Below are 263,894 nucleotides of genomic sequence, written 5' to 3'. Positions count from 1 at the left end.
GCCTGTACAGTTTTTGGCACACAATGTTACTTAACTACATTTCTCAAAGAAAATCAGCTGTCTTTCCTATGATGTGTTAAGATATGAATAGTGAGAAAAAACTATTGCATCACTTCTGAATTAACTTACATTATCCTATCCTTGCACAAGTATTTACTAAAATAGCCTACTTATTAAATTGCAATAAATATAACAAAACTGCAAGATGTTAGGTGAGTAAAGTTGTGCTGTATGTTTACACACATTAGACAATCCTTGGAACCTTTAGAAGAGCAGTGAAGACCAACCAAACTGAGCGAATGGACTTGAAGAGCAGAGAAGTAACCAAAGGGAAGACTACAACACTGCTGAGAGCTTTGACTGAAATATGAGAAACTGTTCAGACATAACCAATCTGTTTAGCACTTCATATAGATTCAAGCCTCTTTGGGAGAGTGGCTAGAAGGAAACCACTTATGAGAAGAGCCAGCATAATTCATTCCTGGAATTTCCTCGAAGCCATGTGATGACCTGAAATGTTGTGAAGGAAAATTGGAGTCTGATGAGATGAAATTTTAGCTTTTTTTTTTTCTTTTCTGAAAGTGGAGACAAATATAGCTCAACACTCAGTTAACACCATCATCAACCAAGGTTCTGGATAAACTTAGAAGTTTTTTTACTAAAGGTATGGTTTGCGTAGTAGTTTATTCTTTTTTAAAACTAAAAATAATAATAATAATAATAAATGATTACACTCTAAAAAACGCTGGGTTGTTTTTTCAACCCAACTGCTGGGTTGAGGCCGTTGGATAGGACTTTGGGATGTTTTAACCCAAGTTTGGGTTGAAAATAACTATCTTTTTTAACCCAGCGGGGTGGGTTGAGGACGCGGACGTGAAGGAGAGCACGCACGTCACGTCAAAATCGTACGTCTCCAGTGCGAGCAGCCGCCATTTTCTCAGCGTGATAGAAGCGAGAAGCGAGTGAAAGACTATGGTAAGTAACGTTAAATATTCAAAATGTAAAGTTATCTTTTATTGTTTACCCGGTTGTATGAAAGGCGGAAGGTTTTATGAAAGGCGGAAACAAAGGAGCTTAACGTTATATATATATAAAAAACGGACGCGGTTTTCGCCTAGGACACGGAGGTCTTGCCTCATGTAACGTTACTGAACGGAGGATGTACTTTTAATATAACGTCTGTGAATGTATTTTGTCATATTTACATAAGATTTTACATTATCTGTTCTCTTTGAGGCGTTAACAGACGGTTATGGTCACGGTTACGCTCATGTGAATTTGTCTTTTTTTTTCGCGGTTAAACTGAATGTATGTTTGTCTCCTAAAGGAAACGGCATTGTGTAGTAAAGACTAGCATAATTATTTTGAGGCTGTTGAAGTGGTAACTGTTAAAAGTATGTTTTTACATGTAATATTTCAGACTTGTCCAGCTCCTGTCTTCATTGTCCTCGCGCTGAGAGTTAAAGACACAGAAGCTGTTTGTGTGAGGAGTCACAGACCTGTGTGAGGATGAGGAGGAGGTGTTCTTCTGAAGAGAGGGACAGACGGTTTAAGGAGAGTAAACTTCAGAATAACATCAAGTTATCTTTATTTTGACTAAGACTAAAATAATGTGTGTGTTTTTTTTAGATGTTGAAATCCAGAGACAAGATAACTTCATTCTTTTGAGACTGATGTAAGTTAAATTATTATTACTTTTTTTTTTTAGAAAATTAATGTTTCTGTTGTGTCCTGCCTGTTAACTTCACATTTTGATGCAAAAACAGTGTGATTTTATATATGTATGTATGTATATGTTAATATTTTATTGAAGCCATTGATGTCCCTCTTTGCAGAACTCAAACTAACTGGAGTTAAGGACACACAAGTCTGCTTGTGTGAGGAAGTGGTTTTCTCAGCTTCTTCTGAAGAGAGGGAAAGATCGTATAAGGCAAGTAAACTTCATAATTTCATGTTATCAGTTGTTGTTGTGTTTTACTAAGAGTAAAATAATGTTTGTTTTTTTGTTTTTGTAGATGTTAAAAGCAAGAGACATGGGAGAGCATCATTCCTTTGAGATTTTATGTAAGTTATTTTTAGAAAATAAATTTTTCTGTTGTCTCCTGCCAGTTTACTTCACATTTTGATGCAACAACAGTGTGATTACGTGCTCATTTCATTAAAACCATTGATGTCTGTGTTTTTTATTGCAGAACTCAAACCAACTTTGGAGTTGTCTGATTTGGAGAGTCATTATTCTTGGTCTTCGCTCTTAGAGGTAAAGTTCACACAAAAAATCATTTACTTGCCCTCATGTCATTCCAAACCTATAAGACTTTTGTCTGTCTTTACAACATAAATTAATATATTTTTAGTTTTCTCATAATATTTGTTAATCCATTTATAGTTTAGATAATCAGTATTTTCAAGCTTCATAAATACAGAGTTATTGTAGAAGTAAATTCTGATATTTATATATGAATACATCTTAAATTATATGATAGCAAACATGTATGTTCAAAATAAAATACTGGTCTCCCAGACCAGCAATGGAGGACACAAAAAGAGAATATTAAATATATTCATACGTTTTCCAATGAGTCTGGAAAAACATGAGGAGAGTAAATTATAAACATTTTAATTATTTGGTGAACTAACGGTTTGAAGAGCAGCCCTCAATGTACGTGAATATTGTGAGGTATGTGAATGTCATGTCTGTTTTAATGTTTCAGTAAAGAAGCTTTCTGAAAGCAATATTTATTCAAACAATATCGCATGTCCTCACAGTAGTGCTGCCATTATAGACTTCATGAGAGCTGTGGTGGACTGAGACATTAAACAACCGCACAAAGTGTTGAAACTTTAAAACCGATTATTTACCTATCGTTACGGATGTGAATGCACCTCTACCTGAAAATGGATAGTTTAATTAAATGTTTAATTTTTTCAAATGTGTTTCTCTTAGGCCACTGATGAAGAACAGGCGGTGACTGGGATGAATGCTGGTCAGAGAGGAGAATCTTCTTTCCCCTAAACTGATGCAGCGGTGGTTTTAAAGGAGGACGCTGCCCTGGATGATGTAGAAGATGTCACATGCTGTGCTGATGGGGTTTCTTCATGATTACATCAGTTATGCTAAAGAGATCATGAAAATTGACTGTGATGCATGATCTGTATTCATGGACTTTGAAACAAACTGTAAGTGTATAATTTGTTAAAAAAAAAAAGTTAAATGCTTTTTCTGCGTTGTTTAGTAGAAGAGTTTACACTCTGTCATTCATACACCTGCTCACATTCTTTCACACACACACACACACACACACATGCGTCTGTTAAATGTTATAATATCAAAGTTAATGTTGTGATTTATTTGTGTACTGTCATGCCAGAATAGTTGGAAAAAAACCTAACTAATTGTAAATTTATTGTATGTGTTTTCGTATATTTTTATATCAGAATGAACTCTGTAGCTGTTGATGCCATCCTTTTCTGCATTTCTTCTAACATGTTACTTTTTGACTTTTCTCTTGTTTTTAATAAATATTTTCCTTTTGGTAATTATTATTTGTGTGTAAAAGTGATATTTAAAATGAACAACATTTGTAGGTTTAATGCCTAGCTCAATTTGGGTTATTTTTAACGTAGAAATGCATTGTTTCCCCACATGGCTGCACTCTGCGAGTTTATTTTCTGCCAGCAGGAGGCGCTAAGAGCGGGAGAGGTAGGTTTCTCCGGTAACGGCTGCAGAGCGGTGCTGAGCTCACAAACGCTGCCTTATCAAGCACATGCGAAATGATATCGAACATTTTCTAAATACAGTAGTTTTCCTTCTGAAATACAGTGATAAAAAAACACCCGCTCTGTTTTTTGAAACCCTGCAATATAGTCATTTTAAACCATAAAAAAGGCAACCCAGCAGGCTGGGTTAAATATGATAACCCAACTGGTTGGGTTAAAACAACCCAGCGCTGGGTTCGTCCCTTTTTGACCCAGCGCTGGGTTGTCAAAATAACCCAAATTGGGTTGTTTTCAACCCAGCAGTTTTTAGAGTGTAGTATTTTGGAAAAGTATGTTTAAAATAAAGATATAATGAGACTCTTACCAGTAGCCTAATGAAATATTTATCGGTAACACTTTACCAAAAGGTAAAATTATTTAACATTAATGCGAAACTAACAATGATCAATGCATTTGTTACAGTATTTTTTAATCTTTTTTAACATGACTTACTAAAGCTACTAGCTAATAAAAATACAACTGATCATGTTATTTCATAATAGCTCATGCCTTTTAAATAAGAATAACATATAGAACATATGATTTAAATAGTGTATCAGTGAGTGCAGAGCAACATAGAGAGAGAAAAACACTACTGAGTGATCTGGACTACATGGAAGATGGTCAGTTCCTATATTGAGGAAAATTGCTGGTCACTGATGTCCACAATTTATTTATTTATTTATTTATTTATTTATTTTAATTTCCAGATATTATTATTTCTAGAACATTGTTCTCTCCAGTCAAAATAGTTTTCTGTATGCAAAGGTACAGTGTGTAAAGACGTCAAAGAGGTTTTTCATCAGCAGTGACTTTCAGTTTTATAGTGTGTATTCTTTGCAGGTCAGAGACCAGTAGGCATGGTAATGAGTCTTTGTTAGTGAAATATTTTTGTTTAATGTGCATGTGTGTTATGTGTATATTGTTCTTGTATGTATTCCCAAGCTAAAACTCTTTTAGATGTAGCTATTCATCAAGAAGGCATCAGTATTATTCAGACCAGTGATTCAGCAGCAGTAGCAGACGTCACAGAATCTTGATAAACTTGCTGTTTGTGCCTGTATTATACATCAATCCAATCTCTGTATTAAGCAATATCACTCAAGCAAGGGATGCTATTCTTTTGATTATCAGCTGATATTCTGACCAACAGCACAGCGTGTGTGATATTGATTTTATACCTTTTGTTTTGGTATGATGCGTAATGCAGACACACAAACAATGCAGACAAATATTTCGAACTGGATTATATAAAAGCGTGCTGTAAATTTCATGCCACATGTTTCTTACACTACATTTTTTGATCACATACTGTATGTGACAGCAAATTTACTTTGTCTATTTTGGCTCTGCCAATAGTTCTAAGCAAACTGATCTGTTGCATTTCTGAGCCAAACACAGCAGTGTTTACTTCATGAATGAATTAGTATTTTTGAAAAAAAAAAAAATCATTTAGGTTAATGATTTAAGGATGTACTCATAAAAACAGTTACTTGTTGCATTCCTGAATTAATTGCTGTGCATGGGGTTTTGAATGAATCATTTGAGGATACATTTATGTATTTAGGAGACAATTTTATCCAAAGTGACTAACAGTGCATTCAGACAATATTTATTTCTATGTTTTTTTACACCAATATGTGTGTTCCCTGGGAACACCTACAACCTTTTGCACTGTTGCAATGCTCTACCACTGAGCCACAGGATACACAGCATACAAACATGCTGCTGCGAACATGTGGGAAATACTTCTGCTGCACATATAAATGAAATAACCCTGTAGCAGGTCTATAAAGGTGGAGCTGGGGAAGGTGGCGGGTTTCTGAAGCATGGTGCAACTGCAACAGCCAGCACTAGCTCATCGGCTGCTGATGTGAAAGAAACAAATCATCTGCACCACGTGAATAATGACGTGATTATATAAGATTGAACTGGAATCTATAGGCCGGATCTAGAGTTTTGTGACAGAATTTTGAATTTACTTGCTAATGAATCAGTGTTCTGAATGTATCGGTTGAATCAGTAAGACACTCACTTGTGGCCTACTGGTGAAACATTGTGACCTGCAGAAGAGTCATTGAAACAGCTGCTGAATTTTGAACCACATACTAGCACACTACTCTTACTATTTCTACCATAGAAATAGATGTACTAAGTAGTAAGAGTAGTACATTGTTCTGAATTTAGCAAGTGAAAAGTCCTAGTGCTGTTTGACTTATATAAGCACTCTTGGAACAACACTTGACAAATCATATTGAAGGACTGAAACTAGCTGTATATAATTACAAACAATGTACTCATTATATAGTCTTGTGTTTTATTCTGCATGTAGTAGGTATTTTTCTTTTGCTGCGTATGATGGACAAAGTCCGATCCATCTCCCTCTCTTTTCTCTTTCTTCTCCATCTGTGTGCCCTTTGTGCCCCTTTCATTCTTATCCTTCTCATGTTCCTCCATTGGCCCTGTTGCTTCAACAGTTTTGTTGTTAGCTTTTCCTTCTGCCTCCTCTCTCTCTCTCAGCCTATCTCTTTTCATTCTCTCTGTCAGTCTTAAATTCTGTTTCTCTTATCTCTGCCTGATCCCCACTGCTCCTGGCTCATCAGTGTGTCGGATATGCACTAGTGGCTGAGACAGCTGCAGTCTCTGTGACGTCAATGGAAGAGTTAGAGAGAGAGAGAGAGAGAGAGAGAGATGGCAAGTGATTTAAAGACCGATTCCACACATTTTTCTTTCTTCCATGTGCCTGTTGAATCGATGGTATTAGGCTATGTGGACGTGAGGTGGCTACAGGATCAGCATGCAATATTGACCCAGCCGATGGTGTTAATATTTATGGGGTGTGAGTCAGCAGGCCTCGTTAAGGGAGACGGAAGGAGAGGAAGAAAGGGCTGGCTGAGAAGGAGAGGGATTTTTGGATCCTCAATAAATCCTGGTCCTCATTTGCCCACCCTATGCACTGCAGTACTGTAGCTACTCATGCAGATCAACAGATGGCGCTGTTGCATTCCACAATAACTCTGCATATGTCTACACAGGCGGAATGCAAGTATAACGTATACACGTGTACTTGCCAACCAGCCAATTAATAATTCATATTAGTATATTCTGTGCACAGGCGAACTGTGAATTACATGTTACGTTTTAAGATTTTTTTTATGTTACTATAATCTACTTGAAGGAAATATATGTTTTCTGTGTGGAAGTTTCACTGATGTGTGGAAGTGTGATTAAATGTCCATTTCAGACACAGTGCTGTCAACAGCTTCTCTTTTAGGCTGAAGATTTATGCTCTAGGGACACTTAAACATCATAAACTAGTCACCCTGAGAGTGTCAGGAGACAAGTTATTACCTAGGATACATGAGTGCTGTCATTGCATCATCTGGCTTGTGAGTTTGCAGTCTCTTGGGCTGAATGTGTGTCTTTCAGCAGAATCACAGATGCACTTCTCTCACATGGGGTTGTGTCACACTGATTGGCTCACGTGTGATTCTCACTTGTCTATGGGTATTTTCAGAGTATCAAACCTTCTACTCATCTGCAGTGTGTGTATACTCACTTCTAAATACGTGGAGTTCCTGGGCCAGATTATAGTCTCCTGAGGTTCCTTGGGCACATATCTTTAAATGCAGTGTTTTGACAGGAACAGTAAAGTCTCATTAAACTAGTAAAAGTTGAAAACTGATCTGCCCCTGTTTTTGTTTTTAATTGCTTTCCTTAAAAAATCCTCTAATTCATCCAAACTTATTTTAAGGATGTACAGTTCTAATTAGATGTGCCATTGTTTCAATGTGTCAATGTAATGACTAACATCTGTCAATGATGTCAATGATTCGCCAGTTAAACAGTTTGCTGCAAACAGAATCCACAGAAGCAGACTTTAGGTGCCGTGCTTTAAAATATTTTTTGAATAAAATAACCACTGCCTTACTAAAGTGTACATTGATCTTTTTGCATGATAATATGTGGAAATGGAAAATATTTGAAAAGAGTTGAGGGGACGTGCAAAATCATTTGCAAACTATAGGGGCTTAGCTGTACATGTTGATGGGGCCAGGGACCCTAATGTGTTACGCTTGTGCTGTGTGTGCCGATGGGCCTGGGGGCCCTTGTGCTCATGGTGTATATGCTGCTGGGCTTAGTGGCCTTATTGGTCTGCTTGAACTGTATGTGCCGAGTGCCCAAGGGACATTAGCGGTCAACCCATTCTGCATGTTCTGAGGAGTCCAGTGGCCCTACTCATCACCTCACAGTGTATGTGCCAAGGGGCCCGGGGGCTTTGGAGGACACTGGCAGACCGAGGCCCGAAGCACTGTCCTAGTCCATAATTCAGCTTTACAGATGACCTGCTAAATTAATCAAAATGCACAGCCAGAACCGACTGCATGGAATATTTTATCTCTCAATGCAAAGCATTAAAATTTCATGACCAACGGCACGGATAAATAAACCACAAGCAATGTTATATATACATATATATTTTAAAGGATTTAAAAAAATAATATGTAAAATATTATTATATCTATGTTTACAATTGGGAAGATTTTTTTCATGTTTTTTAAAGAAGTCTCTTATACTTACAGAGGCTGTGTTTATTTAACATTTAATCAAATATAAAGTAATAATGCACAATATCATTAACATTTTTAATAAGTGTTGGCAAAAAAAAAAAAAAAAGAGAGGGAATGCTGAATTTTCATGTCATTATTCCAGTCATGCTCAAGGAACATTTCTAATTATGTTGAAAACAGTTGAGCTGCTTAATATTTTTGTGGAAACCATTATACTTGTTTCATATTAAAAGTTAAAATTTTGATCAGTTTACACACACACACACACACACACACACACACACACGCACACACACACACGTTTGTTTTTGTGTAAAGTGGGGGACATCCCATAGGCGTTTTGGTTTTTATACTGTACAAACTGTATATTCTATGGCCCTACACCAACCCTAAACCTAACCCTAACCCTCACAGGAAACTTTGTGCATTTTTACTTTCTCAAAAAAAAAAAAAAAAAAAAATCTTTCTTCTAAACATTCTTTATCATTTATAAGTGTTTTGAAAAATGGGGATATGGGTTATGTCCTCATAAGTCACTCTCTCCTTCCAATACCTGTGTCATACCCATGTCATTAAACAGAGTTGTGTCCAGATATGTCACAAAAACAAGAGCACACCCACACACCATTTGAATAAATTATGAGCAGTATATAGTATGAGCAATAATGCATAGCCTTCAATTTTTAAGACTTTGAGGCTGTCTCTATCTCTTCAAATTCAGGTCACATCGCAAGGATGCTAGTAAAAGAGCTGCGCTGATATGCTCAGTGATCTGTATGTATGTCTCTGCACATATGCTAATCATTGCTATTCACTCTGACAGTCGGGCTCAGGCATTTAAAGGGCTTGAAAGAAAAAAACAATGCCATAGAATCGACAGCGCATACAATGACCTCTTGCCATGAACTCTTTTTTTATACCTATGAAAATCACTATGTTTTTGTCTATGTTAAGTGTGTGCTTGAGTGAGTGATTAATACTCTGAAACATGTTGATTGCATTATAGCCTTGCAATCTGCCCCTGCTGTCTTTGTGTTTGTGTGTGTGTTTATTTGTGTGTTTAAAGATGTAAGACCCAAGCACTGGTCATACTCTTTAGGTATACAGTGTGCGGGATTACAACAGTAAAGAAAATCCCAGAGGCTGTGGGTGTTCTTTGTACTTGACCATCAAATGAAGAAATATGAAAGGCTTTGACAAGCCTTAATCCGTCATCCTTCAACAGATTACATTCTTCCCTACTCCATCTGTTTGATTATGACATGCAAAGAATTCAAATAAAAAAAAATCTGTTGGGGTCCTGCAGGCAAAGCTGGATTTCTATTCCTTAAGGAGCAAGTCAAGAGTTCAGCGTCTGTGCCGCCTTCGTACTATCCAAATAAAACAGAGGCTGATGTCACCATTTCATTCTCTGTGAATCAGCCTTGAAATGACAATACTGGTTATTCTTTGCTGGGTCAAATATGACAGCAGAAATCTGACAATGAGAAAGAAGCACGGCATTTGCAGATGTACCCTTGAGTTTCTAGAAAGCATTCCAGAAAGCATGAATAATATGTTAACTGAAGCTCTGTAGAAAAAGACAATGATTTAAAAGTCTTGTTGATGGATTATTACACCAAAAAAAGGGAAATGTCATAATTTACTCACCCTCATGTCATTCCTTACCTGTATGAGTTTCTCTCTCCTGTGAAACGTGAAAGATAATATTTGAGGAATCTTTCAGCTGTTTTGTCCATACAATGAAATTCAGTGGGGTAGTTTCAAAATCCAAAAAGGACATGCAAAAATATAGCATAGACATAAAACAAGTTTGAATCAAGTTTTCTGCAATATTCACTATCAAATCGCTAATACATCAATAACACTGAGTCTCATTGGTAACATGCAAGAACCCCCAGAGACTTTCATTAAATCACCTGGCTTACATGGATAATTTTTTCACAACCTCTCACAAAATAATAGAGGACCCGTTTGAGACAAGTGAGTCATCAAGGACATTAAGTAAACAGTGTATGTCAGAACAGCAAATCAATAGCTAGTAACAAATGAAGTTTATATGAATGATGGTGAATGATGCATTAGACATTTGAAGATGTCTCTAGGTAGAGTATTTTCTGTGAATGAGAGATACTGAAACATAACATTGTAAATAGTTTCATAATAAGGAAAGAGACAGACATTTGCTGCTCTGCTGCAATGTAGTTACTGCTGGACTCATGCCAACTCAGTAGAGATTGACCGATATGGATATAAAGTAATTGAATGAAAGGATCGCTGGGTAGCCATAGTTATCTGGGAAAAGACAGACCTTGAGTGCACAGATAAATCCATTTACGGTAATATTCTAATAGGAATAAAAGGAAAACTAATAATCTGTCTGTAAACACTTGAGAGTGATCATTTTATTCAGTGTTGAATGTGACATTGTTACAGCACTGTTCACATAGCACAGTCCTCCAGTATCTAATGAGGATTTATATACACAATGCTCCATAAACACCAATGCACAGAGACATGGTAAAAAAAAAGTGCTTCTTGATCGCACACTTTAATTCAATTGCAATACAAAAAACTTGTAACAGGAAATTGAATGATAAGGGTCTTAAGAATTACAAAATCAAATATGAATGATCACATTCGAAACTAAAGAAAAATATTTCTAATTGTTTATACACTAGTTCTGGATCATTTCATGATACAGTGATTCCTAAAGTATTACTGACTCTTTAAATTGAGGTTGTATCACCACCCCAGTTGGGTTTTATATTTTAATTGTATGTTTATACTGGATCAGTGGCACAGCATTAGCACACATGGCTTCATGTTTTGGAAACGGGTGCTCTGGAGAAGGTTTGAGTTGCATATAAACCTCTCTCTTGAGACTCTCTCCTTTTTTTCTTATCAACTGAGGACACACATTTAAAGAGGAATTCCTTTTTGAGAACTGAAAAAAATAAGCATTTGTTGATTAAATATTTCTCTGATCTCTCTCTAGAATATCTCTAGGATTATAGAGAAGTACTGCGGACCTGTTTTTGCTATAAAATTTTAGGCTCTTCTAAGAGAAGAGAATTATTTGACATTTTCTCACAATATTTCCTAAACTTGCCTGCACGGTGGCCTGTGTGTGCCTTGTCCAGGCCGAAAAAATATCTCAGCACTGAATAATAAAAAGGAGAGTTATATAAGAGACTGATTGATAAGATAGATATTAATAGAATTTCATAGTTACTAGAGAGAGGACTGTAATTATGCACCTCATATCTAATCATGATGCTGTTACACTAATGACCTTTAGAAAAGGTAATAGATTTTAGTAGGTTTGGGGAAATAGCACTGCTGAAATTTATACAATGTTATCAAATTGTTTAGATAACGATAAATATATGCATTATGGATCATTTAATTCATATTCACAAGCTTTAACAGAAATATGACAGAACATATGACTTATTTAGACAGATTCAAATCAACTCAAAATCTAGAAAACGAGGAGCACAGGGAACATAACTGAAAACGTCAATGAACCATCCATAAATTAACAACATGAAAAAATGAACACAGGAGACACATGGGCTTATATACACAGAGCTTAAAAAGATCCAAATTTGCATACTTTATACTTTATGTGACCCTGGACCACAAAACCAGGCATAGGGGTCAATTTTTTTGAAATTGAGATTTATACACAATCAGAAAGCTGTATAAAAAAGCTTTCCATTGATGTATGGTTTTTTATGACATGACAATATTGTTCTAGATACAACTATTTCAATATCTGGAATCTGAGGGTGCAAAAAAATCAAGATATTGAGAAAATCGCCTTTGAAGTTGTCCAAATGAATGTCCTTAGCAATGTATATTACTAATGAAAATACATTTTTAATATATTAGTGGTAGGAACTTTACAAAATATCTTCATGGAACATGATCTTTACTTAATATTGTGGCTATTGCTACAAATTTACCCGTGCTATGATTACTTATGACTTTGTGGTCTAGTGTCACATATAGTTGGCGAAAAAGGGGGTGAACAGAGTAGTCCGAATTCACAGTGTTCATAAAACAGTAGTGAAACAGTCCCCGGATTACTTACTATTTTTGCTCATCAGATGGACAGTTAACAATCCCATGAGACCACGGGAGTGGATCTGTGGTAGATCACATGACAGTGACAACATGATTAATGTAGTACATCTGGATTACATTCAAAATACCCACATATATACAAAACATACTTGTTAATGGTCACTAAGTAATTACTTATTCAATTAAAGTATCTACTTAGAGAGTTTATGATTTTCGATGCAGCTAGGAACACTGCTAAAAGCAATCAGATTAAACAAAGCGGAACAGGAAATGAAACCACAAGACTACAAACTAAAAGTCAACATAAAAGAAGTATCTATGAACTATGGATAGATGGATAGATAGACAGACAGACAGAATTTATATATTGTAACCTTCACACAAAATGCTCAGTAAAGCAGACTGGATGACTGCTGAGACCAGATGTCACAGGAAGTCATAGAAACTCTTTGAAGTGACACATCTGAGCACACTGAGACTATGATAGGCCAGGTAGGGCAAGAGCAAAACCATTAACTCTTTCTGTCCTTCTTCACTTGAAGCTGAAAGGATCTGAACATTCAGTGTGGAGAAAACCGAGGGAAAGTAAAACTAGCCACATTTATTCACTGTAGATATTTACTGTATTTTGCAATTTTATAAATATTTAATTGACCGCAGGAGTCCACTGTGCTGCTTTGTCAGTCTCTGTCATAGGTGACATCATTGTCTAAAAGCTAGCATTAATTAAACAGGCTTGTCTTGAAACATTTTTTTTTTCAAATTGATATTAAACATTTTTATGTAATTGCTGCTGTCAAAACTGAAACGAACATGTAGGGTACACAAACTCCACATAGATGATTATGACTCTTTTCTGTGTAGATGTCCCCTCATGCAGACACATGTGTCTCGCCGTGTTGTCTATCTAAGACCGGTGACTTGGAGGGTGACATTCTGCAGGGAGTTTTTCAGGCGGCGAAACTGTGAAAGATGGCTTTGCTGAGCCTGGGACGTCATTAAAGTTTCCTCTCTGTCTTCCAGACGCTGACACTATTCAAAAGATAATCTGGGAATTATAAATTATTCACGCCCTTCAATTATGTAATATCACAAAAAAGAAAGGAAGCGGAAAGAAAGCGGCTTTTCGTCAGTCTGCAGTATGCGTGATGTCTGAGGTGGATGACGGGTAGGACTCTAAAATTCAGCTCTCTACCCGAGGAGGTATGGTTTAACTTCAGCTGTATTTTTATGTAAAACCAAATTTCCATCATGTCAGATTCAATTTGATTTCAGAGATACATGGTTAGATTAATAAGATATACCATACAAGAAAAAAAAAGTAGATGCAGTCTGTATAATTCTCTTTTGCTTTTGGTAGTTAAATCTGATGAAACACGAGTTCTGAAGAACTACATTCTGGTCAGAGTAAGATGTGTGTATATATATATATATATATATATATATATATATATATATATATATATATATATATATATATATATATATATATATATATATATATATATATATATATTTTTTTTTTTATCATTTGATTAAACAATCAGAATCCTCCAAAAGACCATAAAGACAGAAATACCAACAAACCAGTCGTCAGTGCTTCCTAGAAACAGAATTCTTCAGGTAGGAAGCTTTTGCAATAGTGAAGTGATGCACACTTGTGTCAATTCATTTAGTTATTCCTAGTGCTTTCATAAAAATTCTTAGGAAATCACACAATATCATAACCATTACTCCCTTGTTGAACCTGGTAGATCCATGCACCATTTTGCAGAGATTTACTTTTTAAATGGTTCCTCTTGATGCTTGGGAGAAAGTTTAATTCTTGGCTTGTCAACTGATGTCTCTCTCTCTCTCTCTCTCTCTCTCTCTCTCTTCAGCCCGTGCAAATGATTGCTCCAGTTTTAAAATTTCTCCCAAGGTCATTTCTGTTTTTATTTTTTCTCCATCTGCCCTTAAAGTGAAGGTTTACTCAAAAATAGAAACTGCAATTATTTACTCATCCTCATGTCATCCCAAACCTCTTTAACTTTTTTCTTATGTGGAACATACAGAAGATATTCTGAAAAAAGTTTAATGCCTCTTGCAAACCCTGTTTTCTGATTATCTCAGTTTCTTCTTTCACCATACACTCCCACTGATAATAAGGTGGCTGCTGTTCATGAAGTAAGGCTTCCTGCCTCCAGAGAGTTCTTCACACTTAATATGCATCTGAAGATGTTACCTTCTCATCACATGCATTTTTAATACATTCTACATACAACATTTACTCCTTAAAGCATGTGCACATTAAAGAGTCTGCATCTACCCGGTGTTTGTCATTCCCGCATTTGTATATAAATATCAATAAAACACATCAGGTCTGGAGGAACAGACATCAACTGAAGCGCACACATTCCCTCTTCAGCAGTGTAATGCTGTCCCCTTTGAAATGGACTGTCATAACCAACAACTTCCCAATCATCATCCTTAATATCTTTTGAATCTTCATTAAAATGAGAAGTAACTTAGCATAGCCTAGCACATATTCTACTTCAATATTCTTGTTTTCTTTGACAGAGGTCTTCAGTTGTGACATCAATTTGTTGGCAAATAGGTAAAGGGTACAAAGCTGTCCCTGGGGTAGTAACGTAAGGTACAAAAGCTAAAAGGTACATCTTTACACATTATTTATCCCTAAAAGTTCATATCATATTAGGAACATATTAGTACTTTCAAAGTACAAATCAGTACAAGGATACCTCTCCAGTTTTTTTTCCCGAGAGTGTCTGTGTGACTTTCCTATGGGATTTTACAGCTGTTTATTATCTAATCTGGTCTGTGTTTAACATTGCTTCAGAGGAGACATGTTTTGTTCAACATACTGTAAAGGGAAACATTCAGTTATACCTTAAATGTGAATACTAAAGAAGACATCTTGTTTTTAAAAAGTTGATAAAAAGTTGATAAAAGACACTAGCTATTTCATGATTAAACAGTTTAATCTACTAATGATTTAATTTTATTGTTTTAATGAAGCCAAATTTCTGAAAGTCTTGTCTGTTTTGAAATATAATCTTCTAAATGTATAGCACTCATGTCATGTCTATATCACAGCCACAGTAAGTGCTATAAAAATGACATTAATGGCTCTGGCACTCATTTTGAAGTCTTATTCAAATCTTTGAAATGATCATCCCGAAGCTTGGCACAGTCATAAAGGACGGTGACCTCTTTTTCCTCAAGATATTAGAGTGAATTATACCCATAATGAGCACTCTTTGTGATCCGCAAGTGATTAAGGGGCCTCTCTTCCCAGGCAGCGTTTAACAACCATATGCTGCATCAGTTCCTTCATAAATACACTGCTGTAAAACTGTGAATGTATTTCAAGTGATCTATATTCATCTCAATCTGTCTGTTAGAGGAACACGTTCACCTTCTGTCTGTCTTTTTCTCTGAGAGAACACAAAACAACACAGAATACAAAGAACATATTCAAGACCTCTACGAGCTGCAGAAATCAGAGGGTAAGCTGCATGTGGTGAATGTAAGCACTTCAGTTCTAGACCAGGGCTTCTATTTAATTCAGAAATCTTGAAAAAAATAAAGGAGAGAAACATCCTGTCTCTGTTTGAAAGACTGCCTTATATCAAGTATTAAAACTCCTGTTAAATGAACTGACTCAAGGTTGGCACAGTCAAAAGAGGAAAACAAAGTTTCATATTGGCAGATGAGAGATTTAAATAATAATAATAATAATAACAATAATAATTAACTAAAATTGAAAACTAGAATCAGTTGTTAAATTCCAAAACTGTATGTTAATGTACTGCATGTAAAATGGAGCTAAAGATTACTTTTAACAATTGTTAAGCAATAAATTATTAGTATTTTTTTACAGATTACATTTAAGTGAGTATAAGATAATGGCAAATGTAATCTGTATGTGATAGCATGGCAAATGAACATTATGAAACTAATATCTAATTTTTGCTGATAACCAATGTGACACTAATATTACTTGTACTGTCTTTTATTGATATACAAGTGTCCAAGAGCTCAAGGTCACTTTACGGTTAATGTACATTCAATCATGGTTAGATGTTTGAACAAACTTAGGGATGAGCAACTGTACGCGTGCCTCATCATCATGCACTGCAAACAAAATACTAACATGAAAATGCATAGCACTGTATCATTTTAAGTCTCTGTTCTGAAACATACACACACACACACACACACACACACAAAATACATAAATATTTAGTTGTCCTAGGGAAACAGTAATTAGATCATTAAATAATTTATGCAATATTATGAGTACTGTTGGGACAGTATTATTAATCTCATTACAGGGAGCATCATTGCAGGGAGTAGCTGTTGCTTGATTTAAGTATGCTACACACAGAGACATATCTTGTAGACTGAAATAATGTGGGGCAGGAATATTCATGCTACCCCTTCTCTGCCAGCTTTGACAGCTGAACACTTAGCAGTTCGAGCACAATCCTGTTTGCCCGAAGGCAACACAAAAGGACCAATTTATACAACCTCTAACAAAAGGATGATAGAGCGAAAGTAATAAACGGGGCTATCTCAGAAGCATTATGAATTTAGGATCTTTTTTGCCGGGAAAACAAGCTTGTACAGTAGCACATGAGTTATTAAACAACTGAACCCTTGAGGTCTGAGCAAGTTTTTTTTTTTGTCTGTGCAGATGGATAGTGAAGGGTTTATGTAAATGTTTCTGTGTAACAATTTTCGGGCAAAGTGTGAGATAACAAGTAACTTTCACGCCCACAAATCTTCTTATTAAAATCTTTTCCACAGCACATATTTCCATATGTTCACTTATTGAGTCTTGAAATATTTCAGGATCAATTGTAGTAAGCCCATTACTTATCAAAGGAGAATTTAATTTCTGTACATTAAACAACAATTATACACTATTGCATTGTCACACCTGTAGCTTAACCAAATGTTTTGGGTAAATCATTATTTTTGATACTCAGTCAGTGTTAGATGTAATATATTGCCGGACATGTTATTCAAACAACGCAGTAGAGGTTTTTCATTCCTGAATGAATCAGTATTATTAAACAAATCAGTTTAATAAATGAGATTTATATTTGTATGAATCCGTGTGTTTGAACGAATCGGTTGAGTGAATGATTCATTGATTCACGCATAAGGACACCTACAGGGATAGGAGCAGAACTAACTGTTGTATATTGTTTTAGCACCTACATGTTTTTTGTCATTAATCTAAATATTGAAATAGTCATGTAACTGGCATCAAGAATTAATCTGACCTCTTGAGAACTTCCCCATGCCTTGAACAGACACAATTTGAAGTCAACTTTACATCTCTATACTTGAATTTGTGTTTCTGAACATAGTAAGGCTTTCAGACAGTGATATTAAAAATTTCATCATTTGGTTCCAGTGGCGCCAAAGAGGTCTTGAAGTTTTAGATCTGTTCCATCTGTCCTGGGTAGTGTGTGCAGATAATGAAGTGCATAAAGAAACAGAGGGAATGGCAAAGTAACATTGTAAGTCCCTCTGGAACGTGTAATTAAGAGTAATTCTGAATAATAGATTCTGTTCATAGTGTTGTTATTGATGCTGGGAGAGAGTGACACAGACAGCAGAGCTCATCGCTGAAACACTTTCATCATTTTCTATCTTCAGTCTCTTCTGTCATGATCCATGGTCACATCTTTCATCCCCTTTTTCATCTCATCTTCTGCTTTCCCTCTCTTCCCTGAGGAACTCGTATTATCTCTTTATTTTAAAATCTACATACGCATCCCATCATCCCACTCTCTGGTCTGAATGGGGAGATGGCTGTTGAATGTAGATGAGGGTTGGTTATTGAATGTACTGTTATCTGGTTTGTTTCTAGTTCCTGAGGGTTGGTTCATATGTGTGTTTTCTTCTCTGTCACCCTGTAAAAATCCATGTGTGATCTTAATGTGTCAATCAGTGTACTCAAGACTGGAGTAATGACATTTGAAAATTAAATAAAAATGTCAAAATAGTTAAAATAGAAGTCAGATATTTAAAATTTGAATAGTATTTCACAATATTGCTGTCTTGGTGAAAAGAAGGGACTTCTTTCAAAACCGTATACACTAGGGATGTCAAATTTCGATTATTTCCATGATCGATCGTCGTTTAAATTAACGATCAATTAATCGATTAATCGTTAACCATAATACTGCAAAATGCGTCTATTGCAGGCACGCAGTCAGCGGTATGACAGGATGTGCAAAAGCCACACACACACACACAAAACGCTTTCTCACTTGAATTAAAGAGGCTTTAGTCTGAATAAAATGCTAGTAGCAGGATTATAAAATGAATAGATGCGATTATGATCATTTGATAAAATGAAGAGAGCGCGCCATACTTTTGAGGTCATTTTACTTTGTTGACAGTTTCCAATCCCGCACGGAGAACGCTGAACGCGCCTCTTGAAATGGTTTTGTGGTGCTCGTTGTTGTATTTTAAAGCACAATTGCAATGTTTTCAACTGACATTATTGTATTTAAAATAAAATTATCCGAAATGTGGAGCGCGTGTGACTGCGCTGCACATTAAGTGAACTACATCGGCGCTGCTGCACCAAAACACAGTTGCTCACATTAATTTGATCCTGCTGGATTCTGTCCTAGAAAATGCAGATTTTTAAAAAAGCGCATTAGATCGTGACAGTGCATGCGTGCACACGAGGATGAGCGAGCGCGGCTTTGGCTAGATTTATTTGGAGGTTATTGCTCATGTCTCATTCGGCACAAATCGAAATGTTTCCATATTTGCAATGTATTTGAATGTTAAACTATTATTTATAATGTAAACTAGGCTTGTACTTAACACGCATTCGCATATAGACGGAAAAGATGATCCTCTTCATATGAGCAAAAACGTCCTTGGAACAGCAGAGAGGACCGGTATACTACGGTCTATTTAAACTGACCAGTGTAACCTTTTAATGTTTAGTTGACTATTTTATTTTGATAATGAACAGACTGCGATATAAGTTTGAATCGATAGAATATACGTGTGCAGCAGGCTCCTGCGCGATCGAAACAGCTGAGACATTAAAAAAAAAATATATTTTCCGCAAAAGTGTTTACTTTCATTTGTGCACACTCACAATAAAAACAGAAGATTTGCGCTCTTGTAAAATAAAGCAAACAAACAGAATGCGTTGTCATCCTTTTTTTTTTTTTGTGAACTTATGGAGCGCCCACACTTCTGTTTTAAATCCGTTAATCTAAATTATTTAAGTCGGATATATTTCGCATAGCCTATTTAAAAAAAGAAAAAAAAAAAACATGAAAACAAATTGTTATTTTTATGTTGGGCCTATTACTTAGTAGGCTATAAATTTTCCTTAAAGCATCCCATTTTGTCCCAGGGCTTAGAACCTGTGCCCTAGTCAGGTCCATGCAGAAACTTGTGAACGATGCTCGGCGTCACCGTTTAGTGACAGCAGTGAATGCTCCAGGAATGTGTCGGTCACAGCGCCTATTAATCACCGTTTTGAATCCAGCAATTATTTATTTAGAAATGATAAGATCTGATTATGACAAGTGTGGTATAAAAGCTTTGTTTATTAGAGGAATAATAGGTTAACTGGAAAATGTTAGCTCGCGACCATGCTTTTGGACTCCATAGTCTTCATTTACGCGTCTTTGTTCTGGTTTGCCGGTTGGTCACGAATTTGCACAAATTCAGTATATTTAGGCATTGTTTCTTTTCCTAAATCTTCATAGTCTAACCCTCTAATTTCCCAGGTTTATTTTATTATCTTTCGCTTTTAATAACTGTTTTCGCATCTCTTACTGTGGTAAACATGGGAAGGGAAATTAAAGATTTCATGAATTAAGAATTCGTTCGATTTATTAATTTGTTCCCTTATTTCACTTAAATCATGGGTTATTTAGGGAACAAAATTAATGAAACATGGACAATTGCCACATTAATAATTCGTAGGAATGAATTAACAAGTTGTAGGAATGAATAGACTACCTGTCCTGTCACTGTGTCCCGCAGCCCTGCAAAGCGCACGATATAAAACAGTTATCTGATGAAATGATTAGTAACTACATTTCTATTGCATTTAATGTTGAAGAACTTTTATGTTGTTTCTATTTTAATGTACTTTAAAGTTTAAATCACATTAAAAGCTTAATTTGTACATTGTGAATGAATGATGATGCTTTTATATATCGTCACCGTCACTCACAGCCGCTCGCACGTGTTGAGTGCGCATGAGCCGCACGCAGCCCAACATTGAATCGGTTAACCGACCATCGATAGCCTTAATCGATTGCATCTCTTATCGACAATTAATCGATCATCGATTAATCGTTGACATCCCTAGTATACACCTTACCAACTTTATTATGTAACTCTTAGTCTCTGTTTCTTTCCTCTCTTCCTTTTTGTCACCAATCTTTTGTCATTAGACTAATGTTTTTTCTGTTTGCAAAAAGGCTTCTTTTAAGTAAAGGTCTCCTCACCTAAACATGTCCAGTGAGTCTTCTTGCTCTTATTTAAGCTCATCTTCTCTCCAGTGGCTCTGTGTGAACACTCTGGCCTGTGTTTACTCTGAGGAACGGACAGCTCTAGAGATGACCTCTGCCTTCAGCGTCCAGGTTAGGGGGAAGAACCTACTCTTCCTCACACACTGCTCACCTAATGAACGCTGGCAGGACCTGAATACAAACAGCATCATCAGAGATGAAAAAACAGTAGATCAGCCCTGTATTGAATTATGTTAGATCTATTAATATTATATATATTTGAATGTTGTTTTCCATGACTCAAAACTCTCTGAAAATCCTTACAAATATTAATTTCACATGAATGTAACTTATGTCACTTATTAGGCTAACGCTGATTGATGTATTAGTTATTTATTTAACAAAAGTAAAGATTAGTATAAAAAATAGTTCAATCATGATTTAAAATGAAATAAAAAAGGCTGAGTGTTTCTAAAAAACCTTACAAAATCTTAAAACATAAAGTGTCCCACGGTCATGTGGGATTTTGCACTTATATGAATGGGTCGTAGAGCTACAAAATGAGTTTCAAATTCTCTGTTTAATAATAACTGAATGAGATTTTAAATAGTTTTTAAATGTTCTAATTTTCTCTGTACTATTGATGATATAAATGCAGACTTGTTAAGCAGAATAGATTAAAAGGTTGTAATGTTTCCAGACAGGTACTGTATAACATTGCCATTGATTAGAAACATTAATTAGATGGATTTATGGCCCAAGGTGCTGGGATAGGCTTCAGCTCCCATGACCCTACAGAGGATACGTGCTTAGGAGAGTGAATAGATGGATGGATGAACTTGCAAGATAAAACTTGACTTGCTTTAATTTTTTTTTCTTACTGCTGTTCAGCAGAAAGTACCTTTCCATTATCTTTGTTTGTCATTTTGCATCATTATACCTGAGCTAAAACTATGAAAACTGAGAAACTAATGAAAGTGTCTTATTTTTTATTTTATTTTTCGTTGCAGGATGTACAAAGTACAAAGCCTCAACCATTCATCAGAAAGCCTGTGAAAGTGGGAACTATTCGCAGCACCAGTATCAGTTACCACAGGATGAAAAGAACATACTGTAGCAGTGGATGATAGGGGTACTGACTGACATTACCCTGCTATATTCACTGTATTGGATGGGCAACTTTTATAGGTCTTTATTTTGACCGTCTAGATGGCATGCTGTCCTAACACTAACCAGTCAGAGCTCAAGTACCTCCCAAAATGGCGCAATGACCAATCAGAAAAAGAGAAATATATTTACATATTTTAAAGTATTCGGATGTGACAGTGACGATCGATCATTAAAATGATGATTGCAGTGACTTTAAAAAGTATGATTGATCATTGCTGTCAAGTCTGAGTACTCTAGCACTGATGCTGTCAAGTTTTGTATTCTTGATTTTCTTTATCTTTTTGAAATTATTTTATGAACAAACCTATTAAAGAAGATTTATAGTTTGATAAATGTTGGGATATTGATCTGGAAGAAATGGGACCATAAAGAATGTCTGTTTCATCTGGGTTTCTTTGTACCAGAAATGGTTCTTTATGGCACAAGAATAAAATGGTTCATAAAAAAAACCTTTTGCACAATGGTTTTTCAGCAAACCAAAAAAAAAAAACATTCTTCTATGGCATCACCAAAAACACTGTTTTTGGTTCTTCCTGGCATTTTTTTTTTTAAAGAGTGTAAAATACACCAGTGTTTATATTTTCTTTTAGTTTTCCCCTGAACTTCACTGATTTCCATAAGCATGTATAGAATTATTAAAGTTATAATTATTTTGGATATAATTACTTTAAATTGCAAACTATGTTTATTCTGAGTGTCTCTTATAACTTGTGTCATGTCTGTTTTGAATATTGTTCAAGTCTTTTATTTTTGATTAGTTCATGGTTCCTGTCTAGTCATGTGATTCCCTGTTCCCTCATTTGTCTTGTTTCTATTGGTTGTCTATTTGATTTTGTGTATTTGTTGTAAATAAACTGCACTGGGTTTCACTCTGCTCACTTACAGTTGGACTTGCACCTTGGCAACATGTAAACTATATAAAATGATCAGCACTGGTTCCTTTTGAAGTCCTTTGAGAGAAATGTTTTCACAGTGAAATTAGTAAATCATGCTGTCTGATTTCTAATACCGCAGAACTAAAGGTGTTCATATCTTGAGGTGGATTGACATAGACACTTCTGAAGTTGATCAGAGGCCCCATTTTCATGGTTCATTTCACAACCGACAGCCAGTTTGTTTGATTGTTTATTAGATTAACCATGTTCAACTCCTAGGGATTCATTTGGCACGTTTTCACTTCAAACAGACTCAGAAAGAGACCAAGTTCATGCAAGGAACACAGAAATTCCATTTGATCCCTGATCCCAGATGAATCAAGCAGCTTTGTTAGTTGTCTGTTTGATCTTTTTAAATAAAATCATTCTGTTTTGATATTAACTCATTATCCTCATCCTCTCTTTTCTCCTGGGATCTAAACATAGGCCTGGTTGTGGAAGAAACGGGGCTCCCACTGGAGATCTCATTCCTTTCCTTCAGAGTCGTGCTGGAAGAGAGAAAGACAGCAGAGCAGGATGTAGCAGGGAATTCTGTGCCCCTTGAATGTACTGTATATCAATCTGTGCCCATTACCCAGTATTTCTGTCATCTAAGTTCTCGTTTATTCCATTATCTTTTAGTGTTTGTCTTATATCTTTTATTTCTGTTCTTCCTAATCCCTATTTTCATCTCTTTTTTAATATTTGATCTCAGTAATATCGTTTCTCTTAACTGTAATACTCCGCAATAACATGATGTGCTTAAATGGCTGTTGTAAAGTTAAAATTAAGGTAGGAGCGTGGTAAATTTCGACCTGAATTTGATGCATTTTTATATAAACTGCTCATGCAGAATATTGCGAATGTGTTTGCCTTAAAAGTAACCCCCCAAAGTTATATTTAACCTGCTAACTGTCACCCCGTCCTGATACGGGACGCCTACATTGACTATACTATATTACAATCAAATCTAATCTAATCTTGACAAACTATATATCGTTGGAAAGGTCTAAGACTCCCATATATATATTTTACCAATATTTTTTGTTCCTAGTTGTCTTTTTCTCTATCACATTTTAGAAATCATCAGAAGTTATATATCACTTGAAAACATAAAATTTCAAAATTCATCCTTCAAAACCCATTTTAAAATCAGACATTGTATTACCATGTAAATGATACATCAAAATCATGTTACAAAATGTTTTCAGTAATTTATTAAAAAAAAAGGTTTGTATCATGCACATTGAAGTCTATCTTCAAAAACGTGAGTGACAGTTAACAGGTTAAGGAATAGCATTTATAAACAAGTCTTTTCACATCAATTCACTTTATAATGTACTGTTCATAATTTTGTGTTGGGTAAGATTTTGAAATCTTTTTGAAAGAAGTCTCGTATGCTGAAGTCTCACAAAGTTGCATTTATTTGATCAAACATGGCAAAAACAGTAATATTGTGAAATATTATTACAAATTACAATAACAGTTTTCTATTTGAATATGTTTAAAAATTTAATTTATTGCTGTGAATTTAGCATCATTACATTAGTTTTAGCATTGTTGAAAACAGTTAATATTTGATTAATATTTTTGTGGACACCATGACATTTTGACAATTATTTCAGGATTCTTTAATGATTAGAAGTTCAGAAGAATAGCATTTATTTGAAATAAAAATCTTTTTTAATATGATAAAAGCCTTTACTGTCATATCTTTTCATTTAAAAAATCGTACCGATCACAAACCTTTGAAAGTTCATTTGTTCATTAATTCATTCATTCATTAATTCATTAATTCATTAATTCATTAATTCATTAAATTTTGGGGTTTTATTTATAGGGCAATGAAGTGCAGACAGGAAAGAAGGACTGAGAGAGGAGTGATGTGTGGACCAGGCCAGTTTCAGTCCCTATTAGAATTGGGCTGAGCATGTGATACGAGAATGTACCAGAAAATATGACGTTTTCTGCATGATCCTGGTTTACTATTCAGAGTAAAACAGGTAACAGTGCTCAAGGCCATCCCTTTATGTCCAGTCCTGGTATGAAGTGGTACAGTTTTACAACCAATGTATGAGTGCATGTGTGTGAGAGAGAAAGCAGGATTATATTTTAAACATGTTACAGTCAGAGCTGAGTGCACTCTTCTTCTTTTCTGTCTTCCTTCCTCGACAGTCTGCAGTGAACTGAAAAAAATTAAATATTTACACAGCTATTCCAACAGGTTAGTTAACACTGAAACATTAATGTCTCCTTAACGTGGGGCCTGGGGGGAAATAGAGGCGCAATAGATGGAGGGAATCTGGAAAATAGGGCATAGGGTCATATTTAAACGATTTAAATCTGCCCTCTGCAGGTTTCCTACGCCTCACCTCATCTCAAAAAGCAGAAATCGACCGTGTGACAGTGGAAAGAACTTGTGTGCCAGATTAAATGAGAACATCTAAAACAAAATGTTATATTACCATTTTACAAAACAAGCAGAATTGGCTTCTTTTTTCCATTTACTAAACTAATCATAGGAATGAGTCACCAAAGTGTGAAAGTGTGAAGCTGGAGTCATCCATTGTTAACCCTTTCACGCATAGTGTCCCCTACAGTAGACAGATATTTGGAAGCTGTTTTGAACCATTGATGTTGTAGTACCATGTCCCAGCCAGCAAGTGGTGAACCCACAAAGTGCTGTCTAGGATTCAATTTAATTATTGTCTTAGTATCTATTTTTAGTTTTGTGAATTGCATAATATATTTAAAAAGGCGGAGGGAAGAGGCAATGCACCGAGTGCCTCAGGAATAAGTGTTTAATCATATTATTTTAGAAAACCAGATATGTCAAAAATATTTTTCAGCTAAATATGATGTCAGAAATACTTTTATCTAGATTGAACTATATTGTTCTGGTTTTCTATTTTTTTTAAAATAGAAAATATGTCTGTCCGCTCCAGTGGACTTTATGCGCCAAGGTTATATCATGCCTATTGGGCCTATATATATATATTCTGCCTTATTTTGTGTGTTTAATCTAAATTATGATATAATTTACACTTTTTTTAAACAGCAATATTAAAAGCCTTCAGATTTTTATCATATTTCAACGCTTATGGGGAAGTCGTGGCCTAATGGTTAGGTCGTCGGACTCCCAAACGAAGGGTTGTGAGTTCTAGTCTCAGGCCGGACGGAATTGTGGGTGGGGGGAGTGCATGAACAGCTCTCTCTCCACCTTCAATACCACGACTTAGGTGCCCTTGAGCAAGGCATCGAACCCCCAACTGCTCCCCGGGCGCCGCAGCATAAATGGCTGCCCACTGCTCTGGGTGTGTGCTCACAGTGTGTGTGTGTGTGTGTGTGTGTGTGTGTTCACTGCTCTGTGTGTGTGTGCGCATTTCGGATGGGTTAAATGCAGAGCACAAATTCTGAGTATGGGTCACCATACTTGGCTGAATGTCACTTTCACTTTACAGGCATAAACAAGGGCAGGGATATGTGTGTGCATGATTGTATTCGAGTGTGTGGTGGGAGGGTGTCTGTGCTTGTTTGTGTGTGTGTACACCTGTATGAAACTGGTTTTAAGTTGGCCATTTTTTATTAAATTAACTTAAGTTTTCAGACATATAACGTTATGTTTTTCAAATGTCCTTTTTATTGTTTTTGTTATTTAATGTTCCAAGACTTCATATGCGAAGGCCACATCTGTCAAAAATAAGATAATATTGAGTGAATGTTGTCTACACATAATGTACGATCATCAAATACGTTAACTTCAAACCAGCTAAATCCCAGTCTCAACCCATTCAGAAGTACAGTACTTAGAAACCTACACAATTGTTTTTTGTTTGTTTTTTTCAGAACAAAGTATGAAAGACCAAATGAGTTCAAACTGTTGTTGCATGGTGTCCACTGCAGTGGACAGAAATGCAACTCCTTTAAAATAAAATATATTGAAAAAAATTATTGCCATGGTTTTTCAGTTGTTTAAAAAATAAATAAAAAAATATTATTGTGATTTAATAATTAATGCATGAAAGGCTAAATATGATGACCTTTTACAGGACAAATTTTCCTATGCATCATAGGTTGGACTGTGATTATAGTAATAGATAATTGGAGATTATAATGCAATCTAGCTCTTAAACCACCTTTTGCAAAAACTGCACTGTGAAATCAACTTCTCATTAGCGGGATGAAGGAGCTCATGGCTGCCTCTGTTCTGTTTTAACTCAAATTATAAGAATTTGAGAAGACTCCTTCCATAATTGTGTAATTGCAGTCTTAGCTCTGGGCTGCCATAGGGGATCCAAACTATGTGGAACTAATACAAATCAGATGAAGAGCAGGAGTGAAATGGGTTTAGCAGTGTTGAGGAATTTAGCCAAGCACTTGCAGTTCTGAATATGTGCAGTGTATGAATTATAGTGATTGTCAGCGTGGTTGAATATTTTGAACATAATTTGGGTTTTATAAAATGGATTTTAAATGTTTCAGTGACAGAAACCTTTTTAAGTCCAAGATGTAGATTTTTTTTTATTATCATGAGAAGTGTTACATAAATTTTACCCTTGCCCCAAAAACTGACTTTTACATTTAAAATCCATTAAGAGAATATTCCATTATTATTATTAAAATTGTTATAACCTAAAACGGTGTCAATTAAAAACAACCATTTCGATAGCCTATTTATTGTGAGAATAATACTTGTGTGTATTAAAGATACACAAATAGCTGTGAAATTAGCTTTAGCAACACTGTGTCTGAAATCAAATAGTACTACGTTTGGCTTGAAGCTTGATTTGAGACTATTAAAAAGTATGGGAGTATGAATTTGTGTAGCATGAATAAAATGTAAATGTTCAACATCCACCATGTGATCACGGTCAAGTGACCCATGGGTGCCAGTGGAATTGCTTTACTGCCATTGACAAATCCTTTCCCATGGCCTCATGGGATAGAAAAGTGGGTTGCACTTTATTTTACAGTACGTGTACTTCCATGTACTTATAGTGTACTTATAAGTTCTGGTAATACAAGGTAACTACATGGGCTAGGGTTATTACCTAGTTATTACATAGTTATTGTAATTACTATAATAAGTACATAGTATGTACATGGGGAACAGGGCTGTAAAATAAAGTGCTACCGAAAAGTGTCCATCAGATGCACATTTCAAGTCACCCTTTAAGTACTATGAAATTGGACATATTAGTCATCTCACATAGTGTTTTTCACCTACTTTATAATGCAGAAGTAGGCATATTTGGAACAGGGCAAGACGTGAGTCAGCCAAATCATTCCAAAGACATAAAAAATTGCACAGAATATTATTAAACTCAATACATAATTTCAGATATTGTGGATATATTATATATTTGTGCATGGGAGAAACAGTTTGGAAAATGCATCCTTTAGCATGCACTGTGGCTGACAGTGTGGTTGGCATCTGAGCCCCTAACGTCTCCAACAGAGGTGAAGACATCAATGAGAGAGTTTGGTCTTAATAACACTCACACTCATGCACACAACTGCACTGATTTATGTGCTGAATTTCCAGCCGCTCAGCCTCCCTCTGAACCCAATCGATTGGTGAAGCATGAAAATACATCTAGAGCCAAAGGGAAGTTTACTTTCATTTACTTTTTCATTGCTTGATTTTATTCAGTAGACATATATGAGTATGAATAGGGCATGAAAGGCTTAAAATTGAATTAACAAATTCAATTAATTCAAGATAAAATCAACTGTATTTGCTCAACCGTGAGAGTTGCTTGCATCATTGTTAAACTTGTTTATGCTTTGTAAAGGATTGTGTATGCTTTTGTGTGCACTCAATCCAAAGTCTGTGAATAATTAAAACAGAATAATACAAATAAATTATATGTAACAATATTTAATACAATAGCACACACACACACACACACACATATGTATATAACTGATATGTACTTAATTTATTAATATGTTTATTAATATTATTATTATTAAGTGAATATAAAAGTGGCATATGATGTCAGAAGCAGGGACAGCAGATTAAAAAACAGCAACGGTGGATAAAGGGAAAACAGGGAGGAGATGGACTGAAAAGAGGGGAACGAACAACCTCGAAGACGAACTTAAATAAGCGATAATCTTTTCAGCACGGGAATCCATCCATGCATCTAAAACCGTTTGCACAATGACACACTATATTCAGAGTAATTGCATGCTGTCAGTGAGGCGTTTTCCCCCCCTCAGGAATGAAAAGAGCTGCCGGCTCTACAAATGCAGATCATTCCTCATGCACCACTGCTGTACCTCAGGACTATTTTGCCTTATCTGTGAAAAACACTAATCATAAGAGGGAAGTAAATAAATGAATGAATCATTTTTGAAAAACTGAATATGTAATTGTTGGTAATGTTTGTGGGGGGAAGTCGCATTGAGGTTAAAGAGGTGTGTTGTGTAATTTAAACAGCCTGTCCTGTGAATTGCCACGGGCAAACCTTTTGACCTCATCCTGTCCACAAGTATTGTTCTGCTGAGACCCTGTGCTCTCAGTGCTCAGGATGTACAGTGGCCCCAAAATATTTGGACGCTTAAAAATATAGAAATGTATTTGTTTATTTAGCTATGACTTTTACCTTGCATGGTTTTGAAGTGATTAGTGTATATGTAAAGATGACGGCATAACAGAATAGGTCAGACAGGAGTCTCCTTGGACAATGACATTGTGATCTGTAGGGAAAGCTGGGAGCAGGTGGAGGAAAACCTGGAGAGGTGGAGGTTTGCGCTGGAGAGAAGAGGAATGAAAGTCAGTCGTAGTAAGACTGAGTACTGTGCATGTGTGTGAATGAAAGGAAGGGAAGTGGAACAGTAAGGTTACAGGGTGAAGAGGTGAAGAAGGTACAGGAATTTAAGTACTTGGGGTCAACAGTCCAGAGTAATGGAGAGTGTGCGAAAGAGGTAAAGAAGCGAGTGCAGGCAGGTTGGAATGGATGGAGAGTGAGTATATTGGTATGAGAATGTTGGACATGGAGCTGCCAGGCAGGAGGCAAAGAGGAAAACCAAATATAGATGGAATTAATGAGGATATGAAGCTAGTGGGTGCAAGTGTTGAGGATGCAGAAGATAGGGATAGGTGGAGAGAGATGATTCGCTGTGGTGACCCCTGAAGGGAAAAGCCGAAAGAAGAAGAAGTGCTCATAACACAATAACCACAGGCCCATCACATTAATGTGCTCCACTGACATTTGACAGCCAGAATGTATAACAATGCAATTTTACTTTTCAGCATTTATTGTTTTTAAACCTAACAAATGTTTTGTATAACTTATTATTTAAAAAGTGTTTTAATATTTCTTTAAAATAAATGACACTGGGTTTGACATTTTATTGCAATAACAGTGTGACTGATGCGTCTAAATACTTTTTCATGATAATTTTTCTTTAGAACAAATGACACTAGCTGGATATTTATGGTTCAGAGAAAAACAACACAGTAAATAGTTTTTTCCCCTTAATGAATGCAACAACAATGGAGGAAAACAATGAAAAAGATCATAAATACTTAACATGTCTTCCCTGAAATCCTTTATTTTTTTCACACTTGTGCTCTGCCTTCCTACTGTGTGAAATATCGAGGGACCTGATGAAGTCTTGCAGGGTCGTTCTCAGATCAGGAGAACATTCTCTACTTCATCTCACCTCACCTCAAAGTCCTCCAGGTATTTCTTCCATCTGTTTCAAAGGTTAATGCTCCAAGAAGTCAACCATGAATCAACTCTGTTCTGACTATGCTCATGCTCTGGGACTGTGTAACACCTGTGATTCAAAGCATCTCAAAAGTCTGATTACTCTTCAGTTTGTCAAGTTACTTTGAAGATTCAGTTGCTGTTCGGTTTGTGGAGTTCATTGCTCAGATGCTCAAAAATCACTGAATTTATTTGTTACCAATGTAACTTCAAAGTTTGGGGTTGGTTTTTACTGGAAGTCTCTTTTGCTCATCAGAGGTGCTGTTATACTGCTTTATACTTTAATGGAAACCATGATTCCCCCCCTAGGATTCTTTTAGGAATAAAACTAATAAAATCTGACTCAATAGAATATGAAGCAAAAGAGTTTTTATTCCCTTTTTTTTTTAAATAACCACTTCAGCAAATGGTTCACCAATTTTCTGATTATTGAATGACTTTGTAGCAGTTCATAATCTATTTTTCTTCACAAATGAAGCTCCCTTCTGATCGAAGCTGTTAATATGAGCCCATTTTGCACATCCATTACAACTGATCCATTTCTGGCCAATTATGGAAAACAGCTTATTGCATTTATAGCACTCTGCATCATTTCCTTCCATGCCATGGGTGGTTTTTGACCATCCATGGACCTATTGTCACGGTCTTACGCTGCCTGAAGGAATACGTAGTCGAGGATAAACGGAATAAGGCTTTTAATATATCCAACACAGGGGATATCCAACATAGAGCACAGAGGTAGACACACGTAAGTAGCAAGTAGTCACAAGTGAGGACAAGTGAGAAGACCCGACAAAACAGAACTGAAGGACAAGGCTTATGTACAACAGATAATTGGGGAAACACAGGTGGATGGAATCATTAAATTAACAGGGACATGGAACACATGAGGAATAGAATGGACACACCTGGGAACTAATCAAACCAAACACGGAAAGACAGAAACTGGGTCACGGGCAAAAACACATTAAATGAGTCCAGGTGTGTGACAGTACTCCCCCCTCCCAGTAGGTGCGTCCTCGCACCGTAGAAACAACCGAGGGAGGCGTGGGTGGGAACTAGGGAGGAGGTTCCGGTGGAGGACGGACTCCCAGGAGGGGGCCAGCAGACAGGGACCACAGAGGAAGGAGCCAGGGAGGAGACGACGGAGGGAGGAGCCAGGGAGGAGACAGGAGCAGGAGGAGCCAGATGGTCCACCAGAGACCAGCCAGGACGGAGATCCAAGGTGGAGTCGACGGCGGGAGGAGCCATGGTGAAGGAAGGGTCGACGACACCAGGGGGCCGACAGGCGGAGACTGCACCGATGGGTGAGGAGCCCAAGATGGAGCAGCACAGCCGCAGAGCCAGGGGGACGTCGAGGTTCCGGAGGGCCTAGGTGGAGCAGAAGGCTCAGGCGACCAAGGCGGAGGCAGGGTCCTGGCAGACCGCTGTGGAGCCGGAGCGACCGAGGATGGAGGTGGAACCGGAGGGAAGGAGGAGCCTGACAGAGCCGGAGGGATGGAGTGACGAGGTGGAACCAGAGGAGTGGAGTCCCGAGGCGGCGGATGGTCGACGACTGACCAAGGTGGAGCCGGAGGGACGAGGGAGCCCGGTGGAGCAGGTGGGATGACAGGCCACGGTGGAGACGAGGGAGCTAAGAGCCAAGGCGGAGCCGCTGGGTCGAAGGGCCGAGGAGGAGTCCAGGGCTCGGAGGCTGGAGGCGGAGACAGGGCCTTAACACGCCAAGGCGGAGCTGGAGACTGGCAGTCCAGCAGCGAACCACCGCGCCCCGATGGCGCGGACTGAGGGTGAGCTGCGGGACTGACTGGCACCAGCAGGGATGGCGAGGAACTGGCTGGTCTAGGAGGAGGAGAGAGGAGAAGGATGGGAGGAAGGACAGGAGGATCAGGACTGGACGGAACCAGCGAAAGAGTAGAGGGAACAGCAGGTTTGGGAGGAGGCGGGAGAGGGAGGCTGGGAGGGAATACAGGAGACACAGAAGATTCAGGGCTGGGCGGAACCAGTGGTGAAACAGAAAAATCATGGCTGGGCGGAACCAGCGGAGACACAGAAGATTCATGGCTGGGCGGAACCAGCGGAGACACAGAAGATTCAGAGCTGGGCGGAACCAGCGGAGACACAGAAGATTCAGAGCTGGGCGGAACCAGCGGAGACACAGAAGATTCAGAGCTGGGCGGAACCAGCGGAGACACAGAAGATTCAGAGCTGGGCGGAACCAGCGGAGACACAGAAGATTCAGAGCTGGGCGGAACCAGCGGAGACACAGAAGATTCAGAGCTGGGCGGAACCAGCGGAGACACAGAAGATTCAGAGCTGGGCGGAACCAGCGGAGACACAGAAGATTCAGAGCTGGGCGGAACCAGCGGAGAAACAGAAAACTCAGGGCTGGGCGGAACCAGCGGAGAAACAGAAGATTCAGAGCTGGGCGGAGCCAGCGGAGATACAGGAAACTCAGGGCTGGGCGGAACCAGCGGAGAAACAGAAAACTCAGGGCTGGGCGTAACCAGCGGAGAAACAGAAAACTCAGGGCTGGGCGGAACCAGCGGAGAAACAGAAAACTCAGGGCTGGGCGGAACCAGCGGAAATGGAGCAGAGGAAATGACTGGAGGAGGTAGGAGTGGGAGACTGAGAAGGTATACAGGGGAATCAGGGCTGGACGGAACCAGCGGGGAAACAGGAAAATTAGGGATTACCTCCATAGACCAGTCCATCAGATCCAGAACTTGCTCCATATGATCTTCAGAGACTGCATACAGCTCACCCTCAGTCGCAGGAGTGTGGGCAGGGCTTTCCTCCACGCCCTCGATCTCCACGAGGACTCCCACGATGCACGGTGTTGCCGGCTCACACACCTGGTCAGTCGCGCTCTCGAGATCCTGTTCCCTGTCAATGGATTGCTCGGGCTCTGCGGCTGCGGTGGGCTCTGGCTCCGTGTAGCGAGTTGGTGGCTGGCTGGTCTCTGGGTAGGGAGTGGGACTGGCGAGATCCTCTATGGGGCTGAAGGTGAAAGATGAGCCATTTCTCGCCAGAGTCCACTCCACGTATGCGGCGAAATCCTCCCGAGGACCATCTTCGGACGACAACGCTCTGCATTTGGAGTTCAGGCTGGTGTTGTAGAAGGTGCAGAGCGCGCCGTCCGGGTAGCTGGTGGCATTAGCTAATAGGAAAAACTGTCTGGTATGGTCCTCGAGAGAACGTCCTTCCTGCTTCAGCAGGAGGACGAGGAATTCGGGACGATAGAGGGGATCCATAGAACACTACGAAACAAAAAGACTTTGAAAACACAAAAACAAAACGGAGGAAAAAAACACGCAGTTTTCTATTTTCTTCTTTAGGTCGGGTCTTCTGTCACGGTCTTACGCTGCCTGAAGGAATACGTAGTCGAGGATAAACGGAATAAGGCTTTTAATATATCCAACACAGGGGATATCCAACATAGAGCACAGAGGTAGACACACGTAAGTAGCAAGTAGTCACAAGTGAGGACAAGTGAGAAGACCCGACAAAACAGAACTGAAGGACAAGGCTTATGTACAACAGATAATTGGGGAAACACAGGTGGATGGAATCATTAAATTAACAGGGACATGGAACACATGAGGAATAGAATGGACACACCTGGGAACTAATCAAACCAAACACGGAAAGACAGAAACTGGGTCACGGGCAAAAACACATTAAATGAGTCCAGGTGTGTGACACCTATAATGTCAAATGTAAGTGCATTTCTTTTAGATACATTTAAATATAAGCATATATGTTTAAGAGATCTCGTTGGCTACATAAGTCTGATGTAAGTCTACATATAAGTCATTATATTTTCTAATAACCTCAAATCAAAGGGGCCTTTTAAACCAGAGGGGCCTTCATATTTTCTAAATCCATCTTGAAGACTTTTTTCCATCTTAATTCTCTTTCTTTCTGCAGCTTTGAGGAGAGATTGTTGCACGTCTTAAGTCTTCATTAGCAGCATGACTGAAAGTCTCTCTCCTACAGGCATGAATGATTTATCCTGGCCAGGGCATCCATATCCACCCTGCTGTTTCACCCCCTCATCAATCATGCACTCCCACACAACATTATTAATTGCTTCATAATTTAGTGGGCTTTGTATGTTGATGACTTAATGTACGTTTGAAGGAATAAGAGCGCTGTATCTCAGCAGAGAAAAGAGAAGGACGCATAGACTCTTACTGGAGCTCTGTTCTGCTGGCTGGTTCTTCCTTGTTATTAAATGAGGTGCATTTTATTCATTTTCCACTCTGTTTCTCTAGTTCAGAAGTTCTGTTTATGTCAAAAAAATCACTTTAACAAAGAGTCTTAAATATCCTCATGTGTTTTCTTCTATAAAACTTGTAAAACGTATGGAGTAACATGCAGCATTTCAACTTTCACTGGACATCATTGACTCACATTGGAACCATTTCTGCTTATTTGGAATTTCTTAGCAGTTTGATCACATACATTCACAAATCATCTGACAGAAAATGGCTCGAGCTATTTTTCTTTCTTTGATTTCTTTGGTCCTTTGGAATGTAAAGTTGCATTTACAAGCTACAATGTGAACAACATGTTCCTGTTATCCAGCAATTAATAATAAAATTATGGAGAGGAGTGTTACAATCTGGCGTATAGCCAAATGGTGAGTTCACATATTTTCCCATATTTTTTTAGTGCTCTCTGCACTGAAGGATGCTTCACCATTATTTAAACGAGTTATCTATAGTAAATTATTGCTGACATACTGAATAAGCTGCCCTTAGAACATCATAAAATGAACTATAGCTAAATATTGTGCATGTTGGTCAGAAAGTCTGTTCTGTTCATGTGGGCAGCTTTGGCCAGAATAAGCTGCAAAGTAAACCAACCTTTACGCCAAAATAGAAAGTTTGGCTCTGCAAGATGTTTAGTATGTATTACATTTCTCACACTTGTTTATCTGTGATTCAAACAAAGATTTAAAACTAAACAAAAGAGTCACTTAGCAGCCCTCAATAAAAACACTAAAAAACTTTGGACAAACAAAAATCACAAGAGACAAGAGTTGCAGAATATCCATGCATTTTCAATGATATTTTGTGTGAATAAAACAGGTACTGCATCCGCAGCTTTTTTTAATTACAAATTTATTGCAAATATAGAAATAGATCTTTTGTACAGAATTTGTGGTGAAGATGTAGGATATAATTACCAGCAAAATAAATGTAAGTAAACCATTTCAGAGGCTTTTTTTTCTCACATCAAAGAAATTGTGTCCTTTTTTAAGGTCCATTCCTTAGATAGAAAGAGATGCAAAGAAATATACAGCTGATCTCTCATTGTGGATGAGGCTCTTTAAAATTGCTGAAATTCATTTACAATTCTGTTTAATCCTGTAGCTGAAGGCTCAACTACTTATGATGTCTGGTATCAAACTGTTAGAAAGCTCACTCACAGTTGGAGATGTTTTGTGTGTTGCCGTGGAAAAGCTTTGGTTTCCACTTCAAAAAAAAAAATCAATCGAATAACTATTTTTTTCTCTCACATTTAGGCCTTTTTCAGAATCTTTCTAGCCTCGACCAATAAAATGCTATATTATTTGTGCATGCATAATGTTCTAACAGGACAGTGAACTGAAGAGCCATTGGCAGGAGTTCAGACATAATTAGCTTGGTGTTGTGGTTTGGCTCAAGACATGCCGTTGTGGCTTCACTGCCTTAACTAATCAATGCAGGCCTCTTTCTTCAGTCAGGCCAAATAGAAAATGGCATCTCTTACAGCCTTCAGAGACTCCAGCGTCCCGAACAGACCAGCCCCTATCTAAGTACCTCTCTTTCACTGCCCATAGACTATTCCACCCACTGACTTCTCTAAAATGCTGAAACATTTATTCGCTGATGTTTACTTCATCATTGATCCAATGAGCAGCCGTGCACGGGAGAATGTTTTTCTCCAGCAGAGGCGAGGGGCTACAGTGGGACACCTGCAAGGTTAATGTAGTGGATGTGCCATATACTCTCATTTATTGATCTGGAGTCTGTTAGGTGGAACTGAGTTCTGCAGAGGATGAATTGACCCAGCTAGGATCTCGCTTTTCTTTTTCATTGCAGATCGAAATAACCATAAGAGATAAAGATCTTATTTTGGCACTAAACAAGACAGACCAATACATTCTTTTTTTCTTTTTTTTTTTTTTATGGCAGAATACAAAGCTTTCCCATGGCATTGTTTCAGGCACCTTTTTTTCTTGGTTTAAAACTGTATTTCAGGGACAGTTCAGCATCACTGAGATATGAATAAACCTCAGTGCCTCAAAATGATGGCAAGTTCTGACAACATTTCAATGCCTAATTTTTGCTTCATTTGCAACATATATCCACTCAGTGTACACAACAATATAATTCATCTCTTTGAAAAATACAGGAAATCATGCAAACATAACACTTTGTTTCTTTTTCCGCCACTTTCTCTGGTCTCAGATTGAATCAGATCTGGATAACGTGGATCACTTCATTAACCCAGTCCAAAGCTATACAACATGTTACCCTAAGATCACCCACCCCGATCTCCCACCCTGAAAAATAGTAATAACAATTACAACTACAACTTCAGTGATGAAAAAAATAAATAAAATAACATCTTTTTACAAAGTTTGAAATTCACAAATATAGCTATTTGTCTACTATTCACCTCCTGTTTTTTTGGAATATGAAATCATATTTGTGAAAGGAGGGCTACTAAAGCAAAAGAGAATAAAAGGAGATGCAAGCTAATAATTGTCATAAATATTCCTGAGCCATATTTTGGGACAGGTGAAGGCTCAAAGATGCTCAAGAAAACAGAGACAGACCCGCCAAACTCATGCCAACATCATGTGAGGAGATTATTATACTGGAGGATTAAAACAAAACAAAATTAAACACAAAAGGCCATTGTCACCATTTTGAACATTTTACCCTCAGGTTTGGCAAAACAGTTTTTGAGGCATTATTTGAGTATTCAGATTGACTGTAAAAATAATCAAATGAATGACAGAGAAGACCCAAATACCACCCCTCCAAACCACCCACTTTATAAAGAGCCAAAGTCCGACTGCAAGACACATACAGTGAATCCTCAGCAATTTATACATAAAAAACACTCTAAGATGTGCATTCTGTTCATTAGTGCCTAAATCCCTTCCATGCTGAAACATTTTAGACTTTAAACTAACATAAGGATGTACTGTTACACTAACACTACTGCTAGACTACAGCCAGCAAAACAAACTAAGTTTAAGTGCACCTTTAAATATATGGATTCATTAAGTGTCCTCTGTTCTTCTCCACAGCAATGCTCTAGAGATATCTTGATATGTTGGCCTGTAGACAGAGAGTGAGACTACAGAGGGAATGAGTGAAAGAAAGGACATCAAGCTGGTGGAGTCTGAAGTTAATTGAGAAGTGAGTGATGGAGAGGGATGAAAGAGTACCCAGGATTAACTGGTGTGATCTCCTATTGTGAATCGCTGGGAAAATCCAAGTTAGCTCCTTTGACATTCCCACATGTATTTTTAAACATTTCCCACGATTTCTGAGAGGAGAGTGTGAAGCTGAAAGGATAGTTAACCCGAAAATGACAGTTCTGTCATTATTTGCTTTCCAAAATGGGGACAACGTTATTTTTTTCTGTGGAACAACAACAAATAAGTTGTATTTATAAAAAATAATCTTCATACAGCTTTTTCCTTAGTGACCACCGCTGGTTTCTTTTTTTTCTTTTTTGTTAGGTGAACTATCCCTTTGGAATGAACCAATAAACATTTGTTACCCTGGACCACAAGACCAGTCATAAGGCTCAATTTCTTGAAATTGTGATATATACACAATCTGAAAGCTGAATAAATAAGTTTTCCTTTGATGTATAGTTTGTTAGGATCAGACAATATTTGGTCGAGGAAAATCTGGAATCTGAGGGTGCAAAAATATCAAACAACTGAGAAAATCGCCTTTGAAGTTGTTCATATGAAGACCTTACCAATGCATATTACTAATCAAAAATTAGGTTTTGATATATTTACGGTAGGAAAAGTACAAAATATCTTAATGGAACATGATCTTTACTAAATATCCTAATGATTTTTGGCATTAAAATAAAAATTTGATCCATACAATGTTTTTTTTTTTTTTGATATTCCTAAAAATATATCCCAGCCATTTAAAACTGGTTTGGTGGCCCAGGGTCACATTTGGATTTAAATCTGTTAAAGGCAATTCAGACCATCTAATCATCTAAGGTAGGCTTTCCCCACTTCATAACATTACAGTTTGGGAATGTTGTTTATTCATTCATTATCAGGTTGATGCAGCTTGCATTCTCTGATTCTCTCTACTCTCAAAGTACTCCTACACACTTGCTGCATCATCTTCACTCCTGATTTACTGTCTCCTCCTGATCCTGAGTCTTTTCCATCATCATACATTCTCTGACTCACTTTGATGAGCTCGTTCAGATTTAACCCCCTCTCTCCTGCACTTGCTTCATCACTCAACACACGCTTTCGTCTCTTTCAATCACAGTTTAATATAAAGATTTATTTCTTAATTTTTTCTTATTTCTCAAAGCCCCTGGGCTGTGTGTTTGAGAAGCACAGAAACTGGCCCTTTTATTGTCTCCTCTAGTTCGAAACAATTGCGGTTATCCAACTTGAAGCCTGTCTCTCACAATCCTGCTGTTTTCTACCTCACCGTCAAAACAGAATTCAGAGAACATTTGAGAGAAAAGAACAAGCAATTGGAAAATATCAGAGGGAAAACATGCCAGTGTGGAGCTCTTCTGCACAAAGAGGGAGAATAGACTTAAAAGCTTCATAAAAGAGGCACAATTATCCTGACTCCAGAGACCCTCGGAGTGATTTTCTCTAAGCTTCTTTTGAGCATGAACAAAGATGGGCAAAGCCAACGAGTAGGACCTTCAAAGACACCTCAGAACATGTTGACTGCATGTAGTCCTTTTTGGATTTAAGAGGCAATAATAAGCTTGACAAACAATATTTGGTCCTGAGAAATTATTAAGTCAGTTAAATATGAATGCTATTCTTGTAAAAACAAGTAATTGAATTTAAATGTGTTCAATACAAATTGAGAACAATACACATAAGTGAAGAGTTTGGACCTTAGTTTCAAAATAATTAATAAATAATGGGGATTTATGTCAGAATTAGTTAATAACCTCCAAAAGTTTCACCTCTGTCACTCTTGCAATTCAAAGGCTGTTTCACGAGTCCGAGGAGAGGGCTCTGAGATTGGTAATTGTTCCCGAACCTGATTACCTCTGCATCCTCCTCCCGAAATTTGTTAATAAATCATCACTAAAAAGAAAGGAGGTTGGAGTGAAAATCTTGTTTCAAAGCATTAAATCATATCTCTTTAGCTCTCTTCAAGCCAATCTCCTTCTGTAGTGTCTAACACTAAGAGGAAGCTAAAGAGCTTAGAAAAGTAAAAACTGCTGTGGAAGAGTAATCCACTTTACGCTCAATGTAATAATACTAAAATATGACAATGATTAATGTCAAAGTATTTTCTACTCTTAGTACAACCAACTTCCTTAACACAACTCTTGTCAGAGGGCCTACAGAAAGAACATATTAATATAAAAATATGACACTTTGACCGAACATAAATTAAGCCACACTTTTAAATATCCTATGCCATGTGATACTGACTGGTTATAGGTAACAGAATACCGAAAAAAATAAAAAACAGCCTACAGTCCACTACAGATCACTATTTCGTTCAACCAGAGCTGGTATCAACAATAGTCAACGTGGCTTTCCTGGTCAAAACAGGTTATTCAGGAACTTCTGAACGTTGAATTGTTAACAAAATCTAAATTTTTACAGCGATGCAAACATGGAGCAGGAATATAATAATACTTTAGCACCGGACTGAGAAGAAGAGACATACACATGCATTATTAAACTCCTCCAAAAACAGCGGTAGTGAAACTCTGACCCCCAACTATCCACTACGATCATTTCAGCATAAAGAAAGTGGCACTGCCATGAAATGACTATCTTTGCCTGTTAGTTCTGTAGTAGGGTGGTAAACAAACGTTGTTTGGCTGAACTGGGTAATTATGCATGACTCGTCAAGTCAAAAGTTAAAGGCCAAGTGAAAAAATAAAGAAAGAATGAATTAAATCATGAAATAGCATATGAATGGAGGTCTGATATAAAAATGTGATTTGGTGGAGGGAGACCTTAACTTGAAATAATTGAATTGTCAGTTTGTCCTGAACGAATGGGGGAAATGTTCAAGGGAGCTGAGGGAATGTTCAAGCTTGAGCAAATTGAAAAGGGAACACCACAATCTTACTCCCCAGCAAAGCATGATAAGAAAAAACAGTAAGCACACATTTTCTAAAACAAATAATACATAACAGAAAAATCTTATAGATGCCATGCCAATTGTATTATTACTTCCCTTCAAAGTTTTTTTTCTTTCTTTTTTGTTGCTTTCTTTTTTTTTCTTTGTCAATGAGGGGAGGCACAATAAAAAAACATATCTAAAAACATAAAGCTGGGCATCAATTTTTACTGTTATAAAAATGAACAGTCATTTAAGATTGAGTGTTCATTGTTAGTTCCTTAATACCAGTCCAAGTGGTTTTAAAATCAGGTTCATAAAGTGAGGAAAATGTCACAGTAAGCCTCCGGTAGCAGTCCTTCATTGGTCCATTTCAGTTGCCAGAGAACAGTTTGTTCGGTTAAGGTCCAACTTTTCTCTCTGCAATGTCTTAAGCACACAAGTAGTGCCCTAATAATCCACATTATAGCTGCTGCTGTCCCTTCTTCTGTAAACCATTAAGCATCCTGTAAAATCCTTGAACAAATTTTTTTTTAAAGCCACCAAAAACAGACAACCAAAGAGACATTCTGCCTGAGTGTATGTCCAATGTTGGCAGGTATCTGTTACATATTTACAATGAAAAAAAATTAATCGAGAGAAATGGTAAGAAAGATGAAGAAAGATGGTATATGAACATTTATTTACAATGAGCCCCTTATTAAATAAAGGGATATATTATGATTTACAGAAATGGCTCTTTATGTGGTACTACATCAAATAATGGAACCTTTTACTGAAGGCACAGAAACACCTGATGCTGAAAATGGGGGCAAAATAAAGAGGTTTGCTGGCTAATGCTAACCCCCATATGAGCTGTCTGCATTTTGTTTCAATTTAATAAATCTAATTTTCAAACTGGACATCTCAGACATGTTTCACCAGAAGTGATGTCAAGTTAAGTGCCTGTTACTTGTTAATTTGAAATAAATAAAAAAAGTAAGCACCTTCATGTTGTAACAAACACATATAACACAAAGTGTCAAGTTTACTATGCTCTTTCCCATGCAATTATAATCAATCATGACTGCGGCCTTTAAGCTCTAAAAAGAATGCAAAAGCATAAAATTATAATGAAAGTGGTTTATATTACTTGAATGCTACATACAAAGCCTTCTGAGGACACACAATAGCTTTGAGAAACACGCTTTCTTTTGCGTCCTTTTTGAAATTTGTGAGCTCAGTCCGCATTCATTGTACAGTATATGTACGGAAAAGAATATGGGAAACAGTTCAAAATGTCACCTCTTGTGTTTTGCAGAAGAAAGATAGTCATACAGTTTTGGAACAACACAAAGCTGAATAGAGAATTTTAATGTTTAGGTGAAACTATACCTTTAAGCAATGTATTTAGTCCTAAATATTGTAAAAACTTAATTTTCTGTAAAGTTGCTTTGCTACAATTTGTATCAAAAAAGTGCTATACAAATAAACTTAAACTGAATTGAACATTTAGAGTGGGGTGGGGGTATAATTATAATACACTGAGTAAACACAATTCATTTCATGTGCCTGCTGGATATCTCATATTTCATACTTGAGAATATGTTGTAAACGGATGTACATTTTCCCACAGAGCCACCAATCAAATGTTTTGGTTTATTGGTCCATGAAACTGTAGGCTGAACTTGGTTGCTGAGAAAAGAAGCAAGAGTGATCTCTTTTAATCAAATTGGAGGTCTTGGATGCTTACCCTTGCACACTAAAGGATATAGCCTGGCTAATTGCTAATTAGTTAGTCTAATCTAACTGGACATTATTAAAATAATTGCTGACAGAGATAAAGTGGGAAGAGCTGTAATCAACATTGAAACCAAAAGTTAGTAAGCGATAACAAGAGCATAAAATATTTGTTCATTAAAATAAATTATTTGTATTTTTTCTATAATTTATTAAATCAATTATTGCTACTTGTTATGTTGTCATAATTTCAGTATCAGCATCATGGATAATAATTACCCCAATAAATAAATTAATGAAAAAAAAAAAAAAAAGCCTGGAGAAACATGTCATATAAAGCATCAGTTTAAAAGTGTCACAACAGGGTCTAGGTTAGTTTGCCTGTTGATTGCTCAGCTGGCAGCAACAGGCTTCCAAAAGCCAATTAATGGACTAAACAAATTGACCTTAGGGCAGAGGAACAGAATACATAAACCTCTACTGCCAACAGCCACTTTGTGCTCATGCTGTGATACAGGTGACAAGGTAACCTCTGATAAAGAAATGCTAATAATAATGCATCAGTGATGAGAGAGGTACAGAGCTATGTCTGTTTAATCTCAAACACAGATTTTCACATTTTCCACAGACGCTAGTAAATATACAGTATTTTCTCTAGCACTCATTGCACTATTTATGTCATCCTGCTCAGCACAGCAAGCAGCTGCCATACAGGGAGATTTTTCTGTTTCATTTTTTTTTATCTTTTCCTTCACTCCATTCCTTTATTTTCTCACATGAGTAGTGCTATTGAAATGTAAATTTGGTTGCCCTGTGTATAGTCTCTAAAATATGGAAGGGGTAAACTGCTTTTGACAGGTTTGTAGAAAATGAGTGCATTATTTTGTTCTACTAAAACACACACTCATACACATTCCCACCTAACAAATGAATGAGATGGCCTTTTTTTTTTTTTTTTTTTTTTTTTTAAGTGGGAGGATAAACAGAGATTCTGTCTCAAGCTGAATGAGGACTCAGGTTACAAAGGTCTCACCATATGAATGATGAACACACAGATGAATGCTGAGTAAAATACAATTATTTCAATTAATGACAAATGATAAGCCCATCTGCCCTTTTTTACTGAGTACGACAATTGTCACCCTCTCAGATAATATCTCTGAATGTTATCTTATGTGTATATTGTATCCTTAGGCTCTTTTACTCTCTTTTTGGCCCACTGTACAAAAACAGATTAAAGTAACTTGTCCTCAAACCCTGACAAACTTGGCTACGCTTTGCACATTGCAGCCTTTACCCGATTTCTTTACTACAGTCGCTCTCTCCTGGTTTATCAGGCAGTGAAGGAGACTTGCGCTGTGTTTCCACGCAGTCGCATAGATTACAGCTTTTGCTGTGCTGACACACCCTTCCAGTAGTCAAGGATGTCATGCAAGTCCTCCCCCTTGGCAAACTGGACCTTTTTGCGCAAGGCATTTCCAGCTGTTACATAACAGGACTCCTCATGTGGACCCTTTCTGTGGGGACGGAAGCGCTCCCAGATGCGCAAGGTGCTTTCAGAAGAGTACTCTGGACTCGAGGAGTAGCCAGAGTAATTGTGGTGACGGGGAGAGAGTTGAGAGTAGGAAGCAGCGTCTCTCTTGGTGCGTGACAGAGGCTTGAGAAAAGAGACCCTTTGGGCTGGGGAGTCATGAGAGCCCTCATAGTAAAGGGCAGGGACTGAGTGACGATGTTCTGCACAGTGGTAGTCTGGGTGCACCTCCAGGTGCTGCTGAATGCCCATCCCATCTAAAGTACCACCATCAATGCTACAACCACCACCACCACTACCTACTAAAGGGAGCCTCTCCAGGGGCTCACCACACCCCAATGGGCTGCCCTTGTCTGGATACTGGCAAGGATCTGGGCTGTGGGGTTCTGGAACATCTAGGCTGTAAACGCGACCTTTCCCACTGGAAGGGCGGCAGTGCCTCTTGGAAGAAGAGACAATGACAGCTGCATCGGCACTCATCTGTCTTTGTATGGGCCTAACTGCAGAAGCTGGGGGAGGTGGACGGTATGGTGGTGACACAAAGCCACCCCCTGTGATCCCAGGTCTCTCGGACAGAGGAGCTGTGAAGGGACGAGGGGGTGGAGGAGGAATTTTTGGGGAAGGAAAGACTTGGCAAGTATCATTGACACTAGTAGAAATGGGAATCAATCCTCTGGTCAGAGAGGAGGTAGAGGTAGGTGGGGGTGAGGTTGGACCACTTGCTGTGGTTGAAACAGATGTTGCAACAGAGTCCAGCTTAAGTGCATCAATGCAGTTGTTAATTATCTGGTTGACCTTGTCAACCTCCATTGCAATTGTTGAAATCTCAGATGCCGATCCACGGCCATCATCATCTGAATCGTCACACAGGTCACTTCCATCATCTCCACTGAGATCTTCCTCCCGAACACCATGTAACATAGCTCCATCTCTCCCCCTTTCGTCTCCTCCTACAGAGGTCCTAATATCCATATAGTTGCCCTTAGTGGCCATGGCCTCGGAGAAGGCAGTTGCCATCTTTTCTACTTGAGGAATGGAGGACAGACGTGAGGAACTAGTGTTAGCGGAACCATGGCCAAGCATGGCAGAGCTGGATGAGGAGGACATGGGTAATTTGCCATGGTGATGCTGATGGTGGCTTTGCTCATGAAGTTTCTGGATAGCTGTGGGGTCATTTGCAACTGCCGCTGCCACCTCTGGTCCATATCGCATTTCCAGAATGGTCTTCTTCACACAAATGGATTTTTCTTTCTCTTCTTTTCTGCGACGTCTTCGCAAGCAGTAGTAGACAAACCCGAGAATAATGAGCATTCCAAAGAGGCAACCAACAATGGTCATGATGTAGTGGGTGGTCGTGGAGGGTGGAGGCATCAAGTCATCTGGATTTGGAGCTCTGGTAGAAAAGTATAAACAAGTGTGGTTGTAGCGCTGTGAATTGCGTATTGATGCCACGCAGAAAGTGTAGTTGGTGTTTGGTTTGAGCTTGTTAAGGGTGATCATTTCCTTTTTATTCTTCAAGTTCCTCACAACTGACACAAAGCTCTGATTGTACTGTACCAGGATGTACATCTTGCTGTATGGCTTTGGAATCTGGATAAGAAGGGACGCAGAGGAAAGAGACACATGATGCAGTTTGATGCTGGGACTAAATGCATTCTCAGATGAGGAGGAAGTTGTGGGCTGGTGGTATGGTCCAAAGTGTTCAAACATGTCAGGACCCATGCCTGAAGAATCAGGATCAGGTGGAAGAGATGTCATTCCTGGAATCCGCACCCCATCCCGGCACACAGAGGAAAGAATGTAGCGAGCACTCCGTCCGTGCCCAGCTACAGGACTCAGCAATGGATAGCCAAACAACTCCCGTGGGGTCTCGCATTGAAGTCGATCATAGGTGTGTGTGACATTGTTGAAGGCCTCTAACCAGGTGAGGAAACTATAGAGCTCACAGCCGCAGTGGAAAGGGTTTCCCGCAAGCTCACATCCCATGAGCCTGCCCAACACAGTGAAAGTAGATGGGTCTAGTCGGGCTAGCTTGTTCGATGACAGGTCGAGGTTGCTTAGGCTGGGGCACTCCCAGAATGCATTGGTGGCAATGACTTCTATGAGATTGTGCTGCAAGAAAAGACATTGCATGCGTCCCAGACCTCGCAACATACCTTCAGTCAGGTTGGTTAACTTGTTATATCCAAGTTGCAAAACCTGTAGATTTGCTTGGCTTGCAAAAGCACCATCTTCGATGTATGAGATCTCATTCTTGGTGAGGTTGAGGTCAGTCAGATTTGTGAAGCGACTCAAGGAGGTGAAAAAAATAGCTTTGATCTTGTTCTCATTAAGTCGCAAGTCATGTACTGTGTTGTTGATGTGCTGTGGGATTGTCTCATATGGTGGCTGGTTCTGGCTGCAAATGGCCAACCACACATAACCTTTATCCCCCTCGATGAGCCAGCAGTCACCTCTGACCAATGATGGTGGGCATAAGAGCATAAAAAAGGGAAGGAAAAGGACGGTGGTACAGGAAGGACTGAAGGCCGTCAATACACTCATCATGATGGGAGTGGAGAGGAAGGGGATGTTTTAAAATAAAGGAAAACAAGGTTAGATTCTTATGGGAGTTTTCTATTGAGAGTAAAAAAATATCTTTCACAAATGCAAAAACAAATGGATTTCCTTTTGGGCTGTCAAAGCTGTTGACTTGTCATGGTTTCTTGCAGAGTCCCCATATTTGCTCATATCCAGTATAGCACAGTTAGTGCCTGATACATTTTTCACACCAATCTTGACATGAAGGACAATTGCTGAAATCTTCCCTGATGAATCTGTAAAATAAAACAAAGACAATACATATGAGCTTAATTTAACAGGAAAATATAAAAGTATAAAACATCAAAAGTCTACAAATACAAAATTTTATAATATTGTATTTAATCTTATGTAAAATCAAACAACAAACACAAACAAACAAATAAAAAAAAATATTCAACGTAACTTTAAAAAAAAAAAATCTACACACGATTTATAAAATCAAATTTGAAAACAATTAATTTGGTTATCACAAAATACAAAAAAAAAAATCTTTTTTGCTTTTTTTTTTTGGGGGGGGGGGTAAGTGTAAATCTTAAAAGTTTCTATTATCAAGGCAATAACTAAGAACTAACTAACTAAAAAAATGCAAGAATTATGCGAACACGTGAAATTGTTATCACATGTAATTGGCATGTTATGGAATTTAACTATGTCAATTAAGTGAAAGGAGATGAAAAGCTATGATGTCTACACTTTCCTGAATAATTTACAAGGTCAATTCTTTCTTTTATGAAGATAGTGGAAAAATGTATAACAAAAAGGTTTGTTGTATATGCAAACATATATACTGTACATGGATATATGTACCTATATAGTTATATGTATGCACGTATATATGTGCATATATGTACATATGTACATTTAATATAGGAAAACGGCCAATTGTATATATGTCACATATATTAAAAACCTATATCAAAACCTATATTAATGTTTATAACGGTTTTTTCCATGTGGGATGCTTTAGTTCAAACATTTAATTGGTCCATATTTTCATTATAGCTAATGATGAGATAGCACAAGCGATTAAACAAGTTGGCACAAATTCATGAATTTGTTTATATGTGCTTAGTTGTTGCAGGAATCTCTTGTACAAAATCAGAAACACTCCCTATATAAAACCAGGGAGACCCACTTCCATTTGGACCATTTCCCAACAAATCATTAATTAGATGTAAGAACAAATAGTGCCCTACCCTTGGATTTAATCGTCTAAATCATTAGAACAGAAGTAAATGAGCCATGCACTGGCTTTCAAGAATAGGGCTCATTCATCTCACCCTGCCACCTATCAGTCAGGCCTCCATACCGACAGCAAGAGGGGATCATGATATGACAAACATCATTAATCATCCACCCATGCTTCCCATTTCAGGAGTACTGTATGTCATAGAAGAAAAGGTATGTATAGAAATAGGGGATTAAAATGCTTTTGCACTGTGCCAGGAGCCATCCTCCTCTGAATGCTATGGAAAATGGAACACATATGCACAGACTTCAATCTGGCCCTCAATCCAGATGAGCCTAACAGTAGCTTTAATTCTTATGTTCTAGCCACGAGTACAATCGGTAAACACTCAAGTTACAGTTACAAGAATATAATTTAATCCTAAAATTATATATCATCTGGAAAGAAATGCATGGTTTCTCTCAGACAACAATCTACAGTGGCCTCAAGTATTAGCTCTATGTTATAAAAACGTTTGTAGCAAGTCCTAGTTACCAATCTATCTCCACTATGAAGGCCAAGGTTGTTAAACCCTTCTTTGACACAGATAAAATTCCCTCTTTTTCTTCTACTACTTTCCGTCATTGCATTTTCTCTCAGTCTCTTTATCTTTTGCACCCGCTATGTTTCATCATTTCTTACTGTCGCTCAGTTAATTGTACAAAAGCAAATTTTGCTTAAACTGAATGAAAATGTTTGCTAGTCTGCATTGAAACGTGCCCTGAGAGTAATTAGAGATCATCTGCTATTGTTTTTAGATCACTACCGAATCCCACACTGCAAAATATGAATGAAACAAGAACAATGACAGTTTCAGTGAAACATGCAATCACAAAACAGTCCTATTAAGAGGCTAGCAGGCAACATTTACAGTCTGATCATGCCTAAATCGTGATGCCCCTCCACCTTATCTCAGTGTTCCTCTCACTTTCTTCCTCAGCCCACCAGAGATGTGATCTGGTTTGGTGCTCCACATAGTGAGGCCCAAAGGAAGCTTTAATTAGGGCTGGGACTAGGGCAAGGGGGTGCATCCCGATGAGAGAGCAGTCTGTATGTGTGAGAGCGAGACCAGCTAAAATAAATGAAGAATTATAACAACCTCAGTGGGATAGAAATCGTTTGTTTGTTTTGTGACTCAATACCTTTACACCATGAGATATCGACCGATTGTACACAAAGCGTTTGCTCGCCTGCTTTCATTAATTTGGTACAGTCGTCAGAGCTACATACAGATTGGCACCTGGTCTAAACTTGGAATGTGCTCTCGCTATGATTGCCCATTAGCAATTGGTGTCTCTCCAAGACTATTACCTAATTAGTTATGATGATATTCCTCTAAATCTAAATGACATCTGTGTACACAGAAAGGGGCCTACATTTACAGTAAGCACAGGTAAATAAATTTTATATTGGCAGTGTTTAAGTATATTAAGTTTCTCTTTACCCCCCTTAATCTTTCCGTCTGCCAACCTATTCTTTTAGTAAATCCTAACAGGTCCTGAGTGGGAGGTTTGCTACATGAAAGTGTAAGAAGTCTCATTTCGGATTGGTGTGTATGTGACCATATGTCCCATGATCACATGTGATATTATAAGACATACCAATACACAAGAGCGTTTGATAATTTGTGCACTATGTAGGCGCAGAACAACACACATTGCCACAGTTCTGCTTTGTGTGGTGGTATTGGCTAAATCTGAAATCCCCAGAGAACATCTATATTAACATGCATTATGTACTTGTAGCAGACAATCTGGCAGTCGCACTATATGTTTCAGATGTGTTTTAACTTTTCCAAAGACTCAAGTGCAAATATCTTTTGTTTTAAAGAACATGTATATGAGAAATATAGGGTGAGAAATGTGAGGAGGAGGAGGAGAAGAGAAGCAAAGAAAACAAGAGCTTATTTAAAGATTTGGCAATGGTTTATGCTTCATGAGGTCTGTAGCGTTGGTGGAAGAGTATCTCTAGATGACTTCTAAGAGTTGGAGAAGGGTTACGGCACCGTAACTCTGATGGAGCCTCGTCCTCATTGCTGCTGACTAGAATGGCACTGAGACCAGCTGTTATATGGACAGCACATCACCATGGTCTCAATGTCTCCACTGACAGGTATCTGGGACAGTGTTGACACTGATGCAAGGGAGCAGGCTGGCCATGCTTTGCCGTATTTGGAGGAAATGTCAGGCAGTGCAAAGTGATGTGAGGCAATGTGAGGTGGTGAAAAGTGATATGAGTCGATTTGAAGCAGCATGAGGCGGTACTTTGCGAGGTGATCTGAAGCAATATGAGCTGATACGGAGCAGTTTTAAGCAATGTCAGGTGGCGTAACTTTTGCACAGTCTAAAGAAATGTTAGGCACATATATGTTCACATGCACTTTAAATCAGACTAAAGCAATAATTTATCCTGTAACTAAATGTCCTGTATTTAGTCAGACAGAAATCGTACCTGTCTGTTTTTTAAAGAAGAAAAAGAAAAACCTATAATGTAATTGACCTAGACCTACATAATGCAATTGTATTTCAGTTTTAGACTGAATTTATTCATATATATATATATATATATATACACACAGTTGGCCTTGCTGTTGTGCAATTGCTCTGAAAGACAGGCTAAATTGAAAACATATTTCATTTAATCCTTTCAATGTGAAAACATATTACAAAATGTATATAAAACATGTTCAGTATTTTTTTTTTTGGAAAAATAAAAAACGCAGCAGAACTGCTTTCATTATTGATAATACTAATTGTTACTTGAGCATCAAATCAGAATTAGAATGATTTCTGAAAGATCACGTGGCACACTGAAGACTAAAGTAATGACCACTGAATAAATTACATTAAATCACATTTTAAAATGTATTCAAATAGAAAACAGTTCAATATAAATTGTACAAATTTCACTATATTACTGTTTTTACTGTTTTGAGCAAATACTGTAAATGCAGCCTTTATGAGCATAAGGTAGTTATATCAAAATCATTGAAAAAAATTCATACCCCAAAAGATTAAAATACTATATATACATTAAAATGTATTATTATGAGACATATGGAAAATATCTCATTACAAATATGTCATGTATGCTTGAACAAATAGATGCAGACTGAAGCTCATCTTCACAAAAACCTTCTATAACTCTATTACTACCATGCATATAAACATTGTGAAACTAATAAAAGTAAGTTTAAAGCAATGCGAAGCAGTGTGGCTTGATACAAGCCTTTTTGAAGCAATGTGAGGTGATGAGAAGCAGTTTGAAGCAAAGTAAGGGTTATAGAGAAATAATGTAAGGTGGTATGAAGCAATGCGAGGCAACTTGAGGAAGAGAAACATGATGTGAGACAGTCTGAATCAATCGATGTGAGGCATGTAAGGTGATCTGAGATTGTGAGAGGTGGCTTGATTCATCAGGTTTGTTTGTCTGCTGTGAGCCACAGCTCAGCCAATACTGCTTAACATCTGCAGCAGGAGCCATGCCAAGCCTCTAACAAACCCACAGGGAGCATATGTTTGTATACCACACACCTGCTGTTGCAGCAGCATCACACAACATCACTGCACTTAGACTTTAGAAATGTCTGTGTATAGACACATGCACACACTGTGTTTAGTCCATGGGGATGATTAGTAGTCATTATGAGATTGGCACCTGTATGGGAGAGTAACAGTATGTAGGAAAAAGATGTGCGTGATAAGTCTGTGCTAGTGGGTTTTATGAGTGGGGTAAGATGTGTCAGTGAGTAAACTGTACATTTTAATTGTCAAATGTCAAAACCGTATCTAGAGCTACACAGTCCATGATGCATTGTTAATGGCATGATTTAAATTATGTCAAAAAATTAACTGTGCCTTAATTAAGAAGGTTATCTTGAAAAAAAAAATGTAGGTGTATTTATTCATTTATTTTTTAACCTCTATTATATTTTCATGCCTTTAGCACAACTTAGGACTGTCTATCCAAAGATTCTGTCATCATAAAGAAGATATTTTGAAGAATGTTGGTCTCTAAACAGCTTTGGTTCCAAATGACTTCCAATGTATACTTGTCTGTACAATGGAAGTCACATGGAACCAAATGGAACCATAACTGTTTTTATGTTCCACAAAAGAAATAGGTCTCACCAGTTTGGAATGTCTTGTATGTGTAAATTATGACATAATTTATGGGTGAACTAAGCCTTTAAGTAAAAATGGCACAGCTTACCCACACTCCCTTAATCTGAGAAAGACAAGTTCAGTAGGCTGACCGCTACCCCGTGACCACGAGTCTCTCAGTTAATGCTTGTACCTTCCCCAGAGACAAAGTGAAGGACAGACTGAGAAACAGCCAAGAAAGTGAGTCTGAGAGTGTGAAAAGCTGCCCAGCCTCTGATCTGTGAGTGAGGTTCAGACTGTGTAAGTCAACTTCATCCTTCCCGCGGGGAGTGCGTTCTGTTCAAGACTTAACGTGCTAACAGGCAACACTTTGATAAACAGACACAACCCTTTTCTTTGGCTTTGTCAGTGGCACATATACTACTGGAAACACTCTCGCATACCAACATATACACAAGGCCTCCCGCAGTAACATGGCGAGGCACAATGCGGATCTTTCCTGCAGGGAGGTCTGTGCTCTCTTCTCCAATTAGAGCAGATCGATCCCTGTAAATTGTGACTTTGTATGGTCCACTGCAACTTGATTATGTTTGGCCCCTATTTAGTGTGCATGTATATATGTGTGATTGTAAAAAAAAAAAACAAGTAGTTTCTTTTAGAAATCCTGGCCCACACGCAGTGGTTTTTCTGCCCTGAGCAAGTGTTCATATAATCGTGAAAGGTTTTACTTTGTAAGCTGTAGTTGAGGACATTCTGTGCGTGATTCTTTAATATGAATGCTGCTCAAAAGCAAGGGAAACTTTCTCTTTGTGAAATCTAGCATTCCTGGAGCTCAAAAAGTACTGCATTGTGTTTACCACATCAAGATCAAAGTTTTAATTCCCAGACATGAACTCTTAAAATGTTTAACTTAAATACAACATAAAATGCTTTGGATAAAAGTTTATGTCACATAGATGTAAATGTGGGGGTTTAGCTGACTGATGCCTTTCAAGTTTCATCGGAATTCAAAGGTCTGATTCATCTCTCCAGGCTAAACTAGACTCAAAAGAGTTGATCTTGAATGTAGTATTTGGATCTTTCATAATTAAAGTGCAAAAGTAACCACCCAGAAGTTTTGGAGCTAGGAGTATTCCTAAAAAAATTAATAAAAATCATGTAAAGTTTTAAGCTTTTAAAAAGTTTTAAGAGACACAATTTCATCCTATGCAATACGTTATAGAAGTGGGTGGTCATTCTATGTTCATCTTGATTTTTTTTGCCATGATCCTCTGACTGGTGAATGTTTATCTTTCAGGATTCATGTGCAGTGTAGTTCATTATCTGGAATTTTTTTTTTATATACAGTATATATATAAAATTGCATGATTCCCCTGGCTGAAGTAACACTTCTACACTTGATCATCTGTGGCTGCAGTCAACATGCATGGCTAACTAAGCAGACAGATGCAGCTGAGCACTAAACCATGTCTATCTCCCACAGTGCGGGGCTGTTCATGGGACAGCCACCCATTCTGTTGAGACAGCCCCTTCTGTGGAGAGGTTTGGTCTAGCAGGGGAATCCAGCCACCAGGGATCAGACCAGGGCAGCACTTTCTGCCCCACGGGAGAGGAGGAAGAGAGCGGATAAGGGAAGGAAATGAGGTCTACATGCCCCATCATGCCTCACTAAAGGACGGAGCTATGTGACCCAGTTCCCAGTGTCTCAGGTGTCCACAGAGAGAGAGAGAGAGAGAGACAAGGAATGTCCCAAATCCTGCATTTAACCGCACCAGAGAGTATTTAGCATACATTCCTGCCCTTCACTTACACTTCATGACACATATGCCGTGTGCTCCTGTCTGTAACTTTACTGTCTAACACACAGTGACTCATGCTTCACACACTAACTCACAGCTTTCAGATCTTAAACTTTGCATTTCTTGTCTGTAGGGTAGTATTTAACTTTTCATGAACTGATAAAACCTGAAACAAAGTACTTATACTGAAGTAGTTTGGTTTATATAATTCATCCCATAGGGTAAGACTAACAGCAATTCTTTTACATTTCAAACCCTTTTTTTTCTGCAACTATTGAATAATGGCGCACATTTAATGCCAATTTCATTGAAAATCTCTGTCTTGAAAGTCTGAGTCGTGGCCTAGGGGTCAGGTGCTAATGTGGGTGCTGCGGTTCAGGTTAAACACACATAATTTGCTGATACAGCTGACCCCGTCATTTTTTGTTGTATTTGTCAATAAAAGTGGAAAAAGACTTCAATTCAAACTGTTACTGTTAAGAGTAGCATGATGCTTCAGGTTTAATTCTGAAGGAGTGTAAGGTAGAGTAATGTATAATTCATAATTGAACCAGGCCAGAAACAGAGCCAATTTCAAAATGATATGTATACAATTAGGAGTAAATATGTGTGTATTTTAAAAGAAAAATATTATTTGCAAATAGTTCAAATGCATTCTGTTTATTTTACTACTATATGCCCTTTTTATCCACTTACTCAAAAAACATCCATTCAATGTTTAAGACACAGTTGCTTTGCAGCAATGCAGTATCAAAATACAGTACAAGTGACCGAGTGGATTTACCATCTCCAGCCACCTATTTTATTATGTCTTCCTCTTGGGTTTATCAAATAGTAATGTAATTTATTATTTTGTAACAGGAATCTTTGCTTTCCGAGAAGCGTCTGACTCATGCCAGGAATGCAGTAACAGCAATTGCTTGCTCATTTAAATAGTCTTAAAAATCAAAGTTCATATCTACTATCTTACTGTTTTACATTTTGTATTATTTGTACTTTTTACATTCACACACTATTATCTCACTGAATTGTAACACAGACTCCAGTGTTTTCATTGTCAATACCGATCTCTGTTCTGTATCAAACCATGCTCACCCCAGCTTATTCTTACTGTTAATATTTAACAGATTATTTTGGCTGTATAATGTGGCTTTTTCTGAAAAAAAAAAAAAAGATTATTTTATGATTATTATTTTATTTTAGGAAGAGAATTTTATGTTCCACCTTTACCTTTGTCAATGTGATAGCAACACTGCAGTGATATCTCAAAGCTCCGACTGAATACTCATAAATGAAAAGATGAGCATAATGCTGAACAAATAAGAGTGAGAAAGACAGAGATCACTCCCTCGGCAGTGGCTATGATAATGTATTCTTAATTGTAGAAATGCAGCCCTCCACTTTATAAATGTATTAAATAGGAATGAGCAGAGATTGATCGTAACAAGAGAAGTTCAGTAGGATGTCCAAGCTGATCAAGTTTTTAGTCCAGATGCAATTTCTTAGTTGTTGCTAGTTTTGTTTGGCATGTCACATCCTGTACATTTGATGGTCAAAGCAGCTTGGACACTAAATTTCTCCTTTTGGTTTCCACAGAAGAAAGCAAGTCAAATGGGTTTGGAACAAGTCAGTGATGACAGATTTTTCCTTTTTATGGGAACTATCCCTTTAGTTGAGATGCACAAGAAGGCTCTGGGGCGTACCGTTCAGCACAGTTTGAGCTGAAAGTAGCCGCCTATGTCCATATGTACATTCCCTGAAAGCATACATGGCATTTTCTCCTAAATCTGCTTGTGTGTCTCTAAGGGTTTGTGTGCTGATATCTTTAACTGTGTGTACCTGCGTGGTTGGATTGGCTTGTCTTGTTAGCCGTGGAGGGGTATGACAGGGTTAGGACATGCAGCTGCCTTGCTGTCTGAGGCTCTGCCACAGAAAAGGAGACTATATGTCACTGTCAGGACAGCCTCATATGGTGCTGCCAACCAAACATGCGACATATCCATAAAAAAAACATCCAAACCATTATAAACCTCACATTAGACACTCTTTATGACTAAAAGATCATAGTGTGAATGTTACTGTACTGCAATGCACCAGTGCACCATGATAGCTGATGCTTTTAAATCATTGTATATACAGTATGTGTATACTACACGGATAATTATACACATCGCATTGTCTTTAAGGGAGGCTTGTCAAGTGAATATCCTGCAATTAAAAGTATGTATGCTATAAAAAAAAAAAAAGATCATGTAAATGAGCACTTGCATTGAAAACAGGACCATGAATTAAACTTTATAATGCAGCTCACAGAGGCCTTGTTGTTTCTTTAAGTCTTATTTTTAACATACTCAGAAGTCTCAGATGTAGCACCGTCCATTTATCCTAGTACAGTATTTGATGTATTGGATAGTAATCATTACATTTAATAAAATACAAAATCAGTGACAAAAACCTGCATGCAACTCTGTATATATAACTTGGTTACAGTGCTTTATATATATATATATATATATATATATATATATATATATATATATATATATATATATATATATATATATATATATATATATATATATATATATATATATATATTACAGTATTTTACTTACATTTTAATAATTCATTAAGTCATTTTAATATTTTTATATTTGTTAAGCTTACTTTTTTTTCAGGTTTAGAAATTCTACTATTTACACTTGCTTCAGTCAGTTGCCAATGCCTCATTTTTTTATTTTCTTTGAAAATTTGTTCTAATATTTATCTATTAATATGCATTTTATTTATTTTTCATTTTAATAGTTCAATTAACAAAAACAAAAACCTTTTTGCATATAAATAATTTGACATGTTTCAGCAGAGATTAGCTGATGATGTTATTTGAACTAAGGAGAACGTTTATATAGTGTGAAGTACTAAAAAGGCACTGATGATAAGGATTTCTGTGTGGCTTTAGCCATTTGGGTCAGAATGGTTCCTAAAAGAGCCCAAAGGCTCATAGCTGATTAAATTTGCTGAAAAGTGCTGTGAAAATCTATTATTTTAATAACAGCTCTCTCCTGGTGCACAGTTACACCTGCTCAAAGTGGACTGAATTCCTGCAGGAATGGCCATTAGACAGACAGGTTAAAACGCAATATCTTTTATAAGTCATATAATGTTCCAGAGAATTAAAAGGAAAGAAGCTGAGTTCTTAGAAGTTGCAAGAGAGAGAGATTCCATTATCATTCTTTATGATTATTATTGTTCTTTCTTGCCTTTTTCATTATTTACTGTTCTTCACTCTTTTCAATCTTTTGTCTGCAGCTAATCTGTTTCAGCTTCGGCAATACAAATTGAATTGTGGGCGATAGAGAGAGAAAGAGTGAGAGAGGCAGTTTGAATGATAGACGAAAGATGATGGAACCCCCACCCATCATCCTTTGCTTCACTAAGTGATTACTGACCAAGAATGCTAATGAGGAACGAAAGGGTGAGTCACCGCTCTTGTCTACTAAAGCACACAAATATGAGATAACACGCACACTCACTAATACACTCACATGCTGGGATTGCTGACAGGTTCCCCCTACACTGCTGAAATATTGGGAAAGCTATGAGGAAGTACAGTCATTTGTCATGATTCGAGTCAGTTCGGTAGCTCGTATTCAATATACCGCAGTGCGGCCAAATACATATGTTATTTGTGATTTCATTAATATTATATACACTACTGTTCAAAAGTTTGGGTTGGTAAGATTTTTTTAAATAAGTCACCAAGGCTGCATTAACTTCAAAAATATGGTAAAAATAGTAATATTGAGTAATAAAATAACTGTTCTGCTTTAACATAATTAAAAATGGAATTTATTCTTGTGATGCAAAGCTGAATTTTCAGCAGCCAATACTTCATAACTTAAATCCTACATGATCCTTCAGAAATCAATCTAATATGCTCATTTGGTGCTCAAGGAACATTTCAATGTATAAAACAGTTGCTGGTTACTACTACTTTTGTTGAAAATGTGATCATTTTTTTTCCACAAGGATTCTTTGATAAATAGAATGTTCAGAAGAACAGTGTTTATTTGAAAATTTTACGTTTTTTTTTTTTTGCAACATTGTAACAAGTCTGCATCATCACATTTGACTATTTTAATGTGTCCTTGCAGAATAAAAGTACTACTTTTTATTTTATTTTTTTATTTTAAGAAAAGTCCTACTGTCTTCAAACTTTTGCATGGTAGTGTGTAACACATAATTACACAATACTTTTAAAAAGTTTGGGGTTGTAAAGATTTATATAATATAAGATACACATGCACATACATGTAAAGTGCAAAAGAGGTCCACAGTACACTAAAACTGCTTGATGTGATTTCATTAATAACCTTCCAAAAACTTCAGACCATGCCTGACAAAAGTCACCAAATTTATATTTTATTTTACTTTAATGAGTAACAAGAGTATCAAAGCAACACATATTGATCAACATTGAACTTGGTGTCTCTGGAAGCAGATCAAAAGGTTGCAGGTTCGAACCTACAGTGATTGATTAAAGAGCTATCACCACTAAACTCGTAAATTACATTTATAATCTCTTGCCATTGGTTTATTCCAATGAAATTCAAAATCTATAAAAGATTTCTTTGACAAATATAAAATATATTTATAAAATATATTTAGAATACATAATATAATATAATATAATATAATATAATATAATATAATATAATATAATATAATATAATATAATATAATATAATATAATATAATTGTCAGGATTATGGAACTGTTTTGCGCCTGTTTCTGTTCCAGTTTCTCCTTATTTGGTAATGTTACTGTCCTTGTTTAGTTTGTTTATGATCTTATGCCCCTTTGTTTCCCCAGTTATCCTTTGTATTTTAGTCTCTGCCTTTGATTTGGCGTTTGTCAGGTCTACTTGTTTTCTATGTGTGTTGCTCAAGCTCCTGTTGTGGATTATTCCCAGTGTTTCCTTAATTAATTGAAGACTTTTAAAGCATTTCCTCGTGCCTTCAGCGTGCTCCATGAACAGTGTAGAATGACAGAAGACCCGACCAAAACAGTTACCTCCGTGTCTACCCTCCGTTTTTGTTTCTTTGTTTTAACGGACCCCGCTTATCGTCAGTTCAGAGCAGGATCTTGCCAGTACCACTCCCGACCCAGAGCCCAGTCCACCATCTCCCGGTGGTGTGGAACATCAGCCCGAGCCCACCGATGATGGTGAGCCCATTCCCGTGGCGATCGACAAGCCAGCCCAAAGCTGAGTGACTGAGCAGAGGATCGCACAATGTAGAGCTCAACCCATCAGACCCAACAGTGTCCACCCCGAAGGAGCAAGCCGTGGACAGTGAGAGCGCAGAGTGGAGCTTCGCCCACTACACCATGGCTGAGGGTGAGCTTATAGTAAAATATGATCCTGTGTTTCCGTCATGCCTCCAGCGTGCTCCCTGAACAGCGTAGCATGACAATAATTTAAATATCTGGTCACCAATACCATGACAAATGTATACTGTAATGAACATCAAAACTATTAAAATATTCTAATAAACTGAACTTGAATTTACTGAATCATGGCTTTCTTTACAGCAGAAATGAAGCATTGTCACATTTTTTTTTATGTCTCTGGAACATAATTTGGTTGTGAAAGCGTGAAAATGTTTCCTCTCTCTGTCTGTTTTTAACCTACTTTATTTTTTTCTCTCTCTGCATGGGCATCTGCATCTTAAGAACCCTCTTCTTATTTTTCCCATGTCTTAATCCATTTCTCCTTCTCCATCTTTTCTTTTCTCTATTTCTCTGAAAGCACATGGCATACTCTGATAATGATGGCTCTTATTAATTCTCGTTTCTGCGGTGTATCAGAAAGGCACTGTTCCAGAGGGAGAGCTGAGATGTGCTTTGACTTTGATAGATTGTCGGCTATTAGTGGGTGGGTCCCAGCATGCTGTCCGCATCCATGACACACAAACACACACACACACGCCGCTACTTGCCACAGAGGACCAAGCCAATGGCACACTCGCACAGTGGGGGAATACCTCACTAATCTGTCTGCCATGCATTCCAATCTGACTGAGAGTGTAGTGAGCAGCCTAATGCTGCCTGCTCCTCACTTGAGTGAATATTTGTGTGCTCTGCATAGCTTGATAGCAGAGCCACAATATCTAATGGCGTATTGAAAATGTATGATGACATTCACTGATGAAAAAGCGCATTACATAACAGAAACCAAAAACTCACTTACCTTTGCCAAGTGAGCAATGATGTTTTGACTGATTTATTTGGTTATTTTGGTCCTTTTAAATTCAATATCTCAGAGATTACATGCAGCCATCTGGCCATTATTGCAAAATAGCCCTGGCGGGATGATTATGTTGACCTGAAGCTTATTACCTTGGACGAATTGAAATTGTTTTATGATGTATTATATTTTATCATGAGAAAAAATAAATCACAGATTGACAAAGAGACAAGAGAAGCATTAAACAAGCACTGCTATGCAGGAAAACACTTACTCTGGATGGCGGTCAATTATACAGTCATTAAGTAATAGACTATGTACAGTCTGCTGGTCATTATTGATACATTATTTATTTGATACTCACCAAATAAATATGCAGACTTGGAAATATTGAGTTGAAACTATTTTTTTAACCCAATCTTATATTTACATGATCTTAAAACGTAACATATATATATATATATATATATATATATATATATATATATATATATATATATATATATATATATATATATAGTCCCCACCAGAATGTACAAAACAATCTGCCTAGAAACAAGATGAACACTGCAGCATTATTACAATAATATTAATATTGAAGTCCATTTTCATGAATCAAATATTCCAGAAAGCTGTGTAATACTTGATTCTGATTGGTCAAATACAGGTAAGTCAGGGTTTATTTTAGTGCCTGTACATTTTCCCTTTGATAATAAAAAAAAATGTTACTTGAGCAGCAAGTTATAATAATTGCTGAAGGATCATGTGACACTGAACACTGGACTAAAAATTCAGCTTTGACATCACAAGAATAAATAACTTTCTAAAATATTATAAAACAAAAAAGAATGTTTTTGCTGCATTTCCTATCAAATAATACAGTCTTGGTGAACACAGGAGATATCTCACCATCCCCGAACTTTTGAACATACTTGACCACAGAATGCTGTGACTGACCAATCTGAATCATGTATTATAAAGAGCCATTTAATAATGTGCAATTATATGGATTATTATTAATAAAATAATAAATATCTAAATAAAATAATAAAATGTTGATATAAACAGTTCTTAAATATGTCTGAAGCTCTCTAAAGAGAGGAGTGTCTCTCAGAATAAGTTATGGGATCAGGTGTGCGTTGTGGGCCAACTGGGTACAGCAGTACTGCCATGAGAGCAGATTGGCCTCTGAACAGATTGAGAGAGAACAAGAGAGGGTGATTAAAACAGACAGACAGAGTGAGTGAGAAAGAAGAAAAGAATGATTAAACGAGATAGAGAGGTTGAGATTTGTAGTCAACGTGTGTGGGTGGGAGATGAGAAGTCTGTAAGAAGTATTTTCTGTCTAACTGGACATGACAGACAGGGAAATGCTCCTCACTACCATGAGGCCACAGTCACTAATCAGAGCAACACAGCCGAGGTCAAAGATATAGCCAGCTTTACATGATCAAACCATAGTGGGAAACTTACACAGTGTTACAGGAGAGAGAATGAAGGTGACATCCTTCAGTAAAAAAAAAACGCAACAAATACGACTACGGTTTGTGACAGACTCAAAAAAGCCCTAAAATGGTCTAAACTTTGTCAGCACAAGGACCCCTTTGACCACAGTAGAGACCTATGATCCGTGATGTATAAAATTGCATAAGCGTTCTAATCCTGGTCTAAAATAACAAAATAAAATTTTAATAGAATGCGTTTAATTACTTTTACATGATGCTCAAAAGTTTGGGGTAAGATTTTTTTATACTTCTTCAGAATCAGAATCAGAATCAGAATGAACTTTATTGCCAGGTATGTTTACACATAGGAGGAATTTGTTTTCATGACATAAGCTCAGCGAAGGAATGACAGCAACAGAAGAAAAAACTAGGCGAAAAATACAAATACTGTAAGTAGGTAAGGAATAACAATATTCAAAATGACAATTGTATGTGCAGGTATATTAGAATAGGCAGTTTTGTAAGTACAGGTATATTGTGTGCAAAATGATGCATTATTACTTCTTTAGCAATTATGCATTAAAATTATTTAAAATAAATGCTTTTCTTTTGAACTTTGTAGTCATTATAATATCCTGAAAAAAATTATCACTATTTCCACAAATATATTTAACATTATTATATTCTTATTGTCACAGAGTCACCAGCAACACCAGATCCTTCAGCTCAAACCCACTCGTTCACAATCGCCAGAATTTTGATGCATTTCACCTGTCTCCACTCATCAAATCATAGTATAAAGCCACCAACCCATCACCATCTCAGTGTGGAACCTTGAACCTGGCTGAACATTACCACCAGATGAAACAGGTCCTCCAGGAGTTGAGACAGCACCATCTGTACCACAAACTGGAGAAGTGTGAGTTCCACTGTGACATCATCCAATTCCTCGGTTTCAGATGAAAGAGGAAAGTTGTCAGAGATTGGCCTCAACCTACCACTATCTAGTAACTCAAAAATTCCTGAATTTTGCCAATTTCTACTGCCGATTCATCACTAACATCAGCCAAATCTATGCATCCCTCACCTCACTCCTCAGTCTCTGTCTCTGTCCTGGATGCTTGATAACATCAATGCTTTCCATCAGCTCAAGAAAACCTTTTGCACCATTCCTACCCTGGCACATCCTGATCCTCAACCCCCTTTTGTCATTGAAGTAGATGCTTCTACATTTGGAGTTGGAGCAGTCCTGTCTAAACGGCATGGAGAGCCTCCCATCAACCATCCATATGCTTTCTACTCAAAAAAGCTATCCCCAGCAGAGCAAAACTATAACATTGGAAACCAGGTGCTCTTAGCCTTTCAAGCTTGCCCTAAAGGAGTGGCAACACTGGCTGGAAAAAGCCAACCACCCATTTGAGGTAATCACTGATCATCATAATCTGGAATATTTTTGCAATGCTAAACAATTCAATCCCAGACAAACTTGCTGTGCATTATTCTTCACTCGATTCAACTTTACAGTAACTTACCAGCCCGGATGTAAGTACCAAAAATCAGATGCACTCTCCCATCTCCATCACCTTGAGGACTATAACTCTCCACCAGAATTCATAATCCCTCCAGCCATCATTATGAGTCCTATCCAGTGGTCCTTCAATAATCAGATCTCGGAAGCCACTCATTCTGAATCTGCTCTGCCAGAGGTCGAGGAGGAAAGGTTTATGTACCATCGTCCCTATGGCTGTCCCTTCTGGACCTTCATTCGTCTCCAGGCTCTGGACACCCAGGCAGCCAGAAAACCCTCTTGCTCCTCCAAAATCGCTACTAGTGGACCAACTCTGGAAGTCTTATGTCAAGAGCTGGTCAATCTGTGGCATCTCCAAGACTCCCCAACACCTACCACAAGGAAAACTGGTTCTACTGCCCATCCCTCGCCGGACCTCGTTGTCGACTGTGACTGATCTACCTCCATCCAGCTCCCATACATGCATTCTGGAGGATGTAGACAAAAAGCATGCAAACTCATACCTCTGAAAGGACTACCCACTGCCTTTGAGACTGAAGAACTACTCTTTCAACATATCTTCCATAACTTTGGACTACCCAAAAACATCATGTTAGGTTTCTGGCGAACCTTCTTCCAACTCCTCAGAATTTTCATTAGTTTATTATCTGGATCTCATCCCCAAACCACTGGCCAGACTGAGCACAAAATCCAAGAGATCGGGAGATACCAGAGATCCTATTACCATGATCATTAGCACAGCTGTAGCCATTTCCTACCCTGGGCCAAGTATGTACAGAATTCACTATGGCAAAGCCACATTATAAATAATTAAAATAATAATAATTATTAAAATAATAGTTAATCTTTCCAGTGCATGCTCGATTTCCAGCCGCTCCTGTTTCCATGGTCAGGTGATCCACCGGATATGCCAGCTGTGAACCATTGGATCCAGGGGAGCAAGAGGGTCTGGGACTCAGCACATGTTCAGTTCAGAGACAGAAAAGCCAGGAAGATGCCCGCCTCTCCAATAGCTTCCCACCAGGGACATTCATCCCTGCTACATAGGTCCCTTCACAATCAGGAGGCAGATCACTTCTGCATAGCACCTACCTTTTATGTTTCCTTTTACTAACCCTTTGGATCTGGCGAGCCTGATGTAACTCCTCCAGAGATTGCCAATGAACAACTCCTTTATCGAGTCAGCGCCACCTTGGACTCAATTCTACCGCCAACCCATCACCATCCTAGTGTCTGGTCTTGTTGTTCACTAGAATGCTTCAATTTAGCTGTCTTCTACTTAATTTTTAACTTTTAATTTGACTAAATACAGTATATTTTAATGTGGGAAGTAAATTTTAACTGCACTTTAGCTTTGGTTGAATATAGCTTAATACAGTACTTTTATCACATATTCATTTTTTTCACAAATGTCTGAAATTAAACATAATTGGTGGATCACTACAGTACAGCTACGGACCCCCATTGGTTGTGGACCCACTATTTTATAGATATTGAGTAAACTGCCTTCATGTATTCATAACCTTCTTTTTAGTTGTACGGTGTGTTTAAATGCATCTGCAGCATATATCTGAGGCGAAAGCCCAGTCAGCTGAATTTGAGCTTGATTCAGAGTGCAGGAAAACAGCTTGCCATGTGTTTCTGCTCTGCAGTCTCATATCATAGAATTGTTTCTGCTGTTTTTTTCAGGGGTGATGGTAGAAAACCTGCTAATAAACTAGGGCACTAACTGTCTTCAGGCAAAGAGGGGAAAACGAAGAAAAGAAAACAGATAGAGAAAGGGGAAAAGAAGAAAGGGAGCTAGAAAATAGAAACCAAACAAGATAATGTAATGGAATTTAAGCGAGCTACATACCGTTTATTAAAGTACAGCTTTAGTGAGACATAAAACATAGACTGTTCCTTTTATTCCTGTTGACTAAATGTCAATGCTTATATTTCAACACAGATTTTTCATTAACCACAATCATCTACAGTCATTCCCAAATCCATCAATTGCTTTGCTTATTATGAAATGTGACTAAATCAACAAATAACTATCCTCCATTGGAGCAAAAGTTTAGTTTCCTAAAGTCATTTGAGTATAATATGACTAAAAGCAAAGGCAGACGGTGCAAGAGTCTCTTATGTCAGACTATCGCTTGTGCACTTGTAGTGTACTTCAAATCCTAACCAAATATTTTAAAACTAAAACTGTGCTTGCAGATCCCACATGGAAAAAAACAGAGCTAGTACAAAACAAAAAAATATGAGCTAGGCATTATGTATGACAGTCAAAAATGAGATATGAGCTACAAAATGACCAGATCCTGCCATTAGCTATATAGAAGACATATCTTGTATGTATAGGGTTTATATGTGGATATGAAGAAGCAATACAGGAGACCTATATTTCCTCTATATGCACATATATGCACCTCAATTTTGCCTATATGTGGCATATATACGCATATATGCAGCATATATATATTATCATATATGTGCATTTATGCAGCATATATATATTATCATATATGTGCATATATACAGCATATATGTGCATATACACTGCATATAGGTTTCATATATGCACATATATCCACATATAGGTTCTTTCCATGTGGGATGATATCATATTAATAAAATAAAAGGCCACTTGAGTACATTTTAGAGGAAAAAACTTTAATGACTGTTTCTTAACACTTAACTACAAAAACAATAAAGATTCGCTCAAAAGTCAGAAAATTACTTTTTTTTTATATATATAACTGTCAATCAGAGGTGTTGTCATCATATAGTACTTTGCTATGGGTTTGGTGATTTTTGCTTGATAGACTGATATTTCACAGTCTGTTCAGAGACCTAGAATATATGGTTCTTTCAGTGAATGCCTATGGACCGATGGTTAATGATTATTTATTTTTATCAATAATCAAAGCTAGTGTGTCCATTTAAAAATACACACACACACACAAATTTGGTTTTGTCACATACTTGGAAATGTCCAATCTGGCAACACAAACAGCTTTCGCGCGTTGGCTGGCACTGAGCCAGAGATGGACGCGCTCAGCGCTTGTCATATATCACAATTAATATGCAGTGTTTTCAACCACATAATGTTTATTTTAGGGTTCATGCATTGAAATATACATAATCACTAGTAAAACAGTACATTGGTAGTTTGTAAAATACACTCTGATGTCTATGGAAGCAGCAAAAACTATCTAATCAAATGTAATATGCAGACGTGTTTTATTCATATATCAGACAGACATAGTAGAACAATAAAGTTTACTCTATTCTTCGTCCAGTTCAACAGCCACTTGTATTTCGGGAGAAACTGGGGAATTCAAGTGCTGTACGTTAAATCCGGCTGACAGGACTCTAGACTGCAGCGCTTATCTCTTTATAGATCAAGATAATTTATAAAGGTTTTTAAACGAAGAATCGGAATATCAGATAGTTGACATGGTAAGCAAGTTTGTGTATATATTTAAATAAAAAATGAATAAATAAAACTAAATAAAACGAATACCAATTCATCTGTTAGTGGCTGCAGTGTGTCACGTGATAATCATGATGCGTCGCCATGGAAACAAGGGGTCAGTTAAAATATTTGTAATTTACGCGTGTAAGGGTTGATTTAAAAATATCTATATATTTTCTAACTAAATAACAATAGCCCAAGTTTAGTAAACATTTTTTATTGAGACTATAAAAAATAATTCTGCATCTATTTTTTAGGTGTGCCAGCTGCCACTGTGGGTGGCACAGTGGCTAAGCCACTGGTGTAAAAAAGGAAGATAGAAAGGAAAAGAAGGGGGAATGTAAGAGTAGGAAGAGCTATGAGAAGACAACAGGCTCTTATCAGGTTGTTGGCATTGTGCGTGCAGAGTCATGAGCTGAATTACTGAAAATCATGCCTAGACTGCCATGATTGGCCTAGAAAAATTAGAATTCATCCGCTGAGGTCATTTTTGATGATTACTGTAAAGCAAACAGCTGTTCTTTTGGCTTGATGAGAGCTAATAGTATTTGATGACCACATGCACACACATAATCACACACACACCTCTGGACAAGAATGGTTGGTGTCAACTTACGCCTCACTTTAACATTTATCATGAGACATAAAGACCACAGATGTGGAGTGAGAGGCCAACAGATGTAGATAAAAATAAATAAATAATAATTAATAAAAATAAATAAATAAATAAATAAATAAGTTAAATTCATTTTATTTTAACTTAATTGAGAACTGTATATTAAGCCAAATTAGAATGATTCTCCAACACACACTTATAAACAAACATCACTCTACTTACTTTTATTCTGCATTACCAATAAATAAATAAATAAAAGAAATAAAGAAATGTTACTCTGGTGCAGTTCATTATTTTAAAAGTGTGTAATTTTTCATACAATCGTATAAATATAAGTTTAAAAACATTTATGATATAAACATAATGGGAAATACTGCTGTTAAACACATGCATGATAAAATTCAAAGATTGTAGAGAATGTGATGCACTTCTCCAAACTGAGATACAAACATCAGCAAAATAACATTACTATCATAGAGCAATGTTGCCCCATATAAGACTACTCTTGAATAACACTGATTCATATCAAAGATCAAAAACTGTTAACTAAAGACAGACCACAACCTGCAAATTTTTTTGCTAGTTTTACTCGGACAATTTGGCAAATTTTATGATTGTCTGCTTACCCCCAGTGCATCCAAAATGTACAGTAGGTGACTTTTTTTTTTCAGGAGAACACAAACAGAGATTTTTAACAGAAACCACTGCAGTCTGTCAGTCTTATAATGTCAGTGGATGGAAATCACGTCTTTGAGAGTCATAAAACATGCACAAACAAAACCAAATTAAACCCTGTGGCTCGTGATGATACATTGATGTGTAAAGACACAAAACAGGACGCTTGACAATCCTAATTGAGATTGTAGATAGAGTGTCAATGGTCCATTTGAGAGATAGGTGGCGGTAATGCAGTTCCAAGTCTGGAATCTGCCGTAAAGCAAGAAGAAGAAGAAGAAGATGCAAACCCACTCATGACAGTTCAGACATTGCGGTGAAAATCAGAGGTAAAAAACAATATAAATACTGTTCAGTTTCATACACCCACCAATTGTTTTGTGTCTTTACACATCAATGTATCATCATTGGTTTTGTCTGTGTATGTTTTATAACTCTCAAAGTCGTGATTCCCATCCAATTGCATTTTAAGACTGACTGTAACTGTTTGAGTTAAAAATCTCTGTTTGTGTTCTACTGAAGAAACAAAGTCACATACATCTTGGATGCCCTGGGGTTAAGCAGATAAACAGCAATGTTAATTTTAGGGGAACTATCCCTTTAATGTAGAATGTTTTTTTCCCCCAACTTAATTACGTATTGATACCATCCTGAAATTCCTGTTTATTTAACTTTTGTCGTTCATGCTAATTTTACACACTGACTTAAAAGGTCAGCGCAGCTTTGTCACTCGCTGAGACAGACAGCTGCAAAATAATAGCAGGAATCAAGTGAGACGTCAGGGTGAGCTCAGCAAGACAGTACAACCCCATCCATCTGCCCTGATCGTGAGCTGTAGTATGAGCCGCACAACCCCATAATCAACAATATCTGCAATAAAACCTGCAGAGCTACAGCTACACCCTGACATTAAGTTTACAGTGTCCAGGAATCGGTTTATTTCCCAACATGAGAGTTTAAATAACTTTGTGAGCAGAGTGTGTTAGGTCATGTGCAGTTTGTCGTGATTGAGGTGAGGGATAAAGCGAGACCTTTTCAAAACCCTGACACAGGGGGTGCAGTTACTCATAAACTATCAAACAAACAAATTAAGCAAACAGACATGCACATGTATACCACAGGAACACTCTTACTTACATTCCCTCGATCTTATTCCACTAGTAACACAAAGTCTCTTTTCCATCCTATAAGAGACCCCACAGACTATTGATCTGATGGTAAACACTGACAAACCTGCAGCACAGTTAATCGCTTTCTGAGCGCTGTAGACAAGCTTGTGAAAGCAAATTCTCACAAATATAGTAAAACATGTCAAAGGAAAAAACTACTTACAGAGACATCAGATAGTGGTGCTCAACAGGCCTATTCGACTACGTCACCACTAATTATATAGTGTGACACTAAAGAGGATATTCTTCACACAGGCAGTTCAAATAAATGAACTAGAAGCCAGAGTACAAATGGTTGACACCTTATTATTAAAAATACTATTCAAATTAAACAATACAATCTTTTAATATTCTAATACAACCATGCAAACAAACAAAGGAACAAAAACTGCAACAGAAAAAACAAACAACAGCTAACAATCGTTGGACAAAAGAAGTTCACCTTAACCTGTGACTAACATAAGACAAAGGATAGCCAGAAAAATCTGAAAGCAATATGATGCTCACATAAGGAATGTAAAACTTGCATTGTAAATTGGTCATCACACCATATGGAAGAACACAATCATAACACACAAAAAAAGAGAAAGCCTATTTAGAAAAATTTAAGCACACGTGAAGCACATCAACCAAATCGTAAAGATAGGACCGCCCATACAGAGATACACCAACCAATCAAATAAAAGATTTACACAATAGTGAACAAAAGCATGAAGTATTAACAAATTAATTGTTTATAAATATATTAAAATATACATACTTCTAAACACACTTCTAAATGAGCAAAAATAAATAAACAAATAAGCAAAATAACAAAACAAGCTAATAATCTCTACATTTAATGGAAATAGAAAACAGTGGCCTCTGAGCTATATACTGTTTTCGAGTGCTCAAATGTCTCATAATGATAATACAGTTAACCAAATCAAAACAAACTATAAAAACATCCTGTGCATGTGTTTACAAATCACAGATTGTCAGCACTAGAAGATTCCTAAAGGGATATGGTTTAATTTTACAAACACCACTTTGTCAAAACTCGTAAGACTTTAAAAGTCATCTGCCCTATTACCTGACCTACCCACTAGGTACAGTATCCTCATTCCGGTTACACAGAAATCACAGAAATCATGTTTGCTTCAAATCTGATGTCAATGTCAATAGGTTTCTATAAAGATTTTTTGTTATATGAAAATATGTTATATAGTATACAGTATATATATATATATATATATATATATATATATATATATATATATATATATATATATATATATATATATATATATATATATAATGCTTTTACAGTAAGTTTAGTTTTTTTCAGCTTTGCATCACAAGAATACATTGCTTTCTTTAAATATCTTTAAAATAAAACAAAATATTTTTTCCAAAATATTATTGTTTTTACTGTATTTATGGTCTAATAAATGCAACCATCATTATCACTACAAAGAGCAATATTTGCATTTTGGTTTATCAGAAGTTAGTGTGCTTGGTTTCCAAGGCAACAAATAAATAATAAGCATGCTTGCGATGAAACTAGAGACACAAACTATGTGATGAAAAAGGAAAATCAAGGTAAATACTGCTTGAACAGAATATTTTATTTTCAACAATCTGTAATTCTGCCAAATTTTGCAAAGAGTATGAAAACATTATGTAATGTATCATTATTAATGCTAATTATTCTTTCTATGATAGTTCCTCACTAATATATCTATAACTGTCTGAGTGTGTAGATCAGATTTTGCCTACATTGTGCGGACCACAATATGAATATACCACCCACATGCTACATCTTTAACCTTTAGATAATCTCTCCATCCAATAGCAGTAGAGACAAACTGTTCACTAACAAAGCCCCTCCTACTTCTGCATATGCTTCTTCCCATTAACAAACAAGCAATAAGATCCTTGCTTACAATGTACCATACAAATTAGAATGAGCACAGTCAATGTGAAATCCTCAACCAGAACAGCATGTTCTTACCAACCATCTTAATAAACAGTATTATGTATTGAGTATGATGCCAGACAGTGAACATCCATCCTGCAAACACCTCCCACACAACTGCCCCCCAATCCTATTCAGTGCCACCATGAAGCCAAGCACTGCAGCCAATTCCACCAACAGCAGGAATCATAGTCACTGGATTAGGGACCATGATTATCTGCTAGATTGCTTTAGATTAGGGGTGCATGATAAATGTCGGCCGATAATTAATGCGCATCTCGTCGGTAAAGCCGGTTCTCTAAACAGCAATAAATTCCATCAGGTTCGTTATTTCCCATAGAGCAGCTGTTACTACACAAAGCTATATTGTTAATTGACAAGCTGCGCAAATCCACGTTTATTATGACCATTGATTTGCGCATCTTGTCAGTTAACAACGGCTTATTAGAGAACTGGCTTTACTGACGAGATGCGCATCAATTATCGGCCGATATTTATCGTGCACCCCTACTTTAGATACAGCCATTTGAAGTTCTTCATCACTTTATGCTCTACATGTCGCATGACTGCAGCAATCCGCTTGTGGAAACACACATGGGTTTTGTTTTGTACACTCCTGTCAAAGGAGGGGAGGAGCATTGTGGATTGGAGGCGGATCTCAGAGGAAGGAACGAGGGAGGGAGGGAGGGGCCTGTGGTAAATGTGTGAATGTGATTGGCAACTTAAGTATAGCAGTGGAATGTTCAATACGTGCTATGCAGAAAAGACTCTAAGTAACGAAAAAAGTTAAAAAAAAAAACTATTTCCTCTCTCTGTTTCTCTCCGACTAGCAAAACCACTGCCTTCTGGTGCATCATCTGAAGTGTAATAAAAAAAAATACTTGGAGGTGACATCTGATTCCCACGCTGCTTGAGGAGAAGAGCTGCATGCTGTGTGTGGACATCCAAATGCTTGAAGAAATGCACACAATAAGAGGTGGTCAGAATTTTCTAAATCATAACGTAAAAAAAAGAAGAAAAAAAAAGAACAGCCTGAGGCGGTTTGCTGGTCTTTTCTGGTTTTCACAGTTGTCCCTGTTAAGCCACATTTTGCTTGTTTAACAGGTTTGCCAGTTTGTCTCTCCACATTACAAACTCCCCCCATTTTATCATATGCCAGGCAAAAAATTGTTCGTAACACAGGAAATAAGGTAAAAATAACAAGCACTTTAGCAACCACTTATGGCCTCCATTTAAGATCAAACAACTACCCTTAAAGCCCCAGTGAAAGGTGAGATAAAAACTCCCGATGAACATAACTCATTTTATTTCAAACAATTAAAAAAATATATCATTAAATTCTTAGTATTCATAAAACAGTTGACAAATAGTATGCAAATAACCTACTACATCCATACAATAACAACAAACAAAATTACGGTCGGTCAGGAATGTGATCAGCCAATCATACTAGATTTACAGTAAAATATACTGTCAGTTTAAAAGAACACATTTCAGATGTGGTGTCCATGATAGGCTACTTCAACCTTACTGATGACATGGTGGGTGTAAGAAAGACAAAAAAAGGCATTTTAAATTCAGAGACTTTAGTGCTAACAAAGGCTCTACAAAACTGGCATATCACTGCAGAGCCAAAGAGATTGAGAGAGCAACGAGGTAGAAAGGAGGGACTACAGAAAAGAAGGCAAAAGTTTCCTGTGGACATGGTGGAGGAGAGATTGCTGTTTGCTGCTGCGCGATAAAACATACACCTCAGAGGGATAAGCCTCGCTTAATCTCCTCGTCTGCCATTTTTCAATTACAGGAGGCTGCAGCCAGGGAGGTTTGGTAGAGGAGAAGAGAGGATTACAAGGATATTTGGTCTCTTATATTGAAGGGAAAAAAACTAACTGAGGCCTCCTGCAATGGGGGGAGGTGGGACTCAGTGGACAAGTGTGCGAGGTAGAGATTTGTAGTGCTCACACACAGAGTTGCTTTACTTATCCTGGAGTTAATGTGAGTCTAGTCTAGTGTCTCCATCATAGTGCCAGTGCTCTGGGGAATATGCCAGCGAGAGCGAGGTAAGACAGGGATAACAAAAGATACAATAGCTCATCAAACTAGTTGGCAGGGTTAAGAACCACAGGAGCAGTGAGAGACACGCAGATGTGAGGCGTACAGGATGTTTGGGGGCATCCACAAGCACACACACTCAGAATGCAATTACGAACGGCCTACCGACTGAGCGAAGATGTTTTTTAGCGATCCCCTGTGGATTTCGATTGCTGTACAAGGATATGCGTTTATAGTGGTCATGAATTAAACATTTTAATACACATTCAGATCACCGTGCGGAGAGCTGTGTGTGTGGTTTCATTCCATCTGGCTACTTCCATTGGATACATTCCAACAGCAGAACACGCTGTGGATTTAAGCATGCGAGTTTCAGCTCTGAAAAATTTAAATGTGGTTCGTGGAAATGATTTGCAGCCCCCACAAACAGAAAGGCCTAAGTTAAAGTCTGCTGCAAGCTTCAAAGTGAGCAAACAGTAGATGTGTACTTACATGTATGCATGAATGTAGATTTTGGTATAGATGGTGAAGACAATAGTAATCGCAGCTGACAGAATATTGACTTAAGGCTCGTTCAGACTGTCAGTCCAAATTCGATATTTGTTTATATTCGATTAGAATCCAATCTAAATGACCAATCTGTGTGTCCAAGGCACTCTTTAGTTTTACTAAATTTACTCAACATGATGTTGTGTTGGTATGTCTGCACAAAAAACAACAGATGTTGCCATCACGATGAATTTTAACAAGGGGTAACAATACTACGCGTCGTGAGGCAGCAGCATAAAAGTAGGAAGCTGCATGCGTGGCTTTTTTCTGCACTGCAATCTCTGCCGGCCTCAAAACTCTAGGCGGTGGGTAGACTAGCAGTATATTGTCATTTTTTGCTTATCTTGCTATTTGCAACCACACAACCTTGTTTCAAGGAGGTTCAACATGTTTTCTAGAAACAATTGTTTGATTTGTTTATTTTTTTATGTTTTGGAAGAACATGAAAAATCTATGCAAAATCTGATCTGAGCAGTCAGACTGAAACGAATTTCCAGAAATTTCAACCCACGTATGATTGTAGCTTGAAACAGATTTGCAAAAACTGGATTTCATGCAGATTGTTGCTGTTCAAACTATCTAAATATGATCTGATTTCATTCAGATTTGCACAATAATCAGTCTGAACAAGTCTGAACAAGGCTAAAATGTAATATATTTTAGCTATTAAATTCAATATAAATGTAGTTTCTAATACAAGTGTCAATATAGTGCATGGTGGCCAACTTCAAGATGGCATTAAAAGAGGTTGATAAAACAACAAATCATGACAGCATTATCTAAGCTCCACAGGCAAAAGCACAAGACATCTCTGACATTTCTTAAAAATCTCCATGTTCCACAGAAGACAGAAAGTTTGCAGATTTACAATGACATAAGGGTAAACGATGACAAATCATTTTTTTGATGAATTATCCCTTTAAAGAGTGAAACAGTGATTGGCTTAACAACAATAATATCTACAGTCTAGATTTGACATTGCGTGCTTCTGAGTCCTGCGCCAGCCAAGTAACTGCCATTAAGATGACTGAGAATGCTTATGGATAGCTTTCCCCAAGTATTACCGACATCCGAGTCCTTAAATCTAAGCTGGCTGAGTGTCTTTGATTCTAAGTTGTTGTTGTTTTTTTGTGCATTTTAGAGCTTCAAAATGATGACTTTTACATTGAACATAATTTTACAATATCAAATTGATTTGTGAAGTCAATCATTTAAGATTATCTTAGGCTCATGACATCAAGAGTGAAGCAAAAACCTCTATTAGAATGGTCTCTTTCAGTTAAGTTTCTCAGCAGTCAGATATAGTGACAACCCACATAACGTATTTAAACCGATTGGTGAAACAAACCTTGAATAAACAAAGAGTACAGGATTCGTAGCTGTGCATCTGTACAGTTTGACTGATGTTTACCAAGCCCACACCCTTGCTCATGCGGTGGCTGAGTCAGACGGCGCTGTGCACGTCTGCAGGTGTACAGTACATCTGTGTATTTATGAGGCACTGCTCAGTGTGAGAGTTTGTGTGAGGCGGCACAGAGCACCTATCTGGAGGGCTTCCAAAAGCAGGTTTGGATACTAAAGAGCACTCAATCCTCTGGCCACATTCATAAGAACATCTATTTGATTCATCACTGAGAATAACTCCCCATATCTCACTCTAATGCTCTCTCTCTCTCCCATTACGGCTCTCTTTCATTCAGCTCAGGACCTCAGATTCCCTCTACTTGTTCATACTGATCTCTCGCCGACTGCACACTTTATTTTTAGCAGGGATTTCTCATAAAGCACACACATACTCTACACACACAAAGTGTTTTATAATAAGTTGATGATATTTTCATCCTTTTAAAGGGATAGTTAACCCAAAAATTAAAATTCGGTAATAGTTCTTTCACCTTTATGTTGTTCTATACTTTACTTTGTGAACCAATATTGGTAACGAAATAAAACAGACCATTGACTTTAATTGTATGGATAATACTTCAGATATTATTTACTCAAAAATATTTTCTGTTTTCCACAGTTTTGGGTCATCTAGAAGATTAGTGTTGTTATTGTTAACTGAAACTATTAAAATTGTTTTTGGTAACTGAAATAAATCTGAAATAAATTAAATATTGATATTACATGAAAAACTTAAATAACTAAATAAAAAAAGACTAAATAAAAGTCCATATTGCAGGTTAGAAACCCAGTGAGTCAATGTATATAAAAAATAATGTAGGAACTAAAAAGTAATGTAGGAACTAGATTTAGTTTAAAATATGCTACTTGAGGCATCTGGAGACATCTCTCTTAACTCTCTAGTTTTAGTTTAAGTACTGAAATTACAAAAACTAAAACTTAAAAATTAATCTTTATACAGAAGTTTGAAAAAATAATACAAATTAAAAGGATAAAAAATAAAATAAAAAACAAAAAGTATATAATTTAGTGGGCCCTATCATACATCTTGCGCAATGCAATGCAAGGCACAGCACAAGTGTGTTTGCTAATTTCAGTTCAGCGCCGTTTGCATTTTCCCGTCCAGCGCCATGTTGTTTAATAAGCAAATGCATTTGTGCCCATTTGTGTGCCCATGGGCGTGCTGGTCTAAAAAAAGAGGTGTGTTCAGGCGCATTGCTGGCGCATTGCTATTTTAAGGAGCTGAAAATAGACTGTGCCATAGATCAACTCAAACCTGGTCTAAAGTCTAAAGTCAATGGCGCAATATTTTTTTTTGTTATTTAAAGAGCGTGTTGGTAGAAAATGCGCCTCCAGGTGGGTCCACAGTGAATGTTGACTTTGATTATTACACACTGGGATGTGCATCACACAAACATGCCAAATATTAAAAACAAAAGGATTACAGTATAAAAGAATATTATTGTGTAGGCTACATAAATATAAAAATGTAATGATGGATAGTCATTGCGTGTATTAGAATTATGTTACCTATTTGCAAAGACTATTACTACTTATAATGATGAATTAATTTCTACTCCATCCCACGCCTTCTTCACCTTGGGAAGCTTTAACTTTAGCGTTAATGCACGCTTTAACTTTGCGCACGAGCAAATCGGTTTCTTCACTTGGCTTTTCCTCCAACAAATTCCGTCATGTATATAGCATCTCGCTCTTAAAGGGAATGGGAAATGACACTCTGATTGGTTTATTGAACGTTACGCCCATTACTTATTAAGAGAATAGTGACAACCCATTCCAAAAAATGTGCCCTGGCTCACGGACCGTTTTTCTGGCGTTAAAATAGTAAAAGTGGATTTGGATATGCCTATGCATATGCAGCTGAATGTAGCAAGTGAGCTGCATGTTCAGTCCACTTCCAATGAACTCTGCATTTAAGTAAACCGATTTTTTGCTTAGTGGCCAAATCAAAAGAGACCACACCCAAGACTCTTGTCAATATATATAGATCAGGTCACCAATGTCTGACGATCCAGCAGGAATCCAAAACAAATAAAAGTTTAATAACTACTAAAAATTCCTAACTCTAATAATAAGCAACACTTCCCTTAGCAAACATCACTAATAAGGCTTCCACAGAACATGGCCATATGATGAGCCAAATATAACCATGTTAGGAGAATAAGAGCGAGAGGGAGGAGACTGAGAGTTTGTGACTTGCTGAAATAATGATCATAAGCCACCCGTGCTCCTAAGATGAAGTCAAGTAAAGGCATTGCTTTAGAAATAAATTATATATCGCTTTTTACTCTTCTCTGAGGATCAGACTTTCTTTCCTTCTCCCTCTTCTGATCCCAACTGCTGACCAAGAGGGCTGTGGCAGTAATGAGGCCAGAGACAGCAGATGAAACGATGATCATCGTCTTCAGAGCTTGTTTCTGACGTGTGAGGAATCATTAAAGCACAGTGTCGGCAGGCTGCCTGTGATCACAAGACAAGCCATTCTTTCTTTCTGTCTTTCTCCCTCTTTTGCCATTTCTAGTCCTCTATTTATTCCTCCCCCATCACTTTCCATTCTTCTGCACAGTTTAATGTGTACTTCATGAGTAAGGGGTGGGTTTCACATGTAAAGCATTTGTGCAGCACAAATGTACAGTGTACAAATTTCATAATGCCATATTCATTAATTGCTGTATATTTTATTCTGAAAAATGCATTTAGTAACAAATACCAGACAATACAATATAAAATGACAAAAACTGTCAAAATGTTAACTTACACCAACAATAATGTAAATATATTTCAGCTTAAACATATTAAATTATGTTTTATGGAGTTGTGTATTTACCTTGCTTTACTGTACAAAGTAAATACAACTTCCTGTGAGGTTTCTGACTTCAAATAAATAAATAAATACTAAATAGTTCAGGTTCATCTGTGTATTTGCTTCAATGTCTGTGCAAGTCTTACCTTTATGTAGTGAATATAGCTTATTCCATCTCGTATAAACATTAAGGGTGAGTAAATTAAAACGTCTCTAGGTTACATATGTAACCCTAGTTCTACGAGGGAACGAGACGCTATATCAAATACGCTTTGGGAAATGCGCTTAGCATGAGCGACTCTGAATATCGTGTGTAATCAGTCCAACGGAAGAGCGTGACGTCACAGGCGGGGTGACGTAAGCGACCAGGAAGCTATAAAAGCACGTGCCCACAGCTGGCGTCAGCTTCGAGTACCAGCGAACGCCGGCAGGGGTGCCGGGGGTATGGCTCCGAGACGCAGCGTCTCGTTCCCTCGAGGAACTAGGGTTACATACGTAACCTAGAGTTGTTCCTCTTCAGCCTTGGCTCCTGACAGCAGGGGAGGACCAGAGGACTCATAGGTGGCATTTATAACCTTGACTATCCAATGACTAATAGTCTGCTTAGAAGCAGAAGAACCCCTCTTGGGGAAATCTGTAGCATACAAGCAATTGGTCAGTTTTTCTCCACAGGGCAGCTCTGTGGACGTATAAGTCCAGCGCTCGAACTGGACACGTACAATTTAGCTTTGCTTGGTGGGGCTCCCCGAAGGGAGGAGGACAGAAGGCCTGCAGCACTACAGGTCATGGTGTAACAGAAGGAACCTTGGGAACGTATCCCGCTCGCGGGTATATGAATGCTTTGGTCATACCAGGTGCAAACTCAAGATAAGTGGGGGCCACAGAGAGGGCCTGAAGATCTCCTACTCTCCGCAGTGAGGTGATAGCCAACAGAAAGGAGGTTTTAAGTGTAAGATGTCTGTCTGAAATATCTTGAATGGGTTCAAACGGGGGTTTACATATTGCCTCTAACACCACAACCAAGTCCCACGGGGGAATACGGGACCGTACTGGAGGTCTCAGCCTCAGCGCATCGCGGAGGAAACGTGTAACTAGTGGGTGTCTTCCCAGAGACTGGCCATCGAGAAGGGTGTGGTAGGCCGCAATGGCCACCACGTAAACCTTCAGCGTGGAGTGGGTCAACCCTGCAGAGAGCCTGGCCTGTAGAAACTCCAGAACTGTACCAACTGGGCAGTTTGCTGGGTCTAGCTGGCGGTCTCTGCACCAGGAGGTGAAGAGATTCCACCTCAGGGCGTAAAGTTTCCTCGTTGAGGGGGCTCTGGATTGGAGGAGGGTCTCAACAACCTCTGTTGAGAGACCAGCTGCTAGCACATGTGCCCCCTCAGGGGCCACACCCTCAGCTTCCACAACTCCGGGCGAGGGTGAATTATCGTGCCCTGCGCCTGTGAGAGTAGGTCTGTCCTGATCGGTATCTCCCATGGAGAACCGTCGAGGAGCGAGACCAAGTCTGCAAACCATACTCGGCCCGGCCAGAACGGGGCTACTAATAACAGACGGACCCCGTCCTGGCGTACTCTCGCCAGAACTTCTGGGAGCAGAGCAATAGGGGGGAAGGCGTACAGACGAAGCCTCGGCCAGGTCTGTACCATAGCGTCCAGTCCCAGAGGAGCTGGATGAACTAGAGAGAACCAAAGGGGACATTGTGATGTCTCTTGAGTCGCAAAAGGTCTACTTGAGACCTGCCAAATACTCTTCATATCTGCTTCACCACCTCTGGGTGAAGCCTTCATTCCCCGGGCCTCGCCCCCTGCCTCGACAGTATGTCTGCTCCCATATTTAGTTTCCCAGGAATATGTACTGCTTTTAATGAGAGGAGTTTGTTCTGGGACCACACCAGGACCTGGTGCGCCAGCTTGTACAAAGGGTGCGAACACAGACCTCCCTGGTGGTTGATGTAAGAGACCACCAATGTGTTGTTGGTGCGCACCAACACATGGTGACCCCTTAGGTCTGGGAGGAAGTGCTTCAGTGCACGATAAACTGCTAGCATTTCTAGATAATTGATATGCCATGTTAGATGGTGACCGCTCCACAGACCACGGGCAGGGTGGCCACTCATGACTGCACCCCAGCCGGTGAGAGATACGTCCGTCGCTAGTATTACACGGCGACAAGGAGCTCCCAGCACCGGGCCCTGATTCAAGAAGCAAGGTTTCTTCCACATGTCTAAGGCACGGAGGCAGCGCTGCGTGACCTTGATAGTGCGAAGTAGATTGCCTCTCGGGGAAAATCCCTTGGTCTTGAGCCACCACTGTAGGGTTCTCATGTACAGCAGGCCAAGAGGTATCACGTTGGACACAGCTGCCATCAGACCCAACAATCTCTGAAATTGTTCGACAGCAAGTGACTGGCCTTTTCTGACTCTCTCGACTGAGATGAGGATTGACTCGATACGAGCAGTGGACAATCATGCCTTCATCACGGTTGAATCCCATACTACGCCTATATAGGTGGTTCTCTGAACTGGAGAAAGTACACTCTTCTTGGCGTTCAGTCTCAAACCCAGCTCCCCCATGTGTGCGAGAATGACATCTCGATGCCGAGCCACAACCTGCTCTGACTGAGCTAAAATGAACCAATCGTCGATGTAGTTGAGAATGCGGATGCCCTGCATGAGCAGGGGAACCAGAGCCGCTTCTACACATTTTGTGAACGTGCGGGGTGAGAGTGCAAGGCCGAAGGGAAATACTCGATATTGGTAAGCTTCGCCCCCGAAAGCGAACCTCAGAAACTTCCTGTGTTGTGGAAGGATGGATATGTGGAAGTATGCATCTTTGAGATCTATTGTGACAAACCAGTCCTCGGACCTGATCTGAGCTACAACATGCTTGATTGTGAGCATTTTGAACTTCAATCTCATAACTGAACGATTTAAGACCTTCAAGTCTATAATCGGACGCAACCCCCCATCCTTCTTTGGAACTATGAAATACCAGCTGTAAAATCCGGACTCCCAGTTTTGAGGAGGGACCACCTCGATGGCCCCCTTCTCTAATAGGGTTTTCACTTCCTGTTCCATAACCAGACCCTAACTGGGGCCGACTATCGTCGGGATGACCACGTTGAATATGGGCGGCGCAGAGCCGAACTGAATATGGTAGCCTTTTTCTACTGTGTGCAGGACCCATTGAGATACATTTGGCAGTAGTTTCCACGCTGCTAAATAATCTACTAATGGAATCAGTCTCTCAAGACTGACTTCTGGTGAAAGAGGCCCCCGAAGGGGCGGCGAGCGTCTCAGCCCCGCTACGCGCATGGGAGGAAGATAATGAGTGGAGGGAGAGATCAGCGGTCCTTCTTAACTCAGATATATCATGTGACTTGATCTCCTCTCCCTCGTCTAGCTCTTTAAGCAGGTCAGCTTGGTACGCCTGTAACACTGCCATGGTGTGCAGACACGCACCAGCCTGACCTGCAGCCGCATACCCTTTGCCCACCAAAGCCGATGTTGTTCTGAGTGGCTTTGAGGGCAATGCCAGGGCCTTCAGAGACGATGCCGCACCGGGGGACAGATAGCTCGCGAGCTTCTGTTCCACCCGGGGCATCGCTCTATAGCCGTGCTCTCCCATCCCCACCACATTGCCATAATAGTCAGATGAAGGGATGTAGAGGCGGGCCGAGAATGGGCGTTTCCATGACCTGGCGATCTCATCATGCAGGTCGGGAAAGAATGGAAGGCCCCGGCTGGGAGGTGGCTGACTCAGGCGCAAGAAGCTTTCATCGAGCTTGCTTTGCTGTGGTTTGGTCGTATTTTCGGCGGGCCACTCAATGCTTAATTTAGCCACCACATATTACAGCAAATGGGGTGGCGAATCCCTGTCGACCGACTCCACATTGACCTCCTCTGAGGAAGAGAGGCGGAGCGTCGATACCTCTCCCTGGGTGGAAGAAACCGCAGAGCGTGCTTCCGACTCCAGGGATTGGGCGCCGGATCTGGTAGAAGTGGAAGGAGATAGGGACTGGCATGTCTCCATTCCCTCCACCAAATCCACTTGTGAACCCCACGAGTGCAGCCATCGTTCTGCCTCGGCAGAACACACAACCTATAACGTGATTTGGAATTGCCTTCGCTATGCTTTGATTTCGCCTTGCTCTTAGGCATGTCTAGGAGCTCTAACTGGACAGACAACAGTAAATAAGACTCACAAGACAAACAAGTGACATTCACACTCAGAGCGCTTGCTGAAAGACGCGAAGCTGACGCCAGCTGCGCGGCACGTGCTTTTATAGCTTCCTGGTCGCTTATGTCACCCCGCCTGTGACGTCACGCTCTTCTATTGGACTGATTTCACACGATATTCAGAGTAGCTCATGCTAAGCGCATTCCCCAAAGCATATTTGACGCAGCTCGAGTTCGCCAGAAAGTCTTATCACAATTTTGCACACAACGGTTTTTAATAAACGAGCCGAATCGAGTTGAGAGTTCATCTGTCAAATCTTAATTAACTGACAGTGGCTATGAATGTTCACATATCAAATCTTGTGGGGATAGACAGTAAACAGATCTAAAACCTTCATACACAGTTCACATGTCCCTCACTGAGTTTCCAGAACCCATCATGGAAAAATACAATACACAAGGCAAAAGAGAGGCACAACAGACATCTAGTTCTCCAACACTGTTCTTGTCACAGAGCAACAATGCGCTACTACAGAATAAGGGTGTAGTTGCAGATTTGTGTTGATTACAACAAACCCTGGTGCAGTTTCTCTTTAAGTGTGGTTTATTTTTAAGAAGTGTGAATAAAGGCATTCGTACGTTTGCACCAATCAGGTTGACTGTGACCCCCTGAAAAGGTCAGTGTCGGTTCACATCCAAATTAATTCTGGTGCAGTTTGACTGAAAAATATGAATGCAACAAAGACCAATGACATTTAAACAAACCAAAAACATTCAAAAGTATAATTTTCTATTACATTACTTACATGCAATACTGTATATATTGTATATACAGTATCTATTACAGTTACTAAAGGGATAGTTCTCCCAAAAATAAATATTACCCCATGATTAACTCACCAATAAGCCATCCTATGGGTATATGACTTTCTTCTTTCAGACGAATACAGTCAGAGTTATATAATAAAATGCCCTGGCTCTTCCAAGCTTTATAATGGCAATGAGTGGTGGTTAATATTTTGAAGCCAAAAAGAATTGCATCCATTCATCATAAAAAGTACTCCACACGGCTCCAGGGTGTTAACAAAGGCCTTCTGAAGCGAAGTATTATGTTTATGTAAGAAAAATATACACATTTAATAATAACAATAATAATTCCTTACATTCATATATTTAGATATGTTGTCTTTTTGTATCAATTATGGCAAAACAACTGCAATAAAATTACATAAAAGGCTACCGTTCGTTTTGAAAACAACTGATGAAACTAATAAATTAAGGTATGATTGTATTAACTTAATGCGTAATGTTTTTAAGTTTGACACGAGGCAGTTCTACACACAATGCTCGTTGGATGCGGTGACATCAAATGGTGCATCTCACTGAAGTCGGGGTTGATCGATCTGACTTAAGGTAAGCTGCCAGATATTTAACTTAAGCTTTCTAGATGTTATTTCCAAGGAGGTGGGAAAAATCTGAATTTCGAGTTGCCTGGAATGCAACATTATGCTACACCTATACGTCACATACCATCCGCCGGAGGCTAGTCTTTGTGTCCTATGTATCATTGTTTCATTTTTGTGCCACGTAATGTGCTAAAAATGCTGATCAAGATGACTTTAAACTTGCTCTCCAAATTCAGTACTGCACATGTGTGAGAGGAAATTAGCACTCCAAACAGGTCTGACACTAGTGTTCTGCTTCTGTGTGAACACACTGGAAAGGAGCCAACAGATTTAAAGGCAGAAGAAGTAGCTACATGAAAATAGAGATGATGATAAAGAGGAAGAACATATAGAACAGATACTAAACAAAAGGTAATGTTATTTTATAAAGAAAACGTAGTTCCACTTAACACTTAAAAAAGAATGAGAAAACAGCTGGGAAAAAAACAGGCCCTGTTTGTGTTTTTGCCATCTGTTAAATTTTCTGCCTCAGAAATCTCAGGAAGCTTTCATTACATTTCAAACCCTCCCAGCCTCTGCCTCTCAAGTGCGTCTCTATGAACTGATGTTTTAGTATGCAGCAGGAGAAGTGGGCGTCCTCCGCCCTTCAGAAGTGGAGCGTGTGGAGCACTCTTCTTTAAATAATAGTGCTAAGACCCTGCTGGGTTCTGCACCGCATGAGGCACAAGATCAGAGCAACGAGGAAGTCATATTAGACGTTTGCTGTGCTGTCTAAACCCTATTCCATTTCTCTACCTGTACCTCTCCCCCAATATTAGTTTTCTTTGCTTCCTTCTTTTGACCTTTTTTATTGCTGCCTATCTCTTCCTCTCCCTCGCTTCTGTCCCCTCATTCCTCTGCTCTTTGAAATGTTAATTCTGTCATCAGGTCTCTTGCTTAATTGGCTGCCTCCTTGTTTTAATTAGGTGTGTATGACTTGAACTAACAAGAAGCCCCTAGACTGCAGTGTGCTCTTTGTGTGTGTACTGTATGTATGTTTGTGTGGGAGCACAAAATGGGTCAGAGTGACATCATGAATTTCCTGTTTTCAGGTCCCTGTATTATGTGTCTGGCACTTGCGTAAGGTACATCTCTCATGTTGTCGTAGTGATGGCACGAGTTTCTTACGGCTGTGCTGTTGTTTCCACAGAAGCTAATCTGAGTGTATGGCTGAGCTGACGGTCATGAAACTGGACTGAACAGGATCAGGATGCTGCCATTTAAAAGTGAGGACCTGACCTGTAGTAAACTTCATCATACTTTTAAAAGATGCACTTATTATAGAAATAGTGCACTTTAAAACCATATAAGTGAACACTGAATGTAATGTTTGTGGACATTTAATTGCATTTTAATTGCAATTTAATGAAAAGGCACTTTAGTTTAAAATTATATTCATTCAGTAAGATGAACTTTAGAGTGCTTTATGAACCTCTTACTTTTATCTTTATATGCATTTCATAATTACTAACATTGTCTTTGAAATATGGTTAAAAGTGTACTTCCAAAGGTACTGACAAGCATTTATGGTAATCTTAACAGTTATATGATTTCTATTAAAACTTTTCATATACTGTACAGTGTGTCATGTTTTTAAATATATTTACAGTTACTACAGATTTGTAATGATGAAATTGACATTCTGTATATTTAAATGTAATACTGAATTACACAGTAAAGTTAAAAACATAATCACAGTATGATTATAAGCACAGTTTAATAAAAAATACTTCTAAGATTTGAAGTACACTACAAGTGCACATTCAGTTCAGTTAAGCACACTTCTTTTTCTCAAGGTTATACCGTATTTTTCGGACTATAAGTCGCAGCTGAGTATAAGTCGCATCAGTCCAAAAATACGTCATGATGAGGAAAAAAACATATATAAGTTGCACTGGACTATAAGTCGCATTTATTTAGAATCAAGAGAAAACATTACCGTATATAGCCACGAGAGGGCGCTCTATTCAGTGTTTTCAGTGTACATCTCGCGGCTGGAGACGGTATTGTTTTCTATTGGTTCATTTCTCTTGGTTCATTTCTCTCGGTTCATGTCAAATTAATTTTGATAAATAAGTCGCACCTGACTATAAGTCGCAGTACCATCCAAACTATGAAAAAAAGTGTGACTTATAGTCCGGAAAATATGGTATGCCTTTCTACAAAGTCCTTCTGGTGCAACTTGAGGTGTCACTGTTTAAACCAAAAACATTTGATTACCTGACCAATCTTTAACCACTATTCCAAAAGCTGTATGCATTTTTTTTTTTTTATGTAAAAATTTTGTAAAAATGACACCATAAGCGCTCTCCTGTGACAATTCATATTTCAGTGGTATTTACAAAAACTGCAAATGGCTTTTGTTAAATGTCCCATATTGGTTGGTTGGATGTATAAATAAATTTGCCTTTAAGTCGTTCTCAGAGAAATGTTTTCTGCATGGTTGCCCCCTGAAATGTCAAAACTTGTGAATGCTCAGACAGATAAGATCAGGTGTCTCATTACAGAGAGAAAATGCTGTTTTGCCAGTCTGTTTTTCACCAAAAATATTGCTTAAAAGCAGAACAATAGCCACTGTTAATGAAAATGCTAAATTATAAATGGTATATTATTCGTGTACAGCAATACAATACAACCAGGAGCTATAAAGACACAAAGAGTGAATAATAGTGGAAATGATGGGAACTGAGTGATCTGGAGGGAGTGTGAGCTAGAGATCGGCAGGAGGTAGAACTGCTAGAACATGGCACAGATATGCCCATCACATGACAGAAAGAGAGAAAAAGACAGATCTGAGAGTGGAGGAGTGAGAGATCGCAGAAAGAGTGTCAGCTTTACGACTTCTAATAACTAATGCATTAATAAGTGTTTCTGGAGTGACCATATACATCCAGTTGTCAAAGATGATTTATGAAGATCATACATTAGTGATTTGTTCACATCATGTGCTGTACCTTCTATCTGTCACATCAGGCTGGAAATACTAACAGTTTTTCTTATGAACTTGTATGATGTATACTGTATGTTGAGTGTGTGATACGTGGAGAATAGGTTGTTGTTGTTGTTTTTTTATCTAGCGAGCTGTGCCATTATGTAAGTTGACCTATCTTTTTTATAATCAGATCAGTGCACACACAAAATAATCCAGGAACAACTGAAAAAGCAATGCAGAATTCACTCAGCCAAAGAAGAACAAGGAAGAAAGCAGGAAAATCACCAGACCCGCTGGTGAAAATGTGCAGAGGATGAGAGGTTACTGAAGTTCATGCCTTAGGATGTCTGCGTTCATCTAAGATGCATATTTCATGCTTTGTCAAGCTGTTTATGGCTGCTTGTGGCTCACTTTTTCTTCCATCTCTATCTTTATTTCTCTCTCTCTCTCTCTTTCTCCCTGCTCTTTATCTTCTTTAATGAGGGCATGGGGGGAAATATACATTCTCAGTTCACACAACTTAACCACAAAACATCACAAAATTTTTAAGCGGCATTAGAAAACTGCGATATTCTGTGATGAACAAACTGCATTTGCTGACTGTATAAAATTCTGCAGTATAAAGCATTTTAAATTAGCTGACAGCTGAGTATTTGCAGATACACCGAAAGACAGAGGACATGGAAGTGTGTAACATGACTTTAAAAAGCTGTGTGAGACTGCGTGGCTATGTACTTTATGAATCAGACGATGCACAGGGTAATGCATTTAAATCTTCTTAGTTGGAAATGTATGGCATAACTGTTCAGATTGTATAGGATTCCGCAGGGTTCTTTGAGGTTATCTTTCTCTTGCTCATAGTCGGCCTGTGGGGCCCTAGGTAAGATTTAGAAAAATCACTATAATCAGAATCATAGAACCAATGTAACATGATTAGAAGTTTTTATCAAGCACTAAAATAATCATAATAAAAAATACAACTCAGAATTAAATTAATAAATGTGTGTGTGTGTGTGTGTGTGTGTGTGTGTGTATATATAATCTCAGTTCATTTGAATTCTATATTTGAATTCTTCCCTGAATTTTAATTCAAATTGCAATTCTGCATCCTGTTTGTTACCTCAACACAACCTCGATTCAAATGTTGGAATTCAGTAGGAATTTATAAAGCAATTCTTGATTCAATTCTGAATGCAGCACATCCCTGATGTTCAGATCTATGCTTATAAATGATTTACTGCAACAGACTTTGCAAAAAGGGCAAATTATACATTTCTTGTGTTTTCACTCTGCAAGTCAGTGTCGATTTAAATCTGTGCCGTCAATCATTTATTATAGTGGGAACTGGGAAGGATATAGTCACGACACACCACGCTCTTAGTGTTCATTAAGTGTCCTTGCATTGAAAATGATCATCTACTTATTTTTTTATAAACCATCTGACTTGGCTTTTTATATCTCGCTATGTGTCTCATGCTTTTCATTAAACAAAAATTACTGTGCAAAATGATTCTACTGTCCAAATAATAACATACTACACACTGTATATCTACATACAGTACTTCCAAAACAAAATATGCTTTGAATCACAGTGTGAGTGCTCGTTTCGTACCGTATGACTCATGCTGTTTGATGTCATAAATCATTACAAAAGGGAGTGTGAAAGGGCAGAGGTCAAATTATGGTTCGCAGCCACAAATCTTTAAAATTGTAGTCATCAGTGCACATGATGATCAGGAAAAGAAACATGTCATGTGATTTGGAGTGAATGAATGACCTCTGAATTAATCACAATTAATATCTTTACTATCCTAAAATACTATCTCAGTGAAGTGTGTCATGTACCAATTCTCTTGTCCAGAGCTTGCTTTATAAAGTCAGTTCTACATTCACTGACTCATCAGCCCACTTGTGTTTTGACTCAGGGGTCCACAGGTCTACCGAAACCATTTAGTCAGCCTTGGTTTGCCTAATAGAGTCATTTGTTGAGCGGTGAGGTCATGCAAAAGAGGCTGTTTCATGAGAGCTATAGGGGCTCCACAAATGCTCCCCTGTGTAGTTGGCACAGTGCTCTCGGAAACAAAAGCTCAACACAGCTACCATCCACCTTCAGGCCTCAGATGTTCTCCATTAATGAGCAGAAAAGCTCTCTGGTCCTTCACTTCATAAAGGGACAGCCAGTAATCACCACAGAGTTTGGAGCTCTTAATGAAACACCAGAACACACATTTTCCAGAACCTGATATTAATTACCACCTCAGCTATGGAAAGACAGTCTGTTTCCACATCTCACAAGTGCTCTCACCTCAAGATCAGTCTCAGCGTGCGGCTAAGACTCTGTCATTTCAGAGTGCTCACTTAGAGCTCAACTCACCTGATTCATTCTGGCTCCAACATGAGAGATCATCTCATACTGAGAACAGATTCTGTCACGTTTACATTAGTTCGCCGTGAGTTTATTTTTTTATTTTTTACATGGACTGTAGAGAATATGGTGTAGATTCTAATGTAATGTATGACGACAGACATGTAACCATAAAATTAAAGATCAGGTTGAAATTTAGTCCCTTTAAGGGCACTGAAATGTAAGGTACTGTAATGAAAGAGAAACACAAAAATGTTTTCAAATCTGATAATAATAATAAGAAATGTTTCTTGAGCAGCAAATTACAATGACTTCCGAAGGGTCGTGTGACACTGAAGACCGTCATGATGCTGAAAATTCAGCTTTGATATTACACTAATGATTTACATTTGAAAACATATTACAACAGACATCAGTTATTTTAAATTGTGACATTTCACAATATGAATGTTTTTATTGCATTTCTGATTGAATAGAGGCAACCCCGGTGATCATAAGAGAACAGTAGTTAATAATTTTATTTTAGCAGATATATGCATTTAATACATTCATTTTCAGTCTGGAAAATGTAAAGCCAAAACTGTATAATTCTCATTCCAACAAATGCTCAGTAGAATGAGAATGTTCCCCTAAAGTAAAAAAAAAAAAAAATACTTGTCTCTAACAAGCAACAGCACTTGCCCATCATGTGTCTATTGTAAACTAAAAGCTGCTGGTCACCTGAATAAAGGTGTATTCAGTCTTTTTTGTAGATGTTGTGGTAATTTGGCAGCCACACTGGAATGACACCTAGTGGTGTGGATGAAACATCACACATAGCCAATGGTAGAAACACACCATTCACAGTTAAATCATAATTAATATATTCAGCAAGCAAAAGTGTCTGGTGAGAAGAGGGTTACAGAGCGTACTGACTAGATCTGACTTGCGATCTTAAAGATTTATTTCAATATTACTACTTAAAAACCACCTTGTGCTGTCGCAACTTTCTATGAGCTAAATTACAGTTACGAAACAAGCAGTTCAAATGGCTGGCTCCCATTCTGTATATCTGGCAAGCAGTGCTGTACTCATTAAATATATGTTGGGAGAGAATAAGCAGTTTGTGTGTGTAAATCAGCCGCTGTAGAATGAGCTGTACAGTGCTAATGGAGAATGTTGGCCTGTGGAGCTGAGTAAACACGTGGCTATTTTTAAAACACAGGCTCTGGATCAGCAACAGTGGCAGACAACAACTCATAACACTGCATGCATAAAGTACACATCATTCATTATGTGCTCCATTAAAAGAAAGCACAGTGTGGTGCTGTGTTCTGTGTGTTGAATCTGCAGTGAAAATTACATTTCCTGTATAGGATGAAAAAAGTATCAATCAATCAATAATTATTATTTTTTTACAGTCAGAACTGTATTCAAGAGTTAATTTGGATACATGTAAGCTGTATGAACATATCTAAATGACAACTCTGAAAAAAAAGCATAAAAAGTCAATGTTCATACATTCACACTATCATTACACTTTTAACAGTTTTTCACCACATACTGCTTCTTAAAGCTGCGGTAGGGAACTTTTGACGCTCTAGCGGTTAATAAACAGAACTGCTTGCGTCTTGTGGAAGAACATCGTAGCCGGAACTACTTCTCTCTGTTTATGTCTATGAAGAATCACAAAGGTACTGGGTTACTCCGCCGCTGTACCCCCGAAGCAATCTAAAATAGTCTGAATATAAACACTTATTATAGGTGTACCCTAGTGATTCAGGACAAGCCAAAAACACGGTTTGGAAAATGGGTTCATGGTGTACTCGCTTATTAAATACATTTTTCTACATTTTGAACACAAACAAAGTTACGGACCGCAGCTGTGATTGGTTGTAACTGCAAATGGCAATAGGAACACTGGGAATCTGTGATTTTTTTTCACAGATTATCTGTCTCATATTCTACTGTCAGGACACAATGACAGGTTTAATAAATATGTAAAAAATAGTTTTTTTTACAAAAGTTCCCTACAGCACCTTTAAAGAGGATCAAATCAAAAAAAAATCTGAATCCTCAAAGATGCAATTTAAAGTCTTCATATTTACTATCGTTACCTGTCACTATGTTTACAGCGATTACTCAAGGCTATCCAAAGAAGAGGATTGACTTTGATTACTCATTCATACAGACAGCATTCGATCTGCTCCTATCTTCTATTGTATGTACAAGGCAAATTCACAGACACACCTGTTAGTAAACACGGCTGTCAATCCCAAACACTGACAAAGCCTTTCAAACCTCTTCCCTCACATTCATTTACACCAGAATGCGTGTAATATATAGGCTTTTGGGTCCTTTCGACCTTCGTTTCTCTATCTGTCATTTCAATTGAATTACAAAACCCTTCCTTCTTGCAAGCTTGTCACTTAGCATGTGGAACAGCTGAGAGCATGAAGAGCACAGTTTACACGCACCTCTGATGATATGTGTGTGCTTGTGCACTTTACTTGCCATCGAGTCTCTAAGGACTGATTGATTTTTACAAAATAAGTGTCTATAAGCACCTGCTCAGTCACTTTTGGCCCTCTAATCTACAACATGTGTATCAGTGCGTCTAACATCTTTCACAATAGCATCAATCACAGCAGAAACTGCTGTTTACTCTGTCTGTCACACTGATATGTGATCTGTACAAACTCTCAGGAGAGATTTTCACCAGTCGTTTCGTTGCTAAGCCATGTGCTGTGTAATATAACGTCCTCCCCCACCATCTAAAACCTTTCTTAAATGCAAAGCCATCTGCTCGTGGATTCGAGAATAACACAGGACCAAGGGTACACATGTGAGGATAAAGAATTCATGTTTTTCTTCTGACAGTTCTTTGTAGCTCAAAACCAAAGCTTCGGATTAATCTTCCGCATCGACACAGAGAGACGGCACATGTTGCAACACTTCACATCAGTGGATGGAGATGCACACGTCAAAGTACCACACATCCACCAGATCTGAGAGGGTTTGTGGAATATGACAAGAAATTATGTAATACACACATACATACTTTTAATGAATATACAGCATCATTCAAAAGTTCGGGGGCTTTCAAATACTTTAATTTTTTTGAACAAGTCTCTTATGTTTACTAAGGCTGTGTTTATTAAATAAAATACAGTAAAACCATACTATTGTGAAATTTATTTTAAATAACTGTTTTCTAGTTTCATATATTTTCATGTATACTCTGAAAATAAATGCTTCAAGAGGGTTTTTTTTTTCTCTCAGTATTTTGCAGTGGTGGTCAGTAACTGAGTAGCTTTACTTTGTTACTGTACTTAAGTACATTTTTCAAGTATCTGTACTTTACTGGAGTAGTTTTATTTTGAGTAGCTTTTATTTCACTACATTCAAAAACATAAGATCGTACTTTTAACTTCACTACATTTCAGAAAACATATCGTTACTCCTTATATCACATGCTCTGAGATGCATAAGTGGTTTCTGATTCAAGAACGAACTGATTTTTTTCAATGAACCTTTTAAAACGGTTCACAAATCGCACCAAATGATTCATTCAAGAATTATAATGATCCGACTGCAGCTGTTCTAAAGTCGACAACTCACTGATTCGAATGAACCATTTAGTGCGAGTCTCCAGTGAACTGAATTATAATTATTGTAACTGAAAATCATATTTAGGTCAAAACTGTCAGTTGTTTGTGAACTAAATTTGCTGTAAAGAGAGAGATCTATTTAAGCCCACTGAAATGCTTGAATGCAGACACATCAATCAATGTCTCTATGTTTTAGGTAAAAAAATAAAAATAAAAATAACAGATTAAACACAGATATAAATGTTTATTCATAAAGCTAACTGTCTAGCTAACAAGCTTGCAGGTGCTTAATTTAGGTAATTTTTTTTTTTTTTAAATAAAGTCCAAATATTTTTATTCAACCACTTGTGATGCCCTCTGGGGGCATTTGGGCAGGGGTGTTTTTACACCACAGACAAGGTTTGAGAAGGAAAAAAATAATTATGAAAATATAATTCTATTTTCCTTAACATGTTCTTCCTAACTTCAGGCCTTATTCTCATGTCATATATAACTGTGAAGTTCTGCAAAACAACAAACTTTAAAACACTTTTTTCTTAGTGGTGAAAATCAGATGGTCAACTCTGTTTTCTCTCAGGTACATCACAGTGTAAGCTTCACCGTGAACATTATTCTCTTCAACGTAGTCCATATCAACAACAAAATGTATATCTTGACTCCATATAGTGGTTATTTTGGGAGAATCCCAGGTATTTTCAGTAGTAGGATTATAAAAAAAATTGATAATATAAAATTAAATTAAGTAGCCTCCTTGCTCCTCTCTTGCAAAATCTATCGTTTTGTACTTTTTTACTTAAGTACATAAAAAATCTAGTACTTTTGTACTTTGACTTGAGAAAAATAGCAAAGCTTTTACTTTTACTGGAGTAATATTTTATTATATACTTTTACTCAAGTACTTGTGTATTTTGTATGTTACGTGTGCACAACTGCGAGCATGAGCACAAGCAATAAGTTGCTGACTGTAGTTCACTTAACAGCCACAGCTATTGCTAATAATAACATGGGTTTCTTAATTCTACATACAGTCCCTTGAAACAAATACATTTAATGTGACTATTGGGAAATATGTGTTTGCACAGTCTTTTATAGGCAACAGAAAACTAATTCAATAATTGGCCTTAGCTACAGTAAATAACACCACATAGGCTCAGGGTTCAACAAGGTCTACATAAATGACATCACACCTACAGCAGCACCAGTTAAAACCACCCTCACCCACACTTACATAGATCATGAATGGCACACAATATCACACATAGCCTATATACTATATTAATAGCACAAGTCACACAGGACCACTACAAGACTTTAACTACACATTTTTTATATGAACACCAATTAGTAAATGAGTTTTGTTTTCATTTGATTTACTAAAAAGAACCAGATAAGAGTCATTTGCAGTAGCTGCGCTGCATATTTTTTGATTCACTAAAAAGAACCAAACTACATTTGACATAATATTTCATGCTGTAAACCCAGTTTCAGTATTCCACTGCTGCAAAATAATTATTGTAAGAATCTCTGCAAAGTACTTAATGCATCTGTGAAATAATGCATGTGTGAGAACTGTTAATGGAACGATAAGAATATGAATGGTTTCACAGATCCCAACCCTAAATTAGACTTGTTCAAAACTTGTATGTCTGCTATGAGAGAGCAGACTCTTAACAGTCTCACCTTCAGTACTCACAGCTCATTTTTGAGTGACTGGTTGGCCATTATGGATAAAATTCTCTGGGTACAATCTAGCAGGCACACGTCAAATAGCCACATTGACAGTCTTACTGTGACTGATTCTGTGAAATGAGTGAAATGAAAGCGCTTCTCCTTCTGTAAGACAGCTATATTCTCTCCAAATGGCTCTAGCTAGCAAACCAATCTCTATCGTCTATATTACCAAGTCAGATTCATAGACTGCTTTCAATCTACTCTAAATCCTTTTTTCTTTTCTTTTTTTTGCTTGCATGTGACATAGACCTGATTATCCTTGACCAGTGTGAACATAAAAATCCAATCTTTTAAAATCCAGTTTGGGCTACTTTCTTATGTTTTGCTAACTGTGACCCTAAAAATCCAGTATATGAAGCTTTTTAGTTACAGAGATAATAGAATGTGAATGACTCTGTATCTTTGAAATTAAAACACAGTTTTTAGCAACGTTCCCCCAAACAGCCCCAACTAACCGAACGCTGTCTGTTAATGCTTTGCCTTGATATTGTTTTTTTTTTTTTTTCACCAATTAATTTTTTATAATGCACAGATCATTTACTGATGTATATATTAGTTTCAACCCACCACTTATTAATAGCTGGCAAGGAAAATGGAGAATACACATAAAGATAGAAAACAGATATGAGTCAGCCTGAAATGAACTGAGCGAGCACAAATGCATATGTAACATGGAAGTAGCCAGATATAGACTCAGTACTGATGTCAGCAGAGAACCATGGGGACGTTTTTAACATGACTACACAATATAGAACCATTAAGATAAAGAAAAACAAGAGCTGCAACTATGTACCAATCAGAGTCCATCTACCTCACTGGCTTGAGACGGGCCTGTGATCAATACTTTCATTAGAACGCTCAATTGCTGTCTTTTGTCTCTTAAGAAAGAGCATAGAATGACCAAAATTGGTTCATCCTTCCTCTAGAAATCTTTAAGTACATCTTATTAAAAAAAAAAAAAAAGTGATTTGACTAAAAACCATTTCAATGCAAGTTGCACAGCAGTTTCATTTATTTTCTTGTCAGGCCCCTTCCAACCACAGCAACTTATCAGAATGATGTTGAATGTTGCTTCTAAAGCATTGTGTAATTAAAGAATTAACTGTCAGTCATGAATGAGACAGATTCATTTAAAATGTGTCTCTGATAGTGGCGCAGTACAATAGATGGTTCTGTTGCCAGAGCTGACTGACTGGAGCAGGTTGGACTGAATATTTTCAGTGAAATTAGGCTTTTCAGACAAACACACAGGCTTTTCCCAGAACACATCCTGTAGAGCAGAAGGATCAAACCTATTTAAATATTAGCGATGGTCAAAGTGCACCATAATGCTCCTATAATAAGGTCAACGATAGAGACATGATACGATTTAGCTGAAACGATCTCACCACACGTTGTGACACGCATTAACTCTCACTGAGAGACAATATCACAGATGATGCACGTGTCCACATCTAAATGAGATAAATCAGACATGCATGCATATATATGCATGCATATATAATGTTTTTACTGTATTTTTGATACAGTTTGTTGAGCTTCTTTGAAGAGCACAGTTTACACGCACCTCTGATGATATGTGTGTGCTTGTGCACTTTACTTGCCATCGAGTCTCTAAGGACTGATTGATTTTTACAAAATAAGTGTCTATAAGCACCTGCTCAGTCACTTTTGGCCCTCTAATCTACAACATGTGTATCAGTGCGTCTAACATCTTTCACAATAGCATCAATCACAGCAGAAACTGCTGTTTACTCTGTCTGTCACACTGATATGTGATCTGTACAAACTCTCAGGAGAGATTTTCACCAGTCGTTTCGTTGCTAAGCCATGTGCTGTGTAATATAACGTCCTCCCCCACCATCTAAAACCTTTCTTAAATGCAAAGCCATCTGCTCGTGGATTCGAGAATAACACAGGACCAAGGGTACACATGTGAGGATAAAGAATTCATGTTTTTCTTCTGACAGTTCTTTGTAGCTCAAAACCAAAGCTTCGGATTAATCTTCCGCATCGACACAGAGAGACGGCACATGTTGCAACACTTCACATCAGTGGATGGAGATGCACACGTCAAAGTACCACACATCCACCAGATCTGAGAGGGTTTGTGGAATATGACAAGAAATTATGTAATACACACATACATACTTTTAATGAATATACAGCATCATTCAAAAGTTCGGGGGCTTTCAAATACTTTAATTTTTTTGAACAAGTCTCTTATGTTTACTAAGGCTGTGTTTATTAAATAAAATACAGTAAAACCATACTATTGTGAAATTTATTTTAAATAACTGTTTTCTAGTTTCATATATTTTCATGTATACTCTGAAAATAAATGCTTCAAGAGGGTTTTTTTTTTCTCTCAGTATTTTGCAGTGGTGGTCAGTAACTGAGTAGCTTTACTTTGTTACTGTACTTAAGTACATTTTTCAAGTATCTGTACTTTACTGGAGTAGTTTTATTTTGAGTAGCTTTTATTTCACTACATTCAAAAACATAAGATCGTACTTTTAACTTCACTACATTTCAGAAAACATATCGTTACTCCTTATATCACATGCTCTGAGATGCATAAGTGGTTTCTGATTCAAGAACGAACTGATTTTTTTCAATGAACCTTTTAAAACGGTTCACAAATCGCACCAAATGATTCATTCAAGAATTATAATGATCCGACTGCAGCTGTTCTAAAGTCGACAACTCACTGATTCGAATGAACCATTTAGTGCGAGTCTCCAGTGAACTGAATTATAATTATTGTAACTGAAAATCATATTTAGGTCAAAACTGTCAGTTGTTTGTGAACTAAATTTGCTGTAAAGAGAGAGATCTATTTAAGCCCACTGAAATGCTTGAATGCAGACACATCAATCAATGTCTCTATGTTTTAGGTAAAAAAATAAAAATAAAAATAACAGATTAAACACAGATATAAATGTTTATTCATAATGCTAACTGTCTAGCTAACAAGCTTGCAGGTGCTTAATTTAGGTATTTTTTTTTAAATAAATAAAGTCCAAATATTTTTATTCAACCACTTGTGATGCCCTCTGGGGGCGTTTGGGCAGGGGTGTTTTTACACCACAGACAAGGTTTGAGAAGAAAAAAAATAATTATGAAAATATAATTATATTTTCCTTAACATGTTCTTCCTAACTTCAGGCCTTATTCTCATGTCGTATATAACTGTGAAGTTCTGCAAAACAACAAACTTTAAAACACTTTTTTCTTAGTGCTGAAAATCAGATGGTCAACTCTGTTTTCTCTCAGGTACATCACAGTGTAAGCTTCACCGTGAACATTATTCTCTTCAACGTAGTCCATATCAACAACAAAATGTATATCTTGACTCCATATAGTGGTTATTTTGGGAGAATCCCAGGTATTTTCAGTAGTAGGATTATAAAAAAAATTGATAATATAAAATTAAATTAAGTAGCCTCCTTGCTCCTCTCTTGCAAAATCTATCGTTTTGTACTTTTTTACTTAAGTACATAAAAAATCTAGTACTTTTGTACTTTGACTTGAGAAAAATAGCAAAGCTTTTACTTTTACTGGAGTAATATTTTATTATATACTTTTACTCAAGTACTTGTGTATTTTGTATGTTACGTGTGCACAACTGCGAGCATGAGCACAAGCAATAAGTTGCTGACTGTAGTTCACTTAACAGCCACAGCTATTGCTAATAATAACATGGGTTTCTTAATTCTACATACAGTCCCTTGAAACAAATACATTTAATGTGACTATTGGGAAATATGTGTTTGCACAGTCTTTTATAGGCAACAGAAAACTAATTCAATAATTGGCCTTAGCTACAGTAAATAACACCACATAGGCTCAGGGTTCAACAAGGTCTACATAAATGACATCACACCTACAGCAGCACCAGTTAAAACCACCCTCACCCACACTTACATAGATCATGAATGGCACACAATATCACACATAGCCTATATACTATATTAATAGCACAAGTCACACAGGACCACTACAAGACTTTAACTACACATTTTTTATATGAACACCAATTAGTAAATGAGTTTTGTTTTCATTTGATTTACTAAAAAGAACCAGATAAGAGTCATTTGCAGTAGCTGCGCTGCATATTTTTTGATTCACTAAAAAGAACCAAACTACATTTGACATAATATTTCATGCTGTAAACCCAGTTTCAGTATTCCAGTGCTGCAAAATAATTATTGTAAGAATCTCTGCAAAGTACTTAATGCATCTGTGAAATAATGCATGTGTGAGAACTGTTAATGGAACGATAAGAATATGAATGGTTTCACAGATCCCAACCCTAAATTAGACTTGTTCAAAACTTGTATGTCTGCTATGAGAGAGCAGACTCTTAACAGTCTCACCTTCAGTACTCACAGCTCATTTTTGAGTGACTGGTTGGCCATTATGGATAAAATTCTCTGGGTACAATCTAGCAGGCACACGTCAAATAGCCACATTGACAGTCTTACTGTGACTGATTCTGTGTGAGTGAAATGAAAGCGCTTCTCCTTCTGTAAGACAGCTATATTCTCTCCAAATGGCTCTAGCTAGCAAACCAATCTCTATCGTCTATATTACCAAGTCAGATTCATAGACTGCTTTCAATCTACTCTAAATCCTTTTTTCTTTTCTTTTTTTTGCTTGCATGTGACATAGACCTGATTATCCTTGACCAGTGTGAACATAAAAATCCAATCTTTTAAAATTTGGGCTACTTTCTTATGTTTTGCTAACTGTGACCCTAAAAATCCAGTATATGAAGCTTTTTAGTTACAGAGATAATAGAATGTGAATGACTCTGTATCTTTGAAATTAAAACACAGTTTTTAGCAACGTTCCCCCAAACAGCCCCAACTAACCGAACGCTGTCTGTTAATGCTTTGCCTTGATATTGTTTTTTTTTTTTTTTTCACCAATTAATTTTTTATAATGCACAGATCATTTACTGATGTATATATTAGTTTCAACCCACCACTTATTAAAAGCTGGCAAGGAAAATGGAGAATACACATAAAGATAGAAAACAGACATGAGTCAGCCTGAAATGAACTGAGCGAGCACAAATGCATATGTAACATGGAAGTAGCCAGATATAGACTCAGTACTGATGTCAGCAGAGAACCATGGGGACGTTTTTAACATGACTACACAATATAGAACCATTAAGATAAAGAAAAACAAGAGCTGCAACTATGTACCAATCAGAGTCCATCTACCTCACTGGCTTGAGACGGGCCTGTGATCAATACTTTCATTAGAACGCTCAATTGCTGTCTTTTGTCTCTTAAGAAAGAGCATAGAATGACCAAAATTGGTTCATCCTTCCTCTAGAAATCTTTAAGTACATCTTATAAATAAAAAAAAAAAGTGATTTGACTAAAAACCATTTCAATGCAAGTTGCACAGCAGTTTCATTTATTTTCTTGTCAGGCCCCTTCCAACCACAGCAACTTATCAGAATGATGTTGAATGTTGCTTCTAAAGCATTGTGTAATTAAAGAATTAACTGTCAGTCATGAATGAGACAGATTCATTTAAAATGTGTCTCTGATAGTGGCGCAGTACAATAGATGGTTCTGTTGCCAGAGCTGACTGACTGGAGCAGGTTGGACTGAATATTTTCAGTGAAATTAGGCTTTTCAGACAAACACACAGGCTTTTCCCAGAACACATCCTGTAGAGCAGAAGGATCAAACCTATTTAAATATTAGAGATGGTCAAAGTGCACCATAATGCTCCTATAATAAGGTCAACGATAGAGACGCGATACGATTTAGCTGAAACGATCTCACCACACGTTGTGACACGCATTAACTCTCACTGAGAGACAATATCACAGATGATGCACGTGTCCACATCTAAATGAGATAAATCAGACACGCATGCATATATAATATTTGACAATATTACTGTTTTTACTGTATTTTTGATACAGTTTGTTGAGCTTCTTTCAAAAACACCCCAAATGATATATACAGTATGTGCAAAAAAGCGAGTTGAGTGCATATATGTCCAAAGAAAGTGCACGTATCATTCTCACTGACGGAAACCCGTCTCCAGCTGTGTTCAAGGAGGCAAGGAGGGAGGGATAGAGGGCTGTAACAGTAGAGCGGCAGCTCTTGTCGATGTGAATAGAGCAGGGCAGGGCAGGGCAGGGGTGGAAACAGCACTCTTAAGCACTGTTGTCAGCCAGTAATAATAGAGTTCCTGAGTTAATCGCTGTTGGTGGAGAGGCTGCCATTATGTTCTTCTCAACAGTACAGTCCTTACTCACATGACACGCTGAACCACACATAGACATTCATTCTCACTCATTGTGTTTGTGTGCCTTCCCTAAAGGTCCTGGCTTAATGTGCTCCACATAACCGACCTTTACTGTCAACAGAGTGTCACAGCAGTCATTACAGAATAGCCATACACACATTCACCTCTCATGGGCCAAGGAGAGACACTTCACGCAGTATAAGTTTTCCCCTGCGGTGATACAGCCAGAGGGAAGATCAGCAGATGATCCTCTTATTAAACATTTATTTCTACACATTTAACCTTCTCCATTTTTTGCATGAAGGTATTTGCAATACAAAAATCCAGAACAAGTGTCATGCCCCTGAAGCATGTAAAAAAAAAAAAAAAAACTTCCTATTAGAACTTCCCAACAGCAACAAAATTCTTTATTGTTTCATATGTTTGATTTATCAACATAGATTCCTGAAAAAAAAAATACCCTTAGAAAAATAAAAATATGGCAGAAATGAAACTATTTTTGTAGTAGACTTTATACACACACACACACACACACTATATTTTCTTTCTGCAAGTATTTGTTATGAGGGAAACAAGAAAGCACAGTGTGTGATTTGTGGACTTGCGCCATAATGGTCTTCATTATAGGACTGAGGGGGTAAAGATGGTCACAGCTGAGCTCCAGTGGTCCAGACTCATTAAAGCCTCTCGCTGCCATTGAGCTGACTGCAGAAAGCTTGAGTGAACAGGACCTTTTTCAAGGTGGCAAAGCAAGGCTATTTAACCATTTCATTGAGTTAAAGAGGGCAGAAATCATCTGTGGGACTCTTAAAAACCACTGTAGACTTCCTAGACCGAGCTAAATGAAAAATACAAGTCTTGAGTGACTGAATTTGAAAACAAGACGGGGCAGCTATCGCTCTTTATGCTGAGTGTGTGTTGATGTGTGTGAATAAGCGAGAGGGAAAGACATGACAGGTCCATCATCATTTACAAAAACACAAACCACAGCACCTGTCAGCCTGGGGCAGGTCTGATGCAAACGGATGGAACAAATGCTTTTGCAGTGAATTTGCACAGAGACCGTATTTCACATGTACTGTTTAGCAAGGTTGTCTAGAAGCTGTTAAACAATCAATACACAAGAAAGGGACAAAAACTGCATCACGTCTACAAGTATAGTGAAACTATACCAGTTCTCACCTGCTTTCCTTCCTTTGACGCTCCGTGGTTTATTGTCTATGAGACTGTGGCGGTGTCGTGTTCTTGTGCAGTGGATCAGGTGTGATGGTCGTACCAGGTCTGCAGACGTCACGTATAAGCGACCGTATTTAAGCCTGGGTTGAAATCCACTTGTCGCAGGGAACGGGCTGGGGACCGATGAGCTCCGAGCTGTAGATAAGGGATAATGGGAGAGGGAGAGACAGTTAAAGAGCTGCTGCAACTTCTGAATAATGTTGTTTGCGATGCTGCAAAACCCACTTGGATTTCTTAATTAGCCTGAATCTAAATAAAGTGGCAGGCTTGGCATAGTCTGTCACTTAATGCATCAGGCAGAGACATCAGAGAAAGAGAGAGAAAGAAAGGAGCAGAACTGCTGACAGGCAGAGCAGGAGCGATGAAAGAGTGTAGGGAGTATGAAATTACACGGGGAAGCTGAGGAAAGACAGACTTTTGACTTTTAGCACTCTTTCATTCTATACTTAGAACTAGACTAAGCGTTATGAGCCACCAACTATTATTATTATTTGATCTCAAACAAATATATACTTCATATAGTTTTTATATGAAAAAAATTGCTCATAATAAATGAGTGCAGTTAACTTCATCCAAAGTTAACATTAAAAAGCTTCAAAGAGTTTCAAAGAACCCCTGTTGCATTAGAGGAACAAGTTACAGAAAATGGAAATTTGCAGAAAATGTGTATTTTTTTTTTTTTTTTTTTGGACTCTGGCTAAAATATGAGTCCTCAATCCATAATACTGTTTTCTCCAGTGAAAACGTCATCTCATTTGAATCAGGAGATTAAAATATAGAAAAAAAACAGGCAACATTTAAAAGAGAAAAAAATTATAAACAAATATGTTGCTGGATTTTGATGTGAGAGGATAAAAACATGAGAAGACGCCTGTGTTAGACAAAAAAATAAATAAATAAAAATGAGGTACAAAACAACCAAGTTACACAATCAACATTACCAGCTACAAGACTCATTTCAGCAAAGTGAGAGAACAGAAAGACAGAGGAGCACTGGAGTATTTTGTAGAGAGAGAATGAAAGATAAGTGCGGTGGAATGAGCCTGGGGAGATCAGTGCATCGCCTGCCTGCTAGATGCAGTAATTTAGCAAACAAAAGTTCTGGCACTGCTATTGGAGAGGGATGGTGGGAGAGACAGGAATGATGGGGAAGATCTTTCCATCAATCACACACCCAAATCAATGATTCAGGCAACCGCGAGTGGAGTCAGAGGAGATGGAAAGATTCAGAGGAGGTGGAGGTAGATGTGGAATGAAAAAGAAAGAAGCAAGATAGAAACTTATCGGTGAACATTTGAGTATTTCTTAGGTTCATTAACTTTATTCAAGTAATGTTCTATTAAATTAATACTTGATTCTGTTTTTAGCCCTGGGTGAAAGGGTGAAATAGATTGTAAACAGATTCAAAATTCCAGGCTCACCCATACTGACTAATAATGTTAAAAATCATTCCAGATGAAAAATACGTATCAGCTATAAATGCATCAAAGTGTCGTTGCCTGCTGAGACAGTGGGTGGCAGCCAGACCAACAAAAATCTAAGGAGATAAGTCATTTATTTTATTGTATATATGACTTTCTTAATTACTTAATTACACTTTTTTTTAAATGCACTTGGTAATAATGACAAATTAAATGTTTTACTATAATTTTCTGTAGTGTGTTATTCAATATTACACATATTTTAAATGCACTAATTGCAACTTCAGCATTATTCATGTGTGTTTACAAATATATTTAAATATTTAAATGACATGAAATTGCATATAAAGTATATTTAATTTACCATGCATGCTGATCAGTACATTCAGCAGTACTTTAAAAATATTTCAAAAACAACAGAAATAATTATGACATTTGAGATGAAAATGTACTTTACTCCTAATTAAGTGGGCCAAATAAACACCATAAATTTTAGCTAATTGCATATAATATACATTTAAACTATAATGCATTTTCATGTAATTGCAGTGCAGTTAAGTGCTTGAAAACATTACATTTAGTTTGCACTTAAGTATATTATTTCTGTAACAATTATTTTTTTTATCCTTAAGTGTACTTCTTTTCCGCACGACACGTTCGTTTTTGTTTGAACAGCTCTCAAATCAAAGTTTTCAAGTATTTAAATATGATATAAAAACAACAACAGGTTTGATGCCAAGCACTGGCATAAACTTCTGTTGTAATACTTTTTTGTCATGATGAAACTTGACTGTCTCTGATCACCACTCACTTTCACTGTATGGAAAAGAGAAGAGCGATCATTGTTAATAACATGCTTTGTGTTTACCAAAAGATTTAGAATGTCATGACTGTGAGTGAACAACAGATTGTCACATTTTGGATGAGCTGTCCCTTTAACAATGACGCCAATACAGCACTGTTGACTGACAAGGTCCACGGCAGACATGACTTGAGGAAGGTAAATGGAGGGAGAGATAGAATCAAACTACAGTGAAGGAGGAGGAGTAAAATAAGGCAGAGGTTGTGTAGGAGGATCGCTCTCTATTATGCTGTTGTCCCTGGCAACAGCCACTCTCTCTCTCTCTCTTCTCTCTTTCTCTCTCTCTCTTCATCTTTCTCTTCCACACCTCCTCTTCCTCCAGCCTCTTCTGTACACCGTTAGCCTTTTCTGTTTCTGGTCTCAACCTCCCTCACTCTTTCTGCCTCGATCGCTCATGGCCTGCTGCTAATACGCCATATTTGCCTGTTCTGTTTCAACGCCATCATGTTCATTTCTGTCTTAATTCACTCTCTCACTCTCTCTTGGTCCGTGAGTGCAGTGAGTTAATGAGTTCTCAGTTGTCTCACAGTGGCACTGAAGGGAGGAGAGATTGTCAGTCAGTCTGTGCATCTCTAACACACTAATCCCTGAATTTATCTGCACAGACATGTGCACTGGCACAGCATACCATGCACTCTTTCTCTTTCTCTCACACATACACATGAATATTCGCCCCACACATCTATATTATATCGCCACTGACACTCTATCACGGTAAATAAATGTGCGAGATGCCTCTCAGCCAAGGTCTCAGTGATAAACAATAATACACTTGGTAAAATGTAGACAATAACAGCCAGAAAAGAGCTCTAGGAATGATTGGCAGTGTTAAAGGTGTCCGTTATTATAGGGATTTGACTTCCTGTCCGAGTCCTGTTCTGTATCTTGGCCCTCCGCTAGCCAAAAGCAGAATAACTTCAGTCGCACTGTGATTTCCAGATGAATCAAATCTCGGACCAGTGCACAGGTGTGGTTCTTTTCCAACTTTGTTTTGTCTTCTGACTTCTGTCTGGTACCCTGCGGCCCCCTTCAATTTCTGTCGCATTCTCCATTTTGTCCTCTCTGTCCTCAGGGATGTACTTTGAGAGTGAAATGTTGAATTTTCAGCAACGGTGCATGGATTCAAATACAGATCACCATGCTTTAAAGTATCTTGGTGTTAAAATGACCATACATAGAGAGTTCATCTGCAGTACAGTGTATTAGATATTGCTTTTGGCTGGGATGATGAACAGATCAAAGAGCTCTTTATACAAATGGTCAAGCTGAGGATGTAGATTGTGCTCTTTGTCAGCCTGAGATTGTAATTTCACACATGCTACCTTTAATACAGACCTAAAAGTGGACCTTTTGTCAGGGTCTCAGAAGAAACATGACCTGCATGTTGAAAGACTCAGAAGGTCCAGATTCCCTCAAGGGAAACTCATTATTCATAGTAATTATGTAATTAATCTAATCAGCCCCATTTCTCCATCTCAGATCAATGGCTATTGATAATGTCTCAGTCAGCCCGAGGTGTTACTATCATCACACCACCCTGCTGTCTCAAACACAATGCTGTTAAGTCTAAGTGTTCCTCGTGTGCTTCTGTTTCGGCTCAATCTTACAAGAACCTTCTGTTGACATTTCAGCTGTTTAAAAAACAAAACAAAAAAAGCAACAAAAGTACAATATTTGTATTTATACTATTAGGGGTAAATTATAAAATGTTTATCAGGGGTGGGTAAGTGGAAATTATTGTGAACTTGAACATCATTAATATTATTATTTATTTATTTTTAACATGAGACATGCCATATTTTACAATAAATCACGTTTACATCCTAATGGTGATTAATTTTAATCCGAGCCCAAATTAATTACCAATATTAAAATTTTATATTATTTTGTCTAATTAAAATAAAATAAATCAAATGCTAAAATTATAACCCAAAATTATAACCCACAGTACACATATGGATTTTCATGTTGAGATTTGCTAAAAAGTGCATCTAAATGTGTTATTAAATTAATACTATCATGATAAATATTAAAATTGAGCATTAAATTATCTCTAGATGATAATCTTAATGTAAAAATATGGGAAATGAGCACAGTTTAATATCCAATATCGGTCAATACTAGAAATATTAACAGCAAAATAAATGCTCACCACTTCCACATATGGCGTAAAACAAGACTAATGGTTGTTGATCACACCGAATGGCTTCTCTGTGGTGTCTCATCCGTTTCTATTTCTCTGTAAAATGAGGAACAGAGTTTCTGACTCAACACTAATGGGCTATTATTGTCCAAATTCTCAGCAGAACAAAATGAAATTGCAATAAGTCACTATGTTCATACTTCAGCTAATGACTATTGCCTCCTGTAAGCATCACTCGCAGCTGCAGTTAAAGTGATTGATGTGCCCTATGTATATTTAAATGTTACAACACAGCTGTTATTTTAACTTGTTCACTCTGCTCACAAACAAAAAAACCAGCAGGCTGCAGCAATCAGTTCAGCAATGCAGACACATAATGTTGAAGTATTTTTTTACATTCATGTGAAGTAGCCATTGTAAACACTATAAGCTATGAGTCAAAAACATAAAAACAAACATTGTACATTTATTTAAATGTTTAATGTATTTAGCTTAGCGCTGCTAGCCTTAGATAAAATGAATTGAGAGAATATTTTAAATGGATTTAATGTGGGGGAAGAAGCCCCTCTCTGTAACTATGTTCCTGTAATTTACTTGTCATTATGAAACATTCAATTTCAGTAAATTTATTCAAATTACATCGCCAAGATGCACAACTTTACCAGTTTAATTTATGGCATTTTTTTCAGGAAGATCAACGTAATCTCAACACACCTGAAACAACGGTAGGTAGGAACAAAATACAAAAAAATTGTTGAATCAAAAAAAAGTAACGATAGCAAATATTGATAGTGTGTGGGTTTGTTACTTATTTTTTCAGGAAAAGAAAATTATTAGGATTAATTTGGCCTTAAGATAAAATGTTCCGTAAATGTCAGATGCCCCCGGGGGCTTCTTGTCCCAGGTACTTTCATGTTTTTAATTTTTGTGCCATTACAACTCAAATGTTAATTGTTTGCATTTGATTCCCATAAGAGTGTATTGGGTGATGCATAATGATCCCTTACATGTTAAACATATATGTAAATGTATTACAGTTTATCAGTATACCGTGACTTAGTGGTTAGAAAGTTTTACTCCTAACCCTAAGGTTGTGGGTTTGAGTCTCGGGTCGGCAATACCACGACTTAGGTGCCCTTGAGCAAGGCACTGAACCCCCAACTGCTCCCCGGGTGCCACAGCATGAATGGCTGGCCACTGCTCCAGGTGTGTGTTCACGGTGTGTGTGTTCACTGCTGTGTGTGTGCACTTTGGATTGGTTTAATACAGAGCACGAATTCTGAGTATAGGTCATCATACTTGGCTGCATGTTACGTCACTTTCACTTTATATGGACAGTATATGTTCTCAAAAGGATCATATGATGTGATTTCTTTGTCTCTGGAGTGTTAAAAGCTGTTTGTGCATACAGAAGATCCGTAAAGTCTTGTTTCGCAAATAGGTGAAAGCAGAATGCAGTTAAAAAAAAAGAGAGAGAAAGCGGGAGAGAGCGAGACTGCTGAAATGCTGAGGGAAAGCAGGAGGGTGTTTGTATAGCAGCAGTCAAACTGTGATCTGTGAGAATGGTATTTTTCCATCTGCTAGGTGAGAGCAGGACATCCAAGTCATCAGGTGTCTTAAAAAAACACACACACATAAATACCATCACTATATCACATTTGAATTGTTCCAGTACACAGGGCGATGTGCCAAATGTTTATAGTCATTATCTATTCATCAAGTTTTGCACCCAGGACACAATCTGTTCCCTTTCTGCTCTGAGGGTGACTCATTAACTACCTGCAGTATTAACCCTGCATGCGCCCTGATACATAATGAGGTGCAGGAGGAGACTTAAAGATGAACAATGAAGAATTTCACTCGTTATTAGACATTAAAGAGGTCCATCACACAGATGTATGTCTATGTTTGTGAGCCAACATTTAACATTGCATTATGAAATATACCAGTGAGCCAAAATATTATGACTAAATGTCTAATATGATGTACGTCCTACTTGTGCTGCCAAAACAACACTGATCCAAGTCATGGACTCTGAAGTTGTCCTGTGGTATCTGGCATCAAGACATTGACAGTAGATGTACTCAAGTTGAGAGTTTGAGGTTCTTTCCATCCCCATTATTCCTGAACAGTGTGTGTATTATCCTGCTGAAAGTGGCCACTGCCATCAGGGAACACCACTGCCATGAAGGTCGTACCTGGTTTGGAGTGAGGTTTAGGTAAATGACATGTCAATCTGACGTCCACATGAATGCCCGGAAACAGGGTTTCCCAGCAGAACATTGCCCATAGCATCACAGTCTTCCCATTAGTGTATCCTGATGCCATTACATCCCCAAGTAATTGCGATGTAACAAAAAAAGGACTCATCAGTCCACACAACCTTCTTTAATTTGTCCAAGGTCCAGTTTCATTGCTTGTGTTCCATTCTAGGAGCTTTGTGGACAGGGATCATCAGGGATCACTCATGACAGTCTGCACCTACACAGGCCCATCATTAAAATAGTCACCACACAGACCATATATAATATAAATGAGCCTTGGACGCCCTACAAACTATCACCAATTTGTGGTTTGTGCCTCTTCGGACCACTGTTGTAGGTTCTTATAAATGCTGACCTGGAGTACCCCTTAAGTCTCGATGTTTCAGAGATGGTCAGACAATTTGGCCATCGTCAGACTCACTAAAGTTTATTTCTGCTCATTTCTCCTGCACCAATGGACTGACTGCATGAACTGATTTTCCGTTTACTATTTAAATTACCCAGTCCTTCACATGGGACATTGTTATGGTATGATAAACAATTTTCACTTCCTTTATGTGTTCATAATATTTTGCCTCATCAAGTATGAGCAATATCACACGGATAAACGTGAGATATGGCTGAATATCAGCACGGCTGTGATTCAGCTGTAGATAATCGCATTGTGCAGATATAAAGCCATATTTCATGGCTATGAGTGTGATATTGCGTTTATACAACAATTCTATGGCAAGAGTGTATAAATATAAGAAACAACACAGGTGTCTTTAAAAAGCACTCTTTTGTGTGGAACTACTTCCTTCCGCCATGGATTCCAATCGCAGTTTGACAGTTTTACAGCTGAGCTCAAGTCTCTGTTACTAATTTGAGGACGTGACTTTAGAACTAGTAACGAAGGAAGTTGAGTTGCTTCATTAAAAGCTTATTGTATTACTGTATTAAAAACAGTGTAATGTGTGGAGTACAGTATTATGAGAAAGATGGACTGAGCGAGTGTGATTACCTGCAGCTGGCACAGAATTAATTCTTAAGCCCAATCTCATCTTCATAGTAAAACATTTGCTTGAGTTTCTGCTGAGGAAAGCGTTATATTTGTCGTACTGTCTTTTCATCTGTTAAGGGTGATCTCCGATGACAGTGCTGCTCACTGCATTTGTTGGCTGTGTCTCACTGTTGTAGAAAGTAAAAAGAACTTTCTTGTTTACAACAGCGTTTCAGGGTCTTTCAATATAAAATTTTGTACTGCTGACTCATAAAAACAGTGTCTTGTTGCAATCTACAGACGGAACAATGTGAATAAAATCACCATCAAGAAAACACACACCATTTTCCAATATTAAATACTACAATTATTTACTACTATTATTAATTATATCTCATGTTTAACAACTGTAGAGCCAGCTACATATTCCAGAAGATCTGGCTGAGGTGAAGCTGATGAAACACAGGGCAACGTTTTGAGCAATGTTGCTTGGCCACTTTTCCATTGAGAATGAGTATCAAATTTGGTTGTGGGTCGTGGGCCCTGTGTCTCACCTGGTTGCCCGTTTCCTGGCAACATTGCTCAAAATGTTGCCCCATGTATCGTCAGCCTGGGGCTGCTCTCGGCAGGTTCATGAGTGCTGAATGGCCACTGATGCCCTGGAGCTCACATCTCCGATAACTTTGAAGCTAATTTTCAAATAGACTTTATCTTTATTATCAAACCGCATATTTGAAGTCCAGACAAGTACATTCTCTCCTAAAAAACTCTTAAAACCACATTCTATGACACAAAAGCAGTATTATTTTTTAAATTATAGTAGATTTGGGCATCCTTCATCACACTCGCTGTGAGAAATACCGAAAACAGAGTGAAACAAATGGTGAAACAGTTGGAGTTCTGTTATCATTTCATTATTACATGGCTCTAGAATACTTGATTCTGATTGGTCAGTTGTGACATTTCGAGGTGTGTTATCACATACATATCACACTCTTATCAGCTAATCAGAATTGAGATTTAATATATATATATATTTATATATATTAAGAGTTTCTATAAATATAAATAATGAACACAATGACCCAGTACTGAACAGTTCCAAATCACAAGTGTCAAAAACATCTACTTTTTAAAAATAAAAATTGTTGTTAGTTATTTAGAAAGCACTGTTACCTCAAATGTTCTGAACGCCTTTTCAAACAGGACTTTTACATTGTATAAATAAATGAAATTACAATTTTATATCACAAAATGATACGCATGCATATGTTGGAAGAACACATTAACATTCAACTTAAATTAATGTCATATAATTCAAGTCATATAATTCAAACATAGAAAATGGTACAAAGGCAGATACGAATCTGGGTGTCCCTCCATGCAAATCATTGCTCTGGATAACTGTGTGTAGATGACTCAACATCCTGGCCAGTGAATAAACAGAAGCACATGGCACGCAAGTGAAGTGAGGAAAATTGGTTCTCAGATGTTCTCAATCATTAGACGGGGACCACAGGATCTCATACATCCTCTTTTGGAATTTAAGAATTGCCCAGAAATCCATCAGTTTGACCCCTTTTAAATTACTCTTTGGCACAGACAGCTTTCAGGATTCCCTGCCAAGGAGGTTTGGAAACAATAATCATAATTTCTCTGCCACTCCATTATGTAGGCCATGAGGAAACTGATCAGCTCAGCATTTCACCATATGCTAGAAGTCATGTGTGTGAGCTTTATCCTGACCGCAGAGTGTTTGTGCTATACAGTATTGTGTGGAATGCAACATTTTCTTGGCCAAAAAAATGTGTTACAGCTATGTCAACTTGTTTATAAAGTGGATAAAGGCAGATTCCCAACTTTGCTTAAGACTCATGACACCATGAAGATGTGTGAACAACTTGCTCCACACCAGGAACACGAGGACAAAATTTCTTTACACAACTAATGCGTATTGGTTAATATCTTCATTTTCTCATATAAAGTGCAGAAAGAGCTTCAAAGGGCTAGACACACTGCCAAATTTCCCATATACTCAATGGATGAGTCAGATTCATGACTGAGCACTAGTTGTTCTTAAATTCTCAATGACAAGGAGCATCCTGTGGTTTTAATCAACCAAGAACTGGCATCTCTTAAACTCTCACAATGTCTCTTTGTAGACCAATTATTCAAAGTTTAAGGAGGAAAGTCACCTATTCTTAAGCGGTTTTATTACCTGGGTCTTTTCTTCAATTCATCGCCTTTGGGGCTTTGAACCTAGCCTGACTACGTCAGACTTCATACTTCCGCTCAATTTCATTTCACTTCTCTGACCAATTTTTTTGATAATATTCACTGGAAGAGAGCATGGTTACTCCCTGAAAAATTTTGCATTTCTAATAAAATTAAAGAGGTAAATTTTAAAATTTTGCATAATGTTTATCCAACGAACTCTTTCTAACTTATGTGTGTTCTGCAGAGTTGAAGAAGAAACTTTACTACATTTATTTTATTATTGCAATCAGGTGAAGTCTCTTTGGGAGAACTTAAGTTGTTATTTATCTTCTTTTATAAAAGGTGATTTAAAATTCTCTTTGAAAGATATTTTTTTCTATTTTTCTGGTAGTAACCATGTTGTCGATCTTGATGTCAATTTTTTTGTTTTGCATTGTAAATTTTTTATTCATAAATCAAAATTTCTCAATACGTTACCTAGATTTGATGTCTTTCTTGCAGAGATTTTACTCATTGTTAAATCTCTTAAACACATTGATAATAATAAGAATAACAAGTTTATTAAGGCTTATGATGCTATTATACTGAAAGAATGATTTTCCGGTTTCTTGGTTTTTGTCTTTGTTTAGTTTTTTGTGTCATTGTATGACAATGCAGTGCAATTTTGTATTTGTATTTCTTTTGTCTTGCAATCAAAAAAATAAAAATAAAATTCACTTCTGTACTCAGTCTGATACATCGTCTCGTCAGAGCTTTCTGTTTGCCACCGGTCTGGAAACAGCCGTGCCAATCAACGAACAGAGGGCGGGCTGAGAGCCGTGACGTAGATGCTAAGCGCAGAGTTTTACATTGTAGGTTAGAGAAATCGAAAACTGAAACAACCGCGGAAATGGGAAATAAGACACGGGATGTAATTCGCTCTGTTATGGAGAACATTCAACTATTTTTCAAACTGCAAAAGTCGTTTACAGCCATGTTCACTCCGGTATTTCGCTCGCATCATCATGTGTTTACAACAGGTTTACAGTGGAAGTTCAATCATAGATTTGAGTTCGATGCATGATGTCTGTGCTTCGATGCGGCTGTACAGGCGAATAACCTACGTCATAACTAAACGTATCTGATTGGCTTACGGGTAAACAATGATTTTAAACTTCAGACAAGCGCCCCCTAGCGAGAGAGAAAACACTTCTCTATTATGCCATTCCAGACTCTGTCTACGAAGCAAAGTGAAGTAGCAGAGTCTGGTATTACCAGGCTACTTTGAACCCCCCCTCCCAAAAATAAATATATTTATACATATTGTAAATGATCCTGTATTGCAAAGCTGAATTTTCAGCAGTCATTTTTCCAGTCTTCAATGTCACATGATTCTTTAATGAAGAAAGTTCTATAGAACAGCATTTATTTGAAATAGATAACTTTTGTGAAATTGTAAATGTCTTTACTGTTGATTAGTTTATGTGTCCTTGCCTAATAAATCTGTTCATTTTTAAATTAAAAAATTAAATAAAAATACTGACCACAAACTGACTTTTGAATGGTAGTGTAATTTTTACATTAATGTACGTTAATGTGTTCCTTCTTGTGATGCCATAATAGAGATAGTCTATTGGAGGAGGAAAAAAACCTCTTGATACAATACACCAACAAAACAGGCCTCTCTAAAGAGATAATCTCCAAACAAAACATAAAACATAAAATTAATTAATGAATCATTATTAATACATCCAGTTTTTGTAACAAAATTATATTAACATTAACATTACATAACACAGACCTTTTGAGTGGCAATCAGAATCACTCCCAGTGCTGGTGCCACTGCACCCTGGGCAGGTGATAAAGAGTGACACATGGCTCACAGGCAGAGTGTGGGGAAACTGGCATCCAGCTGTTTTCAAACTCATGTCAACAACTGTGGAGTGCACAATGACCTCTCACTGCATTTGAGAATCATAAGGATCTCCAGGCTTCAAGCCGCAAAAAACTTTGTCATTTACTTTATACTTAGCTGAAATAAAACTGAAAAATGTATATTCTTCATCTGCTTTCTTCATGATGCTTAGCCATTTCCAGAGGTGGGTAGTAACGAGTTACATTTACTTCGTTACATTAACTTGAGTAATTTTTTGGTGTAACTAATACTTTTTGGAGTATATTTAAAGATGGGTACTTTTATTCTTACTTGAGTAAATTTTAGGGGGAAATCTGTACTTTTACTTGTGGGCGACGCTCCTCTTGTTACTTTATCTTAATGCAATAAATGTTATAACTGCTTCAGTTTATTCCAAACGCGCCGTCTACTTTTCTCTGGGCGATGAGCGATGCCCATTCGCGAATGATTCATTCTTTTGAGTCATATCTGTTCAAAGGCTTGATCAAACCAATTGGCAGACGAGTGAATTGGTTCATGAATCAGTTTGAATGATTCGTTCAGTTCCCTGCTGCAGGTGCTTAGCGTCTGTAGCGGTTCACTCAGAGTTGTAGCGTTTAAGAATATCAGCAGCGCTGAAAACTTGAATTGAAAGCAAATCTGCAAAGGCTATCATTTGCTTGCGATGGAGATCCTTATTAGATGAACGCGTGTGCTGTCTGCTGTTTAACAGGTAATAACTTGGGCTACATTTGATTACAGTACACGATACCACTGTGACATTAGTTTGTTGTATGTGTGGCTTATAACAGAGGGGAGTCAAGTTGAATGCAGCTTCCAAAAGACAAAAAATAGACGATTAAGATTTTATTAATTTTAATACAATCACACCGGTGCGAGTACGTTCAGCAAGTCATATCATCCGCTGCTAAATTCAGATCTGTGTTCGCTTGCTGGCGCTGAGACAGAGATAGATGCGTGTTTACAGCACTGCTCATTATAACCAATCAGACAAGATTATGTTGAGCTTTTGAATGCAATGGCCAATCAGAGGCATTCAGATGAGTCATCACTAAAATGCCGGTGCTTCCTTCACTCTCGCTGACTGGAGACCTCTTTCCGGCGAATTCTCTCGTCAGAAACAACAAAGTGCAGATGTGTGTATGAATCTATAATTAAGATATTGATTTCACAGTGTTAACAGTTTCAGTGATTTTAATGGGAGTTTCTGAGAGTGATTGAACTCTAGACTGTCAGTGAAAATGATCTTTGATAATGCAAATGTTATTTGCTCTCTTTCTGAAAGATTAGTAGCAATTTTTATATCACCTTTCAATGTTAAATTCACATTTAATATAAAGTCAGTCGTATTAAAAATATGTTATGGCATGACACCTATATCTGTTACTTAAGTAAATAGACAGGGTTTTATAATAAATTACATAATTAGGCTACTTTGACCATCACATATTATCATTATTAACATTCTATGAAATGTGAGAATCGAGATATTTCATTATATAGTTAATGTGTCTGGGAATGTCTCTAATAAAAAAAAAAAAAGCTTAATAATAATTTGCCAATATGCTGTAGTGGCTGCTGCTTGTCACATGACGACTCCCATATGCCTAGACACAATTAATTATGATATTTCCACAATATTTACGCTTGCAGAAATATACTTCTGTGAGCAGACAGTAGAAGATCTGTCAATGTGCATTTGGTTCATTATGTTCAGATGTTCAGTAACTTAACGGTCTCTTCTCTGTGTCAGAGGTTATTTATACATATATAATACATACTTTAAAATATAATTTATTTTGTGATGCAAATCCGAATTTTCATCAGCTGTTACTCCAGTTTTCAGAGTTATGATCCTTCAAAATATAATTCTAATATATTGATTTATTACCAGTGCTGGAAACAGTTTTGGCACTTAATATTTTTTTGGAACCTGTGACATTTTGTTTAGGATTATTTGATGTATAGAAAGATAAAAAGAACATCATTGATAGTAAATCAACATATTGGAATATTCTACTTTTAGCATTTCGTCTTGATTTTCTAAAACAAGCTATTATATAAATAGTGGTTGAATTTATGATGAACTAGCACCACTTTTTAAATTTTATTTCAAATTTAAATGCGCAATGAAACATCTTTTTATTTTTGTGGGTTGAAATCAAGGGTTCAGTGTGGCAGTCACTCTTGAGATGAATGGAAATTCTAGTGGATCGATTTAAAAAGTAATCCACATTTTGACCACATTTAAATTTTTTACAGTGATCGGTTAGATTCTCTGTTGATTTTTACATTGATTTGTTAACTTTAATATAGTGAAGGAAACTGAAAATCACTCTTACCTTGTCCTAACTCTCTACTCCATCTTTTCTTCTTTTTCATTGTCCCCAGGCACTCAGACGCCTCCATGCATGCGGTCATGTGGCACTCTGGGGTGTTAGTTAGTCAGTAGGGCGTGAACTGCTTTGAACAGGCTGCATCTCTCTCTCTCTTTCTTTCTCGCATGCCCTCCATCCCTCTTTCCTGATGATTTAACTCAGCTCTGAAACTGTGCGCCTCTCCCTCCATCTCAGTTCGTCTCTTTCTCTCCCTTCTTTGTCCATTTGTGCCATCTGTTTTTAAAGCCTTACACTAACCCACCACTAGGAATTAATAAGCGTTACATAACCAGGCCACACTTGCTAATTAAACTACTGTAAACCAGTTATAGCATTTACAAACCATCATTTCAAGCTAAATCTTCTTGAAAAAGACTCAACACAGTTTTTAATACAAGCCCTAAGTACTTTCAACATGGAAACATCTCTAAAACAAGTACTGTATTTGCAGGCTTCTTCTTCCTTCATAAACTCAACAAAGGTAAGCCAGATCAATGTAACCTAGTGTGCATATTGCACAACAGCGCCTACTATATCAACCCATGCACAGCCTCCTCCTGCTCCCTGCTTCTGCATTTGTATAGTTGGACCACAATCTCAACACTGCAATAATCCCATTTTGCACAGTCATCACAACTGTTGCCATTGTAACCCCTGCGAGCAGCAGAGCATGACAGCATGCGCTTATAAGAACCTTTCTTTCAATGCTCAATCTCCCTCGACCAGACTGAATACTCCTGGCTGCCCAGCGCTGGCTCGCCTGTGATAATCAAGCAGTGCAGGGAGGTAATATGGGAGTGAAGAAGGATGACCAGACTGTGAACAGGGTGTAAAGAGACTGAGGTGTATAGATATTAAAAGGAAATCAGTCTTTGAAAAGGAGTTTAATTAAATTTACATTTCTGGTCTGTGCATTGCTTGGCAGTACACAAAGCTTGATGTTTTTAATATAACACGATATATGAGCGGCGTCCCAAGAGTGCTAACACAGCACTGGGATTTCCACAGCTTGTTTCACTGTTCACGCTGTGGTGGGGATTTATCAGTGACTCCTTCTGCATTAACACTGTTAGGCCAGGAGGTGGCAGTACGTTATCGACCTTATGAGTGAATCGTTAAATTAATCAGTGCACTGTTTTCAAATATGAAGATTCATTCAGGAACATAACAAGTGGCTATTTTATGAGTGAGTCGTTGAATCACTCAAGCGATTCATTCAAACACATTGACTTCAGAAATCCTGGGCGAAACGGTTAATAATGCTTTGGGTTTGTTTGAAACTATACTTATTGGTGGCGCAATAATAGTCAATGTAATTGCCAATGTTGTGTCTAAAACATAAGTAACTCAGTATCAACTTTTTTTAAATGAACTTCTGTATTAAAACTATTTTACACTTCCAGGAATAATTGCACTGTATTATTATTATAATAACAGGAAACAAACAAACTAACTAAATAAATAAACAAACAACAAGTGTAGGACACTTATGTAATCACAAAAAAATGACATTAAGAATCACATTACAATATTTAGCCACTGCAAAATATTCACTTTTACAAGGATAAATCCTACACATTTCCCGTTACAAATAACTAGCCACACTGTATTCAAAAGAAAAACTTTCTTTTTTGTGATACTGGTTAACAATACTCAGTGAAAGAAGTAGTGTTTTAGTCAGAAGAATTTTTGGCTGATTTTCAGTGTCAAAAGGACAAAACATGAACCTCACTAACGTGTGCATGAAAACACACACACACAAGCAGTAATTCAAGTCAACGTGTCAGTGACATATGACTCACTCAGAACAAATTAGGCATGCATCTTGCACAAGTAGCATAATGCATTATGATTGCTTATCATATGATTGTGAGTGTGAATAACTGCCCCCGAGGCTCTCAAGTCCCCTTGGTTTGGCATGGAAATCAACATATCCCCAGAAATACAAAGGCTGCTGAAATCTGTGTATAATGTTGTGGTGCCAGACAAGAGTTGACCTGATGCTTTATCCGCTGACCCAATCACATGCGAGAGGGAAGCCCATTTGGCAATGCATCATTACTAATCCACTAATGCTGAATCACGGAATAGATCAGACTTAGAAATTGCACAAAGAACAGCTTATAGAGGGGCTGGCCACTGACAGAGAATGTGCAAAATTAGTAAAACACCCAAGGTTTGTGTTAATTCTGGTGAACAATTTGGCATGGAGTGAACAGTAAAGGGAAGGCTAAGCTAATCATAATCAGTTATGTCACTCCTCTACTTCACCCCTTACTGTGAATCTAAAATCTTCAATAGGATTCTATTAACTCTGGCCTCCTCCATTACAAAGATTATTTTATCAAAATGTGAAGGAAACATTAGGGTTTGAAAGGGGGGAAAAAAGTCCACTATTTAAGTTTAGTTATCTAGGATTTGATTTAAAATCAGAACCATATTTTTAAAAGAGAAATTAGGGTGGCACACCATGAAGCACCAATTAATTCGAATACATCTGTCTTTCAACATTCAAGTCAGCAATACGAAGTGCAAAAGAGTATCAAATCAAAGATGTGGAAATCCCATGGTTAGTGAAATCTGTTCAATTCTATATTCAGATGTAAAAGGGAAAATTAACCAATGCAACAGTAAACAATGTAACACTGTAATTTAACACACACTTATTCTTATATCTTGTGAGATCTAAATGAATGAATAAATTCTTCCAAGAAGTGAACTTCTATACATATGCCCTGCTCAGTGTGTGAAACCCTGTGAATCAGAAAGCAGTTCATCTCTGCATGATGGGAGCATGTCTGCAGCATGTGATGTTTTCCTGATTGAGCACAGAAGTAACTGAGCTGTCCATGGTTCTGAAAATAGAAGTAAGTCATGACTCACAAACAGAAAAATAGCAACAGATAATGAGAGTAAGATAGTTTAATAGAGTTAATAGAGTTAATAGATTAATATATAAATTGGACTTTATCTGGGCTGCCACTGCCCAAATGGGCAATTAGATGACTTGAAAAATGCAATGCTCAACATGGTCGCTCTCTCAAATTTTTACATTTAGTTCTGTATTTTTGATCAAATAAATGCAGCATTGGTGAGCAAAAAAAACATTAAACATTGTACTGATCCTAAACTTTTGAACAGCAGTGTATATAGACTGAGTTTAAAAAGCGCCAGAAGAGAAGTGTCCTGATAAGTCTCAGCGGACACATTTAGCCCCACTCTGGCGGCTGTGTCTCCATTTATGTGCCTCAGTAACTGTGTAATACTAGTGTGGGTCCACAGGGAGAAAAAGAGTTAGAAATGGAAGTCCCATTGGTGACTGCTGACCTTGCAAACATGCTGTGCTTGAGTGAACATGTCAGTCTGATGAGGGCCTGAGTACAGACCAGTAAAGTGACCTCTTCTGTACACACGTTCACACACTGAGATTTGTGTGCCACTGCGTCTGCCCATTAAGTGACGATGCACTTGTCTCAGAACTTGTTATGTTTCCCTTTTACAGATATATCAGAGTAAAAAAAAAAAAAAAAAAAAATCCCTGTACTAAAAAAGGGGGGAATTACTGAATTAACAACACTTAAGATACCCTCATAAAAAAAATATTATTGGGATCGAATATTTGCACAATGTAATTGTTCTAAAAAATTTGAAATGTTGTCACAATACAACATTTATAAGAAGTAATAGGAAGGTGTGTTTTATTACATCAACATGTCATTTAAGTGAAAGTAAAAGTGATAGTGAAGTGAAGTGTGTGGCCATGTATGGTGACCCATATATACTTGGAATTTGTGCTCTGCATTTAACCCATCCAAGTGCACACACAGTAGTGAACACAACCGGAGCAGTGGGCAGCCATGTGAGCAGTTTGGGGTTCAGTGCCTTGCTCAAGGGTCTCACCTCTGCGTGGTACTGAGGATGAAAGACAGCGCTGGTTTTTCATTGCCCCCACCAAAAATTTCTGCCAGATATGAGATTTGAACCGGCAACCCTCAGGTTACAAGTCCGACTCTAAAATAAAAATTTAAGTTTTATTTAGTTATATTCTGTTCATTATAATTACTGTGCCCAGTCAGCCTCTTAATTAAAAAAAACATGTTTGCTGAGCAACAATGGGCATAACAAATCTAATGAGCATATGTAAAAGGGAAAGGAACATTTCTGATTCTCTCTTCAGGGAATGAATGAATCCCTGTAAAGGCTCTCAGTAAAGCTGACTCCAGTGACCTCAGAATGTTACTGTCGGTAACATGTTTGAAACACACATTCTGATTACATTTATGCATGTGTATAAAAGCAGTTTCTGTCATTCAAATCAACCTGAATGACATTCAAGATATAATATTTTTCAGTTTATGCATTCCCAGGGAGAAAAACCCATGACCTCTGAGTTACTTCCTCTACTGCATTCCCTACTGCTTGAGCTATTTACACAGATGTGCACCTCTTAAATCTGTGTGAAAGCTGGAGAAATAGCAAAATATATTTTTCTATTTGAGAAAATAAAAATATGTATTTCTGTTTAAGCCCACATAATAGTTTGAATAGAAATGTATTAATTTAGAGAAAAAGTTAGATGAAAGCCAGTTAGATGTAACCAGCCTAAGGTAAACTCAGAACACAGATCCTGATCTTTTAGTAGCACTATGTCTCAATTTTCTTTTACTGGATTCAGCTCTGAACAGGACTATGAAGACGTCTAAGATCCTGTTTGACTCAACTTTTCGATCCCCGACAGAGGACTGCTGTGGAAAAAGTACACACATAGCGAAAGCCATTCTTGTAGAATCACTGCACTAATGAAAGACCAAAAAGAAGCAACAAATCCAAGTGGGAGTTGTGGGATCCTGACAGTTTCACAGACTATGTGCTTTAGAAGGTTATCAAGTTTGTGTTATCAAGTTATTCTCTGGAGGACTACTCTAAAATTAGACCTTTTGTGTCTTCAGTTATTGTTCACGTTATAAAAGAAAACCCACATGAATATCATAACCATTTTCAACAACAATCAAGCTCAAACAAAACCAGTGTTAAGACCATTTGCATTCTCATTTAACACACTGAACACATTACTCCAGCACGCATTGAAGTGCACAAAAAGTATAAATATTTATGGGAGAGAATCAGATCAAACCAGAATGCAGAAAACAGGCTCAACCCTCCCTTATTTTCTATCTTGCAGTGATACTGCAAACAAACGCAAATGCAAACAGGCAGTGAATGGGTGGTGAACTAATTCTCACTTCACGATACTCTGTTTATTAAAGGGTCCCTTAACTATCCAGGGCCATGCTGTGCACCAATCCAGGGCTGGGGAAATCATTATGATTTAGGTAATGAAAACACTACTGTGTAGGGCAGGAAGCTGAATTTACTAATTGTTCTGCTTCTTAGCTTCTGCATCATTAAAGCATAGTTACAGAAAATGTCCATTTATAGTTTAGTGAAAGTGTCCATTGTCAGAATGTGGAAATAAGTGACTTGTATGGGTTGCACAAGCCATATGTAAGGTTTAAAGTGAGACATAGAGTTTGCACTAGAGGCTACAAAGTGAAAGTTAGTTTGTAACTAACTCAATTAATTATCTTAATTATTAACAAAGCCTCTTTAAGACTTTAAGGATATTCTCTAGTCCCTAAATGGGACAGTTTACCCAACAATCAAGATTCATCATTTACCCACCCACATATCTTTCCAAACTATTGTTTCATATTCTTCTTTTTTTTTCTTCTTTTTTTGCTATACGATGAAAGTCAAGGGTGTTCAAGTTCAACAAAAAAACTTTCATATGATACATAATTCAAGAATTCTAGTATAGTCTTGTTACATACAATTTAGATTACAGCTTAAGAAGTTTATTTAAAACTGTAAATAACATTTTTAAGAAACTACCGGTATCTATCTATCTAGATGGATGGATGGATAGATAAAGCAATACTAATAGAACAAAAAAAATACTAATAGAACAAATTGGAAAAGCTGAAATGTATTTATTTTAATTGTTGTTGTTATAAATGAAGCCCTTCTTGAACAAGCAATATCAGGCGACACATATGTGTGTTGTTTAGGTTTTGTTCTCAAGACACTCTCACAAGTCATTTATTTAAATAATGATCAATCTCTTAAAAGTTAAATGAGTGTATATGTCAACAGCAGCCTATATGTCTGAAGGATTTAAGTCTTTCATACAGAACATGATCTCATGTATGTAATCCAATCACCAAACATTTTGTTCCAGACATTACACATGATTGGAGGCTTCTGTGAAGATTTAGAAACTCTGTAGGGTTATATTTTAACTAAGTTTAATAGTGTAATCCTCACATATTTAGGACTGCAAAAGTTGTAGCGTAGCACTCTAATTCCCAACTAGGCTGAGTTATAAGTTATTTACCACTGGTACAAACAGTCCATGGTGAATTCTGTTTCTGCAGATTCTGCTCTTTCCTTCAACACCATTAAATGTATAAACTATATATCAGATTAACCAGTAAAACCACAGAAAGCTTGGCATTCACAAAATTGAGATTGATTCTTACATGCTGCTGGTGATAGATAGAGAGAGAGAGGGTGGGAGTTGAGATGTGGGCAGAGACTCAGATAAACTTTATTGCCAAAACATTGAACTGAGACAGGCAGAAAAAAACACCAGTATCTGTGATTCTGAGCTGCTCTCTGAACAGTGGTTCGTCTAACTGAAACAGGAAAAAGAGAAGAAAAATCATCAAGACATTCCTGGTTACTTGTTGCTAAAAATCCTCAGCTTCTGTCTCGTTCTCTCTTACTCCCAGGTTTGTATGCTTCACACACTCACTAGTGGATGATGGGGGGTAACGGGCCTGGCATAGAGTACTGCAGATGGCAGATGGTACCCCTTCAAACACACACACAGACTAACACACAAAAGTCTCTCACCATGCACACCTTCTCTTGCTCATATTTGAACATGCAGTCAGTTTCTGTATTTACAGCGTGAACACTAACCCCGGCTGTGTGCCTGTCTCTGACATATTTGGACGTGAAGGTCTCTGAATCAAGGATTTGAACATCTGTACCAATCCAGGCACCAATAAACAGATCTGCCATATTGCAATACAAGAGAAAGATATACATAAAATAATTATAATGCACTAATTTTAATGCAAAATCAAACTTAGCTAGGTGATAAAAGATCAGTAAGCATGATGAAAATGCTGCAACATTTTAATTGGCATATACATTTTCACATAAATCTTTCCATTAATACAAATGCATTATATCACTAAAGGTAAAATGGTAAATAATTATCTATTTCAGATGTGAGAAAAAGCAGAAATGATGCATACTGCTCGTATACAAACAAAACAATTCAATTAGTTCAGGTCAAGTCACTAATGTCTCTTCAAAATGATTTTGTAGTGCTCATAATCATCAAAGCATAAAAACGTAAGTTGTTTGTTATGGTAAGAGAGGCAGAAAAAAATCGCCAGCAACATCACACAAAATAATTTTATCAAATGCTTCAATAGGGGGCAAACTGCAGGGACCTTAAATTGAATGTGCATTTTACACATCTGCGTATTTGACACATTCAAATATCTACGTTAGTTCCTTAATCTCTTTCTCTTCCTCTTCTTCTCTGTCTTTCTGTTTCTAGTTCTCTTATCAGGGTTGTGTGGTAATGTTGCTGCCTGTGTTGAACACTTCTCTTCGGACATTATCGTCACAATGATCTTCAGTTTAAGATTGTGAGAGTGATGGACCCTTTTTTTTTTCTTTCTTGAGATGGAATACTCTATAAAATAAAATCTTACTTAACCAAAACGTGTATAATAAATAAATGCAAGATCACTCTGGTTGTACATTATCCCTCTAACTGCATGGCTACTCTCCGTATAAATAGATATGTGGATATGAAATACTGATTTGATTATTTTATAATCATCATAGGCCCAGTTAATTTTAGAATTTATCTCTATATTATCTTAAAACTTCCGCACATAAAAACTAACCATTACAATAAACATCAAGCGGCGTGACACTGCCTTTTCATACATGTATACTGACTCGCATAATAATTAAAATGTCTGTTTAATTTTCATGCTTTCCAAACTCAAATTATTGGTGATGCTTGCTAAAGCATTCATTATTACTACAGGTGCACAACTCAAATTGTTTGTAGTATGCACATGAAAATCCATGCAATTATTGAGGAGAAATGTGCTTTTACTTTTCCGAGGAAAAATACTTATTTTCTGTCAAAAAGACTCATCACAGAGGTTTGAAGGTGGGCGTTTTTTGATGTGGGCTACTAACAACTAACAACCATCCACATCACCAGAGTAAACATATAGCAACAAGTTATTAATCATATAACAACAAATAAAGCACTGAAAGGCAACGCCACACAGATATAACACAGAAAATATATCAAAAAGAAGCAGTTTCATACGACAACTTTAGAAAACATTTCCATACTTTGATTTTAATGTATTAATTGAAATATATAAATGTACAAAAACGCAGTAGACTGTCTGCAGAGAGTCTAACAGATCCATGTTGTAAATGACACAACTTGGTTCGTTAAAATCACATGAAGAAGAAGAAGATTCAAAAGTCTTTAATGATCCAAACTGAAGAGAATCCAAACAAGGCAGACAAACTAAACACAATCAAAACACAGATGAGACCGGACAAATAATAATTTGTTACAGTAATAGTGTAACTAGTGTAATTAGCCCCTAAACCAGCCAATAGGAAGTGACAGTAAGGTAAACAGGCAAGCCTCATTAACCCATCATCATAAGACTCTGTAATGAAGAGACACACAACAATTACAACCAGCACATCATCATAACACACTCAGACAGCCTGACTGGCAGGAAGTTGTAGATCAACTAGAGGGAAGAGTCTTCGCCGGGCAAACGCGTGAAGATGATGAGCATGTTTAGGTGGGAAACACGTCCATTATATCGTCCAGCTCACAGAAATAAATCTGCTTTCACACACACAGGTGCAAATTCATACTGATGAATGCAAATTATGTATGGATTTGTGTGGGTCTAATAACACATATTAGACAATACATGTAAGGTATCTGCATGTGTGAATTTCTCTGTCTCTTAAAATGTAACTAAATTAGGAATGGACTGCAGGGGGGAAATCATGTACAAACACCATCCTACTGAGATGACAGCACAAGTTGTAAAAACTTGACATTATAGGACTAAATTACATTTTAAAATATTATTTTAATAATAAATAAATAATAAATATTATTTGCACAAATAAATGCAGCCTTGGTAAGAATTGGACACTTTAGTCAAAAGCATTAAAAATGTGTTCTAACCCCAAACCTTTAAACAGTGGTGTATATATTGCATTATTTTACATTACGTATATTTTTTTCTGATTTGGTTACTGGTCTGAATTCAAATGTTCCTACATGCTTATATTTGAAATGCTTAGGATCATGTCGGGTGGTGATGGCTAGTAGATTTGATTTGGTAACTGTATATAGATAGTTATAGAATAATATCACTTAAGAAAAATATCTAAGAATACCTATCAGCTTGGTTTAAATGTTAAAATAATGCAATGTTGTATAGCTACTACTTTGTCATCACAGTCATGGTGACTCTCATTCAGTTTAATCTTCAAAAAAAGAAAAGAAAAAAAAAAGAAAACTCTGCTATTACATAAGCCAAATAATTTATTAATTACCAGAGCCTCATTACTCCGACAAAATTTGCTTAAATGCTAGATAGACTGGCCAGATGAAACTGGTTCCTTTCTTGCCAAGGGCAAAGACATTTCATTTCTTTTTTATTACAATATAACAAAAACATTTTCACACTTTTGATAAACGTTTACAGATTCAGCATAACACTGATATCATCTCTCATCAATACCTTCAACATTCTAATTAATCACCACAATTTATAGACTATGTTGCTTGCTTAGGCAGCAAGGCAAATGATTTTTTAATATCACAAGTCAGCACTTCTTTACTTTAACTCTAACAACATAATTTACCACTGAATCACAGCAAAATTGACTTGACTTATATTTAATTTTACACAGAATTAGTGTGCGGCCTAAACTTGATGAGATTAAAAACAACTATTACCCCCCAAAAGCATAACAGTTCTGACATCATACGCAACATAGCCACAGTCTTCATTACTAAATCAAAGCAATTATTCATTAATGTGAAGCAGAAAATAAGACACCCCTCCCTCTTAACACACATACTTTCTCCTTCAGTCTCTGTCTCTCTTATATCATTATAAGGCTCTAATTAAAAGGCACATTGAAAGCCTTTAGGGATTCGATCTTTAGGGATGAATGTGGAGCAAAGGGACAGCTGAGCTTGGCATCACAATAACTGCCTCTCTGTGCAGTGAGGAGAAAGATGCATTAAGTGCACAAGAACAACATCAACCATAGTGCCCATTTCCTTCATTATGCTTTCATACGCCACACATCAACCACATTTGGCCATTTAAAGACCAGGTTGTGCACCCTGAAACCATGAAGCTTGAGGGAGGTAAAAACAGAGTCATGCTGGTAGACATTGTCCAAAATGTCCTTGATTTTGAAATGGCTTGACCTTTGTGACCGTAGCCGTTTGAGCCCTGGGCTATCTGTGCAATCACAGAGCTCATGTAGCTGAGGAACTGAGCTAATCGCTCCAAACATCAATGACTGACAGAGTGACATCAAACACTGCGGCACCCACCTGTGCAAACCAATGGGACCGTAATCCACTAAGCTCTGCTATAAACCCTTTCACTATCACTTTCAGGTCATTCATTGACATTAATTAGCCATAACTTTTCAGTATTGAGATGTTTTACTGGTGAATGTATGCAATTAAATCTTTTAACTCCAGTCAGGTTATTGTGATATGAATCGACTGATACACAATAGAAATTATTACACAAGACCAACTTACAATCTGTGCACTTGGTAACTCATATCAGGATGCTTTGACAGAAATGAAATATATTATCAAACTGTCCAGTTTTTGTATTAACTGTAAATTATTTGTCATTAAATTATAACTTATAAATTAGAACACATAATCTAATTTATATAATATAAAAGCAATATCACACTCACAATTATGCTGTAATATTGAATATGAACACAGATGTAATTATCAGTGAGTGGCCTTGCGCATATGGCTAAATTAAACCATGCTTACATTCAGATCAATTGCTCATGCTGTATTTAGAAAAAAATACAGTTAATTATAAAGAAACAGCAAGTAACCCATTGAATTATATAATTTAAAATAAAATGTACACTATATATATATGTATAGGCCTATATATAAATCATTTAAGAATTCAGTTACATAAAAAAAAAAAAAAGATTTTATATAATGTGAGTGCATTTATACTGCGTGTATGTGTGTGTGTGTCCAACAGGTTATCCTGGAAATTGGACCTGTACTGTCATAGAGACAAATCAAAGCCAGTGCCCTGTTACTTCTCGAAGCATATTTAAAGAAATACTAATCATTGTTCAAAATCTCTCACCCGTACAAACACGTAAACCCTGTGAGCTAATGTAATTCCACCACACAATTCTTGAAGACGTAATGCTTTCCAACATTCTTTCTTACGAACATACAAATGCATAATACATGAGACAAAATGAGTCGTGTCAAAGTTATGAAATACTGGAGCACAATCCCCTTCCCGTCTTTTTTTCCGTGAGCCGAAACCGTGTCACGCAGTTCGCCAACAAAACCCCGCCATGGTATATTAATACCAAATCCCCTCCGCACATCTGTCAGTGGCGATCTAACGGTGTGTCTCCTGCAGTCGCTCTGCGTGTTTGTTACATGCCCACAGATTAAGCCCAGCTCCAAGTGAACTACAGCATATGCAGAATCTTACATGACACCACACATGAAACATTCGCGAGAGAAATCACATCAAGCCTACGCATTTGAGCTTTACAACACACATGCTTTGAGACGCACGAATTAAGACAGAAACCGCGCTGTGCCAGAAACGCATGAAAGCACGATTTCACGATACACGATTTCTGGATAAAGTGCGTGAGTCGCGGCTCGTGCAGGTGGCTTCTCATAAGAGCACTGCGTAGTCTGGGCACCCACGATGCCTGACCTCCGACACAGTGTAACGAGGTGCTCCATCTATTTCGCTCAGGCATTCCTGCCATCGATTATTGCAAATTTAGGTGGTATGAATATAAAGTTTCTTACCTCTGTCGCTGTCTTCACTGAAAAGATTCCGCTGTTTGTTTAGCTGCCTTACACTGTGGGATCAGTGAGAGATACAGAAAGAGAATGGGAGGGGGAGTGAGAGAGTGAAGCTCGGGGTAGACCCCTCCACACTGGGATGATGCCACTCCTGCGTGATTTCAACCGCAATATGCAGCCACCCGTTATGTTTGGTTGCTGCTAATATTTTTCAAGTGAACGCACGAAATAGATTCTTTAGGTAGTACTTTACAATATTAACAGACTTTAATGCATTAACTAACATTAACTAATCGAACATAATTGTAAAGTGTTACAATTACTTGTTAATAATAATAATAATAATAATAAATATAAATATATATATATATATAGTACAGTATATATACAGGAACAGTAAAGACAAAATTGTTCTTTTTGCTTTGGAGTCAAGAAATCTGTAAATCTGATGTAAGCAAAAGTATTGGAATAGTTTCCTCACAGGTCTTTCTAAGTGTTCAGCTGTGTCCTGTTGCATTAATTCTTCAGATATTAAAAGGGAAAGTATTTTATCAGTTATATCCATTGCTTCTGCATTCTAGGTCTTGCATTCCATGATGACACAAACCAGGATGAAGCCGAGGAAGCCGACTCTGAAAGAAAAGCAAGCAATTTGGATGCTAAAAGAAAAGAGGAAGTCAATTAAAACTATAGGAAAATCAAAGGGCATGGAGAAATCAAGAGTTTGGAAACTATCGTTGACATCAGCAATCAACGATGACCTGATCGGCTGAGAAAAACAACAGTAGTTGACGACAGACAAATCATAAAAGCTGTGCAAGTGAACCCTAAAATACATGTCTGTAAAAATCACCAACAACTTTCAGAAAGCTGGGGTGATGCTCTGTCAATCTACAGTCCACAGGAGAATTTGACACAGAGTTACAGAAGCTAGATGCAAACCTCTCATCAGCACCAAAAATAGAAAGGCAAGATTCTTCACAAATGTGAGCCAGTAGAGTTTTGGAACTGAGTTGATGGACCATTGAGACAAAGATTAACCTTGATCTAAGTGATTGGAAATCAAAATTGTGGAGAAAAAAAAGCGAAACTGCAAATGACTCTAAGCATACAACCTCATCTGTAAATTGCCCAAATCAATCTCCAGATTTTAATCTGATTGAACATTAATTTCGCCATCTGAAGAGGAGACTAAAGACAGAAACTCGCCCAAAACAAGTAACAGTTGGAATTGGCTGCATTAAAAGCTGGGTAAATAATTTCAAAGCATAAGACCAAGAGTCTGGTGATGTCTATGGGTTGCAGACTCACTGCTCTGATTGCATGCAAGGGATCTGCAACTAAATATTAGCTTTCTATCTTTTACATCTGCCTTAAATTTAACTGTTCCAATACTTATGCTCACATCAAATAGTGGGATGAACTCTAAAAGTGCTGTGCTTTTATTTGGTAAAACATGTATGTGTTGAAAGACCTAATAATAAAATGATTTCCTCAGCAACACTCTTGACTGACTGGACATTTTGAGCCTTAGTTCAAGCGTTCTCTATTGACTCTATCCATCACTGCTACAAGAACACGTTATTTTAACGATAACGATAATTAGACAATATTATGCTTAGTGTGTTATATAGTGCTGATATCTTAAGGACTACTGTGGACAGCTCACCACCTTTTTGATATTCTGCATATTCCGTGGTGATCAGTTCACACCAGTGATAGAAATGAATCTTTTCCGATAAGTTTACACGGATTAATCTTTGCAATGCAGAGAAAACAAAAGCTACATTTGGTATTTAGATGCATTTAATGCAGGAACATGGATGCATTTAACCTGCAGTACACTTAAACATAAAACATTGAATACAGGATATTTGAAATTATAAAAAAAAAAAAAATAAATAAATAAATAAAACAAAAAAATACTTTTAAGGGGCCTTATGAAGTTTATTTTGTTTAAGGTTAAAAAAAAAAACCCTGTCTTTTTATGCATTGCATTGCATATCGTGCTGCGTAAACATAAAACCAAGTCTGCATCTGTGATCAGAGAAGCAACAACAACAAGCCTACTCTAAACTGCTTAAAACTCCCGTTTGAATCATCAGTGGCAAATCCTTTACATATGAAAATGTACTTACAGGCTGTGATTCAGAAGCACCAGACTGTCCTGCAAAGTTAGAACTGCCCCACAAGCCATTTTAGGAGGGCGTGATTGACTCTTAACTTTTATAAATATCTCTTTGGATTTTAGACTTTAGTCTTTGAAACGTTATAGATCTTCTTTATGCACCAAGAGCTTGTAACACTCCAAAGAGAAAGGAAAATTGTAAAGGGGTCATATGATGCGATTTCAATGTTGCTCAGAGAGTAAATTGGAATTCTGTTAGTTGGTGAAATAGAGCAAAAATAGTCAGTAGTTTGTCTAAAATGTGTCTTAATATTAAATTCTTGTTTATTTAACTGCTGTATAAAATCAAAATCGCATTTATAATCATGTTGCTTTTTGGTGGAAAACATCAGTCCTCTTGTGATACTGATTAACTTAGTTTTCCTGTAGCTCAACTGGTAGATTGTTAACATATCATACCAACTTTATTTGACCAACTTTGGATTGTTGGGGGTTTGATTCCCCGGGAACACATGATAGGGTAAAAAAATGTATAGCCTGAATGCACTGTAAGTCACTTTGGATAAAAGTGTCTGCTAAATGCATACATTTTATTTTAAAACTATGAAATTGTATAAATTTATAAATTTCTGCCCCCATATCTTACATTTTGTGATCATTCTAAATGCATTTTAATAAACTGAATCATGCAGTGAAAGAACACAAACTGGTCTAACCTACTAGATTTTCTACTTTAGCTAACTTACACGGTAGCTCTCTCATGAGTCATGTTAGCCAGACAAATTAACTATTTGCCTTTTGTGTTTTGGATAATTATCTGTAAATCTGAGGCACAGGTAGCCTAGTCTTTTGTTCATCACCACTCACCTTCACACCAAGACAAACACAACTGGAAAGGGAGGGAGGGCTTCACTTCTTCACTTCTGCAGCTCTCTGCCTGTCAGTGATGTGCTGATCAATATGTGCTACACTGCTGTGCTGCGTGGAGACGCGGAGGGAGAAAGGCATCGGAACTCGACAGACCCTCTGTTCCATTTGGAAGGGCACATCCCTATGCCCTAATCCCTTGAAAGGATTTATCCTCCGGAGTGAGAGCTTCGAAGGGTGCAGGGGACCAAACAACTGTTTCTCGAAGTGCCCTTCTGCGTCATAATCACGTGCTCATGCAAAGAATCTGTGCAAAGTATTATGGGAGCCCAAAGTGTCCATCAGTTGTACCCTTTGAAAACCTTAATTCTGAAGGGCCCTTTGAAGTGGCCAGGTTTGAGCACTTTGGTTTGGAATGACCCTTCACTTTGGCGGCCATGAGAGTCTCAACATTTCCTAAGCCGACCTGATATTTAAAAAAAAATTAGTGACATGACATACAGCAAAGTATGGTGACCCATACTCAGAATTCGTGCTCTGCATTTAACCAATCCAAAGTGCACACACACAGCAGTGAACACACACACACCGTGAACACACACCTGGGGCAGTGGGCAGCCATTTATGCTGGGGCACCCGGGGAGCAGTTGGGGGTTCAGTGCTTGGCTCAAGAGCACCTCAGTCATGGTATTGCCGGCCCGAGACTCGAACCCACAACCTTAGGGTTAGGAATCAAACCACTAGTCCACGACTTCCCCCTTGACTTTTATTTGTTTGACAGGGAAAGCTGTGCTCAAACAGAAACACACACACAATACATATTAATTTATTTACAAAGAAAAAAAAAAAAAACGAAAAAAGTGCAGGTGCTCAAGCCCACTTTGATGTGTGCATGTGCCTGCTATTGACATTATGCCATGTGCATGCCTGCTGAGAGCTGGACTCTTAATCAATCCAAAGAGGGAGAACAACATAGTATGGTGACTGTATGTTTGTTATGTGTTTATATTAGTGATGACATTCTTATTCACCACAGTTAAAGCTGTCAGAGAGCCAATACAACAACAGTGATGCATGAGAGAAGAAGATAAGTTAGAAGATGCCTTGTTAGATGATCTTAAAGGGATAGCTCACCCACACTCTCAAAAGTAAAGTTTCCAGAATATGTTTTGCAGAGATAGAAGAACTATTTTGGGTTTCTTAAAGAACATTTTAGTAAATAGATCTTAAAATAACCTCTTTTTATAATGATCTATATATATATATATATATATATATATATATATATATATATATATATATATATATATATATATATATATATATATATATATAAAAAGATCATTATAAAAAGAGGTTATTTTAACATATACATAACATATATATATATAACATACAGGACTTTTTTCCACTTTACACAACCTATTCTAATGGTCCCGTATCTGTTAAATGTTTATGGAACCATAGATGGCAATAAAGAAACTTTGTTTAAGTGTGGATAATTTTGTCATCATTTACTCACCTTTGTGTTGTTCCCAAACCTTTATGAGTTAATTTCTTCTGCAAAGCACAAAAAAAGACATTTTGAAAAATTACTGAATTCACTGATTTTGTCCATACAGTGAGAAAAACAACACAAAATAACAACTGGGACATTTCCACAAAACAACGAATAACATGAATAAGGGTGAATATATGATTTTTAGCTGAACAATCCTTTCAAAATGTGTGCCTCGAGTCTGTTTAATAAATTTGAACATGTTGGAACCCAGAAGTAAGCAATAGAGATATTTGGATGAACTATGAAGTGATCCTTTGGAGAGCTGACTTAGACCCCTCTAAGATGAGAACATTTCAAGCTTCTAAGTGAACACAAAATAACACATTTGCTCACAGTATTGGCAGAGCTAAGACTGTAGGTTCTGTAAGCCGTCTTTTTCCTTCCAACTTGTTAAATCCAATGAAGAAACGCGAACGGGTTTACTAAATAGCAACCCCCAGCCTCCCCAACTCACGACTCAAGTGCTGCAGCTGTGTTCCCATGGCAACGTGCCGCAGAAGTGAGGCATGCTATGAGCCAAGGTAGAGCGAAAAAGCTTAAAAAAGGCAGATCTTTCGTCTAATCTCACACTCTCACTCCATCCCTCCATTACTGTCAGTCTCCAGTCTCTCTCGTCCATCTGTGGGAGTGGCGGAGGCTCAGACACAGTGCTTTCATAAACGGCGACCAAACTATGTGTAAAACGGGCCAACAAAATACTAAAAACGTACAATGCTGACGTACAAAGGTCTTATTTTTTGTTGAGTGAGGAGTGCAGGAGGGATTTCTTGGAGAAAGAACATCATGTTCCTGTCTTTCACAGAGGAACTTAGAAATTCACTTTGAAAATGGAGACCAGGGTAGAGGAGGAAAGATGAATAAATGATGGCGTGAATAAATGAACATGCTGGGATGAGTAGCAGCGGCTGTTGATAGACTACAGGCTTCTTCTGTGGTGGAAAACTCACCCGATCCCTTGTTCATTCTGTTCTCATCCATTCAACAAGCACCTCCTTCTCAGAAATCGGAACACTTGTGAATTTTAACCAACAAGTCCAGCTCACACCGCTCGCTCCATCTGTCTGAATGGCTCTGAGTGCTTGTTTTTCTCCTTTAAAAGGTCTTCAGGAGTTGAAACATGGTATTGAGGACAAATTCTGGGGTACACTAAATCTGAGAGCTTCATAAGTAGCCAAGAAACAGAGCTCCGTGACCTGAGCGTCTCCCTCAGTGCTTTCTGCCTGCTAAGGTGAATGGGAATTATTTACTTGTTTTATAGGCAGAATGCTCAGTAGCATCTCCCATCTGGCCCATCTTAGCCAGCTCTTAAATTCACACCAATCTTTCATTGTGGTACTTAATAGCTATGCTGAGTTCATTCTTGGAAAAAGGCTATTAGTTGTCTGCAGAATGGGAAGACATAATTAGCACTGAGCAGATACAAGAACTGTTTGGACGACTGATGTGAGGATATTTCAACAATCATCTGAGAATGGGAGGACTAGGAGAATTGGTTCATATTGAAAAAGCTTTGAAAAAGATTAAAAAGTAAACAGAAGCTGAATGTGTTTGTTTTCTAGAGCGGGAGGCCGCAAGGGAGTCTAAGGGGGTCTGTGAACAAGTTTTGAGAAAAACAGAGCAAAAATGTAAAAATAAATCAATAATGAAAATAAGTTCAAACTAACTAACTAAAAAGACAAATAATTAATTATAATAAAATAAATGAAAAAAGATGAAAATAAATTTAAATAAAGGAATAAATAATACATCTAACAGTAAAGTATTATAACGAGTAGACAAAAGTAATATTGCAATGAAATACAAGCTACTATTTTCTAAATAATATTTTACACGTTATATATATATATATATATATATATATATATATATATATATATATATATATATATATTAGTATCAGTACCTAGTATACATATTAGTACTTTTTGAAAACCACTCCAGTGACACCTTGTTTTCTGAGAGTGTATTAATTTGGTCTTTATTAACGAAAATATATATTATTTACCATTTAAATTGTGGGCCCTCACACCAGGGTCGTCATATTTGGGGGTCTATGGAATCTGAATATCAACAAATGGATCTATAGCTAACATATTTCTACAGATTATCAGGGTCTTTACATAACTCATATGACCCATAAAGTTAATTTATTCCTCATTCCAGTGCTGCACGTCAGCGGCTTAGTCACCAAGTTTCACTGTACAAATGCTGCCATCAAGTGGAGAGCAGAAGTAATCAATCAATTTCCTACTGTACTGTGTGATATGGCTGCCCTCAACTGAAGCGATTTCCCTCTTTACCCCTGCCATCTGTCAATTGAGGACTCTTTTCTTCAGACAATCTGTGCTCAAGCTGTGAATTAACTATGGGTGTCATTGTCATCAGGCAAACACTTCCACACGGCAGCTGCCGTCAGTGGTGACAAATTTACAGAAGTGAGTGTTTTCTGCAGATGCTAAAGCACACAAAAACGGTGGAGGCTGCTTCTCACATGGAAAAGAAGCACACATATAGCATATGACCAAACTACTAAAGTAACTAAAGGAGTGAAATATTAATAGTAACATAAAAAGCACCACAAAAACTAGTGATCAGTAAAAGAAATGTACTTGTAAACGTTAACACATTTGATATAAATATAAATAAACATATACATGCCGCTCAGTTTTTAAAATAAGCATTATCACATTACAAATTTATATAATATACATAGTACATAGGATGTAACATAATGACTGAAGGTCTCTGTAGTAGGATTAAGCTTGAAATAGGACTGAGATAGGAACTTAAGACACTGAACCCCATGATACTCGTGTAAATAATAACTCGTAATGAATTTTAGTTACAAATCACAAATCATTACTGAAATGCATAAGATGAAGTAAGAATACATAGGCTAGCATAAAGTGTAGATTTTTTTAGAGCTTCTCAAGGAGAAAAAAAACGTTCTGCATCCCAAGATACTGTCACTAGAGGGCAGTGATACTTTTTGTTTGAATTTTCCAATGTTTACATTTTACATCGTCACTTTCCACAAATAAATTACATACTTGTGGGTAGATTATGGGTACAAAATGGAAATTTTTTTTTTTTTTTTTGCAAATGGATATTTATGGTCAATTGAATTTTGAAAGTGTTTAAATCCAATTCAATAGAACAATATGATTAAACAGAAAAAAATTATTTACAAATATATATAAAATGAAAATGAAATTTAATCTGAACTGAGATATCGGTTAGAGCAATTGTTGGTTTGTAGTTATTTTTTATTTATTTTTTTATTATTAAGTTCTTTAAAAAAAAAAGCTCTTACAATGTCAACTGAACACATTAATCCTTACTATATAAAGTGGCAATTATGTGAAACACTACATGAGTTATCAAAGACTATGGATAATGTGTAAGAATCAGGGTCATAAATTACAGTCCTCGGGGCAAAAAATCTAATTGAAAGTAACAAAAATGATACAGAAGACAAATTACACCAGTTCTCCAGCTGACTAATGAAAATGTGTTCACCAAAAATAAACCCCCTCGCTTGAAAGGTTATAATGTGGGCATGTCTGGTTTCAGTGCTTCTGTACTAGTGGAGACAGAAGCATTAACGAAAAGAAAAGCAGTGTAATAATACACATACACCAATCTGGCAACCCAGTGATTTCACTTTCACCACATCGTGACTACGGAAGCCCGTGCGCACGTTTTTCAGACACACACATATGCAATTGGAAATGTAGCTCACCGGGGTAATGTAAGGACATCTATAGGGTCAGCAAGTGACGTCACGCTGTCGTATAGTTTTCCCTGTAAATTCAGACACATAGATGTATATGACCTGCAGATTTTGGCCTTGTTCACGGTGCGACCATACTTATATGGATTATTCGAGTTTACAGTAAGTATTTCATGCTTCACACTTAAAATGGACTGCTAAACAATTCTAATCAAGAATCGCCCACTAGCCTAATTGACGTTGTCAGGATTACACACACACACACACACACACAGACAGACAGACAGAGAGAGAGATTATACAATTAATTATACAGGAATTCTAATGAAATTTGTGAGAGATATCAAAAGCAAATGCGTTACGAATAACTACAGTAACGTTAATCCTTTAGCAACGCAGTAAAATTCTCAAACACTAAACGTCGATTTAAAAAAAGCTAACTTTATTTGATATTTCCGTTCACGTCGTCTCGAGCTCATGGTGTTCTCTTTGGGGATCTGTCTGGCCAGGCGTAGAGGCATGGCCTACTTTTTGCGCACGTATGGAAACGAGGCGGTGGCTCTTTTCGCTGTTGCTGTGCCAGCCTATGCGCAAATACATCTCGACGCTGGATAGGTCTCCTGGCATTGAGGCTGCGCCTGTGATGATCATGCGATTGAGTGACGATGGGGAGTCATGTCTAGTCTATGCATGATCAGTGGTTCTGCGCTCCATATCCCGCTGGAAAAAGAGTTCGCGCTCGATGGCTCTGCGATCGACTTCGCGCCTATGCCCACAATGAATGGCTGTTTCCAGCGCGAGACAGACCGAAAAGAGTGAAGGAGAGAGATCGCGTCGGACTCCATTGAAACACTTTGTAACGGCCTCCAGCTAAGGGGTGAGTATCCCTCCTTCGGATCCCCACAGTGGGTAATGTGAGGCTGCGTGACACTCGAACGGCTGTCCTGGCATTTTGGCTGAAATCTAGTAGCTTTGAGGTGTTTGGGGGCATTGTTTTGGGGGAAGGTGTGCGCTGGGGGATGGGCACAGACTAATGGTACCAACAAAAAGTTTAACCACTTCACCGACCTCACTGACATGGCTGAATGCGCATGCTGGCAGATGTTCCGGAGTCAGATCTGGCTAAATTAAAAACCCGATTTCCGGGATCTTTTTAATCTTCTTACCAAGAGGCTTCTATTTATGCATTTCATTTGAAGATAGCACTTTGAGCGTGATTGATGTTGTTGTGGCCGGGAGTAACGTTAGTTCAATCATTTTCTTATTGGCGGAGTCTGCCCCCCACCCCCCTACTGTCAGCGCTGGTTCAGTCTGGCTCGCCCCCAGTGCGTGCATTTGTCCCGGGATGACCTGTTGATGTCTGTGAAATAAGATAAGGTGGGGTATCCGAACTCGCGCGGAATCGCCATGGAACATTAACTTTGAAATTCCGCGACAGAAAAGTATGCACTTGGCTATTTTAGGGATGCTAATACCGGCTGCTCATTGAATCGTTAGAGATTCTTGAGTGTTGCCGTTTAAACTGAGTGGCGTGGAGAACGGGGCGAACCCTCATTTCGGCGGTGCCGCGCTCGAGACGGACCCGTCTAGGCCCGAGGATGTAGGCACGAGCTCGCTCTCGGTGCGGTGCATTGGCAGAGACGGGACAAGAGCGGCAAACTTGCTCGTTTTGTGCGATCCTCGGTGCGTTGCGGCGCTTCCCCCCGCTGCGTCTGTGCTCGCTCGCATGTAGGTGCTGCATTTCTCACGGAGTGGCTCATAGTGGGCGCCTTTGCCATCGTTCTTCACCCCCTTCGAGGCCCGTGCCAGAGGAGAACTCCGGTCGGACGGGCAGATTGACAGACACACGGTTAACCTGCCACCGACACAACCTCATAACACTGTTGTACTGGCAGCTCTGGCGGCCAAAGGTTTGCTCTTTATTTACTTCTTCATCACTGTGCTGCATTGTTGGATTAGTGTTAGTTTATGTGTCGGCGTACGGCTAGTGGTTTCCATCACACAGGTTTGGCATCACAGTATTAGACCGGTTTCTGTTTTTCTTTGAAATGTATCAGTGGTTCTCAATTGGGGGCCTGCTAGGGCACTCTGTAAACTTCCTAAGTGGGCCTCAATCATGTTATATTCAAGAATTTTATTAAATAATGAAATGTTTCTTTGCTTAGAACAGATATTGTAATAAACATGTAAATGTAATATAAATAGTGTAACATGCATCCTGTTACTCTAACAGACTGTATAAGTACTGTCCTGCTGTAACTTAGACAGGTTTTTAGTGCAGCATATGACATAGGCCAACAAAATTGACTTTTTTCACATTTTCTCACTCAAAATTCCTACATGAAACACTCAAGTGTCTGTGTGTTTTTTTACTCTTCATACATGTTTGCTTATATTTCCTTTACAAAAAAAAAGTTATAGGCCACCTAAGCAGAATAGCTCTGTAGCACACAGGAAGCGGATTTATGTGTTTATTTTTTCTTTCCTTCAAGAAGGCACATTGTGGTAGTCTCCAAATCACCAAATGTGTAAATCTTTAGATGAATTAGGCTACCATGAATTATTTTTTATATATTGACAGCCACAGTGTATATTAGTAAAAGGGTGACAAAGCACCTCTGACTTTGACCATGGGGGACCTTGAAGTTACAAGGGTTGAGTCCCACTGAAAATTCTGTCACCATTTGCTCACCCTCAAGATGTTCCAGAACTTTTTTTTTGTTTTTTTTTTGACAAAAGAAGATATTTTGAAGAATGTTTGAAACCAAACAGGTGATGGTAGCCATTGACTTCCATAGTATAGTAAAAATACTGTGGAAGTCAATGGGGATCACAAACTCATAGAGGATTGGATCATGTAGAGGGTAAGTAAATGATGAAAGACTTTTCATTTTTGGGCGAACTGTACTGTTAATGAAAGAATTTGTCATTGAGAATAAGTGCTTGAAATTTCAGGAGTATGCCTGTTTAAAATAATATAGGTGTTATGATATAACTTTTTTCTCTGTGTTTTTACAAGTACATGTGATCGATGCTCCAACCTCATTTGTTATTGCATGTTGACTGTTTTAAAGTCTCATGCATATGGATTGGGTTGTGAATAAAGTCTTTAAAAGTTTGTGTTTCCCCCCTCGCACACCTAAGATGTCCTTCTCCTTCCCAACCCCCAGGGAAAGCTTCTTAAATAAACCCTGGGCCTCTCAGTGTGTATGTGTGCCACTGCTCTCTGGCCAACTGTAAACAAGCCGTTTTGTCTGATGTCTATGGCTTGTGTGTGTGCATGCAAGGGAGGGGGGAGCGAGCCTGGAGTCAGACAAAGAGGGTACTTCTTTTACCACGAACATCCTGTTAGCTCCGAATGATCAGATCAGATTCAGTGATTTTTAATGTGATGGCTTGTGTGGGATATGTGTGCCCAGATGTTCTGCCTGCCACTGTACAGCTAATCTTAATGTGTGAGGTATATCACATCAAAGTGTTATTCTGTCGTGCCGGTTGAGCTGACGTGGTTTGAGGGGTATTTTTACTTCACCAAATTATTGCTAAACAATAAGCCACAATTTTTGCACTGACGGCGAAATGTCAGTCTGTGCCTTCTCAAAAAGTTCTGCTACTTATTCTGCTGATTCGCAAAATCTCCCCCAACAAATGAGAGTGTATTTGTTTCTTAAATATAAGGGAGTTGTAAGCACTGCAGTTTTAAACTCTGTAGTAAAGTTTTAAACAGCCCATTTTATAGTAGAAAGTGCAGGTTAACCGTTTGTAATGAATTTCCCCAGCAGCAAGGCTGTGAGCTGTAATGATGGCTTTGCTCATAGTGTCACATTTAGCAGTAATAAGACTGACTCTAATGTCAGTCAAAGCCCATTGTTTTCCACCATCTTCCTCAACTGTGACCTCAGTCACTGGTTTAGTATCTCTCTGGCTCTCTCCCCCTCTTTCCCTCCCTGCTGTAGTATTGTAAAGAGTGCCATTTTATCTCTGTCTCAGCTGAATCACCATCTCATTCAGATTAACAGTCACATCCCGCTCACAGGATTTTCTGAGGCGGATCGCCAGCCCTCCTATTATTTTTTCAGAGTTTGCATGTTCTAGGCCCGTCTGCTAAAGGTGCCTACAGGCTCATTTCTGGGGTTTCATACATTTAATCTTTTAATGTAACAGTCTGTTGCCGGTAGCCATTTGTATCTTTGCAATAAATTGTCGGATTCAGTGTTATTTTACTGCTTTAAAAGCAGATGATGGTTGCAATGAGTCTTCAGGGATGAACTACTGTGCTGCTGAGAGAATGCTGCTGACAAAGATCTCTTTCTTCCTCTTCCATCTGTCTTTCCCTCCTTCTCTTCCTCCGGTGCTGCTCAGATTTGTCTGGTGGTGCTGGCCATAGCGCCATGGCTCAGACCCTTCAGATGGCGATCCCAAACTTCGGCAACAATGTCCTGGAGTGTTTGAACGAGCAGCGGCTGCAGGGGCTGTACTGCGACGTGTCCGTGGTGGTGAAAGGCCACACCTTTAAAGCCCACCGCGCCGTGCTGGCGGCCAGCAGCTCCTACTTCCGTGACCTTTTCAACAGCAGTGCGGGCAGCAAAACCCCTACGGTGGTGGAGTTGCCCCCGGCCGTACAGCCGCAGAGCTTCCAGCAGATCCTGGCCTTCTGCTACACCGGCCGCCTCAGCATGAACGTCGGAGACCAGTTTCTGCTCATGTACACGGCTGGCTTCCTCCAGATCCAGCAGATTATGGAGAAGGGCACGGAGTTCTTCTTGAAAGTCAGCTCACCCAGCTGTGACTCACAGGGCCTCCATACTGAAGAAACACCTCCGTCAGAGCCTCAGAGCCCCGTTACCCAGACGGCGACAGGTACAGCGGCTAATGGAGGAGGTGGGGTGGTGGCGACGGCAGCCAGTCGACCCGCTTCCTGCTTGACCCCATTGCCCCTTGTCTCTCGGGTGAAGACCGAGCAGCCGGAGGCTTCACCCTATTCAGTGGTTTGCACGCCAGTGGCAAAGCGACTCTGGGAAGGAGGCAATCGGGAAGGTGGTGGAGGCTCGGGTGCAGCCGGCGGAGGAGGGATGAGGAAGGCGGCTCGCTTTTCCCAAGAAATGGCACGTGGAAGTGCTATTCAGCAGCAAGGTAGCATGGGACTTGGTATGGGTCTTGGAATGGGCACAGGGGGTCACGGTGGGGGCAGCAGCACCAATGGCAACGGCACTAGCAGTGCCACCCCTGAAGGCACCAGCCCCGGTACCTTGAGTGCCTACACCAGTGATTCGCCCATCTCTTACCATGACGATGAAGAGGAAGAGGAGGCGGTGGATGACGGCACTGAAGAGCAGTACAGGCAGATCTGCAACATGTACACCATGTATAGCATGCTCAACGTGGGTGCTACGGGTGAGTCCAAATAACTGCTGAACACTTGAAATAATTTACTCAACCTCATGTTGTTCCAAACTTGTATGACTTCTTTATTTTCAATGGTAAAGAACTGGTGGAATTTTAAGTGTACTTGTCTTTTCCATGCAATTATCATGAATGTAGACCGAAGCTTTCAAGCTTCAGAAAAGATGCAAATGCACCATAGAAGTTAACCATATGACTCGTGCACTATAATACAGATTTTCTGAGGCCATACTAGGGTTGGGCAATATGGTGGAAATATTATACCACAATTTTTTTTTTTTTTCAGGAAAATCATGATTCATGATTTTATCACGATTCTGACATGTTGGTTTTACTATTTTGCAAGCTGTCTGAGCAGTACAGCCAAACTAATTGCCTTATTTTAAAAACAAAGCCTTACAAGGTAGCAAAATATAAAATGAAGAAGAATGCAGACATTTCGGCCAAAGTGGGCGAAGATAAAAAAAATCTTTGTCTGTCTTCTGTTGACCATAAAAGTTATTTTAAAGAATGTGGGTAACCAAACAGTTGCTGGTCTCCAGTGACTTTCATAGTATTTTTTTTTTCCTACTATCAAAGTCAGTGGGGACCAGCAACTGTTTGGTTACAAAAATTCTTCAAAATATCTTCTTTTGTGTTCAGCACAAGAAATAAATTAATACAGGTTTAGGCTACATGAGATTGAGTAAAAATGACAGAATTGAAAATTTTGAGTGGACTATCCCTTGACAAGCAGCAGCTATATTTAGTATAAGTCTGCTGTCTCTTTAAGAGTCTGCATCTGTTTTCCTCTCAACTGTTTTCTTTCATTTTAGAAATAACCAACTGTGCTTATATGTAAACTTTGTGTGTTTTTAACACTATTAGCACAATCAGATGCGAAAGAAAACTTAGTCAAGTAATCATGTGCTGTTTGACAGGCTTTTTAGTGCGCGCACACTTCAGGTGTATCGCATGTCAGAACATCACGCAAATGAAATGTTTAACTGGCAAGGCTTTAAAAGCACATGCAAATAATGTACTTTTGTGATTGTGAAGTGTAGTGTCCCATGAGTGTAATTCTACTGCTGAGTAACAATTGATGTGAATGTAAGTCACATTGTACAGTATATTGAGACCGAAGCGCCAGAACTGAAACTGATAGAATGTGCACTGTACAACGATACTACGATATTTTTTTAAAAGCAGATCGTGGAGACATTTGAATCATCCATGATCAAAAATCGTAATATCCTACACCTGTAAGCCATAGCATAGTTTTTTTTTTTTTTTTGAGAAATGGACTGAAAAAATATATCAAATGCATGCTATTAGTCTTACTTTGAACAATTCAACCGAGCATACGTTTCGTTCTTGTTTTGACCTTGTGGTTTTTAATCAAATTGTCATAACTCGTTCTTCTCTCTGGTGACGTAGTTAACTGCAGCTTCCACATCTCAAAATTCAATCAATAACCGTTAGAGAGAACAAAGTCCCCAAGCCTACATTTTCTATGTCGATAATTTGCAAGTCCCATTACAGATAAAAATATCTGCTGCTACTTTTTTCCACAGCTGAGTTATTATTCAGTTATAATCTTTTCCTTAACAGTTCTGATCAGGGAGTCAGTCAAATTCATATGAGTTATTCATCATTATGATCAAAGGAGTCCTTAAAAAGAATGATTGATCAACAGAATAAAGACACAAAAAGCCAGCTCCAGTCCATATTCATGATTGCATGGTAAATAAACAGCCAGAACATGGTTAAAATGTCTTCGTCTGGTTCCACTGAAGAAATTAGAAGCCCCACAGGTTTGATGATGACAGAGTTTTTAAGTTTTAAATTAGCACTTCCTGAACCAGCACTTCCTTTGATCCTCTATGTGTTGTAATGTATACAGCCTCATGCTTTTTTGGTTCCCATTTTAACAAGTTAACTAATGTCTGCTTTCTTTTATGCTTCTTAAATAAGAATATCGCCATAGCTAAATTCACGCTTTTTGTTAAATGCTTGTTTGGAGCTCACAAATATTTTGTCAGAAGTTCTTCTCATCTTCTCTCAGACGGCATGAAAACGCAGTGTGTTCTGAAGCCTTTTTTCACAGCTCTTTTCTTAGTCTTGGTCCCAAGAGCTTTGCATTATCTGTCTGTTTCAAAAGATTTGGGAAGTGGTTTAATCTTCACTGCTGTCTAGACTGCATGCATGGAGATTTTTGAATTTTTTTTTCTGTCTTCACACTCTAATCTTCATAAACTTCCATTCTCCTCATTTTCTTTCTCTTTTTCAGCGGGTGAACGTGTGGAGGCCTTGCCGGATCACTCCGAGACGCGGCCCAGGATGCGTGGCCGACAGGATCTTGCCTCTCTCCCCGCTGAGCTCATTGCTCAGATTGGCAACCGCTGTCATCCCAAACTCTATGAGGAAGGTGACCCTGCAGAGAAACTGGAGCTAGTTTCAGGTCTGAGTCTAATCGCATTGCGCTAATTAACAAAATGCAAGAGAAGAACCAAAGTATCATTTTTTTTGTTCAAGCCATCATCATATCACCTTGTATGGATTTCAAAAAAACATCTGCTGATAAATCAGTGTTTAAGTTAATCTATAGAAGGGAGGATAACCGGCATCATACAACTGAGTCATGTTCAACAGCCCATGAGAAGCAAATGATCTCTTGTGGTGATTGATAGGTCAACTGTGTTTGGAGGAGCCATGTTTTGGTATTGTGGTGTAGAACAGGTTTTGTTGAGAAACTAAGTTAATGGAGGCTTTTGTGAGCTGTAAAGCATGGCCTTAAGTGACTCTGAGCCATCCGACTGGATCTGTTCAGTACAAACAACAGAGGAGTTCCGCTAATCGCTGGAACTTTAAACAGCAGTCGCATATATAAACATGCAGCTCAAAGCGCTTTATAAATACGATAAAAGAAAGCATTCGGACAAGACCAAACATGAAGCAATATTAAGTGGAAAATAAAATGAGGAATTGAAACAGACGAGTAGACTAACGATAAAAAGTTGTCATTTAAAAGATGAACAAATACGAAGTGCTCGCGGAGTGAAAAGCAAAAATGTAAATGAGACAAAAATGTTAGATTAAGAGCAAGAAAATGGGCTTTCGAATTGTTTTGGTAAAGGTGTATGTTTTAATAAAGGTACCTCCCATGGATGCAGAATTAGATTATTTTGGACTATATACATTATTTAGACATAATAACCAACGTCTGTTAAATAAATGACATTTAAAAATGTTAACTGGAAAGCAGTTATTTTAAATAATAATTTTTCACAATATTATTATTTTTTACGGTATTGCCATAATACAGTCATGTATTTCATGTATTCATGTACAGTCATCTTATCCATTCAGAACGGAGTTTATTGTACTTTTTATTTGGAGCAATATTCTGTATTTGAAAAGTTGCATTTAATGAGTATTTGCAGTGAGCACATTATGCAGTAGAACAACAACCATATTTAATGAGGACGTAAGTGCAGAAAAGTTACATAAATAGAAAAGCAGTTGTTAATACAATAGTCAGCACTTAAACGTCACAAGTCTCAGTTAGCACTAACACGAATGATCTTTAGCACTAAAAAGGAAAGCTGAATTTCTCTCTGAGCTTTGTGTGATTAATATTCATTCAATTAGCATTCATTTTTGGGACTTATGCATTCATGCAAATCGATTAGTCACAAGGCATTTGTTAGATTTTCAATATGTATCTGCTTGTATATCTTGAGGACATGAATATAAAATAAGTTTTGCACCTTTTTAAATGAGATTGACGTATATTGTCCACAGGCACCAGCGTGTATATCTCACGAGCTCAGCTGATGAACTGTCACGTCAGTGCGGGGACCAGACACAAAGTCCTTCTGAGGAGGCTGTTGGCTGCTTTCTTTGACAGGTGAGTCTGGGAAACATCAAAGATGTCTTTCATAATAGCGGAACTGTATGACGTCTAACTTTCTGGTTCTGTATGATGTGCAGGAGCACTCTGGCCAACAGCTGTGGAACCGGCATCCGTTCCTCCACCAATGACCCCAGCCGTAAGCCACTGGACAGCCGAGTGTTGCATGCAGTCAAGTGTGAGTTCCCGCTCTTTTATATTATTTCAGCCAAGAATTAAAATTCTGTCATCATTTACTCACCCTCATGTTGATTAATTTTTAAAAATGTTTATAACCAGATAGCTGCTGCTAGCTATTAACTTCCATAGTCATTACAGCATAGTATTGCAATATTTTGCATGCCAATGTTGTATCGATACACAGACACTAAGTAAGATTCTTTTATCAGGGCCTGAATTATAAATGTGAGTTTGCATATGCTCCGTGCATAATATGGGAAAACCGACCAAATAAATTATTTAAATCTTTCATTCAGACTGTAATTTTTCAAACAGCACAAGTGAATAAATGCCACCACATGTCTATATTGCTTTTTTTGTTCTAAATATATCTGTATACATGTTATCGCAATACTCATCATATCGCAAAATATTTAAAATGGCAAAAATATTGAATTGGGATAACATCATGTTGTGGGTCCTTTGGTGATTCCAACTCTTATTGTGTACATTATGATAACTACAATTATACATTTTTAATCAATCAAATTCTGTGAGAAAGGGTTAAGTCCACTGCAAAAATGACAATAGCCCCTTTCACACAGTAATACCAGAAAATTGCAATAAAACTACAAAAATGTGCCATTCACACAGGCAACGACATTCTGTCTTTTTACCGATAAAGCACAATTCACACATCGGTTTCAAATTACTGGTAAATTCTGTGACATCATTAACCAGAAATGACCTCTAAACGGCTGCACCTCCCAGTGTTGTGTTTGTAAACATGGAGGGCTATATGAGGTCAGTGTTTTTGTGATGTTTTCATTTTTGTGTCAAACGTTCACATTCATGCAGCTGCTTTCAGCCCAGAGACATCACATTAGACGACTTCAAAATGAATTACACCGTGCAGAGTAAGTGCGTCAGAATAGTATGATTGGCCCAAAATAGACTAGCGTTCTTCATGGGTCTACTTGGATTCAAAAACCAGATTTCCGACCTGAGGGGGTTTGGGTCCAAAACTTTTACTAGTGCCTCAGACACCGGTCGGGTTCAGTATTCGCGGCCTCGGGTCTCAGGTAATTTAAAATAAATGTGCTTTTTCCAAATGGACACGATAAGACTGGAATTCTTTGAAACTATCACAGAAGTGTGCTTTCTATGTGAGGAGTGCACATCGAAAAGGAGCATTTGTTTGTAACAGAATTCACCTTATGAGATCCATCAGGAAAATCCACTATCAAACTATGACGTTTATTTTTAAAATCCATTGGTCACAATTGAAAGCCAAACTCAGAAATAACTTGTATCCATCAGGCAGGCAATAATATAATATAACAATAAATTAAATAAATCAAAGTACTGGAGAAGAGGCCAAATCAGTCAGCAGGATACCAGGATTTTTCTTTAATGACTGCGTGGCAGCAAGCTGTGCACACGTCAATGCTGTTTACATTAGGGTCCAGTCGAGTTCGAAAATAAATGCCATCAGACTTGGGTCTAATTTCATCTGATCTGTCTCAGGTCGGGCTTTTCTTTAAAAAAAATAATTTATGCACGTACAGATTTGTGAGCTGAGTGTTTAAACTGAGCAGATTACTGGTAATTAATTGGTAATGATACAACTTCTCATAGTGGTAAATTTCCCCCTTGAACGTATTTACATGTTTTTTGAAAAGGTGCTGTTCACACATGATCTCTTAAAAGTAATTTCAGGAGTTCACGCTTACATATAATTAGCTGAAGTATGGTATGCGTATTTGGCGTGTTGTCTGGGGAAAGGCTCCGAGCTCGGGAATGGCCCGAACCTAGAGTACCCCCCCCCTTCCTCGTCTATTTATAAAGTGAACTTGAAGTGAGGTGATAGGGTGGAGGAGGGATGCTGATAAACCGTCAATGGATAGAGGTAAATCAGCGATATTTATACTGTGGGATTGATTACTAGATTGTGGTCCACCTGTGTTGATTAGTATCTGACGCGCTCCTCCCGAATCTTGTTACGAGAACATCATTTACCAGAAAAGTCAGTATGTGTGAAAGGGGCTTATGACAAAGAGGAATGATGTTGTTGTAAACACTTCCAGATTTATTTTTTTAATCCATCTTATGAATGATCAAAACATTGACAGCCAATCTGAATCCACCCAGCATTTAAAGCACCAGGCCGCATACCTGAGCCCACACGTTTATAATAAACAGAAAGTTATCATGTGTTGGTGTGGACGCTGAAGGTTATCTTTAGGGGTGCTCCGATCACGATCGGCCGATCGTTATGCGCATCTCGTCAGTAAAGCCGGTTCTCTAATCAGCGGGCAAAGCCGTTGTTAATAGAGAAGATGCGCAAATCCACTTCATTTTCAGCGTTTATTGGCGCATCTTCTCCGTTAACAACGGCTCTGTGTAGTAACAGCTGCTCTATGTGAAATCACGCACCTGATGGAATTAACCGCTGATTAGAGAACCAGCTTTACTGACGAGATGCGCATTAACGATCGGCCGATCGTGATCGGAGCACCCCTAGTTATCTTTCTAGTTATGGTTCTTGGTGTGATCTGGTTTTTAGAAATGTCTCCTTCCCTTATGCCTACAGTTTACTGCCAGAACTTTGCCACCAGCTTTAAGGAGAGCGAGATGAACGCCATTGCGGCGGACATGTGCACTAACGCTCGGCGCGTGGTGAGGAAGAGCTGGATCCCCAAGCTGAAGCTACTGATGGCGGAGGGCGACGCCTATGCCAATTTCCTCCCCGACAGCATCAAGATGGAAGCGGACGGCCTCAGCGGTGAGCCTACCTTCGAGACGGCGAGCCTGGAGGGCGGCGCTTCGGTGGAGACCGGAGGATCCTCGGGCGAGTCTCTGCAGGGTGTGAGCGGAGATAATGGCACTTTGTTTCAGTGAGTGACCGGGCGAGGAAAGCCCTGCCCCATCCCCTCTACCGCCCCACCTCCTACCCACCTCCCACCCCGCTGCGTGACTCTAGGCACTGCTGCTTCTGCCTGGGATGGGAAAGGGAGAGTCGGGTAGGAGATTGGAGGAGATTGCACGGTCTAGTGTCAGGAGGAACACAAGGGGTTTAAGCCAGGGGCGACATTTTCTTTTCAATCATTTTTGTTTTTGCTGAATAACCCTCTTTTGCACAGAAGATCCCCTTTGCCTCTAGTCACTGATGCTATAGGAATGCATAAATAGGAAAAGTTATTGCGACGGGAGGTCCGAGGTTCCCTGATCTCACTCTACTGAATTTGAATGTATTAGTGTGTAGCACCTGGCTATGTCAGACTAGCCGATTGTATTTGGCCCAGGAGAGAGACAGGAAAAATGCTTGTCATAAGATCTGAAGGAGCAGCAGATGGAGAAAGTAGTGAGGGAGGAGAGGAGAAAGAGAAGTAGGTGGCATATTCCGTCTCTCGTTCTGTCTAAAATGGAAAGAATCTGATATCCTCCTCTCCTTCCATTCCTCCCAAAATATATGTGGGATCTTAGTCTGCCACGTTCTTTGTTTTTCATGTCGCCGTTTTCTCCTTTCCCCTTCTACTTGTTCCACTGTGTGATTTTGTATGAATCCAGAGTTGAAGAAAGCTGATTAAGGACTGTAAAGGATAAAAATATATTTATCTGCTCGCACCTTCAGAGCTCAAGAGAGAGGGATTGTTTTAAAATCTCTTTTTGTGTTTTAATTTTTTTTTTAAACCTTTTTTTTTTCCTTCTTAAATGTTTCTCGAGAGACACCTTGTTATTGGGCTTTAAATGGAAATTGTGAGAAAAAAAAGACTATTTTTGCAAAAGAATTATCTTGCATTTCAAAGGCTTGGCTTGTATCTCGATCACGATCGTGTCCGTAGCTGAATTCGATTGGCCGTTTTTACCAGAGACGTACGATTTGCGGCCCTCAACGATTAAAGGGATAGTTCATCCAGAAATGAAAATTCTGTCATCATTTACTCACCCTCATGTTGAACCAGACCTGTATGACTTACTTTTCTTTTGAAAGAACAAAACACTAGAGAAGGTTTTATTTGTTTCGTTTTTTTTATTCAATGAAAGGCCATTGGGACTCAGTGTTGTATTGGACTTTCATTATATGCACGTAAAAGTGTTCTTTAAAAATATCTTCTTTTATGTTTCACGGAAGAAATAAATTCATACAGGTGGGAAAAGACTCAAGGTTAAGTAAATTATGACCGAATTGAATAAACCATCCCTTTAAGAGAAACAAATAGTGTAGGACAGTTATCCCCTAGTTATCGCACACAAGCACGCTTTTACAGCCCAGGGGGAAGGGAGATTGTGCTTCTTATTGTTAGTCACTTTACTGTCTTAAGGTTTGGGCCTGACTTACTTTGTGTGTGTTTGAGAGCGGAGGAGGGTTTACATTGCCTGTGTCCCAGGAGAGGAGGAGCAGAATGATTAAGTCTCTCCATGTTGCCCATGTCCCTGTTTGGGCAGCTGTGTGTGCGTGTGTGTCTGTCTGTGCTCGCTTAGGCAAGCATGTCTGTGTCCGCACAAGTCACCATCTGTATACATTCCTTGCACATAGTTGGCACTCTGTCTTTGCATGTGGGTGATCTGTTGATTGGGGGATTTAGGCTATGATTGTTTCTGCGTTTATTCGCTTTTAAGGAAATTCGCCTGTCTGAGGGTTTGCCGTAACCTGTGTACTTTTGCATATCCCACATTTCCATGGGGATTTGAATGGGATTGCATGTGAAGTCTTAATGTGTGCTCAGGCATGGGTTTTAAACACACATGCCTCACGAAAACAGAAATTCGATACCGTAGGCTATTTTAATATTTCATGCCGAGTTATTAACACCATGAGTGTTTGTTTGTTTTTGTGCGTCTGATCTCCTGGGACACATACAGTAACTGCCCCCTTTTGACAGAGGAAATGGACCTCTTTGCACCTTTTCATAGACTGAACTAGAGCTTTTTGCACCTTTTTTGTAGAGGAGAGTGGTGGATTGTGCACCTTTTTTTGTAGAGTGTAATCGATGGTTTTTGGACTAAACTTCATGGATGTGTATGCGTCGGTATCTGGCCCGGAACAGAATGCACGTCTGCGTCTGCGGCCAGCCGTGCTGAATACTGATGTAAATAATGAAGAGACTGTTGTCAGATTTTGACCACGTTTTTTAACAGGTCACTCATCTTTTTAATTGATGGCTTGCATTAGGTCTTTCACCCCTTTTGGTTTAAGCTCATGTTTTTTAGTTTTTTTTGCATAACCAAGTCTGGCTTACCTGCTGTTTGTATATTTGAAAATTGTTTAGTTTTTTGTTTGTTTTGTTTTGTTTTCTGGCTTAAGAGCCGTAGCAAATAAAGTGAACTCCTGGCAAGTTTACTTACTAAATGCAATCTGGTTCAGGTCTGACCGGCGACCTCGTTTCATTTATTTTCTTTTTTTGGACCAGAAAACAATGATGCCTCTTGTGTAGAAATGTATAACATTCGCCAAGCCTGCAAAATCAACATCTGGGAACGTGCATGCATCCATCTCCTTCTCAGTTTTATTTCTCCATTCTTTTAGCAGACCACATGTACTGTATTTACTTTTCAACTACTACTACTAATTCAAGGTGAAAGAGTTGACTTGCCAAGTTTTTTAAGGATACAATATAGAGTTGTTTGACTGATGATAGAGTACTGAGTATTTTTTCATTTCTTTTTATTGACTAATGTGCTGGGAAAGTGGGGGCCATGGTGAGCGACGTACTGGTGCTATGTGTGCTATTCTTTAGATGTTAAAGGCCTGCTGGGTCACTGGTGCCTTTTCAGGAGGACTGCGGGAGACTAACTGCGTGTGTATCTGGGTGGGGCGCGGAGCGGCAGTGCTCCTCTCTCTCCTCTAGCCAGCTATGACTGTGCCAGTGTTTATGCGTCCTCCATTTTGATGGCACAGATCACATATGCTGCATGTATCGCTGGAGAGGAACTGCTGTGTCTATGCGACACCCGCTGTCTGTGTGTTGCTACTGCAGCTTAGATTTACTACTTAGTCAACACCAAGGGGGTGTTCATGCCTGAGAAAGATGACTCTTGATGGTCACAAAAAAATGGCCTTTTTCTTACTAAGAAATTGAAGGTGATGTATACATTTTTTTTTGTTGTTGTTTAAAATACTGTAAGTAAGCCAATTCTAAGGTTGATTCTGTCCTGTAAGGTGTAATACTGTGGCTCTGTGACGCTAATGAAAAGTTGCTCTGTTTGTTTGAGCATCACAACCAGCCTGAGAGAGCATCAACCCATGGAATAAGTTTGAAATAGTTATTTTTGCAATTCCGTTTTAAATGACACACCTCACCTCTAAAGGATTTATTTTTTATTTTTTTTTATTTAGCCTCACCTGGTATGAAAGGTTTGTTAAGGAAAGTATGTAGTGGGAATGAAGGGCCCAGTGTTGATCAAAAAAGGCCGGGATGTCCATATCACGCTGCCTATCTGTCTGCTCTCTGTGCCCGAGTAAAGCACCTTTTCTGGGGTTTGCGTTCATAGACGTGCTCCTCAGCACCTTGCAATTCACTCTGACTGTGTCACGGAGTGCGGAGAGCAGATAGATGGCAGACGCCTGAGCGGGTGAGAAAGAGCATGAGAGTTGAACTGCCCATAAGTCTTGTCATTCTTTTCTGGTAAAACAGTTTGTTGGGTTACTGTACATTGTAGATTATTGTGAATTTGTAACCTGGTGGATCGCTGACAGCATGCCAGAGAGAGCACAGAAGCAATGTATTAAAAAAAATTTTTTATAACCTACTGTCTCTCCTCTCTGCAAAGGCAGAAACCAGGCCCGTCTGTATCGGAGCGATGGACTGGCTGTATTTTGCAGGTTTTCCTTTAGCTTGCAGTTTTCACTACGTTTTTTGTCAACCTAAGCCTCTTTACCCAGAATGCAGCACTGCTATTCCACTCTAAATAACAGACATACCACATAAAGATACTCTCACCTCTTTCTCTGCGTGTTGCGTTCTCTTCCAGCACACCCAAACACTCTGCTTTCAGTCTTTCCCTGAAATGAGATTATGATGATTATAACCCAACTTTGCAAATGTTTTGGTAAAGTAACGTGTGATAGCTGGAGTAATTGACATCCGGACATGTTATCACAAATTACAGAGAAATACAGACAGGATGGGGGATGACCTCAGCTCGCTTGAAAAATCCAAACAAAAAACTGGTTGTGAACCTTTTTTTACGATGCAGTGTCTCACTTTCTATGACTACATCCCTATACAAATCTATATACTGTATATTACATAGAAGCACTAATGAAGTTTGATTGTTAGTCGTGCACTCTCAGCATGAGTTGTAACCCATCCCCAGCTGTGCTCATGCAGTGACCCTGTAACGCCAGTGCTCATCCACTCCATTCTGTCTGTGTTCAAAGTGCCAATAACTTTGTGAATCCCTAACTGTGACCCAATATTATAAAAAGTAATTGCACATTAACTACTGTAAAAAATGAGTAAGAGAAAAGTCAAAGGATACAGCTGAATATCTTAATAAAAGTTTGTAACAAAGGATTGTGTCTTTGGCTCTTTGTTGGTGTATTAAAGTAGCCTAATACTTAACTTTTTTTTCTTCAATACCTACATTATACTATGTAGGTTTTTGCTTAATTTGAGATGTTAAAAAAGGAAAACGAAAAATAGGAGTGTCAATAAAAACATTTAATCATTCTGAAGTGAAGTGTGGCATCCCATACTCTGAACTTGCATTTAACCCAACCAAGTGCACACACACACCCACACCCGGAGCAGTGGCTAGCCATGTGCTGCAGCACCCAGGTTCAGTGCCTTGCTCAAGGGTCTCACCTCAGCCATGGCACTGAGGGTGGAAGAGAGTGCTGGTTATTCACTCCTCCCACCAACAATTCCTGCCTGACCTGAGATTGGAACCATGACCTTTGAGTTACTAGTCCGACTCTCTTACCATTAGGCCATGACTGCTGTAATTTTAATTCAAGATTTACTTGGGAAACAAATTTTTTTTTTTTTTAATTCTTGAATTCTTGAAAAAAAAAAAAAAAAAGATCTGGCAATAGTGCAAGAACAGTAAACATAAGTCTTACTTTCTAGAAGAAGAATTATCTGGCTATGGGATAAGGTAAATATTTTTGTTTCTCCAAAGAAACTTATTTTCATAAAGACATATGATGTCATTTTAAGACATTTTTACTGGGAAGCAAGAGAAAAGTACTGAGTAAGAAAATAATTGTGCCGTGTAACAGTTTTAGCATTTTAAAGTATTAATAATGCTGATATAGCCTGTATATTGTGCTGTAAAACAATTAATCGTGATTAACTGCATCCAAAATAAAGCTTTTTGTTTACAATATATATGTATGCGTACTGTGTATATTTATTATTATATGCATGTAAATATTTCAGAAAAATTTGTTATTTTTATATATTAAATATATGTATTCATAATATAAATTATATTAAAGTAATTATAGATGTAAATACGTGTAAATATTATCAAAATATATAATGTGTGTATTTAAATTGCAAAGGTTTACTGCAGATAACACCAAAAGACACTATTAAACTGGAGCCGAGTGAACAGATTTTCTCCTACAGCTAGACTCTTACCTCGAAATAACTAATTGTTCTCTTTCCATATTGTTATCAGGCTATTCTGTATTATCATGCAGACCTTAGGTGGTTATTAAGAGCTTTATTGAGACCTAACCACAGAGAAATGTGTGGAACTTATGCAACCTTTCTTCAACACAGCCTGCAAACCAGAAACCGAGTCTGAGCGCAATTTTGTTATTTGTTTTATAAAATGTCCTTGAATAGATCCACTGCACCATGTTGTATGAATAAAATAAGTCTATTACCCTATCTTGTCACACATACGACATTAACTCTGTAAATCTATAGTTTCTTTCACCAAAATCTAAACTGAATGTGGACTGAATTCGGAAAAAAAAGAAACGACTTTGGGAAAGCAACATTAATTTTAACAACATCTGGCAAACTGTTCGATAAAATGGTGCTGTCACACGTTTTGCGCGAAAACAGCTGGATCCCACCGTAAATGGGCAGCGGAAGCCAGACGCGCTCTTGTTTGGGAGGTTATTGGTTATGACGAAAGCTTTTGAACCAAATAAGGCAACAGGAAGTAACCCGAACGAGCCACGCATCATGGGTTTTCCACTGAGAGGACCAACTAGCGGATGTTCCTTATATGGGCATAAGCTAACAATATCCGTGGGAATTAAAGTGTCTATTAACCCAGGCTAAAAGAGAAAAAAGGACAAAATCTTTGTCATTGTGTTGAGTAATAATATAATATAATATAATATAATAAAAAAAATCAAAATAAAATGGCTTTGTGTCAGCTAAGATATAATATAACACATTTTTATTAAAAATGACATTATTCAAAATAAATGTAACTAATTAAACAACAGTAATAGTAGACTATTTTATTACATTGACGTTGGATTACTTCAGTTTCACCATATTTAAAAGGTCATTGTTCGCCTAGTGACAGCAAATTGATGACTAATTTAGTAACTAATCATTAAAAAAAATCCTCTGACAGATAACATCGGTAAAAGAATGACACACATTCTGACTTATTTCCCCAAACATGAGCCGCAAGTCATGGGCGGAGCCCGGGTGTCAATCACAACCGCATACGTCACCAAAACTATATAAAGCCCGCTGTCTTTACGCTGAGGTTTACTTCGGTGAATGAAACGACAGTGAAAGGAAACTGAGCTCAGGGGGAATTACCTAAACAGTGTTTGTATATTTAAAGAGAGAATCAAAGTTAATTGGACAATTAAGAACAATGGATATCACAGCGGAGGCCAAGCAGATTATGGTCCAGGCGTTGAGTAAAATCTACAGCTCGCGCACCCAGCGCGGTGGACTCCGGCTCCACCGGAGCCTGTTGCTGACGCTCGTCATGAGATCTGCAAGGGACATGTATCACTCTGCCCGACTGACAAGCGAGGAAAAGGGGCATTCTGACACATACGGTGTGACGGAGAGCACATCACAAGCACAAGAGCCCATGGACACAACGAGCGCCACGACAGAAGCTCTGCGCTCGGCAGAGACACAAGCTACCGAGGATGAGCAAAGGTCCAGACTCGAGGGTCATTCACATGCACCCGAGCCTGCAGGACTCACAGTGGACAAAGAAAACTACAATCCAACCAAACTGGACCGTCACTCTAGAAAGCGACGGAGCAAAACATCCACAGATCCCGACTTCCTGCCGTGCAAAAAAGCCAAGCTGGAGTTCGTGGAGGTCAGAGGAATTCTTCAGGCAACCCAGAACAATCCCGCCATCTGCGGTAGATCAATGGACTCACTGTCACTCGTGCCTATGCCAAGAACTATTGTCACGTTTTGACAAGAATAACCGCAATGGCACATCAAAGTCGGCAAAGTCAACTTTGCGCACTATTGAGGGAAGCGTATGCTATTGTGGCGCACATCTACTACCGAGTTTCTGCTGTAGTACTCCGGGCACTTGACTGAGGTGGAGAAGTCAGTGGGTGACTACTCAGTGGAACAATGTGACAGCTGATTGCTCATCGGAGAGCGGCTTGTTTTGGAAATGTATGACTAATGGTGCTTGTTCAAGCTACCGTGTTTCTCTGATTCAGGACATGACGCGGTACTATCATTTCTACGAGAAGTGTGATTGAGAGAACCTCATCGGATATCCACATGAACTTTATTATCTATTTATTTATTGGCCGAGAATGGTTTCTGATTGTTCTATGTGTGGATTCAGACTGTATTCGTCTAAAGTCCTGTCAGGATTGCCATACGGGGGTTTTTTATTTTATTTTGAGGTCTTCTTGCTGGAAAATCCAAATTAAGTTGTTTTTAGGAATATTGTAGCTGGTTTCACACTGGTCCAAGCTGGTAGAAAGCAAACTACTGTAGCTGGTCAGCCAGATAATGAGCAGGGATTTTCCAGCAGGTCGACATGACATAAGCTAGAACAAACAAACATCATGATGTTATGGTGTAAATCTACCTCACTTTTGTACAATAAAAGATTCACAAAAATCTAACTTTTGTGTGTGACGCATTTTTGAGACCGGTTTATCTGGGAAATGAAATGCCTGAGTCAGCTAGGCTTGTGTGTAGTTGTACAAGCTCAGTTGAGGTTTTTTTTTTTTTTTTGCTGTGCGCGGTCACGTGACCGGAGGCGCGGATGGCTCGCAGGCATGAGGTGTTCGCGGAAGGCAGGATGCGGTGAACACATCAGGCCGGATGATCGCTGCCGTCTCTTTTCACACTCCCACTTCTTTTCAGCCCCCATATCCGGTTCAGGATATGGGTGAACAAAAGAATACAAGCAGTAAAACGTTTAACCAATTCACAGGTTATTAATGGGCCATTAGCAAGTGCAGTTAAACCCAAACTTAACGCTTCTTTTGTTAGCCACTGTCCTTATTCATATTGTATTTCCATATTTATCTTAGTATATGTACATTTGTGAGTCTGTGTTCAACCAACCTTACGTCACAATGCTTCCTGATCCAAACTGCACTGAGCGAAAATGGTTAACGTTACGAACAATTTTCAGGGGTTAAAGTCTGTTGAAGTTCTTCGCTTGCATCCAACATTAGGCTATCTTGTGACTCATAGAAATGCAATTATCAAGTAATTTATCGCTTTAAAAGCCGAATATATATTAATCTAAAGATTTGAAGTGATTACAGCTTTATTTTTCGCGAACAGTCGACGCTGGAGAAGCGTAGTTGCTATGGCTACCCTCGCGGATTTGTAACGTAACATCGTTACTATATAAGGCAATTCACCAATATATATATATATATATATATATATATATATATATATATATATATATATATATATATATATATATATATATATATATATATATATATATATATATGTAGGCTATGCAGATTTTCTACAATAAAATCTTGTTTTAAAAAAGACCTTACTAGCACTGTAGCGCTATTTTAACAAACAATGTTAATTAGATGGGGCAAATACTTGTAATGGATATATCAATCTGCGTTTGAACCGTTTGTATATTTGTTGTTGACGCAGCAGATCATGGCCCATGTTGGAAGGGGTGAGGGAGCAGGCGCGAGAGAGGAATGTGCGAGTGAGCGGAAGGAGGTATTAATAGACCAGAGGAAGGACAGCACCCTTCACACATCCGCACATCTGGCCGACAGCAGACAGTCGAGGGGGAGGGGAGGGGAGCTACTGAATGCCTGTGTGGCCCATCGATTGTCCTGCTAACGGAATGTGTCTCCCCGCCCTTCTCTTTTGGAGTCTGAAACCTGAGCCTGAAACCAGTGTCTGATACCTCAGAGGAATGCACCGTTAGCTCCTGCAATCTACTGACCAAACGACTTTACAACACTCGGATCAGCAATAGAACATATGCAGAAAAGGACAGAGCAAGGGTAGAAAGAAAAGGGACAAGCTTATCTTTTTTACCATGCCATCCGATTTAACTTGTGATATAGTGAAGGGTTACGTTATTTCGCCGCAAAATGAAAATTCTGTCAACATTTACTCTCCCTCATGATGTTCTAAACCTATGACTTTCTTTGGAAGCGTTTCTGCTACAGAATATAAACAATAAAAAAGGAAATCGCGGATTTTTATCTCACAATTTAGCCTTTGTTTCTCGCAATTCTAATTTAATATATTTTTTCCCTATCAATTCTGGAAAAAAATACAGTCAATTACCTTATATATAGCTATTTATATATTTTTTATTCCATGGTGGCAAAAACTGAATTGTGTAAACTCAAAGTTCTGAATTTATGTCCGGCAATTTATTTCTTCGAAATTGTGAGATGAAAATCACAATTACCTTTTTTATTCAATATTATTATTTATTCAAAATTATTATATGAGTAACATACAGCCAAGTACGGTGACCCATACTCAGAATTTGTGCTCTGCATTCAACCGATCTAAAGTGCACACACACAAACAGCAGTGGGCCGACATTTATGCTGCGGCGCCAGGGGAGCAGTTGGGGCCTTGCTCAAGGGACACATCATTCGTAGTAGTTTGGCGGCCTGAGACTCGAACTCTGTATAATGACATGGGTATGACACAGGTATTACAAGGAGAGGGAGACTTATGAGGACATAACCCATGTCCCCATTTTTCAAAACGCTTATAAACCATACAGAATGTTTTTTAATTTTTTTCCCCTGTGTGTTGTTGTCTCTGTGTACTGGAAGCTTATGTCACTTAAACAAATTCCTTTTATGCACAAGCATACTTGGCAATAAAGCTCTTTCTGATTCTGAATGAGTTTTTTTTTTTTTTTTTTTTTTTTTTTTGAGAAAGCAAAAACGCACAAAGTTTCCTGTGAGGGTTAGGGTTAGGTGTAAGGTTGGTGTAAGGCCATAGAATATACAGTTTGTATGTGTGTGTGTGTGTGTGTGTGTGTGTGTGTGTGTGTATGCATGTATATGCACACACAATATAATTTTTTTGGATTTGGAATGATGTGTGGATGAGTAAATAATAACAATTTTATTTTTCTTTGTATTTGATTTCCTTGTTACCACTTAAGCTTACAAGATGCTTTTTGGACCAATCTGTGAAATTTTATACAAACTATTGAAGCGCATGTTGCTCAAAGAAGGAAAATAGAAGACATGTCTAAGACTTTGGGGGCCAACTTGGTGCTTTTCAAATATTTGCCAACAGTGTGTGGGCATCTAACTGACAGCAGCACCATGAATGGAAAGTGTTCAGTCCTGCTCAGAGCACTTTCTACAGACTATACTGCATTAAAGCAAGACACTTGATCTCTGAAGCTCTGGAGGTTTCCTAAGACTACTCCCGTGGTCTTGTTGTGTCAGACGAGGTTGAAACAGAGAACAAGAGTAAATGCTCTGTGTGCTCGGAATCATGCCTCATTTTGCCAAATGCACATTCTTCTGGAATTGTGAAAGAATCAGAAATTTAAAACCATAGTGCTAGCAGGGGTTTAGAAACTAAACACCAAGAGAGTTTTGTGCACATTCCAGGTCTGAATCAAAAACAGCAAGGATTTTCTTCTTGACTCTTTTATTTATTTATTTTTTTGTGTGACAGTAGTCATACTGATGTGCCCTGAACATAGTGTTGAAGTGTCTCTCCTTCTAGTTGGCAGAAAAAAACAGCTAGAAACAGAAAGAAACAAACAACTTTCAAATTGCACCAAAGTGGTTTTCCTCCAAAGAATATGCTGTTGTTATATTATTTTTTGTTTTGTTTTAAAAATAGAGCATAAAGGAATATATTACTTTTAAAAAAGATTTATCTGTACTTGTGTTTTTTTTTTCTTCTACAAAACATTTTTTTTCTTTTTTAATTCCTGCAGTTAACTTATTATAAAATGCTGTGGCATGCACATTGCACATGCAGTTCTCGAGGTAAATGCTTCTCTCAATTTTTTTCTCACAAAAACTTGCTTATTTTTAGTTAATTATTTTTACAGTGCGACTCCCACATCAGCATTGTATTTTTAATTGTCACTTGTTTTGCCAAACATGAACTGAAGTTGTTAGTAATGATTAATTATGACAGACAATGAGAAATGTCAATGTCCTATTCACACTAATGCTTGTTTTTTTCTCTCACAGCCACACACACATCGATATTGAGAGAGCATCATGCATGTTCTTTGTCAAATTTTGTCCAACACATCATCATGGACCCGATCACAAAAATATACACACGCCATTCACAAACATATAGACACATCATTTCACATGATTTCCTTCTTGCAACTCAAAACAGGTTTGTATTGCATATATAGATATTCTCCTTATAAACTAAAGCCTTGAGAAGTTAAATGTCTGTTGTGGATAAAATAAATCAAGAGAAAGAGACTGCTTGACTGCAATCTGACACATTGCAGCTGTATAAATGTGTAAAAATGGGATGTGTAGTCTAAATAACAGTGAATAAGGCACTGATTATCTCAGTAATGCATTCCTAAGAATGCACTTCTCAAAGAAACAATAACAACAAAACTAATAATGCTCAACTAGCAAGGGGAGACATGAAACTTTGATCCTGTATCTAATGTTTACATCCTCAAGGACAATATACTCACCAGTTGTGGGCACACTTAAACACAGTCTCAAAGGAGAGCCACAAACTTACCAGTTTCATCAGTAATGCTACATACAGGACTCACTCAAGTGGGATTGTGTGTGATAATATGTTAGTAAATGCTACATACATTGTCTAATTTGCACATGCTGCAAAGTTGGACTCTTACGGCAGCAGTCTGTATATGCAGAGTCATTCAACAGAGTATTCTGCCTCATAAAGAAGACTGAGATGACGATTGGTAGTATGGGCCGAAGAGACACAAAGATCAGTGGGACACAAGAGACAAGTTTTGGCAGAAAAGGCCTGGTCATTGTTTCACCCATGCAATTTGATTGGCTGTGTTACATGTTCCTGTGCAGTTTGATTGGCTGTGTTACATTTCCTGAACACAGAACCGTGCACCATCGGTGACAGACACAAAGTACTTCTTTCAGTGTACAGGTCATTGACATAAACACATGGAACAGAAAAAGGTGAGACTGACAAGAGCCAGAGCCACTGGCTGCAGAACAATGTGGATCACAGCGCCATCTGCTGCTCGAGTAGAGGTAGTGGAGCTCAGTTACTTTCTCACCATTAGCTTACTTTAAAATGTCTTGGGGGGGGAGGGGGGGGGGGTACTTTTTAGGTTAGTTAAAGCAGTGGTTCTCAACCTTTTTGACATCAAGCTGCTTGTTTTGTAACTTTATTTATTGTTTTAAATTAAGATTTATTCTGTGATTGCTTGCTAATCTTAACAATTAATTTAATAATTTGTCATCTTTGTTTTTTGTTTTTGTTTTTTGCTTAGGACCCCTAGTTGAGAACCACTGGTTTAAAAGTTAAACAACAATCGTTCTAAATATAGATCATTGATTTTTTTTTTTTAAACATCCTTTAAAATAAATATTATTACTGAAAGTATGGATAAAAAAACGTGCGCATTTTATGCCAAACGAATTAATCCTTGTTTACTTAGCCAATATCTAAATGCTCATTAAAGATTTACATAACATGTTTGTATCAATATGGTCGATAACTAGTCAGCTCTTCCTCTGCTTTCTTTTTTCCCTTCTTGATAAAAAGTGTTCACAGTTACAGAGACTCGAGATCAGATGCATGCTTCAAACTCTCATTAATGCTCAATGATATGGCTGAGAAACTGTTTCCATGGAAACATCCGAAGTCGTCGAACTAACGAGGACGTCGACTGAAGGTCAGATGGGTTTCTGTCATGGCCCATAACGGATCACTATCACGGAGCTCCACACACCATCTACACAAAACTCACATGAAATGGCAATACAAAGAGCAGCTGAGTCACATACAAAAACAGGTAGAAAACCAAATTAAAATCATCATCATCATCATCACCATCATCATCAATTATGTAATTATCTTTATACACACATTATCATCATTATCAACATGAAATCATATGTAAAGATGGAGAGGTTCTCTCTCTCTCTCTCTTTTCTACCCCCTCATCTCTTTGTCTCTGCTTTTACTCTGGAAGACTGGAAGAGGCCGTTTACGGCGGTGTAAGGGAAAAGAATCACATGTGTCCTTTGCCTGTTATATGTTTATGTGCTACTATATCTGCATTTTCGTAAAGGTGAGCAAATCATCTACACACTGACAGAGGAATGTAAATAAAAAGGTTATAAAACAAAATAATTGTGCTATCCATTTATTTTTGATTCGCAATCATTACTGAATGTGGCCTTTGGCACCAAATCTGGTATAAAACATTGCGAACATCTCTGTGGTCACCCATTTACTTACATTAGCAATGGCTTCTTCTCCCCCTTCCTCCTTCAGGAGAGAGGGATCTCAGAGAGTTGTTAGAGAGAGAGAGAGAGAGAGAGAGAGAGAGAGAACGTCACGGACATGACAAAAGAGCCAAGGAACTGATCCCCCGTTTTATCCAACATTTCTTTATGTATTTTTTTTTTTTTTTTTTTACTTTTTTTTCATTATTATTATTATTACTTTTTTAATCATGCAGAATTTCCAAGGAATGTATTTTCTGGGAGTTCAAACAAAGCTGGGCAGTGCAACAGAAGATTCAAACTCCAGTGTTTCCAATGAGAAGCAGAAGACGAAGTCGTAGAAGAAGAAAGAGTGAGGAGCTTTTCATTTTTTTTTCTCTCCTATTATTATTTTTTGTGATTCTTCTTTCTTGCGCTTAGGGGTCTGGAGTGCAGGGTGGGCTTTCCTATTTTAGTTCAGGTGAGTTCACCTCCGCCCATCTCCAACTTCCACCCACAATTTACCCACATGGACAAATGCCTCCCCCTCACCGGGATAATTAACAACAGTAAACACAGATGATAAAACTCATCGATATTTCCCAGCATCTGGACTGATTTTTGCAATAAACGAATCTCCAGTCAAGTTCTGTGAAATAAAAAGTGATCCACCTTCTTTTTTTTTTAAGAGTGCTAGAGTTTCTAGCGTCTCATATCCGGAGGGACTGCGTGAAATTTCCTGGGAAACAAAGTTCAGAGATTCCTCCTCCTTATCAAAACAATTTTTGTATTCTTCTGAAAAGGCTAAGAAGAGAATTTCATATTCAGAAGTCTTTATATTCACTGTTAGCAGACCACTGTTACAGGGAAACACTCAGCAGCAGAGGAATCGGAAAAGAAACGAGAAATAGAAAGAAACAAATCATGCCTAGATTTCCTCTGTGGACATTCAGCGCACTGCCTAGTGTTTCCCGGACAGACTGGCCAGTCCGGTGAGAGGATTGTTTCACCGTGACCCTGCGTTCTGCATGGTGGCAGTCCGTTCCAGAGAGCGTGGAAAGACTCACCCCTCCCCGTCCCAGAGGCTAGCACCAGTCATCCTCATCAGTCTCACTGTAGGGTTCATGGAGGCCCTTCCTGGGCCCTCTGGGATGAGGAGGCTTATGAGTTCCCTGGTGGTTGGGGGTGTGGTGGTGGGGAGGGGGCGATGACGAACGGTATCCGTTTGGCATGCGCCGCGGATTTGGCTGGCCATGAGGCGGGGTGCTGTGGCGTGAAGTCCTGGGGGAATGTGGGTGAGGGTTACCCTGCACAGGGCTTTGTTCATAGGATGGAGGCTTGTGGTGATTGAACTCATAGTCTTGGTCATCGTAGAAACCGTCGCCCTCCACACTCTCCGCAGGGCTGGGGCCCCAGTGCGCATGACGGGAGGAGTGAGGAGAGCCGTGGTTTGGGGGCGATGGATGGTGGTGAGGGGGAAGCGGGGGCTCTGGACCGGGCGGGCTAAACCGACGGGAAGTCGGAGCTGGGAGTCGGTTTTGTTGGCCCGGAGGGGGAGTGCCACCAATGGGCTTACGGACCACGGGAGAGTAGGTGACGTGGGGTCGGGGTGTAGCGGGGGTTTGGGGTAGCTGACGCCGGCCGCGGCGGGGCGTGCTGGTCCCAGAGGTGGAGGGGACTGGACTGCCACTTACTGAACTACTGCCCTACATGAAAATGGAACAAGGCAAATAAAACAGAACCACAAAATTAACCACACAACAAGAAGAAAGACAGTAGGAGATGAAACGTCCACCACAGTCAGAGAGGAAAGAGCGCAGTCATGAGAGAGAAAGAGATACAGGAATGAGAGACATTGAAAAGCAGTAAGAGCAAAACGACCGATGCAGACAGCCATAAAATAAACAACCAAATGTAAAGCAACATATCACAGGGAAAAGAGAGGACACAAGAAAGAAAAAACAACAAAAAGAATTGAAGAATTGAATTCTGTTTTCGGTGAAAATAACTTGATCTTGACAAAATTAGCCTGGGTATTGTCAATACAAATGAAACTGAAATAGTTAATTTAGACTGGTCACATTATCTTTGGTCCTGACTAGCACAATATTGTTGAAAATAATATTGTCACAATACAAATAAACAGCACAAATTACCAACGACAGATATAAAAACGTTTAGTTAAACATCCTGTTTTAATACAAGAAACAGATGGGTTCTCTGCAAAAATCCTTTCACTTTATCAGTATTTTCATTTTGTTTTTCAGTAAAAATACCAAACATCCTTAAAACAAGATTTACTTGAGAGGCAACAAGAGTTTTAAAGAGAGGCAACAAATAAATCATTCTAACCTCTAACTTCTGAATGGTAGTGCATATGCAATCTACAGAACCTACAGGAAATACGTTTTTTTTTCTTTTCTTGTCTACTTTAACAATGTTTGACTAATGTTTATTACTAAAAAAAAAAAAAAGATAAGTTAAAGGTACAGGTTGTAGGACCTACCACTAGAGGGCGCACTAACAAAACAATAACAATCGCGTGGTTTGATGACGCTAAGGAGGAGCGTGGAATGATGGGATTTGTTGTCTCATACCCAACCGCTGACGGCCATCTATCAGACGGAAAGATAAATCACGGATTTAACCGATGCAAAGACGCGATCAGACTATGGATCAGACGCGTCCTCGCGCATGTCTAGAGACACGATGCCCCGCGTTTGCTGTGTATGCCCCATAATACTAATTTGGTTGACCATTACAATAGCATATGTTTTCTGTAAAGATACGAATCAAAGCAACTCACCTGTCGAGTAAAACATAAGTGAGATCGGCGGCAGACGATAAACCAGCGGCAGATGGTAAACAGTATTTATGTGCCATAAATAAGTAACACAATCCACCATTAAACATGCCAGAAGAAGTAAATAAGGAACTGCTTGAAGCAAGCTAGTGGTTTGCTGGACGCTAGACACTACTTCCGCATTTGTCCATGACACTGTTGTCATGTGGTTTCTACGTCAGTAAAGGTGGTAACAAAGGGTAACTAACGTCACTGACAGGCGACTGCACTGCTCCGTGTCACTGTTTAGAATGGAAATTTTCTCATGATTTACAAGTAGTTGAAAACATTAGAAATATTGTTAGTAATCATCTAGACAAAATATATAATACTAGCCTAGAGGTTTTTTGGATATTTTACTGCAAATATCTTACAAATTGTACCTTTAAGAACAATATACCTATGATTAATATTTTAAATTATTTTTACTAAATAAATATAACTTTTTTTGTAATGGGTGTTTGGATAATTTTACTGGACAATACTAAAGATTTAAAAAAAAGATTTTTAATGAGTCTGATATGTTCATTATGAAGGAATCGCCCACCTGTCTGTGTGTCAGGCACTCTCTGCCCTCACTCGGTGAGCGGGACCAGCGGCGGTCTCTCTCTCTAGACTGTCTGTGGCCATAGTCCCCTCGTTCTCGCTCATGTCCATAGTGCTCCTTATCTAGAGAACCGTTGTGGTGATGGTGATGATGGTGGTGCTTGCGGTCTTTGGCCCGGCCCCGGTCCCTCTCCTTGGATGGCAGGTCTCCTGACTGTGTGGTGGTGCTGAGGTCAGTGCCAAGACCTGCTGGGCCACAGCCAGACAGAGAAAAAAGGTCATTACTATTAGCTCTCCCATCTCTTAAAAAGAGAAAATGCCATCAATACCATTATTTGACATGTTTTTGTGTCTGACCTGTGTCAGCATCAGTGTAGCGGCTCAGGGAGCGCTCAGACGCACGGTGATTGCGGTCTCGGTGGCGATGCCCATGTCTGTGTCCCTCTTCTGGGATAACACTGTCCATGGCATAGTCCTCACCCCGCACTGAGCGGCCTTGACGCCCATGCCCCAAAGATGAAACTGAACGCTTCATCAGACTGTTATCAGTGATAGTCTGCTGAGAGAGCCGGCACAGGAGAGACAGAGAGAAAGAGGTAGGCAGAGAAAAGAAAAGGGAGCGAAGGAAGAGAGAGGATTCTGTTTATTGGAAATTAATGGGTCTAGAAGATTTGAGAAGGGATATTCATTTCCGTAGCATTTCTTAATGGCAGGCAAATGGTCGTGTGAATGTACGGCCCTGTTTGCTCCTGGTATTAACATCTGTCTTTAGTGATCCATCAGAAGCGGACAGCTGAGGCCACCCATGACCCTATTTGAGGGAAAGCTCTCTGATTTTGTCACTGTAACTTACAATAATGTTCAAATGTTTGAGGTCAGTACTATTAAAAAAAAAAAAAAAAATCATGTCACACTGACGACTGGAGTAATGATGCTAAACATCCAGCTTTGCCATCACAGGATATCTTACAGTTTTCAATATATTTAATAAGAATAAAAAATATATATTTATTTTAAATTATAATATTTCACAATACTGCTTTAACATTTTTATCAAATAAATGCAGCCTTGGTGAGCAAAAGAGGCTGCTTAAAAAAAAAAAAAGAGCAACTGCAAATTTATATAATCCAATATATATATTTATATTTTTCTAAAACAAGTCTTATTCTTAGATAATTTTCTTGGAAAACAAGGCAAGCACCCTTCTTACATCTGTATTATAATGCTGACAGTTTGTGATCATTTTGGCCTAATCACATGTTAATTCCAGGTGTAAATGGGGTCTTAAAACTTGAGGGTTAATTCTGTAGGTCTGGGAGTTGGTGTGGTTTGATTGTGTATGACCTGATGGACACACTCAGCCGATACCAGCAAACAACTAAAGAAATTCACCATGCAGAATTCGCATAGAAGAAAAAAAGAGAGAGAAACTGAAAGATAGTTGCAAAAGTTCGTGCCTAGCATGCATCACCAGGACTGAATCTATAAAAACAAACAAAAATACTCATCCGTGAACAGCATTTGAGAGAAGCACATTTCTTCAGCAGACCTCTCTCTTCATCACTCACAGTCATGCACACAACAGAGAGAGAAAAGAGAGGTCTGTCCAGGCTTCAGAGAGGATGTGTGGGTTAGCACAGATATATGGTCCAGGAAGAAGGACGTGCAGAGTGGGGTGCTTTGCAGTGGCACAAACCCTGGACCCCTGGCTTTCATCGGACCTTGTGCAATCTCAATAATCTCATTAGAACCTGCCCTTCTCATAAATGTTTGAATTTGACCCTTTTCACTATCAAACGCTATCAACACTGACACCTTGAGGCTTGGATGCAGAATTGCATACAATCAAGGGTTTTCAGTTACTGACTCATCTGTAGAAAACAACAACAACTTGGAAGTAAGATGTAAGATTTCAGATTCATTAGCCACTATGTAAATAAGTATAAGAAGAAGAGTATGTGCAGTAAATGTTATTGGTATTTGTACAATTTGTGCTACAAAACTGTGTGTTTTTATCATAATCAGTGTTTGGGAATGTTACTTAAATTTTTATAGAAGGCAACAGTATGTATTTTTAAAAAATAATAATATTTAGAAAGTTATTTTTTTGTTGTTGTTGTTGTTGTTTTTTTCTTTTTTTTTTTTTACTGTGGACTGGTAGTTGTTCCATCATCATTTTGCATTCGTACAAGTATATACCAGTATACTCAATAACACATTTAAACATTCATTAATATAAAAATATTAATAATATGTGACCCGTGATGGCAAAATGGGTCGGAATGCGCATGGGCTAATTTTGAGCTACCTGCAAAGAAAAAAAAGGTGAAAAATTTTCACAAAAATTTGTTAATTATGCCCTCGTCTAGGGATCCCAATGCTCCAAACAATAATTTGTTTCTTACACTGACTGTCATCATAAAGGTGTTACATGAAAGGTAATTTTCAAAAATCCATAATAGGGTTATTTTAAGTATTGACGCATACATAATCTGTTATGTCTTAAGTGAACATTCAGGGAACTGTTGAAAAAAACAAAAAAACAAACATCTGATGTGTAGCATTATATTAGATCCGTGTATTACAATAGGGCTTAATATAAGCCCCTCATTAATGTTAATCTAACAATAAAAGAATCTCTCGCTGCTTTTGATTAAACTGTTTTTGTAGTTTTAACAATACATTTATTTGTAATGGACACACTAAAGGAATTTTTTACATTTGATTATTTTGTTTTTCTTGAATGCTTTTATTCAGACGTGAAATTAAAAAGGTAATGCACTTTTTTCTTATATTTGTTCTACTGTTTTTTTTGCATCTGTTCATATCTATATTAACAAATATAAATAAAAAATAGCTATATTGTGACTATTAATCTAGAAATTATTATTACGAGAAAAAGATGCAATGTTGCAGGTGATTTAAAGAAAACTTTAACTCGATTATTCTTGAAACTGACTTCAAACGGGGGTAACAGATATAACTCATTTTTGAAAAATTGCTCATTTTGACTCATTTTGCCAGAACAGGTCACATTCAATAACAAATAAAAACACTCTAGGCAGTCCCTCTTTCCCCCCTTTAACCCAATGAACATCAAAAGATCTCTGCATGTCTCTGCTCAAAAACACAGTCACACGTATACACACACACACACACACACACACACACACATAACAGATAATTGCACTCGCAGAATGGTCCAGAGACAGAAAGACAGATGCTAGAGTCAGAGTCAAACAGAGAGTGATAATGGAAAGAAAGTAATAATGAATGAGAGGTTGCACATACAGTGAGATTATCTCTCCGGTGCCGTCCTTTCCTCCGTGGCTGCTGAACAGCCATTTCCATACAAACACAAGACACACCACAAATATGTCCATTCAAATACACACACAGAAAGCACATAGGGCCGCATTTACACAAGACAAAGCACATTAACAGTGGGTGACCCCAGGCATGAGAGAGAAGGAGAGAGACAGAGAGATTGTACTCAAAAGAAGAAAAAGTTGGAGATGGGGTTTCATGCAGGAGTAAACGAGGATGGGGAGGACAAAAAAGAGAGGAAAAGGGGAGGAAAATAAGAAAAGAAAGATATAAATGAGGAGAGAGAAGAGAGACATAGAGAACCTGGTTAGACACGGAAGCAGTGGAGACAGAAAAGACACTTACCACAGCAGCACACACACTGAAGACCAGAGGCAGTGTTAGAGACACGTCACAGTACACCACACAGAATGATACAGTGAGGAACAGTACAGTGATCACGACACACAGTGGCCATAGAGAGGTATACTACTACAACACTGCACACACATACAGTACATATAGCACGAGACCACACCAACAAAACTCTCTTGTTTCTAAAATAGATCTAAATCACTATTACACATTGAGGGTTGTACAAGGGTTTACGCGTAAGTACAACACATATACTACCGTTCAAATGTTTGGGGTCGGCAAGATTTTTTAAAATATTTTTGAAAGAAGTCTCTAATGTTCATCAAGACTGCATTTATTTGACCAAAACAGTAAATTAGTAAAACTGTGAAAATTATTACAATTTAAAATTATTGTTTTCAGTTCTATTATAATTTTTAAATGTTATTTATGCCTGTGATATAAAGCTGAATCAAAACTTTAAACAAACAAACATAAAAAAAAAAATTAACTGACCTCAAACCTTTGAACAGTACTGTACTTACATAAACTCGGGAGACATAAACGCACACAGACACATGGTCACACAAATCCACATCTCAGTACCAACTCCCATGTTATTGCTTGCTTCAGCCTCAAATTTCACTGAGCTTTATGACCCTGAATGACACACAATTAAAACTTGGCCAAAGCTTAATCACAACAAAAATAGAAAGGAAGCACTCAAAGTAATACTGGGCTGTAATTAATTACTTAAAATAACATATTTTTATAGTAAAGACAATGCAAGAACAGTGATTTTTAGTTAGTATATTAGGGTCTGTATGAATGAGGAGGAGGCAGCTACTCAAAGGCCAGTGGTGTGAAACATTAAATAATAATAAATAAATAAAAAAATACACTTAAATTATACCCTGCTATAGACTTGCATTAAATATGCATCATAAATAAGGAGGGAGCATGTTGTAAAATGCTAGATATCATCTATCTAGACAGTTATTATAATTAAGATTGTGTTTGAATGTGAAAAGATTTATTCTTGAATGCATCACATATATTCAAACACGTGCTGATAATCTTTAAATGCATATTTATGATGGCATGCAGATGAAACTATTTCATACTGACTGATCAAGCTTAGTTTTTTGTGAGTGCCTCAAGGATCTGTTCTGGGCCCAATTAGTTTTTTCACTGTGCAACATTAAAAGGCTTATCCTATATAAACTAACATTTTTCTTCAGAATTATTCACTGTTCCAAACATTAATATACTACACAGTGCTGTTGCTAGGAATTCTGGGCACTGTGCACTGAATTTGCTATGGGGCTCCCTCAAAATCACAATTGGGTGCTTGCAATTCCAAAATCACATTCAGTTGATTCACGCTTGAACAATCATGTACAGCGTGGGGGCTGGGGTGTCGGGGTGGTGTATGTCATCCCTGAGACTCAGTTCCACTATAACCTTATGTCTACATGCCCAAAGTATGTAAACATCTGAACATCTGTCCCTAATGAAAAATGTAATTCATGCTGCTATATCATTTTACACATTTCAGCTCATTTGATTGCACTGGCTGTATACTTGACTTAATGCACCATTTAGCCATGTAGTGTCGTTATGACTTAGCGTCTTAACATAATTGACTCGTTTTGTGTAATTCACCCTCACGCTTGCCTGTAAAGGATATCCATCCATTGCATATGCTACAATGAGTTCTCTTTGCTTTATCTGATCAATGGGCACATTTGTTTAATGCAAAGGCAGGAATGAAAAGTGGAATGTTTGGAGGGAAAAGAAAGGAAGGACTGATGTGAAAAGGGGGTGGAAGAAAAGGAATGGGGAAAACACGAAGGAATGACAGGATGAGGCGCTCACTTGGTTGTCTGCTGGGAGTCGAGGCATGGAAGCAGCCCTGCCATGGCCTTCCATCGGCAGATAGTGCTCAGTGTCCGAGTACTCGTCCTGCCCCATCTCTCTCATCTCTACTGTCTGCAGAAACAGAGGGAGACCATGCATGACTGCCCAGGGACAGCAGGCAAGAGCGAATGCCATGGGCCTGAGAGACAGGCCTAAGCACAGTGGATGGAAGGAGGACATCTCCATCTTCATCTCTCCCTTCATCCTGTGGGGAGATGCAAGCGTAGCAGGACAGTCCTGCCCTAGCCTCTGTTCTATATGTAACTGCTGTTGGGTTTGCAAAAAGTAGGATCTGATGCTGTTAGCTGGATAAATACATGCAGGACAGGATAACTGAGAGAAGATCAGGAGATGATGGTATTAGAAACTACTCTCTCTCTCTCTCTCTTAGATCATGAACAGGATCTACTGTGAACCAGCTTCAAATGCATAGACACTCAAAGGACTGGGCGATTTTTCCAATTTAATGATTAATTCAAATTAAATTTTTGTCACAATTTAATTTTTTATAAATCGAGGAATCACAATTTTGAATAGAAATATTCCCAAACTTAACTACCCCCCCCCCCACACACACACCAAAAATACTAATAAAAATAAATAAATATAGGGCACAAATTTTATGGACCCTGTATTTGTTTTGTTTTTTTTGTCATTTTGGAGATTAACAACCCCAGTCTTCAATTCTCTGTCATTATGTTGAGCGCTCTGGATATTCTTCAAAAGTTCACTATGTTTCAAAGAGAAAAAAAAAATAAAATGAGCCTTGATTGACATTGATGGTGTTTTTAATTTTTCAGTTTTAATTTTTTTTGTGTGAACTATGTCTATAAGCTATAAGCTATAGCCCCCCCCCCCCCCCCAAAAAAAAGATATATATACTCAGTGAGCAATATTATCGTACCGTTTCTCACCTTCATCTGCTCAGTAAGGTTTGACTTTTTCTAATCAATTTTAGAACGGTGTTTTGCAGGTTTTCTTTTGTTTCCTACTTCTTATGAATCACTTAGGCTGTCTTTCTTATTGATTAGCTTTGAATAAAAGTGACTGCTGTTCCTGACATGAATTTAATGAATAGTTGAGCTGGGTAGGAGTGTCTCACTTCCTGACAGTATAATGGCGCTCAAGACTGCAGAAGGGTTTAAACATCCTTCCCAGACAGCCAAATATGGATGCATATATTCAATGACATGAGCTTCACCATACAAGGCAGACATGTGAGAGATATTAAAAGAATATAAACAGTAACAGAAGGACACACAGACTGAAGGAAAATATAAGAAAGAGAATAAGACAGTGTGGACGATAGTCCACCGAATTCAGTCTTTACTCAGCAACAGAGAAGGGGCTTTGTTGCTGTCTGCCAATGAGATGCACATGGATGAAGGATAGACAGACCAGCCATTCAGGGTTATGAAAACACACCGCTCGAATGGACACCCTCCACAAAAGACTGTGAATATCTGATTTACTGTCTTATTAAGGCAGAGAAAACATTATTGATCCAGTGAGACGTCCAATGGTTTGACACTACAAAAACGTTCTGAACTCTAACAAATATAATCATGCTGTGAGGAAGTTATATACTGCTGGGGAATTCATAAAGTAACAAAAAAATGGCTCTCATGTCCCAAAAATGTTTTTTTTTTTTTTCCACACTTTATTTTTTTACAAATTTTTTTCACACTACCCTTAAGTCATTTTCATAAATTTAAGCATTTACATAGGTACCCTCACCGAATATTGTAAATGAGGCTCTGTGTACCTGAGATTGTCTGCAGTTATCTGCAGTGTTGTCTGGGTTTTGGCCTTCAGGACTCCAGCTTCCTGCTTTCTGAGACATCTCTTGGGCTCGTGCCGTCACCCATGATTGGCTCTCCGGGATCCTGTCATCAACAGGCCTGACAAGACACCCATGTTTAGTCAGATTACAAACTCTCTACACTCCGTGAAGGGCTCAAGGCTCTGGTTTGTCACTCATTGTGGTTTAGATGATCTTTCTCATTAGATGTCTAGAGCCAGCGACAGGGAAAATGGTGCACAGTGGCCCAGATAACATTTGTTATTTGGGCATATATATATATTATATTATAATATATTAACATATTATATTTTTTTCATCATGTCATTAACTATGAAAATTATACTATATTCTTTAACATTGGGATAGAGACTAGGGAGGGAATGGAGAGGATGCTACTCACAGATGATTTACAGGTTGTTGTTGTGTTTCAGGAAGGCCAGTGAGTCCCTGTCCCACATCCTGGCTTGGAGATGGTGGCTCCAGACGCTGAAACATTAATGGCGTTCGATTCTGTGTAAGATACAACATGGCCTACAGCTGGTATCAGGCAAGCTGATGGGAAAATGGGGTTGGGGAAAAAATATGGGATGCAGAGCATCCCATGTGCGAATGGGGAGGGAATCCAGTAGCGGTCAGTCAGGAGGCATTCCAGGAGAATTATGGGTAAATGGGTATCCTTTGAGTTGTTTTGCCTGAAATGTGCCGATGGTAACATGCTGAGCATTCATTTACTTTCACTGTCCCAGTAAATGAACAGTATCTGTAATCAACTGGCTGCTAAAGAGTGGTGATAGATCATAATATCATTCAGTAGACAGTAGACAGTGGGCTGTTTGTTAGCTAGGAGCTCATCTGTATGATATAGTGTATACCTAAACAGAGACAAAATTAACTTTTAGCAGATCTTTCAAAAGTTTAGGGTCAGTAAGATTTAATATATACTTTTTTATATTTAATTTATATTTTTATTCAGCAAAGAAACATTGAATACATCAAAAGTGTCAGTAAAGACATTTATAATATTATGAAAGATTTATATTTCAAATTGTTTTCTTTTGAACTTTCTATTAATCAAAGAATCCTGGAAAAAATAAAATAAATCATGGTTTTGACAAAAAATACTAATCCGTTTTTAACATTGATAGTAATAATAAAAAAAATTATTGATGACCAAATCAGCATATTAGAAGGATTTCTGACGCATCATGTGACACTGACGACTGGAGTAATTATGCTGAAAATGCAACATTGTCTTCACAGGAATACATAGCTTTTTAAAAGTATTAAAATTGAATACGGTTATTTAACATACAAAATATTTCACAATATTACATTTACTTTTACGTCATTTGAAGTATTTCAAAAACATTTGCAAAAATCATACTGACTCTAAACATTTCAAATGCCTTTTCTGCGAAAACAGATAAAAAATCTTGATGTCTCATCCTGTACTACAGAGATTGTTTGTCCAATCAAATATTTTATAAAATTAGAATGTCCTTCCCCTAGATAGCATCACCAAAATGAGTAGAAAGTCACATATCATAGCTGTGATGTGATTACAACCAATAGGCTATTTAATAAAATAGGGGCAAGCCTTTTGATAATGTACCACCCAAACTTTTGATTTGAATGAATATAGATCAAACAACTACTATTAAAAAAATAAGCTTATAATACTTTGTTTCTCTTTACAGCCATTTTTTTGTGTATTCAAACAATAAAGCATGTAATGCATGTAGTATGTAAAGTCAGGTTTCATATTAAAATCTGATGAGAGGAATTAATAGTTGATAAAACAATGAGAGCTGATAAAAGAAAAGGAATCATCTGTGAACAACATGCACAGATCGAGTTTGTACTTAATACTATCTAATGGATGAGTCACTCAGGACACTGTATGAGAAAAAAAGCTTAGCAAGTTCAGTGATATCTGCCAAAACTGCTACATCCACTTGAAACCTCACATTAGCACTAAGATTGTACATGCCAGCCCCATGTCTACAAAACTGTGTTTGACTTCATGTGGATGTATAGTTGTGGATCACACAAGAACAACACAGTATAAAATGTAGATAAGGCCCATGTTGCATTACATTCTATTATTTATACTAATATTCATCATCAATGAAAACACATGTACATAAAAATAAAATAAAATGAATCATATAATAACACACAATACATCATAAAATCACATCATCATATAAACCGCTGACGAAACTGAAGTGTATTTTGTGTTTGACTGCTAAAATAATAAATAACTGAAACAATGATTTTGTATACTCTTTCTGCAACCATAACCAAAGTAATGGCTAATAATCAATAGTTATTGAACCACTGCGATTTAATTACAGCAGGACACACACTGTTCTGTGATTCAGCTGGAAGACATACTTAAAACAACCCATCAGACATACTGAAATATTAAACCACCCACTCCAAGTGACTTCATAAAATGAGGAACTTAGTCACTCAGTCAATAAGTTTGTCAATGAATTATTAACTAGAGGTTTATGTGGAAGAGAGTAATCATGCAATGCAATACTTTACAGATTGTAAAAACCTTTTAAGGGGGCAGCCACTTACATGACTTCCCAGGTTTACTCTGTTTCCTTTCACTTCCTGGAAGGATGCCACAAATATCATCCATGTGATTTAAAAGTCACCAATGTGATTTAAATCCTTAGATATTGATTGTAGGTCCAATTTTGTAAGAAAGATGAGTTGTGGCCTTCCTTCATTAAATACATTTAGCATTTATAGTTGTTTTTACAGCAACTACACTGTGCATTCAGCATTCAGTGCAGAAAGAGGCCTGAGTTTTTAAATCCTGACAGAGCTTAAAGGTGATGTGCGTAATTTTATCAGTGTTAAAACATTATCCTTGTCCGAGCCTAAAGTAAAACAAAAATTGTGATGGACTTTCTTCTCATATTGTAATGTACATCCAAGAGAAACATGAGAGAAGAAAAATGTATGGCAGGACTTGATTTTGTCCATCTAGAATTAATTGGATTGTTGTCGTTTGCTAATTGCTGTGATCTAACATGATTGAGAGGTTGCTGGGGTGTAGGGATTTTTGCCCAGCCCTCACACCAATACACACAACATGCTCCAGAAGAAACATCATTGGAGGAAAGAGGTATGTATTGTTTTAATATAAAAAATTTGAGGGCACATAAACTAAGTTTGGTGTGGGACTGCCTTTTTGTCTGCCCAATAGCAGTTGACAAAGTTTGAAGCAGCCATTTGTACACAATTTCCATTTGGTGAAACTAAAAGTGCAGAAATTACACTAAGGACCTTCATTCGGGAACTACTGGCAAATTGAGGGTTAAAGGGATAGTTCACCCAAAAAATGAACATTTGATGTTTATCTGCTTACCCCCAGGGTATCCAAGATGTAGGTGACAATTGAGATTGCAGATATAGTGTCAATGGTCAATTTGAGAGATAGAAGACAGTTCGGACATTTCTTGAATCGGAGGTAATGAAACCCTGATATAAATACTGTTCAGTTTCTTGCACAGACCGATCGTTTTGTGTCTTTACACATCAATGAATCATCACGAGCCACAAGGTTAAATTTTTTTTTTTTTATTGTATGTTTTAGCCGTGACTCCCATCCATTTACATTATAGAACTGACAGACTGCAACGTTTTGAGTTTAAAATCTCTGTTTGTGTTCTACTGAAGAAACAAAGTCCCCTACATCTTGGATGCCCTGGGGGTAAGCAGATAAACATCAAATTGTCATTTTTGGGTGAACTATCACTTTAACGGCTCACTCTCCAAGGTGCTTACAACTACCTCCTGAGTTAGGCAGGGCTGTGTTCTGGCCCCAGCACTTTTCTGCAGAGCCATGGATTGTATCATTAAGTGAATAGCATCACAGAATGGAGTTAAGTTGCCAGAACATGATTTCACTGACCTAGACTACGCAGATGATGTCGCATTGCTAGACAAATCTGCATCGGAATTGGTAACATCTTTTGAGCATTTTGAGTGAGAGGCTTCCCATCTTGGCCTACACGTTTCATGGCAAAAAAACTAATTGCAGAGCCTGAGGGGCAGTTCACATATCTGGGGAGTGTACAAAACTCAAATGGAAGGTGCATACTGAATTGGTCTGGTTGCTTCATCAATGAGGTTCTACTCCTCCTGTGTGTTGCCAACACTTCTGTAGGTTTACCAACAACCACAGACATAATTGCTTGTCAGCACACAATAATTTCTCAATAGCTTCTCACTGAGAATGTTCTTTAAACAACATCAGCACATCCACTGGCATGTAACTGGCTCACTATTTAAGATACAAGTGTGTTTACATATCAGAGTCGATGATGAAAATGTGCATTTAGCACAACTTAAGACTGCCATAGCTCATTGTGGGCTGAGATTGTGATTGCAGGGTGAGAGGAAGACAGCATACCTGTTCATCGTGGATAGCCTGTGTCCGTTTGGCTTTACTTTGCCGATAGTACTCCATGATCATCATGGCAGCATAAATCTTTCCCACTGTCAAGTCTGTCGCTGCTGAAAAAAGGACAAGTTAACCTGCACAATTAGACAAGGTGAGATGGACCCTGAGCAAGGAGGATGGGGGTGAGGACGGGACGTGCACAAGACAAACGCAGACGCACAAACTCACATGCACAAACAAAGAAAGTGTCAAATCGACACGTACACAGAGCCAATGGTCTTTTCACAAGCAGACTGATTAAAATGGCTAAAACTTTTTACACACTTAATTTTTATGATCAATATTTGAAATACTCTGTTTCTACTGTTTTAAGTGCAAAGGTATTGCAGGAACTGTCAGCAATCTACAGCATAAATCTTTGCTTTTTTTATGGAACCGAGTCCACATGGAGAAGTTACTAAGAGTAACTTCAGACTAGGTTTACATGCCATGCTTAGTGGTATTTAAAGCCATGGTCACCACCTCTGTAAAGGATCTGCATAAAACAATGAAAATAAAAAATTAGCATCAAACAATACAGTTCTAAATTACTACATGCTTGCTGCAAACTCGTCTAACACATACTTTCATATTACTAGCATTATGACTTTGCCAAAAGCTTTATTGCCTAATGTGTGACAGTAATGCCACCTCATTATCTCATGCTTTATTTGTAGCATCTAGCTAGCATTAGACTAGCTAGTTTTAAGCAAATCTCATACGATCAGCACATACATTTCATTTGGTTGCATATCAGTGGTGCATTATTTATTTATTTTATAAGGCCTATTTTATTTATTTTTTTATTAAATAATACTGTTTTACGTACATCTTGTCAGGAATCTCATAACCCTGTAGTGAAAAGACATCTATAGAGGGTTGATCTATAGTAAGGCACCCCCTGGTCTCAGGCATAGTGAGCTGGACATACACAAACGTGTGTTATCAATGTATTTTGTAGCACTTAAACATAGACTGTCTTAAAATATCTTTGTTAACATGTTTGTGTGCAAATATGGAGTTGTAAGTAAAGGGAGGGAAGGAGCTAAAGCTAAAGCTAAAGGCAACACATGTGCTTGTAAAACAGTTTTCAAGGGTTTTTACTGCACTAAAGACCAAAGTAAGCACAAAGTAATTCAGTATTTATGTGCACACTAGGGTATGCGTATTGTGTTTATGATGTACATTCTTTTCATTATGCCAGTACAGCAGATTTTTCTAGCTGTGCATACAACTACAACAAACTACTGTTAGTATTGTGTATTCACCATGGTAACTGTTGTTTCCATAACCCAAAAACACCATGTTATTTTCACTTTGTGCTATTTTGTATATGTTTAAATGACTGTGGTGGCTCATACCAACTTAACTGTATTAACAAAAACTAGTTTGGTACTCCTTTTTAATAGCCTTAATAGTATGTTAATTAAAGGGAGACAGCACTGTGTGTGTAAACAGTTTTGTGAAATACATTTTTTTTTAATTTTTGTAACAGATATGCAGGTCAGCGATTCATGGGTTAAATTCTGTTTTATAAATTCAGACTGTTGGTACTAAATGCCAGCCTGGCTGGACTTAAACTATTTACGATGCCCATGCGAGCTTCAAAGAAGAAACGAAAACCCCCAACCCAAATTCTTCCAACACTGGAGACAAAGGAACTTTTCGTATAAGTTCCTTACTTTCATTTTATTATTAATATGTATTTTAATTATGTTTATGGATTGCATAAAATGGTTAATCCTTGTTATGTGAAGAGTATAAGTTGCAAGCTTATACTTTAGGAAATGTCTTTCCTCACTTTAACTTCCTCAAAGAGAGCCATGCTTCTGCAACCCCCACTTTTGCAGGTCGTAAAGTTTACGACCACACAGGACAGGAGAGAAGCCAAGTCACTGGCTTCTTTTGAACAATGCATTCTATGGAATGTATTCATTAACTTTCTGTTTTCATGTTTTATAAATGTATTACGTATTCCCTTTTGGTACATTTAGATGTTTCCCAACATCTGCAGTGTTATCATGTGTTAAACAAATCTTTAAATGTGTAATTCGATCTAAAAATTAGATCTTTGGTCATATATATATTATGTCTAGTCTTGTTCTAATCGTCATGCTTTGACAGACCCATTTATCTAGAGCAAAGTAATGAAAAATGTATTTAATCTGGAATAATGAACTTGCTTTAATATTCCTGATGAAATCGGACAGGCCCTAAATCATCAGGGGTTTGTCTCAACCGAGACAAAGGAACTTTCCCTCCGCTTCAGATCGCGGACATTCATTGGATGCTCCCTCGAAAATGGGCGTGAACTATTTCAAGCTATAAGAATTGACCAAACAAGGTCCACCCCTCTCTTCTTGCTCTTCTTCCTCTTCCCCGTTCTCGGATACGCTGCTCTCCAACGTTTTTTCCGCGCGGCCATAGGCCGCGCTCCCAGCGCGAACCCCCTCAGCACAGGGGCTGAGAGGAAAAGCCATTTTAATGGCTCCTTTGGAAGCTTTCGTTTCGTTCGTTTTCTTTTCTTTTCTTTACTAAAGTTTATTAAACTATTCGCCTCTCCACGCAAGGAAGACGAATTCTGGAACAATGTTTGTTGAACCTTTCAAATACCGCGCGAGGACAGAACAAAGGACCACGTGCTCCACGCTCACGCCAAGCGCAGCGTGCACGCGCGTCACATGGCCTCCGTTTCATGGCACATGGCTGTTTCAACGCGCAAGGCTCACAAGCTCGACGCCGATCTCACGCCACACTCACATGGGACACTTCTGCAAGTATCACTTTCTCTATGGAGATTTAAATGCTGGTTTAAAGTGTTGTTATGATCTGATTTGTTGTTGGCTTCTAAAAGTTACTGACTATGATTTTCATACCTGAGCTCATTCTGTGATCTCTCTCGCTTTCTACACTTCTCTCTCTCTCTCTCGTTCTCTCTCTCTCTCTCTCTCTCTCTCTCTCTCTCTCTTTTATTTGGATTCCGTTATGTCTCTTAAATGTTTATTGTCTGTATTTTCGTACGCATATTTTACTCTGTGTGATTTGTAGTTTGATGTATTACTAGTTGAATTATTAAAACTCATATATAAAATGATTGGCTTTGGACTCCACCCCACTCACATTACGAGTCACTGAGATGTGTCTGATCTTTAGCTACAAGCTCTAAATTTAGAAACTAAATTTATCATAAGGATAGGATAATATTTTCATGGCCAGAGAATACTTTTCCTTGAATTATAAGGCGTGATAACTTTATTGAAAATTGATAAGTCTACAGTGGTGTGCAGGACATACCACGGTTTGATCTGCAGTAATTTATAGTAAGAGATATCACAATAATTGATATGAAGAATGTAATATTGACATATTAATGAGTAAATTACAGTGCCCTGTGATTAGTATTGGTATTGGCAATTGAGCTATTTTTCATAATCAATAAAATTAAATGTAACTGTCATCTGAGATATATATTAATCAAATTCTTGATTAATTATTCAAATTCCCTATATATCATTTGAGTTAATTACTATGTAAAACTCATTGTTGTTATATTTTGGTGGAGGAACGCGGCTATTTCAAACTTCGTTTTGTGAGCAATCAATCTGTGTATATGGTTTTTAATAATTTCTGCACGTCCGCTATGAAATTATGTAACGTTACTTGTGAGATAAGTCGCAAGACGCGAACTCACTCCTAACTGACTGAGGCAAAAAGCTGGTCAGTAGCACCTAGGTATTCATAGAAACTTAACAGTATAGTCACTGTTATTTTTAATGAAAGTAAACTGCAGTATAATGTTAAAAGTATCCTGTTAAGAAAGACCAAAATCTTTTTACAGTGAGAACATTTGAATATGAATGATTAAAAGATGAAGAAATCTTTTATTAGTTGCAACATGTAAATCTGAACATGAGCGATGTTCCTCTGATTCAGTAAAAAGGCCTTGTTATTAAATATCGTTATTGAATTCGTGGTAAACCACAATAATATTCAAAAATAAAACGATAAAAACTCCTGGTCTAAAATTGGCTTAGCTACCCGATTTTTAAACCTAAAACATTTAAATCATAAGTGCTATTTTGATAAATGTTTATTGGAGTCAACAGTTGGAAAATTCCTGTTTTTGTTACATTTGTGTTTCGGAAGTGAACGGATCCTTCCTTCAACCTATGTTAATATAGCACCTCAGAGATTAAAACTTTCTGTTTGTTACTTGTGATTTTTGATGCAGAAAATCAGCCTGACAAATGATCAGATAAATTCTAAGTCCTATTGAAACTGTAATTCCTCTATCTAAACACCAGAGGGAAGGCGTGGGTTAGAAATTTCAGGGTACACCCTGCTTTCTGATTCCAGCTTGCGTGAGTGCAAAGCTGCCAACCTGTGGCCATTTCAGATAATGCGCTCTGATTGCTAATTTATAATCCCCTGTGATGTATATTTGAATTGGATGTCTAAATTCTCGATAATTATTTGCATTTACAGCTTTGCTCGTGCGAATATTATTACAGGGAAACAAAAGAATGTTCCCTGCCTTTGACTGTTTACATTTACTTTGAGTTTAGTTCAAACATGATTTGAATTAAAATGTAATTGTTAATAGTGGAAATCTAGATGTGTCAGGTCAACCACTGATTGACCCACTTAGAAGGTAAGCCATCTAGTGGCAGTCTCCTGTTAAATCGACTAACAGACCTCTGTCTTTTCCATTCTGTTTTGAAATTGCATGTCCACTTTTACCCTCTTTGATTAATCTCACCCTGTTTGATTAATTTCATGATCATTAATGATAACTTACAAGCTATCAATGGTTATTATAGGATATTATTCCGATTTTCCTTTTTAATTCTTACATGCTTATTTTAAATTTTGATTTAAACCAGTTTTGAATTTTTAATTTGAATTAAGTTTTCTGCTCAGCAGGTTAAAGACAGAGAAGCAGTACTTCCCCCCCTTGTGGTGAAAACCAGCTACTCCTTCTCCCTTGTTTCATTACTGTCTTTTAATTTGATGTTTATTATTTTGCTTCTCTCTTTTGACTTAGGTTATTTTGATAATTACCATTATTATCATAATTCATTTGTTTTGTTTTATCATGATTAGGTAAAGCTGTTACCTTTCCTCTCTACATATAGTTACTCAATTGATGTTAAACAAACCAAACCTTAATTAACTTTAAGTTTCCTTAGTTCATCCTTTGTGTATTTGATTGTAGAACCCCCTTGGTGATTGGACAGTCATCTCAGGTTTCCAGTGAGCAAGGCTGCCCGACCGGTGTTACCGATACTGGCTGCGAGTGAAACTCGGTCCCTCTTGTCTCAAGAGACATCAGCAATTTTGGCACTCCAAAGGTTGTGCTAAAAGTCACAAGCCGTGCTGTCCTGCGACACGCCAGAGTAACGGAGGACCGGGGACACTGCGGTTCAGTGTTTGGGGAGCACCGGGGAGGTTGACCAAGCCACTGGTTCCCACCTGAATGACTTCAATTCAACCAGGTGAACCAAAAGTGATAAAACCTATCCACTTATTATAAGCCACAGAATATTAGATATTCCCCCGGATATATTTTAAGTGTTCTGACCCTTTTGCTTCTTTAAGCCACACCATATTTCTAGGTTTCCTACCCAGATAGCCCACTCACCTGTTGGCCCTATCTTAAAACCTAGCAGTAGGCTTAGGCCTCCTTATTCTCACTAACACGTTGTGTTTCTATTGTTTTCATCTCATTTCAAGTGTTGTGCTTCACTTTGATCTTTTTCTACCCTCTGTTCTGTTGTGATTTGTTTCTTTCATTTCACATAGAGACAGTAACCTGGGAGCCACCAACGAAGTTAAATAGTAGAGCGACCACCAGCAGCCGGTGTCATCACACGACCCGCTAGGCTACTGCCTGTCAAATCTCCATTTCAGGTCCTTCGTTGACCCAAGTTAATTGGCTACTTAACTGTCTGACTGTTTGCATCAGTCAGCCCCAAAATTCTCATAAACGGCACAGCCCGTATGAATATAGCTCGTTAAACGTAGAACGAACTTGCATTGGTCTTTTTGTGTGTGTGTGCTGTGCTTCTCTCACCGACAGAGAATCAGGATGTTCCAGGCATCCAGTCCAGCAGTCCACGGGGGCCACCTCTCGACATGGTTGAAAGCAGTGACGACCCCCTTCCTGCCCAAGGATGCCATTAACCTGCAGCACCCAGAGCAACTAGACACCGAGCTAGATGAACTGATGGCATGCGATCCAAACCAAAGCGACTACTACAGAGAACTCGCCAGGATCTTCGGAAGCCTAGTTCACATTCTCGTCGCCCAGGCACGGCTCAGTGAACGGAGCAACATCGCGGAGGAGGCCTGGAAGGACCAGGCCCCAACCCAGAGTCATCTTGATCAGCTTCTCCTCGAGACCCAGAACCAGCGCGAGAAAGAGGACGACACAGATCCAGAGCTACAGAAAGGAGTTGAAAGACTTCACAATGCCCTGCAAGATCTTCGCCTCGACACAGATCAAAGAGAACAGCTGGAGAGAGAAGCCAGAAAAGACCTCACCAAAAAACTCCAGCAAGGTGACGCTCTCCTAAAAAGAGCAGAGACTGAATTGAAAGAAAGAGACTATAAAACCTGGGCCTGCAAAACACACTTGCAAGCGGCCCAAGCTAAATTCAACAAGCTTACTCTGCAGAGAGACAAGCTCCAAGATGAACTTTACACTGTTCACACAGAACTGAGACAATTTCACAGATTACAGAGTGGCTGGATCGGAGAAACGCACACCACAAAATTTCTCCCGGGCCGCCACTCCAACCCTTTCAGCCAAGAACCCAGAGCTGGAAAAGGGGGTGTAACAAGAACCAGCTTACAAGAACATCTGTCAACAACGGAGGGAAGAGAACCCTTCCAGAGAACGCATGTCACCAAACCCTGCACTGCTCACAGAGAACTTCACAAGCTAGCCAGAAGCATCTCTACATTCATTCCAGATCCTGCAGGAGGACATGATGTTCATGCTTCTTTACAAGCCGTTGACTTTCATTTGCAAACTGTCGCCAACGTGACAGATGTGAACACATTGTACCTGTTAAAAATCACGGCCAGCCGTGATGTGCATTGCTTTCTGGATCGTCAACCAGAGACTGTCAAAGCGTACTACCAGCAACTGCTACAGACTTTGATTCTTGAATTCTCTGATCCAAACTCAGACCATGGGCTCCTTATTGCTATGGACCTCAAACAGGGCCGATTTGAAAACCCACAGACTTTCTGTAGTCCGCTACGAAACACCTACTTCGGAGCATGCAACGAACCAGGTATGGAACAGGATTTCAACTTAAAAACTCTGTTCCTCCCAAACCTACATGCCAGTTGGAGTTTTCATCTCAGAGTCCCAGCGTGTCCCCGTAACAGGACTACACAAGAGTTACGGAACTTAGCCCACAAAGCTTGCACCAAGCAAAAGACTATTTGTGAAAAGACTGTGAAAAACCCCAACGTCTCTGTCTCTGAGCACTGCTTGGAGTTAACCCTAGATGGCGCTCTACAACACCACAGTCACTGACAACCCTGTCACAGCACAAGGTGACAGCAACACCCAAGCTCCACAGTCAACACCTGCACACCCTGAACGAGACAGCACAGGTCCTCACGCCAGGTACCACAAACACAAGGTACCAGAAAATGCTGTTTTGACTACCCGCCTTCGCAGCGAGCTACACAAGACCGGTCCTCATCACCCACCGATCGTCCCACCTGCCCTAGTGCCAACATTCCTGGGCAGCCCTGTCAAAAAGGGGGTGGGTCAAAAAGGAGTCAACAGGGAAGACCTGATCGACACAGGATTAAACCTGACGGTGATCTCATCTTACCTTTTCAAAAGACTCCAATTTGAAGCTAAGAGACAAGATCGAACTCTTACACCTCAAACTTATGAACTGAATGTACAGGTGTACAGACAGGATGACATCCAGTTTGAACAGGTTGTTTCCATTCACCTGACATTCGTTCCGATGAGTCTAATACATCCCATGTATGTCCCACCAATGAACACTCATACATTGCTCATCGACAAAGACCTGCTAGAACACTTTGACCCTTTTCTGAACTTCAAACAGCTAAAAGACTTTGCTCAAGTGCGAGAACCTCTTTCTCTCCAGCCACACAGGTTGCTAGAGCCAGACTGTCAGGTCGCAGAGGTCACGGGAACTCCCACAGAGCCAGACGGTCAGGTCACAGAGGTCACGGGAACCCCAGCAGCCAGCCATGAGTACAACGCCCTAACAACAGGCCCAAGTTCAAGCCTCTGTACCTTAGTCAACAAACAGGGTACGGTGGTACCAGCTTACACCAAAGGGGTCGCTGTTCGGCTCAACCTGCAAGGTGGTCAAACCTTACACCACACGCTGGGTTTCTTCCAATCCTCACCTGAATGTGTGGAACTCGGACTCACACTTGCAAACAAGCATGTCAAACACCAACACCTGTTCCAGCAATGTGATAACATCACAAAAACACACAATGTGATCGTGTACTGGAAGAAGGTAAAAGGACACTCAAAGTTACCAAGTCTAGACGAGGACTTTAAAGATCACACTGACACCCTTGCCAAAACTGGCACACTAAACAACATTCTGTGGTCACTCCCAACCCACCCACCCACATTCAAGGTTGAAGTGATTACACACAGCACAAGAACTTTACTAGCTAAACTGCCTACCTCAGAATCGCTTACGCAGGCTCCGTTGTCTACACAGACCAACATAGCGGACATGCAGGCTTCTGAAACCTTGATAATGACTTTGATTTACCACCTCTCAGACCCCTCCATCCACCCTGGCAACCAGTCTACAGTCACTGACAACCAAAGCCCCAGACCACTGCATGATACACAAACCATGCTGCGTGCACAGAACAATATTGTGGGTTGTGCACCGTCTAACATCACAATGCCAGGGCGTGTAATGCCACGGAGCAAAAGGGGGATACTGCCAATATATTTCCATGACGCAGCATGTGCTGCACCACGCAGCACCAGAGCCACTGACACAACACTGAGGCAAGCGTCATGCCAGCAGCAAGATGTGGCAAAACATGGGCGAGGGCGAGCTAAACCCAGTCGCCGCCCACGAAGCAAAGAGACTGTCCTGTCCAACCAAAGACAGGCCTTGTTTGTTTCTTTCTCCCCTTTCTCTCTCTCTCTCCCTATTATCTGTACCAGGATGCTGCTGTGGTTTGCCGTGCCGTGCTGTCAGCCAAAGAGAGGACAGCTGCCACCGAGAAAACCGCTGAGACTCCTGACTACCGATGACAGGGCACACTACCCCAGCACTGTAACCGAATACAGCTGTACAAGGTTCCGATGGAGAGAGGACTCCCTCACTCACACTGAGGCCGATGTCAAACACCTGTTCAGCCAATATGAGAAAGTGACGGTTACACAAATGGAGTTAGCTGGACACCACCACCGCTCCAAACAGCTCCCGGGAGCTTTGCTTAGAGCCGCTGCTGCTGCCGCCAGAATGTTTAACATTGTTATGTCCAGTGTCAATGCAGCGAACCAGACTGTAAACTCCTTGAAACCACTGTTTACTGCCTTCCAGAAGGACTTTACCCAGACTCAGCTGTTAACAGCATTAACAACAGCCATGCTGTGGGAGGTTAGCTCCTCCAAAGACAGCCTAACCACGAGTAAAACCCCACCATACATGATACCCTTAAGCCTTGTGTTAACTGTGCTGTCTTACACCATCACCATGCCAGCTGACCTGCTACGAATGCACCTGGCCAACTCTCTGGATAGCGCCTTCCTACGGCACGTAAACCCCAAACAGAGAGAAGTGAACGTGCTCCTGAACCAACTCATCAGCGAGTCAAACCAAGTCTACAGACCTAAAGACATTGTCAGTGTCAGGATGTGGAAGAGCAACACCCACACCAAAACACACATTCCAAATGTGGTGGCCTACCACGACAGCAACACACAGCTGTACCTGGCCCCAAACATGCACATGTGTACTTTAACCAAAGACATTCATTATCTCTGCCTTAGCAAACCCTTCCTCAGACACAACTCTGAAGGAATCTGCGAGCTGCAACCCTGGGTCAGCGATACGCGCTGCCCTGCCGAAGCCAAGCCTCGTACACAAGTCACAGAAACGCAAGCAGAGATTGTGGGTAACAGATGGCTCGTCAACACTCCTGTGCGCTCAGCTATGCTGACCTACGACCAGCATGACACCGCCACCCGTGCCAACCTGCTGGACCAAGTACTGAAAGGATACTCAACGAGATGCAAACCTCTACAGCCAAACTCACGACAACTGTGGCTGGAGGTCTCCGATGGAATCCCCGGAAAAGGGACGCAAAGTCAAAGACAATACCGAACCTCACCAAGCTGAATCCTCAGCTTCAGGAACCACCTGTCATCATGACCCACCTGCTGCATGACCATCACGATTCACCTGTCATCTGCCCATCCGGGATGATTGCCGTCCGATGATGTCCACACAGGGACTTCATCTGACGTAAAGGGGGAGATGTAACAGATATGCAGGTCAGCGATTCATGGGTTAAATTCTGTTTTATAAATTCAGACTGTTGGTACTAAATGCCAGCCTGGCTGGACTTAAACTATTTACGATGCCCATGCGAGCTTCAAAGAAGAAACGAAAACCCCCAACCCAAATTCTTCCAACACTGGAGACAAAGGAACTTTTCGTATAAGTTCCTTACTTTCATTTTATTATTAATATGTATTTTAATTATGTTTATGGATTGCATAAAATGGTTAATCCTTGTTATGTGAAGAGTATAAGTTGCAAGCTTATACTTTAGGAAATGTCTTTCCTCACTTTAACTTCCTCAAAGAGAGCCATGCTTCTGCAACCCCCACTTTTGCAGGTCGTAAAGTTTACGACCACACAGGACAGGAGAGAAGCCAAGTCACTGGCTTCTTTTGAACAATGCATTCTATGGAATGTATTCATTAACTTTCTGTTTTCATGTTTTATAAATGTATTACGTATTCCCTTTTGGTACATTTAGATGTTTCCCAACATCTGCAGTGTTATCATGTGTTAAACAAATCTTTAAATGTGTAATTCGATCTAAAAATTAGATCTTTGGTCATATATATATTATGTCTAGTCTTGTTCTAATCGTCATGCTTTGACAGACCCATTTATCTAGAGCAAAGTAATGAAAAATGTATTTAATCTGGAATAATGAACTTGCTTTAATATTCCTGATGAAATCGGACAGGCCCTAAATCATCAGGGGTTTGTCTCAACCGAGACAAAGGAACTTTCCCTCCGCTTCAGATCGCGGACATTCATTGGATGCTCCCTCGAAAATGGGCGTGAACTATTTCAAGCTATAAGAATTGACCAAACAAGGTCCACCCCTCTCTTCTTGCTCTTCTTCCTCTTCCCCGTTCTCGGATACGCTGCTCTCCAACGTTTTTTCCGCGCGGCCATAGGCCGCGCTCCCAGCGCGAACCCCCTCAGCACAGGGGCTGAGAGGAAAAGCCATTTTAATGGCTCCTTTGGAAGCTTTCGTTTCGTTCGTTTTCTTTTCTTTTCTTTACTAAAGTTTATTAAACTATTCGCCTCTCCACGCAAGGAAGACGAATTCTGGAACAATGTTTGTTGAACCTTTCAAATACCGCGCGAGGACAGAACAAAGGACCACGTGCTCCACGCTCACGCCAAGCGCAGCGTGCACGCGCGTCACATGGCCTCCGTTTCATGGCACATGGCTGTTTCAACGCGCAAGGCTCACAAGCTCGACGCCGATCTCACGCCACACTCACATGGGACACTTCTGCAAGTATCACTTTCTCTATGGAGATTTAAATGCTGGTTTAAAGTGTTGTTATGATCTGATTTGTTGTTGGCTTCTAAAAGTTACTGACTATGATTTTCATACCTGAGCTCATTCTGTGATCTCTCTCGCTTTCTACACTTCTCTCTCTCTCTCTCGTTCTCTCTCTCTCTCTCTCTCTCTCTCTCTCTCTCTCTTTTATTTGGATTCCGTTATGTCTCTTAAATGTTTATTGTCTGTATTTTCGTACGCATATTTTACTCTGTGTGATTTGTAGTTTGATGTATTACTAGTTGAATTATTAAAACTCATATATAAAATGATTGGCTTTGGACTCCACCCCACTCACATTACGAGTCACTGAGATGTGTCTGATCTTTAGCTACAAGCTCTAAATTTAGAAACTAAATTTATCATAAGGATAGGATAATATTTTCATGGCCAGAGAATACTTTTCCTTGAATTATAAGGCGTGATAACTTTATTGAAAATTGATAAGTCTACAGTGGTGTGCAGGACATACCACGGTTTGATCTGCAGTAATTTATAGTAAGAGATATCACAATAATTGATATGAAGAATGTAATATTGACATATTAATGAGTAAATTACAGTGCCCTGTGATTAGTATTGGTATTGGCAATTGAGCTATTTTTCATAATCAATAAAATTAAATGTAACTGTCATCTGAGATATATATTAATCAAATTCTTGATTAATTATTCAAATTCCCTATATATCATTTGAGTTAATTACTATGTAAAACTCATTGTTGTTACATTTTCTATATAAAAAGTGGGTCATGGCTTGGGAAAATGTTGGTCCCATGACCAAAACAGTTGAGAAGCGCTGCCTTACACAACTACCCTCTTGGTTCATTTGCATGTATAGGCCTCTCATCTATTTATACATTTTCCCTTTGCAAACTGCAATCAGCGATGTTAGTGCCATTATTGGAATAATACTTTCTGCATCGCTTTCAGTGTCTACGATTCATTCTCAGTGAATTTCTTCTTCTGTGATCAGTCTCCAGTCTGAATCTGTGTGGTATATATATATCTATAAGGGCCTAAAATGAAACTAAGGGAGCAGGCCTGGACCATCAGGGGGTGCAGAGCAGTGAGTGGGCTGGTTGAGAGAAGCTGTCCTCGGGTGGTAAAAGAGAGACATTGTGAACACACCAACCTCCTGGGTAACTTACACTTGTGGGGTGTCACCAGAAGGTCCAGATTCTTCTGAGATAGATTGGGCCATATCGCCATCATCTCCTTCCTTAGTTCAGCATCCATCTGGTGCTTATCTACACCTCCTATTTACATAGCAACAGGTACACACACATATATGCAAACATCTTTCCACAAAAACACATACTGTACACACCAATTTTGTTAATGTTTGAACAATGTATTATCAAATCTTATGTAGAAGTACTGTGCACAAAATCTCATTATCATTATATTAAAGTGGGGTCCCAAAAGGTTTTTTTTTTTTTTTGAGGTTTGACTTTCCAAGTTTAGACTAGATGTGAATCTCCACAGTACTTAAACGGCTATAGGAATAGCTATAGGCAAATATATCATCTGTTCAAACAACAGGAATGAATGAGGGAAGAAAGAAAAAAGGGGTGCCAAACCTTCCCCACCCTTGGCGATCTTGATGTCCAGAGCCGTTCGGATTAAGGCCATAAGGGTGGAATTAAAGTGCACTGTGTTGTCATCGGCAACTGGCAGGTCCATCCTCAACAGTCTCTGTGAAGAGCCAATCAGGACCAGTTAGAGCAGTGCTACTGAAATATATGTGTGCTTTGAACCTCCATGGAAGGGTGTGCTTTTGGTATGTGAGAGGAAATGGGAGGGGAAGGGAAGGAGGGATTTTCAGGATTAGCTCTGTGACCTTTGATACTCAGTGCAAGAATTAATTTAGAGCTGTTCTAGTGTGGTAATCATGGCTAAAGACGAGAGTGATTAATAGCTCTTAACTGGTTGGTGACAACCCAAAAAGGGGCTGCAGGTCTGTTCTCAGAGAACAAACATATATGCTTAATGCATGTAATACAAAAACAATTGCTTACAATCAGATAAAGCCAAAATAAATAGGCTTATCCACTTTTAAAAGTGAGAAGGAAATTATTTTCTTTTGTTATTGACCTCAAATGATGTTTAATCAAACAGCATTTTATTTTCTGCAAATTGCTGTTTTGAAATCTTCACCAAATTAGCAAGATGCCAACAACGAAAGGTGGTGACATGACCTCACTCTCAAAAATCATGAACAAAACTGTGTCACTAAGGTTAAACAAATCAAATTGCATATGCAATTTTAATTTCAACAAGGATAAGATAATAAGTATATAAAGGTAAATGCTTGTTTTAAAGGATTTTGTTGTTAGCTTTGTTCTGGGTCCTGAAGCAAAACCAGTCAAAAACCACTCATTCAGATTTCCATGAAACTGAGACCGCATATGCTACAAATCAGATGCATATCTATGGTTATCTTGTTTTGTATGTTGCATCTTGTTTTCATATCAGCATCTGAGATGTCAGTCAAAGGGCTTTTCCAGGAGGAGGTTCACATATTTAACTCAGACCAGCTGATGAAGTAATAAATTAAAACACCATTACATAAATGTCAGTGTTTTAAAGCATAATTCATCCTGTTCTGATCTGGGGAAAGATTATACTTAAACACAGAATTGCATTGCACAGAGTTCAATATTACCTCAATCCTTACGTTACCACGACACCCTCTGCAATGCAATCACCCACGTTACCCAATGTCTCCCGTCCCGCTCCATCCCAGTAGAAACACTCACCCTCCACCCTCACTACCCCATTTCCCAGCATGCATCATGCAGTAACATGCATCACAGGACAAGCACCAGAGCAGCCAAAACTGAAAGCATCATCTAGTTGTTTCATTTCAGCTCATTGATTTAGGTTTAGTAGTGGTTGCTGTCATTGAGAATCAATCATAGATGGACTACTGGATAAAACAAGAGCTCGATCCAGATTCTCTGGTCTCTCAATGCAAAAAAAAAAAAAAAGATGGGTGCAAGCTATTGGTTTAGGTTAGAGCAGCATTCTTCAGTAAAAAAAAAAAAAAAAAAAGAACAAGAAAAGGGAATGGCTTGTGAGTTGTTGTTGTGAAGAGGATGAGCTAAGAGTGAGGATTCGGCTACCTGCTGTGGAAGGGTAATACTTTAATGCTACGGATGAAAAAGAGAAAAGCAGTGGGCTGCCAGAGAGGAGTACCGGAGCAGGAATTGGTTTAGGACTGATAACTTTTACAGGACGAGTTTGGATGGTTGAGATGGTAATGATGAAAGAGACAGGACAGAGACAGTGACACCAAATTTAAAGAGAGCCCAAAAGCTTCACGAAAGTCCAAGGGCGAAGGAGAATGAAGCGAAAGATAAAGCTAGAGGAAATGTAAGAATAGAAAGCTCTACCACAGGCTGGTCACATTCTCTACAGGCGATCCTCTATTATGGGCCCTAATGTTTGACAGAGAGAAAGAGGGTGAATGCAATGGTCATGGTAAGATTCCACTGAGGTTGGGGGCAACAGAGTTCCCATTAGACGGTAAGTGACCTGTCTGATTGAATACACAGAGATTGTTGGTCTGCCACCACATGTTTATGTTGGTGGAGATCAGGGAACACTCTATGAAGCATAATATTTTATGAAATGAGAGTTCAAATGGGACAGAGAAAAATGAAGGGGGCGGGGCAAAGGTAAGCGAAAGGAGATCCCAGACTTGCAGAGGACTCATTAAGGGCGCAGATCTCCTTTCCTGCATATTATAAGCTGTCGTTCACTGACAGAAGTGTGAAATGTCAGTGTAGGTTTGCAGACAGACAGACAGAGAGAAGGAGATAGAGAGAAAAAGCTAAGGGAGTATTGTGTGGGAGGGGCCAGTGGCCTGGAAGGTGGGGCATGCAGATGATTGGCAGAATGTAAAGAGGAGGGGCTGGAAACAGATTAGAACTGCATTGACAGAAGAAAGAGAAGTGGGAAAAGGCTTATTTGTGCAAAAGAGTTGTAAAACGAGATTTGTTCCGTTGTAGTGCCATAACGCTACCCATTGATTATATGTGTGTTGTTGCATATGTGTGTGAATGTGTGCTTATCTGTGTGTAAGCGAAAAGAGAGAGACAGAGAGCTGGTCCCAAGAGGAAAGGGTCCCTAAGAGAGCGGCATCCACAGAGCTGAGGGACTCGGAGGACTAAAGCCCTTCAGGCCTTCCTACCACTGCTGCACACGCACATTTGGGGGTGTTTTGAGCGTGTGTGTTTATGACGATGTGAATATAAATTATGCATGTGTATGTGTTTACATGCGTCCCAATTTGCGTACTTATGCACTATTCTATGCCATTTTGTAGTAGTGTGTTCACACTGATAATTTCAAAAAGAGGTGCATTTCAAATACCCACATGATGCACTTACTTAACCGAAATAACGAAATGTGGAATGTTGGACAATTCATGCACTTAACTGTCGCCTCTTTTTTAACATAGCAAAGATGGAAGGACAACCAGCCTCCGAAGCTGGATTGCAAATTAACCTTATATAAGAGGACATAGTGCCTAGTATAAGTGCATAGTGTGTAGTGCATCATTTGAGACACATTTTTTGTGTTTAGTATCATACTGCATCTCAGATCTGAAATTCACTGATTGATCACTGCTGTACATTAAAGCATAAGCATTGTGCTTTAATGTATTGATAAAAATCTGAGACTTTTACGTTTCATCCTTTGAAGTTTTATTGAAAGCTATGAAAGTGTGCGCTAGTGGTTTTGTGTGTGTGTATGTTTTCATACGGTGCAAAAGTGCTGAGAAGGTTTGTCCGTTCCCGCTTCCCTGTGGATGGGCCCGCCTCAATCTAACAGCCTCGAACCTGGCCCTGCCACCAGAATCACAATAGCGCCCTCCGTCAGACAACGAAGGAGGAAAAGAACGAAAGAAAATAAAGAGAAAACACCAAAAGTACAGACACAGCGCTGGCCACTCGGAGGCCCTCTACCTTGTAGGCAACCCGTGCAGGGCACTTCTTCCCCAGGCCTAACGGAGGAGACATGTGCCTGAGCATCTCATACATATCCCTGAAACTGATTCTGCCACTGGGCAACCGAAACAAAACAAAAACCAAATGAAATGTGCATGGGAGAGAGAGAGAGAGAGAGAGAGAGAAAGAAAAGGAGTAAATAAAAAAAGAAGGGATCAGGAAGGAGATGGGGAAGTGGAAGGGGAGGAGAACAGAACAGAACAGAACAAAAAGAAGGTTATTGGCCTGGACAAAAGGAGCGGTTTGGTAAACTAGGCTGCCGTAGGACTAATGTTGGTCATTTGTAGGTAAGGGGAGGGGGTGGTGGAAGGTGGGTGCTCAACGTCTGAGTGCTAAAACGGCGTTCTATGCATGTGGCTGGTTGCATAGAAGAGCATGCGGGCTTCAGAACAGGCATAAAGTCCCGCTGCTGGTAATGAAGTTTAATGTCAATGCAGTTTCTGTCCCCCTCCACCCAGAACAATGCACGCTACCATACCAGCTAGGCCTAGCCGTGCCTCAACAGCAAGCAAAACAAAAACATCAAAGATGGCTGATTCGTTTCGTTTTTTGTTTGTTTGTTTGTTTGTTTGTCTTTCACTTAAGTTGTTTTCTCGTTTGCTTGTTCCATACACGCAAGTGCACTAGTTCATGCCCCTGTAAGTGTCGGCATTGTCCTGCACATTCTCATTGTCATATCATGTTGAATGCAAGTAGAAATGGTGAGAGTACAAAAACATTGTTGAAAAGAAAAAGAAGAGGAGGTAAGCGACATTCATTGCATTCTGGATGCTAGCAGGTGATATTAGTTTTTAAGTGGAAGTCAAACCTTGCAGGCCACCCTATGAGGACATTTCTTGCCTAAGCCCAGAGGGGGGTCGATAACTCGCAATAAACTGTACATATCCTTATAATGAATGCGCCCGCTGTAAGAAGAATACAGGGAAGTTAGAGAACACAACTCAGAACAGAGACATCGGCAGGAAGAAGAGCACAAGAACAGGAAGAAAAGCACAGAATCACACACACATTTTCTTATTTGCTCGTCACCCATTTGTGCCGCAAAAAAGTCTGTTCTACTTCACTTCTTGTTTTTTTTCTTTCCTTACTTCCTTCCATTTTTCAGTTTGCTCTGTTCTTTACTTTTCTATCTTAACCTTGCTTATTTGTCCTTTCTTCCTTCCTTCCTCTTTTTCATATTCCCTTTTTTCTTCTTTTCTGTTTTCCTCGCTTTGCAATTTAATCCCTCACCTCTTCATTATTTTTTTCCTTTCTCTTCTACTTCACATTCCTTAATTTCCCTCCATTCCTTCCTCCTTTCTTTCTTTTCCTTCCGTCCTTACATCTCATATACCATTTAATTCTCTTAATCATAATTTCTAGCTTCCTTCTTTTTGTTTTCCTCACTTGCTTCCTCTTTTCCTTCTGTCAGTTATATTCCTTCCTTCCTTTACCTTCTACTTTATTTTCCCCTTCCTTCCTTTTTCTTTACGTCCTTCAATTTCCTTCAAACATCATGTCTTTCTTTGATGTATCCTTCCTTTCATCATTCGTTTTCTTTACTTAGTTTTTCTGCCTTCCTTTTGCTCTCCTTCATCTTACATTCTCTTCACCTTACATTCTTACTTTCTCTTTTCCTTCCCACCTTCTACCTCCTTCATTCCTCCTTTCATTTCATTCTTTGATTTCCTTCATTCCTCTCCCCCTTTCTCATGCCCTTCTTTCCTTCTTTCCTCTCTTTCTCCCTTTAACTTTAACTTCTATTCACTTTTCCTTTCAATCTTGCTTCCTTCTTTTCCCTTTTTCCCTTTTCACATCATCTTTTCTTTTCTTGCTTCTTGTTCTATTTAATTTCTCTTCTTTCTTTTTTTCGTCCCCTTTCCTTTTTGCTTTCTTTCTTGTCTGATTGCTTCTGCCATTCAGAATGAAGACTCTCTGAAAAACTCTCTCTCCTCCATCTTTTCAGCATAATTTCCACTGGTAAAAAGGCTTTAATCCTGTTTGCATGTTAAGATTCAGTCTTTCCTATTCTTCTCTGAATATCTGATTAACTCTCGGTTGCCCGCCTACATTACTGTCTAACTTACAACATTAGGGTGACAGGCACTGGAATGCAGATACCAGGAAACTTAGCGTGTTCAGTAGAAGGGAGGGGGCTGGCACAGTAAGTTTGGCTTGCAGTATGCCGTATTCCAGAGTGGGAGGACTGGGACTCACAGAAGGGCATGTAGGAGGGTTTGGGGGGATTGATGGATTTTAGCAGAGCTGAGAAGCTCAAATCCATTATCCCTTTCTCTCAGCTGGTGCTGTGGTATTCTCCTCCCTGTTTGGTCCGAGGTAGGGTACAATAAAGCCAGGCTCTGTACTTTAAAGACTGTGCCAGAGGCCAGCTCTTCACCGATTTCAAAAACTAAGCATTCCAGTTGAACACATAAGAGAGAGCCATTGTGTGCTGTTATATAGGACAGATGCTAAATTTACAGGTGTGAAAATGTATAGGTAAACACATTTAAAGCACTTGAGACCAAAAAGTGTTTTGCAAATTTAGAGGCCAAAGATATTCAAAAATTTAGGGTCTGTTACATCCAATTCTGCATGTTAAAAGATTGCGTGGTCTGAACTTTCGATTAATTATCAAGAAACATGTTATTCACAATCTAATGGCTTCTATTCAACGTGTATTAATAATTTAAGAAATACAATAAAAAATACAATTATAAGCTAATTTAATTTATAACTTCAAGTTATTTAGTACTTTTTTACCAGTAGTGTGTAATATACAAGATTAGTATAAAATAAAACATTGAAAGAGGTTATGCGTTCATGTGTGCAAGTGCACATGGACTCACCAAGCAGCTGGATCATACTCTGCCCAGATTCTCACATACTCGTCCAGGTGATGGGGTCCCAGGATAGAGGAGTCACGTGTCAGGTACTCGAAATTATCCATGATCACAGCCACGAACAGATTCAGCATCTACACACATGTAAATTACAGGCTGACAAGTCGAGATTACACACCAAATGTACACTAGACCATGTTATTTCTTCACTTTTAAGCAATATTAAAACAGTACAATCATGGATGTCATGTTGTGACCTGTTGGTTTTGGTTTGAACAATGCCCAGCCATATATAATATAACTACATAACACAATACATACAGTAAGACCGAATTTGCAGCTTTACGTCAGTGGATATAATCAGTAGTAGGAACACAGTTTTGTTTTGCTGTTTCGCTGGAACAGATGGAAAAGCAATAGAGAAGTATGTTGCGTGTCTGAGTCACTTTTCACCACTGACGACAAATGTGGCGACCAGTCAGCAAAACATCAAAATGATAAATTCCAGATTCCATTTCATTATAATATAACACCCACTAAAGAAATGGAAACTGCTGCTCAACAGTCGGAGATCTTGTCATCTCTATTTGATGCAAGCTCTGCATAAGATGTTTTGTAAAATAGTAGGGATATTCCAAAAAGCTGTGGATGAAATGTACTCACTATAAATGGAGTACAACGGTAGTAACAACAACAGTGCTTGTGTTCTCACCAGAAAGGAACAGAGGAAGATGAAGGAGACAAAGTAGAGATAGGCAAACTCGCTCCCACATTCTGGCTCCACGTTACCGAAGTGAGAATCACACTGCTTCTTTCCCAGACATGACAGCATGATTTCATGCCATGCCTCACCTGTAGCACTCCTACAAACAAACAGTGTTGAACTACGGTTATAAAGTGTTCGTAACCCACACACAACATTCAATAGAGCCCGTCTGTGATTCACACACAAACCTGAAGAGCAGCATTAGGGCCTGGAAAAAAGTCCTGAAGTTGTTGTGCTGGTTTATTGCGCTCTCACCATCCTCCTCAATCGCAATGTTCCCAAACAGCTGGGAAACACAAAACCCACCCCAGCATAAGCCCACAATCTCATTGCCCACTACCTTCGAATCTAGCCATTTACTTATTCTCAGTATGTCCTGTGCAGTCTCCCACACACTCTCTCTCACATACTCACCTGCATGCCAATGATGGCGTAGATGAAGAACAGCATGGCGATGAGTAAGCACACATACGGCAGAGCCTAAGCAAAGCAGATAAGTCAAAATTAGCCAGCAATTAAATGTGTGTGAAAACCTGCTACCTTGCAGTTTGAGGAGAAATGTGCAGCGTATTGTCAAAATGATAGGATATTAGGACACTTTTTGAGATGAATGGGGGGGGGGTCCCCAATTAAGCTGAATTAACCCCTAAAAAAAACAATGACTATATAGAAAAATAAGTTATGAATTCTTGATAGCTTTAGTTATTCATTGTTCGTGTTTTATGCAAGTCACGTGGTACATAAAAAATGTCTCACTAGCACATAGCATACGTGTCTTTGCACCTTATCTGATTCCTCATGTATAATGATTTGTTTAGATTTAATTAATTTATGCCTCAGTTTCAGCTCACACAGCTCCAAGGTTATCAGTGTTAACTCAAACTAAATCTAAAAACTATTAAAACACCTTTTAAATATAATAGAAAAAAAAATTAGATAAAATAATTTTGGTTTGGCATTTAACTTTTTAAGTTAAGGGGTAAAATAACTAACTGGACGAAAATTTAATAAAACTTAATTAGAACTAAAAATAATATAAAAACAAAACCTAAACAATAATGTAAAAATGTAAGAAAACTTACAAAAGTACATAATAAAATGACTAAAAAGCTAAAATTGAAATGAAAACTGAAAATATAAAAATAAAAGCTCATTCAAAATATTAATAAAAGCTATAATTATATTTAAATAAAAAGGAAATGACAATACACAGCTCAAGTAATTCAGTCTGCAATGTTATCGATTATGATTGGATTATTTGAAAGATTAATAAAAAAAAAAATAAAATAAAAAAAACTTGTTTTGTTTGCTCAACAGGATGCTTTAGTAAAAACTTTATGATTTTACCTTGAAAGACTGAACGAAGGTCCAGAGCAGGATGCGTATGGTCTCACCCTGCCTGAGCAACTTAATGAGACGAGCAGCTCTGAAGAGCCTTAGAAAACTCAGATTTATGAAGTTGTTCTACAGAGACAGAAAGGAAGCAGTAGACAGAAATAGAGAAGGGGCAGACAGAGAGAGACAGCAAATGATGTCAGTCGAAAACATTTGTTTTCTTTTCAAATTCTGTAAAAATGATAAAGGACGGAAGGATAGAAAGATAGAAACCAGGAGAAAGGAGAAACTAAAAAAAACAAAAAACAAAAAAACAACAAGACTGAACAGGCTCAGCATATCCAATTGTGAAAAAAGGGGCAAAGACAAAGATAAAGGGAGTAGGCAGCAACTCATACAAAAAAATAATATAATTATATAATAAAATAAAATATTTTAAAAGAGTCCTCATTAGGGAAAGGGAGTGCACAGACCCTAACTTCTTGCTTCAGTCAACCAAATGCACTGATCTGTAGATTCACGTGGAGTCATGCCAGCCACACTAATAGCTTACAATGACCAACAGAGGACACTAGCAAAGACAAGGAACATGTGCTGGGTTAAAGGACACATTTCACAGGTCAGCTGTGGGAAAGTTGTGTATTTTGTATTTTGTATTTTTTTTTCTTCACTTTTATTAAAAGCATCAGAAACTGAGGGGAAGAAACTAATTGTTTATTGTCCTTTAAGCAGCACAGAAATACAGGGAAACAAAAATAGAATATGAGATCACTGTAGATTTAACTCCATCTTATCATTATGTAATTTAAATTCATAAGTAAAATGTCTTCCGTACGCTTACATCTATGTGTGTGTTGATGTATTTGAATGCATCTTGAGTATGAAGAGTGTCAGAAACAATAATAACTAGCGTTCCCTGTCAGCAAAAAAAGCAAAGCATGCATTCAGGAAACCTGCGGAGATGCACCCAAGTTTACACTGTGTGCTTCGGATCAACAACACCTCAACTGAGAAGGGTTTTTTCATACTGTTAGGCAAGCAGGGGTGAAAGGTCATCATGACTCGAGCACATGCATCATTATATTATCATCAGCAACAGGGAAACAGATCCATTAGATGCATTACTACAAAAAAAAAAATTACAAACCATCTACATGTAGATGTTGCAGAAGCATGGTTTATAGCAGTATTTTTGGAGGTTGTTTAAACAACCATTGTGATTGTTCAGGTCAGGTCATGGATATACACATGAGATTCATAGTGCATTTTGATTGGATGGAGTCATCAGAGAGCAAAGCCGCCATAAAGAAGAGTTTAAAGAAAGCATGTAAAACAAAGATAAAACAAGACATGAATTATCATTAATCATATCAACAAACCTTTCAATCAAATAAAGGTTGATTATAACAAAAAACCTTTAATTCTTTTAAATGATGCCCTTTTCATATGCATTCAATGCAGTTTGAAAAGCTTTTATCAATACATATATTTGTCAGTCATGTAACTGGAGATCAGATAATTTTAATGAAACTAAACTCTTCAGATGGATCTCCAGGAACAGGACTGGGGCTTATGGGATTCAAAACAAAACAACAACACCAAAAACCACACCATATCATAAAGTATTTCACATCACATGTCTGTTAAAAGGTCATCAATATGCTTGTGCAATCCTAAAAACTGATAAAGAGTAGATTACATAAAAAAATTTAATTCACAGTTTTTCTTTGCTGGTGAAATGAAACAAAATATAGATGACTGTAATGTAGGCCCAATAAAATGCTCTCTAGAATGTAAATGTCCCTTTCCACTAATGCAGCCTGTCGTAGATAGTATAACCTATGGCCTACTGCCATTTAAAAATATAAATAAAAAAATGTAAAATCAATTTAAAAAATAACCACATAAAATAAAACATTTCAAAATAAATAAATATCAAGATAAATACATAAAAAATGTTATTTCAAATAAATAATAGATAAAAAAATTAAAATAATTACATAAAAAAATTATATTTCTGATGTTTTATATATACATGCTGATGATCTGCTGTGAAACCAAGAAAAATAAAAGACATATACACAAACACTAACATGTTTTACCAATTTTTAGAGATGACCACTTTAGTTTGCTGCATTTTGAATACATGTTAGCATTTGAGAACATTGTTTTTACTGGTAGGTCACTTTAATCTGGCTCGGGGATAAATGACAAAGCTGGAAGAGGAACAGACCCCCGTCACCACTGAGCACCACTGGCTCACTGATCTGCCTCACACACCAACTGGGACGATTATATAAGACTTTTAGGAGTTCCTTACACCTCAGTGAGCAAGAGAAGATCCTGCTGAGAGTCTCTCAATCACATACGGAAATATACACACGCGTACAGACAGGATACACAAACAAACACGCACTCACAGATGGCAGCCCTTCTGCTACACACTTACCCCTAGCTCTGTGACTAAAATATCAGTGATGCTGCCAAGTACAGTCACACAGTCGAAGATGTTCCAGGCGTCTTTGAAGTAGTTCTGTGGTAAAAACACATAGATGCGTTTGTCAGTTGGGCTTAAGGAGGATTGCGCTTAGCACACACACACACACTCAATGACCCGCCGACATAAAAAGAAGCAAACAATTAATTTTCACTCTCTGGTGCTAATGAACCATCTCCTTTCCCCATCTATCCCTTATTCCTTCACTGAGTTTTGCTCTCCTTGTACGAAAGGGGTAGATGCCTAGAAGACTAGTGGCCCAGATCCTGAACATGACGGCCTTTTTGTGAGCTGCCAAGTGACTGCCTGCAGGAAAACAGTGCATTAGGCCCATTCAGTACACCAGCTGCAAGGGAACAGGGGCAGTGTGTGTGTGTGTGTGTCTTTCCATCAACCACTCACCATACCAGTCATCTTAATTCCGCTCAAAATCTGTCCTTCTTTTTCCATCTTCCACTCTTAAACACTTCAGTGTGCCCTCTAGCTCACTATCTTCATGTGCGTCTCTTACTGGCATGACGCTGAGCTGACTATAACTATTTCCTTCGTATCCTGTGCTTCCATGTCCCAACGCTTCAGAACAGAACGTCTTTGATCTCTTTCTCACGCTTGATCTGTTCATAGATCTGCTTATGCAATGCTGGGTTTCAATAATACAATGTGATTTCTGTATGTACATTTGTGTAATTGCGTCTCTCAAAAAGAGACCTTTTCGCACACACACTTAAACATGAGAAGACTGTACTGTGGACTCACCAGCACTCCGAAGGCAATGATCTTCAATATGCACTCCATGGAGAAAAGTGAGGTGAACACCATGTTCAGGTTGGCTAACACAGCTTCATAGGTATCTGATGCTCCATCATACTAAACAAACGCAACATATTTAAACTGTATTAAACCGTATATAGAAAGGTCTCAAATCTTGGTAACTGGACTGCAAAAAACAAAACAAAAAACATCGGTAATGAAAATTGTTTAGTTTATTTGCCCAATGTGCTGGTTAACTAACAATGCTAGACACTATAAACCCCAAATTGATAGTTTGCACCATCACAATCTTTTGAAAGCAATTTTACTATACACTGGAAGTCTGGTTCTCAAAATATATAAAGCCAGATTACTAAAGTACTAAAGTGAAATACTGCCACACCTTCATCATAAGGACAATGGTGTTGAGGGCGATCAAGGCCATGATGGTGTATTCAAACGGAGGAGACACCACAAACTCCCACATGCGGTACTGGAACGTTTGTTTGTTCTGAGGCATGTGGCGCGTGAGCGGTTTAGCATTGATGGCGAAGTCTATGCAGGCTCTCTGAAAACAGAACATGGATAATACACCATATAAATGAGACCAATGCCAGCGCTATGCATAAAGAAAGAGCTAGACTGATAACTTAGCTTAAAAACCAGCCATTTGATAAGTCCTTCACCTCATTCTTTTCCAGGCTATAATCCTCCATCATTTTGTCTCCTTGCTCCTGGAAAGTAATGATGATAAGAGCCACGAAGATGTTGACGAAGAAGAAAGGGAAGACCACGAAGTACACCACGTAAAAAATGGACATTTCCATCCGGTAACCTGGACTCGGGCCCTGATTCTCGTAGGTCGCATCCACTGAATGTTTCAGCACCCTGGAGAGTGGCAAAAATATGAGACATTGATAATAATGGCAAATCTTTTAGGTAACTGTAGCAAGTCCTTAGATATGCCATGGAAAACAACTTCAACTTTAATCAAATTGTAATTTGTAATGAAAACAATACATTAGAAAACAGAAGCAACACCATTGGCTTAAAGCATTGGATACATACACTGGAAACTAGGTTAGGTATTGAGATGTATACATACTGTGGCCACCCCTCTCCAGTAGAAACGGTGAAGAGGGTGAGAAGGGCCCAGAGCACATTGTCGTAGTGGAAATCGTATTTCTTCCATTCCCGCTTCTGCGCCCGCACTTCATTATCTCTTTCATAGACAAGATACTCGCCCCTAACAACAAAATGCTTTTAGAATAACATGCCAATGTGTCTGTTTATCAGTGTGTTTGTGTGTGTGTGTGTTTTGTCTCACCTGCAGTCACGCTCAAGCTCTTTGGATTCATCGGTACAGTAGAAGAAACGGCCTTTGAAGAGCTGCACAGCCACCACAGCAAAGATGAACATGAACAGCATGTAGACAATGAGGATGTTCAACACATTCTTCAGAGAGTTCACCACACAGTCAAAGACAGCCTGAAAATAGACAAAACGGTGAAGAGACAGATTCAAATGCAACCTGAAAACAGAACACAAACTCAGCCTTATAAGATAAAACACAAACCAACATATCTTCAAAATGCTAAAATACTGAAAATAACTGAATATGGCTGTTAAATATGCATAGAAACTGAATTAGCCAACTGAAAAAATAAAATAAATAAATGAAATACCCTAAAATGCAGCAATAAAACATTAAAAAAGCAGTTTGAAAAAAACAACACAGAAAATGAACGACAGAAATTTAATTATAGACTGACAGCCAAACACAAACCTTGTAAGATATGACAAAAAAGCATCAAAACTGTACAAACACATTTAAATAAAACTAATAAATGGTCATAAAAACGGGAATAGAATTATAGCAAACTAATCAAACAAACTAAACAAACCAAAAACAAATAAAAAACACACACACAAAAAAAAATAAAATAAAATGAAAAATCCAGAGACAAGAGACAAAAGAAAATGAAAAACAACCCTTAGATAAAACAGCATCAAAATAGTTTTGAAAAACGGCATCAAAATATACACAAATAGATTAACTCTATTAAAAAAATAAAAAAGATAAAAACTGAAATTAATAAACAAATGCAAAAAAAGAAACACTTTAATGTACGAAACACAGCCAAAGAAAGATACTATGGAAGCATATGGGTAGCATTATTCAATTTGGGATGTAATATGCAAAATGACAATGCAATATGTAAAATGGCAATGCATTTCTGTATTTACATTTACATTTTCCAATACATTTGTGCAACGTTTGGTGCAAAATGAAAATGAAAATGAAATTACATAATTTTCATTTGCCATTTACTACACCAGTTTTAATATGTAAAATGAATATTAATTTTAACGCTTTATAAGTTGCGAAATTAAAATGAAAATGTATTACAGAAATGATTAGATATGTCTAACATGTTAAAGCAAAAACTGTGGCAAAATGATCATTTAAACGCTATTTTTCTTAATTGCATTAACACTCACAGTCAAGACACTTACGATTGCATTTTCATTCGGTGTCCCGCAATGAATGTAGCAAAATTCAAAGTGCACATTGAAAATGCATTCCGAGCCGATCACGTGTCCCCGCCCTCGCGCCACGTCAATCACTGCGTGAACAAGGCGGGGCTTACAGAAGGTCAGAGACTCAAATCTCAAGAAGAGGATTCAAGTGAGAGAACATGGACAAGACAGTTGGTCCGTGTATGTTTTGATCATTTCGGTTTATGGCTTCAATATTTCATTCGCACTTGTGGGCGGAGCTGAAACACTGCTTTCATCTGATTGGTCGAATAGGATCGGTTTTCATCTGACAGCCTTCAGCTCGGTCTTGTCATTCTTTCAGGCAAAATAAGAGTCAGTGCGAGTGAAGCACTGAAATGTCTGAAACTACGCTCACTGTTAATTAGCATAATATTTGAATCAGATGTAGCTGGGCACATAATTCGTGCTGCTGAGACCTGCAAATTATTTCTAGGTTGTAGTATTGTATGAATATTGTCCCACTGATAAATACAGTGCAAATAGTTCTGTCCCTTTGGATAACAGTAAAGTGGAAATAAATATAGTTAAATTTATGAAATAAAATTAAATAGGATTTTTTGGGAAGGTAAGTCTGGCCAGTTATACAAGCAACACGAGTCGGACGAGTCTAAAGATATGAGCTGAATTGGGTGAAACATTAAAGTTCTAGTCTGTGTCAATTACTCTCATAATAAATAATAATAATAATGTTAACTGTATTTTTCGGTATAAGTTGCATCAGTCCAAAAATACGTCATGACGAGGAAAAAAACATATATAAGTCGCACTGGACTATATGTCACATTTATTCAAGACCAAGAGAAAACATTACCGTCTACAGCCGCGAGAGAGGGCGCTCTGGGGTAGGCTACAGGAGCACTGGGCAGCATAGAGCTAATTTTACTATTTTTATTTAGAAATGTAACTATATTCATTTTTACAATTATTTATTAATGTCACACACACACACACACACACACATACCTAGTGCCTTATGACTTAAAAGATGAGAGTGGTAAATGTTACAGACATGGAACTGTTCAGTCTATTATTGATTTTAAATTCCACTTCACTGTTATCCAAAGGGACAGAACTATTTGCACTGTATTTATCAGTGGGACAATATTCATACAATACTACAACCTAGAAATAATTTGCAGGTCTCAGCAGCACGAATTATGTGCCCAGATACATCTGATTCAAATATTATGCTAATTAACAGTGAGCGGTGGTTTCAGACATTACAGTGCTTCACTCGCACTGACTCTTATTTTGCCTGAAACAATGACAAGACCGAGCTGAAGGCTGTCAGATGAAAACCGATCCGATTCGACCAATCAGATGAAAGCAGCGTTTCAACTCCGCCCACAAGTGCGAATGAAATATTGAAGCCATAAACCGAAATGATCAAAACATACACGGACCAACTGTCTTGTCCATGTTCTCTCACTTGGATCCTCTTCTTGAGATTTGAGTCTCTGACCTTCTGTAAGCCCCGCCTTGTTCACGCAGTGATTGACGTGGCGCGAGGGCGGGGACACGTGATCGGCTCGGAATGCATTTTCAATGTGCACTTTGAATTTTGCTACATTCATTGCGGGACACCGAATGAAAATGCAATCGTAAGTGTCTTGACTGTGAGTGTTAATGCAATTAAGAAAAATAGCGTTTAAATGATCATTTTGCCACAGTTTTTGCTTTAACATGTTAGACATATCTAATCATTTCTGTAATACATTTTCATTTTAATTTTGCAACTTATAAAGCGTTAAAATTAATATTCATTTTACATATTAAAACTGGTGTAGTAAATGGCAAATGAAAATTATGTAATTTCATTTTCATTTTCATTTTGCACCAAACGTTGCACAAATGTATTGGAAAATGTAAATGTAAATACAGAAATGCATTGCCATTTTACATATTGCATTGTCATTTTGCATATTACATCCCAAATTGAATAATGCTACCCATATGCTTCCATAAGATACATCAGTAAGTGATGCAAATAAATACACAAAGTGAAAGAAGGTCTGAAAACCAGACAAAATAAATAAATGAATAAAATAATTTTGTCAAACACAACCCGAAACAGAAAATATATGTAGTGAAAAAACAACCATCCTCTCTAAACAAGCAAAACTCAGCACAAGGAGGAACAAAAACAGCCAAACACAGAGGTACCTTCAGCTTTGGCAGACGCTTGATGGTTTTCAGAGGCCGAAGTACTCTGAGCACACGCAGGGACTTGATAGTACTGATGTCTTTCCCCTTGCTGCTTCCTCTGCAAATACACAAACACACACACACAAACACCAGTGAGTAAGAAAGTGAACTGGCAGGAAGCATTAGGCTACATGGGTAATTGCTCTTGCACACACAAAATTTAGGGGTGAGTTAGTAGCTCAGGCTTTTAAAACCATGAAACATGCCTGCTACATCCACACATTTACTCCCAGGCATTCAGGGATCTCATCTGTGTCTCATCACTGAGAATGTAGCATGTTGTAGACAGACAATCAATCCCATTTCACAGCACTTAGGATAGACACATACTAAAATACACACAGTCAACCTCACAACACACACTCTCAGACAGGCTCGTCGGTGTGACTCATGCTGTACTGAAAATTAGCTCAGTGGATGTAATATCCATTGTACTGTACTGTCTTAGCTCATGCTGGAACCACCACTGTACCTCTGATCCAAAGGAACACTGGCTGGTTTCATTACAATGCCATGACGACAGCATGAAACATACAGAGCAGATTCAGGCATCCCTGCTGCAGAATGCCCAGCCAAACCTCTTTCTTTCATGTTTGTGGGGTTGTCCGTTAGCAAACACAACATAAAAAAAAGAACCTGGAAACACACATCCAGTCACTCCAGAGAGAAGGAGCTTCTACCAATCAGCCCTGGCTTTGTAGTGTGAGGAACAGTGTCACCCTGAACCTAGTCAATCTGAAGACTTTCTGGCATACATTATCACAATTTGCTCATTGCTCTTGTGGTACCCAAGCACAGCCATCCACCAGATGTGTGTACAGCTGTTGCACGGCAGATGTGCAGCTAGTGACCAGTAAGCCAAATGCAAAAGTTGTACATTGAAGACTAAAGTGTGCGAATGTGTGGTTGTACACTGATTTATATCACTGCAAAACAAATTTATGTAATGATGCTTCCCCCCACCCCTTAGAATCACATACAGTGGGGTCTAAAAGGGATTTTTATTTTGTTTTCAAAATGAATAAAAAAATTTAAGCTTTTAAGGTTGAATAGAAATGTTTTTGGAAGCAGTCTCTTACGCTCATCAAGCATTTATTTTATAACATACAGTAAAAACATAATACTGTGAAATATTGTATTTTTTTTAAACTGTCACATTTAATCAGTTTAATGCATCCAAGCAGAATAAAACTATTAACTTCTTTAAACATTTGAATGGTAGTATATATAAGCAAATAAAAAAATGAGTAAATGCAGTAAAAATACATTGTTTGTTAGGCTAACAAATGATTAATATTCATTAACTAATACTGATGCACCCATGAATTGGATACCGCTGCTTCTTTCATGAAGGAATGACGCCTTAAATGTGGTTCTGTTCCACATGCAAAGCAAACATTAATTTATTTTAGGTGAATTCTCTTTGTATAAAATTTGTCTACCCCCCTCCAAAAAAAAAAAGAAAAAAAAAAGAAAAACATTCTCACACTTTTGGACCTCACTGTATGAAATATAGATGTATATTTATCTCTCTCTTTATATATTTTGCATCTTTGCTGTCTTCCCTGTCCTCTCTTCTCCTCTTCTATCTGTGTTAAGGACAGAGGGCAGCGCTCTAGATTTCCAGTCCCGTGCCGAATCCTGCCCCCTCAGCAGATGTGGTTACACACTGTCAAGCATAAACAAGCGTTCATCAGAGAAGCGCTGTCAGAGTGACGGATGCAGAGGTGAGGGACCTCTCAAACCCCACTATCAGGACTACGTGGACTGAATGATCATCTACAGGTGGTTTACACAGAAACAGAGACAGAGTGATAGAAGAGATGGGTGACTTGCAGACAGAGATTGAGACAAATCCCAAAAAGAAAGAGAGGAAAGCTGTGTAATTGCCAGGACAAGCATTAAGAGCAAAAGATAGAGGAAGAGAGAGAGAAAAAGAGAGAGAGAGAGAGACATTACCCGCTGCCTCCGCTGTAGGTGTGAGCAGTTGAAGAGATGAGAGAGGAATCAGACACACATTCACACACACAAGACACGGGGGAGAAAGGGAGTTTGAAGGAAGAAATACATTAATATGAGACATATACAGTAAAGAGAGAAATAAGGATGCAAGCTTGTGAACTGTTACACTTTGTGCATCCACAGACTCATACATCTGTGTTCACTTACCAATTTACATCATTTACAAAACTCTAAACAATACATAAGCTACGTCAGCAGAACATTTAACCTTATATAGCCAGACTTTTGACTTGCGACAAAATGTCTGGTCCTACTTGCAGCTTATTCTATTAGGCAGGAAGTGACCGCCTGACTGACATGTAACGTGATCAACCACAGTCCCTTTTGTTTTTATGTTATGCTTAAGGGTGGGTTAAAAAAAAAATACATTTTACCAAAATGGAGTGCAGCAGACAGGTTCCAGAAATAAAAAAACTAATCCTCAAAACCTTTGCATTATTCTGCTGCATTATTATGTTGAAGCCCACAGTATTTAACTGTATTTTGTAAATTAATCACATCTAACAGCAGAATTTCTTGTGAAAAACTACATTGCCAGTGATTCTGATAAATCTTGGGAAATAAGTAAAATGCACCAAAGAACTCTTTAGAGCCCGCCAACTCCTGCAAATTACTGACATCAGACACTTTTCCACCGTCGGGCCCAACTGGAAAAATAACCGGAACCATTCCTCTTTGTTCTTAAAACTGTTTGTCTTGACCGAATCAGTCCACCTAAACTCACTCCTGGAAGTTTCATTAAATGTAGTCTATCAAGTCTGAACTTGCCTTTTTTAGTGTACAATATGCATCAGGTGGTCAGTGAACAGACTGTGGGTGGTCTGTAGGCATGCCGTAATGAGCTGAGACTAGCTATTGTACACATATGCACACTTTCACACATATCTAAATCTATTTGAGTAGTAAACATGCATTGGCATATTGTATGTGACTTCATGGCTATGGTGACAGCTTCTGGAGTTAGTTGCCATGCCTTCTTGTTCATCATGACCATGATCTAGTGCTTTAGAGCTCATACTGTCACATGGCATATGATAGTATGTCACATGGCACTGTCATATGACCATAAGCACTTCACCATCAGAGCAATGGAGACCCGAAGCTCTGCTGAAGTCTGCGATTGATACAGATTTATTCTACATGCTACTTTAATTGCAAAAACTATATGAAAAATAAGAAAGAGCAGATTTCTAAAGATAGATTCACCCCAACTTATTAAGTCCAAATCAAGTGCTCAGCAAAAAAGATGCAGGTTCAAGTCTGTCATCTCAAGCAGTTTATGGGTACAAACCAGGAAATGTGGACAGCTGTGTGGCCTAAACACATACAGACCTTCTCAACAAACATCTCTCTAAGGCATGAGAAAAGTTAGTCTCAGTCATGTCTTTTTATTCTCTAGAGAGGACCTGGATCGAGTCCATCACTAAAAACTTAATTGTCTTTGCCACTAACTCACTCAAACCTGCTGTATTTCCAAAGTCCTATTCCAAAGTGTCTTTTTTGTCAATCAACCCTATTAGTAAAAGTAGAGTACACCTGTTGAAAGGTGTGTAGTAAGCAGGGATGAGACGTTAAAGCAAAGACCTTTGTATATTAACTGTCCCACCAAGAATACGTCATCACCAATATGAACATATAGTTAAGACTCATTTCTGATTGGATGAGCTGAATTCAAAGCTGTTTTAATGCACACCGGGGATCAAACATTTATATATTATCACATCAAGTGATACCAAACCAAGACCAATCTAATGGTAAATATGACTGAACTCTGCTTCTTGGCATATGAATGAATAATTCTGAAAATTATTATTATTAATAATTATTATGAATATATTATATGAATATGAATATAATATGAATATGAATATATGATATAGTTTTCTTATTATTGTTTAATTAAAAAATTGAGTCTCGTTTTATCGTTTCTAGAATTGTAAAGAATAGAAGCAAATAGCCAACTGATTCACTATGTTTAATACATATGTTATGTATTTGTTATGCAGCTTTCTGACTCTATATGGCAGCACAGGGAAGTGCATGCTGGCATCTGTTTCTATGAACTTTGCAGCTATGCAGTTTCTCTCTCTCTTTCTCGCTTTCTCTCTCAGCCGACTTTTTGCCGCAATAAATAGACTAGCCTAATTGGATCTTGCGTTCATCAAAATGGTGATACACATCTCAATTGGACAGTGTCCTTCTAGGAGGTGAGCAGTTTGATTGTCTATAATCCCATTATGGTGTTATCTTTCTGGGCAAAGACCCTGTCCATGCCTAAGAGGTTCTAATGTATTCTGTGTAGTCTTGTTTCGCTGCTTTACATGGGCAGCTCTGTAAAGGTGATCTGTATATAGAACTTCACATGACATGTCTCTTTATGGCGCTATGAAATCACTCTGCAAGTGTATTGGACTAATCTATTACATTTTGTATATGTATATGTATATCAGTCATACCACAATTATAGGAAAATGTTAGAGAAATCGTATTCGAAGGCCGACACGAAAACAAAGAGACACACGTGTACACATAGACACAAACACGTATGTTAACACATTTAGGTGTCCACATACTGCAGAAAGTACCAAGAGATGATTAGCTGTAAGATTGAGTAACTGCAGCTGGCTAAAGAATGACATGGCTTTGCCCTTGGCTTGTGTCCTATGTGTGAGGGACGTTTGAACGGACAATCAGACAGACAGATCGGTCTACAGAAGGAGAGGACAGGTGTGTGATGAGAGGGACAGGCAACAAGAGCAAACAGAGGGGAAAGGGAGAAAGAAAGAGACATTACCCCTCTCCTTCCCCACCGCCTCCTGCACTGTAGGTGTTGAGATGATCAGAGACAGGAAGACAGAGACAGACAGAGCCAGAGACACATACAAAGACACAAAACACACACAGACACAGAAAAAAAGGCACAGGGAAAGAATGGGGGTTTTGAAGCAGGAAAAATATCAATATGAGACAGAGAATCACAATCACAAAATAATGGCAGAGCTCCTAGTTTGTTTTATATGTGGACACCTAATCTAGTGTGAACACTTGAAACAATTAAGATACAAATACAAAAATACATGTACACAAACAGGGTCCAAAATTAACCCTTTGCTACACCAAATTGAGAAGAAATAACCGATCATAAATGTAGGCTTTTATTGCTCTTCAGTAACATTTGACCCCCCCCCCCCCCCCCCAAAAAAAAAGGATTGGTTCTTTTATTGTTCTTTTCCATACTTTGTAATTTCAACCATGCATTATTTTCTGCGGTGGTCATCAAATTACATTCTCCAGTATGGGTCATTTACACTTTCGTTTACACTTCCGATGCTCTGCAAGTGCTAATTTTGGACTATGTACACAAAATACTAAATAAACATGCACAGATACACAGATATGAGTCACTCCCTGAAATTGACTGAAAGGTTAAAAACAGACTGAGAAAGATAGCAGAGATATGGGAACTGTTCCCACGCTCACAGCCAGGGAGCACCAGTCACCCCAGAGCGCCTGCCGTTCTGAGCGCACTATCGCTGTGTGGAGAGAAAGAAAGGACTACTGGAGATTCTAGCCATGATAGGAGAGACTAGAGTTTTTTTAGGACAGGCAGACACATCCAAATGAACCTCTTTATATATCACCTAATAAGAAACGTATTTCATGCAGGAGCTAAAGATGTGGGTGCAAAAGGAAGTGTGGTTGGGTGGGATTGGTGGTAAGGGAAAAACAAAGAAAATTATTTCTTTAAGAAAGTCATGCTGGGAAAAATAATCAATGCAGTTTGCTAGCTCTGTTTGTCCCATCAAGCAATTTGTATTTTTTCTTTATATGTTATTGTTTCTACTGCTTCATGCCCTTTTTTAAAACAAAATACATCTCCATAAACTACTTCACACAAAGTCTGAAATACTGTATTCAAATGTTTAGTGTTCAGATGCCAAAAAAACCCACATTAAATGAGAATGGGAATTTCGGCATCAGACTCCGCATGAACACCTATGTAGTGCAGAATTATTTGCAGGTATTTTGCACTTTCACATTTAATTTGTCAGACTTGTGTGAACAGAACTTTATTAATATGAATTTTTTCTATCTGGCAGCCATTTACATTGCATATGCATGGTTCATGTTATGTGTTTTTGTGTATGTCCACCTAAAGGACCAAACCGGTCTGGAACTGCATTGCATGTGGACCTTTTTGTGGAGAATCATTTATGTGCAATCACATTTACAGTTGTTCAGGGATTGAGGAGGATGTACACAAACACACAGACAGAACCATATTATATTACTCTTTCAAAGCATCCAGATTCATGCTTTCATTCGGGTCATCTGACATGTCGATTCCCAGAATCTGTTCTCATGCTCTTTACTAAGTCTGGAAAAGAGCCTTTTGCATGCATTTATTTTTTTACAGTTTCATATTAACAGATGCACCTTTCTGACCTCTCCCTCAGTCCATTTGCTGGGCTGTATGCTTCCGCTGCGATCAGATACACGACCTGGAACAGCTTTATTCATCTTGTCAGCTATCCTGATTGCCAATCATACATCCCTTCTTTGTTGTTCCTGCCTCTATTGATAGCAGTTTGTTTAACAAGATTCCTGATCATTTCAGTGTGATCTTAAGAGTCTAAACAGCTAATTTCTGCATGGACTGTGACAAAAAATGTGCTACACTGGACCCAACTGTAAATTTACAATTAAAACTAATTTCAACTAATTATAAATAGACTATCAATGATACAAAACTGTAGCATAAGGTCAATAAGCAAATTTCTTCTTATTGTCTGTTTTCCTCATGTTTGGCTCCAGCTGTGAATGCGTAACAATGGAGTGCACAAATACCTGAGGTGAGTGTGGCTGGATGCTCCAGAGATTCCTGGGCACTAAAGGGTTACAGGTGCCCAGGTAGGGTCATCACCCTCATGGAAATGGGCCCAAGCGTGCCCATAGGGTAGGCATTGGGCAAAATGTAGGCATGGTGGGGCAGGGTGGGGATATTCAGTAAGAAATGACCAAACTGGGGCTTAATGTGAGGAAGGATAAGGAGAGGAAAAGACAGGGTAAAGATATGGCAAATGCAAATGCAGAGAAGGCAGAGCAATGGTGAGAGAGAAATGAAAGAGAGAGAGAGAGCTGGGTTTTAAGGGTAGAAGGCTGGCGCTCCAGGGTGGCAGAGAGCTGTGCTGACTGCACAGGCGTTTGACCTGTAGGGAGCAAGACGGGACAGGACGAGGAGAGGCAGCAAACAGGAGAGGAGAGAGGAGTGATGCATGAGCGCTGGGGCCTTGATGACACTTACGTGAAGGCGAACGCCACCAGGGCACCACTAACCACTATAAAGTCCAGGATGTTCCACAAGTCACGGAAATATGAGCCTTGATGCAGGACAAGACCTAAATCTACCATCTAAAACAGAGAGAGAAATATTTAGTAAGTGTACTGCTATTCAGAAGTTTGGGGTCAGTGAGAAGTTTAAGTTTTTGATGGAGTCTCTTCTGCTAACCAAGGCATAGTTTATTTGATCAAAAATACAGTAAAACATTAATATTGTGAAATGTTATTACAAATTAAAATAACTGTTTTCTATTTAAATGTATTGCAAAATGTAATTAATTTCTATAGAAATAGAAATCATTAAAATCTGCGGATTTGCTGTTCAAGAAACATTTGTTAGTATTATTAAAACAGTCGTGCTGCTTAAAATTACACAGAGCTATATATTTTTTCGGGATTCTTTAATGAAAAGAAAGTTCAAAAGAATAGGATTTATAGATCACAGATCTTGTTTTATAATAATTTTTTAATGATTTTCCAGGAATACCTATTTACTGTGCGATCTGAGTGGCTTTTTCCCATTTGTGAACAAATTTTCACTTTATAAAATGTAATGTGAATACAGATGAAAAAACACTAACCAAAACCATGAGTTTTGTTTAATCATATAGTAGTTGGTTAAATGAAGTCAGTGTATAGTCAGTGGAGGTTGGTTAAAGGACACATGAAATGTTATTGCATTTCCCTGTTGAATAATAATAATAATAAATAATCGTTATTAATAATCGTGCTTATAATTTTAATCAAAATAATTGTGATTATCAGTTTAACCATTATCGTGCAGCCCTACTTCATATTATTGCATGAAACAACTCTGTACAATATACATATAATGTGTTTATGAGTGAATCACAGACCATCCTAGCCCAGACAGATGTGCAGGACAGGTAAGTACCTTAATGAGCATCTCAAAGGTGAACACACCCGTGAACACATAGTCAAAGTACCGCAGGACCTGAAAACACAAATGAGCGACACAGTATTAGCAATAAAATGAAGCCCTTTATGACAAATCAATAAGACAAGAGTAATACAAAGAATAATAACTAAACAGATGAAAATGATGGAGAAGTGAACTAGTAAATTACAAGTGTATCTTAATAAATTAGAATGTAGTGGAAAAGTTCATTTATTTCAGTAATTCACCTCAAATTGTCAGACTCGTGTATTAAATAAATTCAGTGCTCACAGACTGAAGTAGTTTTAGAAGTAGTCTTCTTTTAATTGTGATGATGTTGGCTCACATTTTACAAAAACCCACCAATTCAACAAATTTCAACAAATTAGAATACTTCATAAGACCACTTAAAAAGTGAATTGTTGGCCTTCTGGAAAGTATGTTAATTTGTTGTACATGTACTCAATACTTGGTAGGGGCTCCTTTTGCTGTATTTACTGCCTCAATCCGGTGTGGCATGGAGGTGATCAGTTTGTGGCACTGCTGAGATGGTCTGGAAGCCCATGTTTCTTTGACAGTGGCCTTCAGCTCATCTGCATATTTTGGTCTCTTGTTTCTAATTTTCTTCTTGACAATAACCCATAGATTCTCTCTGGGGTTCAGATCTGGTGAGTTTGCTGGCCAGTCAAGCACACCAACACAATGGACATTTACCCAACTTTTGGTGCCTTTGGCAGTGTGGGCAGGTGCCAAATCCTGCTGGAAAATGAAACCAGCATCTTCAAAAAGCTGGTCAGCAGAAGGAAGCATGAAGTGCTACAAAATGTCTTGGTAAATGGGTGCAGTGACTTCACAATAGACCAACACCAGCAGAAGACATTGCACCACAAATCATAACAGACTGTGGAAACTTAACACTGGACTTAAATCAGCTTCTACACCCTTCCACCAGAAGCTAGGACCTTGGTTTCCAAATGAAATACAAAACTTGATCTCATCTGAAAAGAGGACTTTGGACCACTGGGGAACAGTCCAATTCTTCTACTCCTTAGTCCAGGTAAGACGACTCTCACGTTGTCTGTGGTTCAGGAGTGGCTTAACAAGAGAAATGGGTGTCAGTGATTGTCTTCTGGACAACTGGACTACTGTCAGATCAGCAGTCTTTCCCATGATTGTGTAGCCTAATGAACCAAACTGAGAGACCATTTTGAAGGCTCAGGAAACCTTTGCAGGTGTTTTGAGTTGATTAGCTGATTGGCATGTCACCATATTTTAATTTGTTGAGAAATGGAGGGTTTTTGTTAAATGTGAGCCAAAATCATCACGTCTGTGTGCACTGAATTTAATACACAAGTTTCACAATTTGAGTTGAATTACTGAAATAAATTAACTTTTCCAAATGTATTCAGGTGCACCTTTAGAAGCATGGGTGGATAGATTAAATGGTTACTAGTCCAGTAGACAAAAATTGACATAAAGAGAGGATGTTGAGATGCGGGACTGTCTCACATTGTTGCGGGGAGATTCGGGCCAGACAGGGTCTTCAGCGGCCAGGGAAATACTGCTCATTGCAATGACCAGCAGAATACACATCTCAAAATATCGGAGCGTGACGATATAGTGGCACAACCTCCGAAATCTATAATGCAAGTTCATAAAAAAAGACCTGTTAATAACAAAAACAGCAACAACAACATCTTTTGAAAGAAAGCTCATTTAATTTCATTTAAGAGGTGAAACCAGGTGACTTCAGTCTGTTTTGTTAAATGTCGACGTAAAAGAGTGAACCCTATTTTACTTTAATAATTGGAGAAACTTTTGAATGAAACAGGATATTCAAGTAGGTAATAAGTACGACAGGAATGAACTTATCCAATGGAATTGACTTTACTTTGAAAAGTGGTCATTATTATTATTACTAATGGTAGTTGGAGGAGAGGGTTAATGTGCACCATTATTAATGTTTTAAAAAAGCTATTTTGAATATTGCCCAATTGCAGAGTCACAGTGCCAGGACTTCACTCACGGGTTGGTGGTAGTCAGAATGAACATTGAGGTGTAGGGTGGCATGGGTTTAGGCCCCCCATCATCTTTCTCATCATCATCATCATCAGCCTTTGTGTCCTCCTTCTTGGGCAGGGGCTCAGTGTTTGCATTCCTATTGACTGTGGAGACATGAGGAAGGGAAACACCATAGTAAGACAGATGATTAACAAAATAAATAAAAAAGGTCAGTTGTTCTTTTCAGCTCTTTCTCTCACCCTGTAAGACGGCGTTACTGGAGGGGAACATCGGGGGGATGTCCACGGCAGTGTAGTCAGGGTTCATGCCCAGGTGACCAGCGCTGGTAACATTAGCAGGGGTCGAAGAAGGGTTGGTGGGAATGAGGCTGCTCTCGGTGCCAGTGTGTGTCAGGCCGGCAGTATGGGCACTGTTGGCCAGATTGAGCAGACTATCATGAGGGGTGGAGTTCCTAGGTGGCTGGGTGGCGAGCTTGTTGTTCATGGCATTGTCCAGGTCCTCACTGTACTGACTGTCCTGCCTGGACAGAGTCTTCTGAATGGGACGGGTGGTGGAGAGAGTGAGACCACTTCCATGACCATCCCTGGAGAAAGAAGACAGCAAGATAAGAAGTTTAGCAGTCAATGCTCCAGTCTTCAGTGTCACACGATCATTCAGAAATCATTCAAATATGCAAGGAACATTTCTTATTATCAAAGTTTGAAACAGTGGAAAACAGAAGCTGAAATAAAAAAAATCTTTATTCTATTTTGTATTAGATTTGGATAATGAATAGAAAGTTCAAAAGAAAAAATAACTTTTTATCATTTGAATGTATCATTGCTGAATAAAAGTATTATTAATTCCTTAAAATATTACTGACCCAAAATATTTGAGCAGTAGTGTAAATAACTAAACATTATAAATAGACATAATTAATTACAAATGTACAAATGTTTCCATTTAAAAAGTGTGAGATGCAGGGCAGTGAAATTAAGTTTTTTTTACCTGCTCACTACATTTTTAAACTGTGTGTCAGGTTAGGCACTGCAAAATATGTGAATGCAATGTGTCCACTAAGTGCATAGTATAAAAAAGAAAAAAAAAAGAAAATCATTTGACTAAACTCACTTCCTTGTACGGTGACGGACCCCTCTCTCTTTTCTTCCTTCGCCCTCATGGCGATGATGCTTATGTTTCCGCTCTTGCGTTTCAGGTCCTCTTTCCCTGCCCTTACTCCTGTGTCTCCTCCCTCCGCCCTCTCCCTCTCCCTCATCCTCTGCGGCTTTACGATGTTGGCGGGCCTGGCTGCAGCGCTCGCTATGCTGATGTCTACGATGACACTCTCTACCCTCCCCATGGTTCTCAGAGCCTAAAAGACTCCGACGAGATCCTGTGGAGTCGCCCCTCTCCAATGCTGTCCAGGGCCCAGATCCTCCACTCTCCCCTTCATTGAAGCTGGGCTGTTTGTGCAGGAGCTGATGAGTGCGCCGGGGCTGGCCGTCACCTGGACGGGTTTTGTTGGTATTGTTATTGCGGTTCTCCTGAGGGTCCACGACCAACGGCCGGTCCAGGTGAGTCTTCATATCAGGACGAATATGACGGGAGTACGCGACCTAGTGGCATGATAAAAACACAACAAAAGTCCACACATTTGTCAATCAAACAAGAGATGAACTTATTTCAAGACAAATATTAACCTAAATATTAAAGCTGTATGACCTTCTTTCTTGTTTGGATCATTAGTTGCTGGTCCCCAGTGACTTCCAAGTATGAAATAAAAATATATATAATAATACTATGAAAGTCAATAGGAACCAGAAACTGATTGCTTACCAACATTCTTCAACATTTATTTTTATTTTTGCAGTCAACTTTTAAACTGGGGTCCCTGTTTATATTATTATTAGGAAACATCTTAAAAACCATCAATATCAGTATTTTTGTTAATATGTTAAGATTCGAATTATTAAAATGTTATGCCCGATAAAGAATAAATGGCTGATATTTAAATTTGATGCAATTTTGTCGAAATAAATGAAAATAAGACACTAAAAACTAAAACCAATTATTTTAAATTAAACCAAGCATAAAGTGAATCTTGGAAACGCAACATTATAAACATTCAAAATAACAATGGATATTCATTTTGAGATTTAAGATGACATTTAACAGCATTATTAAATTATTTGTGTTTTAATTATTCACGTAACATGAACGTTAGATTATGGCAAAGCGAATCTAAATCTAAAAACAGAGGAAAAGTACAATTAAATATGCAATATCGGCCGATGCAAATAACAGATACATAAATCCATCCTCTTTGACTAAGCATCTCTTTCTCCTTCATTTCTTCTCACCTTCCAGCGGTCTTCAGGGTCCAACTCATTGTAAAGCACCTCTCTGCTGTTCACCAGGGTCTGTCGTCTCAGCTGAGTAGTGCGCTGCTCCCATACCGACTTACACCCTATGTGGTTCTTCTGTTGCTCCATACTGCAAAGAAACAGAGACAGAGAGAGAGACATTTACAATAGATCTGAGATTAGTAATCATCAACAGGGAAAAGTGAGGTTGCTGCAGCTACCACAGGCTGAAAATGCCCACCTACAAGCTACCAGCTACCATTTGTTAGAGAGGATGATTGCACCGCTTTGGTCAAACTCACTCACAGAACACACACACACACAAAGAAGATAACTATAATAATTCTGGGAGTGAACACATCACAGGCGCCCAACCCTTGGAGCGAAGCATGTGAAAGAGAGAAAGTAAAAGAGATGAGAAGAGAACAGCAGGTGATGAGTAGCAGGATGAAGAGAGAAGAAGAGATGAGGAGTGACAAACCCGCCCCATCCCACCCAGCGGTCTGGAGAACAGAGCGGGGAGCAGGAATGCACATGTCTAAAAGGCTGATGGGAGAAGAGTAGGAGGTGTGGGGCGAACAGAGAGCTATTTTGAATGAACAGAAAGTGTATAAATGAATAAATACCAGTCCAGAAAGTGTTCTGTTGCATCAAGACGCTCAGAGCTTACTGTCACGCTGAGGAGGAAAACAGCATGTGAGAAACACAGAACATCTCTTTGCTCTTCTCCCTCATTCACAAGCTCGTCCTCATGATACACACATATTCTCTTGTGATTCTCTCGTCTTTTCCTCACAAATACTTGGATGCATTGGCACACTGACAACCCGGAATCATCTTTAACCAGTCTGTGCCTCTGCATGTCAGTCGTGTGTACTGTTTATAACTTTGAGAAGATCACAGAGCTTGTTGATGGACATAACAGATATTGATGTATGTTTCTCTAAATCTGTGCTTCGGAACATAGTGAAGTTAGTATTTTTTTAGCTGGTTAACCATGTTCCAAAAAATAAGCAAATAAGCAGTTAGAATCCAGTAACTACTGTTTGTTCTGAAATACACTTGTCAACACAAACTGTATTCCTAGTAGGATACAATGAGATCCTATCTACAGTTTTTCACTGACACTTTTAGATAATCTGAACATTAAAAAACATGGGTTTTGATTTATTTTTGATTTTCTACAAATAGTTTGGCCAGTCTTTGTGAACTATATTTTATGTTTGGGGACAGTAAGATTTTTATTTATTTATAAATTATTTGGAAAGAAAGGACGTATTGAATTGATGTGACAGTAAAGACATTTATAATGTTACAAAAGATTCCTATTTCAAATAAATGCTGCTCTTTTGACTCTTGATTGATGGAAACCAAAAAGCCAGATTGAAAGTGTTGCTATTTAAAAAAAAAAATTTTTATTATTGACTATTATGTTAATTTGGCTGACACAAGAGCAACACATAGTCTGAACACATAAAAACATACATAAAAGGAAGACAAACAAATTGTGGGAGAGAAAATGTGGTGGCAAGACAGAAAGAGAAAGAGGTGAGAGAGAGAGATACTCACGCAGCAATGGAGAGGTTGGCTGCAGACAGTGGGCTGACCTCTGCTACTTCCTTGGCTGCCTGAAGAGCCATTTTCTTATTGGCTGCCTGCTCTTCCTCCTGTTCATCCTATACATGGAGAGAAACATGAAGCATATTGGTTAAAGTGTGATGCATGCTGATGCATAGGAGTGTGAAGGATAAACAGTCTGACAGAGAGAAGAAGAAACATGGTCATTTGGTTAATGGATTCACCATAAGAAAATAATAAAGAAAGCATTGAAAATTATCTAACCCTAACCCTAACCCTAACCCTAAATTATTATCTTTTAAACATTTAATTTTACATGAGCATGGCTGTGTGTAAATCAAGCTTTTCTTTTTTTGTAACTTTGTAACTTTTTTATTTGTTTACTTTGAACTCCTGTATCCATTACCCTAAATGTGTGGCAAGTTGTTACCTTGGTCAGCTCTTGTGCATTGGCCAGATTGTCCACAGCGATAGCCAAGAACACATTGAGCAGAGTGTCTGTTCACAGACGGGTTCAGGAACATCACATCAATGCATCACTGGAGTATGTGAAAATGAACAGCGTGTCAGCATGCAATATTTTGTGCTTGGATACAGTTGCCGAAGAGCGTAAGAACGATGAAGAAGACTGAGAAGACCATGCCCTTCCTGACTCCGCCCTGAGACTCGATCCCATCATACATGACCATGTTCCAGTCTTCGCCCGTCAGGACCTGAGGTGCAGAGAAATGGTCAATAATCACAAAGCCATAGAAAACACACAGAATTATTGCATACTGTTCGATGTGCACATTTGCTCACCTGAAACACTGTCATTATTGCTGCAGGAAAAGTATCAAAGTTTGTAGGTGGTGTGCCGGCTTCAAAATTAAACCTGAAGAGAAGAAAGTGTGGTTTTATTATTGTTACACAGGGTGTTTCCATCCCATGCCTTCTTTAGGGCCTGTACTGACTCTGATGACCCATAATAAATAAATAAATAACATTTTCTATTATTATGTGTATTTTAGTGCTATACTGACTGTCCTCCAAACAGCTGCATGCCCAGCAATGCAAAGACCACGATGAAGAGGAAAAGGAGGAAGAGTAAACTGATAATGGACTTCATTGAGTTAAGCAAAGACACCACCAGGTTCCTCAGAGACGCCCAGTACCTGATAATGGGAAAGAGGGACATTTAAAATGCTTAGTCTTTCTTAAAACATTTCAAAGGGACATAAAGTGGGACAGAAAGACGTGAGAGACTCACTTGGTCACTTTGAAAATCCTCAGTAACCTAAGAGCTCGTAACACACTGATCCCAAACGAGGTTCCTGGCTGGATTATAGCCCAGAGCACCTCGAAAATGCTGCCACAAATGACCTGTCCCACACACACACATAAAACACACATTAAAAGCTCATTCATTAACAGCAAGCCACAAAACTAAAACACCTTTACCCAACGTCAAACACTAATACATATTTGTTTCTTACACTTCTCACAAAATTATTATTTATCAAAACATCCAAAACATTGAAATAACGATTAAGAGACTCCTTTATTTTACAATGCAGTGGATTCCGAATTATACAAACTCTTCAGTTACACACAAACTAACTTCAGTAACTTTATCAACAAGAAGACCTGAAAGAGGAATGAGCAGCTGGTTTAATTGTTTGGTTTCCTTCAAATGTTTTTTGGGTTTGAGTAAAAGAAGAAGGAGGGATGCGAGAAACTTACAATGCAGTCAAAACAGTTGAAGGAGGAGTGAAAATAAGGACTGGTCCCCAGCCCATACATCTTAATACACATCTCTGACATAAAGATCCCCAGGAAGATGAACTCAGCAAAGTCTGGATTGAGGAGAGAGAGGGATACAAACATAAAGAAAGAGCGTTCGCTAAGTTCAAAGATACGTAAACGTATGCATTAGGTAGAAAAAAGCATATATTTCAAATAAATAGAGCACAGACACGTTTAAAATCAAGGAACGTATGCTGAACAGATTTACTGCTTAATACTATGATTAGATTTTATGGTCAAACTAATTGAATTGTTAATTAAAATATTTTTAAGTGTCCAAAATGTAATTTGTTTTAAAATGTTTTATGGGGCATAATACTTCACATTTATGCATTTTATCCAAAGGGATTTACGGTGTAATCAGGCTATACAATTTTTTACTTTTTTTTTTACCACTATGTGTGTTCCCTGGGAATTGAACCCACAACCTTTTACGTTGCAAACACAATGAGCCACAGGAGCTCATACTTGCTAACAATTAATGAATAAACAAAGATAAAAGAAGAGAAGCATCTTCAGAAAATAAAATAGGAAACCATTAACGATCAGGAAAATGGAGAACAACATTAAAACATTATTATCTCTCCATAAACTAAACAAAAAGAAACTCCACAGGTTTGAGCACGTCTGCTCATAATATACATGCAAAAATTTCTGGCGATTTTCCCACACAATAAAAAACAGAAAATTCTGAAATATTCCATGTGGGTCTACTGTTAGTGAACAGGCGGGTGGACAGACTTACAGAGGAAGTCGGAGAGCGTTTCGGGCTGGTCGTAGTGCACAGCAGCCACACACAGTGTGTTGAGTCCCACCAGACACAGCACGCTCCAGTAAAATGCTTGAGTCTTCACTATGTGCCTGATGAAAAATCGCAGTCGACGCTCTTTTTTATGGAAGGAAGAGCCCTCCAGCTTTGAGCTCTTCAGACTGCCCCGTGCAAATGGAGAACCTGACAGAACAAGAAAACAAGACACAATAAAATTAAAACTAAAATTATACATACATGCACACATATACAATTTATATATATATATATTACTAAAACTGCTAAAACAGCTAAAATTACAAAAACAACTAAATTGCTAAAATATTATACTAAAAAAGTGTAAAATTAAGCTATACCATCTAAAAAATATTATATATATATATATATATATATATATATATATATATATATATATATATATATATTATATTTTATTATATTATCATAATATTAATAAAGTAACACTACTATGACATATACCATGCAACTATTTCAATGAAATAATAATAATAATCTAAGAATCTAAAAAATTACTTTTTAAAGAATACCAAAAACTTACATGATTTTTATGGTTATTGTTATAGCAATACCCCATTGATTAACCTTGAGCCAACAACCTATGTAAGTGTACAACTCTATTTGTGCATTCTCTGTTTAACTCAAACGCACCTATATCTCCATCTCTATCCTCTGCATCAAGCAGGTCTGTTTTATTCTTCTTGATGGTAGGCCTCCTCCGCGAGCCTGTGTGTAACAGACAATAGTCACTCATTTATAACATATTCACAGACAGCTAAAACATTAATACATAACCAATAAATAGATTAACAGAAAGGAGACTAGATAACACAACTAGGAAGTGTAGTGTGTCTATCACATGTCTGCTACGGATGGAAGGCCCATGGAAATGTGCTCATGAACACTACATTAACTGGACATATGGACATGAAGTATACAATATCACCCCCTCAGCAAAGCCAACGCTATTGATATCTCTCTTCCTTACAATGGAAAATCAACACCTAGTCCCAGTGAGGGAGTAAAGAGAGGGAGATGAAAAGGAAGGAAGGATGGAGGAGGTCACATAAATACCGTCAAAGGGTATCCGGTCATCTGGGTCATTGTCCTCGTCAGCCAAAATCACCTCTTCTGTACACAATCAAAAAAGATTCAAATCAAACCACTGGAAAAGTGGGGACAATTTCTGAAGCTTAATGAAACATTTTTTATTTTCTAATACTGAGACACACAAGTGTAAAGACATGCGTATCAATAGAGACAAGCTACTATCTGAATTCATGGCTTTAGCTTCTTTCTGGAGTATTAAATGGCTCTTTCTACGACATTTACCTGCTTTGCAGATCCACTCCAGATATCCGTTCAGCTCTCTCTCTATCTGCTGCTGACGCTTCAGCTTAAGAAACTCTCTCCTGTTCTCCACACGTTCCCTTTCTTTAGCAAACTCTCTGTATCACATACACATGCAAACAAATGCTAATCAAAGAAAGAACACAAAATTCACATACACATTAGTTGAATGCATATTCACTTGCCAATCGTTGGCCGTTTTAAGATCATCAGAATTATGGGATAAATGCATTTTTGATTGATACTAAGAAGGTCCATATATGTCATGGGGACATTACAAGATATCCTAGCCACAAATTATCAATTCATTCCCACTACTTAATTAATTCCCTCGTTTTAGTTCAACTGTGGCCATGTTGTAACAAATTAATAAAATGGGAACTAATTCTATTACACCTATTTTTTCTTTTCTTCATCTCAAATGTGGGATGAACATATGATCTTTAGGCTTAATTCTAAGCACTTTTTTGCTTTGGATGTCAATATTTTATTAGGTTTTTCTTTAATAAAGAATGTGCAAAATAAATGAAATTCACAGATTTTATGTTCATCTAATTAATCAACTTAAATTAAACAATGTCTGATATAATGCTAGAAATCTGGGATTCAAAATGTAATTTAGATCTGAAAATAAAGTATACATATAAGTATATATACAAGTAAAAAAATCTAACTGTATCATTTTCATTTGTGGTGGTGTACACTAGATAGTTGCCTCTACATAGGCCATTAAAATTCATATAAAACAATACACAATAAATGAATACAATTTTTTACACATATATTCCACAAACTGTATATTTTAACAAATAATCCACAAAACGATCATAAACACTGTAATTCATAAGACAGTCAGACAATTCACCAAGACTGTAGACCTGAATAAATGACATGAATTTGAGCTGAATTTGAGCTGAATTTGAGAAGAGCTCACACTCTCTGAGACATGTCTCTTACCCTGACAGCACACCCAGCACAAGATTGAGCATGAAGAAGGAGCCGATGATGATGAGGGGGATGAAGTACATCCAGTTCCATGCACTCCCTGAAGCATCATTGCTCTGTAATGGCACAAAACAGCCCAGTCACTACCAACATTTTTACTCTCTCCAGCTGAGAGTACAGTTTGATCATGTGTTTTCTCTGTGTTTGTCTTCCCAAGACTCTCCACATCTCAGTTCCAATGGTGTTTATTTGGTCATTTTCATAAGGTGATGGAAAATTTGACCCTACTAACAGAGGATGAGAACAGATGACAAAAGCATGCCAGATCCTAGGACACCATGTACCATGTGACTAGCAACCTGAGAATGGCAACCATCTGGCCGGGCCTGCTTCATCTGTGTTACACACAGCACCGCTGCACCCTCTCACTGCAGAGAGGAACAAATGGGCAGCCATATTGTGTGGCATTGCTCAACTGGCTGCCTCTAGCAAAGAAGTCCGGATCAAACAATCCACAAGTGCTGCTTTAGGGAAACCGCAGATGATGTTACAACCTTTGCACATTTTGGTATTTAGGCATATCAAGAGTACACATTTCATTTCAAAGAGATAGCTCACCCAAAAATGAAAACTGTGTCATAATTTACTTCCATTCATGCCATTCAAAACCTGTACTGAAATTCTTTTTTTCCCCATGAAATGCAAAAGATGTTTCGCAGAATTTCCAGGCTACACTGTTCCATAGGGAAGGTGGATGGAGAACTAGGGTTGTCAAGCTCAAAAGTACACAAAAAGCACCAATAGAGAATCATAAAAGGATGCCATGTGGCTTGTGCATTATTTTTCAAGTGTTTTAGGGCCAGTTGCACACAAGTTACAACTTTTGTAGTAAATGAGCACTAAGTTACAACTTTTGCACTGCTAAATATATATATATATTTTTTGCACCATTACACGTAGTTTAAGTTTAACCCTACGTATAAAATATATATTTACAGAAGCGTCTGGTCAGAAGTAACAGTTGGAATAAAATAGCAGACTGAGCGAACTGCATCAATATGCTCTTTTTTTTACCAGACAACCTTCAGTCCTTTAGGCATATACAGTACGATGCTAATGACATTTACACTCACGTACACATTAAGAGAGAGAACAATGTGAATACGATCAGATGAAATAATAAATAAATGGCATTTCGTAGGTTTTTTCTTTCTTTCAGTATTTGTTGATCCTTATATATTTCAGTTACAGTTTCTGAATGTCATTTACATATAAAAATAGCTTACATATAGACTAATGTTATTAATGCATGGTTCTTAATGGAAACTTGTTCATATTTTTACCATCATATGTGAGGCAAAAGAAGTTAGAATGAAGGATAGATTAAAATCCATAGCATTTAAACAAGTTCTGCTCGTGTTTTCTTTATAATGTTTACACTGGATGATTTAGGGTAAACGTCATATTATGCGACTAAGCATTACTTTACAGAGAGTTTACAAACTACTTTCTACATCCTGCATTATGAAAAACTGGTGCAACCAAATAATGTAAAGATTTAGTTACAAACTAGCTAGAAGTTACTAAGCCTCTAGTGTGAACTTAACATTCGAATTTAAGTAAGAACTTATGAATGGCTGGTGCAACCCTACTCTGAGGTATGTATAAGGAACAGACTGAAAGTTGTTCTTATTCACTGAAAATCAAATACTTTCACTGATTGTAAAAGGCAACCTGGAAATTCTGGTAAATATTTCCTTTTGCGTTCCAAAAAAGAGAGAAGTCATATGGTTATGCAACTCATATCTGAAGTAAACTATCTAATCCTTTAAGGATATTTTAAAATAACCCAGCCAAATCTGCTGAGATCTTCAGATTTTATTTTCCATTTACATGTGTGCATTTTGCAGACGCTTTGATGCAAATCGAAAAGAAGAACTAAAGCAATTTGTCAAAGAGCCAGCAATATTTGTAATATACTGTACAATGGCATTTTGCTGTAGCTATGCCCCATAGTCTTGCTCCGAGTCCCTTTTTCTGTCTCCCTTGATCTGCCCCACTTCCTTTCCGTCTGCTCCTTCAATCTCTCTGCATATCTGAAAGCTCTGAAAGCCCCAGTATGTACTGCAGCTTTTTGGCAATTAAATTTTCATAGGGTTCTTTCTCAGCAGCTGTAAGAATAACTTCAGCTGAGCAGGGTCTGTTATATAGAGAGCCCCGTTCACCGGAGAGAGGAGGGAAACAGAAGGGAGAAAAAACCTGGGGCAAGTAAAAAATTGGGTACAGTGAGCCAGTAATAAAAAGAAAACAGGGATAAAAAAAGACCAAATAAGAGATGACAACTTCTGATTGGGCTGTAAAGAACTGCAAGCATTAGTCATATGGAATCCCCTTCCTCAGGCTAATTCTCATTGGAAAGATAATTTCTAAAACAAGCCTTTAGTCCTTCAGGTATATCTGCTGTTGATTTGTGAAATGGATTTAGGTGGCATTGGGATTAAACTAGTCCCCGAGGTTACATCATTAGTTTGCGAAAATCTTGAACACAGCATTGACATCACTGCCCTGTTTTCTGTGGCAGAGGGCGGGTGAACTCACTGGAAACAGCGCTCTCTGTTCAGACTGAACAGGCTGGCCACGAGCGATAAGACTATAAATGCACTGCACCGTCTTTGACTCTATAAGGCGAGATTTTGCTTACTGTATGTCTGCCACTGAAAGGTACAGGGGATGTGGATTAAGTGGGTTATTTTTATCAGGTGGTTATTTTTTTCAACAAGAATGCAATTGATCAAATGTGACAGTAAAACCTTTTACACTGTTGCAAAAAAATTTTTTTATTACAATACATGCTGTTCTTTTGAACTTTCTATTTATCCAAGAATTCTGAAGGCATCAGTTTCCACAAAAATATTAAGCAGCACAACTGTTTTCAACACTGATTGTAATAAGAAATGTTTCTTGAGCAGCAAATCATAATATTAGAATGATTTCTGAAGGAACACGTGACACTGAAGACTGGAGTAATAATGCTGAAAATTATTGCCGTCACTGGAATAAATGACACTTTAAAATATAATAAAATTTTAATTGCTCACAATTTCACAATTAACCGTTTTTTTTAATCAAGCAAATAAACAGTAGTGTGTGTATGTATGTATGCTTTCATATAAGCACTTTAGAACAACCCGAATTTTTATTTTTTCTTGAAACATTCTATTGTTATTCATGTGAATAATACTTTATATATTCAAGTCATTCAATCATTGAAAAACATTTTCTTCATTAAAAGTGACTCAAAATAATCAAAATCAAAATAAATCATTGCTTAGTGCTGCTCCTGGTATATTCTGTTTGGGGTCTATTTAAGCATAGGTCAAAAAATCCCAAAATGAAATTAGGAAGCTCTTTAGTGAAGTTATGCAATGTGACTTACATAGTATAACAGGTCAGTCCAGCCCTCCATGGTGATGCACTGGAAGACTGTGAGCACGGCAAACAGGATGTTGTCAAACTGGGTAATTCCATAGTTAGGTCCAATCCAGTACAGTTTACATTCTGTTCCATTAGGGCACGTTCGAGCAGGAGCCTCTTTTCCACACGGAAACTCCTCCCGGATCTCATCTATCAGAGAGTAAAGTTTTCTTTTCAGACATAATCAAATTGGTCTATTTGTCATAGTGACCGCTTTGCAGATCATGCACGAAGAAGTCTGCGAGTGAGAACAAACACATAGAGGCCTACCGGTGATTTTGTCAAAGCAAGTGGTGTGAAATTTGCCCATGTAGAACTCCAGACCAATGATGGCGAACATGAGGATGGCAAAGAAGAGCAACAGACCGATCTGCAGAAGAGGGATCATGGCCTTCATGATGGATTTAAGCACAACCTGCAAGCCTGGAAGAAAGAGAACAAGCATACTGACATTGTGAAAGGCTTTAGGTTTTTTTTTTTTTTTTTTTTTTTTTTGCAGCATAAAATTTAATTAAAAAGCTTGGCAGAGGCTATAATGGGCACAAAGAGTGTAATGTAAACTGATATCATACTTCAAATAAACTGGAGCAGTAACATAAAAGCAATCCTTATTCTGCACTATATTCAACTCTACTCATGTCATGTGAGTTCAATTTAACACGATTTAACCCTTCCCTTTAACCGATCTCTCATATCACATTTGCAGGTGCATTTTAAAACACATCAAAATGGTCATGTGACATGCCATGTGTCTTCAGTGAGATCAAACATATTGTTATGCATCCAGTGAAGGCATTTGTTTTTCTTTTTTTTTTTAATTGATTAAAGTTTTTGAAGTGTGTCTTGGTGCTTAAACTGTCCAGGTTTTATGATCATGACACTATCTTTTTCAAATTGTAATATTGGTGCCTGTGATTAAAGTTTCATCAGTTACACTCTTTCATTGATGTTGGCTTTGTGAAGTTCTCTGTGGATGGTTTTTGTGGATACAATGTTTTCAAGGTGAAAAATAATGGTTTGTTGTCACTTTCCTTCAGAAGTAATGTGTTGTCTGGACACAAACCATTCTTGGTGTTCAATAGTCCCTATTATTCACTTTCAGTTTTCACCCACTATTCTTCTTTGCTGATAAAGTCTTGCCATGCTTTGTGTACACAGTTATGATAATAAAGACTCCCAAGATTTGTCCTTTCTGGAAGTCTGACAAGTCACCCTTTCACCCACAGTACTAGCTTTTGTGTACTAGCCTACACAAAATATATTAGCCCCTATAAAAATGGGTGTTCACGTTAGTTTATCCAACACCTGTACATATGAATAAGGAAATGATGACAAAATGTTACTCACTGGGAATCCCAGACACCAGTTTGAGGGGTCTCAACACCCGAACAGCACGCAGCGTCCTCAGATCAAGGTCTGTGCCCACTGTGGACAGGATTCTGGAGAAACAAGAAAAGACAAAGTCAGTTTATGTTTAACCTAGGATACTGTGGTAATCAGCAGCCCTTCCACTCATACAGGATTTGCTTTTAGTGACAGTTTAGCTTTGTTTAATTAAGAAAAGCATTTGTAAAAGCAGACAAAGGTGCTTAACCCAAGCTCATGTAAGCCTATTCGCATCCAGACTAAACTAATGCCCATTCTGAACACTGATAAAAGGAAAATCCTAAATGACCATTCAGTATTAACACTTCCCCTAGTCAGACATCTACTCAACAGACTATGGGCTCAAAGAAAATAAGCAGTGGGGACTAATGGTTCAGAGAGGATGGCACACACTGCCCGTCCCCCCCGCAGAGTGAATGTCAGAGGTCCATGTGCAGAGAATAGAGATAAATGTGGATACCGCTGCTTTGTATTCATATGACCTTTATTTGTGCAGGAAAGTCACTGGAAACTGATTCTCTTCAGTGATAACATGCAGAGAAGAACAAAGACGCAAATCCAACTGAATCGATACAGCATCGCTGCTAGTGAAACATATGACACAGGAAATTTAATCAACATTCATACCCACAGAAGCAGCAGTAAAATATCAGTTTTTAACTCCACGTGCTTCTGGAGAGAGCTGGCAACCTAGATCAGCTTCACTGGGCATGGCATCTAGGAAAATGACCCTTGACATATTACAACCTGTCTAAAACTGCTTTGATATGAGTGTCAACTGCTGCCTTCATCTTTGTGTTCAACAGAACAAACTAAAAGCAGAACAAGACAGAAAAAAGCAACATACGGACACAGGAGAGGCTGAAGGAGGACTGGTTTATGCCGTTAATATTAATGTAAATTACTGAGGATAGACAGAAAGCCAAATGAGAAAGACGGGGGAGAGAGAGAATGAACAGAGCAGGGGAGGAAGTGAAGAAAGAGAGCCAAAGTGGGTTGGAGGAGGAAGAGGGAATAGAGAAAGGGGAGGAGCTGGATGAGAGTTAGAGGAAGATGCTGACTGGCTGATTTATTCCCATCTCTCTTCGTCTATTTATGGAGCAGCAGTCTGAGAGCCACCACTGTCAGCTGTACCTGACGACTTATACAACACTTTCTCTCCCGTTCTCTAACACACTCACGCACTTGTTTTTCTATGAGGGTGGGGACTTTTCATTGACTTCTACTGTTTTATAATGAGCTAATGATACTTTTGGTTCGTAACCCTGTTCCTAACCTTCACACAAACCCTTATAGTTATCCTTCATTCTTCATGATTATCCAGATTTTTTCAAAATATATTCTGTTGTGTTCAGTACAAGAAAGAAATTAATATAGGTTTAGGGCAATATGTGAGTAAATACTGACAGAAATAAAAAAATTGGGTGAACTATCCCTTTAATGACAAGCGGCAGCATGTTTAGTATTAGTATACTGTCACTTTAAGACAGGCATCTAAAATACAGGCTCGGATCAATTTTTCTCGCAACTGTTTTAGAGATAACCAGCTGTGCTTATATGTAAATCTTGTGTGTTTTTGACGCCATTAGAGCAATCAAATGCAAAACAATTTTTTATGTCCAGTTATCGGGTGCTTTTTGACAGGTGTTTTAATGTGCACATGCTTCAGGTGTATAACAAACTCAGAAAAATTACGTCAGACCAGAAAGCGAGTTAAATGTTTAACCAACAAGGCTTAAATGCACATGCAGATAATGTACTTTTGTGATTGTGAAGTGTACTGTCCCATGAGTAAAATTTAATGTGAATGTAAGTCAAATTGTACAGTATTGTAACAGTTCTCCTGTTACTAATATATATACCAGTAGTTTTATCCAGTGTATTTACCATTATTACTCACCTGGTATAATGTACCAATTATGCTGGATGCCAATCGCCGTTAAACATTAAAAAGAAGAAGAAGAAGAAGAAGAAGAAACAGCAGGAAGTTTGTTCTCTCTCTGGAAGGAGAGGCTTGCCTTATGGTGGTTGTGGCCTTTTTTTTTCTTTTTTTTTAATACCCTGGTTGAGGAACTTTAGAGTTCTAAGCTCATCTGTAAGTAGTTGTCATTGTTTCTATTTTGGTTTAACAATTTATGTTCCTAGCACATGGTTATGGTGTTTGTTTTGAATTTTGTTTACAGAAGGTTTGTGTTCTAAATGTATATGGAGCAAAAACAACTGAGAAGAATGGAACTAAGAGTTGATTTGCATTTATTACTTGAGTGTTGCCTGTTGCAAGTCAATGTTTTACTTCAAGCATGGACAAAGCTCTCTGATGATTGAGCTCCCCTTATGAAACAAAAATATATTGCAGTTTATTGGAAAATATCATGTAATATATTAGGCATATATTCTTAAATATATTTATTTTTTCCAATACATTGCAATATATTGAAAGCGGCAATCATTTGTATATTTTGCAATATATAATATAATATATGTATCATCAATATATTATTAAATGTATTCAAATATATAATATATTAGAAAATAAAAAGGGAAAATAATATATTACAATATATCACAATATATTTTAAGAAATATAGGTAAGTATATTTTCCTTTCGTAAGGGTCTACTGTGGATCATCTTGTCACTTAAGTGCTGTGTTCTCTATTAATATTCATATTCAAATATTCAAAGACTGAGAAAAGCTTCTGGTCCTAATTGATGAGAAACCAAGGACTGTGCTTTATGTGATGGACTGTATTTCTTATCCACTGGTTCTAACTGTTTGATGTTGATTTGTGTCAGGTTGAATAACAGATGTTTTGCGTGACTATGTTTAATACATTTGACTCATGAGTGAGATTGGTCTGGTTGGTCCCTTAGTTTATGTAGCACTAAGTACAAGTTAACTGGATAGGTGTTACAGTATATTGAGACAGAAGCGCCAGAACTGCAACTGATAGAATGTGCACTGTACAACGATACTAAGATATTTCTTCAAAAGCAGATCGTGGAGACATTTTAATCATCCATGATCAAAAATCATCATATTGCACACCCCTTCCTAATGGCTTGAGTTAACATTTTTAATGACCCTAAAACAACAACAAAAAAAAGCAAGGCAAGACACACCGCCAAACCAGACAAAAAAATAAAGTATCAAATTCATGTGTTCATAAAAACAAAACAGACCTTGCAGTTAATGTGCATGTGAATGAAATGAAATGAAATGAACCACCTATCTGGAGGCCCCCAGGTAATCTAAGTTTAAGACCCACACTTTAAAAGATACATAAAGTATCAGTTTTTTCCACTCGGCTGGATGTGCTGAGAGAGATATTCCTTGCTGTTTTGAGCTTGGGAGGATTAGGAAGGTGAACTGTGGGTGTGTGGGCTCCATGGAGCCCCTAAAGAACCTGGCAGACTGGGGTTATGGGATACAGAGGAGGACTCGCAGGTGTTCATGCTGCACTGACAGGGGGCAGCCCAGAATGTGTACGGCTGAAAGTAAGAGAAAATGGAAGGGAAAGTGAGGGAAGGTTTTTTTATTATTATTATTTGGTAACAATGGATGTAAATGTATATCTGTGCTGATACAAGTCAAAGCACTACCGATTAGTTTCCAGTGCCCTACAGATACTTTACCAGCAGTGACGTCAAAAATACATTCAAGTGTTTTTTTTTTTTTTGTTTTTTTTTGAGGGCTGATGAGGATGACTCTCACCACAGACTTCCTCACAATACACCATATCCCCATAGCAACCGGCCATTCCTCATTCAGACAGTTTCTACGGTTACTGGGGACTTCTCATTCATAACTGTTTCCATGGGAACAAGAGCCATTTCTCATTGATAGAATCTCCGCATCACTGCACTAATAAGGCAAAAGGAGGAGCTTGATGGATTTATAAACATAGCATTGACATGCTCCGCAAACTGTCCAATACACAGTCAGATATCATTTTTAGAAAATTAAACCGACATTATAAATGATCTCTATACGTAAAAGGGGAAAACAGCCACTTTGTAATATCAACTAAAACATTCTACACAATTTTATATGGCCATACAGGAATCAGAAATGTTATTTATAAGCCGTTTTCCTCATGGGGACCTAAAAATGAAAAATTACTGATATTTCTATCCTTTTGGGACATTTGGTTTCCGTAATGTAGAAAATAACAGCTACACACACAGATTAACAGATGACTAAGGTTTGAACTTTACACTAATAAATTCCATGTTAAAATAAGTTAGTACCATCAATGGCCCCTTAATATATGTGATAAACTGCATAATAAATACCATAATTTGTTTTGAAGAAGCATTTGTTAACACTAAATGTGAGATTAATAGAATGAGAAGAGGAGTAATTTGTGATTATAAATAAAATTTATTTACATTTCTTTTGAATGCAATTGCAACCTTGTTCAAGAATTACATATTCTTTGCAATAGCTGCTTTTTAGCTAATATAACCAAGGACATGAAGGTCTTTTTACACATGTTTTTTTTTTCTTTTTTATTTCTAATTCAATCATTTAACCATACAGTGTATATGTAAATCGTGTATTTATGCCCTCTGTGCTTGATGTTGCAGCAGTTTTAAATCAAATTACGATGTTTTGCTCAGCATCTTCTATCAGAAATTAAAGAGAAAAAGAAAAAAAAAAGGAAAAGGGTTATCAATGTGAATTATATCAAAGGACCAGGGCTGAGGTGTTGAGAGGGGACATATCATTTCATCTTCAAAGACACATCCGCCATTTACCTACCACAGCAAAGAGAGAACAGCTGTGAAGAGAGAGAGAGAATATCAGCGTGTGAGGAGAGAGGAAGAGTTCTTGTGTCTCAAGGCTTTGCTGGATGATTGATCATCTGCAGTAGTGAAAAACAGGTTACTGCAGCAGCTCCTGCATAGGCTGCTCTCATTGGCTTGCTCTATTTCTCCTCTCTCTCTCTCTCTCTCTCTCTCTCTCTCTCTCTCTCACACACACACACACACACACACACACAAGCCACTGCTTGTTTCCAACCGCTTCTCCAGTTGCATCTTTCCCTTTCTCTTCTCTTCCTCCTCTTTTTCCTTTCTCTTCACTAAACCCTGGGAAACATGGATAGTCAGACCCAGTATCACACTGCAGTTCATTCCACCAGCCACAGCAGCTGCTCTTGCTCTCTTTTTCAGTCTCTCTTCCTCGCTTCCCTTTTCTCTTTCACCCTTGCTTATGATGTATTTGTTTTTCATGTAAATAAATTTTGAGGCATAAAAACACATACATCTGTGAAACATAATAACTGCTCAACCCACTTCAAACGTTCAGTGAGCACATGATCCAGACTCAGAATGGAGTGAGAAAAGAAAATGGCTGCAGAAGGAAGACAGGGCTATACCTCCCTACTGCAGCCAACACACCCTCTGACCCATTTACACACACACACACACACACACACACTCAGAAAGACCGAACAGGAGAATCTTGTTCTGTATGTACACATATAAAAACATATACTGTATATACAACACACATAACAACTAACACTCTAGTTTGTGCCCTTCCAAAAATACACCATAGTAACCAAAGTATAGTGTTAATACGGACATTTTCTAAATACTTTTTTTTTTCTTTTTCTAAGTTATCTTTTTTCTTTGCTTTATTAGCAAATATGCACACAATAATTCATGATATTTGAAAATTTATAATAATAATAATATTTGTTTGTGTTGTTCTTATTGTGGATAATATTAGAGGTATTAATACACTGAAACTATTTTCTCGCCAAAATTGCTAGGAAATTTCACAAACAATGACACAAGTTAAATATTGAATTAAACATGTTATGAAATAAAGGAAATAGTATTTTCTTGTGAAAAGAAAGAAATACTTCAATAATCTGTTTTATTTACAACTTTGAAAAATATATTTTTGCAGTAATGCTAATAGCAGTAGTATTAATAAACAATATAAACTAGCATCTTATCTTTACTCTCTCTTCATATATTTTATGCTTTTAGTTGAAGACCTGTGTTCTCAGCAGAGATGTATAGTAACGAAGTAGAACTACTTCACTACTGTATTTAAGTACTAAAAGGCGGTATCTGTACTTTACTAGAGTATTATTTTTTTCTCCTACTTCCACTTTTACTTCGGTACATATTTTCGCTGAGTTTAATACTTTTACTCCGATATTTTTTTTATGTGCTGCATCGTTACTCGTTACAATTATAATATTGTTACGAATCATTCCATTACAAACCACTGCCAGAACTGTAGATGGCAGGTTTGATGAAGCTGGCACATCATTGAGCGAATCAAGCGATTAAGAAGACTGCGCGTGCTGACTGAACTGCTGTGAAGAGAGAAATGAACACCGAGCCGAGCCAGATAATGACTCGTTCACGAGTCAAGAACCGGTTGCATCGGTTCTCGGATGACCAGTAACGTTAGTTCTTTCTGACAGTTCGATTCAGTAAACCAGTTGAAGAAAACAGTTCACCGATTCTTTTGCGCTCGACGCAGTGGCGTCATTGGCGTTGACTGCGCTCATACTATTAACACAGAATCAGTTCAGAATCAATCACCAAAAGAATCAGTTCGTTTCAGACGCTCTGTGTGTCGGTTTGCTTCACGCTAAATCACACATGCGCAGTATCATCAGCTCCTCGGTTCACGAATCGGCGCGTCTGACAGAAACGGTTCTTGACTCGTGAACGAGTCATTATCTGGCTCGGCTCGGTGTTCATCTTCAGTTCTCTCTTCACATCAGTTCAGTCAGTGTACTGTTTGAGTCAATGAATTACTCCGGGATATTGGTTTGTTTTAACTCAGAGGGAGTGTCAGACACATTAAACAAGTTAAGCTTAATTAATCTGTGGATTAATGCGTATTGGAGACGCGAACCGTTTAAAACGATTCAGTTCGATTTGGTGAACTGTTTCAAAAAGATCCGGTTACATCGAATGATTCGTTCGCGAACCAGATATCACAAACTGCTTTGTTTTTAACTGTCTTACAACAGACACGGAAGAGAAGACAATGCTGAATAAAGTCTAGTTTTTGCTATTTTTTGACCAAAATGTATTTTCGATGCTTCAAAAAATTCTAAATGACCCTCTGATGTCTTACGGGTTTGAAACAACATGAGGGTAAGTTATTAATGACATCATTTTGCAAATTGGGCTAACTAACCCTAGTAACCGTTTTTTTGTTTACAAGAAGTTACAGTCAAAGGAATTGTGACTGTCCTTTAGGTGAATCATTTGAAATAGTAAAAACAATATGTTCAAACTTTTGACTATTTGCTTTAATAGCTACATCACAATACTTCTACTTTTACTTTCAGTACTTGAGTAGTAAATTTTAAAATAGACTACTTGCAATACTTAAGTACAAAAAATGTTGAATACTTTAGTACTTCTACTTAAGTGTGGTGCTTAAAGAGCACTTCTACTTCTACTCAAGTCACTTTTTTGATAGAGCACTTGTACTTTTACTCAAGTATGGGTCTCTAGTACTTTATACATCTCTGGTTCTCAGGTTGCATCTGTTATCATCATATTTATCTTTTTAAAACAATTATGAAACGTGCATATTTCCATGTATACATAACTGGACGATCGTAATGTCAAAACTGCTACCATGATCTTGTACAGTAAAAATCTGATCATTCAAAAGTAAAAGTCTTCAAAAATATCGGCCTTAAATTCTCTGTGAAACGCCTTGTATTATAATAATGTCAATTTAAAACAAAACCGTCAATCCTGTTAGAATGTCGTTAACGTGTTAAAATTTACTTTGAGTTGCACAATGCTATTTATTTGTCTAACAAAACATTAGCAAAAATATCAGCATTAGATTCTCTACAAAACACCTTTAATTTTCATGCCCTTGAGCACAATGTAAATGTAATAATAATGTGAATGTTAATATAAAGTCAAAAAATCAACTCTGTTACCTTTTCTTATAATTACATGTTCTTGCATTAAGCTTGAGCTACCTTAAGAAGAAACAAAACTATTTATTTCTCTAACAAGCATTTAAAATCACATAAATGTACTGGGAAAGGCACCAAGCTCATAGAACGACGTGACCACGAACTGCATGGAAACTCACTAAACACACCTACAAACACATCGACCATCTTCAGGCAAAATGGAGTATACAGCATCCCAGTCAGAGCTGAGAATCAGTTCACTGCAGATGTGACCGACCACGTCACATGATTCATGTTTTTGCCACACATACGTCATTTTTCACAACACCCATCATGCATTAAACTACCAATAACAGCACATGAGACCCAGCAGTTTATTAGCAATTATGTTAACTGAGCTACTATGGATGATCAGTCAAGCTTGTGGATCGTAAGTCAAGTGGCAATAGTCTGAGCCAACCTATTATCACCTCTGCGTTCAGTCCTAGTTCTCAAAATTAATAAATAAATAGGATGAATGAGTGAATTTGATGTGTGAAGAGAAGGATGGAAAGGCTACACTGGAGAAGAGGCATATTACTGTAGGCACATTTCGATAACTATAGAATATCACTGTATTTTTCAACACAACACATACACATTTCTATAATGCTTTTATCATCAAGGATATATTACATCAATTAAAATAAGTGTAAAGATTAAGTATTATGTGACAAAAATGTATTTTGCATAATTGTTCTTTGAAAAATTTCTAAAGGATCATGTGACACTGTACTGTAAGTAACGGCAGCATAGTATTAAGCTTTGGCATTACAGGAATAAATTGCATTTGGAAATATATTAACATAGAAAACTTATTTAAAATTGCAATAATAGTTCACAATGTTGCTGTTTTGACTATATCGGTCAGACAAATGCAGCCAAAACCCAAACTTCTAAACTGTAACGTACATCATCATCAGAAGCAGAAAATCATAAGATCAACATTTAATTTGCTAAACTGATTAAAATGAGTAATAGAATCTGAGCCTAATCATCAGCATCTACGAGTCAGTGCAACATAAAAAACGTCTGTTCACACCAAATCGAGTGCGAATAAATAAAGACATTTCCACAGAAACATTACACATCGTTTGTTTTACCAAAATAAAAACCTATTACTGAATTTTCATTATAAAAAAAAATAATAATTAAAAAGTCAGCATTAAACTTTAAAGGGGGGGTGAAATGCTATTTCATGCATACTGAGTTTTTTACACTGTTAAAGAGTTGGATTCCCATGCTAAACATGGACAAAGTTTCAAAAATTAAGTTGTACGTTTGAAGGAGTATTTCTGTTCCAAAAATACTCCTTCCGGTTTGTCGAGTACGGCTCTGTGTGACGTTAGATGGAGCGGAATTTCCTTATATGGGTCCTAAGGCACTTCTGCCGGAAGAGCGCGCGCTCCCGTATAGCAGAGCAGAGAGAAGCTGTGCACAGACAATCACTGATCAGAGCGAGAGCATCGCGAAATGTCACAAAAGGAGTGTGTTTTTGGTTGCCAGGGCAAGACAACCCTGCACAGATTACCAAAAGAGAAACAGCATTAAGGGACCAGTGGATGGAGTTTATTTTTTACAGAGCATCAACGGAGTTGTGCAAGTGTTTGTGTTTGTTCCCCTGCATTTTGAAGATGCTTGTTTTACAAACAAGGCCCAGTTTGACGTCGGATTTGCACATCGTTTATTTCTTAAGGATAATGCAATCCCAACGAAAAAGGGTCACGATCGTGTGTTGGAACCGCAGGCGGTGAGTAAAACTGCTTCAAATATCTCTGTGTTGTTTACTTAGCTATCAGCGCGTAAGCACATCAAGTAAACAACATGCGATGTTGTTATCAAACTGCACTTTCCACATGTACAGCTTAAAAAAAAAAAAAAAAAAGACGACAAAGTGGAACTTAGTCATTTTCCAAAACCGCTAAACAAATATATACAGTTTCAGTCCATACCACATAGAGAAGCCTTTGCTGATGCTGCTCTTGTTAAATTTCAGCCTCTGGATCTGTGTCACATCTTCCAGACGCGCTCAACACAAAATCCTACTGGCGCTCGTGATTCTTTAGCTCCGCCCACACGTCACGCCTCTAGGCGCTCGTGTTTTTCTGTGAAAAATCGGTATAGACTATCTTTCTCTTATGAATATAATAAAACTAAAGACTTTTTGGAGTTATGAAGGATGCAGTACTACTCTATAGGTACTCAAGATTAACAGGATATTGAGTGAAAACGAGCATTTCACCCCCCCTTTAAGGATACAGATGCAGCCTTAATTCAACTGTATATTACCATTAAAAGAATTAACTGAAGAATTAAATATAGGTGGATTGATTCATAAAATCTTGATGTGAATAGAGCTTATTTACATAAAACAAAAACAGACTAACTATTGTGTTTAAACCTAAACTCTTTACAACAGCTGGAAACAGTCAAGATACTTCTTCCAGACAAGATATTGGAGTAAGAGGACAACAATCTAGGTACAGTGTGTCTAAACATCAGATTTTCTTATGCTCCTCCCTCTTTCTTTGCAAACAATAGTGATTGTCTACATCCTATCTCCCTGTCTGTTTCTCTTTTTTCTGTCTTGCTCTCTCTCTCTCTGGTGACATTTGTAGCGTGTCCTCACTGCTTGTATCCGCAGTGCTGCTCTGATCTGGGCTCACCATGAGCTCATTAGGTCAGGAGAACACAACATCACTTGCCGTGCAGTTACAGCTGACATACATACACGTCGTCTACACAAACACATGAAGAATTCATATAAAAAGTAAAAAATGGAAAAACATTCATCCATTTTAAAACAGAATATCACAGCAGGCAATTTTCCATATTATGAGCATGTTTAAAGCACCAACAGAGCGATATTATGAAGCTTGTGGGGTAAATTCGCTAAACAGTTTTGCACCTGCGTCTTCTTTACTAGCCACCTGTAATCCAGTTTAACCAGGCGTTATTTGTGCTGGTTTAGCACTAAATCAGGTGTATTTAAATGAACTCATTATCATTACTTTCAGCATAAACACACCTTCTTTCTATGCGAATTAGGCTCATTATAGATGCTATCATGGTGCAATTAATGCTTTTACTGCACGTGAAAAGCAGGTGACAGGGACAGGAAAAATATAAGTATTTCACAGCATAACAGTGCTTGCCATACCAGAAGAGCCAAGTACCAACTCAGTTTGGACTGCTTTGAAACAATGTCATGGGCTATGAAAATTGGTATGGAGAATTTCAAAACCTGATTTGCTAAATCCTTTAGTGAATCAGGTGCTAAAACAATGCAGACGACGTATGCACATAATTAACTGTCTCAGTAGGCGCAATTTATTCTGAGTGAATGATTCAAGCTAGCAGATATGTTTGTTCTGACTTACCCAGTAAGCACCACTACAAAGTCCATGACATTCCAGCCATTGCGTAGGTATGAGCCCTTATGGAAGGCAAAGCCCAAAGCCAAGATCTTAATGCCTGACTCGAAACAGAAAATGCCGATGAAGTAGGGTTCTGTGTCTTCCTGTGAGAGAGGAACACAAAGAGACGGACAAAGAGAAATAAGAGTGTGTAAACATGAATTAACCACTGGATTTCTATCACTGGATAGATCAGAGACCAATTAGTTACAATATACAGAAACAAAGAAACACTGATCAACACAACCAGAACTCACCAAGCGCTCTGACATCGGTGTCTTGTCCCCGTCTGGAAGGTGCTGTTCCAGGGCCAGGACGATGCAGTTAGCGATGATGGTAGCCAGGATCATGTACTCAAATGGAGTGAGAATCACAGGTCAAGGAAAACGTTTAAAACAACATGACTGTCAATTACAGATGGCTGACATTCCAGAAAACAACATTAATAAAATATAAACAATATAAACATAATAATGAATAATAAATATAACTTCATATTTAAAAAAATATAATATTAAATAATAAATAGATCCTATTTATAAATTCAAGTACTATTCTGAATTGTGGAATTGAAAAGCCTTAGTAAAAAAAAAAAGCGATCTTATTCATAAGGTTTAATCCCTTTTTTTCCCCTGTAAAACAAATGTCAGACTCTTTAAGGGATATGTCAACTTAGGAGCACCTGCACTGGCTGTATTGAAGAATCAAAACATCTGATACTGTGAGGACAGATATTCAAACAATCTCTTTAACCAGATCACTTTGCAAAATCACATTAAGTCCCTTACACTAAATGCAGGTCAAAGTCAAATGTATCAGTTTTCTTTACAGAGGTCAATTGAGAATCAAGATCAACCTCACTGAGAAAATGCTTCACAAAGCTAGCGAAGCATCATGCTCACCCTGAATGGACCAAACAACATCAAGCATCTTCTCCTTACGGCTGGGTGAGCCTCTGGCGAATAAGCTGGTATTCATGCTGAAGTAATACTGTCCATGCCGTGGATGAGTATGAGTCAGGCATATTCTTTATGCTTTAAATGACCTCATCACTCGCCACTTATATTTACTGCAGGCCAATTTGTGTATGCATGCATGTGTGTTGAGAGCCAGGACAAGCTTAGGAGGTCAGAGTCTTCTGTGTGATTCAAAGTGGCATGCCTCTTTGGCTCACTATACACAAGAACTTCAGGGTGGGTAGGATTTGGCTATCAGGATTGTTACACACACACACACACACACACACAAGCTCTGTTAGAAAACCTAGAGAGCTATGTAGATGGCATTTTTTTTTAAACTGAGACATAAAATAGGGAGCAACACATATTTTATTTTTATGTTACGATATTTGGAATAAAAATTGGTAAAATAAAATGCACAGATAAATCATTCATATTAACATAAATAACATGCATTTAAAGAATAAACAGAGTGTACTTTCATTTCATGCCTGCAAGTGAAATGTTATTATTATTACTATACTATGACTATACTATTATAGTTTTTTGTATAATATTTAAAATTTTTAGATTTAAAATTTGAGTAATTTGGTTACGTGTTTTTGTCAGTTTTATTCATTTTTTTTACATCTGTGTAGTTTGTTATTTTTATGTCCATTTTATTTTTACTTATTTGAGTAATTTAAACTAAACAAAAATGTGAAAATTGCCTTGGTCAGTTTTTTATTTATTTAAGTTATATACTTTTCACTTAAGACTTATTTCACTTATTTTATTTTAAGAAATTAAAATTCTGCTATGATTTTAGTTTAAGTTAACAATGTAAGTTGATATGATGACTTTAAGGCATTATAGACTTGCTCTCAATGCAAAGGCTTTAACATAAGGAAGGCAACTTAATTTTGCCACTTACCAAGAATTTTAAAGGCATTCTTAATTCAGTTCTGAATTACTCAACCCACACCAAAGTGGCATGTTGACCTCCAGAGACAAAAATCACCATCAAAGTGAACAGGCTGTAGTGTGTAAAACAGCATGAGGCGTTACGGATAAAAAAGGGAAAATGATTCATTAAAGTGTGGCATAAGCTGAAATATCTGTCAAGGCAGATAGAGAAGGAGAGATCAGGCCAGCTTTCAAAGGCTCTGTAGAGTAAAGACTCCAGCTCCAAGACCCAGCAGTCCATCCAGCATTACAACACATTAACACCCTCAGTGCCTTTTAACTAGCCTGCCTAGCCTATGCTCCGAGTGTGTGTGCATGTTCTTCCACATGCATCCGTAATAATATCAGTGTTGTCATGTGTGATCATTCTAGTGTCTAATTTAAATACTACTGTTTGTGTGCATGAGGGTGTGTGTTCTCATGCCCACTAGGATAATGAAAGCAAAAGTGGCGCACTCTTCCTCTGTCTCTAGAAGGGTGGATGAATGGACATCCTGTTCCTGCTCTAGAGGCCTGTGTGTGTGATATGGCCGCAGAGTGTGATGTTTTGCCGATACATGTGTTTTGGTGCTTTGAAGACCCGTCCTGCTCTCACTCTCTTGCATTGTTGACACATCCCTCCCGGATGCACTCAACCGCTTTTATTCACGGTTTGAAATTCAGAATGACACCTGCTCAAAAACTGCCCACACCTCCCAATGACAAGGCATTCTGTCTGTCTCCAGCCGACATAAGGAAGACCCAATCTAGGATTAACCTATGCAAGGCTGCGAGTCCTGTCGACATACCTGGCTATGTACTGAGAGACTGTGCTGCACAGCTGACAGATGTCCTGACAGATATCTTCGACACCTCGCTGAGACAGGCAGTCGTCCCCACATGTCTCAAATCCAAAACATTCATACCAAAAAAAAAAAAAAATCACCTGTGTCGTCTAAATGACTACCATCCCATAGCACTGACTCCAATCATGATGAAGTGCTTTGAGAGGTTAGTCATGCACAACATCAAGCCTCCACAACACACTCAATCCACTCCAGTTTGCATACCGTCCTAACTGCTCTACAGACGATGAAATTTCCTCCACCATCCACCTGGCTCTTACCCACCTAGAAAAAAATCTCCTATGTCAGAATGCTGTTCAACAACTTCAGCTCAGCATTCAACACAATAATGCCACAACAAGTCATTAATAAACTAAACCTGCTGGGCCTTAACAATTCCCTCTGTAATTGGATGCTGGACTTTCTAACTGGAAGACCTCAGTCAGTCTGTGTCGGCCACAAAACCTCGAGCACTACTACACTGAGCACAGGTGCTCCACAAGGCTGTGTGCTCTGCCCGCTGCTCTTCACACTACTGACCCATGACTGCACTGCCAAGTTCCACTCCAACCACATCATCCAGTTTGCTGATGACACCATATTATCATATATCCTCTATGCATACTAGACATTTTTCACACACACTGGTGTGTATACATAATCCAACAAAAGACTCAGTAATATGTGTTTACATGCTCATGCACTACAAATCATCTTGCACTGTTCCCCAGCCAGCTGCTTGACTTACGATATTTCTCTTTGAACATGAACAGTATCATGTGAGACATTTGTACATCTAAATATTTTTCTTTTACACTCTATGTATAGGTAAACATGTATATTTAGTATATTTAAAAACAAAATCTGTCAGTAGGTTAGTTGTATATGTTTATACTGTTTTACTTCATTGTAGTATGTTTATGCAGCACTGTGGTCCTATGAGGCATGCCATTTCATTCCACTGTATGTCCACACATGTAGCGGGATGAAAATAAAGCTCAACTTCAATTGTCAAAAAGGTGCCCATTTGAAGACAGGATGATAAATATGAGACAATGCTTTGAAGTGCTCTGCCAGAAAACTTTAATTATGAATCTACCTTCCTCCCTCTGCACAACACTATATATAGCAATGCCATTGAGATAAAAGAAAGCGAGAGACAAAGGAAGGGAGAAACATTGCCTGTGTTCATGTGTTTGAAACAGCATCAGTGGCTTGTGGATGCTCTGAGAGGTCATTCCTGTCAGGAGTGAGGTGACAGCTGGTACAGGAGGTCATGATGAAAACTCTCATAATGCAGGAGTAATAACATGGTAGGTTATTCTGACGCCTCCAAAGATACCTCGTTTTCAACAAATTCTACAGCAAAAGCAAATGTATCCTTTGTGGAAAAAAAACAATTCAAGAACACAATGTGCAGAGATTATTTACAAAAAAAATGAATCCAAGATAATTGAAATAAATGGTGGTCTTTCGTACTTTCTATTTATCATTCTGAATTTTTTTTTTTACAATAAATAAACATTTTAAGCACTTCAGCGGTTTTTAATGTTGACAATAATAAAATAAATGTTTCTTGAGCACCAAATACTGAAGGATCATGTGACTAAAGACTAAGAAAATTCAGTTTTGCCATCACACAGGAATAAATTACATTTTAAAATATATTAAAATATAAAACACTTTGATTGTAATGATATTTGACAAATTATTAATGTATTGAACAAATAATTGCAGCCTTGGTGAAAATATGACACTTTCAAAAACATAAAAAAAAAAATAATTCAAATGTCCTGCCCTCATCTTTTCCCTCTGAATATGTCACTTCCAGCATCCAATGCATCACGTCAATCTCTCATTCTCCATCCCTTCATCCCTCTGCCCTGTCTCCTCAGTCTGCTGTTCCCTCGCTCTACTTCTCCCACTGAACCTGTACATTCATCATCTCCCTCATCAGGCCATCTTCATTCAGCCAAGTGCAGTCTGCACCGTCAGCACGGCCGCCTGACACACCACTCCTCAGAGAGATAGATGGAGAGAGATGGAGAGACAAGTTGAGACAAGAAGACTGAGTGAAGGAAAATAATATTATCAGCAATGGGACCAAAAGACAGAAAGATGCAGATGAAGGTGGAGGACACACACAGGGAGGTATTAAACAAGAGAGACAGATTTTGATCTTTGAACAGTTTGAAAAGTGTTAGTAAACTGAAGTTGCAGAAGTTTAAGTCAGCATGAAATGAAAATGTCCTATTCATATTTTTTTCAACTGCATGTGTTATTTATTTATTTATTTAATTTCATTTTGACCTTATAATTTTTGATTAAGCTGTATCTTCCACTGAAATGACAGACTTCTCTCTGGTGACACATGACATGCCAACCTTCAATCGTTTAGTTTCTATTAAACTCCACACCATTCTTACAATTGACTGCAACCTCACATTCAAATTAAGTCAAGAGCCAATAGAGAGGACTAAGTCATGCCTTTATTTATTTATTTTTTTAGAAACACTTTGCATGTAAATCAGAAGGTATATATATATATATATATATATATATATATATATATATATATATATATATATATATATATATATATATATATATATTATTATTATTATTATTATTATTATTATTACACAAAAATCTAAAATGATTAATAGCAGAAAGAATTATTTCATTAACTGACGTTTGTCTGCCCATTTCTTTAAAGGGGGGGTGAAATGCTATTTCATGCATACTGAGTTTTTTACACTGTTAAAGAGTTGGATTCCCATGCTAAACATGGACAAAGTTTCAAAAATTAAGTTGTACGTTTGAATGAGTATTTTTGTTCCAAAAAAACCTCTTCCGGTTTGTCACAAGTTTCGGAAAGTGTTTTTCGAGTATGGCTCTGTGTGACGTTAGATGGAGCGGAATTTCCTTATATGGGTCCTAAGGCACTTCTGCCGGAAGAGCGCGCGCTCCCTTATAGCGAGGCTGAGCACAAACATTTCACTGATCATCAGAGCGATTCACTGATCAGAGCGAGAGTGTCGCGAAAAGTCACAAAAGGAGTGTGTTTTTGGTTGCCAGGGCAAGACAACCCTGCACAGATTACCAAAAGAGAAACAGCATTAAGGGACCAGTGGATGGAGTTTAATAGAGCATCAACGGAGTTGTGCAAGTGTTTGTGTTTGTTCCCTGCATTTCGAAGATGCTTGTTTTACAAACAAGGCCCAGTTTGACGCCGGATTTGCACATCGTTTATTTCTTAAGGATAATGCAGTCGCATTCTCTCAAGGCGCTCTCAACTCAAAAGCCTACTGGCGCTCATGATTCTTTAGCTCCGCCCACAACGTTACGCCTCTGGGCGCTCGTGTTTTTCCGGGAAAAATCGGTACAGACTATCTTTCTCTTATGAAATATAATAAAAAATAAAGACTTTTTGGAGTTATGAAGGGTGCAGTACTACTCTATAGGTACTCAAGATTAACAGGATATTGAGTGAAAACGAGCATTTCACCCCCCCTTTAACAATCCTAAAGAAAGGGATGCCATTTCTTACATTCATTTACAGTAAAAGGCCAGTACAAAATGGCTACATGATAATTTTGGCTGAGTTGCGATTAAACAGAATCTGCAGCAGACATTTTCTTCTTTATGTGGACAGGCATGTGTAAGATATTATTGAAAAATCAAACAATTTAGGTTGGGGACTTGGTTAAATCCATTGGTTATTGATTGGATTTTGAGAAAAATGGTCGTAGTTTTTGCTATTTTTGGACCAAAATGTATTTTCGATGCTTCAAAAAATTCTAACTGACCCTCTGATGTCACATGGACTACTTTGATGATGTTTTTCTTACCTTTCTGGACATGGACAATAGACCGTACACACAGCTTCAATGGAGGGACTGAGAGCTCTCGGATTAAATCTAAAATATCTTAAACTGTGTTCCGAAGATAAGTAGAGGTCTTACAGGTTTGGAACGACATGAGAGTGAGTCATAATTGGCATAATTTTATAATAATTATTTCATACTTTTTTGGTGAACTAACCCTTTAAGCAGACTAAGTGATTGGAGAAGTCCAGCATACGTCACCAGAGAGAAGTCTGTCATTTCACTGCATCTCGAGTTAAGACATATTGATAAACAAAAAAATCACAAGGTCAATTATTTTTTCTCAAGAACATCAATAACATGCATTTAAAAAAAATAGATAGAGTGAATATGATATGGAAAATAATGCTGACAACTAAGACTTTCAGAATTCCAGAGATGTTCCCTTGCACTCAGAACAGTGCAGAACATTTACAGTAATTCAGATTTGCCTCATCAACAATTCCTCACTATAACTTGATTTTATTGAAGAGTTGCAATCTATGAAATCCTATACAAGTAGCGGTATCAAAATGTCTGACAAGACATCAGACCTTAAGACACACAGAAGCAGAATGAGTTGAAGCAATCAGACTTAGTTATACAAGACGCTAATCCACTAATACAGTACATGATTCAATGGGCATGTCATTCAGTCAGTGAATATGTCTGTGTGCGTGTGTGTGTGTGTGTGTGTGTGTGAGAGAGAGAATCACTGGTGTGGTAATTAGCAATAGTAGATTGCGAAGTGTTCTACAGAGTGACCCGAGAAGCCCAGCCAGTGAAATGTAAATACGTATTGATTTCCTCATCTGGCTATAAAGTCCCAGGCTGTTTGCTTTTCTAATTCTATCTCTTGCATTCTGGCGCTACAGCCTGAATAATTTATTAACTAGAAACAGCGGTGGTTTTCCCCTCTCTTAATGCAGCTATAAAAGATAGGTTTGTAGTTACAAACGCTAACACTCTTTCCATCGCTTTCCATTCACTCTAATCGCATTTTTACCCTTTATATATCCTTAGAGCTCAGAAATCAGTCTAGGACAGGATTAACATAGATACCGTTTGTGTGCGTTTAAGCAGCATAAATGAAAAGTGCAGTAGGCTAATTAACCTTACAGGAAGTTCTAGGCGGAACGTTCTTCTTAATTCCTGTAGCAGACAGAATTCTGCAATAATTACATAAAATACATACACTAATGTTCAAAAACTGTTGGGCCAGTAAGGATGCATTACATTGATCAAAAGTGACAATAAAGGCACTTAATATGGTTACAAAATGGATTTTAAACAGTATTGCATACACGTATAATTGATTTTTTTATTTTATAATATAACAAAACATACTATGAAGCTTTTATAAACAACTTATTTTACTACAGTTTAAGAAGCTACATCAGTGAACAGAGACTACAATGGTCTTGTCTCTATTATTTCTATTTATGTCTATGTGCTAGACGTAGTAAAACAGCAGCATTGTAGACAGTGGTGATATCAGTCATATGTGTTTGCGTGTGTATCTGGTAGAGAACAGGTAGTAGGTAAAGGTGTGAATCAGCGGCAATAACATTAGCAGTAGCAGTACGTGACATGAGTACCAGCAGGAAAATTCAAGCCACCACATCTTTTTTCCTTACCCTGCACCCAAAATAGATTCTGCCCAAGTCAGCATCACACACGCATACCACCTAGCCACAGAAATTAATAATTCAATGCTAGAACACAAGATACAGAACCATAGAGAAAGAGGAAATGCATGTGCAGGTATGAAGTGCAATGCCTAAGATGCAAGCAATGCCAATTAAACAACTGACAATACACCTCTAGGAATTGAGTTTGAGACCAATGCCATAGACTGTAAAAAAAGATGGACGACGCATCTCCACTTCCTTCCACTATAGAAAAGTGAAGCCAAAGCATCTCAGTATGGCCGCTGCTATCTTGATAAATCACGTCATTTGGAGCCAGAGTCTGCGCAGTAGTGTCATGAGGTGGAGGCGCGGTATTAAACTCTCGCCCAAACTCCCGCAGACCCAATCAACCATAAACGACACACCTTGTTTTTATAGCATCAAGTTGCTAGCTAAAATCAAACTTATCTCAAATACAAACAATTGAACAACAGCTTGATAACAACTACCTTAAATGACCATGACCATATTTCAGAAAATTGTATTGGAAGTGTAATGTCTTGTTTTTTTTTTTTGTTTTTTTTTTGACTCAAGTCCCATTTGTTTACATGGAGAGGGTGGGGTTTATGAGCTGTGCTGCAGCCATCCACCAGGGGGCGATCAAAGAGCCCCCAGCTCCAATGTTCAGGACTGTGAGGCACACCCAAGGCAGACAGGTTAAAAGATCTAGATTTCTCTAGATTACAGCCTTGTGCACGTGGACAAGTGAGAGTGTGTCAATAACTGGGCTTTGTAGCCTCATCTGCAGCAGCAGCTGAGCAGCATTGGGCTGCAAATTTACGGATGACTACACTCATTTAGACCCAGACATTAGGAGGAATGAAACCAGCAGATTAGGCCTGGAAGGCAAACACAAACATGTACATACACACACTGCTTAGCCGAAACAACAAGACTTGTGCTCTTATAATTTGCAAACAGGTCTCATGTTAAAACATGACTTAAATGCCACTTTAATTTTCAGAAATGTTGTTGCACACCTTCTGAATACACATTTCCACCTTTATGTGAAAATTCTAAACCAAAATGTGGGCAGATTAATGCAACAATGGTCCAACACAACCTAAATACACACACACACACACACACACACATTTATTTATAAATATATATATTTTACAATCACGTCTATAAACTGAGACAGAAAGAGAGGGTGAGAGAGGGAATGAGTGGCAGAGGCAGAGACAGTGACAGTTGTGTGAATGAATCTAGAATGACACATTTAACTCCCTGATGCCCACTGAAAGAAGGGATCTAAGATGACAAGACAATCCTATCATCCAGTCATATCCCATCATACCCACTGTTGAGACAAAGAGGAACATGTTGTTGTGATGCTGTGAACCAGGGGAGAAGAAGAGCTGAAGTGTCCATTTTTTAGCCAAAAATCAATCAACCAATGTTTAACTGAAAACCGTATGCTTAGTGTAGCCTTGTGATATGTTTGCATTAAGGTGTGTGCATCTGTATGCCTCCATCCTAAATAGTTTAGACACGGACATGGACATGGATGTGTCAAATACATCAGTGCAAATATACAACTACGAAAACACATCAGATGTAAGTTATTAAAAAGTGTTGAGTAAACATGAACTGCCAAGAAGTATCAATACTACAATCCAGCCTGTACACATAATGCATAACCACTTTACATTTGTGTCTGTGGCCCATCTGTATGCTTACAACAGAGGACTGGCTCCAAGGAGGCAGAAGAGCGGGAGGAAAGGAGAACATGCCATTGACAAGCGCTCTTTCAGTCCACCACTGTTATTTTTAGCCTGACAGGAACCTCGAAACAGGGGAGAGCAAGAGACATACATGTAATAAAGAAAATATAGGTTTGATATGTCAGAAAACATGTCATTTAGTGTGTACATACCAGACTGTACCAGAACTCTTTGAAACACTGAAACACTATTGGTAGACCTGGATATGTCAGTACCTGCTAATACACAAAACTAGCTTGATTCTAGTGCTGGCAATGATCATCACTGAAAAAAATGCATGCCAGTTTTAAGAAAACAGTAGAGGAGGAGGAACTGAGAGAGAAAGGGAAAGAAAAAGGAGAATGAATAATTCAAATTCCGCAGACTTGTCTCTACACATGGAAGAAAACTGCAAGGGCTCACGACTCACGACAACGTCTTTTTTTCAGTCTGTCTCCCTCTGGTGTCCACTCTACCACTCTTTCTGCCTTCTCCTCCAACTCATCTGTTTATAGCACAGTGCATTTTATATTATTCATTTCTCATTATTTTCTATCTGTCATTCTTGGGTGGAAAACTAGACTTGATGGTTGAGTTCAAAACTTTCAATCGCCTTATTTGTGGTTGAAAACATTCATGTGCCTCTCTTACTTCAACGAGACCAAAGGAACAAACAGGTTTCATGACTAAATTTACATTTCTTGACTTTAAAATTTTTTGAGCGAGAACTGAGCACATATTTAGGGTCTCTTTGGACAGATGTGCATAGCTTTTTGCACTCCATATGGGCTACAGTTTCACAGTCGTCAATGAAACTAAAATAGAAAACACAGGTATAAGGTTACATTCCATTTACAGTGCAGAGAGACAGACGGCCCATAAGAGTAGAGAGGCTCAGACAATGTAGGAATCGCAAAGGTCTTTTTAAACTTTCATTATCTCAGTAAAGAAGGTGAAAGAAAGGATTCAATGTTTGGCAACCATAAACTGAGTTTAACATTTCATCTAATCCACATGTGACACATTCTTTCGTACTTCTGCAATTCATAATCACAAGGCCTCATTAGATGTTTACATGAGATAAATCAGAAGAATGAGGCTAATGGAAAGAGAGGCTTTCAGGCCACTGAAAGCTCTGGCAGATCAAAATACAGTGTCAAAAGAGAAGTGTGTGTGGGTGCGATTCTGTGCACATTTAATGATTTTAAATGCTTAGAGGTCTATAAGAAAAGGCAGAGAGTGAACTTCTGGAGTCTGCCTTTTTTTCTGCAGCTGAAGATTTGTTTATATAAAACACTAAGCTTCAGTAAACCATTAAAGGTGAAACATGGTCTTTTCAGGACATGCCAAGTCAAAAATACATACATGATTCAATGTATCTGCTCAATGGTTGCACACTTATAAAATGTTATTATTAGTTATTTAACACTCAATAAGTTAATTCTTCATAGAATGCAATCTATATTCTAACGGTATGCGATTTTAGAAGTAGCCAACTCTATGTCGCTCTTCTCCACTCAAATACACCATTCCAGAACAGCTTTCGGTCTGTGTGCTGCTTTATTTTCTGAACATTTTGTTGCCATATGAGGTAACTAGCCAAATTTTGTCAGAAATGCAAAAACAATATCATGGTCACGTAGTGCTGTATTTAACATCAGCACTGATGTGATTACCTGCGGCCTTGTGATAGTGATTTAACAATTTCCAATTCTCTCTATTCACATATCTCTTTTGTCTTCAAACACTCGTGCACTATGAAAGATGCAAGTGCATACATGTATCTTGTATTCTCCAGCAGCTCTTAGAATATGGGAAATGGTGGCTTTCCCCCTCCCCTCACCTCCCCTTTTCACCATCGCTTTCTCTCGAATGAGACCGAGCTGAGAGACGGCCCATGCTGACATCAGCAAGCCTCCGCGAGCCACAGCGCCGCCCGTTATCGTCACACAGCACCGCTCACCTCACGCCCGTACGTAACACACCGAGCACACACCAGAAATAGACTCGATTCATTTTGCCACCGAAATAACTTGACAAATGAACGCCTGAAAATATTCTAATGAAACGTCTGCCATCGAATCACCAGCTTGCTCGCGATTTTCTTCAAAGCTTTAGGCCAGCAGTAACCTGATTCGTGTTTTAAGACATTTTCAGGTGACCTTACATATTGCCACACTTAAATGCACTATACCTGCATCTGGAGGCCTCAGGGTACTCACTGAAGGGGGGTAAAAGGATATGGCCATTCGGTGATCTTTTTGGCGTATTTTCTCACAAAGTTGTCCTCACTGAAGATGAACAGAGATCGGTTGACAGTGAAGCAGTTTTGCCGCACTGGTATGGGGTTGTAGAGGGCCATAGTTCTGGCTCGCTGGGCCATTGACTGCTTGTACATTCTCTGACCCGGCGGGCCCCCCTGTCTGCTGCCGCCGCGGCCGGGGCCCCCTTGAGCGTGTCCCGGGCCTCCGCCATACCTGGACGGCACCTCGTTTTCGAACCGAGCCATTCTATAGACACCAAATGGCAGTCTTCAGCAAGCAGGAAAAAAGGGGACGAATATTCAGCGCGACCACACCACATTACATCCCATCTGCTTCAGAACTTAATACGTGTATAACTGGAGTAGGCTACACATTTGTCTTCATGGCTTTAATATGTGCTGTTGCGCTCCAGGAGACGATGGTAAGATTTTAAACAAACAAAGAATAAAACAAACAAAAAAACAAAATTTGAAATAAATAAATAAATAGAATCGTGCCTTATATTTTATAGTTCACAGGTTCGTTGTCCACTTCAAACACACAAAATGGTCCATCGTCATCTCGTTTTATGTCCAAAATCAACATATTTCCACGGCCATGTAATTCTTGGGTAAATCTCTCGTTTTCTGTGGCTCCATCCTCATATTTCCCAGAACTGTTTTCACTCCAGTGCTTTTCCTTTAAAATTCAGATTGCAGTTATCATAGCTCCAATCATTTATACGATCTAGGTGTGATAACCAAGTGAACCAGAATGAAAACATTTAAAATAATCGTTTGAGTTCAGTTTTAACTGTACGTTGTGATGATTACAGCAACCGTGTCTATTTAAAAGGGGAAATATGATAATGTTGTGATTATTTATTTATTTCGCAACATCCGCAATATTTTGGCACGGTGTAGCTATAATCTGCCTTCGGTCACTTCGCGATCACGTTTCCTCGCATGTCTTTGCATCTCAGCTACAGAAATGTGCGATAACCGATGTACATTCTGTTTTCCTCTTCTTTACGACACAGGTAGCCTAATTATTCGGATGCAAAAACAGATCATCACAAGTATAGATTGATTTTTTTGTGTGTGTGTGTGTGTGGCTCACTGGTAAGGTGTCATCCTTTTCGCAAGACCCATCACCGGCATTACAGTGCAAAAGAACCAATCCAACCGTGATAAAATCCTATGAAGGAACACACAGTGACAGAAAGTAGAAGCATCAATCGCGAGGGGACAGCGGCGACATCTCTGTGTTCCCATCGCCGCTTCTGTTCCCCTGCATTGGGCTCTGGGCCGCCCTGGATCTGTTCATCTTCACCGAATGTAAGGGCAATCCGTTCGTGAGAACACTCAGATCCCTCTATTCCTTAATTCTGCCAATGTTGAGCTGTCTGTTAGCCTCGTTACTCTCCGTCAAGCGCCCCTGAGGAAAAAAGAGGGGGAGGAGGCAGCTGAGGACGAATGTGGGGTGGGGGCTCGCAGGATATCAGTTTGTGAAACACAAGCTGAACGAAACAGTTAGCTCGATCAGCTGGCACGCTAAGCTATAATGAGCCGCTGATCAATTCAGCGCTTTGGCCAGTTCTTCTTGCTGCGCATGACGCAAGGCGCACGCACCCCACTGATTAATTATTCTTCTGACTCCAGTGTAGGCTACCTTCAGTCCCTACTGAATGTGTTCTCAGTCTCAGTCTCAGTTCTCACTTGCGTTTACCGCATGGAAATCCTGTCGGCTTGTTCATACGACACAGAGGGGTTGTACAGTTTTAGAGATAACGAACGTAACAAACTGACAGCGCGTTGCCAGGTTATGTCTGTTTGTGCCAGTGGTCGGGATGTGCGCGCTGGGAGACAGCTGCGCATTCAAACGCGCGTCTCTCGGGAACAGCTCCGCTTTGCGAGGGCACGCAGGGCGAGGACCCACAGGCTATTCTTAGACGCAGACATTTCGGAATTAATCGAAGGAAATTTCCCATAAGTACAGTTGACAACTCTTTCATCCAACCCATCCCCTTTTCCAACAATAGTCAAAAAGTCTATGAAACCTGTGAAATGTAGCCTACCTTACAGAAAAATGGTGTAACATACTTATAACGATGTTACAAGCATACGGGGATGGCATTTTTGGTGACTGTATATTTTATACAAACTCTTGGTGGTCTATATGTTCGCAAATTAATGTTAATACCTACCATGTCACTTGACATACTGTAAAAGATAGAATAGCAACGTGAAGCATGTAAAGCCACACGACGATTACAAATTCGTCCAAATTAGTCCCTCTAATTAGTAACACCTAACATAAAAGTACATAAACATAAACAATACAATGCAATCCAATGTTGGGCGACTATTTTTACTTGTTAAAAAAGATTGTAGACTATTGATATTATTTTAAATAATAGCTAATAAAAAGATGAAAATGTAAAAAATGAAACAAACACAGAAGGAATCGCGAATTTAAAATAGACATTAGCCATGTGATGTGTTTGAAAAAGGGGGTTGAGAGTGAATAAAGCAAGAACAATACTTAGGACGCGGCTGTTTGTGGCAAAAATCATTAGACCCGCGCGACCTTAACAGTGCCCACCTATCAGATAGCCTATCACGCGAAGCAGTAAACAGAGGAGGATATACAGAACTGGTCCTCCTAAATGCCCCATCCCGTGTCTAAAACAAGTGGACGCAGTCGTGGTACGGCGGACAGCGCCTCTCTCACGTGTAGTTTTAATCATTTATATTCCTGTCCACCTTACTGCTAAACTCCCCCTGAAAACAAATTAAGTAGTACCACAATATCACATGGCCTAGCTGCTACCGCTGCGAAAAGAATTAGAACTTGAGGGGGGGGGATTATCTTCTGGATCTCTGTTCATCTCTTGATCCTGTGCAGCATGCTGTTCACGATCTGAACCAGCACGCGTGTGATCAACCGTGTGTGATGCGTTTAGCGTCAGACCGGAAGAGCCCGGGGTCTAGAGCTCAAACAGACACCAGCCTCCAGCCTCCAGGCTTCAGTCAACAGATCCACAGATCCACAGCGGCTGACAGACGATCGTCTCGAGCCTCTCTCTGAACAGTCAGACTAAGCGACTGTCAAGTGAGTGTATACGGGCTTGTCAACATACGTTATAGAGTAATTTTTGTGTAGTTTTCGAGCTGCATCCTGTTTAAGGTTGTGATTGTAAATATATAATAAAGTAATATTGCAGATAGTCCTAACTTATAAGTTTTAAAGCAAAGCAGCGAACGGGTAGCTACTTCCCAAGACATACGGAAATCTGCTCGCAAGCATTCATTTTACGCAAGATAAAAGTAAGCGTTCTGAATCATTTATAGTCAAACTTTTGTTGTTTTTGAAACGCTATTTGAAACTAAAACTTAAACATTAACCAAAATCTATTAGAACTAAATCTGTTTGGCAGTTGTAGCCTACTATTTGGGCGACAGCCTTTGGTTTGGGCGATTGCTTTAATGAAACCTCAACCTTAGTTAGGCAAGAGCACCGAGCCAATGACAGAAACGACACTCAGTAGCACGCCAAAGCAGCTGTCCATGGTTCTGAAACATTTCACACAGCCATGGATCCTATTCCTGAACTAAATATAACAAATAACCAAGTTATGCAAAATATAAACATGCAACAACTACAATGTAAACATCTTTCAGAACAAAACATTTGCTTCATGTAAAGGCAATTTGGTTCTACAAAAACAAACTTATATTCCAAATATATAAAACAAGAGTGGTGTATTTGCAACAAATTCTTACCCAAATGTTAATAAGCAATTACCACTAATACCAGCCAATTGTTAGGCTACAGTTGTTGCAGATAAGTGTGTGGAAAAATTATGAATTATATCCTGCTTACCTGCAATGTGCTAGCTTTATGATTTTATAGAATTATCTTCAAATTATTCCAAGTGAACAAACTTGAGAAGTGGTGAGTCAGAGCTCTAAACTGTGGCCGAAAGTCATTAATCAACCTATGAGCAGAGATAGGGGGAAAAACATGCAAATTAAATGCTATATAAAGAATGCCTCTCTACAGTAAAGTAATCGAACACCCACAAACTCAAAACAAACCTGGACCTCATTATCTCTTGAAAATCAAAACAAAGCCAATTTAGTGACTGGACCGACCCAGTCCATCAGCTACGACCCCATAAAAACCCTGATTGTGACAAATCCTGCTCATCATCCTGACAGCTGCCTCTATACAAGAACACAAGTGAAGGGTTTTGCTTAGTGTTACTGGGCCCAGCAAACAGTTTTTGCCATTTAGAAGAAAATGAAAGTGAAAAGAGTGTATATGTTCATCTAATTAAGTTATTCTTGTGTTAACACTAATCTTCTTAATGAATAGTTTCTTTATATTGAACGGGGTTAATTTATTGATTATGAATACAGTCTCAGTGGTGGAGCTATATTCTGTGATGTGTCAGCCTTGTCACACAGTTGGGGTTCAAAAGGCGATTGCTTTTGAATGCCAGAGACTCTCTCCTGCTGTCAAGCAGAAACAACCCTCCCTTAGTGCATTATTAAAGCACGCCACACTAATCTAACACAGCAGCACACAGAAAGCACACAGCCAGCCAAAGAAAGAGAGAAGTCAATAAGATGTCTCACTGCACTGCTCTACAGAGGAAAAACGAGCTGCACATTTTGCCACAATTGAGTTGTAAGTAAATTCTGGTCTGTTAGACTATGATTTATTCTGTGACAGACTAGTGTGACACAGCTATGCTCAAATTCAGAGAAGATGTGGTGTGAGAATTGTCATCAAATCAATCGAAATTCAATCAAGTGTTCAGTGCTCCCATAAAACTGTCACATGTCAGTTTCGCAAAACAAATGCAACCACATAATGCATCAGTTTGAATGTGTGCATTCAGTGATTGCATGCATATAATGGTGATAAAGAGACGTTAAAAATGTGAACATACACACACACACTGTGTCAATCAAGAATTCTGAAGTAATGTTGCTGTGTATTTGCAGCAGAAGCTTAACTCAGTGACTCATAAAACTGAATAATTCATAAACAACATATATAGCAGGTTCTCTGCTCCTTATTTAACCTTATCTTCCAGATATAAATCTGGTCAGTGCAACGGGCTACAACATATCACCCCTCTGTACTGTATGTTAGGGTATCAGATGCAATAAACATGTACTAGAGAAAATAAGAGAGTTGAACACATAAATGCTTTGTGTGTTTTTAAGGGCTTCTTTAGAGGTTCATTTCATTTATATTTTCTTAATACTTTATACTATTAAAATGAAAACACAAATAATAGACACTTTTTTTGGCAGAGGTAAGAGACAAAGATACTAGACTGTGGGAGAGCTTAAAGTGGGCCGTCATTTTCTGAGCAGAGTGTTTTATTTGGGGAAGAGTCTGATGTAGGTACAATACATTTTTAAACAGTGTAGAATTATTAAAAGCCCCAGTGCTTGACAAAACATCCATTCATTTCTTTTTCAGTGCCTCTAACCCTTCTACTAAGACAGGCTCATTAACTGCACCAACAGGAGATTAGCAAACAGACCATTTCTGGATAAACATGTTAATTTAGCATTTTGACAATCTGTCAGGAACTATTGTGAAAGTAATGTGTCAGTTTTGCAAGAAATAAATAGTAAAAATCATCAAATTCTGAAAAAGGCAGGCATGTCTTTGTTAATCTGACGTTGATTCAAAGTGAATGTAAACTGCTCCAAACAGCTAGTAAGTAGGCCAGCATCTTCACACAGGGACAGAACTGTAATCACAATATGCTTTCACTCATCTCACATACTTTCTTTAAGCTCTGCTTCCCTTACATGATTCCCAAGCTGTGGAGTGCCTCTTTTCCACTCAAATCCAAACATTTCTGCTACATCTGTGGTTACCATTATTTTAAAGGGATAGTTCACCCCAAAATGAAAATTCTGTCATCATTTATTCACCCTCATCTTTTTTCATCTATATGACTTTAATTATCGTTTGGAACTCAAAGGAAGATATTCTGAGAAATGTCTTTGTGTTTTTTGTGTCCATACAATGGAAGTAACCGAAAACCTTCTTCAAAACTCTCTCTATGCCTTCCTCCTTGTACCTCTCCAGCAGGAAATCAAACTCATTTATGAATTCTGTATTTGCATCACAATCAATTGAGCATTTTATGGTCACTTGACACACAGTCTGAATCTTAGAGGCTTAAACGATTTCCTGTGTTCTTTAGATCAGCTGCTGTCAATCATGAAGCCTATTGAGAAAAGACTTGCTTGCAGGAGGACAGGTTTGGAGGGCAGCCAGACAGACCTCTCAGGAAGTGAGATAAATATGTTGATGTGTTTGTCTTTACGTGTATGTATGTAGCCTAAATGTTCGGCTCTAGTGTTGATTTCTCCTTGTGAATTGACCCTTCTTAAGCCCCGCCTTAAGAATGTTGCTGAACTATCTTAGACCTTCTGATGTTTGTTTTTCTTCTTTTTTCTAATATAAGTCTATTGAGGATCTGTTTCCTGGGTAAGAGTAAATACTAAAGTAACAAAAATATGGTATAACATTGTTTCCCTTTGTGTTCACAGTTGTGTTCCCTAATGCTATTAATTAGGGTTGCAAAAAAGGCGAGACATTTCCAGTAAATTTCCAAAACTTTCCAGACATTTTGGAAACTTTTGGAAATAGTCCATCCCTTTGCAACCTTAATTGTAATAGCTTTCAAATTAGGGTGTTTTTTTGTTGTTGTTTTTTTAATTATTGACTGAAAAATTGTTGTCTCAATTATAATTAGCAGTTTCTGCTGTTTTGAATTTCGTTATTACTAAATTTCTCAATTTCTTTTAAAAACAGCAGATACAAATACTTTTCAACCTTTTCAACAATTTATTTAAACCAGGGTTACTTTTTACCACTTCATGAGCACAATTTACTGAAAATAATGCAATTCAAAGAAGTCTGGTTCATTTCTATAGAAAGATTGTAAATCTGGTTTGCGTTAGGAAGTCACCAAAGGGACAGTGTTTAGCAAAAGGTAAATTATATTTTCAGAATGTTCAAAACTGATTGTAAATGGATCTCATCTAAAGTTGCCTCTAAAAGTGATTTAAAGTTTGTAAAGAAATTCCCCCTCTGATATGTAGAAAACACTAGCTAATGTGTAATATAAACCAGTACATATCTGCTACAAAAAACACCAATAAACTATTCTAAGACTGTGCTCGGAGTTATTTCAGGCTTTGTGATCTTCTAATCTTTGCTGTATTGGCTACAGCATTGATATATTGCACATTCCCCGGAGCCATGTATCAGCACTCAATGTCTACTGCCTGTAAATCTTACTTACTTACAGACTGTTTAATGCCCGCTTACTGCCACAAACAGCACTGCCTGACCATTACAATTACAAATAATTACCATCATTACAGTCTTGCGGGCTAATTGATGAGAGAAACCAGTCAATGTGGTTTTGTGTGTTTGTGTGTGTGTGTGTGTGTGTGTGTGTGTGTGGAGGGAGACGGGGGGGGAGAGAGAGAGAGAGAGAGAGAGAGAGATCTAAAAGAACAGTGACATAAGTGTCTGAAATAAGCACAGTCACTGGATACAGTTTTGGATTGTAATGTCACAAGTCTGGATTATGATATATACCTTAGAAACACTGAATAGCCAGCAGGGGGAGTGGAGCGCAAGCTGCTGCTTCACATTTAACAAAAACATGCCAATACAAGAATTTGAGGCTGGTTACTTTATAGATTTAAAATGTGACATTTCAGCCAAGGGTCAAAACATAAAACGAAAATAATAATAGGCTATATATTTTTTTTTAAAATAGCGTGCATGTTAGGAGGAAATCAAAGGAATATGCGTTAATTTGCCCCATAAATAACGGTTTTTATTTTCATCTTTATCTACTGTATCAAAGCAAGCCATAGTCATGTGGTGCAATCTAGTGTTGAAAAGTGGAACTGCAATTACACAGAATTTATCGTCACTAGAGTAGAACGTTCTTTACTCACTGGAAACAACATATGAAACTCGTTTATGTGTAGGCCTATTTGTAGCCGCATATACATTTTTAAACTAATTTAAATTATATATATATATATATATATATATATATATATATATATATATATATATATATATATATATATGGTAAATTGCAGTTAGCCTACATTTAGCAGTTTTATTGGATCATTATTGCTTCTTGCACTCACGTCTTCCCATAAAATTGTATTTTGTGCCCTCTATAATGCTGGGCTGAAGCGATATTAACTCAAACACTTCAAGTCCTAGAAATCTGAGCTAATTCAAAATGGCGCCCCGTCAGTGACAGTGTGACGCTATTACGCTTAATGTAGTGGATATTTGAGTGTGACAATGTCCTCGATAGGATGACTCTACTAATTAGAGCATCGAAACAAGTACAGAGAAAATATTTCCAAAATTCCAAAATTCCAAAAGAGTGTATAAGGTTGTTACCTGAACACTTATCTTGGACACGCTGTGGCTTTTTTACATTTCCCTGGTTTAGAATTGTTCATATTTCAGATGCTCAAACATAGCTAAAAATGTGTCAACTGCTAACATTACGATAATATTCAGCTGAACCAGCTCACTGAAATATGGTCCAAAT

General features: G+C 38.3%; 4 protein-coding genes across 10 annotated transcripts; 2 read left to right on the top strand and 2 right to left on the bottom strand.

Moving 5' to 3' along the window:
• Nucleotides 1–35,828: 35,828 nt before the first annotated feature.
• Nucleotides 35,829–128,332, bottom strand: LOC113045261 (protein phosphatase 1 regulatory subunit 29-like). Its single transcript, XM_026205511.1, has 3 exons — nt 128,103–128,332; nt 101,668–101,856; nt 35,829–47,131 (listed from the first exon to the last, which is right to left on the bottom strand). Exon 3 carries the CDS (start codon nt 46,860–46,862, stop codon nt 44,166–44,168), a length of 2,697 nt encoding a protein of 898 aa, XP_026061296.1. The 5' UTR covers nt 46,863–47,131; nt 101,668–101,856; nt 128,103–128,332; the 3' UTR covers nt 35,829–44,165.
• Nucleotides 128,333–136,408: 8,076 nt separating this feature from the next.
• LOC113045239 (nucleus accumbens-associated protein 1-like) lies at nt 136,409–153,360 on the top strand. Of its 4 annotated transcripts, none has more exons than XM_026205493.1 (6): nt 136,409–136,550; nt 140,751–141,782; nt 144,061–144,231; nt 145,575–145,680; nt 145,764–145,861; nt 148,436–153,360. In XM_026205493.1, the coding sequence occupies exons 2-6, from the start codon at nt 140,780–140,782 to the stop codon at nt 148,741–148,743; spliced, it is 1,686 nt and encodes a 561-aa protein (XP_026061278.1). In that variant the 5' UTR covers nt 136,409–136,550; nt 140,751–140,779; the 3' UTR covers nt 148,744–153,360. The 4 variants fall into 4 exon arrangements, with proteins under 4 accessions (XP_026061278.1, XP_026061260.1, XP_026061268.1 ...); XM_026205475.1 differs by lacking the exon at nt 136,409–136,550 and adding an exon at nt 136,672–137,265; XM_026205483.1 differs by lacking the exon at nt 136,409–136,550 and adding an exon at nt 137,289–138,298.
• A 2,162-nt stretch (nt 153,361–155,522) lies between these two features.
• Nucleotides 155,523–156,889, top strand: LOC113045232 (immediate early response gene 2 protein-like). The gene has a single exon (XM_026205464.1). It carries the CDS (start codon nt 155,647–155,649, stop codon nt 156,214–156,216), a length of 570 nt encoding a protein of 189 aa, XP_026061249.1. The 5' UTR covers nt 155,523–155,646; the 3' UTR covers nt 156,217–156,889.
• A 4,328-nt stretch (nt 156,890–161,217) lies between these two features.
• cacna1aa (calcium channel, voltage-dependent, P/Q type, alpha 1A subunit, a) lies at nt 161,218–257,059 on the bottom strand. 4 transcript variants are annotated; one of them, XM_026205430.1, is made up of 51 exons: nt 256,376–257,059; nt 255,257–255,523; nt 243,280–243,385; nt 242,987–243,126; nt 231,606–231,697; nt 230,529–230,681; nt 230,221–230,408; nt 226,797–226,900; nt 225,822–225,937; nt 225,564–225,620; nt 225,141–225,215; nt 224,448–224,654; nt 223,640–223,752; nt 223,167–223,279; nt 222,940–223,071; nt 222,719–222,791; nt 222,513–222,630; nt 222,348–222,415; nt 221,909–222,015; nt 220,966–221,016; nt 220,337–220,469; nt 219,108–219,592; nt 218,237–218,580; nt 218,002–218,140; nt 217,485–217,614; nt 215,973–216,032; nt 215,043–215,149; nt 209,675–209,686; nt 207,674–207,773; nt 204,276–204,436; nt 204,054–204,194; nt 203,635–203,836; nt 203,352–203,516; nt 202,955–203,065; nt 202,151–202,234; nt 200,849–200,851; nt 199,714–199,830; nt 198,781–198,846; nt 198,555–198,652; nt 198,313–198,463; nt 197,607–197,734; nt 195,587–195,683; nt 191,344–191,458; nt 190,912–191,019; nt 177,873–177,976; nt 173,838–173,947; nt 173,399–173,534; nt 171,592–171,705; nt 166,410–166,611; nt 166,054–166,301; nt 161,218–164,370 (listed from the first exon to the last, which is right to left on the bottom strand). In XM_026205430.1, exons 1-51 carry the CDS (start codon nt 256,528–256,530, stop codon nt 163,750–163,752), a joined length of 7,227 nt encoding a protein of 2,408 aa, XP_026061215.1. In that variant the 5' UTR covers nt 256,531–257,059; the 3' UTR covers nt 161,218–163,749. The 4 variants fall into 4 exon arrangements, with proteins under 4 accessions (XP_026061215.1, XP_026061231.1, XP_026061224.1 ...); XM_026205446.1 differs by having other exon boundaries at nt 166,054–166,298; nt 166,410–166,608; nt 256,376–257,055; XM_026205439.1 differs by lacking the exon at nt 220,966–221,016.
• Nucleotides 257,060–263,894: the final 6,835 nt, after the last annotated feature.

Source organism: Carassius auratus, chromosome 3 (genome assembly GCF_003368295.1).
Source record: "Carassius auratus strain Wakin chromosome 3, ASM336829v1, whole genome shotgun sequence".
NCBI classification, from domain to species: Eukaryota; Metazoa; Chordata; class Actinopteri; order Cypriniformes; family Cyprinidae; genus Carassius; species Carassius auratus.
Note: the sequence above shows the minus strand (reverse complement) of the source record. Positions and strands in the feature narration are given on the sequence as shown.

Bases quoted from the DNA above. Each gene is read 5' to 3' on its own strand.
- cacna1aa (XM_026205430.1), bottom strand. From the start codon at position 256,530: ATGGGAACACAGAGATGTCGCCGCTGTCCCCTCGCGATTGATGCTTCT. The intron at 222,792-222,939 runs GTCAGTATAGCA...TCTTCTCTTCAG, and splicing joins ATGCAGCTGTTTGGAGGACA to GTTTAATTTTGAAGCCGGCA. The intron at 204,437-207,673 runs GTACCTCTGTGT...GTCTATTTTCAG, and splicing joins AGCGTCTGCCAAAGCTGAAG to GCTGTCTTTGACTGTGTGGT.
- LOC113045261 (XM_026205511.1), bottom strand. From the start codon at position 46,862: ATGATGAGTGTATTGACGGCCTTCAGTCCTTCCTGTACCACCGTCCTT.
- LOC113045232 (XM_026205464.1), top strand. From the start codon at position 155,647: ATGGATATCACAGCGGAGGCCAAGCAGATTATGGTCCAGGCGTTGAGT.
- LOC113045239 (XM_026205493.1), top strand. From the start codon at position 140,780: ATGGCTCAGACCCTTCAGATGGCGATCCCAAACTTCGGCAACAATGTC. The intron at 141,783-144,060 runs GTGAGTCCAAAT...TCTCTTTTTCAG, and splicing joins GCTCAACGTGGGTGCTACGG to CGGGTGAACGTGTGGAGGCC. The intron at 144,232-145,574 runs GTCTGAGTCTAA...TATTGTCCACAG, and splicing joins GAAACTGGAGCTAGTTTCAG to GCACCAGCGTGTATATCTCA.